Genomic DNA, 288,358 nt, shown 5'->3' with positions numbered 1-288,358 from the left:
TAAATCCACTTTTGGAAGATGCGCCCCCTTAGGTAAATAAAACATACCATCTTTTAAGATTAAACTAAATACGTTTTTTTTTTTTATGTAACACTTTATTTTTTGGATCCAAGTATATTACAAATGGTTCAGAAAGCTTTAATTTGCCACTTTATTGAGGAAAAAACCCACCAGGAAAGGGAGACCCAAAGATATGTGACTGCTGAAAACTTAATGCTTTAGTGATTTAACTTCGACACAGGCTACTACTCAAGAGTTGAGAGTCAGGTTCACTCTTTTCAGGTTATAATGTGAGTGGGCAATTAAAAGCCCCATGTTGCAGGCCTTTGTTGACAACAATTGGGTCACTCCCTGATACTACCAATCTGTGAAATAATTACTAAAGTTTTGCAACCAGAAATCAAAATGTAGGTTGTAATGGTGAGATATTGTGAGTTATCTCTCCTAATTTTTAAAACTCTTGCACTAAAAGCAAGCATAATTTTTCTTTGTTCAGCATTTAAAGGAAGAGTTTATTCAAATGAATGTATCAAAATATACATACTTAGTGATATTGCAGCTAAAGTGTTCTTTGTTGCCTTACAAACTAAAACACAGAGTAAATTGGACTGGAACATCAAAATCAAGTGATCAACAAAAACCACATTTAATAGAACTCAGGGATGGAAACACAGGAGAGAACACTGAGAACTCTCTGAAAGGGAAAAACAACGAGGAGTCCTTGTGGCACCGTAGAGACTAACAAATTTATTTGAACATAAGCTTTCGAGGGCTAGAATCCACTTCATCAGATGCATGAAGTGGAAAATACAGGAGCAGGTATAAATACATGAAAGGATGGGGGTTGCCTTACCAAGTCTGAGGTCAGTCTAATGAGATAAATCAATTAACAGCAGGATACCAAGAGAGGAAAAATAACTTTTCAAGTGGTAATGAGAGTGACCCGTTACAGACGGTTGACAAGAAGGTGTGAGAAACAGTAGGGGGAAATTAGTATTGGGGAAATTAGGTTTAGGTTTTGTAATAACCCAACCACTCTCAGTTTTTATTCAGGCCCAATCTTGTCTCCAGTTTGCAAATTAATTCCAGTTCTGCAACTTCACATTGGAGTCTGTTTTTGAAGTTTTTTTGTTGAAGAATTGCCACTTTTAGGTCTGTTATTGAGTGACCAGAGAGATTGAAATGTTCTCCTACTGGTTTTTGAATGGTATGATTCCTGATGTCAGATTTGTGTGCATTTATTCTTTTGCATAGAGACCGTTTGGTTTGGCCAATGTACATGGCAGAGGGGCATTGCTGGCACATGATGGCTTATATCATATTGGCAGATGTGCAGGTGAACGAGGCCCTGATGGTGTGGCTAATGTGTTAGGTCCTATTATGGTGTCCCTTGAATACATATGTGGACAGAGTTGGCAGCGGAGTTTGTTGCAGGGTTTGATTCCTGAGTTGGTGGTTTTGTTGTGTGGTTGCTGGTGAGTATTTGCTTCAGGTTAGGGGGCTTCTATATGCGACCACTGGCCTGTCTCCCAAGGTCTGTGAGAGTGACGGATCATCCTGAAAGGGCATACTCAAATTCTATTTTGTTCCTCTTTCAAACATCTCACCTTCCACCTCTCTTTTGAAACTCAGGGCTTGTCTACATTACCCGCAGGATCAACGGGCAGCGATCGATTCAGCAGGGATTGATTTATCGTGTCTAGTCTAGACGCGCTAAATCTACTGCAGGGCACTCTCCTGTCAACATCGGTACTCCACTGGAGTGAGAGGTGCAGGTGGAGTCGACAGGAGAGTGTCAACTGTCGACTCACCGCAGTGAAGACACCATGGTGAGTAGATCTAAGTATGTCAACTTCAGCTACATTATTCATGTAGCTGGAGTTGTGTAACTTAGATTGATCCCCCCCAGTGTACACTAGGCCTCAATCTCTTGTTAGTTCACCCCAGCCCATTCTGTTAAAGGCTGATCTTACCTTCCTTTGTCAGTTTTCTGACTTCTTCTTGCATTCTCTGTTTTCATTCTCACTGCGGGTTTCAATGTGCCTGCTAATGAGCCTCATGACCATCTTTTTACTGACACTCTTAGTCTGTCATCCAGTTGGTCATCTCCCCAAAAAGCACTTGCATGATATCACTGGCAACACTTCATCTCTCCTCTCCTCTCCAGTTTCGGATCTTCTCTTCACTTCTTCTCTGTTATGTTTGAGCGCCCTCTCCACCCTCACACTGCTAACAATATGACCATCTTTTATCACTCTAAAGCACTTTGATCCCACTACACTTCAGCCTCTTTTGCTTATTCTTTCCTCTAAGGTCATAGAATCATAGAATCATCGAATATAAGGGTTGGAAGGGACCCCAGAAGGTCATCTAGTCCAACCCCCTGCTCGAAGCAGGACCAATTGTTGTTGGTCATGTTGTTGATGTTTACCTTCAGCTTCCCCTTGTCTGAACCTGAATTCTTTCCATATCTTAAATTTTCCTGGTATACTGACCCATTATAAATCATGAAACTTAGCATTTCAAAAAAACAGTGGCTTGTCTCCCAGATCCACTTACCTTCACCATGCACAACCATACCTCTGCTACCAAGATAGCCAAGTGCATGGACAAGAATGCTTCTGGATTTCTTATTGACACTAATCTCTCACATAGCAGAATCTGTGAGTAATGTTTTCTACTGTCTCCAGTTCGCTAGAAGACTACATTCTACCCTGGTGTACAGTGATCTAGACTCAGTTATATATACCTTCATCACTTCCTAATTGTACCAAAGCAATGTCTGGGGATGTAGCCATCTGGAAGCTGGCAACTCCATCAGCTCATAGGAAATTCCACCTAGCACAGTAGCAGTGCATCTACTCAGCAACATGGAATGCTCCAGGCACTTCAAACCTGTCCTCCATGCTCTGCACTGGTTTCCTAAAGAGTGTCTAATGAACTTCAAGGTCTTGGTCTTTATCTTCAAGGTTTTCTCATGGCCTATGCTCAGCATTTCTAAAATACTGCCTAAAGCTTTGGGATGAAGACTCTGGTGACAACTCCTGCCATCAGGCAAAATGGAACTTTCTGCGTTAAGGATAAATTCTGTCTGCACAGGAATCAGAGCTTTCTTGGGGACTGGTTTGAAACTGTGGATCAAACTCCCAAAGGAAGTAAAGACCATCGCAAATTATTCACATTCTGCTCCAGCAACAAGGTGCACTTCTGCAATATTCCCTTGTCTAACATAAATACAGAGCAGTTTGTCCATTACAACAAACAAACAAAATACCCAACCATTCCACTGGACACAATTCTCCCCCTAGGCAGAGGATGAGAGAGAATAAACCACTGAGACAGATGTTAGTCGTGTTGCATAATGCACAGCTGGAAGCAGCTTAGATATTTCTGTGCCAAAAGAGTATAAAACCCTATATAGAATAGAATAGCTTTGTGTCTGATACAAGAGCTGGAAATTTCATCTGATATGCTGTTGAAGTGCTCTCGCTGTAGCTTAAGAGTTTTAATTTTTACTCCACCCTCGTTACCCAAGATTACTTAGGCCTCATTCCCTGTATGTACCACTAATTCTTCATTCCCTGGGGTCTCATTCCCTTCCTTTAAACAAAAACTAGCTCCTCAATCAGCCTGACTGACTCAAAAACACACCCCAAATATTCTCAGTGCATTACAATTCTGAACAAGATTGTGACCCTATTTCACATAATCTAAGCAGTGAAGAAGTAAAATAGAAATGTAAGAATTTTGAAATGGGAAATTGACGGTTTGGTGACTTGTCAAAGCCCACACAAAATACATGTAATGTTTGATGAAGTACATTCTTTTTTATGTAAAGGTGGAAAAATTAAGGGTTATAGATTTAAAAGCCTCCTGGGAAAGACTTGATCTTGTACTTCATGAGTTCACTCCTCTCAGAGGAGATTCTGACAGATGTTTCAGATGGAAATTGTAAGGTTGTTTGTAGTTATTCCCTAAGGCCTTGTTTAATCTTTACGAATGTTAGGTAAAGAATTAAAAATCATTCAACTGTTGCTGGCTATAATCTCAGTGTAGTTAAATCAGTGTGCTAAGTGGAGTCAAAACCTTCTTTAATCAATAGCTTAGGGCACTCCAAGGTCCTTGTTCTTTCAAGTATCACTTAGATGCTATCATTTAATTGATCCTAGAACACCTATCCTTTTGTGCATTACTCTATCATCTCTAATAATAGACATTTTTGAACAAGATGCCATTGAACAAATCTGAATGTTTTAGATGTCATAACTTTCTGTAGCTAAAAGAAATCTTATGCACTGATACTGCAGCTGTACTTTGTTGCAATATGGGATTAGTGTTTTACTGAAAAAAAATAGATTTTTTAATCTGTAACTAAATTAGCATATTTTTCATTTACAGTAAAAATTCAATGAACTTTTTATTGCTGGTTTAATAGCATAATGGCTTTGAAGATGAAATAAGGAGCATTCTTTTGTCCATGCTGCATTCATTTCCAGATGTATAGGTATACAAAACTGTAAAAATTATAAAAATATTAAAGAAAATGGTGGGTGGTGATAGTATATGTGAGAATGTTACATAAATCTTGCAAAGTGGCTAATTCTGTTTTATGAAGCACCTAACAACTGTAATCAACACATTTATGCATGAGGGAAAACCCTTAATGATTGATGTTCATTCAATATTTACAAATTTTTATACCTGGGGCATAGAGTAATTATCCAGCGGCTGATTTGAGGTTGGGAAAGAATTTGAATGTGGAATGAATGAGACAGCCTTGTTGGAAGCTTCTACATAAGATCATAGAAGTCAGAAATGGAAAGACCTGCTTGGTAGTCCGTTCCCCTGCAAATGCAGGATTGTTCTCATCAGTTCATTTATAGAGCTTTATCAGGTCTAGTTTTCAATGTCTCATGTAATGTGCTTCCACCACTATTCCACAATGAGGAAGTTTGTCCTATGTTTATCTAGGTATTTCCTTGAGCAACCCTCAATATTTCCTTCCCCCTCCCTGGAGTGTACACCCTCAAATACTTGTACACAGCAATAAATTGGTCATCATTTGTTCAAGTTACATGTGTTGAATGAAATTCTGATCTCCTTGAAGTCTCTGAAAAAATTCCCATTGGCTTCAGTGGGATCAAGGTTTATCCAATTTATAATATTTCTTCATATGTCCAGCCCAGTTTCTTCAACATTTTGGTGCTCTTCACAGACCTGCCTTCAATTTGTAGCTGGTCCACTTCATGGCAACTAAAAAATTGAGGGGAGAAGGTTTTGAGCAGTTAAGACATTAGACGCAGACTCAGGTGATCTGGGTTGAGTTCCGTGGTCTGCCACGAGCTTTCTATGTGTATTTGGGTAGGTAACTTAGGGTATAGTTACATTTGCAGATGTAGAGCACTTTGAGTTAAACCAGCCCTTGGAGACCGCAGCAGGGAAAGCGCTGCCCTGTGTACACACTGTCAGCTGCAAGCACAGTGGCATGGCCACATTTGCGGCACTTGAAGCGGCATTGGGAGTGGTGCATTATGGGCAGCTATCCCACAGAGCACCTCTTCCCATTCTGGCACTGTGGCTTCTGGGAAGGGGATGGGGGAGTGCAGGGGCATTCTGGGTCCTATCCCAATGCCCTCTGATGCATCGCTTTGCATCCCAGCAATCCCTATGCTTCCATCCACATTTGGCTCCATCTTTCAAAGTTTTTTGTACTGCGTGCTCTATCTTCCCTTTCTGTCTGCTGGAATGGATCCTGAACTTGTGAGGAATATGCTGATGGGTCTCCCCAGCACATCACGAATTGCAGTCGAGTTACTCCTTAAGCTGCAAACTGACAGTGAGGAGTCCGATGATGATGTTGACATGAGATTGCTTGTGGCATTCACGGACATGCTCACCATAGTGGAACTCTGCTTTTAGGCTCAGGAAACAAGCACTGAGTGGCGGGATCACATTGTCATGAAAGTCTGGGATGACGAGCAGCGGCTGCAGAACTTTCGGATGAGGAAAACCAGTTTCATGGGACTGTGTGCTGAGCTCACCCTCACCCTGCGGTGCAAGGACACAAGATTGAGAGCTGCCCTGCAGGTGGAGAAGTGGGTGGCTATTGCAATCTGGAAGCTGGCAACTCCAGACAGCTACTGATTGGTCGCTAACCAGTTTGGAGTGGGAAAGTCAACTGTTGGAATCGTGTTGATGCAAGTTTGCAAGACCATTAATCACATCCTGCTCAGAAGAACCATGACTCTGGGCAACATGCGTGACATTGTGGCTAGCTTTGCACAAATGGGTTTCCCTAACTGTGGAGGGGCGATAGATGGGATGCACATTCCAATTCTGGCGCCAGACCACCTAGCCTCTGAGTACATAAATCGGAAGGGGTATTTCTCTATGGTTGTTCAAGCGCTTGTGGATCACCGTGGACGTTTCATGGATATTAACGCAGGCTGGTCCAGAGAGGTACATGACGCATTCATCTTTCAGAACACAGGCCTGTTCAGGAAGCTGCAAGCCGGGACTTTCTTCCCAGACCAGAAGATCACCATAGGAGAAGTCAAAATGCCCATTGTGATCCTTCAGTTCCATGGCTCATGAAACCCTACACAGGGAGCCTTGACAGCAGTAAGGAGCGGTTCAACAACAGGCTGAGTCGGTGCAGAATGATTGTTGAGTGTGCTTTTGGCTGTTTAAAGGGCCGCTGGTGCTGTCTATATGGGAAGCTGGACCTGGCCGATGACAACATTCCCACAGTTATAGTCGCGTGCTATACCCTCCATAACATTTGTGAAGGGAAGGGTGAAAGCATCACTCAGGCATGGACCATGGAGGTTCAACACCTGGAGGCTGAATTTGAACAGCCAGAGACCAGGGCTATTAGAGGGGCCCAGCGCGGGGCTGTAAGGATTAGGGACGCCTTGAGGGAGCAATTCGATACTGAAAGCCACCTTAATGTTTGGTGTCCTGCACGGGAGTGAAGTGCAGTGACTCCAATGCTAGTAGGCATCTGTGTTTGCTATGTATGATGCACTGACTTGCAGTGCCTGTTGCTTTCCTGGGCTAAGGTATCTTTTACTTAATGTAATAAAGAATGTTTTCAATGCCAAAAAATTCATTTATTGAAAAGAAACACAACTGCTGGGGAAACAGAAAGGGTGTGACACATCTGTGCTGTGCTGTGTGGGAGGACGGAAAGGGGCAGGGTGTGGAGTGGGACAATCACAGATTTGCATATGTCCTGTTATCATATTCAGCGTTCCTGTCTGGAGTACCGCACAATGAGTGGTGCACTTCAGGCTGGCTAAAATGCATGGTGATGGGGCTTGAGTACAGTGGGTAAGGATTGTAGTTTGTAGGGCTGGGTGGTGAAGCTACAGGTGTTGGAGGCAGCTGGTGGCTTGGGGGAAGTGGGTGTTGGGGGAAGTGGGTTGGCGGTGACATGGGGGCACAAGGGAAAGAGTTTTGGGACAAGGGCTGCGGGGGGTGGGAGGGGAAGGCGGGCGCGGATCTGCTCTGTCTGCAATGCTATGAGTGCTTGTATCGAGTGCGCTTGGCGCTCCATAATGCATAATGCTTCTGAGCTGCTCCGTGCTTTTGTGCCGGCGATCTGCATTCTGCTGGCGGAGCCTCCCTTCAGTCTCCTGCCACTCCTGTACATTTTGATTTTCAGAAAGGGACTGCTGCATGACTTCATGCAGCATGTCCTCTTTGCTTTTTTGTGGAAGCTTCCTGATTCTTTGGAGTCTTTCGGCCATTGATAACAAGGATGGCTGGGATCTCAAGGTTGCATCTGTAAAACCAAACTGCAACACTTAACAGAGGAAGCATTGTTCACACTAGACAGAGCAATTATTCGGCCTTACTTAAAGGCAAGTACGGTGTACACAATAGCAGAAAGTGCCCGTCCCAAAACGAGTGCATATAACCCACAGGAGCCCCAAAATGGTGAGTAAGCACAGGGGCAAGGGGGACTGATTGTTTCATGGCCATAGTGTCCTCTGGGGTTGGTTCTGTGCTTTGGGGAGAGCCAACAGCTGCAGGGGGCCCCTATACTGAACACTGTGCCCACATTTACCACAGGATGAGTTAGTCCTGGAAGATATCTCGCTGCTGAGGGTGACTTGGGAAGCAAGGGAGGGTCTTCTACTACAATGCAGCTTCTGCCCTGGTCCTTATGTCGCTTGCCTGTGTGCAGCAATGGTCCCCCTGCCCCTCACGGCACAGTGGCGTGGACTTGTTAGCTTTACTGGGACAAGGAGCACAGTAGCTCTGCCAAGGAACCTGCACAAGCAGATTGTCCAGCTTCTGCATGAGACCTTTGAAGAGATCACTGAGGCCGATTACCGCGATGTGAGAGAACACATCAATACCCTATTCTGCATGTTGGCATGCTCGCAGCCCTAACTCTCCTCACCTCAAGAGCCCGCACCAAACAACTTCCTTCCCAGAATAAAAACCACTTACTGGGTACCTCTGCTGCTGTTTGTTCTTCCCCAAGCACCGTCCGCTGCGACTGACTGCCTTCCTCCTGGTTTGAAAACACCTCTTGGCTGCATGTATCTAGGGATGCTGGGTCGTCCTCTGGCTCTGGGCCCCCCTCCTTCTCAGCACCCTCGCTCCCACTTTCCTCCTCCTGCCTTGTTGAACTCTGTGCTACTACAGCCTGTGAAGTGTCCATGGTGGTCTTCGGAGTGGAGGTGGGGTCGCCCCCAAGTATTGCATCTGGCTCTTTGTAGAAATGGCAGGTCGTGGGGGCAGCACCTGAGCAGCTGTTTGCCTCCCGCACTTTGTAGTAGGCATTCCACAGCTCCATCACTTTAACCCTGCACTGCAGTGCATCCTGGTCATGGCCCCTTTCCATCATGGCCCTTGATATCTGCCCGTAGGTATTGTAATTCCTATGGCTGGAGCGCAGCTGGGACTGGAAAGCTTCCTCCCCGCAAGTGATGAGGTCCAGCACCTCACTATTGCTCCGTATTGGGGATCACCTGGCGCGTGGAGGCATGGTCACATGGAAAGATGTGCTGAGAGCACTCCATACCTGGCTGAGCAAACAGGAAGGGGAATTTCAAAATTCTCAGAGAATTTAAAGGGCGGTTCTGATGGTTGGTCACCTGAGGGGAGGGCAGTAGAGTTCAAAGTGATGACCAGAGTGGCTAGAACAGGCATTGTGGGACACTTCTGGAGGCCGATCAGAGCGCATTAATAGACCAGGGCGTCTGTAACGAGGCTGGTGCATTTGCATGTGCAACTTTTCATTCTAATTTGGAGCAGTTTTTGTGCTTCAGAAATTCAATGTTTTCCACAGGACAGAAATTCCAGTTCCCACACAGCTCAAGTAAAGAGCATAACCATGACTCCAAATGCTTAACAGGTCATTTATTATTTGTGAAATTACCCCCATCAAAAATGGTTAAGTCCAGATTGGATGGTCTCCTTTGTTTATTGGTGAAGCTCCAGAAAGTGGTGCTGAGTTACCCTCCCTCCATTTTCACTCATCACTTCAACCAAACCTAACTTATTTGAGATTTAAGAAAATTCTATTTCCCCTCCTCCATTTCCTTCTACAGGAAGTGGGAGGGGCAGTCCCAATTTTCATCACCCCTCACCACAAATGTGGTGGAGAATCTTCTCAGAAGAAAGAGAAATCTGATAGCCTCAACTATTGAAGATGAGGTGCTTGGACTATGTTATCTGACATTTCAGTGACAAATGGTCTCTGGAGAAAGCTTGGTGGCCCCCCTCCCCCAATTTATGACTCCTTCTCCTCCTCTCCAGATGTATACCAATGTAACTGAAACATGAATCTGGCTCGGAGTTCATAAGACACCAGCCTTAATATAATGCACACTAGACAGCATGCCCATCTCCTTTATTTTGAATGAGGTTGCTTTCCCATTCAATACTGACTGATTGTTTAGTGTTGATGAGATCACAGCTTGAGATGGGAGAGCTGCAGTTTTGGGAGAGCAAAGAAGACTACCTTCACAAGTGGTGGTATATGATCAGTTTCTGCTCTAACTCCATTGTCTTTAAAGGAATTATTCTAATGTAACTGAAACAGAAATTTGCTGCCAATTTATAAAACACTGGCCATAACATTGTATAGTTCAGCAGTTTAATTTGAACCAAATATGAAATGAAATGAAAATTACAAATTACTGTAGGCCAATTTTTGCTCTGAAGCCCATTCACGTGTAGATTTTTGGTCACTACAGATTAAATTCATCCATATTAGAGCCAGTGTAAGCCACATACCTCCTGGGTGTGGTGTTCTGTCCCATCTAGTGGCACCGAAACCACTTAGAGAGAGAGAGAGAGAGAGAGAGAGAGAGAGAGAGAGAGATTAATGAGTCTGTTCTACAGCCTTAGCTAAGAGCCATATGGCTTCTAGCTCATACAGTGGAGTCTCATGCATTTAGCTCCAGAGTTCCCAGGTATGATCCCACCCACCAACGACTGCAGTCTGTCAGTGTTACACCAGCACAAAGCCAGCTCAGCCCCATTTAAACCCTAAAAGAAGCTCATAAAACAGACTGAAGTGGAGCATTGGCTTTGCATGGCTGTGACCATTGCACAGGGGTAAATTCTCACTCTATGATTAGCTATTATACTACATTAGCTCATGTCCCTGACATTCATCAAATAGTTCTTTCACACTTTGCTACACTTCAATTGCTATCCAGTACCGCCACAGGTATAATATTTCAGTTTTAATAAGTTTGGACCCCATTTGCCCACCCAAGCTAAGGATATGCTAACTGAACAAGAATGTTTCCCTCAAATTTTTTGTTTATGAATTAGAATATAAAATTGCCATTAGTCTGTTTTATATGCGATTAAGTAACATATATAAAGATTTTATTTCCAGGGGAAGCTTGATTCAAAGTATGAACAACTGTTAATTCCCAGTTTACAAATCCAACAGTACAACCAGGGAATCACTGATATTGGTAAGAAGCAGACAATGCCTGATTATAGTGCTAGAGAGTTAGTTCTCATTTTGCTGAGTAGTCAGGTATGATTACTGACTTTTGAAAATGTTACTTTCAGGAGAGTACAAGGATAAATTAAGTGGGAAAATATTATACTCTTAATAGCCTGATGTTACATTCCTTCTGCACCCTAAACTCCTGTTTGAACAAAAAAACTGGATCAGGCACTGTGGTGATTTGAAATATTTCTGTACAATTTATGAATTTGGTGTGAGATTATGACCTCTACATGTCTGTGTCAGGCTGCAAACTCTTCACTATTGCCTCTTTGCTTCCATGTTGGTCTGAAGTCCCAACATGTAGAGATACAGAGCTGACAATAGAAGGTGGTTGACTGTAAGTACCTAGCCACTGGAAACCTATTCACTCTCGACAAAAGACTGGTCCCCTGCCCAGAAGAACTGGTTTAGAATGGGAGAGATTGCCTTGGCAATGAAGTCACCTATCAGAAAGTTGTGTTCATGTGGGGAGGTGGGCAAAGGTGCCACCTGGTAGAGGGGGCTAGAAAGTTTTTAAATGGCAGAACCTGTTCTGCTCTGAGGCCATTTTGTCTCTAACTCAACAGAAGAGAGCATGATCACACAAGCTGTGGAAAGAGCAAATGAATTGGAAAGAGCCCAGAGAAGAGCAATAAAAATGATAAAAGTTTTAGAGAACATTACCTATGAGGAAAGGTTAAAAAACTGGGCAAGTTTAGTCTTGAGAAAAGAAGACTGGGGGGGGGGATGGGGGTGGGGGTGGTGAGGACCTGATAAGTCTTCAAATAAGTTAAGGGCTGTTCTAAAGAAGATAGTGATCACTACTACTCCCAGAGCAGTTAGGCTGCTGGATAGCAGTCTTTTGGTCTCAGAAAGGGATGCCAGATGGAAGGTCTGTGCTCTGAGTGTGTGTCTAGGGACCCCCAAGAGTGAGGCAGTGGCACGATTCCATTCAAGATCTAAAACACCTGTGGTATGCAAGGTCCAGAGGTTTGGATTCCCCTGACAGAACTCCTGTGGGTGGCCGAAAGGGGCACCAAGCTGGATCTGTGATAGGCACTAAATGACCAAACTCAATACAAAAATATGTTGAAATTTAAATCTTTGAGACTGGATTCTCATTTATGCTATGGCCATTTTACATCTGTCTGGCAGTGTAAAGCGACCTTACAATGAGGGCAAATTGTATTTACAGGAGTGGTAGAAAGTGGCCTTAGTGTAAATGAGCATTAGGCCTTTGCTCTAAAATAGTATGACCCTATGAGTCGTGAATAGAAAATATGTCATTATTGCCTGTCAAGCCTTTCACTGTACTTTCCTTTAAAAGGAAAGTTGGCTATACTGATATATTTTTCCAATGAACACCAGAGTAAGAAGTTCAATTGTTGCATCTTTATCTTTATAATTACAGTTTTATGTATATTTTTAGATATTTATGAGATCTCTGTGTGATATATTGGGTCAAAATTAGCTTCCTTTTCTTTAATCTTTCTAAGAAATGTCATCTACGTTAGAATATTTTGCATGTAAAAGATTACGTTACTTTTGTCTGGTGTCTCCTGTGAAGCTCACCCTCATGAGCATTGCGCCCTCAAGAGACCATGGATATGCACCCCTGAGAAGAAAATAATTGACTCAGTTGGTTTTATGGCAGCCATGGCTGTGGCGGAAGAGACCCACTCGAAAGAGACAGTCTCTGCTGCATCTGTCGCATTTAAAGGTGGTGTTTCAAACTTCTGGGCTCTGTCTTTTGCGAGCTCTTTTCTCCTCTACTAAGCTGAACTACTTCCTTTCGTAACTCGGGAGACATTTGTTAAACTCTTGTTTCCAAAGGCTGTGGTCCTGAGTGTGATTTTCCCAGCTATCCACATCCATGTCCATTTCTTTGAGGTCTCGCTTGCAGCATCAATTTCTAAACAATTTAAATTTTAATTACAATATTAAGTTTCTAGCCCCAGGGAATGGTGAAGATAATCCTTCAAAGGTTAAAGTGAATGAAAACTGGGGCAATGTGGTTTTTCCTAACTCTGCGGATAGGCAGTGCCTCTGTTGCTGCTCAGAGTTGCCCCAAACATCAGAAAAATGAAATGAACAAGAAACAGGTCAGTTTCAATACAGCTATTCAGAGCTCTACTTAGGAAACTGAAAAATAGCAAAAGCAAGCACTGGAATTGTTTTCTGAGGGAGAAGAATAGGAGAGAATAGGCAAGAGTGCAGTAGAGAAAATTAATCTCCTTCCACTCCTCCTACCTGCAGGAAGACCTCCTCTGCTTGCTACTTCCAGGAACCTCTAGTAGAGCAATGGAGGACTCCCTGCTCCTGTAGCAGTCAGTAAGACAGAAAATTGCTTTTCCCTTCCAGCAGCTAGATGGGGTGGGTTTAAAATTTATCAGACTTCTATTAGCCAGAGGCTGAAATGAAAATGAGAGTCCCTCCAGCAGCAGGCAGGGAGAGCATTGTGGAAGAAATCCTTTCCCTTCCTCTCTCACTCACACCCACAAACTATTCACAGATGGGAAGAGGTTCCCAGGTGGTTGGGTTTCTGACCAAGGCCTGGTTTTTGGACTACACTAGTGGAGCCTCCCTACCCTTGTCTTTCATCTTTATCTCAAAAAAGTAGGTTTACTCATCTGGCCAGTAGGTTTTCCATAAAACTTTAAAAACCCTGACTCTGTACAACTGTGGTGCTATATACATACTAAATAATGTAAAATGGGGATTACAGGTGAGAAATGAGTAATAAACATGAGCTGAAAGTTTAAATTGCTAATTCAAAGCCCCAGATTGTGGATCCAGTTAATAATTTCCACGTGCACTCTGCTGAAAACAACCAGCTTGAGCCTGCATGGATGGATTCAGTAATTCTGCTGTCATAATTATAAAATAAACACAAGGGAGCAGATGAGAGAGTGAGAGAATGAAGTTGTCAGCTGGAAGGCTTAGAAGAATGATGTTCCATGACCTCAGGCACCATTCAGCACAATTGAACCTTGTCTATCCTTGGCAATATATTCACAATAAATATAATAGAATGTTTCTCTCTGAATTTTGAGACTATATAGAATTGATCTACTCCATGAAGATAAGACATTCATTACACTGTGGTTAGTGGTTAGGCTACAATGCAGTTTAAAAATAGTTATGTATTTTGCTTGATATCAAGATTTACTTTGAGACGGCCAGAGTGGAAACATATATCCTGTGTCTTCATTGTTCTCTGGAATAGAGACCCACCATTATTCTCCTTTCCATACAGTGTGTTTGAGCTTTATGTGCACACAACTATCAGTGCACTAGTTTCTGTGGTGCTTTCTATTACCCTCAGTCTTTTGCATTAGGCTATCTGACGTTAAATGTACATATTAGTTATTATTTTACCAGTAGCCATTACAAAGCACAGCACACTTCCCCAGAGAAAGTTTCCCTTTCAGAGACTTTAAGCCCAGAAGTGACCATCATGATCATCTAGTCTGACCTCCTGCATATCACAGGCCATAGAATCTCACCTACCCACTCCTGCAATAGCCCTCTGGCTGAGTTACTGAGGTCCTCAAATCACGATGTAAAGACTTCAGGATTCAGTATGACCCATTGTAGTCTCCTCTTTAATTAGTTGTTTACCCACCTTTGATTTACATATTAATCCCCATCTTCTCCAACGTAACTAATAATTTCCCATGTTGAACTGTATCAAATGCTTTACTGAAATTCAGGTAGATTTCCTCTGTCTGGAAAATTTGTTGTCTTCTCAAAAAAAGAGACCAGGTTGGTTTGGCACAATCTACTTTTTGTAAAACTAGGTTGTTTTTTATCCCAGTGACTGTTTACCTTTGTCTCTAATTACTCTCTCTTTCAAAATTTGTTCTAAGTCCTTGCACACAACTGAGGGCAACAAATGGGCCTGAAGTTTCCCAAATCACTTTTGTTTCCTCTCTTAAATATAAGTAGTATATTTGCAATTCTCCTGTCACAGGGTCTGACCCCTGAGTTTATAGATTCACTAACATTTGACTTGCAATTTCATGTGCCAGTTTCTTTAATATTCTTGGATGGAGATTATCTCACCCTGGTTTGGTCCCATTAAGCTTTCTGAGTTTGGCTTCCACCTCAAATATGGTAATTTCTGCTTCCATATCCTCATTCCCATTAGCCACCCTGCTGCTCCCTCCAAGCTCCTGATTACCCTTATTAAAAATTGAGACAAAAAGTATTTTCTTTAGGTGTTGGGACAGACCTAGATTAGTTTTAATCTCCATGCCATCTTCAGTGTTTACCTGTCCCACTTTCTCTTTCCTTGTTTTCTTTTCTTTTTATTTATATGTCTAAAGAACCTTTTAGTTGTTTTAATTTCCTTTGCAAAGTTCAACTCTGCCTAATTTTTGGCAGTTTTCACTTTTCCCATATGCTTTCTGACTTCCAAGAGGTAGTAGCTTTCCTTGCTGATCCATTCCTTCTTCCATTCCTTATAGACTTTCTGTTTTCTATTAATATCCTGTCTGAGATGCCGATTCATCCAGTTTAGTCTACAACCCTTCCCTATGAATTTTTCCTCTTGTTTGGGATGCAAGCTTCAGATAGTTTCTGCAACTTTGACTTAAAGTAATTCCAAGCCTCCTCCACAATCAAATCATTGAGTTCTTCAGGCAAGTCCACTTCTTGAACTAATTATCTTAAGTTTTAAAGTTTGCCCTTTTCAGATCAAGGACCCCAGTTGCAAACCTAATTTTTGTTTATTCTTCCATTTAGTTTAAACTGAATTAACTCATGATCACTTGAACTAAGATTGTCTTCTACAACCAGTTCTTCTATGAGGTCCTCACTACTTACCAGTACTAAATCTAAAACTACATCTTCTCTTGTTGGTTCAGTGACTATTTGGTGAAGAAATCTGTTAGCTATTGCATCCAGGATTGTCTGGGACCCACCATTATTAGTAGCACTTGTCCTCCAATTTACACAATGGGAAATTAAAGTCTCCCATAATCATACAATTCCCAGCAATATTTATTTCATTGTAAATATTAAAGAGGTCTTTATCCATGTCCTAATTGGATCCTGGCGGGTCTGCAGTAGATCCCAAGCACCATCCCAGTGGAGCCTTTGTTACTTTTCTTCCCCAAAGTGCTTTTGAACCACAGATTCTGCTTTATGCATTCCATCACTTCTAATTTCTTTACACTCTATCTCATTGTTAATATACAATGCTACTCCACCACCTTTACCTTTATTTCTGTGTTTCCTGAACAGCATGTAATACACTTCAATATCTGTATTTCAGTCATGGCTACTATTCCACCATGTTTCCATTACCCCATAATACCTGGTTTCACTTCCTATATCAATAGTTCTAGTTCCTCTCTTTTGTAACCCAGGCTTCTTGTGCGGGTGTATAGACATCTTAATTGTTTCTTGGCTTCACCCAGATTGCTTGCCTGATTAGGTACAGTTATTTTATTGCCAGTACCACCTACTTCACTGTTACTGTCAGTGTTCTTGGCACTATCTTTCCTCTTGTTGTCCAGTGTCCTACAGTCTGTTGTTCCTTTGTCCATCGCTATATCCTCTTTTACTTGATTTTCCTCCTGCTCTATGAGAGACGCAACATAGAGATTACACGAGCATCTCCCAACTTTTGCCCCTGAATTGCTAGTTAAAGGTCTTTTAATCAACTGTGCCAACCTCCATCCCAGAAGTTTATTTTCCTTCCTAGTCAGGTAGACCCCTGGTACTTTCATAGTGCCAAACAGGAGAAAGAAATTAGTAAGTAGAAAAAAAGGAGCTTTCAGCATTCAATCTTCTTTTAGCAATTGCAAAATACTGGAAATTTCACACCCAAAGCATAACTGATGAACAAGCCCAAAATGTGTCCATTTTACTTTGGGTGATAGAGTTTTCATGTACCTCTAATCATTGTTATTTGCTTGATCTAGGGTAAATGGAGTCACAGGCACTATGCTCCAACATGGAATACCTAATGCAACACTCTACTGAAAACCAAGGGGGTTGTTTTTTAGAACTGTGATCTCTTGTAAGGTGAAGAAGTACAGGAGGCTCAAAGAGTTGTCATAGCATGACAGTTGTAGAAACTGTTTTTTAAAATTTGATAGGCCCTTTAAAAATGTAGCATTAGATAGATGGGATCCCATATTAAAGGGGAAAAATACTGTTGCCTCTTTTCAGCCTGAGCAGCTAACCAAATTTTGGGGTCCTGTGGGTGTTCCAGTTGGAAGTAGAATTTGATGGAGACTGGTATTTTTTGTTGCAATTTTGTTTGTTTATAAGGAATGTACAAAGTCCTGCTTCTCTGAACATAGGCGGAACCAAGACCAAAAAGGTGTCCAGAGCAATGCATGAACCAGAAGAAAATGGGTATTCCACCATCTAAGTCACCTGTGGGGCCTGATCTGGTAAGCATGCTCAAAGCTCGCCTACTGGATCGGGTCACTATAGGCGAGATTATGCAAAACAACCAGGAGGGCAAGGAGAAGGAGTAGCAGGAGGATCTCCCTCATAAGTTTTAGTCCAGTGGTTAGGATACTCACCTGGGATGTGGAAGACCCCCAGTTTAAGTCCCTGCTCTGGCAGAGGATGAGAAGGGATTTGAACAAGGATCGGCCACCTATTTGCAGCATGCTCTAACCCTGGGGCTATGTCAAAGCTGTTCCACTGTATAAATAATAATAATAATTAATAAAAGACTCATTGGCACAGGGGATTGGATCCTGTGCCTCCCATGTGAGTGTTCTGACTACCAGGCTACAGAGTCATTCTCATGCTTGTGTGCTCTTTCTCTCTGGCCCAGTGACTGTTTTCTGTTAAATGTTACCTGCTATCTCACTCCTTAAAAAATGTCAGATGATAGATGTGCATTACCTCCAGTGATCTGTTTGTAACTATGAATACCACAGCTATTGAAACACTCCCTTGAGGCTTGAGAGAGATCCAGTGTTAGGAGTTACTGTAATTGTTGTTACATCCATTGGCAAAATTTTCAGTTTTAGGCAAGGAGACCACAAATTTATTTTTCCTTTTGGACCAGATCTTCATGTTGGGGCAGATCCTACACCCCAATGTCTAAATGTCTTTGAAATACCTTAGAGAAATATTCAGTATTAAATGGAATAAATTTATAACAAATGCCAAGATTCATCAGAGTTCGACAACTTCTAATCTCCAAAGTTGTCCAGAAAAAGAAGCTGGAAATATCTGGGACATGTGAAGAATGAAGCCTGAGTCTACCATGGCAGGTGTGCCACTGGGCAGCTGTAGGAACCTGCAAAAAGGGCAAACCAAAAGAATCCCTCCATGTAACAGTACTCAGAGGGAGAACATTTACGGGATGTAACAACATAGAGGAAAAGCAAAGAACAGCCTCAGATAGACAGTGATGGTGGAGCCCTTTCATGCCCTGAATATTGTCTGACAGTGTGTGTTCAGATCCTCACTGGTGTAAGTTGTTGTAGCTCCATGTGTGCGTTGATGTTGCTCTACTGAAGTCAATAGCACTTCACAGATTTAGGCTTGGTGTTGCATCAGTTTACACTAGATGAGGTTCTGAGCCACGGCTTGTAACTTTCAGGTTCTTTGATTTCTGAGATATGCTAAGTCCCTCCTTTGCTGGCATACATCTGATTTCTGGATGCCTTTTTTTAAGTTCAGATACTTTTCTGAATCATATCAAGAACTGCAAATTTGGGGTGGAAATCGTGTGAGATTTCAGTTACTGCTTGGATTGGAAAAACCATGACAGCTGTCTGTTTATTGTAATATTTTGTCATTTGTGCCTTCTGGCTCCAATGGAACCAGAAAATGGAGAGGCTGGCAAAAGTGAAACATAATAATTAAAAATTATATGTGAACTTTTTCAACCCTCACAAACTATTCTTGTTTCTCGTTGTGCTTGGTATGAGTTTTTGGTGAATGTATGAATTGGTTCTTTATCCAGTTTGTTCAAACCACTTTGTCCATCTGAATTTTAGTGTGCAAAAATTATTTGGCTCATCTACTGTAATTTTAACATCACAGCTCTACAGAAGAGGGTATTCTCAAGGCACTCCAACTCTCCTAGTTGATGTCAGCCAACAGCCATTTAGGCCAGCCAGAGAGCTGTTTAAAGATGTAAGCAAACAAAAAGGAACAAGGAAAACAAAACAAAACAATAAGAACATCAAGGGCCATGAGCCTTCCAGTGAAAAGGAGAAGATTCCCCAATGAGGAAAAAAAAATCTGAAGTTGTTTTTCAGCATAAAAATTATTATATTGTGATTGCTGAGCCCACTTTCACAGCCACCCACCCTGCCTGACTTAATGTGGCCTTGGGCTAAAATACCTCTTGCAACCAGAATACTGGTTGCTCAGCCAGTTCAAGCAAATATCCTGGTTCATTCAGTGGATTTGTGGTAAGAAAATAAGTTCATTTAAACCATTTCTCCTCTTCCTAGACTGCTCCACAACTGTGGCTTTAGCAATGAGAGAGATTAAGAGGGAAAAAAACCAAAAAGAGGCCACCTTGTGTACGTTGGCTGTCTTGGCAAATCAGCTGGGCAAGTGCAGAGTCAATTTTGATATTGCTTGTGTCCTTGCACTGTTTCCTACTAGTAGAAGTTAGGTAGTATTTATTGTTGAATAGGGCACTTGGAGATTATTCTTGAAAAGATCTATTTCTGCGACCAGTTTGTTGATTGAAAATCCTATATATCCAGCCTCGAAGAAGGGAGAGGTGAATACCCTCCTTCCCATTAAAAATTCAGTGGGGAGAAATAAAGGAAAATTTGAAATCCAGTCTATATTGACTCCTGGTTTCTCCTTCAACAATCTATGACAGTGTATGGCATACACATAGTCTGATTCTGGGGATTGCTAAGTGCCCTCTACTATTGTTGCCATCACTGCAGGAGTGGAAGTTGTTGAACATCTCAGAGGATTAGATCCGAAGAAGGGGAACAAAATTCTGTGTCATAAAAGGCTGCATTGGCAGCTTAACAGGAGTCTGTGTGTGGTACTTAATTGGCATGTACATTTACCTATAGTAAATCTTGCCCAAGGGCTCTATCCACTGTCCAATGAAGTCAGTAGTGAAGTCCTTTGATTTTTGGATCAGGCCATTAAAAAATAAAGGCAGCCCTTCCATTACGGTAATTTATACTTTAATTTTGTACTTAATTATTGACTTCTGACAATGTGCTCAGCACTTTATTAAGCAGAGAGGAAGAAACAGGCTTTATTCTAAGGTCCTGATTCACACAGTGGTCTAATTGACTTCACTGGGATGACTTGCATGAGTAAAATCGTCAAAACTTGGTCCTAAGTATCTGGCTGTCTAGATATAATAGAAAATGTTTGTTTGCGGGCCTGATTCTAGTACCTTTACTGATTGAAACAGTGGGACTACACAGAGAATAAGGTATTATTCAGTGTGAATATGGATAACAGAATCAGGCTTTTCTTGAGTCCATCTAGTTGGTCAACTTTGTCCTCACTCTGTAGCGACAAGGAAACTCAGGATAAGTTTAGATATACTTTTTTGTTTTCAAATTTTACCAGAAAAGAAAATACCTAGAGGGCTAGATCCTCAGCTGATGTATATTGGCCTACCTCATTAGCATAGCTCCAATTTACACCATCAGGGGATCTGGCGCATTGATCTTTAGTCTGATATTGCTTTTGTAAGCGAGGGAATAGTCCTGCTATTATGGGGAACTGGCTTCTGCACTACCCCGGTGAAGTGGGCTAGTGAAAGGTTCTGAGTCCTCGCTCCCACTTCCTTTACCCAGTGGCCTCCCTGCCCTTGAGGACTCCCCTTCCACTCACCTGTCTGGCAGAGTCCTCGTAACCCCAACAAGGCTGGGCCAGGATTCCTGGGGGGCTCGACCCCCAACCCTGCTGTGGTCATGTAGGACATGGGCTAGGGTGTCCCCACTCCGGGGTACACTCTCTCTGCACTGGGCACTTCTCTGACCCACTGACCATTATATACAAGTTAAAGCAAATGCAAGTTATTTAATCAACAATTAATTTTAAAAAGAATAAGGAAAAATGGGAAAGGTTAAAGGAAACACATCAACCTGCTCTGTGGCAGGGAACATCAGAAACAGTGTCTCTGGAATGTCAGGGCAGTTCACAGTCTGTTCCTTGTAAGTCCCAGGACTTCTTCTCAGGCCCTGGCTGTGCTGCAGGGATGCTGTGGGTTGGATACTTGCTCTGGTGGTGGCCACACGCTCTCAGGCTCTAAGTGGTAGGACCCTTCTTCCCAGTGTCGCCTCCTCCCTGTTGGGGTTACGATCCAAGTCTGGCCTGCCGAGCCTCTTGGCTGAGGCATCTCCCTGTGCTGGGCCCACTGCCCAGGGTCCCCCTCGCTCTCCCCAGCTGCTCACCGCACCCAGCTCCAGACTGCTCCAGCCGCAGCTCCACCACTGTGTCTCTGCTGCTCTGCCTCCAGCTCCCTGGGCTGCTTCTTTGGCTCCTCTGCCTCTGGTTGCTGCAGCTCTGCTCCCAGGACAGGTCTGCTCTGCAGGCTGCTTCTGTGACTCTGCTCCCAGCACTGACCTGCTTCAGTGGGTTGCTTTTCTGGCCCCTCTGGCTCTGGTTGCTGCAGCTTTCTTCCTAGGGCATGTCTGCTCTCTCTGGGCTGTGCTTCTGGCTTTGGGGCTGCAGTTCTGCTCCGAGGACATAGTCTGCTCTCTCTGGATCTGGCACAGCTCTGCTCCCCTTCTCAGCTCGGGCCCCTGCTTTCTCCTTAGCTCGGCCCCACTCTGTCTGACCCAGGCAATTCCAGCTCACACAAAGAACGGGACCTCCCTGGCCTCCTGACTCCCTGATTAGCCTGCCCGCCCTGTCATTCAGGCTGACCTGGAGCATTGGCCTCTCCCCATTGTTCCTGGGGGCTGTTAGTCTCAGGGTTCTGATTCCCCATTGACCCTTCCCCCTTTTTAGTACTGGGAGCTAGCCAACCAAAACACTCCCACTGAATGTTAATAAGGGGGCAATAGTCCCCTTACACTTTGACTAACAGTTAAAATGATGTGACTTCCCAGAGTTTGGAAAGTTCACTTGCTGAGTGCGGAGTAAAGAAGCTAATTAGTTACAGAAGAAAAGAACAGCCGTTTTGGGTCACACCAATGGTCCATCTAGCCCAGTATCCTGTCTCCTGACAGTGGCCAATACCAGGTGCTTTAGAGGAAATGAACAGAACAGGGCAATTATCGAGTGATTCATCCCGTCCTCCACTCCCAACTTCTGGAAATCAGAGGCTAGCGACACTCAGAGGATGCGGTTGCATTCCTGACCATCTTGGCTAATAGCCATTGATGGACCTATCATTAACTTATCTAGGTTTTTTTTTAACCCCATTGTAGTTTTGGCCTTAACAACATCCCCTGGTAATGGGTTCCACAGGTTGACTGTGCATTGTGTGAAGAAGTACTTCCTTTTGTTTGTTTGCTTATTAATTTAATTGGGTAACCTGTAAGTCCTGTGTTATGTCAAGGGGTAAATAACAACATTTCCTTCACATCAATTATGATTTTATAGCCCTCTATCATAGCCCATCTTAGTTGTCTCTTTTTCAAGCTGCAAAGTCTCAGTCTTTTAAATCTGTCCTCATACCTTTTCCAATTCTAACATATCTTTTTTGAGATGCGTGACCAGAACTGCACACAGTATTCTAGGTGTGGATGTATCATAGCTTTATTCAGTGGCATTATGATATTTTCTGTCTTATTATCTATCCCTTTCCTAATGGTTCCTAACATTCTGTTAGCTTTTTTTGACTGCCGCTGCACGTTGAGTGGATTTTTTCAGAGAACTATCCAAAGTCGATTTGTCTGATTGCTTCTAGCACCTTATTTTCTTTCACTCACTCACATGACTATTGCCATATATCTCCAGAGCATACTTTGCTTACAGTCCCCTAATCTGGATGCAAATGCAAGCAATATTGTCTTGGGTTTAAAGGTCTATTCAAGGGTGTTGCTTGAGTCTCACTGATTTTTTATTATGTTATGGCTGATAGTAATAAAGTTAGAGAGACAAGGTGGGGGAGATAACTTCTGTTGGTGAGAGAGCCAACCTTTTGAGTTTACACACTGCTCTTCTTCTGGTCCTATAAAAGATATTACCTCAGCCACCTTATCTCTCTGATATCATGGGACCAACATGGCAACAGCACTGCATACAGTAATAAAGTTACAATGCTATACAGTTCTGCAATTCTTGCTGATCTATTAACTTTCATTTTTAAAAAAATGCTGCAGGAAATAGTAACTTTATTATTTTGACCCAGATAAAGTTTGTCTGGAGACCTGGAAAACGTTAACATGCAGTTACCAAAATGATGTAGGACACACTGGATAATGAAAATGTCTCTCCATGAATGACAGGAAAGACATTTCAAGATAATGGAGGCAAAACATAAAGTTCATAGTTTGTCATTTAGCTAAAGATCTTTCAGCTGCTCTATTTGTAAAGAACTATAATGAAAACACATTGCAAAAATTGTGAAAAACAGACATAAACAATACCTAGGTAGGTGACAAATTCAGTAAAATTGATGCAAGGAGGTATGAATGATCTCTCTCTCTCTTTCAATTTCTCTACTAACTTTGAACTCCTGGCACTTCAGGAGGAGTTTATTTTTTGGGTCGATGGTTGGTAGTGAGGTTGCTCTCCACGGTTCCCACCTGGGAGAGCTTGACCATGTGCTGGATTAGTTCTATAGCAGTTCTGCTGGTGGAACATGCTGAATCGACACAAATCCCCAGGTATTCTGACTAGTCCCATTTCCTGCCAGTGCCACCCATCCTTCCCATTGCAATAGTCCCTTGTGGCCCTGTTGGCATAAGCAGGTTGCTTTATGCCCTTAGAATCATAGAACTGGAAGGGACCTCCAGAGGTCATCTAGTCCAGTCCCCTTCACTCATGGCAGGACTAAGTATTATCTTCTATACCATTCCTGACAGGTGTTTCGCTAACCTCCACTTAAAAATCTCCAATGATGGAGATTACACAACCTCTCTAGGCAATTTATTCCAGTGCTTAACCACCCTGACATTTAGGAAGTTTTTCCCTAGTGTCCAGCATAAACTGTCCTTGCTGCAATGTAAGCCGATTGCTTCTTGTACTACCTCAGGGGTTAAGGAGAACAAATTTTCTCCCTCCTTCTTGTAACAACTGTATATATACTTGAAAACAGTTATCATATCCCCTTTCAGTTTTCTCTTCTCTAGGTCATGTTTTCTACACCTTTAATCATTTTTTGTTGCTCTTTTCTGGACTTTATCCAATTTGTCCACATCTTTCCTCAAATGTGGTGCCCAGAACTAGATACAATACTCCAGTTAAGGCCTAATCAGTGTGGAGTACAGTGGAAGAATTACTTCTTGTGTCTTGCTTACAACACTCCTGCTAATACATCACAGAATGATGTCTGCTTTTTGGCAACAATGTCGCACTGTTGACTCATATTTAGCTTGTGGTCCACTACGACCACCAGATCCCTTTCTGCAGTACTGCTTCCTAGGCAGTCATTTCCCATTTTGTATGTGTGCAACTGATCGTTCCTTCCTAAGTACTCCTAATACAAATGGAATACTTTGTATTTGTCCTTATTGAGTTTCATCCTATTTATTTCAGACAATTTCTCCAGTTCGTCCAGATCATTTTGAATCTTAATCCTATCCTCCAAAGCACTTGCAACCCCTCCCAGTTTAGTATTGTCTGCAAACTTTATAAGTATACTCTCTATGCCATTATCCTAATCACTGATGAAGATATTAAATAGAAATGGACCCAGAACTGATTCCTGCAGGACCTCACTTGATATGCCCTTCCAGCTTGACTGTGAACCATTGATAACTACTCTCTGGGAATGTTTTTCCAACCAATTATGCACCCACGTTATAGTAGATCCATCCAGGTTGTTTTTCCTTAATTTGTTTATGAGAAGGTCATACGAGACCATATCAAAAGCCTTACTAAAGTCAAAATATACCACTTCTAACACTTCTCTCTTCCCCCCCTTGCCCCATCCACAAGGCTTGTTGTCCTGTAGAAGAAAGCTATTAGGTTGTTTTGACATGATTTAGTCTTGACAAATCCATGCTGACTGTTACTTATCATCTTATTATCTTCTAGGTATTTGCAAGTTGATTGCTTATTTACTCCATTATCTTTCCAGGTACTGAAGTTAAGCCGACTGATCTATAATTCCCCAAGTTGTCCTTATTTCCCTTTTTATAGATTGGCACTATATTTTCTCTTTTCCAGTCCTCTGGAATCTATCCCGTCTTCCGTGACTTTTCGAAGATAATCACTAATGGCTCAGATACCTCCTCAGTCAGCTCCTTGAGTATTCTAGGATGTATTTCATCAGGCCATTGTGACTTGAAGACAACTAGCTTGTCTAAATAATTTTTAACTTTTTCATCCTTCTTTCTTCAGTGGTCTTTCTACTAGCAGGGGCTGCCAGTAGAGTTAAAACCACTAAATGGCTACAGTCCTATGTGTTTAGAATATAATATGAATTATATTCCTCTTGTGTCTAATGATGTCTAACTTATTTGCTTTACAGGTTGCCTTAAATAAAGCAGACCATTTGCTAAGTGTGCTCTATATATTTTAATATAAAACCCAAATATAATTCTTGTCCTACTCCTGCCTTACTTGGATGTACTGTATTATTGGTTATGTGGACTGTAGCTTGCTGTTTTGTTGTGAATAGTAGTGAAGTGAAAGAATCCCATTCCTTTGTCCATGTGTGTTCTGCATATCAATTGCTATAGTTTCTATACTAGCCTGAGGATACAGGCAGGTGAATGAGGTGCAGCTGCAATAATAACAATAACCAGCTGTGTCTATTAGTGTTTAACATAACTGTGAACATGATAACATAACAGATGCAAATAGGTGTGGTGAAAGGCTATTCTATAGCTATTTTAAATGGCCCTATATGGGCTGAACAACTTTCTCCCTGTTTCAGAGGAACAGCCGTGTTAGTCTGTATTCGCAAAAAGAAAAGGAGTACTTGTGGCACCTTAGAGACTAACCAATTTATTTGAGCATGAGCTTTCGTGAGCTACAGCAAGCTCACGAAAGCTCATGCTCAAATAAATTGGTTAGTCTCTAAGGTGCCACAAGTACTCCTTTTCTTTTTGCGAATACAGACTAACACGGCTGTTCCTCTGAAACCTGTCATTATGCAAGGCACTGCATTTAGCCGTATGGAGTGGTGAAACATCTGATGAAGTGAGCTGTAGCTCACGAAAGCTCATGCTCAAATAAATTGGTTAGTCTCTAAGGTGCCACAAGTACTCCTTAACTTTCTCCCTGTAATTACAATAGATCTCTGCTGATGAGATGAGGAAGTACAGGATAACACCCATGACTACCTTCATACTTCTGAGCACTGATCCTCTTGCGGATGTTTTCAGCAGTAATAGACACTCAGATAGGTGGCAGTATAAAATTCTAAAATAGACAGATAAGTCAAGAAGGGAGATCTTTTCCACTAGTGCCCAGTAGCTGAATTTAAAATTATATTTTTTCCAGTAAATGATCATATGTATTTTAATGTAATATCGCTCCTCTGTATCTTTTTCCCTTGAAAGGCTAATGCTGGTGGAACTACAAACTACAGCTTGCCTGTTGGATAAATATGACAGATTATTTAAAATGCCAGTTTCTACATATTTCACTATCAAGAATGAGAAATTGGTCTCCAGGGTAGCTGATGCATGGAGGTAACCAAGCCAAGTGCCATCTAAGTACCAGTTCTCTAGTGAGTTGAAGTTGCCAAATATGCCAACTTTTAATGAACTTTATAAGGCAATTGTGTAACGTGGACACTAAATCTGAAACTCCTCATTTCAGTTCTGGCCACAAAGTGACCTTTCAGTGGAGTGTATGATGTGAAAGGACAATGCTTTACTGAAAAAAACCTTCCACTCCTATTTGTAAGTAATGATATAGCAATCTGGACTTGTTCCTAGAGAAATTCATTTTTCAGCAATACATTATTGGGAAAAACTGTGCAATATCTTTAGACACAGTCTTAGTTTAGTGCCAAATTCTATCCTTAGATAAGAGTGGGATTGTATGATGGGGGTGCTTGTGATGGTAGGGTTGATAGCCCTTGGGTTCCATTCTGATTTATGCCTTAGGTTCCTAGAGCTCATGGTTCAGGGGGCATCAGCCAGTCAGCAGAAGGGGTCAGGAAGGGATTCCCCTCCCAAATGTAATCTGTGGTTGTGGGGGTTTTTTTGGTCTCCTTCCTCTGAAGCATCGGAGATGGCCATGGCTGGAGGTGGGACACTGGGCATCATGGCTCTGAGATGACACTGAGCATTCCCTTTTTCATGTGCTTAGCTGGCTGGTTTTTGTTCACATGCTCGGGGTCTGAGATATTGCCATATGTGGGCTTGTGAAAGTATTGTCCCCCAAGTCAGATTGGCAATGACTCCAGGGTTTTTTTTTTTTTGCTTTCCTCTGCAACATGGAGCATGGATCACTTGCCAGGATTATCTGGGTATATCTCACCTAATCAGTTCTCTGCTATTGTGGGGCCTTGGGAACTGGTGCATCTCAATTTCTCCTATATTCTGCGTGTGTTGTACCAATAAAATAAAAACCAGCAGGATCTTATTAAAGGGGAAAAGGCAAAATACCACATTTATTGTGAATACAGAAAGAATCATAGTAAGCAGTTAGTTATAGTTATAACATTTCATTCAATCTCATATTTATTCACACATTCATTCATACAAACACACACACACACAGAGGTTCTGCAACGTTGTTATCATAGTTACCAGCCTTAGAGTTGCTCATGCCAAGCCACTGGCCAGGTGGCCTGGACATGAGGCGGGAGCAGGGCCTTGTCAGATGCTCATCTGATGCTCCTGGAAGTTGGTTTGCAGAATCAGACCCCCAAAGTTCTCACTTTTTAGAGTCTGTTTTTATAGGAATTTCTTCCTATGCCAGTCTATGGGAATTGCTTCATCATGCTGTTGCTGAATCAATCAGCAGATAGCACATTCCTGACAGCTCCGTGCTGCTAGATGTTATCTTGTTCTTTGGTTCTCCCATTCTTGAGGCTGTTGGGTGGATTCCAGTCTGCCCTCTGTGGGTCCTCTGGTTATTTCCACTTGACGCCTTCTTCAGCAGATGGACACTGGATTCTTAGGCTGGCACCTCCCTGATCATTCAGTTATTATCCACACCAAGCATCCATCCACATACATCCTCTATCTCTATTGTAATCACAGTTGTTAATACAACAAAAGGGCGGGGAGTCGCTGGGTGCTGTTTCTGTTGTTAGAGTATTGCTTTGAGTCTCTCTGTGAATTCAGACTCTGTCTTAGAATGTACTAATGCAATTAGCAGCTTGCAAGTTTCACACAGAGGGAGAGAAACAGTACCAAAAACCAAGAGACTTCTTAATTAGTAATACCCTGGAATTTAAACTATGGGGAATCAAACTCATTTGTGATTTTAATACAGAACTTCTTTAATATGATCCAACACATGTGGCACATAATAGTCTAATCTCCTGTGGGCAGTAATACTTTGGTTTCATTTTGGTTTTTGAGTTTAGCATGAGGGTGCTGCGTGGAGCCGGTGGCCTGTGATATAGAGGAGGTCAGACTAGATGATCTGGTGGTCTCTTCTGTCCTTGAATTCTGACTGTTATTCAGTGGAATTACACAACACTAATATCGGGGGAAATGAAAGCAGACTTTGGCCCATTGATGTCAATCAGATTTGCATGTTGATTTCTGAAGGTAGAATATGGCCTAGAGTTTGCCCCATTGACTTCAGTGGGCTTTTGATCAGATCCTAAAAGACCTTTTGAGTGAAAAGTGTCACTATATATTCAGCCATGACTGTTTAAAGAAGAATGCCTTGGCCACTTTAAAGGGTTTGTTCAAAGTTTCAAAGTTATTAGCAAATAGTTCCACTGAATGTCTTAGCCAAACTCTGACCTCATTATGTAGTATAAATACAGGGTAACTTCACTTAAGTCAATGATGTTACTCTGGATTTACACCAATGTGAGAGCAGAATCCAACCTAATGGGACTAATCATTTGAGTAAAAAAGGAATCTCCTCTTTTAAAGAGATAATCTAGACAAAGGTTTGCTTTAAAGAACTCAAGAACTTTTTATAAGCATATGTTATAGAAGTGCATCTGAAACCATTTAAAACCCCCAAACTGTTAACATTAAAACATTAGGTACAGAAATATTTCTTTCTGCTTTAGGAGCTTAGGGTTTCAAATTCCAATTAACAGGATTTTTTAAATTTTGCACTTGTGACTAGGTATGCACAGACCTGCTTTTCAGTTAATGTGGGGTTGGAGGAACGTTTTCTTTGGTTTTGATCTGCATATGTTCCCCATATCCAGCAGTTCAGAACCTTTGAAAAATCAAACCAGGTATTTAGGTTCCCAAATATGGAATTAGGAGTCTGACTTTCAGTATCCACTCCTTAAAATCATGGCCCATAGGCACAACCTGACAACAGGAGGCAAAGCAGGAGGGAGAAGTTTTGTATTCAGCATAGGAAATGACATAGACTATTTGGCTAGCACAGTAGAGATATTTTGGATTAAAATGAAAGGTACAAAGTGTTAAAGAAAGATCACAGGAAAATATTACAGAGGAACTGGGTCTATGATAAGATAGATCCGGAAATCTGTATTTAGGTAAGGGATGCTTTTCAATAGGATGGAACTTCATCATTTTAATCCTCATTAGAAATGGATTTTTAAATCTATGCAACTGGTTTATATAACAAGTGTGAGATTCTTAAGGAACAGCAGGCATTCTGGAACGTACAAGTTGTGCAGATTTGATTTTACACATCATTCACCCAGTAAGGCTGCTGTCTTACTTTAATTCCAGAACTCTCCCACATCTTAAACAGAGATCCAGGTAGAAAAGTGAAACACCAATAGGTAAGCCCAGAAGGGACCACGTTGATCTTCTAGTCTGACCTCTGTATAACACAGGCCATAGGACTTACCTGAATTAATTGGTGCTAGAAATAGAACAATCTTTACATTATCTAATATGAGGAAGTACTGTTGTCAGTACAAATAGAGACTGTGCTGGATGAACATATGCCTCAAGAAATTGTGAGCAAGATCTTTAAAGGTATTTAGGTGTCTAAAGATGCAGATAGGCAACTAGTAGGATTTTTAAATGTGCCTAAGCACTTAACTCCCATTGGTAAGTTAGGAGCCAAGGCTTCTATAAAATCCCATGAAGCATTCACCTGCAACTTTAGGTACCTAAATACCTCTTAAGAATCAGGTCTTGTGTGCCCAAGTAACCCACTGGTCAGTGTGTGTTGGGTGTCTCCTTCTGTGCCCAATCTACAGAGGACGTAAGTGTGCCACAGCCCCCACTATGTCATCTGGCTCTTTCGCTCGAACTGTAGCAACTCATGCTTTTAACTCTGGAGGTCTCTGGTTCAGGCCCACATGGGTCAGCCAAGATGACAGCCGATACAGAAGTGGGGGTTAATCTGGGATTCAAATGGCTGTTGGCCTCAGACTTTCAAAGAACATTAGCTTCCTCTTTCCAAAGGATGTAGATAACTGTCAGTGTTCTCTGGTCTGATCCACAGAGAATGTGAGCCTGTTACAGCTCTCAGATGTGTATACAAACAAGGATGTGGACTGAGTCTCAGGCTGGCTTCTCGAGTGAGGGATATAACGGCTAAACAAAGAATGACTGCCAGGCCTGTATTTTAAGTATGGTCCCTTATTTGGTGTCTAATGGCCTGTGACCCATATCAGGTTAGGAGCCACAAGAAGCATTATGTCATATAAAAAGTGCTACCACAATAATTATGCAAGGAAAAAATCTGTCATCTATCAAGTACCACACAGCAAGATACAAATGTACAGTATGATTTTGTAAGAATGTGGAATTATGTCTATATGTAAGAGAGCTTTCATTTTTTCATACATTTGTACTTAATTTCCTTTCAATATAAGTGAATCACCCTAGTCAGGCTCCATAGATAGCCTCTGAGGCTGTGTGTGATCCTGGTTACAGAGCTTAAATTGTCCTCTTGACTGAGATTACAAATTAATGGTGTCTGGTAGTTTGATTTCCTATCCCTGCTGTGCTTAGGACCTCGGGGAATGAGGGAGAAATATTCTGAGCCTACTCTTCTGTACCAATGGGTTGGTGGGAACATGGCATGAGATTTGGGGATTTCTTGGTGCAGTAGTTTGCTAGAGGACTGAAGACCTGTTTTAATCTTAAAATAGGCTGTGCTTAGTTAGACTTTCAGTTTAGGCCTTGTATGATTAGAAATTAGCATCATATGGATATTAAAATGCGGAGGAGGCTAGTGACAAAATACAGGCTGCTGTCACCTGAGTCACTGCTAGGATGTACTCTCCTCACATATTATGTTGTTTAAAGTCACTTCAATAAATTACACATTCTTATTTTTGCTACTGTTTCTTCCCTGCCTCCTACCCCAGCCCACACGTTTGTCTAATTTACCTGTTATCTCTTGTTTTTTAGATTGTAAGTTGTTTGGGGCAGATAATGTCATTTCTATATATTTGTACAGTGCTTAGCATGATAGGACTGTGGTGTGGTTGGTCTGTAGGTGTTACTATAATATCAACATTAAATAATAATAATACATGTACGATCTTTTGACCATTCTATAAATAAGGATGATGAAAGTCTCAAATAATTTAGTGGCAAAAATATGTGAAAAGAATGCAGTTAATTACAACAATAAACTGGCCCTCAGTAGGGATAGCACTCAGGAAAAATGTATTGTGCACCAAACCAAAACTCATATCCTAATGTATATTATGTCACTTATAACTACAATAGTTATATGTTGAAGGAATGCACCTCTTGCCAGAATAGATTTTCTATAAAAGTCTGCATTTACCATGTTTGTACTGTCTAAAATAGGTACAGTGTCAGCATAGACTGGTTTCAGAGGGGTAGCCGTGTTAGTCTGTATCAGCAAAAACAACGAGGAGTCCTTGTGGTACCTTAGAAACTAACACATTTATTTGGGCATAAACTTTCATGGGCTAAAAGTAGGCAGGTGCATGTGCATATGCAGCACATGAAAAGATGGGAGTTGCCTTACCAACTGGGGAGTCAGTGCTAACTAAGCCAATTCAATTAGGGTAGATGTGGCCCAATATTTTTTGTCGTGATCCAGCCACTCCCAGTCTTTATTCAGGCCTAATCTGATCTAATCTGATCGTGTCAAGTTTGCAAATTAATTCCAATTCTGCAGTTTCTCACTGAAGTCTGTTTTTGAAGTTTTTTTGTTGAAGAATGGCAACTTTTAAGTCTGTTACTGAGTGTCCAGGGGGATTGAAGTGCTCTTCTCTGGTTTTGAATGTTACAGTTCTTGATGTCTGATTTGTGTCCATTTATTCTTTTGCACAGAGACTGTCTGGTTTGGCCAATGTACAATGCAGAGGTGCATTGCTGGCACATGATGGCATATATCACATTGGTAGATGTGCAGGTGAATGAGCCCCTGATGGTGTGGCTGATGTGATGGTGTCCCTAGAATAGATATGCGGACAGAGTTGGCAACGGGGTTTGTTGCAGGGATTGGTTCCTTGGTTCTTGTTTCTGTTGTGTGGTGTGTGTTTGATGGTGACTGTTTGCTTCAGGTTGGGGGCTGCCTAGTGAGCACTGGCCTGTCTCCCAAGGTCTGTGAGAGTGAGGGTTTCATCCTTCAGGATAGGTTGTAGATCCTTGATGATGCCCTGGAGAGGTTTTAGTTGGGGGCCGTAGGTGATGGCTAGTGGCGTTCTGTTACTTTCTTTGTTGGGCCTGTCCTGTAGTAGGTTACTTCTGGGTACCCTTCTGGCTCTGCCAGTCTGTGTCTTCACCTTCCCAGGTGGGTATTGTAGTTTTACGAATGCTTGATAGATCTTGTAGGTGTTTGTCTCTGTCTGGGGAATTGGAGCATATGCGGTTGTATCTTAGAGCTTGGCTGTAGACAATGGATCATGTGATGTGGTCTGGATGAAAGCTGGAGGCATGTAGGTAAGTATAGTGGTCAGTAGGTTCCCGGTGTAGGGTGGTGTTTATGTGACCATCACTTATTTGCACTGTAGTGTCCAGGACGTGGATCTCTTGTGTGGACTGGTCCAGGCTAAGGTTGATGGTGAGATGGAAATTGTTGAAAACCTGGTGGAATTTCTCAAGGGCCTCCTTCCAATGGGTCCAGATGATGAAGAAGGCAGATTATTATTTTGTATCTGCCATTCCAACTGCAAAAGGTGGGGGGACAAGCCAAGAGTGGAGATGATGTTTCTATGGGTATCAGACAAAAAATTAAAGACCGTGCTATCAACTTTGGCAATGATTATTAAAGAGTTAGGGGATGTTATAGTTGACAAGGCAACAAGCCAAACAATATACGTCCAAGACTGATAAAAGATGTTGGGTAGAAATTGGAGAAGCGTTAGCAATATTTTCACAAGTTTGTTTGGTTCAGACAAGATCCCCAAGGACTGGAACATGGTTAGCATAACCCCGTTATGAAAAAATGGCCATGGGACTGAAATTATACATCAATCCATTTAACCTAATTTGGGAGGAAAGTGTTGCAAGTATTTCAGGAGATCAAATGGAGATAAACTTGGAAAAGCCCACAGCTTGATTGAGACCAGCCACATGTTCTCAGGAAGTGAAGATCATGCTTTAGCTGGTTGGAATTCTTGGACGATATTATTACTGCAGAGGTGCAGAGTGGTTTGCAGGAGTGGCAGACAAAAAACATAAGGTTTGCCTGGTTGTTATTCAGCATACATATTCAGATCATATAAACACTCCTTAAACTGATATTGGTGAATGTGTAAAGTGTCAGCCTCTGCCTTAAAGCAGAGCTCATCTGGTGCGCAGAACTTTGTGCACCTCTGAAATTCTTTTGATTATGAGAGATTTCCAGGTTATTAGCTGCCTAATCTTGTCAGGCTTTGTGAGTCATAGACTTTGTTTGAGATTTGGATTCTCAACATCTTGCAGGATTGGGCCTACTGGCAGAGCTAAAGCACATGCCAACATGGCTGTTGCGGGAGAGGGGCGACTGTGGGGATGTTGCCCCGCCCCCCCAAACTGCACGCCTTGGGCAGGCGTAGAATTTTCCCCTCCCCCGCACAGACCCATTGGCCTGACTGGAACTTCCCCACATATAGAAATCAAACTATGCCTATGCATGCAAGTGCTCTCAACCCTCTCTCTTCACTCCTTTCTCCTCTCATCTGACTGCCATCAAAGTATCTTTATACCTTTCTGTCACCTCTCTTGTCAGAATGACTATCAGTTGATGGGGGAACCAGCCCGCTCTAGGAGATGTCAGAGAGGCACCAAGAAGGCTCTGCTCTTCCCTTGATATCTTTTCCCAAGGCTCCACTGCCCAAAATGGCAGTTGGGGAGCACCAAAATAGCACTGACCCAGAGAAGATGGAAGACAATGCATCTGCCTAAATTGGAATTTTCTTACTCAGGATATGGAGTAGCCTTTGTGAATGTGGAACCTGGATACACCTCATTGTCCATGCAGAATCCACAGCATTGAAACTAGGTGCCCAATCCTGGCCCTCCCAGTTTCTAAGTGGTATTTTGATAAGTTTTTGGATGAACTCCTGCACAGAGTAGAAAATGTGACTTCTAATGATTCTCATTTTTTGATTGATTTACTAAATTGTTCCCCAGATTTTTGATTTAGCACCAGACCCATTTTTGGCTTTGGGTGTACTAAAACAGTTAAGCTTATTAGATGTAGATATTAGTCCAAATGGAATTGAAACCAGATTTTTGAGGAAGGGAATCTAAAGTAACAAATTATTGACACATTTCATTACTTTCAGTGCAGACTAAAATACTGGACAAATAAGTAGAGTAAATTCACAGTTTAGATGGTTCTTGGAACAAGGGGAGGCCTTGAATTCCTGACAGTCAAACATTAGATCTAATCTCTCAGCTAACACGGTTTTGCTTAAAATTGCAGATGTAATTTTTGGATTAGATTTTAAATCAGGCCTTTTTGATGAGTGAAGTTTTGGATGATTTACTTTGTTATATGAATTAGCCTATGTTATGGTCGGGGGAGAGGGTGCAGAGTGGCTTTAGTTGGCTTTAGTTATTCAGCTTTAATGGTTTAATTGTTATTAGAACAGAAAATGGCACCGTGTATATATCAAGTCTTCTTCAGAACTGAAACTAATTCCTTGGATACCTGCAGGGATTCATATCTATATTGGATCATACCAGCTACAGTTCTTACAGAGGCCCTTTCTCCTCTTCTCCCCCAACACACCGGCCTCACTCCCTTAGGATAGATTGGCTTGGTATGCAGTCAGTTTACATGGCCCTCTGGGGCTTACACACACCATATTGCCTTATAAACACCTTCTGGATTGGGAGCCTATATTTACGCTCTATATGTAATAAGTTTAGTGAGGAATCTAGTGTGTGTTGTCTTGACAATACTAAACATTGAAACGTTGTTTATCAGATGAATCCTTTCGTTTCATGGCACAAAGGGGCATTGCTTCAGGAGGCCATAGCGAGATTGTACGCTCCCTGAACAAATCAAATTCCATGCATGTGAGCTTCCTGGCTGGCAGTGCATGGAGGTGGGTGTTTGAAAAGAGGACCAAGACAATAGCAAGAGGGAGGTATCACAAGAAAGTCTGACATTACTTAGCTTAGAGCTGGACAAAAAAAATTGAGGAATAATGTATTCACTGAAAAATGCCAGTTTGGTTGACCTGAAACTCTTCATGAATTTCACAAGAATAGTTTCTGCCATTCACAAAATGGCCAGTGGAAGAGGTGTTGAGGCCTTCATTTAGTCCAATGTTTAGGGCACTCAGCTGGGATGTATGGCCTACACCCACATTTGAATTCCTGATCTGAACAGGCTTAAAACAGACTCTTTCGATTCACTGAAAATTCAAGAGAATTCCAGATTTGGTTTGACTCAAACCAGTTTTTTTCCCATTGTCTGAACCTAAAAATCAGTCCTTTGTCCCACTCTAACATAGCCCCTCAGTCTTTCCTACTCCAGCCATTGGCTACAATAGATTTGAAGGATGATACCTCCCCATTTCTCATATATCTCCCAGTAACCTGTTATTACAAACCATAGACTGTTACTGAATGAATGTAGGGAAAATATTCATTCTCATAATCTTTTACTTTGTATGTAATAAAAACACACACAATGCAATATTACTGTAGATCTGATATGGACTAGTGATCACACCCCATAATTTTGCACCCCATATAACTGGATGCTTTTTTCCTTGTGATTTTCACAATGTCCTTGTTTTCTTCAGAAAACACTAGGAAAGCCTTGCTGTGCTTAATTCAACACTCCACGTTTACATAATGACAACCAAAATTATGCTGTTGGCCGTACCCGAATCTTGCAAAGACATTGAGTTCAGAATCCATCGGTTCAAATTCAAGCACTTACTCAACTTTAAGTATGTGAATAGGATTTAAGCGCTAAAGCTGGTTGGAAAAGTATTTTATATTTTACAAACATTTTGAAGGAAAAGAAAATATTTTGTTTGGATTGAAATTTTTGGTGGATTTTTTTTTTTTGGTGAGGTGAGGGTTTTTTTTTTTTAAAAAAGAGCAAAATCCCCAAAATAGAAAATGTGTCATAAACTGTGACATTTTGAATTTTGATTGTTGAAAACCGAAACATTTCCTTTTGGGGTTTCTGATTAAAACTCAAAATATTTCAAAATGGAAATTTCCTTGTGGAAAAATTCTGTTGAGTCAAAGACGCATTTTTTACTTAATTTTTTTTCGGTGAACATTTTTCAACCAGCTATAAGAAGTATTTTCCTGAATAGGGACCTTTATAAACAAAATAATGCTGTCTGATAAAAATTATTTTATGTAAAAGGCAAGCTAAAAAAACAAGAAGTTGAAACCATATAAGGTGTGATAGCATGGACTTGCCCCAAAACAGCATCTTTCTGGATAAAGCTAATCCAAAAAGATTAAAATTCAATGAAAACAAATAAAACTTGGGACAGCTAATTTTAGCTAATGCTGAAATAAAGGATGACCCCCGTCCCCTAAAATACTGGTTAGAATGTTATTTCTAGTTGGGAAATACCTTTGGGACATTGCAGTCATTTTTTATCACGCTTTACAGAGATTGGTTACCACAAATGTAGCATTTACTAGAATTGAGAAGTCACATATTTTCAAGATAAGCAAAAGTAATCATTGTCTATTTAGTCCCCCTCTTTGATTACTTTAGTTGTATATGACTATCCTTCAACCAATGAATGACTGAAATTCATGAGGCTGTGGTGTTGCTTTGTCATCTTAAAAATGAGCTGTCCTGCAGCTCTTTGGGAGAGTAAGAAAATGTAGTCATACATAACCCTTGCTGAGAGAAAATACCAGTGATATTGGCTTAGTCACCTCGGGGTTAGATAAAAGTAATTGTTCTAATGTTATTGTATTTAAAAGTAATAGGTATTTGAAGAATCAAAACAAAACTGTACTGTAGACAGTGGTTATTCATCTAAAAGGGTGAAGGAGTTAAACACAAGCTTCAGATAGAACTGATCTGTTCACCCTTTTCAGAGGTGCCATGTGTCTATTGTCACATATATTTTACACACCTAGAGACATATCTGGACAAGGAGACCATGAAAATATGTTTTGTATATAGGAGATCATGTCTCTAATATAGTATCATGATTGTAGGCCACCCACAATAATGGCATATTGAAGTAGCTTGTTGCCACCAGCAATGATTCAGTTAACCTTTGATTAAATGTTGGAATTTAAACTATGAAAAGGTCTGAAATCTGACACAGTCCTTTGACACCATACTGTCTGTCATTAAATATAATCCTGCACTAGGTACTGAATTCTGAAAATAGAATTAGACTACTTTGGTTTTCAACTGTAACCTTTCCATAATGTAAACTGACCCCTGCTGTGTTTGGAGATTTCCTGATTTACAGCTTCATCTTCTAACTGCGTGTGTGTGTGTGAGAGAGAGAGTGCTTCTGTGTGTGTGTGTGAGAGAGAGAGAGAGAGAGCACTTCCGGGGGTCTACTGAGTACAGACCAGACAACTCAACGACCAGCCCCGTTAGTATCAGTCACTGGGTCAGAGAGCTTGCCCACAAAGACCTCGTTGCTTGATCACCCTTAGGATTTTCTCCCTGCTCTAAAATGGTCAGGCCATCAGCCAAACAGTCTCACTGGGTTTTTTTTTTTTTTAAATCTTTTCTATTACAGCTTCAATGCTCTGAGGCTCGCCTCACTTTAACCTCCCCTTCACCCACCCTGATGAACCAGAACGCAGTCACCATCATGCTGCTGCATGGGACTTTTTTCACACCATCATTGGCAATCCTTACCAGTTAAATAAGTTGCTTATTAGCTGGTAGCTGCCAAATCCTGCCCCTTATTTTCCATCCCTTCTTATTGAAGGGAGAGTTAGTAAGAAACTCCACAAGGTGAATCTCATGGTCTTGCCTGACCCTTCCATGCCGTATCTCGGAGTTTTGCCCTGTTGATTATATTAGACGCTGCTCTGTTTGCAATGGGGAGTACTGAGTCACTGCGTCAGTTTGCCGTGTTCCACCTGGGCATATACAAGAAAATGAATTAATTTAAGGAGCACAAGTCAGCAGCAAGTTTCTTTTGGCAAAAAGATTGTGGCTTCCTTGGGAACCAAGATTAAATAATTTGGATCGTTTAATGGTTCAGTGAACTGTGAAATTGCACTGCTACATGATGAGTAGACAAATTGGAGGATTGGGCCAAAAGAAATCTGATGAGGTTCAATAAGGATAAGTGCAGGGTCCTGCACTTAGGACGGAAGAACCCAATGCACAGCTACAGACTAGGGACCGAATGGCTAGGCAGCAGTTCTGCGGAAAAGGACCTAGGGGTGACAGTGGACGAGAAGCTGGATATGAGTCAGCAGTGTGCCCTTGTTGCCAAGAAGGCCAATGGCATTTTGGGATGTATAAGTAGGGGCATAGCGAGCAGATCGAGGGATGTGATCGTTCCCCTCTATTCGACATTGGTGAGGCCTCATCTGGAGTACTGTGTCCAGTTTTGGGCCCCACACTTCAAGAAGGATGTGGATAAATTGGAGAGAGTCCAGCGAAGGGCAACAAAAATGATTAGGGGTCTGGAACACATGAGTTATGAGGAGAGGCTGAGGGAGCTGGGATTGTTTAGCCTGCAGAAGAGAAGAATGAGGGGGGATTTGATAGCTGCTTTCAACTACCTGAAAGGGGGTTCCAAAGAGGATGGCTCTAGACTGTTCTCAATGGTATCAGATGACAGAACGAGGAGTAATGGTCTCAAGCTGCAGTGGGGGAGGTTTAGATTGGATATTAGGAAAAACTTTTTCACTAAGAGGGTGGTGAAACACTGGAATGCGTTACCTAGGGAGGTGGTAGAATCTCCTTCCTTAGAGGTTTTTAAGGTCAGGCTTGACAAAGCCCTGGCTGGGATGATTTAACTGGGAATTGGTCCTGCTTCGAGCAGGGGGTTGGACTAGATGACCTTCTGGGGTCCCTTCCAACCCTTATATTCTATGATTCTATGATTCTATGATTCTATGAGTTGTTTGTCAATTTCAGTTTGGAGCCTCTGGTCCAACTGAACTGTGCAGGGCTCAGGATAAGAGGGGAAAGAGGGAGGGAAAGATAGTTTTATACAGTCTTTGTAGCTTCCTGATCTTGGGGCTGGTTGGCCCCTGCTGCAATAAGTTGCACCTACTCACCTTTAGCACCAAGGGCTGTAATGGAGCTGATAATGTTCTGACCCTCAACTTCTTAAAATTTAGGCAATGTTTACACTGCACTTTCATCAGTAAAACATTTGTCGGTCAAGGGTGTGAACCCCCCACCCCCCAGACCAACAAAAATTTTACCGACAAAAAGTGCTGCTGTGGACAGTGCTTTGTTGGTGGGAGACGCTCTCCCACCTACAAAGCTACCGCCCCTCATTGTGGGTGGGTTTATTTTGTCAGCAGGAGAACTCTCTTTCGGCAGGCTAACCGTCCATTTATTTTCCATGTGAAGGAATTTTCAGGTCCCATGTGAAGCTAAATTCAGACAGTCTGCAAAATTATTGGGTGAAATTTACCTTGCTATGGGGTTGTGCGTCGGATGCAATATTAATGGCTTTCAAAGGCGGGGGGTTGCTACTTTTAGGATCAGGCCCTAATAATTTAGTTAAACTGTCCCCGCGCCCAACCCAGCAAAGCTTGAATTTAGTGTAGACAACTATAAACAAGCAAAGACAGTGGTGTTCAAAATGATTCCCTCCAGGATATAGCCTTTTTTAAGGGAGGAGAGTGAAATGTTTAAGTCTTGTCATTGGGGTTCATTTCATAGTACTGTAAAGTGGATGCATTTTGGCAGATTGTTGTTTGAATGAGCATTAGCAACATCTGTTGCATAATCATTGTTTCTGATAACTTGCTGGAGATAAACACTTTGTAATAAATGGCATAACATAATATTTCCTGGTGGGATACTAAGTTTAACCCGTCTGTGACACTAATCTCATAATTCACTGGCTGAGTACTAAAGATCACTTTTACAAATTAGATTTATTTGATAATCCATTCAGTGTTTTGACATATTGGGTATGTTCCAGCTAATATTCCTTCCCATCTGATCTGACAATGCCCGCAAGGGAAGCAGAAGGCTGCAGTCATGAATTTTCTTTTTTTCTGTAGTCTGTGCATGATGAGGGAATCAACAGACTGTAAAATCGACTCTGTAATTAAAGGCGGGGCACGTCGGTGTGATAAATCGTTTTACTTTTACTTTCAGAGGCACTAAAAAGATGCCAAGAAATGAAGTTAACGCCTTCCCCAGGTTCAGGGTGTCCCTGTTCGAAACATGGAATTTGATGCTTTGGTTATTTATTATCAGCTTGTATTTTGGTAGTGCTTTTTGGCCCCAGCCAAGATCATTGTGCTAGGTACTGAACCAACACAGGAGGAGACACTCCATGCCCCAAAGAACTTTGTCCAAATAGACAGAGTATTGAAAGAATGGGAGGAAGTATGTATTATTATCCCTATTTTGACAGAGAACTGAGGCACGGAGCGCTTAGGTGACTGGTCACACAGGAAGTCTGGGATACAGCTGGGATTTGAATCCAAGCCTCCTGATCCCTGGCTCACTGCTTTAATAAGAAGACGACCCTTCCTCTAAAAGTACTGTCTGTTCTAAAAGCGACATTCTTGCTGGGATACATGGTACATGATTGTCATTTTCTTTACAAATGAGCAATTCAAAGTGGGATCTTAGCTGCAGTATACTATGGAGTACAAGGTGCTCACTACTATATAGATGAAATTGAATAAAGCTGGATGTGCAGCATAGATACCCCAGAGGCAGTGATGAGTAAATTGTGCCCATAGTGCTCACCTGCTGGGTTATAGGACATGAGAATGCGTGATGTGTTTCTGCTTTTGTCTTCATTGCTGTTCATTTTTACTTGTTCAGAGCTTCTAAGTTCATGGCTTTTAAAACTGAAAATGGAAAAAAAAATACTATGAATGACTTGATTTCTTCAGCTCTCTAAATATTGATTCACCACTAGTTCCTTTAAAAAAATAATTGTATGTAGAGTCCCAGTAGAGTCTAAAGGTTATCTATGGTCTTGTGGCCTCTGAATCCTAACCGCTATGCAACTGTGGTTGGTACAGTGGAAAGTGAGAGGTCAAAGAAACTAGATACCTTACGTATAGCAACAGGATTAGCAGCTTTGGCTGTTCTGCAGTTATTAATTTGAAGCAGGGCCTTATCTTATAACAAATGTTGCTCAGGTGCCACAAAGAGGAAAAAATGTGTTTTCATTTTGAAAGGAAATTGTATTTTTATATTTCTAATTGATTTATGAATGTCTTCCAGAGTAAATATAGATCTCGGAATAGACAGATCCTTTTTCACTTTGACAGATAGGGATGTATTCTTAGAGTGTTAAACGTTCTCCACAATTCAAAACTGGTATTTCAGTCTGACCTTTGGGCACTGAATGATTCAGGGACCCTTTGGAAGAAACAATTTGGGATTGTGTAATTAAAGACTGTGTCATAATGTATTATACATCAGAGAACTGGACTAAGGGGGAAAGGGCAAGCTGAATTCTTGCATTTTCTGAGTGCGTGACATTGTAACGTGAACATTCCTTTACTGTATTTATTTTTAAAATCTGATTTAATAGTTGTCAAGGTTCCTTCCCCACTCTGAACTCTGGTGTACAGATGTGGGAACCTGCATGAAAGAACCCCTAAGCTTATTCTTACCAGCTTAGGTTAAAACTTCCCCAAGGCACAGATTCCTTTCTTGCCTTGGGATCGCTGCCACCACCAAGTGATTTAACAAACAATCAGGGTCAGGGAAGGGACCACTTGGAGTCCTATTCCCCCAAAATATTACCCCAAGCCTACACCTCCTTTCCTGAGGAAGGCTTGAGCATATATCCTAACCAATTGGTTACAAAATGTTCAAAGACCCAAACCCCTGAGTCTTGGAACAATGGAAAAATCAGTCAGGCTCTCAAAAGAAGGATTTTATTTAAAGAAAAGGTAAAAGAATCACCTCTGTAAAATCAGGATGGTAGATACTTTACAGGGTACTCTGATTCAAAACACAGAGGATTCCCCTCTAGGCAAAACTTTAAGTTACAAAAAGACACAAAAACAGGAATACACATTCCCCCCAGCACAGCGAATTTACAAGCCAAAACAAAGAAAACCTAATGCATTTTCTAGCTAAATTACTTACTAACTTTGCAGGAGTTGGAGGGCTTGCATCCTTGATCTGTTCCTGGCAAAGGTATCACACAGTCAGACAAAAGCCTTTTCCCCCCCACTCCAGATTTGAAAGTATCTTGTCCCCTCATTGGTCATTTTGGGTCAGGTGCCAGCGAGGTTACCTTAGCTTCTTAACCCCTTACAGGTGAAAGGATTTTGCCTCTGGCCAGGAGGGATTTTATAGCACCCTTCCCTTTATATTTATGACAATAGTACCCACAAAATATAACATGCCTCTACCATCTTGCCTTTCTCCTTCTGCACCCTACTTAAGCCTCTTCATGTATGTGGCATTTGCTGACTCCAGGTCTGTTCAACGTTTAGTAGATACTACCTGACCTTTTAAAGGTGTTGACTTCCTGCTTTCATGCATACACATGACATTGCTTGTTTGTCTCAAACTCTGAAAGCACAAAATACAGAATAAGGAGATTGCCAGTATCTGCAAAATATTGATTTGTGTGCCTGTCTTTGGCCAGCACCTGTACTTTCTGGAATACACTATACATTTCACTGTCCTCTTCACATCTGTATTCCCCTTTGGGAAAGTCCATACTCTTACAATACCATTTTATTTGTAATACATTTGAAGTAAGATGAAGTCGGTGGGAGCTTAGTATATTTAAAACTGAAAGCACTTATTTAGGTACCTAACTATAGACAACTTTGGGCATTCATGTTTGAAAATCCTGGCCTTATCAGTCCCTTTAGGTTTTTTAGATCAGCATTCCTTCATTCCAGCTCAGCCTCTTTGGTGTTCATGTAAAACCTGAATATTGAACTACAGGTGGCAGAAAAATGTCAAAAACATCAAGGATAAAGAATGTAATTTATTTCAGAGTGGATTGTGGCTGCTGAATAACTTAAACTTCTTGTCAACTGAATGCATCCGATGACGTGAGCTGTAGCTCATGAAAGCTTATGCTCAAATAAATTTGGTTAGTCTCTAAGGTGCCACAAGTACTCCTTTTCTTTTTACAACTTCTTGCTTTATCATAAGATGAATTTTTATATATATATATATATATATATATATATATACACACACACACACACTTCCACCTCCACACCATTATTTAACATGGTTTATTCACTGTGTATTTCAGTTTATTTGAAATGGAAGAAATATCTGTTTCCAAGCATCTCAACTTGTAGAGTGATATGTTGTGGGCTGTTTGAGCTGAACAGTGGTGCAAGTACAACAGTGGTTTAAAATTCATCTTTGTGTTCTCTAGATCTTGGTACTGGCTTTGTGCAGGGTCTGGTCCTCTCTATACTGGGTTACATCAAATGGAAAGCTGGACGTGCACAAGTCCATGGGGCCGGACGAGTTGCATCTGAGAGTGCTGAAGGAATTGGCGGCTGTGATTGCAGAGCCATTGGCCATTATCTTTGAAAACTCGTGGCGAACTGGGGAAGTCCCGGATGACTGGAAAAAGGCTAATGTAGTGCCAATCTTTAAAAAAGGGAAGAAGGAGGATCCTGGGAACTACAGGCCAGTCAGCCTCACCTCAGTCCCTGGAAAAATCATGGAGCAGGTCCTCAAAGAATCAATCCTGAAGCACTTGCATGAGAGGAAAGTGATCAGGAACAGCCAGCATGGATTCACCAAGGGAAGGTCACACCTGACTAATCTAATCGCCTTTTATGATGAGATTACTGGTTCTGTGGATGAAGGGAAAGCAGTGGATGTATTGTTTCTTGACTTTAGCAAAGCTTTTGACACGGTCTCCCACAGTATTCTTGTCAGCAAGTTAAGGAAGTATGGGCTGGAAGAATGCACTATAAGGTGGGTAGAAAGCTGGCTAGATTGTTGGGCTCAACGGGTAGTGATCAATGGCTCCATGTCTAGTTGGCAGCCGGTATCAAGTGGAGTGCCCCAAGGGTCGGTCCTGGGGCCGGTTTTGTTCAATATCTTCATAAATGATCTGGAGGATGGTGTGGATTGCACTCTCAGCAAATTTGCGGATGATACGAAACTGGGAGGAGTGGTAGATACGCTGGAGGGGAGGGATAGGATACAGAAGGACCTAGACAAATTGGAGGATTGGGCCAAAAGAAATCTGATGAGGTTCAATAAGGATAAGTGCAGGGTCCTGCACTTAGGACGGAAGAACCCAATGCACAGCTACAGACTAGGGACCGAATGGCTAGGCAGCAGTTCTGCGGAAAAGGACCTAGGGGTGACAGTGGACGAGAAGCTGGATATGAGTCAGCAGTGTGCCCTTGTTGCCAAAAAGGCCAATGGCATTTTGGGATGTATAAGTAGGGGCATAGCGAGCAGATCGAGGGATGTGATCGTTCCCCTCTATTCGACATTGGTGAGGCCTCATCTGGAGTACTGTGTCCAGTTTTGGGCCCCACACTTCAAGAAGGATGTGGATAAATTGGAGAGAGTCCAGCGAAGGGCAACAAAAATGATTAGGGGTCTGGAACACATGAGTTATGAGGAGAGGCTGAGGGAGCTGGGATTGTTTAGCCTGCAGAAGAGAAGAATGAGGGGGGATTTGATAGCTGCATTCAACTACCTGAAAGGGGGTTCCAAAGAGGATGGCTCTAGACTGTTCTCAATGGTAGCAGATGACAGAACGAGGAGTAATGGTCTCAAGTTGCAGTGGGGGAGGTTTAGATTGGATATTAGGAAAAACTTTTTCACTAAGAGGGTGGTGAAACACTGGAATGCGTTACCTAGGGAGGTGGTAGAATCTCCTTCCTTAGAGGTTTTTAAGGTCAGGCTTGACAAAGCCCTGGCTGGGATGATTTAACTGGAATTGGTCCTGCTTCGAGCAGGGGGTTGGACTAGATGACCTTCTGGGGTCCCTTCCAACCCTGATATTCTATGATTCTATGATTCTATGAATCAGGTTCTGTGGTATGGGTCTCTGGGACAGCTCACAGGTAGCCTGTGATGAGACAGAGGTGTCAGGAGAGATGCCAGTGTAATCTGAGTTTGCCTGTTTCAAACAGTGGGGGAGTAATGGTGCCATACTTGCCTGCTACTTATTGATTCTCTTGTAATAAAACTGCAAACATCTGACACACAGAAGTACATTTCTGTCCCTTCATTGTGGCATGATACTTGGCAATACAATGTTCCTTGCTAGCAAACCAAGTTCAACATGATGTCAGGTAATTTTTTTACATATTGTAGGGAATTTGTTGTTTTCCCCAAAGCTCCAATGGCAAGAGATCACATTGCCAATTAATAGGCAGATTCTGCAAAAGGCTTGAGGCCAGATGCTCTGTAGGTGTAAATGGTCATGGCTTCCCCTTAGCGTTCAGGAAACTGGCAGTTGCCTTCTATTTTACATATGTATCTATATTTTGATAAAGCAGCAAACACAATCCTCCTGTATGGTGTTCTTCAGCTAACAGAGTTGTAACTATTGAACAATAAATAAAATACAGTTGTGCCACCTTAGATCACTGATTCCCAACCGACCTGAGACCTGGCAGACAAAGGGCCCGAGTCGAAGTACCATTAAGGCTGTTTTGAGCTGCTCCAAGGGCACAAAGCCCTAAAGCCAGCTTAGTTGGCAAGTGGACCATTTCCTCCTGTGCAGCAGAATCCGCTGCTGCAAAGGGCCACTCCAGGTGGCTTCTAAACCATATTATTCCCAGACCCTTGTGCCTGGAGCTTTCCCAGGAGCAAGGGGGCATAGCCAGGATGCATCTATGCTCCTATGGTCCCTAGCCGTTGTAATAGCTTCTGGGGAACACAGGCAGCTAGTACCAAGTAAGTAACCATGAAGCTGATTTGCTTTGGGTGGAGGGTAGCTGGGCCTCAGTTGACCCCAGGGCTGAGGAGCACAAAGATGACTTTAAAACCACATTGAGCTACTCACACCGGAGCTGCTCAAAGTGCAGCTTTGGTATAAAGCAGGTCCTGGAACCGTGTTTGTCTCAGGAGTGAATTTTTATGGCAGAATAACCCTCCAGAAGTCAAAATGAAGGGTACAGAAGGGACAGTAAGGAATGTGTGGTGGTTTGGTGCTTTCTCCCCCCCATGAGAGCTGCAGGCATGAAGGGAGAGCAGCATATTGGAGACAAGAACCACTATATGACTTTGGCTTTGTGTACGCTGGACTTTTGTCAGTAAAACTTTTGTCATTCAGGGGTGTGAAACCCCCCCCCCCCGAACAACAAAAGTTTTACTGTTAAAAAACACCCGTGTGACACTCTGTCGGTGGGACAGCTCTCAAAAAAGCCAACAAAGCTACTGCCTCTCATGGGCGGGATGGAATTTTTTTGTTGGCGGGAGAGCTCTCTCCTGCTGACAAAGAGCCGCTACACTGCGTGCTTTTTAGAGGCACGGCTGTAGCGGCACAGCTATGTTGCTAAATGGTGTGAAGTGCAGACATAGCCCTAGAGGGGAGAATTTTCCCAAAGACTTTACAGCACTAATTGTGTTGGGTGAGGCTCTCAGAAGAGGAATCAAATAATAATCATTGGTGGGTGGAAGGTGAACTCTAAAGTAGAAAATTGTAAATGAAAATAAAGTAAAGAATTTTGCTTCAAAAGCAAAATATTCGCCAGGGAGTTCTGCTCCATTACCCAAAAGAAAATAAACCTGCAGTTCAGTGATGCATCTGAATGGGAACAGATTTGAGATTTGTAGTTTCCTTGAGAGCAGATAGTGATTCTAAATATAAGCACGAGGGGGCTGTGAAGGCGGGGAGATCCTTGTCTTTAGTGGAAGAATAAATATTATCTGAAGCTGATTTATCTGACTGATGGATTCTTGTCTCACGTTAAGAGAACAGTCTGTTTCTTATAGACAATATCACCAGTGGTTCCACAAGGTATGGGCCACTTCTCTGGGCTTTGTTTTATGTTTTGCAAGATGTAAAACACTGTCGGCATCTACTTTGCACTAGAAGTATTAAATAAGAAGAATAAATTAAAAATGCTATTGTGTTGAATTCATACATTGGCTAACTACCCAATAATGATTACAGAAATAAAACAATTTCTAACCGTGCAAAAGGGAAATTATGCAGGCTAAATAGAGGCAGATCCACCAAAACTTCAGGCTCTCCAAACATGCTTATGGGTATGTGAATTTAATTTAATAATATTGGACCAGATCTGCAATCCATATGTAAGCAAGCTGCTTGCATGCCACTATGGGTTTTGGCCCATCATGTCTAACACTATGTTTATTGTATCTTATTGTAATGTTTTGGCACAACACTCTGTATAAAAATAACAATAATAAAATTGTCTCCCTTCTTTTTGTTCCTTGTTCCTTTTCCCTTCCTTTTCTCATTTTCATTGTCTTGAAATATCTTTTCATCCCTCTTCCTTTAATACTATTTTCTCCGTTTTGTCTAGTGTTAAATTTTCAGATTATTTTTTATCCACAACCATTTCATTTAATCTCTTCAAAGACATGCTGATTTTCATCTTCCTACAAATTATTTGCTTTGCTTCCTTCATCTCTCTCTTCATCTTCTTTCCCCTTCTTCTCTTTCTGTTCTTGTGCTCTCACCTCAGTCTTTCCTATACATTCTTTTTCAGTCTCACTGTCCTTTTCTTTCTTTGCCCATGCCCTCTGATTTTTCATCTCATCCTTCAATACCCCCAACTACAATATTCTGTCAACTTCTCCTTTTCTTTCTCCCCTCCCCGCCCTCTTCCTCTCCGCTCTCTGGAAGAGGTCCACAGGGAGGGGCTCAGTCTGCCTCCCACCTTTCCATCTAACTGAAAGATATCCTTGGAGAGCCTCATTTTTTTACCCATAGAGCATAGAGGGGTAGCTTCTCTCCAGCTCACTTGCCTGGGCAGCAGTGTGCTTTGGTAGCACTTTTATTGCTGTTGTGAGGCAGCCCAATGTCCTCAGGTCTTGTAAAAAGAAAAGGAGGACTTGTGGCACCTTAGAGACTAATAAATTTATTTGAGCATAAGCTTTCATGAGCTACAGCTCACTTCATCGGACCTTCAGGCCTTGTGGAGCTTGACTCCTGCTGAAAGCTGTGAGTAGCTTAGAAGTGAAACAGACCCACCCTTACTGCGATGGCACCCCCATGTCATGATGAATGGCACTGTCTGGGCTCCTGACAAGAGAGAGAACAGGAGCATATTTTTGTACATAAAGTTCCCCCTGCCTAAAAATAGAAGCTACGGTTGCCAACTTTCTAATCGCACAAAACCGAACCCCCTTGCCCCACTCTGTTCACTGCCCCTTCCCCTTTAGCCTGGGTCCAGCACTTCACCCAGTTCAGTCTTTGTTCCTCAGGTGTTTCCAGGAGTCTCTTTGGCTGGGAAGTCAGTGAAGAGCCATGATGGTGTCACTCCCCTGCCTTAAATAGCCTTTGCATATGGCGGGAATCCTTTGTTTCAAAGCTTGGTTCCCACGTCCCGTCAGTGGAAAAACACTGGTATCCCAAGATGGAGTCCAGCACCAAGTGACCTGGTCACATGTCCTTGTATTATCACAGCAACCATGTGTCGGAGGCTGTCTGCAGCATCCTCAGGAAGGCTCCCAGGTGGGAGATAAGCTTCTCCTAAAGCCTATTGTTGTCTCCTAATGGCTCATTAACATGAATGGGCCCTTCCCAGCCAGCCATCTAGACTGAGAGCCTTTTGCCAAGTGAGCATTCCCCAGGTGTAAGCACATTTGTAATACAAATATACAGTCAATATTCCTAATTTCAGATACAAAAATGATACATGCATACAAATAGGATAATCATATTCAGTAAATCATAATCTTTCCAATGACACCTCACATGTCTTATAATCGTAATGTATTTTATGCAAGATGTCATAATCATATCAGAACAATATCGCTGTGAAGAATATGGGGTGCAGTGTCACAAGTGCTATTTTCCACAAAACAGATGCACTGCAGTCAGTGAGAGGATGTTCTGTAGCATGCAAAACTGAAACTTTTAGTTACACATTTTGCATGAAGAATTTTGCTGTTTCCCAACTTCTGTAATTTCATGATAAATAGCATTTTTTATATCCAAACACCATGCATTTTCTCAAGTGGTTGATGTGAAGCCATCTTAGCTTGAAGATAGACAATTATTTGCTCAAAAAAAAAAAAAAAAAAAAAAGCAGTCCTTATTGAAATTGTCCATCAGGTTTTTGAGTTAAAAATGCAACTTCCTCCAAAAATAAAACAACTAAAACTGCCTCCCTGATAGTTGAATTGTTCTTCATTTGGTTTCTGAGCAGGATTTGTCATGTCTCCCTCCCAGTTTGCTGCAGTCTTGTCCTAGGAGGCACTCTGTCTGTGACTAATGGTTAGATCAGTCTCTAGTGAGCTGTAGCTCACAAAAGCTCATGCTCAAAAAAATTGGTTAGTCTCTAAGGTGCCACAAGTACTCCTTTTCTTTTTATGACCATTCAGTCCTATGATTTACCAAAAAAGAGCTGGATTAAAAGGGTGTGCTTTGTGACATTCTGTTAGAAACGAGATTGAAACTGCCAACTCATTTCATATAGGCTATTAATTAATACAGACTTGATCAATAGTCATCTGGGCTAGAATCATACTGGTGTCCTAATCGTAAAAGGCTCCATATCTCATTAACAATTTCCTGAACCAGCTACCTCCTCCCAGTATCTCCCCAATACCTCGATCTAGTATTTGCTTGTTTTTTAAGAAGTAGATGTTCTCCACTATCTGGCTTTTTATGTTGAATCTCTTTTTTAGGAAATGACTGATTTCTCCATATTTTCATCAATTTAAGATATATATTTCTGAATTCTTGAATGCTGGATAATATCAGAAGAAGAGTTGATGTAAGACAACAATCTGGTGATGTGTGAGACAGAATTAGAAATCATTTCAGATTCTACCTGTTGTGAAATACACCTCTCCTAATTTATCTGCTCTCTGTGTATTTGTCACAATAAAAAGGATGAAATCGAGACTAGAAGTGATGTTGCTATTATCACTGATAGGTTTTGAACAAGCAGTCTTCTTACTCATTTTCAAGGTAATTGCTCTTTTGATATAAATCAAAGCTAAATAAAAGCCTTTTCCATTCATTGTGCCTCTTCTGTTGCATACTGCAGCATTTTTAGTTTGAAGGGTAAAATATGGTCTTATGGATTTATTACACCCTGGGTTTTGTATTGATTTAGAAAGCTAGGTTGATCTGAATATGTACAATGAACAAGTCTAATTAAGCTGAAGTTCCTGGGAAAATGAGGATAAAATGGACTACAAAGAGAGGTTGAAACTGGTCCCTCAATTGTTGAGAGGCATACAAATGGAACAAGAGGCATTTCTAGGCTAAGAGAATAAAAATCAGTTGAGATTTACCACTGCCAGACATCATAAACCAAAGGGTGATTAAAGAGCAAACAGTCAGAAGGGCAAGAGAAACAACCAGTGCACTTTAATTTGTATTTTGGCCAGTGGAATGTGAGAGATTAAACAAAAATTGAAAGCAAGTTGTATTTGTCAGACTAAGAACGTGAAATATAACCTGATTATTTCAACCAAGAAAAGTGAGTAAAATAAAACCCAGATACATATATTAAAGGTAAGAAGATATTCATTTATGCACAAAAACTAGTGAGGGTCCCTGCATAAGAGCAGTCTGAACATTTGAACATTATTGAGAGGGAGAGATGTCATTATGTTAAACGACATAGCATTCTGCCACAAAAATGCATGTTCAAAACAAAGCAAAGGACAGAGTCAGCAAATATTTTTAAAATGTTTTATTATAAAGGATAGGAACCCATGTCCCCATTTTTTTTCAAACCCAGATAAATAAACAGTATATATCATGCTCTGGGGTTTTTTTTAATGTGTTTTGTCTTTTGCAACAGTATCTACAAAATGGCATTCCTAACTCAGAGACCTGGAAAAAAAAAATCACGTGAGAACACAGAGGAAGGCAGACGACAGTTTTTGCACCCAAATGATGACTACACACAATGCGAAGACTGCTGGAAACAGAGACAAAGCAGCGCTATGGAGAACTGCTGAGCAAAAAATAGTTGGGTAATTTAACCCACAGAACACAACAAATTAATCCCTTGGGCAGGATTATTTTAAAAAACCATACAGATGCATAAAAACAAAGTCCTTCCTACTTGGAAAACTTTGAGCTATCAAAATTACAAAAGAATCCTGTGGTGTTCCTTGTTCTTTCATGTTGCCTTAAAAAAATCTATAAAAAACAAAACTAAACCCCACAACCAATAGATTGTTGTTTTGCCTGATTTCAACAATAGCTTTTTTTAAAATAAAACAAAAACAAACAACCCCAGCCACATATGTTGAATGAGTCTGATCTTGTTCCCATTTCAATCAATGGACATTTTACATTTGAGTTCAATTGGAGTAGGATCAGCCTCTTTATTTTTCTCAAAGCAGGAATTGAATGCAGAGACTAATTTCCAAAATTGATTTCCCCATCAGATTATGTCAACACAGGTTTTTAAATAGAAAGTATAATAGCTTTAAGGTGGGATGCAACCCAACCTCTTTGTTACAAACTTTCTTTTTTCTTATAGGCACCTTAAATATTCCAATATTTGAAATGTGCAGCTCACCCTGCACCCATGCCACATGTTTAGTATAAAAGAAATTACTTGATATGACACATTGCTATGGGAAGTAACATGTGTAGCACCTTTCTAGAGTTAGTTTAATATTATATCCTGTTGTAGTTTTGCATTCATGTACATTTAATAGGGTCAACGCAGCATGTACAAATTAAATGGCCATTATTCTTACTGTAGAGATATACACATGCTATTTACAATTCATAATTATTCCTTTATTTTCTATAATGTTGTGATGAATACTTTTTATAGTAATAGCTGAAGCAGAGTGTAAAGCTGGCTTGCCTCAGTTATTCACAAAATAGGTGAAATAATATAGTGAAGAAATGAAGATCTAATAACAATTTAAAATAATTAACGCTAAAGTGTGCACATGCAAAGATATTTTAAAATGAATCCATCCAGGTAAACTACATGTTTATGCCATTTTTATACACCCTAACAGTCTGCTTTGCTGTGTACTTTGAAAGGAAATTGTATATGCAAAAGAACATATTTCTTCATGATATATTTCACGTTCTTTAAACTTTCCTCCAATTTTTCAGTGTGACATTCACACTGTTTTTAATGCAGGCAAAAGCTGAAGGGGAAAAAACATGGTTACTTTTGTTATCACACTAAAAATCCTGGCTCAAGGATTATGCCAATTATCTGGATTACCTACACTTACTTTGCCCTAACAGTGCTGAGCAATTGACGATTTTCTGCACATTATCCTTATCATTCTTCATGCACTGTGACTCAGTATGTTTATCAGGAACATGTTTTACATTTGAAAAGGGCTGAATGAAAAATAACTCTAGCGTACACTATTTGATTCTGGGTTTAAGAGAAATCCATCCATCTAACTTCAGTTCACTTAAGAAAGACAATGATTGAAGTGGTCATTTTGAATAGTTTAAGATGTGCATTAATAAAAGCTTATCTGTAATATTTTTGCATAGATGTGATGCCATTTCACTGCTGAAAGCTATTCTTCTCAATAGATTATGGTAGATTTGCTTCTGTTCTTCAGTATTATCCAGTATATTTTTGCATTTTTTACACAAAAGAAAAGGCATCTGCCAACAGACACTAGATTCAGTCACAGTAACAGGAACACAAAGTTCACTTGTTCTCCTCCACTGGAAAATCATTACAGCCGCTTTCTCATAGGCCAAGCCGTCCCAATGTCATCAGCATATGGGCTGACTTGTGTAGAGTTTCTGCAGGCTATGAAGTGATAGGGGAGCAACTTTGTGTAGCTCCTATTTGTTGCTTTCATGAAGCCCCCAGCCTTTCACATCTGAAGGTTACACAAGAAGTTCTTCAGATAAGAGTGATATTGTGTTTTGTTCTTGTGTCCGCTGCTGAGTGCATTTAAAAGTCCAAGGGCCGAATCATCATAGTTGTTGAATGTAAGGAATAGCTGGGGCCTTTGAAGTAGTGCCACTTTATCCCGTTTAGTTTTCCATGGTTTTGTCCAGCAGTATAGAACATTCCATTCAGATTGGAAGGGCCGCAGGCATCAAACCACCAGCCTGAAACAATTTAAAAAAAGGAATTAAACTGCCAGTTAACAAAGCATTTCCATTTTGTTTTACAGCTTTAACTGATTGGCAATTTGTGGCTCCTGTAAATGTTGTTAGTATGGCAAGGGTTTTGTTTTATGGCTGTGTTGGGTTATTTTGTGTTCAAGAGAATGCACATTGAGTTGTGCACTGAGTATGCATAGTATGGCACAGTATGGCTGATGTGATGGAACAAAATAACTATGGATAAAATAAACTGGATTACATGTTAATATAGTATTATAATTTCCACCTCCCACAACTGATGTAAGTACAGTAGTCAAATTAATACTTCATAATGTATAATTTCACCTCTTGTGATTTTTTTCTCAAATTTAATCATTTGAAATTATTCAGCAAAACCTTTCATTAATTTGTTAAATCTGTGGTATGCATTTCAAGCTGTGTTGCTTAGTTTTAATTGGTCAAATGAGTCATATGATTCGTTTCTGTTCTCTGATTGGAGAAGTGTAATTCTTTTCAGGTAGGTAGTATGAATGTTTGAATAAACAGAAAGTAAAATTTTACTTTCAAAATGTGGAATGGAAGATTTACAACTAAATGTTCAAAAGAAAGAGGAGCAAGGATTAGTGGATTTTTTTTTTCATTTAAATATCGCAAAAGTATAACTTCTTGTTCATCAGTTTGTCAAAACAAGCAGATTGCTGGGTCTGGAAAGACCCAATATAGTGTAATCAACTCAATTCAGGCAATATACTATTACCGTAAGAAATCAAATACTAGAGCCTGCATCATCCTATACAATTGGACTACGGTGTTATTATTTATTTATAGTGTGATAATACGCAGAAGCCCATTGTTCTGGGTGATGTAGAAGCACAGAGTAAGAGACAGTCTCTCTCCCAAAGAATTTACAGTCTAATTTAAAAGAAGATGCAACAGGTAGTGGTTACAAACAATTGAACGAACAAGCAAGGGATTAGAAGGCTAACACTAGTTGGAAATCCATGGTCACTCATACTAGTTTATATGCACAAGGAGATGGTTCTGAAGTTGTGTTTTTTGTGAATTACAGTATTGCCAGCCTGAGGTTGTTCAAAAATCATGTGTCAGACCCCTCAAAATAATGAGATTGGCTTAAAAATCATGAGAGTTTAAAAAATATAAATTTGGGGTACGTTTTATTTTTCTTCTGTTTTTTTAACCTTAAGGGTGTTCATGTTCCAGCTTTTCACCACAGCCATAGCATTAAAAACTTACTACAACTTTTTTTAAAAAAAAAATAAACTGATATTCTCATGAGTAGGGGGGCTAGGCCTTAAGAAAAACACCAAATATCACTAGAAATTGGCAACACTGAAATCCTGGCTCCACTGAAGACAGTGAAAGTTTTGGCATTGACTTAGCCAGGATCAGGATTTTGCTTACCAGCCATTTACCTAGGTATTATATAAAGATGCTCAGCTAAGACTGTGGGAGGCGAAGGAATGAATCCTCCCCTTCAGGCTGCAGAGTGCCGAGACCCCCCTCTCCATGGCTGTCAAAGCATAGGTGGCTGGATTCCCTGTTTGTGGAGTGGATGTTGCATACTTAGAACAAAGATCAGCAGCGTTCCTGGGGTGTGAATCCTCCATATAAGTGCACTGACTGCTGCCTTCAGTGCCTTTCATGCCCATGGGGAGTGAGGGTGGGGTGTGGGGGTGAGAGGCAGCATTTGTTCCAAGTCAAATTAGCTCATAATGTTCCACAGCTAGCCTGATAAAAATAAAACCTGGATCTTTTCCTTTTCAATTGGGTAATCACCTTGTCCCCTTTCTATTTAGACGTCATTGATTTTTCAGCTCCTCCACATACATAGAAACGTCTGTGAACCTGTTGCAAGCAGTACCAGCAGTATTCTACCAGGACTAGATAATGATCGAGCAGTGCACATATTTAGCTCAGTGATGTGAGGTTTCTTTGACTCCATGGAACAAGTCCATGTCTTGCAAACAAAGATGGAGCTTTTTAATGTTTAGTGTTCATTGTTCCCAGTCCAATGGGAGTCCCATTCTTGAGCTGGAATTCAAAAACCGAGATTTTTTTTGCAGTGCATACTTCCTAAATGTTTCCTCCAGTGTCAGCAGATTCTGCTGTTAGAGTTATGTCTGATTATAATAATCCATTGTTTGGGGGGTTTTAAACCACTGGATACAATAGTGACAATAGTTTACTTTGCCCTTTGCATTCAGACCTATGTTATTTATGTTTTTAGTCTTTTTAAATTAATTTCTTAGATTTTGGATACTAAGTGGGTTGTTTTTTTTTTTTCACAAGTAACACTTCATAATCAACTCTTGAGGGGAGGATTTATGCCAGATAAATTCTGGCAAACTTTTATTTTGATATATTTGACCTCTCTTTGATTACAAAGTTATACCTATGGGGCTAATAACCAAAGAAGGAGAAAGCTGTACAACTGATGTTTTACTGTAACTACAGCATAATCTTGTAGAAACTTAAGAGAAAGCCGAACAGAGAAAACCTAATGCTCATGTTTCAAAGTTGGAACACAGATGCAGCTGGATTCTGTTTACTGTCTCACAATATAGACATGGCAAGCTGCATTAGTTACCATTTCATTTTACAGGAACAAGAACAGCAGGAAGGTGGGACTTGATCTGGGGTTTTTGCATTCAGTGGTGTCCTACAAATGCTGCCCAAAGAAAATAAAATTCTGAAATGGTACTAATAGAAAAAGCACTCAGAGGCGTCATAGGGGGGAGTTGTGAAACATTCCATCAAAGTTTTCTTAGGACTAATTTCCCCCTTTAATATTTTTAGTACTACTCTTTATCATACCACATGCTTCCAAGTATGATTATATATATGGGCTTTTTTAGAGAGAGGTTTCTCATTAGTACAATAATGTGTTTTTATTTTCCCTCTTTTCGTTTTTTTAATTTCTTTCCCTCCCTGTTCACAGTTTTTGAGAAGCCTCTTCCCATATCCCTCTACAAGCCCCCACAAGTGTCCCAAAAGCCTCTAACATCAGAGTTCTCTACTTTGAATTCAGCAGAGGAGATGCTGGGACGCCAACTGGATTTTCAGCATGGTTGTGTGTTGGGGTAGAAGGTGGAATGGCGAGAGTGGCTTTTTTGAAGAGTTGTGAGGGAAGAAGGGAAGGAAGAGTGAAGTGCAGACTTCCCACATAGCTGCAAAAGAACATAGTAAGTTCCTGCTGGGTCAGACCAATAGTCCAGCTTATCTAATAGCCTGTCTACACCAATGCCAGACGTTTCAGAGGAAGAAACCCTGCAGGTATGGGATAGACTGACCCAGGTCAATTTTCCTCTTAATCCCCAATAGTTAGAGGTTGGTTTATGCCTGAAGCTTGAAAGATTTTGTTTATTTTTAATACACTACAACAACACTGGATATTCTTGTTATCCATTTAAATATTGAATCTCTCTTTGAATTCCAGGAAACATTTGGCCTCATGGATATCATGTGGCAATGAGTTTCACAGACTACTTGTGTAGGAATTTAATTTCCTTTTATCAATTTTAAATTGGCTACCTTTCAATTTCATTGACTGTTCCCTTGTTTTTGTGTTATGAGATGGGTGAACAATAGTGCTCGATCTACCTTCTTTATACTATTCGTTATTCATCTTAGTAATCTCCTCTCATAGGTCAACAGTCCCAATCATTTCTGTCTCTCGCCTTTGAAAGCTTTTCCATGCTCCCATGCATTTTCATCATCCATCTGTGAACTGTCCCTCTCCTCCTATATTCTTTTTGAGATAGGGGGATACATATTCCTGGTGAGGGCATAGTATTGGTTTATAATATGGCATTATGATATGTTCATGTTATTCAGTATCCCATGGATTCTAACATTGTGTTTGATTTTTTGTATGGCTACTGCACACTGAGCAGAGATTTTCATTGTACTGTCTACAGTGATATCTGGGTCCTTCAGGTCAGCCATTGGAGTGCGTTGTGAAGAGAAGTAGGCAAAAAGGTAGGAAAAGCAAGCCTCTTGTGCACTAGAAGGGAGGAGGCTCTGAGAAGGTTAAAAAAGGTTGTGTTCAAAATTATAGATAATTTGTACATGTTTCTGTAAGTATCAAGACTTCTAGTTGCTTATGTCAACTGAAAAGAGCTTCCTAATTTTTTGAGGTTAAACGATCTCTAATAATTACGTTTGTATGGAAATGTCAAGCAACCTTACATCATACAGTATACTGTCTAAACAAAAGATGATTTAGATACCATATCACTACATTGTTTTAAAACCATCTAAAGAAATAAACATTGATCCCCACTGTGGGCATTGATCCCCACTGTGGGCAGCTGCTCTTCTGCAATATGTTTTGTGGCCTGTGTTTTTTAAATGATGCTGTTACTTCTAGTGAAAAGCTGTGAAATTTGAAACCAACTAATTTTCATTAAAAGAAATTAAATCTATTTGAATACTTCAGACACATTTACCCTTGTATGGGAGATTTCTACCGTTCTACTGCCTTACCTGTGTTCTGAATGTCTGTGGGTGAGTGAAAGATCATCACTAAACATTCTTGTAAAAATATCCTAAAAATATAACAGCTGCCCGTGTGAACACTGGGATGACTGTCTTATTGGTCACATTTCTCTGAACTCACACTCACAAATTTTGTATGTGTAAAATGTGCAGCCGTGAAAGCAAACAAAACAAAACAAGAAAACCCCCCAAAGGGGTGATGGTGGCAGCATTTGCATGTAGTTGCTGGGGAAATGGCCTTCCTAATTATCTGTTTTGTATGCACAAATGCAGGCTTTCCATGCACATGTGCGTAAATGTATAGGAATGTTGAGGCCTGTTTGAAACTGTGGCCCAAACCTCTTGTCCATTCGCTACTGCCCCTCAATTCACCAGATATACTGTAATTCTGTAGTATATTGGGTGTTTATCATGGCTATTAATTTCTAGAATGGGGGCTTCTCTTGGCTGCTTTATTCTTCACAGACTCTGGGAATGGCTTTCTGGAGTGTGGGCACTTGGTGACCAGACAGTTTTTATCCCTCTTCTGCTTCCTGAATCCTCAGAATGCAAGCTCATGTCCATCAAACACAACATGCAGCATTCAAGTCTGATCTGACAGACTCAAATGTGGCTTATTTGAGGAGAGTATGTGGGTGGCCTTGTTGGATGAAAGGTTCCTTTGAAAATCCAGTGTCTCTTTCTGGTCCCTTGTATGTTGTGTTTGCGCCCATAGAATTTGTGCTCAGCAGCAGAGCACCTACAGGAGAGTGAAACCCTAACCCAAATTATTGAACCATATTTTACTTATCATTTGAAAGGCAGCCACTAAACTTACTCTTATACCAGATTTGGACCTTTCTGTTATATTGGACCTTAGAGGAGCAGGATGGTTTTTATAATTTCAGTAAAGCACAGTATCAGCAAGACTATAATGTAGGATATGGATAAAAGTGTATAAACTATGAACATCTCTGTGACTGTACAGAAGAAATTTGTTGGTAGGAAATGAAATCAAACAGCATGTGCTTCCCATGAGCTTTTCACATTATCTGGATTGCAGGGTCCTTTTGAATAATGTTAATAGGCCACAATGTGAAATTAACAAGGAGCATGTTCGGGGACAGTCATACTCTGACTTTTCTATTAAATGTATTAGAAGATTATTTAAGTCAGTCACCATTTTGTTGTTATTCAAATACTTTATGTGCTATTGTCCATCCTTCTATATATCATTGTTAAGCACTGTAACATACAACTGACTTTTGTTAATAATATTTTTCATATTCCCCCTTTTTAAAGAAAAATGTCATCATATGCCAATCATTTTGTATCTGAATGATAAATATATTGATAATCGCTATATTCAATACTTCATGAGTGTCCACTTCATATAGATCTATGTGAGAAAGAGAGATGAATTAAACAAATTCACCCAGAAATTTTAAACCTTTTAAACACAGGTATTTGGATACAAGGGTTCAAAGGGAGGGTTGCAAGGGCTTTATGGATCATTCTTCTCTAAACTGGTAGACATTGCCATTTTGAATGTTGTCATTCCAAACAAAGGGATAGAAAAGACCTGCAGCCTTATTTGACTACTTATGAAACATCAACCTACATACTATGGCAATAAGTGCTTTATAAATGTTTTAGAAACAAATAATATTGTTTTAGATATGTGTAACCTTCAATAAGTGTAAAACACTTGCATCTTTTATACCTTCCAAAAGACTCAGGGAGATTTTCAAAGGGACAAAGGGTAGTTAGGCATCCATGGGGTAGAACCACAAAGGGAACTTAGGCTGAGCATTGTGACGCCTGACTTTAGGTACCCTGCCACCTACTAGCATTGACAGCCTTGAGTTAGGTGCACAGGTTTTCTGTATAATGCACGGGAAGAGTGAGGTGCCTACGAATGGGATTCACAAAAGCCAGCATGCTTAGTGGAGAGCTGCCTAAGCTAGCCAGTAGGAAGTGCTGAGGAGACATGTGTGGCCTAAGCTTAGGTGCCTGTCTCCATTCACAGCCATGAACCCGCTACTGGAGTTAGGCGACAAAGCCAGGTCAGTCCTTTCTCACACATAAAAAAGACATTGAGAGCGCCATCCTCAGAATGCCACACAGCTCAGGGGCTAGGGCATTCACTTGGGAGGTGGGAGACCCTGGGTTCAAGTCCTTGCTCCAGGTAAAATGGGGATTTGAACTGAAGGCGCCCACATCCTGAGTGAGCGCTAACCACTGGGCTATAGAGCATAAGAGGGCAATAGTACCTCTTCCAGCTGTGTTGTGTGAGGGGACCTGACCCAGCATATGTGATCTAAGATAGCTTCTGAATATATGTACTTGTAGGCATGACAGGCAGAGGAGCACCTAGTTTGAGGATCCTGCCAAGGCTTAGGTACAAGCTAGACACTGGGCGCCAGGGCTTAGGTAGCTGTGTGCATGCACATGGCCAGACATTTAGGTGCCTAGGAGACTTTATCAGTGGAAAATTAGGAGCCTAAGGGCTTTAGGTGCCTACAAGGTTAGGGGGCATCTGAGTGAGGGTATGAGGATCTAAATTTTGGACTTAGGCTCTTAAATAAATCCTCTATGGAACTGGCCCCACTTGTCTATTTAAATTAATGGGAGTTGGGTACCTAACTCCAATTTGTGCCTCTGAACACTTCCCCCCAAGGTCAACCTGAAGTAGAGTCAATAAACATAACCCAGCCCCTAAGAGCATGTGACATCTAAATTAATTCTTCTGATGAGGCTGCTGCACAGTATTTCATCTTTTTTGGGATAACACTTGATGTGGACCAGATGGGAGGTGGCAGCTAATGAGATCATTGAGAGAGCCACATGGGCATTCTTTAAATCTTTATTTTCAGCCCTGACTATAACCATCTCATAAACTTTGTCTGCAGTTTATTTCAGTCTTTATTCCTGACGCAAATATATTGGGTTCATCTCACAGAGGTTACAGGATCTCCAAAGCTCTCAAGATAGTCAGAAACCTGATTGTAGATTTCATATAATGCATAATTAAAGTGCTGTCTGGGGGGCTGCCAAAAGCAACAGAGGGCTTGACAATATTTGGTATAGTTCAATACCCAGTTTTTGACAGAGGACTTTTTAACAAACTGTCATCACGGTCACTTTTCTTACTCTGCCCTCTTGTTGTGACATAAGATTGGAATCAATCTATTGAACGTTCCTGTTTTGAAAGATTTAATTGATATTCTCAGGGAGTGAGAAAATCAATGTCATTGGGAAAATGCAGTCGAATGTATGAGGAGAAATTTAACAGGGTGAAATGTTTAGAGATTAAGGGAAAAAACAATTAGCGATTTTGAGGTCTTGACTCTTTCATAAAACAAATTATTCAAACAATCTTACTTGTAAAACTGATTAAATTATCCATGAAGACTAATTGCATTTACTTGCTTTTTTCCTGTTTGAACTTTACGCTGAGTTTGGCAGTTCACCTCTTTCCCGCTCTCTCCTTTCATTTGCCTCTCCAGTATATTTAGCCCTGGTCTTCACAACAGAGGTAGATTGATGTAAGGCAGCATACATTGACCTAACTCTGTAAGTGTCCACACTAAAATGTAGCTCCAACCACTAGAATGACTACTGCTGCCTTTCAGAAGCCGTCCCACAATATGCCACACTGACAGTTAAGTCGCTCTTGGTGAGGACACACTGCTGACACAAGGAGCGTACGTGGATATTCAAAAGTATCTTTAATTTAAGTACTGCAGTGGCTGTATATTAGCATAACTTAGGTCAACTTAATTTTGTAGTATCCTTAGACGATAGAGAGATTTTTCTGTTAATTTACAGACCTGATGCAGCGGAAAATACCTGTGTCTTTCAGAGCTCTGTGGAATGATAGCTCTACAGCAGACTAAGGCTATGTCTACACACTGGACCTTACAGCGGCACAGCTATACCGCTGCAGCTGCCCTGCCGTAGGGCCTCCCGGCTAGCCGCTCTATGCCGAGGGGAGAGAGCTTTCTTGTCGGCATAATTAAACCACCCCCAACGAGCGGTGGCACCTATGTCAGTGGGAGAGCATCTCCCGCCAACATAGCACTGTCCATCCTGGCACTTTTGTCAGTGAAACGTATGATGGTCATGGGGTTTGTTTTTTCACATGCCTGAGCAACAAAAGGTTTACTGACAAAAGTGCCAGGGTGGACATAGCCTATGCTTAGCAGGGATGACTGACCTAGGTCCCCAGAGGCAGCTGCTTCAGAAAGGAGAGCATTCCTCCTGCATTGCCCCAAATTCTATATACCAGTATAAATATTCCTGTATGGGAAGGAGAATAAGCTATAGCAGTTTGTCACCTCTATACCACTATGATTGTGTCCCTACTAGGGGTTGTATCAGTATCACCATTTAAGTTAAAACATCACACCTCTAAAGTGAAACAGGTATACCCCTACAAACACTGGGGGTAAACCAGGCCTTTATAACTTGATAGGCTTTTCTTCCAGCATTTTCTTTTCTCCTGTTTCCCTCCATCCCCTCGCTTGCCTGAAGTGTTCTGCCTCTCATCTCTAAAAAGCCCTCTCTCCCTCCCATTTCTGATCTCTCTCCTTCCCCACACCCTTAACCTCTTCCTTCTGTTCTTCCTTCCACAAACTCTCACCTCACCTCCTTCACCCTCTGTCTCATTTTCCTTTCCCCTTTCCCCTCTGTTGTTTGCCACCACTTGTTGCAGCTTGTTTCAAATTAGATTGTAAACTTTTGGGGTGCCAGAGCTCTGTGTTTCTACAGCACCTGACAGGGACCTGGGGGCACAACCACAATGCCCATAATAACCTCACAAGGAGTTTCGCACAGCACTGCACGTCATCTTTCCCTCTCTCCAAAGTTGCTTCATCATGGTCAGTTTAGAAATACACAGCAGATTAAAATGTATAGAATGCCTTTGTGGGACTGTGCTTACCTCCTGTTAGCATGAGGGCACATTTGCACATGCAGTTGTCATTATCGGCATCTTTAGTACTGAAATCAGCGCCATGTAAGATCAGGCTACTCTGCTTTCCTGCTGTTCCTGTGTGTCCTTTTAGATATAGCCTGAAATAGTCAAAGGAAACAGTCATATCACCAAAGGTAATGGTAAAAGCTCCAGATCTTCATGCTGGGATTGGCTTCTGCTGTGATGTACACACGGAAGATTACAGAAACCTCATAAATGTCTTGGGTTTTGGCTCAATCCATTTGTTGTTTCAGAGGTAAGATGAAGAAATCCAGAGTGTTTCAACATATCTTCACTATGGTATAAGTTCTGTCGCTGACCAAAACTCATTACAAATGATCTAAACTGGAAAAAGGAGGAGAGTGGAGAGAAAGACAGAGAGGAGAGGGGGAAAGGGACAGAAAGATGAGTGAAGGGAGACAGCAAGGGAAAAAGAAGGTATGGATTCATATGGTGGCATTTTTCATACCGGGCCGAATTTTATCCCTTTCTCTTATTCATGCTGACTGGTACCTTAAGCTGCAAATTTTCCCAGTAATTTCAATAGGACTAATTGCAGAGTGAGGTACAATTCATTGTGACTCAGTGAACTGTAAGAATTGTGATTGTTTGCAGAATAAGGTACTACTCAGTATACCTAGAGTTGGGTGTATATTTTAGCATGACACAGGAATTTTGCTACACACTTAGCTTTATATTAATGTTAATGGATGTGGTGCTGCTAATCCCCAGGCACTGCACTGAACACTTTACCCCTTCATGGTTTGAAATAGTTCAAAATTTTTTAGAAGGGACAGATGATCGAATGGTTAACGAACTAGCCAGACACCTCGCTCTGCCACAGAAAAATGATAAAAGACAAAAACGCTGTATCATCCATCGGCAAACACTTTCACAAAGTGTTCTCACAAGATCTGATCTTTCAATACTTGTCCTAAGAAGAAACCTGCTAAATACCTTCAAAAGGTGAGCCTGGGAACTTAAATTCATTATTCTGTTAGACAGCAAAAACTATGGGCTTAACAGGGACTTTAGCTTTATGGCTCATTACAACAATTTGTAACACACCACACTGCCTGCTATCCTTAATTGCCAACATCAAGCATAACAATCTGACCCCCAATTGCCCACTTCATTTCAAGTGATCACCTCCAACAAGCATTACCCCTTTTGCTCAATAATTTGTCCCAACTTGTATTTAGCTCAGAATCTCTGCTTTCTTTCCCAGGCCTGAAGGAGAGCTCTGTATAGCTCAAAAGCTTGTATCTTCCATTAACTGAAGTTGGTCCAATAAAAGATATTACCTCACCTACCTTTTCTCTCTCATACCTTGGTACCAACATTGAAAAAAACTGAGGAAAGACTAAAACGTCATACAAAATTTAAAATATACCTAATGTCAGAGAAACAGAAATGTCAATGCCTTGTGCTGTTGTTCAATCACCATATCAGTTAGCTGATTTTCCTTTAGCATATTACTTCACCTAGGGATATCTGAGCTTTGGGGCAATTTAGTCTAAGTGCTGGCTTTGCTCACATTCATTTCTTTGTTTCATATCAACAATCAAAAGGCTGGAATTAGTGCTGTCTGCATTCACTAGGCTGGACGCTGATTAGTTGTGCTTAATTGTTTGCAGAACAAAATAAATTTCCCTGAGGTTGTGTTGATAGAAAAATTATTCCAGTGCATGATGTCTATGAGCTTACTTTCAACAGCCACCCACCATCAGTGCAGCAGCAGCACCGAGCTCACAGATGGGTTATGTCAGTTAAAAAAGACAGTGAATGCTGTTTTCCTCAATCAGTAGAGACAGTGCTGGCCAGATCATTTTATTAACAAACCACACCATAAAACCCACTTAGTCCCAATAAAATAATACATATACTACAAATCACTGAGCAACAGGAGCTATCTGTGGTTTGCTTTTCCTTGGAGAAGGAAGGTATTAGGGTTATTTACAAGCTTATGCTCCTATGCTGATATTTTATAAGCATCCTACTCAGCAAGATTTAGACCTCAGCATTGTGATCTGACTTTTCCATGGCTCCATTTGTTTAGTAGCAAGAGGAGGGTAAAGCTTAACTATAAAACTGAAGTGAGCAGATGTGATAGGCTGGGGTGTCATATTCAGTACTACAGATTCAGTAGATTCAGTACTACGTTCCATGGTTGTGCGACACCTCAACACCACTTGCCTTAGTGTAAGGAAGTCTTGTGCATGCTTGCTATGGATCAGCTCCCTGGCAACACAAGCTCTGCCTTCTAGGTCTTGGCAGACCTTGCTCTCTCGGTACAGGTTAGCGAAAGGCACACACCGACCCCCAAGTCCTCCGCATGTCCCTCTGGGGTGCTCAGACCTGTTCCATGGAACACTCTCAGACCTCTTAGATCCGCTATCCCCAAAGGAATAGTACACACAGCAGCTTGTAAGAGTCAGCTCAGGATCATCATTTTACTCAGCATACAGCACTTAGATGTAGTTATAGTGCAAACAAGAAAATGTTTATTATCAAAGAACAGAGATTCCAGTGAAAGAGAGTGAGACCATTGGAAACAAATGATTAAAACAAAATTATAACACGCTTTCTAGAGGCTAAACTTAATTAACAAGGGATTCCCCTATCTCCTATATGATAGCTAAGGCCCTACCAAATTCACAGCCATGAAAAATGTATCATGGACCATGAAATCTGGTCTCTCCCTGTGCAATCTGGTCTTTTTACCCAATACTATACAGATTTCACAGGGGAGACCAGCGTTTCTCAAATGGAGGGTCCTGACCCAAAAGGGAGTTGCAGGGGGGTCACAAGGTTATTTTAGGGGGGGGGTCTATATATTGCCACCCTTACTTCTGCACTGCCTTCAGAGCTGAGCGACCGGAAAGCAGCAGCTGTTGGCCAGGCGCCCAGCACTGAAGGCAGCGCCCCTCCAGCATCAGTGCAGAATTGAGGGTGGCAATACCATACCATGCCACCCCTATTTCTGCACTGATGTCTTCAGAGCTGGGTGACTGGAGAGTGGCGGCTGCTGACTGCGGGCCCAGCTCTGCAGGCAGCAGCACAGAAGTAAAGGTGGCAATACCATACCAGGCCATCCTGACTTCTGTGCTGCTGCTGGTGGCGGCTCTGCCTTGAGAGACGGGCTCCCAGCCAGCAGCCACCCTTCTCCAGCTGCCCAGCGAGCAGCAGCACAGAAGTAAGTGTAGCAGTACTGCAACCCCTCCCTACAATAACCTTGTGACTCCCCCCCCCCCCCAACTCCTTTTTTGGTCAGGTTCCCTACAATTGCAACACCGAGAAATTTCAGATTTACATAGCTGAAATAATGAAATTTACAATTTTAAAAATCCTACAACCATCAAGTTGACCAAAATGGACCGTGAATTTGGTAGGGCCCTAATGATACCCTACCCCCAAGTTGTTTCCCCAGTGTTTTCAGCCACTTTGGTTGTGATCCCTTCTCATAAGATCAAGCCTTCTGACAGCTTGTTCTCACAGACTGAAAGAGTAAATGGGGATTCATCTGCACCCCTTAGAAATAGTCCCCCCACCACTGTTTTAGTTTTAGTTGCAAACAGGATACCCATCCCACAACATATACAACCTCCATGCCTTGTTTTTTCCTGTGTGCTTTCATGTTGTTTTCACATCCCACTATTAGCATTTGACTCCATCATAAAGCTTACAATACTTAATTTGCACGTAGCCGGAGATATAAAGGTTGGTACTTTCTCACTGGTGGAACGATTCTAAGGCATGTCACTTTACATACATTAAGAACATAATTTTTGTACAGATACAGAACTCCTTAAATATCACCTGTACATCTATCTTACAATGATTAAGAGACCAATATGAAACAAGCTTTTGTTAGAGAGCTTACATGACATTCTTTGGTGAACGAAAATGCAAATACCAGACCCAAGGAATCTCTGCAGCACTTATGTCCTCTGCCAGATAGCACCAAGTGGTCCCTGGGTCACAACACAGGAGCCAAAGGAGTAAAATACTATTCAGTATGAACTGGGATATCAGAATCTTCCCCTAAATGGTTAGTTCTCCTATCTCTGGGTTACATTTGGAACCATTTTAAAGTTAGCATTAATTTCCAAAACCATAAAGACACTGATCAGCCAGCTCCATGAATAATACATTTCCTACAGATTACATTTAAAAAGATAGCTAGTTAAATACTAGGGGGGAATTAGCATTTCTTGACAGTACATAACTGAAGTAATACAATATCAAATAACACTGATAACATTACAAGATGGGATTTTCAAAAGCACCCAAGTGATTCAGGTGTATGAGTCCCATTGACTTCTGCTGAAAAATAACGGAGGTGCTTTGGAAAACCCCACCCAGGCTCTCTAGTTCTTATCACTTCTGCAACCATTTCCATCTGCTAAAGAACTGTAAACCTCACCAGTGAGACAGTGTGACTTTGGGACAAGACACCTAACCATGCCGTATTTCAATATCCCCAGCTGTAAAACAGGGATGATGAAATGTATACCCACCTTAATAAAGAGTTTCAAAGTCCTTGGACAAAACTGCTAGGAGCTAGATTGAATTTTTAAGCTCCATTCTAAATTAACAGGCATGACCTGACTGCTTTGCCTCAGGGCAGAATGAACTCAGTGTTAAAGTCCCTGCTCTCTTACTCTGGGGTACAGGGGAACAGGGGAGGAATTAAACGGGTGGATGGCAGACCCAGGACTACTCCTGCTCCCTGCCCATTTCCTCACATTAGGGGAGTTTCTAGAGAATAAAGGCTGCATACCACACTGGCGTCAGACCCAAGATGTGGGCAGGGTTAGAGTGGGTGAAGCCTTACGCCATGCTTAGCTAAAAGAAGAACACCTCTAGGCTAATGTGAGTGTGCAGTATGAAAATAACAACAAATATACTATTAGGGATGGCAATGAACCAGGAAGAGAAAACATGCTTGTGTAATATAATAAACCTCTAGGTTAACTGTTTCTGTGTGGCTTTCATATTAAATTCTAAGACCATCATGAAGAAGACAGCTGGCTACCAGCATTCACTTAGAGAATCCACTACAAGCATTTAATATCAGTCTTCATTCTCATATACAAAATTCTGCAACTGTTACCTTTTATCTGGAATTACTTAGAAATCGCAGCATTTTTTCCACATGATTTTGTGCATTGGCAGCTTTGGGTCTATATAAACAGACCCGATAGCAAGAAGCAATCTCCTAAGCATGTTTTGCTTTTCATCATTCCTACTGTGTGACACAACTTGATTATCTTCAAGTACTTAAAACCAAAACAAAGAATATTGTGTGGAAAGCACAGATCTGAAGAGTTACTCAAACATCTGCAGAGTAGTCTGAAAAGCCAGTTCAAATTTACACCACAAATGTTGCCTTTTGAAGTTATTAAATCACCTCAAATTCTTCTCCCAAACATACACAAGTTAGCTGCAGCCACAGTGTGTTTGATGAGTTTAACATGCCTCCACCACAGGAGAAAAGCATGGACCATGCTGTGGTGATTCTCTGTACTGGGCTGGCAGCGTCCTGTGGCTCTGAGCACCTTTTGCCTTGAGGTGGTGAGCACTGAAGTTGGCAGTCCTGTCCATAGACTGTAGTATTGGATGCACAGGTGACCCACCTTCATCCCCTTTCTGTGTTAGGAGGTGGACTCTGGCCACAAACTTGCCCAAATTGCTCTGGGCAAAACACTTCTGCTCAGGCTTTGCAAGGGATGCAGGGATTGTCCTAATGTAGGTAAACCTAAAACAAAACCCCACAATTTTTTTTCAAAACCAGATGTGGAAGCAGCAAGGGATTTACTGAGAAAGGGGCATTCATTCTGGAAGGGCAACTATGATAGCCATGCACATCACAGAAAGGAGAAAGACATGAGAGTGAAGCAGAAAAGAAACTGGAAGATCAGGTGAAAGTTGTCAAAAGCCATTTCTGATAACACTGCTCTCTCAAAATCTTGAGGCTTTCCTAATTTGTTTACCATCTTTGAATTATGAAAATATCTCAGTACCTCTCCTGCTGTTTTTGCTAGAGTCATTAAACTGAAGATGCCATCCAGCTGAAGGACAGAAGAGTGTCACTGTTGGTTGCCCGTTTGAGAAAACCAGTAATATTACTTAATAACATCAAGTGACACTGAATTCTGCCCATTTCCTATATTGCTCCAACCTCAAGCAACAGTTTTCATGGTAGTTCAGAAGAATGTTTATTTAACTTTATTTTATTCCTGTTGTACTCTAGACCTACAAACAGTAGGCAATCTTAGGTTTGTAAACATTAAAATATCTGAGCAATAACATCTTAGGTACTGACAGGTTGAACAGATTTTTATTTGGGCACTGAACGTTCTTGCTGCAGTATATGGAACTAGTTTTTCTTTCTCACAGTTATTTAAAGAAAATTCAAAATGACCACCATGCTTCTCTCTGCTGCTTGGTTCAGTTTGACATAATTCTTTGACATTAGTACAGCTCCATGCACATACCCTTGTGCATGTTAATACAAGCAAAATTTACCAGCATCAATAAATATATATCAATCTATAGCCTTTAATATACTGAGTCACAAAATGGATATGTCATCTGTAAAAGCAAAATGATAATATAATGCCTGCAGATGGAAGGCAATGCATGCCTGCAATGTGCAGCAGTGAAATTATATTAATGACTTGAGAAGGTATTTTTGTTTTGTTTTTTAGGGCATGTTGTATATTGGGCATCCAGGAAAAGGATTTGAATGGCCTGTTATGGATACAGAAGTAGCTATATTACCGCTTATACAAAAATGGTGTTTATTCTGGCCAGAGAAGAAGCAAGCACATACAGCTTCTACTAATTGTACTAAAGACTACAGTACAGATGTTCCAGAACTGTTCACTGCAATACACAACGTTGGTAGGTTCAGAGATGATCTCACTATCACAGGGCTAGAAGAGAAGCATTCTTCAGTGCTGATGTTCTAGGGTTAATTAGAACAGCCCCTATCTAAAGAACTGTAACAATCACATTTGTTTGGAGAACAGAACTATCTGCTCACAGTCTAGCCTCTCAGTCATCACAAAGGCTGGAAGACTTGAGCTAATGCACAGGACTGGACAAAAACAAAATTCTGGTGAAACTGTTTTTTGACAGCAAATTGGCTAACAAAATGGATCTACTTTTTTTGTGGAAAATTTCAATTTTTTGTTCAAAGCCCCAAAGGTTTTGGTTGAAAATCTGAAATTTTCCATGGAAAGAAAATCCTGTATTTTTCTGACCAGCTCTACTCATCAGTGCTGACCATAGCCAAGGACTTCCTGTTCTGCAGGAACTATAGCTTTTGCACTAATGCATTACTGTGTACTGTGGGCCGAACTAATTTCCAAAGTAAGGGATCTGTCCAAATTCCAGCCTTCAGGAAACTGTAGATGAGCAAAAAGAAAAGGAGTACTTGTGGCACCTTAGAGACTAACCAATTTATTTGAGCATGAGCTTTCGTGAGCTACAGCTCGCTTCATCGGATGCTCATGCTCAAATAAATTGGTTAGTCTCTAAGGTGCCACAAGTCCTCCTTTTCTTTTTGCGAATACAGACTAACACGGCTGTTACTCTGAAACCTGTAGATGAGCAGTAACCTAAGCAGAGACATAAACACAGACATAAACTAAGATGATGCCAATTGTTTTGATAGTACTAGAGATGGATGAACGAGTTAAAAAAAAACCTGACCTGAACATTTGCCCAGAACTCAAACAAAGCCAAGTTGAAGAAGTTTGGTTAATTTAATATAACAATATTTCCCCCCTGCCCCTCTACACTTCTTGGTTTTGGCTGGAGCCAGAAGGAGAAATGCCAAAATATGTTCTCATGGGATTTTCAACACAAAAACACAGGGAACCTCAAAAGAAAACCTACTCTTGAAAAGGTTCCAAGGTTTGGATAAGTAGCCAGACATTCTGATGCTTATCTTTACTGAACTGCTGAACTTTTTGAGGTTTGCTTATTATTCTTATTAATAGCTGAAGTCCACTCATTAAGGGTCCCATCCTACTTCCATTGGTTTCAATGGGCATGGGATTGGGCTCTTATTTTACTTGTATGTGGCCTAATCCTGCTTCATCTGACTTCAGTAAATCAGGATTAGGCTGAGACACAAACAACTGTTCGAAAAAGATTCACAAAGCTAGTTTGCTAACACTTATACAGATATATTGTAACTATGGTTGGGATAATGTGATGTCCACTCCAGTTATAGTTTTTCATACAGTAGCAGCCAATTGTCCCCTATTGTCAATGTTTGCCAAACATTATCACAGTCACCTACTTTAAGTACAGTGAAACTACTGGCAAGTTTAGATATCACCAGGTGGTAGATGTTAGTAAATGCTAACTTTTACAATGGTGACAAGTTCCCAGATACTTACCACAAAAGCCTGTTTATCAACTAGCTCTCTAGTTACCCTGCTGTAACAATATGCATGAAAAATAATGTCACTAGCTACAGGTTTCAGAGTAACAGCCGTGTTAGTCTGTATTCACAAAAAGAAAAGGAGTACTTCTGGCACCTTAGAGACTAACCAATTTATTTGAGCATAAGCTTTCGTGAGCTACAGCTCACTTCATTGGATGCATACTGTGGAAAATACAAAAGATGTTTTTATACACACAGACCATGAAAAAAATGGGTGTTTATCACTACAAAAGGTTTTCTCTCCCCCCACCTCACTCTCCTGCTGGTAATAGCTTATCTAAAGTGATCACTCTTCTTACAATGTGTATGATAATCAAGGTGAGCCATTTCCAGCACAAATCCAGGTTTTCTTCCCCCCACCCCCACCCCCCACCCCACTCTCCTGTTGGTAATAGCTTATCTAAAGTGATCACTCTCCTTACAATGTGTATGATAATCAAGGTGGGCCATTTCCAGCACAAATCCAGGTTTTCTTCCCCCCACCCCCACCCCGCACCCCACTCTCCTGTTGGTAATAGCTTATCTAAAGTGATCACTCTCCTTACAATGTGTATGATAATCAAGGTGGGCCATTTCCAGCACAAATCCAGGGTTTAACAAGAACGTCTGAGGAACAGTGTGTGTGTGTGGGGGAAGGAATAAACAAGGGGAAATAGGTTACTTTTTATAATGAATCAGCCATTCCCAGTCTCTATTCAAGCCTAAGTTAATTGTATCCAATTTGCAAATTAATTCCAATTCAGCAGTCTCACGTTGGAGTCTGTTTTCAAAGTTTTTTTGTTGAAGGATAGTCACTTTGAGATCAGAAATCGAGTGACCAGAGAGACTGAAGTGTTCTCCGACTGGTTTATGAATGTTATAATTCTTGACATCTGATTTGTGTCCATTTGTTCTTTTACGTAGAGACTGTCCAGTTTGCCCAATGTACATGGCAGAGGGGCATTGCTGGCACATGATGGCATATATCACATTGGTGGATGTGCAGGTGAATGAGCCTCTGATAGTGTGGCTGATGTTATTAGGCCCTGTGATGGTGTCCCCTGAATAGATATGTGGGCACAGTTGGCAACGGGCTTTGCTGCAAGGATAGGTTCCTGGGTTAGTGGTTCTGTTGTGTGGTATGTGGTTGCTGGTGAGTATTATAAGGAGAGTGATCACTTTAGATAAGCTATTACCAGCAGGTGAGTGGGGTGGGGGGAGAGAAAACCTTTTGTAGTGATAAACACCCATTTTTTTCATGGTCTGTGTGTATAAAAACATCTTCTGTATTTTCCACAGTATGCATCCAATGAAGTGAGCTGTAGCTAACGAAAGCTTATGCTCAAATAAATTGGTTAGTTTCTAAGGTGCCACAAGTACTGTAGCTACAGTTACAATAAAAGTACTTATCTCACTATCTCAGGCTTCTAATTTTATTGACATAATTGTGCCAATAATATGTGTTTCTTAATAGTTATCGTGTATTGGTATGTATTTAGTAATTAAATTACATCTTTTTTTCTGTGTATAATCAGTATATGTTATTTCACTGTAACGTGCTACATGAAATTTGCTGAAATGTTAGTGACTAGAAGGAAATTTGCTTACATCATCATATACAGTAGGACTTCAATCATTTACACTTTGGTATGTGTGAAAACTATGGCATGTGGGATAACAAAGTGGTGGACTCTCCACTTCTCAGAAAATATTTAATAGCAGAATCCTATAGTGATATATCATAATAATTATTACTTCTAACAAAACGTACTACAGAACATTTAGTTGTATTGTATAAAGCATTATCATAAATAATTTGACTTAAATTCATACATGCTGATCAGATAAATGAAATACAGTGCATTTTGGGATGTGTCATCTTCTATTTTTATTATATTTGTTAACTCGTGCATTTATGGCATTCAGTCATTCAATCATACATAGTGGAAAGTAGTGAGGTTCTCCCATGTATCAGTACATTACTACCCACGTACAAAGAGAGCTGCAAGAAAAAAAATATAGTTTAATATACAACATCTCAGTACATCCTATTTTATGTTGTCTATTAATACTGATTATAATTAATAAATCTCATACTGGAAAATAAACTCTTGAAGACTTAAGCCTTAGTTCACAGAGAAAAAAGTCACTACAGATACTTTCATCACCTACACATTCTGATTAACATTTACACACTGTTACTAAAGTACTGTGGTCACTATTAACAAACTAAGCAATTTACTCAGTGCCAATAATAAACATAGCTTTCCATATACTTAGAATAGGGCATGTCTGTGATAATACTATGGTGTCTGATGGGAAATATTGCCTTTTTAGTTGTGACCAGGGTACATGGTAAACCCTACAATTTAAATTTCTGTGGAAAAACTAGTATGTGGTCATGTAATTAAAGATGGTATCATAATGAATAAAACATAAGAAGAACAGTCATACTGAGTCGGGCCAATGGCTCATCTAGCCCAGCATCCTGTCTTCCAATTGTGGCCAGTGCCAAAAGCTTGAGAGGGAGTGAACAGAACAGGGCACTTTATGGAATGATGCATCCCCTCTGATCCAGTCATCACTTCCTCCAGTCAGATATTTAGGGACATGCAGAGCTTGGGGTTGAGTGCCTGACTATCTTGGCAAGTAGCCATTGATGGACCTATCCTCCATGACCTTATCTAATTTTTTTTAACACAGTTATACTTTTGGACTTCAGAACATCCCTTGACAATGAGTTCCACAGGTTGACACTGTTGTGTGAAGAGGCCTTTCCTTTTGTGTGTATTAAACCTGCTGCCCATTAACTTCATTGGGTGACTTCATGTGTGTGTTGTATTATGTGAAGGGGTAAATAACACCTTCCACACCATTTATGATTTTATACACCTCTGTCATACCCACACTCAGTCATCTCTTTTCTAAGATGAATAGTCCCAGTCATTTTAATCTCTCCTCATATGGAAGCTGTCCCATCCCCCTGATCATTTTTTGTTGACCTTCTCCTTACTTTTTCCAATTCTAGTATTTTAGAGGTGGGGCAACCAGAACTGCATGGTGTTCAAGGTGTGAGCATAAACTTAGATGATATGGTATTATCATGTTTTCTGTCTTCTCATCTATTGATTTCCCAGTGATTCCTAATATTCTGTTAGTGCTTTTGTCTGCTGCTACATGTTGAGTGGATGTTTTCAGAGAACTATCCACGATGACTCCAGATCTCTTTCTTGATTGGTAATAGCTAATTTAGATCCCATCACTTTGTAAGTACAGCTGGGATAATATTTCCAATGTGCATTACTTTGCACTTATCAACATTGAATTTCAGCTGCCATTTTGTTGCCCAGCACCCAGTTTAGTGAGAGCCCTTTGTAACTCTTTGAAGTCAGTTTGTGATTTTTGAATAATTTTGAATCGTCTGTAAATCTTGACAATTCACTATTCACCACCTTTTCCAGATCATTTATGAATGTGTTGAACAGCACAGGTTCCAGTACAGTTCCTGGGGGAACCCCGCTATTTACCACTTTCCATTGTGAAAACTGGCCATTTATTCCCATCCTTTGTTTCCTATCTTTTAATCAGTTAGTGATTCATCAGAGGCCCTTCCCTCTTAGCCCATGACTCCTTATTTTGCTTGAGAGCCTTTGGTGAGGGGCCTTGTCAAAGGCTTTCTGAATGTCCAAGTACACTATGTCAACTGGCTCACCCTATCAACATATTTATTGACAATGCGCCACCCCCACCCCAAGAATTCAAATATATTGGCGAGACATGATTTCCCTTTACAAAACCCCCCAACATATCATGTTCATCTATGGGTCTGATAGTTCTGTTCTTTACTAGGGTTTCAAACAGTTTACCTCGTATTGAAGTTAGACTTACTGGCCTGTACTTGCAAAAAGAAAAGGAGTACTTGTGGCACCTTAGATTGCCTCTGGAGCCTTTTAAAAAACTCAGCATTACATTAGCTATTTGCCATTTATGTGGTGGAGAGGCTAGTTAGTAGTTATTGAATTTCATATTTGAGTTCCTTCAGAACTCTTGGGTGAATACAGTCTGGTCCTGGTGACTTATTATTGCTCAATTTATCAATTTGTTCCAAAATCTCAAGGTTTTGGTACACACAATGGGGGCAAATTAATTTTGCAGAGGCAACCTTAATTCTGGCATTTCCTAACTTTGGAGTGCTTGACTTTGCAACCTTAATAATGTTCTTTTAATGCAGGTTTTTAGTGTATAATTTCTGAGGGTTTTAAAAAAGCAAACTAGGGGAAAAAAACCCACACCATTCAATCACATGGCATTATATACTGACACCCAGATGGTCATCCCTAGAGCTGGAACCTTTAGAACCACTGCACAGACTTCTACCACTTGAACTAATGGAGTAACTGATAGCAATAGCAGATTGTCATCCTCTATATGGACCAGCACTGGAAGTGACAGGACACACACACACTTTGTCAATGGATTTCATAGATATTTGCTGTGCTGTAGTGTGCACAGACTCTTTGGCCCTTCCCTCTGAGCTTGATGCTTTCTGCCCTGCTCCCTCCAACCTGTCTCTGTCCCAGTCCTGTCTCTTTCCCACACCTGGATCCTGGGCCAGTCCCATCTCCTTTCGTACCCAGTCCTAGTCTCCACTCCTCAGGCTTCTCTTTCCAGTCTTCTTGACCAGCCAGTTCTAGTTTCTCCCTTTAGAATCATTATTTGAGTCCCAGTTTTTCCCCTCCTAGTCTCTTCCTCACACTCAGCCGCAGTCTCCTTGCCTAACCAGTCCCAGTTTACCCTTCCCAGCTCCTTGTCTGATATTTCTTCCTTTCCTGCCATGGGCTCCTAGTTCTAGTTTCCCTCCCTTGGGTCTTGAACCAACCTGAGTTTCCCTCCCCACAATCTTCCCACATTCTTTCCCCAGACTCCCCCTCCCTGGCTCCTTGTTCCAGTCTTCTTGTCCATCCAGTCCCCCCACATTCCAGCTCCTTGTCAGGTCTGCTTCTCTTTTCACCCACCCCAGTCCTCTCAGTGGCATCTAGTCATGGTCTCCTTAGTCATCCAGTCCCACTCTCTTTCTCCCTCCAGCTCCTTATCCAATGTGCATGTTCCCCCCTAAAAGACTCCCAGTCATTCCCCCTCCCATTTCCCTTACTGGCTACTAGTTGCAGTCTCCCAGTCTCATCAGAGTCCTTGACCCAATCTACTTCTTTCCCTCCTCCTAGTGGGTTTAGCTTTTGTCCCCTCCGCATAAGATCAGAGTGCTCCTTGTCCTAGGTGCCAGCAGGGGGTCAGAGAGACAAAAGAGAGGCTTTCTGCTCTCAGTTCCAGTGTGTGGCCTGGAAGAGCTGAGAGCAGCCATTACAGGGAAAGTCCTTCTGAGCTTCTGTAGCCCTGGGCTGGAGATTGGTCAGTTGCTCTGTGGGGACGGCCTATGCACATTCTGGTCAGCACGAGGAGCTGTGATAGGCTCGAGCATGCTCAGCAGAGATGGAATCTTGGGAGATTTTTAGCTGCTAAAATCAAAGAAATCGGTACTGAAAATCTACAAAGGTTTATTATTTGGTCAAATTTGGGTGGATTTGCCCAGGGATGAAAAAAGGCACATCCCTGACACAAACGCTATCCCTCCCTCCCCTGGGCCAAATTTCAAATCCTTGCTGCAGGACATGGGGGAACTACAACTGTTAAAAAAAAGTTGTCTTGAGTTTTTGAATTTGGGCAAAACCTTTTTGGAAACAGCTAAATTATAATTTCCCCAAATAATTCAACCTGGGGCAGATGCCCAGCATGGAAAATTTTAGCCTGAATGACTAAAGTTTGGCAAAATTATAAGCAACTGAAAACAGGGTCTTAGAAAGAGAAGTGTCAGGCAACTTAATAATAGACAGTACTACAAGCCCCACCTCGAATACAGTTGGGTGCAAAAACAGGGAAAGTGTAAAATGAAAAATCACCCTACCTTTTTTTTGCTTAACTTTTTAAATTGAAAAGCACTAACCTGCTCTATATTTGGTTGCAAAATGCAGGGTGTGTGTGTGTGTGTGTGTGTGTGTGGCAAGAGACTTTTAGCTATTTCTTTTTTCTGTTTTTTTCCCTTTAATTTCAGTGGAAATTGAAAAATGAAAATGTTCATGAAAAGCTTGAAATTATTGAATTGAAAATTGAAAATTCAAAATTATTGAAAATTGAAAATGTTTACCTGCTTTAATTCTAAGCAATGTAACTACAGTAAAGTTAAGTCATGCACATTGCAACAATAATATAAATACAGTTTAATTCATGTATCGTGTTTTCAAGTAAGTATGTGTGTGCGCGTAAAAACCTAACTACATTACGAGTATTATGAAGCTTTTTGTGTTTGAATTAGAATCTGAATTGGAATCTAACACTGGATGCTGCACAATGGGCCTGATTCAAAGTTTATTAAAAGCAGTGGAAAGACTGCCATTGACTTAACAATGAGTGCCCAATGTGTGCAATAGTTGAACGGATTCAACAGCTAAAATCTCTTCTCTTAACTCAAGATAAAAATATTCTGTAGCTAGTGTCAGTGTTTTTTCTCACATGTTTAGTGGAACACTAAATCCTATTGCTTGAAAGATTCAATAAAACCTTGAATCAGCACAGCAGAAACCTGCACACTGGCTGCAAATAAATCATTATCCTTGGGCTTTTCCCTATCTTGTGGGGATTTTTACACTATGGAAACTGAAACGAAGTTTTAATTGATTCTGGCCCCCTTAATATTAGACCACTTCTGTGAAGTTACATGATCGTGATAGCATCTCAGCTCACAAATCAGACTGCAGGATGTCTAATCCTCAGACAAGCCTGCCTGCTGAAAATGGTGTTGAGGAGTATAGAGGGGTTCAGAGTTATTTTAGTTTATCATGAGAGCCAGTTGTGAGAAGCAGATGTGAGAGGCTGGACAGAGATACCAATGCAAAAGACCAGGTGGCAGCATGGAATAATACTGTAGATTATATTGCGTTTTAAGATTCCTAAGGCTCCGGATAAAACGTGGCAATCCCCAATCCTGCAAGATACTGATCATCTCCTGTAAGGTGTTGTGCAACCTCAATTCCATTGAGTTTGATTCTTCATTGGCTTTCATCTTGTGCAGTCATTTATACCTGTTCAACGTAGGTGTAAAGTGCTGTCTTTCTGATCGGGGAGAGATGTTCACCCATTTTACACAGGTGTAAATGACTATATGGGCTGCAAGGCAGTGAAGAATTAGGTCCATTGACTTCAGTGGGAGTTAAGGAGGCACACCAGATCACAGAATCAATCCTTAAATGTGGATTAAATGTTTTTTTCCTACATGTAGTGGTGAGTGTCATCTGTAGTCTTTGTTAGGAAATCGTTTCCCCAAATTTCCATTGACTCAAAAGCTAATTGAAGCTATGTCTAAGGCAGCTCTAAAACATTTGTGTTTCTTGCCTATAAAAAACATGAATGTAAAGAAATGAACTATTATCAAGCAACTTGAAAATGACCTAAAATTAAATTTTCATTAATCTCTTTTGGATTGTTTATACTTCAGAATTCTTCTGCTCTAATAATGTAATTTTGTTTTACAATTATGTTCCTTTGGGCATTTGCAGATTCTGTTTTTGAAATTTATCCAGTGTTAATGACCTAATGGCCTTTTCAAATCATACTACAGCATTGCTATAATGTGGCTGGATTGGAATGAGTTTGTGGCTGCCAACAGACTAAGATTTAAAGAAATAGCTTAATGAATAACACATTAAAATAAATATTTTGGGTTCTCCATGAGATTTTCAAGATTTATGGTGGGATCTGTGTCAGGAGATTTGTGCTTTCCACCGGGTACATCTCAAAGGAAAACACAGAGCCATTTTTTCAGACTATTGTTTCCAAAATTATATCTTCATTTGGGATTTTCTTTCAGAAACCAAATCTTAGTCTCACAATCTGGATGAGAAAGCCTCTTCAGAGTTTATGACTTTATAGTAGCTTGGCTAGTGGGCTAGTCTTTGATTACTGTATGCTCAGACTAATGACAAAAATAAGCTTTTAATAAAGGGATGTTAAAGAACCACTTCACCGAGCTGGTGGGAAATGACGAAGCTGCTGAAATGTAAGTGTTCAGATCAATATAACCGTGTCATAATCTCATTCTGGCCAGAGCTGCTGCTCTTGTTGTTATTATTTTGATGTGAAGTTAGCCTGGAGAGAGAGAGAGAGATTTAACCCCTCCCCCCCAATCTCTCATATGACAGACAAAAATGTCTAAGGCCCTGATTCAGCGAAGTATGTAAAGTACATGCTTAAAATTAAGTGGCTAAGTGTACTTGTTTTCAAGCATCAAATACTGATTATGTGTGTCTTACTTACATGAGTAGGCCTTACTCATATGAGCCATTCAGTTGGCATCAAAGTGACTATTTGTGTGACTAAGGCTACAGGATAAAGCCCTATGACACTGTGAGGGCAAGAAAGGATAGAGTGAAAAATCTTAATTAAACACCTTAGCATTTGCCCTCCCACCAATGAATCTGAGGGATTAAGAGGAAGAGCTGATGCTCAGCTGACTCTTAACTACAGGTTTGAATTCTCTGTGTGCTGAAAACATGTGCCCAAGAGAAAGTAGAAAGGGAAGAAGTGTGGTTTGAGCCCATAGACAGTCATTAGCGGCTCAATCCTGTGAGATGCTGAGTACCTCCACTGGCATCTCCTTTCTGTTGTTCTACAGAGGGCACGCTTTAATTCAAATGCCAGCTATCTAGAATAAGGTAACAATTATTGTAAAATTGACAGAAATATGCAGGGCATTTCTGTGACATGTTTACAGTCATTTGAAAAAATAAATACTGGCTTCAGTGTTTTCCTGGGTTTCTAAATGAAAAATTTAGTTTAAAAAAATGCCAAAATGAGTTATGTGACACTAAGACCTCGGTAGAAAAATACAGACAGACTGTTAAACATATTTCAACTCCCTCAGCGTCATTTGTGGCTGATAAACAGTCACATAGGAGTGAAAGGTTCACTGACTGTCACCCATTTATGGTCCAAGCTCTGCTGGTGCCACTCTGGCCAGGCCAGCAGGGTTCAGCTTGAGCTTTTCATGCTATTTTTTCCCAAAAAACTCAGGTCATGACCTTGTAAAAGCTGTGACTCAGAATTCTGACTTATTTCACCAGTTTAAATAGCATCGTGATAGGCACAAAGAGGTTTTATTTTAGTGCTACCACAATATCAATGTTAAATAATGATAACTAGTAAAGAAATTGTCTCATTTTGTACAAGCACGGGGATGCAGTATTGTGAACCTTGCCTGTGATGTAATCACAAGCACATCACCTTATGCTATCAGACTAAATAATTGTTTCTGCTAAAGGAGAATGGATGATTTATGGTACAAGACACGTATTCCTTTCATTTGTGGGTAGCCCTTACATATTCAATGCCTCTTTATTCCATGAGTAGTTCACTCATCAGGAACCCTAGTTCAGTTATTAGGATTATTTTACTCTAATTAAACAAATTAAAAGATGTTGCATCTTCCACATGCTGTTTCCCCAGTATATTATCTGTTTAGATTGTTTATGTTGATTTGGAGCTCCCTTAGGCAGGTTGTTTGCCTTCTCTTTGTATTGTAAATCATCAGCCACCCTGCTGCTGTGGAAGAAACAATGAATAATATTTGTATTATCGTTATGTCAGAGAGGAAACCACCAAACTCAGCTATGTTCCCCTTTGGTAGCCAACAGCTCATTTTCATGAGTTCTTTCCAAATCATTACAGTTCTAAACAGACCTGGGATAAATCTGTTCCCAAATACTGAACCTGCTAGCTTAGTGACCCACGAAAGAATTGAGCTCACAGAAAATGTCACATCGCAATGCAGGCTTGATCTGGAAAAATGTTGAATTGGCTTCAATGGGAGCTGCAGGTGCTCTCATAGTCAGGCCATATATGCAGAGGCCAATAGAGCTGATGATAGTATAAAGGAAATGGTTCATGGCTGGTTGGCTCAGGAGTTTGATGATGGAGCCTTTAACTACTGAAGTACTAGATTAAAGAGGGGAGAACCTGACATCACTCTAGCATGTGTCTTCTTTGCTGGAGGTGAGGCTGCTGCAAGATCAAAGTAAAGGAGGGAGGGTGGTTAGAAAAGGATGAAAAATGGAAGATATCAGAAAATCTGCCAAAAAGGGCTGAATTTTTACATGGAGGTTTCATCACTGATGTTTAATTAAACTCCCTATAGACTCCTCAGTGCTAAGTGGTTCAGTTTGTTTTCAGTGAAAATTTGCTCAACAAGGGAAAAAGCAAAGGATGTTGTTTTGCTGAGTAGAGACTGGAGCCAAGCCACAATCTTTGTATCTGAATTTCAACCTTCCCGCCTTCAAAATTTGAAGGTGTTGGTATTCTTGGTTTTGATTTAACTCATTATAGAACTGGGCCCGAGTTTGGTTTCCAGAAAGCATTACCCCTGCTTCCTTCCCCCCCTTCCATCCCCAATGTGCATGTGTGATCCTCTCAAGGGTTTTTCTTTGGTCCATTACATAGCTGTGAAATTTGCATCAAGGCAGCTCCCACCTATATTTGTCTCTTGGAGTGTGAGCTAGGTCCATTTCTAATTCTACATTTCAGTTTTGAATCAATCCCCCATAGTTAATGGAAGCCCCTTTGAGACCTATTCCTTTACCATGCTCACTATCTTGTCATGCTAAATGATCATTGATATTATGGGCAGTTATGTGATTGGTGATTAGAGAACTGGACTGGTAGTCTGGAACTCTGGGTTCTAATCTCATCTCTGCCACTGACTTGTAATGTATCCTGGGACAAATTACTTAACCTTTTTGACGCAATTTCCTTATATTACCTATAATACCTCACAGGAGTGTTGTGAGCATTATTAATGTTTGTAAAGAGTTTCCAGCATTTAAAGCATTATATGATTATTCCACAAAAGTTAAACTCATTATTTTATTCTCATACAAACTCTCTTTTTGGGACATAGTATTAAATTATTATAAACAAAATTATTTAATTTCTCAAATAGATAAATGAACATTATACTTAAAAGCAATGTGCATTATAAACCAAAGACTATTAAGTGCAATATCCCCAACATTGTATGTAGTTGCTGGAATTGTATGATTATACTTCTGAATGAACTATACAAATAAACCAAATCAATTTGCTTTTGCTAAACAAATGTTAAAAATTCTACAATGGGAATTCTCAACTGATGACTGAGAAGCCTTTTGGGACAGTTTAAAATGCACTATTTTGCTTTGTTTCTTTGTTGAATATACTTTAAATATCTAAGTAATTTGATTTGTGAACATGTGTTTAAAGTTACTGATTCCATGGAAATGTTAAAAGTCCAGTAAATTGATGAGTACCAGTTTTATTTCTTCCCTTTAGTGATTAGTAACTTGAAATACTAAATTTACTTTATTGTAGGTAATCCCTATGGACAAATGACTCAATTAGATTTTTACCCATAAATTTCCTTTTTCCGAACAAATAGAATCCAGGAGCTTGGAAGACGCATAGACTCATAGACTTTAAAGCCAGAAGGGACCATCATGATCATCTAGTCAGACCTCCTGTACATTGCAGACCACAAAACCTCACCCACCCACTCCTGTAATAGACCCCTAACTCATTGGTAAAGACATGCCACTGAGTCCCGTGGATAAAGCTCTGCTGGAAGATTTTGGAATGCAGGTTTCCATGCAGATTTGTGGATTAACTATCCAACAACCCCAAGGGGAAGTTTCCAAAAATTACAAAAAAAGAACAATACCAATCATAAATTGAACCTTGAATTATTCCAAGCTCTGTGCCAACTGCATACCAAAAGGTGAAGAGGCCCTAAGGCTAATTTATTCTGCAGTTACAGGAATGCAAATGTTTAGGTAAGAACAGAACCAGTTAATTCTAACACATAAGAATCCATCAGCCCAGAGGAGGAGTTAGTTGCTGAAAATTAGTCAGCAGCAGAAAAAAAGTGGGAAGGACAGAGAAATTAAGGGTCAAAGGCACCTTGAAGGACCTAATTACCAGAGGCAGATGTCTTTATATTCAGCTTATAGTGGTGTGCTGCTTGAAAAATCTTGTAATGAAATGCTCTGGGACCGTTCACTCCAGCCCAGTTGATTTGAACCATTCTGGTATTGCAAAGAAGCTGCACACCCAACTGTGTATGTTTTGCTTCTCCGGAGCAAAACAAAGCAGCCAAAGAGTACAATGGATTTGGTCCTGTCATAGATCTGGTAGAGTACCCTGATACCTGAAGAGCGGGCTCTGCCAGAGACATCTCTGATCATGACTCTGATGTACCTAGACATTGTCACTTTAGATACTATGTGGAATTGCTATGGCCTGGAGAATGGACAAAAAGAGAACTTATTTTTCAAAACAGGTTTTGTTTGACCTAATGTTGCGTTTTAGGGCCCATCTTACATCTAGGGAATGTAATTTGTACTTATTGGGGCATGCAGGTTTAGAACTTAAAGATGGAAGGGAGATGTGGAAAGCCAAGATACCCCTGCTACCCACTTTGGGGTGGAATTTCTGGGCTGTGTGGAGTGCTGCTTTATTGGACAGAAAATGGTTCCTTTACTGCCAGGGCATGAAGCCTAGTAGCAAAATTTAATTTTGATGGGAGAATTTAAGATTAACTAACTTTATTGAAGTAAACAATGCAAATGCTTGATACCACAAGAGGAAATTATTAATCTGCTATGGTCTAAAGTCTTTTTTCCAGAGTGTTAAATGAGTTCATGTAAACCAACAAATTCTTTGATATAATCCCAAACTACAATTTTGGAACTTCTTGTTTTTAAGGAAAATTTGGTTATAAGGCAGAAAAAGTGATCTTCTGTGTCTCTTTGTGGTATATCAGCTAATTGAACTAGTACAAAGGAGTTTATCTCAGACCACTTATGAGCCCATGTAGCATAACCTGTGTTGAAAGATCTGTTACTGTACTGCACACGTGCAGAAACAGGATTCTGTGGCACTGAATGCCCACATATTTCATGCCAGGATAAGGTCCATTTCTGCTGTGACAATAACAACTTTCCCTACTCAAACAAGGCAGATAATGAGTCTGTTATACTCGTTTTTACCGCACTGCCAATTATAATATCTCAGATTTCATATGCAGGATGACAGAGACAGGTATTTTACTCTGTAATGGGCCTCCTGGTGAGCCCATAGTGCTGAGATGCGCACATTCCCCTGGGTTCTGAGCTCACCTGCCTCTCAAAGAAAGCACAAGTGATCCACACCTTGTTGCCTGCAACATCTGTAAAGTGAGCAAGCACCAGGGAGAAGCAGCCCTCTCAATCTGAAACAACCTCCTCCCATTCCTTCTCCTCCTTCTGTCTTTCTGCCTTATCCTCTTTTGCTCGTCCCTTCTCTTCTGTTAGTCAGGCAGACCTTCATTGTTCCCAGTTAATAAATATTCATGTTCTATAATTTCTAGACCGAGAAAGCTATTGTCTAATCATGGGACATATTCCTACTGCCACAGTCATGGACATTATATGGTGAACTACACATAAGCTTTAGCAAGTAAGCGGTGGAAGAGAAATGTTTATTGAATCATCATGTCTAGTTGTTGACATATTGTGTAAATTGAGATTTGAGTGCATTAATTTAGGTTTGATTATTCATAAGCCATACAAGTATATTTGCATCAACTTTAAGTGAGTCAAACAAAATGTTATATTTCAAATTCTACTTACACTTGGAGATAGCTCATGCATTTCCAGTGAGGGCTAGTCGTTGAAATGATATTGTGTGTTGGCATGGTTCCCAAAAGACCTCTGGTTAACGGGCATCAGGTTGAATTACTACACTTTTAGCATTTAGATTTTATAGAATTTGATTTGACAGTCTTAAATGAATAAAGTTAAGCAAGCCAAACATATCTGCATTCTTTTAATAGAAGTTAAATATTTGTTTTATATTTGTTATATTTGTTTTATATTTGTTATAATATCTATCTTGTAACATTGGTCAAAATGTACTTCCACAGGATGAACTTTCAAAGCATGGAAATGGTGCAAATCATATTGTTGACAGGATTTTGCACTGATATTTCCTTAGAATGGATTGGAAAATGTACCTCATAAAGTAAAACCGCAAATTGAATTTCAAGCTTCCAAAGAAAAGTAAATTAGTGCAGAGGCACATTTTTTGCACAATATTGTGTTTTTCTTGGGTCACAATATAGGTCTCCCACTTGGCAGGAATCATGTTGTGGGTTGGGTACAGGACTGGGAGCCAGGAGATTTACGTTCAATTCCTGGCTCTGCCACAGACATCCTGTGTGCCCTTACTTAATCCCTCTGTGGCTCAGTTCCCCATCTGAAAATGAATAATAATAATACTTCCTTCCTTCCATGCTTTGTCTGTCTTGTTTGTTTTTCAGATTCTAAGCTTTTCATAGCAGGCACTGCCTCTTGTTACATGAATGTAAAGGACTCAGCAAAATAAGGCCCTGACTGTGGTTGGGACCATTAGGGGCTACTGTAATAAAAGCAGTAATAGTGGAAAGGCTGGATTGGAGACCCAGCAACACTGCCAAGTGGGTGTCACTCCCCTGTTACATCAAAACCATGGAGTGGCAAAAAAGCAACGACATTGACTGCAGCAAGCGTGTTACCTCCAAATCTCAATGATAGCAAAGTGACGTAACCACTCCTCAAAATACAGTTTCACAATGGTGATGAGTGCAGCAATACCCTTTTGTCCACTATTTCATGAGACCATGTGACAACAACAGTTTAAGGAAAATGTTTGTTAAATCATATACCTTTGAATAATAATAAGAGTACTTCCCACTTACTAATCAATAATACTTTCATCTGTAAAAGTCAAAGTCCTTTACAAAAGTAAGTATTATCTACATTTTGCAAGGAGGAAAATGGGATTTTTTGTAACAGAATAATTAAAAAATTAGTTAAAACAATATTAATTTAAAAATCAATAGATTTCACCCTAAAAATCAGAGTTAAACATTACACCAAACCTCCAGCCTATTTCTCTACCTTAGTGGCCTAAGAAAACAGATGGATTTTAAACTGTACCCTGAAGGTAAAGATACTCAATCTCTTTTGGCCCAAGCAGATTACAAAACTCAATTCACTGTACTGAGAATTCCCAGCTGCCAGCTCCTAGACAGTCCAAGGATTGTTAGCTCACACACAACTGTTGATCTGAACTGCCACTGTATAACATGGGGAGAGAGACAGTTGCTCAGGTAGTTAGGACTTGAATCACATAGATTTTTATAAACCAGAAGACCATGTGAATTCTCTCTTTGAATCATTGCAATGGCTCCCCTTCTCCATTACATCAAGTTTAAATTTCTTCTCCTTGCCTTTAAGGGTCTATATAACTCCATCCTTCCCTATTTATATGATGCAATAACTTATTAAATTGTCCCTGCCCATCTGCCAATGATGTCATCCTACATACCCCATTTGCCCATTTGGCCACAAAAGTCTCCATTCCCTTTTCTCATACCAGCCCCTATACAAGAAATGCCCACTCTACTCTGATCCACCAAACCATCACCGTCACCTTATATGCATTATTCATTCATTAAAACTCAGGATTCTACCTTCCAGCCCCAGTGCTAAGACACAGTCCTTGTCTAATGCCACTGACTTCAATGGAGGTAGGCACAAATTTGGTCCTGAATATCCACATTGTTTTACCACAAGAAACATCTCAGTATGAGTCATGAAGGACATTATTTTGAACGGCTATCTATGAGATCTAGTTTTGATGCTCTTACGCAAAGTAAGCTGCCACAGGATAAGAGGGAAGGTGCTCTTATGGATTGGTAACTAGTTAAAAGATAGGAAACAAAGGGTAGGTATAAATTGTCAGTTTTCAGAATGGAGAGAGGTAAATAGTGGTATCTGCCAGGGGTCTGTTCTGGGACCAGGACTATTCAACATATTCATAAATGATCTGGAAAAAGGGGTAAACAGTGAGGTGGCAAAATTTGCAGATGATACAAAATTACTAAAGATAGTTCAGACGCAGGCAGACTACGAAGAGCTACAAAAGGATCTCTCAAAACTCAGGACTCGGCAACAAAATGGCAGATGAAATTTAATGTTGATAAATGCAAAGTAATGCACATTGGAAAGCATAATCCCAACTGTACTTATAAAATGATGGGGTCTAAATTAGCTGTTACCACTCAAGAAAGAGATCTTGGAGTCATTGTGGATAGTTCTCTGAAAACATCCACTCAATGTGCAGTGGCAGTTAAAAAGCGAACAGAATGCTGGGAATAATTAAGAAAGGGATAGATAGTAGGACAGAAAATATCATATTGCCTCTATATAAATCCATGGTACGCCCACATCGTGAATACTGTGTGCAGATTTGGTCATCCTATCTCAAAAAAGATATTTTGGAATTGGAAAAGGTTCAGAAAAGAGCAACAAAAATCATTAGGGGTATGGAACAGCTTCCGTATGAGGAGAGATTGATAAGACCGGGACTTTTCAGATTTTAAAAAAGACGACTCGGAGCAGGGGGAATATGATAGAGGTCTATAAAATCATGACTGGTGTGGTGAAAGTAAATAAGGAAGTGTTGCCCCTTCTCATAACACAGGAACTAGGCGTCACCAAATAAAATTAATAGGTAGCTGGTTTAAAACAAACAAAAAGGACGTATTTTTTCACAGAATCATACAGTCATAGAATATCAGGGTTGGAAGGGACCTCAGGAGGTCATCTAGTCCAACCCCCTGCTCAAAGCAGGACCAATCCCCAATTTATGCCCCCAATCCCTAAATGGTCCCCTCAAGAATGCGCAGTCAACCTGTGGAACTCCTTGCCAGAGGATGTTGTGAAAGCCAAGACTATAGAAGGGTTCAAAAAAGAACTAGATAAAATCATGGAGAATAGGTCCATCAATGACTATTAGCTGAGGTGGGCAGGAAAGGTGTTCCTGGCCTCTGTTTGCCAGAAGCTGGGAATGAGCAACAGGAGATGGATCATTTGATGATTACTTGTTCTGTTCATTCCCTCTGAGGCACCTGGCCTCCGTTGGAAGACAGGATACTGGGCTAGAAGGACCTTTGGTCTGACCCAGTAGGGCCATTCTTATATTCTTATGTTCTCTTTAAGGGTAGCTCTGGTTTTAATAATTTTGTATTCAAAAAAATGTAAAGTAGTACCATAAGTACTGCAGATGAAGTGAATGATTCAATATGCAGGAAGAACCTAATAATTCAACATTGATTAGCATGTCTTTTTCATAGATTCATAGATATTTAGGTCAGAAGGGACCATTATGATCATCTAGTCTGACCTCCTGCACAATGTAGGCCACAGAATTTCACCCATCACTCCTGCGAAAAACCTCTCACCTATGTCTGAGCTTTTGAAGTCCTCAAATCGTGGTTTAAAGACTTCAAGGAGCAGAGAATCTTCCAGCAAGTGACCCGTGCCCCGTGCTACAGAGGAAGGCGAGAAACCTCCAGGGCCTCTTCCAATCTGCCCTGGAGGAAAATTCCTTCCCGACCCCAAATATGGCGATCAGCTAAACCCTGAGCATATGGGCAAGACTCACCAGCCAGATACTACAGAAAATTCTTTCCTGGGTAACTCAGATCCCACCCCATCTAATATCCCATCACAGGCCATTGGGCCTATTTACCATGAATATTTAATTACCAAAAACGTGTTATCCCATCATACCATCTCCTCCATAAACTTATCCAGTTTAATCTTAAAGCCAGATAGATCTTTTGCCCTCACTGCTTCCCTTGGAAGGCTATTCCAAAACTTCACTCCTCTGATGGTTAGGAACCTTCGTCTAATTTCAAGTCTAAACTTCCCAATGACCAATTTATATCCATTTGTTCTTGTGTCCACATTGGTACTGAGCTTAAATAATTCCTCTCCCTCTCTGATATTTATCCCTCTGATATATTTATAGAGAGCATCATATCTCCCCTCAACCTTCTTTTAGTTAGGCTAAACAAGCCAAGCTCCTTGAGTCTCCTTTCATAAGACAAGTTTTCCATTCCTCAGATCATCCTAGTAGCCCTTCTCTGTACCTGTTCCAGTTTGAATTCATCCTTCTTAAACACGGGAGACCAGAACTGCACACAATATTCCAGGTGAGGTCTCACCAGTGCCTTGTATAACGGTACTAAAACTTCCTTATCCCTACTGGAAATACCTCTCCTGATGCATCCCAAGACGGCATTAGCTTTTTTCATGGCCATATCACATTGGCGGCTCATAGTCATCCTATGATCAACCAGTATTCCAAGGTCCTTCTCCTCCTCCATTACTTCTAATTGATGCGTCCCCAGTTTATAACTAAAATTCTTGTTATTAATCCCTAAATGAATAACCTTACACTTCTCACTATTAAATTTCATCCTATTACTATTACTCCAGTTTACAAGGTCATCCAGATCCTCCTGTAGGATATCCCTGTTCTTCTCTAAATTGGCAATACCTCCCAGCTTTGTATCATCCGCAAACTTTATTAGCACACTCCCACTTTTTGTGCCAAGGTCAGTAATAAAAAGATTAAATAAGATTGGTCCCAAAACCGATCCTTGAGGAATTCCACTGGTAACCTCCCTCCAGCCTGACAGTTCACCTTTCAGTAGGACCCATTGTAGTCTCCCCTTTAACCAATTCCTTATCTACCTTTCAATTTTCATATTAATCCCCAATCAATTTAACTAATAATTCCCCATGTGGCACGGTATCAAACGCCTTACTGAAATCTAGGTAAATTAGATCCACTGTGTTTCCTTTGTCTAAAAAATCTGTTACTTTCTCAAAGAAGGAGATCAGGTTGGTTTGGCACGATCTACCTTTTGTAAAACCATCTTCTATTTTGTCCCATTTACCATTGACTTCAACTACCTTCTCCTTCAAAATTTTTTCCAAGACCTTGCATACTACAGATGTCAAACTAACAGGCCTATAGCTACCCGGATCACTTTTTTTCCCTTTCTTAAAAATAGGAACTATGTTAGCAATTCTCCAATCATACGGTACAACCCCTGAGTTTACAGATTCATTAAAAATTCTTGCTAATGGGCTTGCAATTTCATGTGCCAATTCCTTTAATATTCTTGGATGAAGATTATCTGGGCCCCCCGATTTAGTCGCATTAAGCTCTTTGAGTTTCGCTTCTACCTCAAATATGGTAATATCTACCTCCATATCCTCATTCCCATTTGTCATGCTACCATTATCCCTAAGATACTCTTTAGTCTTATTAAAGACTGAGGCAAAGTATTTATTTAGATATTGGGCCATGCCTAGATTATCCTTGACCTCCACTCCATCCTCAGTGTTTAGCAGTCCCACTTCTTCTTTCTTTGTTTTCTTCTTATTTATATGGCTATAGGCCCTTTTACTATTGGTTTTAATTCCCTTTGCAAGGTCCAACTCTACTTGACTTTTAGCCTGTCTCACTTTATCCCTACATGTTCTGACCTCAATAAGGTAGCTTTCCTTGCTGATCCCTCCCTTCTTCCACTCCCTGTTGCTTTCTGCTTTTTCTTAATCACCTCTCTGAGATGCTTGCTCATCCAGCTTGGTCTACAACTCCTGCCTATGAATTTTTCCCCTTTCTTGGGATGCAGGCGTCCTATAGCTTTTGCAGCTTTGATTTAAAATAATCCCAGGCCTCCTCTACCTTTAGATCCATAAATTCTTCAGTCCAATCCACTTCCCTAACTAATTTCCTTAATTTTTGAAAGTCAGCCCTTTTAAAATCAAAAACCCTAGCAGTAGATTTATTTTTGTTAATCCTTCTGTTCAGTTTGAACTGAATTAACTCATGATCACTTGAGTGAAGATTATCCTCTACAACCATTTCTTCTATGAGGTCCTCACTACTCACCAAAACCAAATCTAAAATGGCATCCCCTCTAGTCGGTTCAGCAACTACTTGATGAAGGAATCCATCAGCTATCGCATCTAGGAAAATCTGAGCCCTATTATTATTACTAGCACTCGTCCTCCAGTCTATATCTGGGAAGTTAAAGTCTCCCATGATCACACAGTTTCCATTAGTATTTACTTTATTAAAAACATTAAAAAGGGCTCTATCCATATCCAAATTAGATCCCGGCAGTCTATAGCACACCCCAAGCACTATCCCAAAGGAGGCTCTAATAGTTTTCTTCCCCAATGTAATTTTTGCCCAGACAGACTCTGTCTTATCCATTCCATCGCTTCTTATTTCTTTAGTCTACCTCATCATTGATATACAGTGCTACTCCACCACCTTTGCCTTTATTTCTGTCTTTCCTAAACAGCACATACCCTTCAATACCCGTACTCCAATCATGACTACTATTCCACCATGTTTCTGTTATTCCTGTAATATCTGGTTTCACTTCCTGCACCAGTAGCTCTAGTTCCTCCATTTTGTTACCTAGGCTCCTTGCATTGGTGTACAAACATCTTAATTTTTGCTGTTTGGCCTCACTCACATTCTGTACCCTATTAGGCACAGTCATTCTACAGCCAGTATAACCTATTAGACTGGTATCTACACTGCCCTTCCTCCTTATATACATTCTCCTACCCATGGCTGTATCCTTTCTTACTTCGTTTTATTCCCTCTCAATGCTAAAATCCAGGGTGGAGATTACCTGGACATCTCCCAACCGTCTCCCCCAAATTCCTAGTTTAAAGCTCTCTTAATCAGTTGGATTAATCCTCCTGTAGGATATCCCTGTTCTTCTCTAAATTGGCAATACCTTTTCCGTTGATCCTTTATGTGTCTTCCACCAGTCAACACCATATCTGTTTCATCTTTGATTAAACTCACTTCCTCTATATCAGGGGTGGGCAAACTTTTTGGCCTGAGGGCCACATCTGGGAATAGAAATTGTATGGTGGGCCATGAATGCTCACAAAATTGGGGTTGGGGTGTCGGAGGGGGTGAGGGCTCTGGCTGGGGGTGTGGGCTCTGGGGTGGGGCTGGGAATGAGGAGTTTGGGGTGTAGGAGGGTGCTCTGCGCTGGGACCAAGGGGTTCGGAGGGTGGGAGGGGGATCAGGGCTGGGGCAGGGGCACAGGAAGGGGTGCAGGTTCCAGCTGGGGATGCGGGCTCTGGGGTGGGGCTGGGGATGAGAGGTTTGGGGTGCAGGAGGGTGCTCCGGGCTGGGATTGAGGGGTTGGAGGGTGGCAGGGGGATCAGGACTGGGGCAGGAGGTTGGGGTGTGTGGAGAGGCTCAGGGGTGCAGGTTCCGAGCGGTGCTTACCTCAAGTGGCTCCTGGAAGCAGTGGCAGCCCAGCTGGATCACCGGAGCGGGGCCACGCCGCGGCTTCCAGGAGCTGCATGGTGCGGCCCCCAACCCTGCGCCCCAGCTGGATCACTGGAGCAGGGCCACGCCGTGGCTTCCAGGAGCTGCATGGGGCAGCCCCTGACCCTGCGCCCCAGCAGGAGTGCCGGAGTAGGGCCATACTGCATGGTGCTGCCTCCAACCCTGTGCACCAGCTGGAGCTCTGGAGCGGGGCAGAACCGCTTGGTGTGGCTCCTGACTCTGCACCCTGGCTGGAGTGCCAGAGTGGGGCCATGCGGCTACTTCCGGGAGCCGCATGGTGCGGCCCCCAACCCTGCACCCCATCTGAAGCGCCAGAGCAGAGCCCTGTCACAGCTTCCAGGAGCTGAGTGGGGTGGCTCCCAACTCTGTGCCCCGGCTGGAGTGCCGGAGTGGGACCAAGCCACGTGGTGCAGCCCTCAACCCCACGCCCTGGCCGGAGCGCCAGAGTGGGGCCATGCCGCATGGTGTGGCCCCTGACCCAGAGCCCTGGCTGGAGCACCAGAGCAGGGCAAGCTGCAGACCCCACTTTCCAGCAGGAGCTCGCGGGCTGGCTTAAAATGGCTCGCAGGCTGGATCCAGCCCATGGGCCGTAGTTTGCCCACCCCTGCTCTATATCTTTGGTACTTCTGTCCCATGATTTCGCCAGTCTATACACACTTCCCCACCCCTCCATTGTTCCAAGTCTTGTATAAAGTTCCTCAAAGACCTTTGCTTTTGTTTTTGCAACTATATTCCTGGCCAATTTCTTTATACTCATTGTATTCCTCCAGGTCTTGTTTGCTCCTTACTCCTTTGCCAGAGTTCAAGCTTTTTTCTCTTATCTTTTGTCACCTCTTGTACTTCGTTCTACCGCCAAGTTTCTTTTTGAATAATTGATTACCACATGTAAGTTATTATTTAACATAATATGTTTACAGCTAGATACCTATATTCTAATATTTTTCTTTTCTTCTTTATAGTCATCATCTGGGGTATTTACATATATTTTATTTTGCCTGCCCAGAAACTCTCTTGGAGTTGTATCATTTTGAAATGGAAACAAAGGGAAACAAATATATTTTTCACATACATATGCTGAGCATTATCCTTTTTTCAATCATATATTCTTTAGACTAATAAAAAGAAGTAGAAAGAATACAAATAGCTGAGAGAAAAAACAGAGCTCTTCTGAAAACACCAAATGGGAGCAATTCAGGCTGACTCAAACTTTGCCTAATGTTGAAGCTGGATTTTAGAAAAAACACATGAAAAATTATTTTCTGTATTTTCTTGGACACAATTCATCACTTCGTGGTATTTGTATTCTTACATAACTTACTACATTCAATTGCTGGACCTGGAACCTTATTATTTTTTGCCCTCCTCCTGCCTGTAAAAGGTATTACTGCAACATTAACAAAAGATGTTCCACCTCTTGAGTTTTTCCCATACTTTCATTATCCTTTTTCTATTTTAGGTTTCCTTGATCTAATGCCCAGACCAACTTGGAAGCTAATTTATTTCTGGTTATTATTTCAGACTGCATGGGTGTTATTTGAAAGTAAGCAAGTTAGAATGTAGCTGGCCTATGTTTGCTTACATTTACAGTGCTGAATAAGCAGAGAGAGTAACGTGGTCATCATCAGGAATTCCTAATGGCTCACAAACAAAACAGCTAATTTGCTTGGCAGAATGACTGCAGATTAATAGTTACTGAAGTTATGGAAAGGTAGACTGCTCCTTGTTTGATGTTTTGAGAGAAAACGTGACAAATGTCTAACAACTGTGAAGGAAAGGAATTGTGTGAGAGAGGCTGAGAACTGTGCTTTTCAACTTTATATAGGCATCATTTAACTCACTAAAGGCAGGTTTCTCAGATTAAGGGACAAAACCATTCTGCAATGGGTGGCCAGCTATTTAGGATTCAATAACGAAGCTTTCACTTGGCTTGGATTCGGGGCTGCTTTTATAACCATCAGAGACTGTGATGCTGGCAAAGAAAATAAGAGTGTTTCTATGTTTTTGGAAGCTTTGCAAGTTGAGTTCCTATAATAACCTCTCAAAGAGACCAACACATTGTTTTGTTTTATAAAATGGTTGTAGACATATATTTGTATGGAGTAGGCACTCAAGCAAATTTGTCAAATATGAATAGCCACTGAGATTTGCATATCACTGGCTTCATTTCAATCATTTCAATCGCTGTCAGCTTCCCACTAGTTGACTTTTGTTAAGTATTCAGATACATGCGAGGAAAAATGGATGAGCTGGTTTGAAACTTCATGAACCAATGTGGAAGGATATGGCCCTATTTCCTCTCCATGCTTTCTTTCCTCTTTTGGAGCGCTGCATGCTCCCTGAGAGTGGGGATAGAACTATCCCTGTGTTCCCCTGAGCATAGGGACTTCAATGTATTGGCTCTTAAACAGGCCACAAATAGGGACTAGTAGGACTTGTGCACCTTCCTGTCTCCTCATGCTTCTGCATGATGGCCATGCACAAACTACTCCTAAATTGGGATGTTGGGTAAACTAGGACGCAGTCCTGCAGCCCTTACTCAAGTCACTGATTTCAATGAGAGTTTAGCTTGAGTAAGAACTGCAGAATTCAGCCCTGGCTGCCTAGTTCTTTACCTTTTGAGTGAAAAGATGCAGCCCACACTCTATTTTTAATATCACTGCTGCACTTTTGAAACATGGCCCTTTTGTTTTTCATGTGCAGCAACAGGATTTTTCATGGATCAAATTTAACAATTGTTGTCATGTTGGTGTAACCCGGTTCAGGTTTCCAAAAGAGCTCCTTTTTTTTTTAAATGAAAGCAGGGGTACTTTCCTAAAATTTTCCATGTTACTTTAACCCTGGAGACCTAGAATCATTTTGGAAGGTTTTCCTATTCTACTCTGCAGTCCATCAACTGCATATCAAACTTCATATATTAAAAAAAATCTCCAATCTCTCTTTCTCTCCACATCTACAGAATGAGTGTATATATACACATACTCTGTGTGTGTGTGTGTGTGTGTGTGTGTGTGTGTGTATTTCCAGAGTCAAATTAAAAAGTTTGTTAAACCAGAGCTAAGGTTGAAAGCAGTTTGCAGGACTTAGGCAGTTTTGTGCATACCTACTGTCAGCAACTCAGGTGCCTAGGTGACTTTTCCTAGATGCCTGAATTTCTGCTGGTCATTTAGGCACCTCCAGGTTTAGGTGGCTGCTGAGTAGGGGTTTTCAGAATATCAGTGTCACCAAATGTTGTACTTAGGTGCCTAAAGTGGAAGTTAGATGCCTAAGTCCCTTTGTGGATCTAGCCTTTTATGCTGGTGGGCCGTTTCATCAGCTGGGAAGGGAAGCAAATGCCATGCCCACTCCTTTAAAGCCCCTTTCCTCAGGGCACACTTTACTGTTTGCAACAAAGGATTTAAACAATTCTAAATAAATAAAACAACTCAACTGAAATGTGCAGGTCCCAATCCCCAAAGGCTTTTTGCTGCCTCAGCCACCCAGGGGTAATGAGGACACACTTTCTCTGCCACATCCTGTACCTACCTTCCTCCTCTTTATATACCTCACTCAGCCATGTGATAGGCAGGGATCTTTCAACCCTTTCCAGGCTGCTGTTTTACCTTGTCACAGACAGAGTCTGGCTCTTTATAACATTCTCTGTGTGGTTCTGTCATCACACAAGATAAGTGAATACAGAGTTATCAAGAGCTGTTGGTCTGTCAGTAGCTCTCTGCAAAATCTCACCCAACACAGATGTAAATGAAATTTAAATGAACATTTGCAGTCTGCCTCTAAGCTCCCAGAAACACACATTGCACCCCTTCAGTTTATATAAAATGCAGCCACACAGCCATCTTTCTTGCCTGTTGATTTGATCATGTTACTCCTCCCTTCGAATCCCTCTGCTGGCTCCCCAGATGCCATCTCATCAAATCTACGCTTCTTGACAGTACTTTCAAAGCTCTATAGCCCAGATCCTCAAAGGTATTAGGCATTAGGCACCTGACTCGCTTTGCTTTCAAATTTCAAATCTTTGAGGATCTCAGCCTGTGTAACTCTGCCCTTTCCTGCTTATCCTCACCTGGCAAGGATTCATCCCCACCTTTTCCCCCATTTGTGAGCATGTCACATAATTCATAGAATCCAAGGCCAGAAGGGACCATTGTGATCATCTAGTCTGATCTCCTGTATAACACAGGCTATAGAACTAACCCACAATAATTCCTAGAGCAGATCTTTTAGAGAAATATCCAGTCAAGATTGAAAAATTATCAGTGATGGAGAATCCACCTTGGCCCTTGGTAAATTGTTCCAATGGTTTATTACTCCCCCTGTTAAATATGTATGCCTTCTTTCCAGTCTGAATTTGTCTAGCTTCAACTTCCAGCCATTGGATCATGTTATACCCTTCTCTGCTAGACTGAAGAGCCCATTTTTAAATATTTGCTCCCAGGTAGATACTTAACCTTCCCTTTGTTAAGCTAAATAGATTGAGCTCTTTGCCCAGCCCCTATATAAACCTCTCTTAAAGACTCACTTCTGCTATGCTCCCCTACAATGAATTCAGACAACTTGTACAAAAATTACCAATCCCTATTTATTGATCCTCTCTTTACTTGTCTGTCTACATCCTGACAGGAAGAGTTCCTCAGAGTGGGAGACTGCCTCTTCTCGAATGTCTGGGAAGTGCTTAGCACATCATGAGTGTTACCATAAACAATAAGAAAAGGAGTACTTGTGGCACCTTAGAGACTAACCAATTTATTTGAGCATGAGCTTTCGTGAGCTACAGCTCACTTCATCAGATGTATACCGTGGAAACTGCAGCAGACTTTATATACACACAGAGAATATGAAACAATACCTCCTCCCACCCCACTGTCCTGCTGGTAATAGCTTATCTAAAGTGATCAACAGGTGGGCCATTTCCAGCACAAATCCAGGTTTTGGAAATGGCCCACCTGTTGATCACTTTAGATAAGCTATTACCAGCAGGACAGTGGGGTGGGAGGAGGTATTGTTTCATATTCTCTGTGTGTATATAAAGTCTGCTGCAGTTTCCACGGTATACATCTGATGAAGTGAGCTGTAGCTCACGAAAGCTCATGCTCAAATAAATTGGTTAGTCTCTAAGGTGCCACAAGTACTCCTTTTCTTTTTGCGAATACAGACTAACACGGCTGTTCCTCTGAAACCATAAACAATAATAATTAAAGGAATGGGGGAGGGTGTTTCATTTCACAAGTGGCAGAATTCACTGAAAGGTGCAAAGTACTCGGAGCTGAATAGTACAGACATTTTCAGGATAAAAAGGAATGTCTGGGATGACCCTTCCTTTTGAGGCAATAGTTGTACCACAAGTACTTTCCCTTTTAATTACTTGTCCAACTCTTCTTAAAACTGTTTTTTATTGGTTGCTCCCATTGCTGCTCTTTTTAAATGTATTTGATCTGTTATCTCAATTAAAGAAATTTCACTTGAATTCTTTTGGTGCCCATCCCTCCTCCTAAATTCATACCTTCTAGTTCTTCTGTTTGACAGTAGTTCACCCAGTCTTGAAGCCTCTGTCATTCATATTCCATTAGACACTATACATTATTTTTATTTATTATACCTTAATGAGATCCACTAACCACTCTTTCTGATAAAATAATAGAGCAAATTATCTAGATCGTGAATAACAGTTTTATTTCCCTGTAGCTGTCCTTTGAGATTTCAGTAGCATCCTTTTCTCCACACAGGGACTAATTTTACATAGGAGAATTGTAAATGAAATGTCCGGTCCTTGATATAATATGTCAACTAACATATTCAAAGGGGCAGATAAGGCTTCATGTACCACTTAGATGCAGAATTCTATCAGGAGAAAGTGCAAAGTAGATGCAACTTCTCCATCACTGGAAGTTCAAAGAGAATTGTGGTGTCCCAGCACTTCTGAAGCTTAGGCTACTTTCATTTAGGCAACTGAATATGGATTGAGGAGTCTAACTTTAGGTACCCAAATGTGCACCCTTTGGACAACAATTTAAGAACATTATGCATCATTTCTCTCAGATCTTTCACTTGCTGGATGTTTTGCCTTTTATTATTCAGGATATATTTCAAACTCATTTCCCTTCTTCTTGGCTTTACTCTCTGCCCAAAGAAAGTAGTCTTTTTATTACTAAATTGTTTTAAACCACATAAGTCATATATGTTACTATTCTCTATAAGCGATTCTGAATTTTAGTGTGTTCTTTCTTTTTTACTGATCTCCCCTTCTCAGTGCTATTGGAAGTCCTGATAGAAAACTGGAGGAGTTGCAACTATGTATAATAAACTCATAGCTTTTTCAAGGTATAATAACTTGTAGTATTACTACATTAATATGTTCAATATTCTTATCAAGGCCTAGCCATTGGTTTATAGAACTATTATTTCATCTGCATTGAAATCCTTTGCAATATAATCTAGCTTCTGTCTACCCTCCTCACTTGCAGCTGCACCTTGGGTTGAAAGTTTGAGAGATTTTAGTAAAATATATAGTCTTCAATGTTATTTTCTGCGGTAGAACTTTATCAGTTCTTTGAAGGACCTGTATCCTTTTTTGCCTAATCAAGCAGTAAAATCCTCAAACTGTTAAGATAGACCGTGGTTCCTGGATGCATACAATTAAAAAAAATACATGTGAGGATAGTGTAAACTGTCTATGGCTCTGTCTATACTACCCTGCAGTTCAGACTACGGGGCATGACTAGCAGTGGACACCAAGTTTCAGAGTAACAGCCGTTCCATTTATTCTTTTACGTAGAGACTGTCCAGTTTGACCAATGTAAATGGCAGAGGGGCATTGCTGGCACATGATGGCATATATCACATTGGTGGATGTGCAGGTGAACGAGCCTCTGATAGTGTGGCTGATGTTATTAGGCCCTGTGATGGTGTCCCCTGAATAGATATGTGGGCACAGTTGGCAACGGGCTTTGTTGCAAGGATAAGTTCCTGGGTTAGTGGTTCTGTTGTGTGGTATGTGGTTGTTGGTGAGTATTTGCTTCAGGTTGGGGGGCTGTCTGTAGGCAAGGACTGGCCTGTCTCCCAAGATTTGTGAGAGTGTTGGGTCATCCTTTAGGATAGGTTGTAGATCCTTAATAATGCGTTGGAGGGGTTTTAGTTGGGGACTGAAGGTGACGGCTAGTGGCGTTCTGTTATTTTCTTTGTTAGGCCTGTCCTGTAGTAGGTAACTTCTTAGTTGGGGGCACACCAAAGCACTGCTCTGTAACTCCCTCATGTGGGCACTGTGGGAACAAATTAAAAGGTTCCTAGTTTGCATTAATGGAGTTGAGTGTGAAGAGGACTTTGTTAAAGCAAACTAGGAACCTTTCATTTTGTGTGCACATGGGGGACAGCAGACCACATTGGCGTGCACTGATATTCACATGCCCATAGTCCGAACTTTGGGGCAGTGTAGCCAACCCATATGGAGACCATGGTAGGAATGGGGTTCTTCAAATACCAGGATTTAGGAGAGGAGCTTATATTACAGAGGAAGGAAACTGTGTGACAGAGCATGACAAATCACCTGTTGCTGAGCACAGGAACTCCTAAGGTGCCCAGTATCTCATTGAATTTGCTAAGAAACAGTATACTAACTCTTCCATTGGTTGCTGAGGGTTAAGATACCATAACACTTAAGTACCAACATTCCCAGAGAAATAAAGATCTTGGCTTGGTCTGCAGACATTTTAGGCTTAGAAAAGATGTGAGGGATGGATATGAAATCATTGGGACCAGCACAGTCTAGATTAAGTTGTGCAGGCACAGCTGATTTTGGATATGCTAAAAAATGTGGTAAGTTTTAAATGGGTCTGTTGGATGGTGAAATCAGGATCTCATCTCAGTTTGGTTTCTCCCTTTCAGGAATACTGAAGCAAAATTGAAGCTTGAAGTCTTAGAAATAAATTACAAGAATGGACAGGGTCCTGGGAGCTATAGTCCTGCTTAGACAGACGGTGGAAAAGTCCACACTGTTAATACGAGTTGGAGAATGAGCCTTACAGACTAAGGGCCACACAAACTGGAACCTGAAAGGTCTGTTCACAGTGTGGGCAATGAATGGTTGCCAATTTATTTAGAAGTTCAAGTAACAAAACCTCAATGCCTTCCCCTCCCAGGAACCTCCAGAGTCCAGAAACCCCTAACTTTATCTTTGCAGACTCCTGGGGTAGAGGCAAGGGCCTAACACCTACCAACAGTAGACCCTCTCCCCAGAGTCCTCAAGGGGTGCTGGCTGGTTGTTCTCCTTAGCAAGATTTTCAGGATGGGGTAGTAGGCTACCAGATAAGGGCCATTGCTCACCAAATGCTAACAAATTTCAGAGTGTCCTGACCCTTGTGCCATACAGTTTGTTGTCACACGTAATACTTTCTCTCTCAACTTCTATCTCTGGAAAATTGCATTTTTGGTTTATATTTGTACTCTTAATTTAAAAGTTGGATGCAACTTAATACTACATTATTATCCTTTCACTTATTTCACTTGCAAACAGTGAACAAGATCTAATACCCAATGGCAACAGAACATCAATACGTGCTTACCTGTAATTCTGCTTTTCATTTCCTATATGAAATCTGTCATATTGTGAATATGCCCGATTTCCTTCCCAGTCCATTAACTCAATTCTTAGAGAATACTGCCGCTGACTGGTTATTGCAAAGATAAACTCATTTCCCAGCCAATGTTCACCAGATGGGCTACCAAAACCCTAGAAAAAAGTTGGTAAAATAACTGAATTTAATTATTTTTCTTAATGTTGGTGTAATATTTGTACTGTTATAAAATTATCATTACATTTTTCTTATATACTCTAAGGGCAAGTTAATTAACCTTCCTATGCCTCAGTTTGCCCATCTGTATAATGGATCTATTAATACATACCTTGCAAGGACATTATGTGGTTTAAAATTAGTTGATGTTTTCAGGTGCAAAATCACTTTGAAGGACAAAGTAGTATGTTATTTCCTTTGTCTACTACTGAAATATTAGACAACTATTATATGCTCTGCATCGGCCTCCACCTTGGGATCATTCAGACACTGAAGACGGCAGATATTTTGCAGCCCATTAAGTGGTGCCGTGGGACTACATGCACCTAAATTTGGCACTGGCTACCAATTAACTTGAGGTTGGAATTCATGCAGTTGCTTTGAATCTAAAAGCCTTCAATGGTTTGAGATCTAGATTGTCTCTTTTGCCATAACATATTGCTTCAACTAAGAACAACAGAGGAGCTCGAGCTGGAGCCTTCCCATATAAATGAAGGACAGGTGCTGGGCAGGATGTTCTCTGAGCTGGTCCTTGGTTTTGGTACTCACCCATATCACCCTTGGCCTACCAGAGTCCAGATTTGTTAACTTCTGAACCTAAATCACAGGCCATCTTTTCTCATACTACTGAGGTGGGGTTAAGATGTGGGTTCAGGTGACTATATTCCTCAACAGTCCTTTTGTATTACTTTGTGTTTCAACCTAAAGGTCGATGCTCAGACCACAACATGTGGGGCTATAAATTTATTTTATAAATATGAAGAAATGACTAATAAATAAGAGGTGGTTGTGTGTGCTATTCACCTTCCATATATTCAGATTATCTTATTTCTTTCTAACTAAACTGAATAACTGTACAAAATATAGTAAAAGGGAGAATAAAATGAAGAGTATAGCTAATTTCCCCCAATGAATTGTGGTTTAAGTATTATGTGTAGTATTTCTGTGCCACATGTTACTCTGTTCTTTGATATTTGACACCATCCCATAAATAAAAAATAAAAATAGAAAAAGAAAAAGAAAAAGAAATCTATCTGAATAGTTCAGCAGCTATTGGGGGGAGGGATTGCTCAGTCATTTGAGCATTGGCCTGCTAAACCCAGGGTTGTGAGTTCAGTCCTTGAGGGAGCCATTGAGAGATCTGGGGCAAAAAAAACTGGGGATTGATCCCGCTTTGAGCAGGGGGTTGGACTAGATGATCTCCTGAGGTCCCTTCCAACCCTGATATACTGTGATTCTAAGCTTAAAAGGATTGAGATGGGGTCTAAAAGATATGTCAATGTTCTGGGAGTGCAGGGAGGGATTTCCGATTATTCCCAAACTGGATCACCTATCAATAATTACAGCATGTTATAAAACACTTTCAGCAACACTCACTTTCTTTTAAAATCTACCAGTACCCACTTGCTATTTGAGCAGAAGACTGAGCCAACTGGTATTATAGGCTAATTGAGACTGGCTCAGGAGTATCAGGAAGAAATTTGCTCAGGTTGAACCTTGGGATTCTGAACTCTTGCCTCAGTGGAGATCAAGTGAATCATGGGGATGAAGTGCTTAATCTTTAAGAAACAAAGTCAAGTAGTCTACAGTCAGTCTTACAGATGGAATAAGTGGAATGACATGGTGATCTTAAAGGAGACCATTCTCTCTCTCTCTCTCTCCTCTACCACCCCATATATATCATCTCTCAGAAAGTCCTCCCCTTTAATAATTCCAAAATCTGTCTCTTTCCCACATTCCTCATTGCTTGCCTTGATTACTGTAATCTTCTACTTACTACTGCCCAACCTTCTGGCCTCTCTCCTCCCAATAATCAAGCCTGTCCTTAGTGCCTGTCCTTAACTACTGCTTCAACCACACTATTGGCACGTATATTTTACCAAATAAAATACAAGCTTCTTCCCCTTATTTGCATAATTGCATCCCCACCTATCTCTGTCATGTTCTCCTTTATGTTGCTCTTAATCCTCTCTCCTTATTTCTCTTTCCTACCCTCCTTCTCACAGTCTTGGCTTTTTCCTTTCTAGCTCCTACACCTGGGACAATATCCCAGATCTAGGAACTCAGGAGTTGCCATACAGAATCAGACTAGTGGTTCTTCTTCTTAGTGTCTTGTCTCAACAGTGGCCAGCACCACCTGCTTCAGAGGGAAGTGCAGTAAACTCTGCAGGGCACAGTTATGGAGCAGCCTTCCCACAATCAATGTTTCTTTCTAACCCCACTAGTTAGTGATTGATTTATGCCTTGCAACATTAGGGTTTATCCAAAACATTTGTATTTTTGTTTCTTTGTTATCCTTGCTATTGTTCACTGAGCACACATTTTATCCTCCTTCTGAGCTCTCTTTGGAACAGACCTCTTCAGGAAATCCCTTCTCCCTTTTGCTCATAATTAATAACCATAAGGCATGATCTGTTCTGAACAGTTGCTCTATTTTGTAACTTATGTTTGTGTATCTTGTCTTATCTTATTTAGGTTGTAGCCTTTTCAGGACATGGAACATATCCCTTTTTTATATTCTGGATCTGTGTAAACTCAAGGCACCATAAAGTTGTTTCTTAATAATAATACAGTAGAACCTCAGAGTTATGAACACCAGAGTTACGAACTGACCGGTCAACCATACACCTCATTTGGAACTGGAAGTACTCAATCTTGCAGCAGCGGAGACACACACACACACACACACAAATATAGTACAGTACTGTGTAAAACCTAAACTACTAAAAGAATAAAGGGGAAGTTTAAAAAAAGGTTTGACAAGCTAAGGAAACTGTTTCTATGTTTGTCTCATTTAAATTAAGATGGTTAAATGAAGCATTTTCCTTCTGTTCTGTGTAGTAAAGCTTCAAAGCTGTATTAAGTCAATGTACTTTTGAAAGAACAGCCATAACATTTTGTTCAGAGTTACGAACATTTCAGAGTTAAGAACAACCTCCATTCCCAAGGTGTTCGAACGCTGAGGTTCTACTGTAATTCTTCACATTCACAGTAGGAAAGGATTTACACGTCCTTCTCTCCTCTCACGTTAGACATCAGATTGGAATGAAAATCTATTGCTCAGTGGTTTGCTCTCCTGACTGGAGGAAATTAAGTTGCAATAGAAGCTAATGGAAGGGCAAAAGAAGAAAAAAGAGAAGAAAGAGGTGGTCGTATTAGTTTTCAGAAGCTGAATCCTATTAGAAAGACATATAGTAACGTATTACCGAAAGTTAGATTAGAAATCTCAGGATCATTTAAATGATCAGTTGTGTTACTGAGCCTGACCTGCCTAATATTTTTGATCTATTAGAGAAGGTCTTCTTGAAGCCATGCTGAATAGGATATGTTCACTTCATACAAGACATTTCTCTCAGTAATTTAAATAATCCATAAATCCTAACTAATTAAACCATCATAATAAATACTGGGTGTGATGGATGGGGTTTTCTTGGGAATTAAACTGTCTGCTGTTTTGCATTTCTTTTGTACAGCAAAGCATTACACAGCTAGGGACACAAATAGAAGTCAAAGATTCCCTTCGGAAGCATGACATGCATATGGCTAAAGATGTAGGTTTAGAAATCTTGCATGGCGCATTTGAAAACCTAGAGCTTTGGTGCGTGGAGCAAAAATGTGGTATTGCCAAGTCCAAGCATTTAAAAACCACAAGTCAGGCCCCCAAAACCGTGGGATTGGCCTAAAAATCACAAGACTTTAACTAAATAGTAAATGTCAGATTCTTTTTATTTGCCTACTAAGTTCTGAGTTTTCAGAGTGCACTCAGGTCACATTTTCTAGTTATTCTCTGCAATCATGAGAAATTATTACTTATTTTTTTAGATGAAAACTGAGACTCACCTAATAAAATAACTCCAGGGAATGTGGAAACACACCAAAAATCATGTGAGTTGGCAACACTGCAAGTTGCTGTGAAATATAGAGTAACAATAGTACTTGAATTGCTCTTTACCATTTTAAGTGCCGATGAGCCATCTAATTGATTGAAGTATAAACATTACTTATCCATATAAATTAACATAGAGATCTTTAAGTCACAGATATAGGTTAGAAATTTGGCAGTGCCCACCTGTCCCACACCGTTGTTTGTTATTTCAGCATCAGTGAATCTGTATTTCTGGTGCTGAAATGTCACGTATGGAAGCTTTACATGTGAGAAAAGATTGTATTTTAGGAAAAGTTACTCCCAGTTCAGTGAAAGAAAAGGGCTCATGAGTAAGTGCCAGTGAGTTTATGTTTGTCTCTATAGCATAGAAATGACATGATGTAATACTCCCTGTAATTATTTGCACACCATTGTATACATTTGATTAAAAAAATGTTTGTGACTACTGTCCTATATCAAAGCAAATACTATAGATTCTGATATACTGCACAACTGCTTTGTAAAAAGCAATAATAGTAATAATCATAATAATAATCATAATAATTCACTGCAGCATTGATCCATAAAGCAATTTTACTAGGAATCAGAGGCGATATTATAATATTTTATAATATTTACACCAGTTAACAAATACCACCCAAGGTCTGCCTTGCTTCACCTCTGAGTGCACTGTGATTACCAGAGTCAAAATAACAAAAGCAGTCAGGAGTACAAAGAAACTGAATTCAAGACAACTTTTAAAAGTGACCTTCAGAATTCACAAAGTTGACGTTTATTCAAAAATAATAAGTATGGTGCAAAAGAGTTTTATTAGCTTTGGCAAAATCTGTAGGCGTATTCTACTTGAATCATGTTACTCCAAGTTCATTAAACAATTATCTCTCTTACTTTATTTATTTTGTCTGATAATGCTCATAGGAAGCTTTGACTTTTTATAGACAAAACAAAAATTGAAACCAGACACAGTCAGTATATCCTGTGGGTTCATCTCCTGTCAGACAACTCACTGAAGAAAACATCTAATAATTCAGTGTTTTACAGCGGGGATGTCTTCCCAGAAGCCATAAAGAATAATCAGCTCCGGTGCCTTAGCTGAGAATACAGAATGGACTTTGAATGTTTGTGAAAATTATTTTAGGATAAGGTCAGTAGACTTCTCCATTTCCAACACATTGGGTTATGCACAACGTTCTTCTGATTGAAAATTAAGTTCTGGTCTGTAGTTGTATCTTTAATGTCCTTCACAGCACCAAAGATAAGATATTTTGATAAAACAGTTTGTTAAAGTAATACTGTGATATATTTTTTTGGGTGTTCAGAGTTAAACATTGTAATTTACCTTCTAGAATGACTAAAATGAGACTGGAAAGTCAGTTTCATCTCGCAAAAAGAAAAGGAGAACTTGTGGCACCTTAGAGACTAACCAATTTATTTGAGCATAAGCTTTCGTGAGCTACAGCTCACTTCATCGGATGCATACTGTGGAAAGTTTCATCTCGCAGTGCAGAACTGAATACCACGAGTTAAGCCCGGGGGTTTGAACCCTGGGGGCCCACACTCTTGGTCACGTGTGCAGCATTTGCTAGGTAGCAACAACTTTTTATTTTAAGTGGATTAATCAAAACTTAAAGTCCCCACTTCCCATACAAAGCCTGGGAAAACAGAATTTATGCAGGGGTCATAAGGACAGAAATCCAGATTTGAAGTACAGATCTTCAACAACTGCTACTTTTGCCTAGTTGGAATATTAGCCGCTGACCCTCCAAGATCCCTATGTGACATCTACTGACACTTCCCCAGGCCTGCATTAAATGCTACCTTCCATACTGCTTAACTGGAATAGACACAGAGCTCACTTCCTACAGAAGACTACTCTGTTCATACCCTTTCCCAGATACTACTGGATTTCTGTAGAAGGGAGAGCTCTGTATGGGCTCTCTGTCAGTGTGCGTGGAGTGTGAAAAAAAGGCAAACTGGGCTTGTTACTTTGTTGTCAGAAAATAGTTTAGTTGTAAAATAACATTATGATCTGTTGTTTAACTTTTTTTTTAAACCAACCAAAAAGTAATCCAATCAATATCTGCAGTGCTCCAGTGAAGAGCGGGAGCTACAGTAAGGTGAGGTATGAATCATTATGTCATTAAACAAAATGTATTAGATGCATAACATGTAAGGAATACATAATAGTTTGCTTTATTCAACAGCTAACCGTTTTTTTGTATAAATGAACTTTTCCTGTTCTTTCTGATTTGAAAAGACCACCACATGGGTGTTGTTAACATACATTAATAGTGTCATATTGAAATATTGTAGGCAAAGTAGACACATGAATATATAGCCACATATCAACACAATTCCTGAAACAGATGTTATCCAGTAAAATTTGTGCAGGGAGGACAGTGCTAGATAGGATTTTAAAGCATAATTAAAGCATGACTGAATTCAAACAAAAGAATATATTTAACTTTCCATTCAGTAGCAAAAATATACTATAAATTAAGGAAACAAATGTATTTTGCTTCCAGTGTGGCAGAAATCTCCCTTGGTACTTGATTCAAAAGATATGAATCTGTGATATCTGCCAGCTAGGGGGCTTTGGGCCTGATCCAAAGCCTAGTGAAGTCAAATAGGCTTTGAATCTGTCCTTTAGCTCAAGCTATAAAAAGTTATACTTTAATTCCAGCGGTCCCAGGTTCAAATTCTGGTGATAACTAAGTTAACAATCACCATACAAAGCATCATATTAATACATATCCACCATAACTCTCATCCATTTACTTTCATACCATACCTACTATCACTGGGCACTACAAATCCTACTAGATTCTCTCCTGAGGATGAGAAATGAGAACACGCGAACATGCTTTCTCTTTCTATAACACCCACTGAATGCGACAAGTATCTGAGTAATCATTTCAGTTAAAAAGACAAATGTTTATTTAGTAAAGTGGTATGTCACACAATTCTTTATCAAGGAGGGGTTGATTTCCATAAAAGGCTATGCTCAGAGAATATCTGATCCACATTCCAGGAACTAAAACTCATATCCTAAAACCCAAGTTTTTTAGTAAATACTTGAAAGAAGTGGATCACTTCTACGTCTTATACCCCACTTGCTGAACATAAATAAATTTTCCAACACAAAAGCGATTTATAATGCCTCCAGCATGAGAAATTTGAGCACACATATTAATATACTACTTATAAAGTTGCAGCATACTGTTTTCCCCTCATTTATCCTTAGCTCACTACCATCATCTTATTGATTTTAACATAGTTTGCAAAAACCCTGCCTCATTTGCTTCAAGTACAGAACCAAGACTGTTCTGCCCCCACATCCCAGTCTCATCTCTGCAAGAACCTCCCCTTCCCTCAGACTCCAATCTCACCCTCAAACCCCTTACTTTGCAGGCAGGATGCAGGCTAAATCACTCAAGTGCTGCTAGCCTTTCAATGCCCTTCCCACAAATCCTCCACAAAGGACAGACAAGTTCTCCCATAATTTATTAGGAAAACAGTTCCAGCCGTCTCAGCACATAGACCAATGGGCTAAGCCTCCAGACATATGCAGATGAGAGCAGAAACGGTGAGGACACAGCAAAGTGGGTATGGCTTTGCCGTGGGAATGCTCGCCCCTGGCTTGGCTAATCTGGGTGCTGAGACCTGGATGCCAGGTTAACTGTGCAATGTAGATTTAGCTTCAGTGTCTCCTCAAGTGGCACTTCCCCAGTCACTTCCCCCTTCTCCAAATCCTTCCATCTTCTTTCCCCTCTTCTCAAATTCCCTTCACAGTGGCCTCCCTGTGCCTGGTGGTTCCCACGTGTCCTGGACAAGCCCCTACTGCTCTGCAGACTTTCAGAGCCTATAGGGCTGGGGTTCAGTCTGGGAAGGACCCAAGCCAGATGTAGGTAGGAGCCACAGCTATATCAGACTGGGCCCCTGCTGGTAGGAAGTGTCAATTGCAACTTTTCTTTGTTAGCTAAATAGAATTGGCAATGGCAGCCTCAGACTGTCCTTCCTGCTGGACCATCACAGCCAGCCAAAATTCGGCAGGAGGATGGCTGTGTTGTCCTATCCCAGGCTGCAAGTTGTCCCTCTCAGCTATAATAATGCCAATGCTGGCCATATTATAGGAGAAGTGCAATATCACAATTGTAAAATGCAGAGTTTTTGAGTATTGCTTGAGAATACTGCAGTGTATCTTTATAAGGGACACAAGAGCAGGGAGGGCTGTTGTGCAGGGCAGATGTACCCTCCTTGTGACTGTGGCACCAGTCGATATACCCAGATCTGGGGATTATATTTGGGCACACATGCATAAAATTTTGTCAACAATTTGCATCTTTTGGATGTACATGCTACTTCCTCTAGCTCATTTTTTGGGGAAAGAGAGAAAATATAGTAACTCAAACCAAATCAAATGGAAAAATCTCTGATTTTCATAAAATGGTAAGGTTAACGGATGGCTGTAAAGTTCATTCTCCAGCTGTCCTGTAGGTGTGTGTGTGTCTGTGTCCCATACACAAAGTATATTAGGCTCTCTAACTTCAGACTCCTATCAGAATTAAGGGTCTGATCCTGCAAAGTGCTGAGTGCAACTCCCATTGACATCAACAGCATCAGCCTGTGACTCCATAATAACAGTTACTCCTGGTGTAGACAAAGCTTCCTGGACTTCCGTATAGCCTAAGACATCAGTGCTCCAAGATCTACACTGGCTGTCCACTGGTTTCCAGATGGAATTTAAGGTGTTGGCTATGACTAGCCTCTGACTAGCCTACCTGAGGGGCTGCCTCTCTCCTGGCCAAACTGGCACATTTGTAGTCAATACTGGCATCAAGCTAGATCATCCTCATTATAAAAAAGAGGGGGCTGCTGGGGTGTCTTCTCCATGAGGGCTCAAGAACTCTGGAAATTGCTCTGCCCCCCGGGTATGAAATAGGCAGAAATGAGTGACTTTCCAGGCATGCTACAAAACACATTTGTTTGACAGGGCTTTGGGAGAAGGCTGAGGATGTGATCTTTGAACCTGGAAGGAGGTGGAAAGAAGCTTTTTGTAGATGGCAGGCCAGCAAATTCCTATTAAAACAGCCATACTGGGTCAGACCAATGGTCCATCTAGCCCAGCTTCTGACAGTGGCCAATTCCAGATGCTTCAGAAGGAATGAACACAACCGGGCAATTTTGAACAGTCCATCCCCTGTTGTCCAGTATCAACTACTAGTAATTGAAGGTTTTGGGGCACCCAGGGCATGGGGTTGTGTCCCTGACCATTGTGGCTAATAGCCATTGATAGACCTGTCCTCCGTGAACTTATCTAAGTCTTTTTTTAACCCAATTTTTTGGCCTTCACAACATCCCATGACAACAAGTTCCACAGGTTGACAGTGCATTGTGTGAAGAAGTACTTCCTTTTGTTTGTTTTAAACCTGCAACCTATTAATTTCATTCTTAGTTCTTATGTTATGTGAAGGGGTAAACAACACTTCCCTATTCAGTTTTTCCACACCATTTGTAATGTTATGACCTCTATCATATTCCCCCTCAGTTGTCTCTTTTCTAAGCTGAACAGTTCTAGTCTTTTAAATCTCTCCTCATATGGAAGCCGTTTCATACCCCTAATTATTTTTCTTGCCCTTTTCTGAACCTTTTCCAATTCCAATATATCTTTTTTGAGATGGGCTGACTAGAACAGCATGCTCGTGTGAGCCTCCTCCAAGCACTTAGGGCAGTGGCAATGAGAGTCACAATCAGGCATTGCCTTACAACAGAAGTAGCAGAATTTGAAACCCAGAGAGCGTGGCATATCTCCAGTACCGGTACCCTGACTGGGTGCCAGACCCACACGAAAAACAACAGTACACATTTTTACCTCTCTGCATTGTGAAAACTGAACATAAGAACAGCCATACTGGGTCAGATCAAAGGTCCGTCTAGCTCAGTATCCTGTCTTCTGACAGTGGCCAGTGCCAGGTGTCTCAGAGGGAATAAACAGAACAAGTAATCACCAAGTGATCCATCCTCTTTCACCCGTTCCCCACTTCTGGCAAACAACTGATGAATTATCCATACTGTTTGTATCCTATCTTTTAGCTAGTTACTGATCCATGAAAGGACCTTCCCTCTTATTCCACAGCTGCTTACTTTTCTTATGAGCTTTTGGTGGGGACATTCTCAAAGGCTTTCTCCAAGTCCAATACACTATACTGACTAGGACACCCTTGTCCATATGCTTGTGGACGCCCTCAAAGAATTCTAATATATTGGTGAGGCATGATTTTCCTTTACAAAAGCTGTGTTGACTCTTCCCCAACAAATTGTGTTCATCTATGTGTCTGATAATTCTGTTCTTTATTACAGTTTCACCCAATTTGTTGTTACTAAAGTTAGGTTTACCAAAGTGTAATTGCCAGGATTGCCTCTGGAGCCTTTCTCAAAAATTGGCATTACATTGGCTATCCTCCAGTCATCTGGTACAGAGGCTGATTTAAGCAATAGGTTACATACCACAGTTAGAGCGGAAAAGAATCCTGTGGCACCTTATAGACTAACAGACGTATTGAAGCATAAGCTTTCATGGGTGAATACCCTCTTCGTTGAATGCATGTCCGAAGTGGGTCTTCACCCACAAAAGCTTACGCTCCAATACGTCTGTTAGTCTATATGGTGCCACAGGACTCTTTGCCGCTTTTACAGATCCAGACTAACATGGCTACCCCTCTGATACTTGATACCACAGTTAGTAGTTCTGCAGTTTCATACATGAGTTCCTTCAGAACTCTTGTGTGAATACCATCTGGTCCTACTGTCATATTACTGCTTAATTTATCAATTTGTTCCAAAACCTCCTGTATTGACACCTCAATATGGGACAGATCCTTCAATTTGTCACCTAAAAAGAATGGCTTGGGTTTGGCGATCTCCCCTGCATTCTTAGCAGTGAAGACTAATGCAAAGAATGCATTTAGATTCTTCACAAGGTCCCTCATCAAAGACTCTTAAGCAAAGTAAGCTGTCATGGGATAAGAGGGAAGGTCCTCTAATGGACTGGTTAAAAGATAGGAAACAAATGGTAGGAATAAATGGGCAGTTTTCAGAATGGAGAGAGGTAAATAGTGGTGTCCCACTGGGGTCTGTACTGGGACCAGTTCTATTCAACGTATTCATAAAAGATCTGGGAAAAGGGGTAAACAAAAAGGTGGCAAAATTTGCAGATGATACAAAACTACTCAAGATAGTTAAGTCCCAAGCAGACTGCAAAGAGCTACAAAAGAATCTCACAAAACCGGATGCCTAGGCAACAAAATGGCAGATGAAATTCAATGTTGATAAATGCAAAGTAATGCACACTGGAAAACATAATCCCAACTATACATATAAAATGATGGAGTCTAAATTAGTTGTTACCACTCAAGAAAGAGATCTTGGAGTCATCGTGGCTACTTCTCTGAAAACATCCACTCAATGTGCAGCAGCAGTCAAAAAAGGTAATAAAATATTAGGAATAATTAAGAAAGGGATAGATAATGAGACAGAGAATATCATATTGCCTCTATATAAATCCCTGGTATGCCCACATCTTGAATATTGTGTGCAGATGTGGTCATCCCATCTCAAAAAAGATATATTGGAATTGGAAAAGATTCAGAAAAGGGCAACAAAAATGATTAGGGGTATGGAACAGCTGCCATATGAGGAGAGATTAATGAGACCGGGACTTTTCAGATTGGAAAAAAGATGACTCAGGGGGCAGGGGGAATATGATTGTGGTCTATAAAATCATGACTGGTGTGGTGAAAGTAAATAAGGAAGTGTTATTTGCTCCTTCTCATAACACAAAATTAGGGGTCACCAAATTAAATTAATAGGTAGCCGGTTTAAAAAAAAACAAAAAGGAAGTATTTTTTTCACAGAATGCACAGTCAACCTGTGGAACTCCTTGCCAGAGGATGTTGTGAAGGCCAAGACTATAACAGGGTTCAAAAAAGAGCTAAATAACTTCATGGAGGATAGATCTATCAATGGCTATTAGCCAGGATGGTGTCTCTAGGCTCTGTTTGCGAGAAGCTGGAAATGGGTGACGGGATGGATCGGTTGATACCTATCTGTGCTGTTCTTTTCCTCTGGGGCTCCTGGGATTGGCCACTGTCAAAAGACAGAATACTGGGCTAGATGGACCTTTGGTCTGACCCAGTATGGCTGTTCTTATGTTCACAATGGTCTTGTTTCCCTTAAGTGCTCTGTCAATACTTTGATCATCCAGTGGCCCCACTTAATTTTTTGCTCTGAGTTTTTGTGTCTTGTGTTGCTCTTTTCTTTCTTGGCCTGCCTTCTTATACTTTTATACTTGGTTTGCTGGAGTTTATGCTCCTTTCTATTTTCTTCACTAGGATTTGACTTCCGATTTTTAAAGGGTGACTTTTTGCCTTTAACTGCCTCTTTTACTCTGCTGTTTAGCCATGGTAGCATTTTTTAATGATCCTCTTACTGTTTTGTTTTTTTTTTAATTTCGGGTAAACATTTAGTTTGAGCCTCTATTAAGGTGTTTCTAAATAGTCTCCATGCAGTTTTCAGGAATTTCAGCCTTGTGACTGTTCCTTTTAATGACCTTCCTCATTTTAGTATAGTTCCCCTTTTTGAAGTTAAAATACTACTTTGGTAGGTTTCTTTGTCATTTCCCTCTCTCACGGATGTTAAATTTAATTACAATGTGGTTGCTATTATCAGGCAGTTCAGCTCACCTCTTGGACCAGATCCTGTGCTCCACTTAGGACTAAATGAAGATTGCCTCTCCCCTTGAGGGTTCCAGGACAAGCTGCTCCAAGAAGAAGTCATTTAGTGTGTCTAGAAATTTTCTCTCTGTATCCTGTCCTGAGGTTACATTTACTGAGTCAATATACCTGATTACTTAATGCTGCCAGGGTTATACTGTAATTTTAATTGAGTGTTAGTGCACGGAGAGCTTAAAATCTAATGGTTCAAGGGATTACTTTTCTAACTTTACTGTAAATTCTTCACCCTTACCATTTTGTATTCTTTCCAGTTTTTTTGAAAATCCAGACTCCCATCTTCTCGGTGTTGTATAACTGTCCATCCTCCTCCTGTGATCTCCATATTACAAAAGACCTAGGTAATAATGAAAATAACGATACTAGTTTCAAAATTATGTCCACTCAGAAAAAGACAACTTTCCTTAATAGTCTTCCAACATTAGTACTTTTTCAGTTGATCAAGTATTACCTAGTGCTTGTAGCACAATGTTACACAGGATAGGAAGAAATTATCATAAATTCTTGCCGGAAAATGAGATACAGTGAAGCCAAAATGTAGAAAAGATTATACATTATTTATAGGGGCTTGTATTTCTTATTTAAATCCGGGTTGTACCCACAATATACCGGGCAGTATCCCAACACAGATAGTGACATAATCATTGCCCCAAAGAGTTTGCAATCTAAGAAGACAAGCAACATATAAAAGGTATAGATAAAGTGGAGAAATTATGGATGGGGCCATGTGGGACTATCCCTGGAGAGTGTATGACCAGTACTGAAATTGCAGACCAGCTCCTACCATGATTTCACAATAAAGCTCTCATTAAGTTCCGTATTTACATATAGATAGCAATGTGGTCCTTAAATATAACAAGACAATGCACATAATAATCACAACAGATATTTTATGTTTTATGTGTATACAGTAGTGCTTATAAATGACACAACTTTCACAAAGAATGCATCCTATTGTGCAGCCTATCATTTTTCTTGGGATACTGCAAGGAAAGGTTAAAACTGTCATTTATTATTATTTCTTCTTTTCTGTTCCATCATTTTAACACTATTACTTGAAGCAATTTCCTCATTATTTTCATTAGCAGATACATTTTCCCTATTGGCACTGTGATTGTTCCAGGCTTTCATTTCTGTGCTTTTTAATAAAGCTACATTTGACTTTGAAATAAGGTGTGCATTTATACCGAGAGTTGAAGAATTCTGATCAATCAGCCTAGTATTTTGTGATCACATCCATCATCATGGACAATGTTGGCTAGTAATTTAATGTTTTTCTTTGCTCTATCAATTGATGGTCATTATCCACTTCCTTTAAATAAAAATTCTTATACATCAGTCAACAAAAGAACAATAGTTCATCCTCAGACAAATCAGTTCCATGCTTTTCACTCTAAGATTTATTGTTCATGTTGATGCTCTGTGATTGCTTCATTGTTTGAATTGCTAGGTCCCCTTGCACATGTAGGAGGAAAGGAGAATGTTGACCACTGCAGACACGTAAACCAGATTCAGAATAACAATTAAAGAAACATGATTCGTTAGACAAACATTTTGGCTCTAGTCCTCCTTCAGCAAAGACACTGCAAGTCAAGCCATTTATCTACAGGATTTAGTTTTCTTAGTCTTAGTCTGATTTTCAGTGAACATTTCTAACTGATGGATGTACCTTATTTAAAATTCAAGTCTAGAACCCAGGAATCCAGTGTTCATTTTTCTAATGAATTAAGCCCTTCTCATGTCTTGAGTGTTAATATTTTAATATGGAAAAGGAACATAATATAAAATTTTCCTGTAATAAAAAGCCTTATAAAACAAGTTTTCATGTTCTTTGAGAGGTGTAGCAAATTACAGCACCTAATTATGCATTAGCCAGCATTGTGTGGTCTGGCACTTTCCATGGGGGTGGATGTGAACACCTGCCATACTAAAAGGAGTATCAAGTTGATTATCAATATTAGCTTCGCATAATTCTAGCCAAAAAAAGCTTTGAACTGGCTCCTGTCCCAGATAAGGTCAAGACATTCAGCCATTAAACACCTTTTAACATGTTTTGAGGTTTAATCCTGAACAAAAAAGAGGTGATAATTTTAATAACTATTTTTATGCATCTGTGGGTGCTGGACTTCTTATGATGAGTGGTGGGTGGTGGACTTTATTATTTTTCTGCGGATTCAGATGAAGAGGACTCCAAATGCACTAAGTATTTGCCTCTGCTTAGACGCATGGATGAAAAAACTACTAATTCATAACACACATCCGTTTAATTAGACTCATTTTAGATTTATGGATTAAACAAATTTTTAGCATTAAAACAGCCTTTTGGAGACAAACAGATTTTTTTAAAAAAAGATGATAATATACTCCTGTCCTTAAATGTGTTTATGAAGAATAAGAACATAAGAATGGCCATACTGGGTCAGACCAATGGTTCATCTAGCCCAGTGTCTTGTCTTCCGACAGTGGCCAGTGCCAGGTGTTTCAGAGGGAATGAACAGGACAGGTAATCATCAAGTGATCCATCCTCTGTCGTCCATTCCCAGCTTCTGGCAAACAGGCTAGGAGACCATCCCCGCTCATCTCATCTAATAGTCATTGATGGACCTATCCTCCATGATTTTATCTAGTTCTTTTTTTAACCCTGTTATAGTCCTGGCCTTCGCAACATTCTCTGGCAAAGAGTTCCACAGGTTGACTGTGTGTTGTGGGAAGAAGTACTTCCTTTTGTTTGTTTTCAACCCCTTGCCTATTAATTTCATTTGGTAACTCCTCGCTCTTGTGTTATGTTAAGGAGCAAATAACACTTCCTTATTTACTTTCTCCACACCAGTTGATTTTATGGATCTCTATAATATCCTTCCTTAGTCATCTCTTTCCAGGCTGAAAAATCCCAGTTTTATTAATCTTATTAATCTGTTCCATACCCTTAATCATTTCATTGCCCATTTCTGTACTTTTTTCAATTCCCATATATCTTTTTTGAGATGGGTGACCACAGCTGCACACAGTATTCAAGATGTGGGTGTACCATAGATTTATATTGAGGCAGTATGATATTTTCTGTCTTATTATCTATCCCTTTCTTAATGATTCCTAAAATTGTTAGCTTTTTTGGACTGCTGCTGCACACTGAGTGGATGTTTTCAGAGATGTTTTCCGCAATGACTCCAAGATCTTTTTCTTGAGTGATAACAGCTAATTTAGACCCCATCATTTTATATGTATAGTTGGGATTATGTTTTCTAGTGTGCACTACTTTGCATTTATCAACATTGAATTTCATCTGCCATTTTTGTAGCCCAGTCACCCAGTTTTGTAAGATCCTTTTGTAACTCTTTGCAGTCTGCTTGGGACTTAACTATCTTGAGTAGTTTTATATCATCTGCAATTTTTGCCACATTTTTGTTTATGCCTTTTCCCACATCATTTATGAATACGTTGAATAGGACTGGTCCTAGTACTGACCCCAGTGGGACACCACTATTTACCTCTCTCCATTCTGAAAACTTATAATTTATTTCTACCCTTTGTTTCCTATATATTAACCAGTTACTGGTCCATGAGATAGATGAGAACCATCTATCAACTAAAACACTTCACGGCTCCAATACAGTGCCCACTAAAATCAGTGACTTCAGTGGCCATCGGATCAGGAACTAAAATAGTATGGTATAAAGAATAACTAAGTAGCCTCAATAATTTAAAAGTAAGCAGTTTAAATGTATAATATTATGCACAACTCAGAATAAAGACTTAGAATACTGTTGCACTTCTAATTATTTCAACACCTTAAATATATCTACACATTTAAGAGGAAAAATTAAAATAAATAAATACAACTTGCAAAATGATGACTATCAAAAGGGTGGGAATGGGGGTTTGAGCAGGACTGATAATCATCTGTAAATATCTGAAGGTTGTAAAGGGCAAAGAGGAAGAGAAATTGACAGTAATGTTGGGATGAAACTAAGCAAAGAAAACGACTAGAAAATTATAAAATGTATTAGCCCACTTAGTGCCTGATCCCACGTCCCTTAAGACAATAGGAATTTCCCCACTGTCTTCAGTGGATATTGTATCAGGCCCTTGCTACCAGAGGTTGACAGACACAGGAGCCAGCAGAATATATATGTATATATATATATACATACTTTTCTTGCTGAAACAGAAAGAAAACTAAAATGCAGCCTCTCTGAAAAACCAAATGGAATAGTTTCTGGGCTGACTCTCCTGATTGCATTGGATAGCTCTTCCAATCAGGGATACCAGAGAAATAAAACATGACTTCCACAATGTGATTTTCCCTATTTTACCTATCCCAGTGCTAGTCTCAAACTAAACACACCAAGATCAGTAACCTAGTAAACCTTGTGGATATTCAGATACAATTTAAAAGTTTGTAACAAAGCTTCCATGGACAGCTTGTGAACTTGAACAAAACTAATGCAAGTGCAACTCATTGTCAATTTGCCAGTTATTTTCAAGTCCTTTACAATTCCAGTTTAACAGTTTCAACACCTCTGTTCAGGTCTCTCTAATCCTGCTTGATAACATCTAAGAAGATTTTCCATATTTCATTATAGACATCTCAATTATCTTCTGTATTCACTTTTCATATATCACTATATCAATATTTGCTTTAACAGTATTCTTCTAGTGTTGGTTTATCCTTTTCCCCATTTCTCATCCTGAACAATATTTCTGGAATGAAATGGGAACTATTTATCAGTGATTAATTACAAACAGATGATTGTTTTTTGACAGTGGATCATTAATTAATAAAATATGATCTCTTGGGTATCCCTGATTCTCTCCTTAATCTTCAGAGACATGTATTTCTCACAGAACTGCAGGCCAGGTGTCTGACTCAACTGTAGAGATCAGGCATTTGCTGAGGGGTAGAAGACAGATCATGTTTTGGGGGTGTATGCTCAGATTTAGGGAGGATCCTCAGTCAGTGGAGAAAAAGGATGGGTTGGGACTCACTCCAGGCAAGATACTCTATTTACTTCACCTTCCAGTATTTTTCTAAGGGTGAAGATGGACCAAGTGATTTATATTAATACAGCACTTTGCCAATGTAAAGATTCCATAACCATGCAGAATGCTCCCTCACGCCAAGAGCAACATCTACATCAACAAGCAAAAACAAACACAAATACATATATTTGTTACCTTTTTAGGCTCTGATACATTATTAATATAAATAGTGTAGACCCCGCTTTTGTTAAAGCCAGCTTGGTACACATCTGCACAGTCTCTGAATGGCTTGTCCTCCTCTCTTTTTGCATTCTTTAGTAAAACTGCAAAACAGAAAATACGATAATGCAGGTTACAATAGCAACCCTAGGAATTACTATACCAAAGCGGCTTTATTTCTTGTTAGCTTTTCCACATCATTCTAGGCACTTAAGTATTATGCCTGTTATACCTACATAACACCTCAGTATTAGACATAACACCTAAATATTAGTCCTTACATGTCCACCGCATTTTACAAACCGCAAATACTTAATAATTAACATGTCCCTTTGAGGAAGGTAACGAATTATTATTATCCCCATTTTAACGATAGGAGTACTGAGGTGAAGAGGCAAAGGCCCAAATCCTCAAATGTTTTTAGGCAGAACACCCATTGATTTAAATGGGAGTTAAGTGCGTAAATACCTTTTGGGATCTGAGGCAAAGAGACTTTCTCAAGGCCATGGAGCCAATCATCATTGGCAAAGCCAGGAATAGAACCTATGACCCCTTGATTCTCCAATCTCCTCCCTTTCCACAGACCATATTGCTTTTTAAATAGCATAAATCACTGCAAACAATAGTGTAAAAACCCAAAATTTTCCACCTACAAATTGTTATTAAAAGCAACTTGTAAAAAATGGATGCTACCTTAATATATAGTTTTAATGGTGGGTTTTAATTTCTGGGTTTATTTCACTTTGTGAAAATAAAGCAAAAGAATTAATATTCCAGCTACAGCATAGCACTTGATTCTGCACATCACAGGGTATGAAGTATTGTGCATGAGTGTGAGATTAAGAGATGAGGAGAACAGGGTGTGCTGGCAATCCCAATCCTGCAGTAATGAGCGCATTGCTAAATTGGCCATGAAGTAACTCCTCCCTAACAGAACGAGTAAGACCTAAGAGGGGAACCTGTAGCTCTCCAAACAACAAGGGCTTGATCCTGCACTATGGACCCAATCCAGGAACACATGCTTTAAGCACTTGAGTAGTCCCATTGAAATCTATGAGACTACTCATATGCTTAAAATTAAGCATGTGCTTATGTGCTTTGCAGGATCCAGGCCAGAGTTCTCAGCACCTTGCAGTATTAAGCTCCACAGTGATGAGGACTACATAAATACATATGCAAATTGAATTGAAGCTCTCTATAGACATGCCCATTGTCTGTCTGCAATCCACCTCTTTTTCACTTTGGGCACAGGAAAGTAAAGAGTGGGTGCAAAAGGGGATAGCGACTTACTCCCTCCCAATGAAGAAGATGGCACTGTGTACCTAGGGCACAGTGGTGTGCCTCCACTTCCACTAGAGAGTAGCAACCTTGCACGGCTGTTGCACACCACACAAGGACTTGTGGGTTCAAGGCTGTATGTTAAATATATGACACAAACACTTCACACCTCTATATGCCACCTTCCATTTGAGCATCTTCCTGAACCTTATGGGCAATAATTCTAGCATCACAAATTCCTGTGAAATAGGCTGTAGCTATGCCCATTTTGCAGATGAAGAAACAGAAGGCTAGAGTGGTTAAGTGATTTGCCCAACATCACACAGGAAGTCCTGGGGAGAGGCAGAAATAGAACCCAAGATTTCTAACGCCCAATCAGTTGCTTTAACCATAAGACCATCCTTCCTCCCCACATAGAGAATGTATATTGCAGTTCACAAAACTACTCTCATAGCACAGCATTTGCATTTTGTCTTGAATAAAACAGATGTAATTTGCTGTGTTTTTTTCTTTTAAAATTTGAATTTTACAACAAAAAGGTGGATTTATTTTTCTTTTGAGTGAATTTATGCGTCATCTCTTTTCTCTCTTCTTCCATAGCGTCCATAAAAGTAACTCCTGGCTCACATACATATGTGAACTCTAGTTGGAAAAGAAACTTCTTGGAGGCTTAGCCCTATTAGGAAAAGAAAAGTGGTGTTCGTGACTCAGTAGGTGACACACTTCCCTTTGAATCAGTGCTGAATTAGGCCCTCAGCATGGTATTAAGTAACAATGCACTCTTGCAGGTGCCATTTTTCAGATGAGACATAAAACTGGGCCCTGGCAATTTGTGTTCATTAAAGATTCAGTGGTATTTTTTGTAAGTAGAGGAGTATTAGCTTCAATGGCCAAATTCCAACTTGAGTAATTACTTGGGATCTGAGCCAAAGGCCACTGAAGTCAAAGGAGAGATTCCCATTGACCTCAGATCAGGTCCATCTTGCCTACCCTGAGTTTTTCAAATGAGAGAAGTTAGCTTTCCTTGCTGAGTGAGAATCACTACTGCTTCCATGCTAAACGTGACAATATTTCAACGTACATCTATGTAATACACACACGGAGATCAGCTTACCTGCCTCTCCTCCCACACACACAATCTGCAAAATATTTTGAAGCCACTGGAATTGCTGTAGATTTACACCAGTGTTACTGAGATCAGAAACTAGTTCCGTTATTTTTGAACTGAATGTTATGCAATTTTTTTCAGGAGGCAGCCCTGGCTCTTTAAGCTATTTTTAGCTGGACTGATACATAAATATCTTTTTTGAACAAGACAGCAGGAGATCATATATGGTTACATGGCCAACATGCTATCATATAAACCATCATATTATAACATAAGCAATCCTGATTTATTTATACACTGTATGTATCTACAGGGTTTGGGTTTAGAGTGAGCAGTAAAACTTAAACAGAAATAGCATTAATATCCTTGGATGTCATAACTAAGGGACATGAAATTTTTAAATAGGTATCTCAATAGCCAATAACAAAATAATTGTTTTTACAGCAAATGAAATAAAATCAGTCCATTCAGTAAAGCACTTAACATTTCAATCACCAAAGAACCTCACAGGAATATTCAGATTGTATATTTAGTAAAATGCACATATAGTTCGTCTGTCTGAGGTGGGTAAAAAACAAAGAAACAAAAGGCAATAGCTCTCCTTAGACAAGAACGCTCTAAATCTTTGTGATTCTTTAGGCTTTCTTTAGGGTTTTAATCTCCGATGGGAGCCACTCAGAGTTTCATCTCTGAAAAGAAATTGCTTGGTGCATGGGCATGCAGGCACAGTAGCTGGTTTTTGAGATGTAATCATAGAATCATAGAATCATAGAATATCAGGGTTGGAAGGGACCTCAGGAGGTCATCTAGTCCAACCCCCTGCTCAAAAGCAGGACCCATACCCAATTAAATCATCCCAGCCAGGGCTTTGTCAAGCCTGACCTTAAAAACTTGTAAGGAAGGAGATTCCACCACCTCCCTAGGCAACGCATTCCAGTGTTTCACCACCCTCCTAGTGAAAAAGTTTTTCCTAATATCCAACCTGAACCTCCCCCACTGCAACTTGAGACCATTACTCCTTGTCCTGTCCTCTTCCACCACTGAGAATAGTCTAGAACCATCCTCTTTGGAACCCCCTCTCAGGTAGTTGAAAGCAGCTATCAAATCCCCCCTCATTCTTCTCTTCTGCAGACTAAACAATCCCAGTTCCCTCAGCCTCTCCTCATAACTCATGTGTTCCAGACCCCTAATCGTTTTTGTTGCCCTTCGCTGGACTCTCCAATTTATCCACATCCTTCTTGTAGTGTGGGGCTGGGCACAACATTATTCCCTGTGTTCAGGGTGTGGAAGAGATTCAAAGGGCTGGTACCACTGTAGTGTTAGCCTCTGGAAGGCTACAGGAAAGTGGCAGTGCCTTGGCTATGCCCTCTACCTCCCCCCTGTCTTCACCAGTCAGCAGACCTACCCAAGCCCAGAGAGGAGCGGATGCTGCATAGCGGTTGCATTCCCTCTGGGAATCACAATAGCTCCTGGAGCTCCCAATCTGTCAATGAGACTCTACAGCATCCCTAGGCTAAGGTACTGCCTTGAAGGTATAAAGAATCCTCGTATTAATGCCTGATATAAATGTTTAGATTATAAAACTATGAATGCTGGAGAATTAATTATACATTCTGATGATAACCTTCCTTCACTGACAATAGACGATTCTCCCATTATATTCCAAGGAACTATAAAGAACAAGCCCTAAGTTATCAGAAAATTAATCCCTGTGAACTTTATTGCTGATGTTCTATTACAGTAAGGTAACAAGGAATTCTTCCCATTTTGTTCATATTTGAAACCCATGATGTTTCTAAACTTTTTCCACATTCCACAGTGCCTGACTGGGTATTTACTGCTGAACATTACACAAACCATGAACTCCTTATACATCAGTTGAAATTCCTGAATAAAACATTGACTGGCATACTGTCAGTGTGTAAATAATTTTTAAAAAAAACCCCAACCCTAAATAGAACCCAAAGGGAATGATTAGTTCTCATAGACTTATATCACAGGCTACAGAATCCCCCTGTCCACTTCTGTAATAGCTCATAATCTCTGGTTGAGTTACTGACATCCACAGATTTTGAGTTAAAGACTTCAAGTTACAAAAAGTCCACCATTTATTCTATTTCAAACCAGCAAGTGACCTGTGCCCCATGTTGCAGAGGAAGACAAAAGAACAACAACAACCCAGAATCTCAGCCAATCTGACTAGGGGGAAATTCCTTCCCCATCCCAAATATGGTGATCAGTTGGATCCTAAGCATGTGGGCAAGATCCACCAGCCAGACAGTTGGGAAATAATTCTCTATAGTAACTCAGAGCTCTCCCCATCTAGTGTCCCACCTCCGGCTGTTGGAGAAATTTGCTAATAACAGTCATGGATGGGCCACAGACATCATGTGTAACTATTACCCTTTCTTTGACTATCTAAATGCCTAAAGTTAGTTCAAATATTTTTAAATACATGATCATACCAATATATTATGTAGCTGAGGTTGCTGACAAAAGTCTGTGTCAAGCAAAATAAATTCATTTTGATATATTTGGTGCTATGAACAAAAATATATTAGACACATATTTGCCCTTTTCTAATTTGATCCAAATTAACTGATCTCAGCACTATGGAAAATATAATTATCTTAAAATTAATATATTTCAGTGTTTATTGTCATTTCTAATTAGGCTTTGAGAAAATGAAATATGTGTGCCTGTTACTCCAGCAACCTAAAATGGACATTCCTTAATTACACCCTGATGTTCAATAGTGCTTACAGGCAAAGACAATTGATTATGTTGCCTAAATTCATGGAGTCACATTCATACTTCCCGTAGTACCAAACATCTGGACTGATGCATTCATAAATTCCGCAAAGACTAAATGAGTTAATCCCACAGGTGCTAATTATGTCTTCATATGACAATGCCAATAAATGACAGATGAAAGGAAGCTGTATGTTTTTTGTACAATGGTGATATAAATGAACAGAAATGTAGAGATTTCCGCAATGAATCTTTATATTTTCATACTCTTAATAATATCCTACATGCTTTGTATTTAATCTACTTTTAATGTCCAACAATTAATCCATAGCAAAAGAAAATTCCTAAATGATCTTCATGAGAGTGGAAGTCCAAAAGGAGAAAACCTTATTCACTATATGTTCAGGAAATATTCATTGGCCAGCTTCTGGCTGCCATATGTACGCAGGTGCCCATAAAAAACAATGTGGGCAGAAGAAGTCTCAGGTTAGAAATCTCCCTACCTAGTTTGGGTGTTTCCAAGAATTTGAGGGGAGGGTTGTCTGTAGATCCACCGCTACCTGTAACAGAAGCCAGAGGGTCTAGAAGCAGGGTCAGGGTCTAGAGCAGAGGTTCTCAATTTATGGGCCGCACCTGCCTGGGAAGGCATGGGCATGTGCCAGTTGCCTGTCTTTTGGGCAGGCGTATAGTGCTGCCAGAGGATATCCAGAGCACTGCTTAGCCTGGAGGTGGGCAGAAGGAGCCGGGGGATGGATTGGATGGGGTCAGCCATGTGGGTTTACACACTAGGGGAATATAGGGAGCCTCCCCTGCTCCACCCCCCAGCTCTCCTCCCCAGCTCTGCCCTACCCACTGTAGCACAGGGGTTCTCCTACTTCATCTTTCCCCAGCATCACAGGGCCTCCTGGGCCAAAGAGGAGAGCACAGCAGGAAATGGAGTAGCCCTGGCTGAGCTGGAGAGCAGAACATAGCTCAGCCAGGGCTACTCCATTTCCTGCTGTGCTCTCCTCTTTGGCTGAAGCACCCCTTACAGTATCCCACAGGCTCCCCGCCATCCCCATACACCTCCACATTGCAACCCTGTCTGCAGTACCCTGGGGCTTCTCTCGGTTCCCATTCACCAATCCCAGCCCGGCACTGCAATATCCCAGAGACTCCCCTCCATTCTCTTCCCCTCGTCTCAGACCTGCCCTACAGAATTCCAATGACTCCCCTCCTTCCCCATTCCCCCAGCCCTGCCTTGCCCTCAGGGCTCCCATATAGCTCCATGCCCCCACCCTGAACCAGCCTGGCCCTGAGCCCAGGGTTCTCTCCATACCCCCATCCTGCCCCAGCCCTGACCTTGGGGCTCCCCTCCTTTCCCATCCCCACACCTTGACCCAGCCCTGCCCTGGTCCTGGGGCTCCACTCCATCCTCATTGCCCCACCCCACCCCAGCCGTGCTGCACCCCTGGGGCTCCCATATATCCCCATCCCCCCACCATGACCCACCCCTGGCCTGTTCCCAGGGCTCCCCTCTATCCCCATCACCCCATCCCAATTTAGCCCTGCCCTGTCCCTGGGGCTCCCTTCATACCCCCACCCTGACCCTGTCCAGGGATCCTCTCCATCTCCATCTCCCCACCTTATCCCTGCCCTGCTCTATCCCAGGGATTCCCCTCCACCCCATGCATCCTCAGATCTCAACCCTGCCTTGCAATGGTATTGGGGCTCTCCTTTATCTCCATGGCTCCAAGGTTGTGATCACTGATGAGCTTCTGAACCATAGACAGATGCAGTCTGTTATACCAATGGCCTACTCTTGTATATAGCAACCTTCATTTGGGACCCAGCATGGTGATGAAGAACTTAACCTCAGTGACCAGTAGCATGCCACCGAAACACACTCTATTGCTATCTGTTTTTGACAATATTTTTCTTACTGCAAGCAGCAAAATTGGAAAACTGAGCAGCAAAAGTGGAAAACCTGGAAAGTGTGTGGCAAAATGTATAGTACATTGAACTACAATACAAACCATGCTACAGATATCACACACTGAACACAAGCAGGGACACGAAACCGTGAGGTCATTCCAACTGAGCTGAACCCTCAAGATAAAAACATCTTTGGACTATGGAAACAGAGAAGAAAGCAACTCACATACAGCAAAATTATCAGTTAAAGCTCCATCTCTTCTCTCTTGTTTGACATTTATATTGCAAGCTCTTTTGAGCAGGGTCCTGCTTTTTGTTCTGTAATTCTGCAGGACCCTAGCAGAGTGGGAGCCTATCTCATGACTAGGGTTCCTAAGTGCTACACTAATTAATAAATAGTAAGAGTGAAAATAGCTAAACACAACAGAGGACATAGCCAGTGCTACCACTTTAAAGTTGTAAAACTATAAAATACTACTTTTAAGGGAGGAAATAGTTAATCAGTTGCCTACATACTAAAATGATGGGCACATTAGAAATGTGATAGTCACAGAAGTCACGGATTCTGTGACTTTCCGTGACTTCTGCAGGGGCCCATGTGGCTGGCCCAGGAGCCCCCTGAGCAACTTAGGCAGCCCCTGGGCAGTCACACCAGCTGCTGCTGGGGCAGTCTTGGGCTCCCCTACCCTCCCCCAGCAGCAGGAGTTTGGGGGGGCTCAGGTGTGGGGATTGGGGTGCGGGGTGGTGCTTACTGGGGGGACTCCCTAGAAGGGCATCAGGAACTCCCCTCCCTCAGCTCCTAGCTCTACTTGCTGCCTCCGCTCGCAGGCACTGCCCGCACTGTTCTCATTGGCCATGGTTCCCAGTCAATAGGAGCAGCAGAACCAAGGCTTGGGGCAGAGTGGAGGAAGCACATGATGCTAGGAGCTGGAGATCACCGCTTCCCAGGAGCCAGGTAGAGAATCTGGCCCAGCCCCGCCAACACCCCCTCCAGCACCCCTGGTGCCCCCTGGGCCATGCCCCCTCCCAGAGCAACTGTGGCAACCCCAAATTTTAGTCAGGGGTATATAGTAAAAGTCATGGACAGGTCACTGGCTGCGAATTTTTATTTACTGCCCATGACCTGTCCATGACTTTTACTAAAAATACCCGTGATTAAAATGTAGCCCTAATAATAGTGCACTAAGCACAGTGAAAATCAAAAGATAAGGTTAAAATCTAGAAAATATACCTGAAGGGTTTTGTATTTCTGAATGGGAACCTTTCAGATTTGCTCATAATTTCCATAGCTGACTTTGCTATGTTAAGACTATTAAATTTACTATTACAATGACATGTTGAGATTTCTCCTACTTACATAACCCACTTGTCAATGTGTCTTACAAGTCCTCCCCTGTGCTAATCCACAAAAGAGATGAGTTGTTACACCCCACAGCTACGGAACATTGGCTCTTTAGCTCTAACAGCTCCTGCTTTCAGCTCTGGAGGCTCCCCGTTCAATTCACTGTGTGCCAGCTAATATGGTAGCCATCACATAAGTCAGGGCTTGTCTGGGATTGATGGATTGCTGTCGGACAAGCTTTTTGTTAAGCAGCGGAATTATGTAACCCACTGGTGAGCATGCGTTACAAGGTCCCCCCTGTGCTAGTCCACAGAGTTTATGAGGTGATATATCTGGAACCAAAACTCTTTAGCTGGGGACTGAATTAACTCATGTCTTCTGTGGATCTGAACAAAGGAGGTCTTGTATTGCACACACACCACTAGTGGGTTACTCTTAATTTATACAATTTATACTGGGACTTAAATTTCTGTTCCGGGATGTCAAAGTTTAAAAAAATCATTATTTATGGTTTTGGTTTATTACTGATCAACGATTACTTAGCTTTTTGTAACATATCTATATATTTTAGGGATTTAAACTGCCACCCATCACCATAGTATCAGAGCATCTTCCACTTGTAATCAATAGCAATAGCAAAGACCCTAATAGGCTACATGGAGTCTTTTGTGTTTGTTTGTGATTCAGAAGTAGGAAGCGGTGTTGGTGTTGTGTCATTCTTACGGTGGAAAGGCTTCATGTGATAATGATTTTCCCTGTGTGGTATTCTACTGCCATATACCCACAAACAGATCTCCCATTAATATGATAGTAGAATACAATTCACGGTAATTAAATTAGGCTAGCAAAAGGTTAATATAAGAGGTATATCAGGAAATGATGATGAAATTAGACTATGCAATTATTTTCCAAAGGAAGCGGATGGGAGCCCCATCACATGAGGAGTTTAAAACTGGACTAGATAAAGTACTACAGCCCATGGCTCAAGCCCCGTGAATAGGTCTGTGATGCAGGACCAGAAAGGGTCACACAACTAGCAGGCTAATTGACCCAGATTCAACCTTTAGAGACACATTAGTAGATAATGATTGTGGGTTTACATATATATTGCTAGACGTTAGACAATGTAACCAAACAGTTCCGGTCTCTCCTCCTGCCGTTTAGGTTGGGTTAGCCCTAGAAGACATAGAGAGTTTGCACATTACAGCAGTTTCTACTACTTTTTGAAACCTAAAGCTCTCTCTCATTTGTGTGTATGTTTACCTGATTTCACCTGGTAAATAACACTCATTTCTTTTTCCTAGTTAATACACCTTTATTGTAGGATTGGTTACAAGCCCTGCCTTTGGTGAAAGACCTAGGATGCACTCGACCTGGGGGGAATGATTGTGACTGGGAGTAACCTGAATATTATTGTGATTTTTGGTACAAAGGCAAGATTGCCTAGGTGGCAAGGTAGATCAGGGCACTCAAGGGGGCTGTCTGTGACTCCATGTTAAGGCTTTTATAGTGCTTGAGGAGTTCACACTTGATACTTGGTTGGTCAAATCTAATTGTAGAACACACAACCAATTTGGGGTTTGTGCCATGTTTCTTAACAGTATGCCCTGAGATTGGAACTCCTGGGTCATGAGCCATTCCAGACAGCCTGACAAAGTCAATGGAAGTTTTGTCAGAGTGCATCTTGAGTTAAAACTGCAGGATTTGGCCTTGAAGTGAGACAGGTATTTAAAATTTGGGGGAAAGTAGAACACAGTGTGAATTTAGGGCCAAATTCTATAATACTTAGTCAGATACAAGCAGCTGCTGAATCAGTGAGAGCTTCGAAAGAATAGGACTGCAAGATTTGGCCCTAAATTTAATCATTCAGAGCACACGAGGAGTTAAGATATTATATGCTATAAAAAAAATCCATGGCCTGATTGTGATAGGTGCTGAACACATTGGCCTGATTCTCAGCTGGTGGAAATTGGCCTAGCGCCATGAAAGTCAAAGGAGCTATGCTGATCTCCTCCAGCTAAGTATTCAGTTCAATACTGGTTTCAGTAGGAGTTGAGCATGTTCCTCACATCTCAGAATTTAAGACCCATATTCATTTGAAAGAAAGAAAGAAAGAAAGAAAGAAAGAAAGAAAGAAAGAAAGAAAGAAAGAAAGGTTTCACCGACTACTTTCTTGAAATGAACATTTATAAAAGAGTTTTAGCAGCTGAAGAGAAAACCACATTCATTACCCCCCCCCACCACCACCACTACTGAAGTGAGAAAAACAAACAAGGCCATAAAAAGAACACTCAGCTGTCCAACCACCTATCAACTATACCATATATAACAATAAGAAAAGGAGTACTTGTGGCACCTTAGAGACTAACCAATTTATTTGAGCATGAGCTTTCGTGAGCTACAGCTCACGAAAGCTCATGCTCAAATAAATTGGTTAGTCTCTAAGGTGCCACAAGTACTCCTTTTCTTTTTGCGAATACAGACTAACACGGCTGTTACTCTGAAACATATATAACAATATGCCCCTTCTTTCTTCGCAGAAATTGACTTGGTCTTATAAAACTATTTTAACACACTCAGCTTTCACCCTCTTTGGACCATAATTATTTGCTACCTAATAAATTGTCAACAGTTATCAAGTTTGTTTTCCAATACATTTAGCCTTGATGACTGCTAAAAACAATAATACTTAAATTCACAGTGCATTTGAAAGAGATCACTTAGGAATATCCTGAAGTGGTCCTCATTAAAGACTTTAAATAGAATGCCTTATGGTCCAGTTACAAAGATATAAAGACACTTAATTATCCAGCTGCAATATAATTCTGTAAGTTTCTGCCTGAGACAGCAAATTTGTGAGTAATCAGTCATTCACCGAGAACTGAAAATGGAAGGATACTTTTACAAGCTGCTACAAGAGAGATAAAGGCACAGTCTTTGTTTAATATCTTGTGTCCCTATTTCTTTAATTCATTTAATTTTTTTCCACAGACACCCTCATGTTCATTTAATTTTTCTGACTGAACCATGATATTTACACAAAGTAATGTTTCATTAACAAGGCAATGAGTGACATTGTCAATGTTGTTAGTTGTTTCATGTATGTTAATATTCCATGTAATGTCTTCAGCATGAGTGAATAATACTGTTTTCACAAGACAGATCTGAGAGAGATTGGTTGTTATGTTCTCTGAGACTGGATGGGCAATTGATTTCAGAATGAGCAGTTAACTGAAATGAGGAAAAGATAAAACTATTAAGCCATTTCTGCTCCAACACTAATAGATATTGACCACTAGCTGTCACCATATGCAAGTTAGCACAGGTACAACAGCTGAATCCTGGCTTGTCAAGTGAGACGCTGACAGAAATACTAGATACTGTACATTTTAGCTGCTTTATTTAATTACTGTTCTTGACTAACCTGCAGTCTGAACAGATCGTGATACTTAACTACTCTGCTTTGTTATATTTGTTATATAGGTCATAATTTGGGAAGAAAATTTGCCTGTGCCTGAGAGGCTGTGAAGTTTTTATTTGTAGCTATTATTAATCATCATTTATATTGGTTTTTTTAACATACAAAACAAGAGGTACTTATCAGAGCCCTCTAGGCAGCTCTTACAAATACCAATACAATAAATCAAAAAAGAAACAGCAGTCCTCTGTCATCCGATACCAGATAACTAGGAAACACACACACAGAAGTGCTGATGGTGCCCATAGTGCTGTACATAGCTAAGTTGCACCTATGCAGTCCTGACCCAGACTGTGTGATCATGTAATACACTTCGTGTGGGCTGACCCCTACATCCCCATGGAACTCATCCAAGTCAGTGGGGCTGCACACAGGCAGAGGAGTCTACCTGAATATGAATGGCTCTCATTGTGATATCTAGGCCTACATTTTTGCACAGCTTTCAGACTCGGAATACTATAAGCTTTGGGAATTCTATGTGAAAAACTCATTAAAACTTATTCAGAAGGTGATATTTTTATTTCTCTTTTTTTAACCAAGGGCTACTTTTATTTTTTTATTTATTTATTTTATTTTTCATCTGATGAAGTGAGCTGTAGCTCACGAAAGCTCATGCTCAAATAAATTGGTTAGTCTCTAAGGTGCCACAAGTACTCCTTTTCTTTTTGCGAATACAGACTAACACGGCTGTTCCTCTGAAACCTTTTATTTTTGTAAGCATCAGATTCCAACACACACATTTTCTCTTTGGGAAATGTAGTTTTTAAAAATGTTAATGCTTCAGGTGTTGCTTCTTTGGCCCTTTTAACATCCATTGACTATTTTTTTTAACAGTATAACCAGTTATCTATAGATTACAAACCCCTAAAAGAGTGGACTCTCCGTCATTAGAGCTTTTTAAGAACGGGTTAGACAATGGCCTTTTGAGGTCCCTTCCTACGCTTTTATGACTCTATGAAAGTAGAGCAGAGGGCACCTTTTATGCTCCTTACACACACACACTCAGCATCCAAAAGTAATTTGCTTCTAACTGTGGGGAATCAATGTCAGGTTTAAAGATAAAAGAGCTAATGTGGCAGGCAGAATGGCTTGGACATAGGAAATGAAGTCAGAAGACATGGGTACTGTTCCTAGCTCTGGCACTGAGCCACTGTGTGACTTTGGCAAGTCACTTAATTTCTCTGTTCTTTCCCAATCTGTATACAAAAAAAGAATGAGATGGGGAAAAGTAATTAAACTTATCATTTTTATAAGGTGTTTTTATATTTATGGATGAAGAGTGCCAAGTTTTATTAATAATTGCAAAGTGTTATTTATTATTAGCAATAACATTTACGTCAATTTGTTTCCAGCACTGCTAATGTACCTCATAGCTGCAATCAAATATAATATAATCTTGTAGATGTCAGTGAAGCAGGAAAGAAATGTATCTGTTTCTTCCAAAAAAGAATGATGTCTCTGGATGCACGCTGTGCTACAGGTCCCTGTCTAGCTGGCAAAGCTCCAGCTGTGCCACAAAACAAAACGAAACAAACAAAAAACTTTTGGCTCAGTGGTATTAAGGGTGGGCTGGGCAGTGGAGTCAACAGCTTAATGAGAGGAAACAAATAACTAGGGAAATGGTGCGAGCCAGAGAAGAAAGTAATTAAATCTATCGTCATTTTAAAAAGGGGTTTCAGAAGAATACAAATGTTCCTGTCTATGTCATTCAATCTATTTCCTTTTCCATTCTGACCATATTAACCACAACAACTCTCAGTTAATTCTATTCCAGAGACACTGGCATCAATTTACTATACCAAATTTGCCTTTATAAACATAGCTTTGATACTAGGATTGAAAATAACCTCTTGGGTCACCTAAATCCAACTAACTCTTCTGATTGGGATCTTTCTATACCACTGGCTCATGTTATCTATGTTCTTTTTGAAGTCCCATAGAAAACTGGGCCAACATCTCTGTTGGTGTAACTCTACTGATGTCAGCGGAGTTATGCCAGCCAAAACTTTGGCCCTGTGTCTGTGGTAACCTTTAGGTCACTTCCTTGAAGTTTCAGTTCATTTCCCACAGTCTTAAGCTTACACTAAAGTTACATCACAGCTACTGAAGGCAGAGAAAAAAGAATAACTATTTACCGATTAGGGGTTTGAATACATAAATAATTTGTCTTTTTTAACATGTATCCTGTTAAAACAAAGATTTGCCCCTACTTCATTTTCTTGCATAATTTGGTAAGATATGAAAACTACTCATAACCCAGGAGACTTGTGATTTTCAGAAACCTAAATATCTCACCCACTCACTGAATGATTTAGTTTGTGAACTCAGTAGGTACTTCTAGGGAGGTAAATTCCTAGCATATGTGTGTATTGTTTTGAGACTTAAGCCAAACTTCTTGTCAGCATTCAAGAGGAAGCTAATGCCTCATTTCTCTCGTTAGGAGGCCACAAAACCAGACATCAGTGAACAAACTTTCTTTCCTATTGCATTAGTCCTCTGAAACACACAGCATTAGACCTAACATTTTAACAAGTATGTTATTATGTAGTCTGACACACAAAAGAAAAAAACAACAACAGGAAAAATGAATAACCACATTGATAAAGAACCCAAACAGTCCTTTGGGGTTTTTTAGACTCCCTTTTAAGTGGGGGAGGGGAAAAGGGTAGGCCACCTATCTTATTATTTAAATTTGTTTATAATATGCAAAGTAAATTTAATATTATAGGCACAATACAATAATAGGCTATTTTTTGCTAGGCAAGGATTTTCTATTGCTTTCTGTTGGGACAAATTCTACAATCTACTAGTCAGTCACTGGCTTCCCCTCTCCATATGGGCAATACCTCCGTTGAAGCTGATCTTGCTGGCATTAATTCATGTATGAATTTCATCAGAAATCCACCAGATCCTCAAACCATGTCATGTACAACCACTGCTCCAAATCCTCCCCATCTCTGCATGCGGAAGGGGCTTCTGCAGTCGTGGGGATGCATCTTTGTCACCAGTAGATTTGGGGGCCTTTGGCCCTACTTTCCTGTTCCTTTGCTCCTCTCTGCATTGTGGATGGGAGGGAAGCCTTTGGGCCTTATCTATGACTGGATTTGAAAATGATTTAATCCTAAACAAGTTCCCTTAAAATTCCATAATGCACACCAGTCTTTTAACAGGAAGGCTAGTTTTTGAAAGACCTGTTATTTTAGAAATGAGTTGGTGCCAAAATTCCCCACTGCCACATTAAAAAAAAAAAAAAAGTTTAAACAAACTATATGACAACTCTGTTAGCAATCAATATGGACAAACTCGAGATGTCTGGGGCCCTGTGATATCATGTATATTTGTCCTATTCATAGGTTTTCTGATCTAGTGGAGAATATATTTTTACAGATCAGCATAAACTAAAGCCATAGAATTGATCACACTGGCAACACTGAGTGGTTGGTTTTGGAATCCAGACTGAGAATTGGTTGGAAATTTTACAGGTGGCCCCTGTCTCAAATGTAGTCTGTACCAAACCCAGAGATGTAAACACCCCAGGTATTTGGGGAATTTGAAATTCAGATCTAGATCCAAATTTTGCAACTTAGGTTCACCTCTACTTTTTTAAGTGATTGGCTGTGTGACCTTTACTCCCATTCTCTCATTTGCCTTTATACACTGAGAACTTTCAGAAATTCCTTCCCTTGGCCTAGCAATAGTGAAAATACTGCTGTAGACCAACTGTAAGAATTGTTATCACCATGTCATCTAACCTGGCTCATGTCATCTGACCTTGACAAAAGCCAAACAGGCAGGCAGTATCAGAGCTTATTCTCTTAGGGCCGTATTTTCAAAGGTATTTTGGCATCTAGAGAAGCAGATAGGTACCTAGTGGGATTTTCAAAAGCAAAGAAGTTAGACACTTTTGAAAATCTCATTAGGCACCTATTGCATCTTTGGGCACCGATATGTGGGCACTTTGAAAATCTGGCCCTCGGTGCCTTGTTTAATCAAATAGGCATGCTGCCTCTGAAAATATTAAACTACTCCTGCCCCCCCGCCCCTCCCCCCCGGTGTGCAGAGTTTATGCTAGCTGCTCAGCAGAGTTGCTGACTCAGATGGCTGGGGTGAATTTGCAGTGGTCCTAGCACCATCAGCATCAGTATGGACAGCACTGGCCCTCCAGTGGGAATAGGTTCACATCAATTCACATTTACAATACTATTGTTATAAGGCAAAAGACTAGAAACTATTCTTTTTAAATGAAAGCTGAGATTGTCTTTTGCATTCTTAGGTCTGTCAAATTAAAGGGATTCTGTGACTGAAACTTTTTGGGACTACGAAGGCTGGCTCTGTTCAGAGGAAAGTGTGATCTGCCTATAATCGTTTATGGAATAACATGTCCATTGGGTAAATTTCAACCCAGTCCCAAGAATGGATAGTTAGTTAATTCTTGTCCTGAAGTTTGAAGATTTATATCCCTTGTCAATTCTCACCCTACCTAATTTGAGTGTAGATATTGTTGTTATTCACATAACTGTCTAATCATTTTAAAATCCGACTGAGCTCTTTGTTTCAATAATATCAAGTTGCAATGAGTTCCAGAGGTTAATTATTTTCTTTTATCAGTGAAAAAAACTGCCTTTTCATTTGATTAGATACTCTTGTGTTTGTGTTTTATAATAAGAGGTAAGAAGGGAGTGTCCAATTGCTCTTCTTTCTACCATTCATTATTTTATATACCTATATCATGTCAACGTATTCATCTCACTTTTGACAAAATAGTCTTATATTTATACTCTCTCCTCAAATAGAAGTCTTTCCATGTCTCTAATAATGTTCATTGCCCTATTCTGGAGCATTTCCATTTCTTCAATATCTTTTATGAGATCAGATAACCAGAACTGAGCACAGTATAAAAGATATGGGCATACCATTAATTTATAAATAATATTTTAATTGTTATTATCTATCACTCAAAAAATCTTACCCTAACTCTATGTTTTGAATGCTAGTACACAGATAGCAGATATTTGTGTTTAACTAACTAAAGGGTACTTTACATATTTTCCCTGAGTAGTTATGGCTAAATTACAGTAGTTCCAATTGTTTTTGTCAGCATGCATACCTTGTACTTGACACAGGCTTCAGTATGTATAATAATTATTTTCACAAATTGATGCTGGTAATAATTTTTTAAAAATCAGCGTATGTGTCCAAGACTTCTTTAAAATGGTCTGGTGTTCTATGTTAATGTTGTTATTTTAACAAAAGCTTTTCTGTGGCTTTTTTTAATTCTGAGAAACAATTTATTTCCTAAAACTTGTAAGTCATATAGATTTAAATATATAGCAAACAGGTATTTCTGTGAAAGTGCTCTATCTCTATGTAAACTGATCTAGGTATTTACAATATGCCAATCAACATAGTATCCAAGCATGAATCTGAGTCAGCTACTAAATACAAAGAGATATGGGGAATGAGATGGAGGTGTCTCAACTTAGGCTACCAAGTCTACATTTAGACATGTAAATAGCTTGAGTTTCAAAAGCACTGAGCACATAGTAGCTTTCATTGAATTCAATGGGAGTTGTTTGGTGCTGAGCACTTCTGAAAATTCACTTATCCAGGTACCTATATATGGACCCAGTAGCCTAAGTTCTGATTTTTTTGAAAATCCTGGTTCAAAGTCTTTATAAGAACCAATTGATGTCTGAAATCTCCATAATTAAGAGGAAAAATATTTTGTTTGAATCTAATTCAAGATGGCTAGAAAATCTGTTTTCAGTCTTTACAACAGCTTGCAGTTCATCTCTGTATGAAAATAATATCTCTCTCACATTGATATTAATTTCAAAATGCTCCTGAGCGCTGTTAAAACAGGCTGAGCAAAACTCTGCCAGATTTCCTTGCCAGAAGACCATAAAATACATTAGAGGATTTGAATTGCTTCACAATGCTGAACTATTGGTATGAGAGCATACTGTTTAAAAAAGATTTTATTTAATTTAAGGTGCTGAAGAACTGTTTAGCATGGAATAAGTCAAAGCAACAGAGAAAGGGAAGATTTAGAATGGACATGAGAAAAAAGCATGCCATCAATAAGATCGGAATGTGAAAAAAATCTTCCAAGGGAAGAAGATGGAATCCTAGTCACTGGAACTATTCAGATACAAGCATCACAAGGGGCATGGGAATGTTCTCAAGGGAACAAACTAGATTGGATCATCTCTTAGATCTTTTTGACTCTTAGTTCTATCAGACTACAATGATGCAGGTGCCAGTTTTTTTTTACCTGCACATCTCTATGCATTTACTTGCACTGGTACAGGAATCAGTTATATAATCACAAGTCACATATGCTCTGGACTTTCTCTCTAGAATGTCATCCCTCAGCCTCACTTGCCTGTTCAGCTATTGGCCCATCTTCTTTCTTCCCTTCATCTCTAAACTCTCTGAATGTGCCATTTGCTGCCTTTGCCTTGTGTGCCTCTCCTCCAACTTGCTCCTGGATTTTCTTGACAAGGTTTTTGATGACCTCTTCCTAGCCAAATCACATATCTTTAATTTCAACCTCCGCTTTGACCTCCCTGACATCCACAATATCTCCTCAACAGTCCATATAGAACACATCGACAAAGATCATCTCCCTTACTCATTGTTCTGATCATGTCATCTTCCCCTTGAATTCTCGCTGGAATTTCTCTTTGAATCCATCTCCTCCTCCTCAGCAACTCTTGTCCTTGTGCTGCAAGACTCTGCTTAGCCTATCTTCTTCTGAGCCCTTTTCACACTCTGCCGCCACCTCCTCACCTCATGATGCCACCCTTTGACAAACTGTTTGTCCTTTTCTCCTACAACAACTCTATGTTTTCTTCCATGCTACTTTTGATGCATGGAATGCCTCTCCTGAGTTGGTCTGCAGGGCCTGAGAATTAAAGGTCTGAGAATTAAAATCACTCTGGAAGAAGAATTTTTTCGTGATACTACAGGAATGTGTTGACTAATAATTGCAAGCATGGTAAGCAACTAGAGATTGCCCCTCAAGAGCTAGACATCTAATAATAATACATTTTAAAATGCTTTATTAAGATGTAACCAATGATAACCCTGATGACTTGCCATATAGTCTACCCATTGCCTATGCCATTTTTGTCTGCCTGGGTTTGGATTGTAATGTCTTCAAGGCAGCACCTATTCCATCTTCCATGTTTGTTCAGTACTTACCACACTATGGGTGCAACTGGAAACAAAGAAATAATTTAAAAAATAGAAAAATAAGGAGAAACGTAATATTCAGAAAATATCTGAAAAACAACAAGTCATAAGGAGTCAGATCCTCCGGGGCTATAATTTGGTATCACTCAGTGGAGCCAATTTACACCAACTGAAGATTTGGCACAAGAGCTTCAACCAAAAAGTCAAACATACTTGTTGGCATCAGGTTCACTCTCAGCAATATCTCAAGAACTATCCATGTTCAAATGTTCTCCTAAGCTACTTTGTCCTTGATTACCTCAGAATGTCAGAGACTCTTTTCTTTTTTGACCTATACAAGTAAATTTGACCCTCCCCTCACCAATGTGTCACTCTAGTGCCATGGTTCCCAAACTTATTCCGCCGCTTGTGCAGGGAAAGCCCCTGGCGGACCGGGCCAGTTTGTTTACCTGCCTGCGGGCCGAGGGACATACTGGCCGCTGCTTCCAGCAGCTCCCATTGGCCAGGAGCAGCAAACCGTGGCCACTGGGAGCCGTGATCAACCGAACCTGCGGACATGGCAAGTAAACAAACCGGCCCAGCCCGCCAAGGGCTTTCCCTGCACAGGTGGCGGAACAAGTTTGGGAACCACTGCTCTAGTAAGAAATTTCTAAGACTTTTAGAGATGTTACTCTCTTACCTCCTCCTTTGGAGCAAAGATTGACCAGACTGTGAACTGTGTCCATCAATTCCAGCTGTTGTTTCTGCAGGACACTGTTGTTGTTAGTTGCCTTGTTTAACTGCTTCTCTAGCTCCTGGATTATGTAACTTTGGCGTGAGACTAAGCCTTGAAGGTTCTCCTTTTCCTCCTTCAAAGTATCCAACTCTTCTTTATGCCTTTCTTCCATTTCTAATATTTTATGCTCAAGTAAACTTTAAAAAAAACAACAGACATTAATTAGTATTAATATACATTGGTACAGAAGCTGGTGCTGATTTTATCATTTGGTTGTATGCAGAGTTCAGCACATGAATTACTCATGTTTAAAAAAGGCAATAAACTCATGGCCATAACTTCACTTTAAAACGTTAGCCAAGGGGTTGGTATATTCCATCTAGCATCTAAACATGATTGACATCTAGGATCTCGCTTTCTAAACAGTGCAAAGCATGTTACAGGTGCAAAAGTACACGTGATTGCATTCCTAATTTGTACACCCACCTTAGGGAACTGCATGCACAAGAGGTCAGTTATGTACCTAGCTGGAAACTTGTACATGTAGTTATCCACTTTGGGCAGATAGTTAAGCATCCAAATAAGGCATGCAGTTCCAACTATATTTTTTGCATGTGCAAAAAAGTTGTAGAGTCAACTTTGGAGTTGGAGAGGGAGAAAAGATGAACAGGGCATGGAAGTTGTTGGTGGAGTTGTTGATGGGGCAATGTGATAAGAGATGGGCTCAGTGGGGTAGGCTGGAGCAGAATTGTGTAGAGCTGTGAGCACAAGAAGGTAAAAACTTGGGAACAATGGGGAACCAGCCAAGGGATATGGAGCCAATACTAAAAAAATCTAAACAATAGTCTAATGGATTCAAGAAAGCATCTTTGAAAGAATATAAGAGAAACACAGAACAATCCCCAGACTACTTGCATCTATTTTTATCATATGGTCTCATATGGAATCCTCCCATAAGCTTTGGCTTATTAGCAGTGCATTACATTTGCAGAGCAGGAGGCTCCTAAATTGCAATCTAAGGCCTTGATCCTACAAAGACTAATGCACACCTTGTTAGGACCAGTGCCTAAAACTGTAACTTTGTTCCCTTGTGCCATTGTCTTATGTTTTCCTCTCAAAGACTCCTGTGAACTCTTCTAATTGCTTCACATGAGACTTGATATGCTAAAATATTGAGAGAAACAAAGAAACATAGCCTGCAGTCTGTCTGATATGAAAGACACTGTCTCTTATAATAATTAAATGGAAAATTAGAGTTACAGCTGACAAATTTACACACCTTTGTAGTGAAGAAAATGATGCTGAAAATGTACTGAAAAAGAGATAGTTTAACTGGTTTGTGTCTAGGCATGCTAACAAGATATAGACATCTTATATAACCTTGGAATAATCAATCCAGTGCAAATAACTTCCAGATCATTAGAATGTAATGCATTATAGGACAACTTTAGTTAAAAATAACCCAATAATCAATTCAGTACTTTGTATAAACTTTTGTATAATTTTAATAAAATGTTGTCTCATGTCATAATCGTGATTCTCAACTTGTAGGGTCTTGGGAGATTTTAAGTGGCTTGTGAAGATGGGAAAGGAAAATTTGCACAGGTGAGCGGTACCCACTTCCATATCGCAAAGGAGTTTTTTTTCCCAAAAGGTAAATCAGGAAGTCGGATTCTTAATGTGGGATCCCTATTTTGTCAAAATCACTCATAAGGAACTTTTCTTGCACAACAAAAAAATGAAGATGATGACTCATACGGTAACTCAGAGGCCTTCTGAATTCTCATCGTTTATATCTCCTCAGCCAGGAAAATCTTGAGTACAACTGTAGAAAAATAACTGATTTGCTTTCATCAAATGTTATGGCTAATTTTAGAATAAATGTATGCAAACACTTTCCCCCTCCTTGTACTCCTTCCTCTTCCCCCCGCCCCATGTTCATTTTATAAAGATCAAAAGGAGTTGTGGATGCAACAGGAAGCTAGGATATATGTAACTACCATCCTATAATCTTGTCAGTGCCGATACTTCGGCATTATTGTAGGAGTTCAGCAAATCAAGGTTTTTATTAATATTAGATAAAGAAATGAAAACCTCCCAACTGCTGAACTTCTGATCAGTGATTCTACTGTATATGCCAAAGGAGGTGTTTCTCATATCATGAACCCAACCATTGATCTCAAACTTACCAATAGGCCACTTCTTATCCAAGTTAATCCTAGATTTTATTTATTTTCTCTTTCTCCGCACCTTGGTTTTTACTGCTGGGTAATAGATGAGTGGCAAAATGCCTATTTTATTTCAGGTCATTTAAGCTAACGGAGAAATGTAATAAAATCCTTATGGAGTTGTTTCTATTAAATATCATGGGGTCTTAATGTGAGTTGTCACAAATGATAACAGTGTAAAGATTAAACTCAGACCCTGGATTTGCTGTACACACTAGAGTAATATAAAGCTTAAAGCTAAAACAAAACAAATCCCTAAGTAAATCCAATAGCAAATCTCTTTTCCCCAGACATTATGAATTTTGCACTTAACAGGACACTCAAGGAAATATATTGTGCAAGCTTGTCCCATCCTTTTCTCTGAAAGCCAGGCAGAGCTACATAAGCAGAGTACCACTTTCTTGGCATCATCCTTGCCCCCAGCTGGAAGGGAGAAGTTGACTGATACTCAAGGCTCTTTAATCTCATTGATAAATATATAAAAAGATACAGTATATTGGAAGTTGAAGCTAGAAATATTCAAAATGAAAACAATGTGCACATTTTTAACTGTGAAGGTAGTAAACTATTTTAATACATTGCCAAAGGATGTGGTTAATTCTCCATCACTACAAGTTAAACAACACTGAATGTAGGTCTAAAAGATGGGTGCTCTAGCTCAGCTACAACTTATTCAGGAATCACTTGGTGATATTCTATGCCTCATGTTATGTACTGACTAGATGATTTTAAAGGTCTCTTCTAGCCAGGGCTCATCAAAAATTTTAAGACTGAACAGTTTTCTGTCAGAAAATGATGATGCAACAAAACTTAACATTTGGCAGGAACTTGTAAATTCCATCAAAATCTTCATGGGAAATTATCAAAATGGTTCATTGCAATATGGCCGAAATGTTTCATTTTGACTTTCTCATTTCAACTTTTATGGTATATTATGTTATAATTTGTAATAATGTAACTAGTTTGAAAACGAGAATCATGCACCCTGTCTGGAACACATGTCTGTTAGGGCCATGCTGTGCGGGACAGGGGAGTAGCTGGTAGCATTCTCAAGGTTGCTAGGTTGGAATTTTTCTGGGCGGCTGAAGGGTAAGGGAAGACTAGATGCTCTCTAAATTCCCATCAGGCCACCCAGGCAGTATAGGACAGAATTTAGTTCTAACCATACAACATTTTACATCTGTGTCTATGTCTTAATGTTTTCACAGAAAAGAAGGGTTGACTGCCACAACATGGATTGCTGCATTGTTTGTTTTACATCATACGTTTCTTAACATAACAGTAAATGAATCCATGGCGATGACAGTTCACTGTGTCTTATTTATAGTAACATTGCCCATGTCAGGCAAGGAAGAATAAGATGACAATGCATAGAGCTTCCCTGTTTGGAGTCTATGCAGAGAGGCAGCCTGCAGATGTTTTATTGCTTTAGCAATAACACATCTTTATATTTATGAGGATAGTGTCAACAACATGTGGTGCAAAGATGGGGTGACATAGTGCCTGGTTACTTTATGCTTTGCTATGTAGATGAAAATAGTATTATATACTGCAAAACTAGTAAATTGTTAAGGAATGTGTATGTAGTGACCTGTATCTCTACAATGTTTTTTTCCCTAGATATAAAGGCCTCAAAGATATGAAGGACAAGAATATGCTCTGAGGACAGGTGAACTCCCTGTGACACATTCACCAATGATATAAGCCCACAGAATTTGGTTCAGTTTTGTTAAGAACCAGGGAGAACCATCTCTCAAAACTGAGCAAAACTCAAAACTTTATTTAGACTGGAGGCTTCTGCACTGACTGGTCTGAAAGGACAGAATTACCTAAATAGCATGAGAAAGGTTGCTGTCATGACCTTTCACTCCAGTGGGGCCAGAGTTTCACCCATGATTTTACAGCAAGGAAGTTCTAGAAATTGCTCACAAAAATCCTGTTTGGGGTTTTTTTAGCCTGGTGTTGAGACCAAACAATTTCAAAGAAATTCAGATAAGTTTGAAGGTTTATCAGATCCAGCCTAACTCCACAAACCTTCAAAAGTTCATTCACCATTAACAGGTTACCCTCATGGAAGGTCTGTGAACAAAGAGTTTACCAAGTTTTCAATCATCGCTGTATTTTAAAGGGGCACTAACAAAAATATTGTGGTTAAAATGAAACCAATATCAATGATTTATTATTGGTTAAGTAAAGGCCTTGTGCTCTGCAAGACAAAAAGGGGATATATAGTCTTTGTTCTAATGGACTTTACCATCCAAATGATCTATAATTGTCTACTGCAGTAATTATGCGGTACTATTCCTTGATAATGCTTTCAATCAAAATGCCATAGCTGTGACTTGAATGACTCTCTGCTCCTTTTTTTGTGTGTGAGTAGACAGAGAATATGACTTCCCTGTACACTTTTAAACCCTGTCTACTCATTAGAATGGAATAGTCGGGAAGTACAGCTAGGGCACAACACTGATAAAAATAAACCACTGCTCACTGTAAGGTTACCCTGTGAGCAAGCTGATTTTTTTACATGTTGCAGCCTTCAGCTAGGAGCTCAAATAGGCTTTCTGGTATCAGAATAATAGTATAAAGAAAAGGATATTATTGTTATTGTAGGTTACATATTGGGCCTGACCATGTTGACAGGGACTCTTTAGAGTTGTTAGGTACAATGCAGAAAAAAGCCAACTTCAATTTGCCTTACATTTTAAGCATACTTCTGTATATTGTTTATTCTGTTGGTATTAGTGTAGCCAGTAATCTATTTTCTACCATACAAATGATGTGTTACATTTATCAGGATGTAAGCCAGCAGGATAGCTCAGCATGACTGCATCATGTATAACATTATTCATAAACCTTCCTGATAATTCTAGAGAGGTTAGCAGGCCAGTACCGAAGCCAACACACAGACTTCCAGTGAGGGCCAATGTCATTTTGAAAGGTGATGAAGTAGAACATGGAGACAGCACTCTTGAAACCCTCCTGGGAAGATGGAAAGCTTTATTTAAGCAAACTGCATTGCAAGGTACACAGTGTTTTTACTAATCCAATCCAGACCATAGTATCTTAAAGGGGATTTTTACTTATATTTTGAGATGCCTCAGTTTAGATGTGCTTGGGAAGAGGGTATGAATTAGGTCAGGGAGAGGGGAATCTCTTGCATCAAAAGTTATCTTAACCGCTTGCATTAAAAGTAATCTTTAAAAAGTCTGGACATTTTAACCATAGACAGTGTGATTTACTTTGCCTTTGATCTATTCAACAGGTAAAGACAAGTATTATCATTGTACTAAGAAAAGTCTGGCCAAATATATAATCACATCCATATACAGAGGAGAGAGAGAGAGAGAGAGAAATGGGATTTAAATCCTTATTCTCTGGCTGTATTCTTCTAGCTGTGAGAGGTTAGAGAGAAATTTCCCCTGTGGGACAGGTTATTCTATAGTTGTCCACTACAAGTTTTCTTGAAACTTCCTGTCTAGTATCAAGCACTGGACATTGCCAGTGAAGTAGATGGAGCACTGATCTGGTGTGGTATTACCTATATTCCCATATTTCTTTAAATCCAGTAAAATGCTGGGGCCTCATTCTCTACTTCATTTCATCTGTTGAAGTCAATGGAATTACAGTAAGGAATAGGAAATAAAGCTCGTATAATGGAGTAGAAAAATCAAGCTCTTCACTGAAACCAAAATGTGTGTCTAAAACTCCACCCAGTGGCACTGTGTTTCTCATTACTTCTGGCACACAAGAGTGGAGGTAGTGTCCAATAAAAGTATTCCTGGAGAAATTATCATAATCTTCCTTGTATATGGTCTGACTGTTCTTGTGCTGAATCTGCTAACACTTGTCTGCTTAAACATTTGTCTGCTTAAACAAACTTCACTTGGTTTACCTATTCCTGTGTAATGCCTAGATTGGCAAGTCTGCTATGTCTATACTCATTTCTCTGATTCTCCTTTTTCCTCCAGCAGTTGCATACTAAATGAGATAGCAATCAATTATGGGCATCGGTAACCCTGCATCCCCCTCAAAAAAGGTTTAAAGTGAAAGCACTGAAAGCAAGGAACGTTCTCAAAATGTAACACATTATTTTAAAATGTCTTGTGGAAGAATAAGTTGCACTGACGTAAACAATCATTTATATTTACAGTTATTGGGAAACCACAATATTAAGGACTTGTCTATACAATGAGTTAGTGCGTGGACACTGCTTTGCTATAGGTTCACACCCTAGCTTGCTGTGTACTAACTCACCATGTAGATGAGCCTTCAGTTATTACATTTCACAAGATCATCCAATATGTACTATAAGATTGTGGGACAAATTGCAGTGGGTGCTGTATATGTACATAGTAAGAGACTCTCCCTGTTCAAAAGAGCTTAGAATCTAAAAAGACAAGATAGATAAAGGAAGGAGAGGTTACTTTGTATAGTGACTGGAGTTCTTGGAGATATTTATCCCTATAGGTACTCCACTTCTATGGTTGCCAATTTTGGTTGGACGTATTTCTGGAGTTTTCATTACATGACATAATCTTTAATTGAACATTCATCTTTAATTCCTGGAGACTCCAGGGCAATCCTGGAAGGTTGGCAACCCTATCCACTTCAGACACGCATTCACTCTATGCACCTTTGATCAGAGATTTTTTGTTTCCGTGCCCATTTGGTTTGCTAATGTGCTATTATGGTATATGTGTATACCCAGGGTATACAGAGCAGCATGGATGAACTTTCCTCATTTCCTTATCTACTGCAGAGTCCCATGACCCACGACTCCGAGGCAGAGGGGAAGGAGGGCTAGCAGTGGAGCACACATAGGGACAAACATCTTGAAAAAATTCCAGTTACTGTACAGGGTAAGTAAACTCTTTGTAGCATTACCCAGGGTATAATCTGGACTGCTGAACAGCTGTTTCCCCTCAGTTCTCCAGCCTTTTACACTGCTTTGCTGTGAGAGCAACCACTCCTGATCTGCTCCGCAAACAGCCTCTAGCATGTAAATTACTCCCAGCTGAATTATATGAATGCTCTAGTCAGACACTGCTGAATTATATTGCAGAGTGACAACAGAAAATTCCAAGTCACAGACTCGTCAGCAGAAATGTAAATCTTGCAGTACACAGCTCTTTTCTTTTGGATAATACAAGCTCACAGAAAGTCTGTCATTTCATTAATAAAAGAAGATATGCACAAACCCTGATATCTCAAATGGAGGTTCCCAGACATTTGAATTCAAACACACTGGTTTAGATAAAACAATTAAACAAGTTTATTAACTAAAGAAAGATAGATTTTAAGTGATTACAGGTAATGAGGCATAAAAGTCCGAATTGGTGACAAAGAAAATAAAAGGTAAAACACAACTAACATGTAATTTAACAAGCTAAGTGAATTCAAAGTGAAATGTCTCTCTCACCACATGCTTTTGCAGTCTCGCTGGTTGGAATCCTTTCAACCAAGACTGTCTCTTTGCCTTTCATGTATTGTGGCTGTTGTGAGCAGAGAGAAAGGTAGGAGTATTTTGGGGCCTCTCTTCCCATTTCTCATAGTTCTCTTTTCCCTTTGAAGATCATCTTCAGCTGGGGTTCAGGAGACAGGTTGTCTGAGAGATGGGAAACTGCAGCTGTTTTCTTTGCCAATATGTAAATTTCTTGCTCACATCCTTCTTCCTGCCAAAGAATGGCCACTTAACCAAGGGATAGTCCATTTGATTTTGTTGACATCTGGCTGAGGTGTTGGCTAGCTTTTTGTCTCTAGGGAACTGGTCTGAAGCTGTTCTCCAGACTTGGAACATATCTTATACAGCAGAATTTTACAACTTTCTATACAATGTTACCACACATATTTTACCAGGACAATAATGTTCAGCAGATTCTGAGTTTTCAAATGCTACCTCACAAGGCATACTTTATACAAAAAGTATCATAGGCTTGTAAAAAGGGTGAACATAGGAGTAAAGACTGTCACACTCTCCTTTTTTATGCCCTTTTTTTATGCAAGGCCCCTATAGGTGCTCCACTTCAAGTGATTCATGAGCAGTACTCTCTGAAAGAGATGGGAGCTTTGAAGCCAGACCTAAGAGTGACAACAGAACTGCAGTATCGAAAGCAGCATCTGCCTTAGAAGCGTGCACTAAAACATAGTGTTTGGGAAGATGTGAACGGAAGCCCAAGTGGCACCTCTGCAAATGTCTGCAATTGGTATGTCTTTTAACAGTGCCATGAATGTAGACTGACATCTGGTAGAATAGGCTATTATTGTAGGAGGGTGCTGAACTTTAACAGTCTCATAGCAAGAGAAGATGCATCCCAAATCCCACTTTGATAGTCTTTGGATGAAAATTGTGGATCCTTTAGTTCTGTCCACAAAAGCAACAGTCTGAGAGACTTTCTAATTGGTTTGGTTCTGTCCAAATAGAAGGCTAATGCTCTTCTAACATCTCAGTTGTGGAGGTGGCTTCCTCCTTGTTTTGATGTGGGTTAGGGAAGAAAGATGACCTGACTGATATGGAATTCTGAGGATATTTTAGGTTAAAACTTGGGATGTGGCTAAAGGAAATCTTTCCACTTGTAGAAACCTGTAAAGGGGGGAATGTGCCACTAATGGCCCTGGTTCTTCAATTCATTGGGCAGAGGTTACAGGCACTAAAAAGGCCATCTTCATAAGCAAGTGTAGATAGGAGCACTTTTCTAGTGGCTCAAAGTTTGGTTTCATGAAACAATTGTGGACCAAATTTAAATCCCACATTGTGGTGGGCTTTCTGTTTTGTGGGAAAAGGTTAATCAACCCTTTAATGAACCTGGAAGTCTTGGAGTGGGCAAATGCTGAAAACTCCTCCACGGAGAATGGAAGACTATGATAACCACTAAATGAACCTTAATGGAATTTAGAGGAAATCTAGGCTTCTTCAAATTCAACAGGTAATCTACATTAGCTCAGAGGGAAGAACAGACAGGAAAGACTTGTTGTTGTTGTATACATCAATGCCAAAATCTCTTCCATTTTTGCAGATAAGTCTTCATGGTGGAGTCCTTTCTGCTGTTTAACAAAACCTGTGGCACTTCTGTGGAACAGAAAACTTCTGTCCCAGAGGACCATTAGGAAAAAAACCTCTGAGCTGCAGAATGTTCACATCAGGGTAGAGAACCCTACCTGAGTCCTGATTTAACAAGTAGGGAATAATTGGAAGTTGTAATGCTAGGTAAGAAGTGAGATGAATCAAGCCAAGGGTTGATTCAGAGCTGTTTGACAATACTGAGCCTGGGATCCCATGACAGCAATCTTGAACTCATGGCGTGAGTAGTGTTTACAACCAAAGAGATCTAGACATTTCATCTTTACCATGATGTTGCTTTAGAATGATGTTGCCTGCCACACTTGTTGATGGCATCAGCAACCAAAAAGTTTGAATTTTTATTTACACACCCTCCACCAGAGTAGTTAGCTGGAACATAAGAGCTTTTGGTTGTCTCTTTTACATGCTGGGAGTATGGTGGCTGGGGTTTGCCAGATAGCTTTGGCAGGTTCAAGCACGGCTTTGTTCATATATATGGCCACTCTTCTTGAACCTTCTCTAAAAGGATCTGAAGCGATTTGGTGATCCTTTTCATAAGCTCCTGAAATTGTATAAAAATCATCTGCACAACAACTGAGGGAAGGGGGCATCACAGTCTCATCTGGTAAGTATAAGGAGATATGAGTTTGTGGTGTTACTTCTTTATCAGCTCTCACCTCTTGTCCCTTGAAAGACTCATCTTGGTTTGAGATTGTTGATGAATAGGTCTAGCAGGAGACTGTTTCCTGTGGTGATCCCCATATGTAGTTGGGAGCTCTACAAAACTGTTGACAATAAGCACCCTATGGGCCCCAGTATGGCCACTGAGGGGTCCATAAGGAACGGGAGGGGCAACCAGTGTTGCTCATACCAGGACAGATAATCAAGATCATGAGTCTGTCTGGGTCTAGAAGTCTCTCAGAAAAAATGTCTGAAGAGATGGCTGTAGGCTGATAACAAGGTGATCCCTGTACTGAAATATGAGAGTCAAAGAGATGTCCTCAGCCTAGTCCCAGGGGGAAGCAGACAGTGGTGGCATTGATTGTCTGTCCCTTTTTGACAATACTGGTGAGAAAGAAAGTACCAGAGAATGGAATGGTTTAATGGCCTAGAACTTTCCGGTACCAATAGACTTTTTCTGGATCTACTCTTGAACGCTGAACAGATTTTGCACTTAGATGGGATGTGCATATCTCCCAAACAATGGATGCGACAAGAATAGGTTATCACAGACCAGGATAGGTTCCTGAGAAGGGAAGCAGCAGTTGAATCCAAAGGTCCCAGGCATATTCTGGGGAAACAACTCCTGAGAGGAGGACCTGTCACACAAATGGTAAGATGGGGATGGGAGGAGTAACAGGGTTGTCTAACTAAATAAAAACCCCTTGAAAAAATAAAATGAAGAATATTAAAAATAAAACTAGAACTATAGTAGACTAAAACCAAAACAAACAGTAGAAGTAAGCTATGCATGGAGAAATCTAGAAATGGGCACCATAATATACTCTGTTTCAGGCCAAGGTGGTCAAGAAAGAACTGAAGGAGGTTTGTTTGTGCTGATCTATGTTCCATTGCTAAGGGGAATGAGGGTACCAAGGGTATATGTGCAGAGCAAATGGGCACGGCCACTGAAAATTCCTGATCAAAGGTGTACGGGCCATATACGCACCTGAAATGGAGCACCCACTGGGACATTATTCGAAAAAGTAGTATTATACCCATTTTATTGATGGGGAATGGAGGCACAGAAAAATTAAGTGGGACTAGTCATGTACTGAAATAGAAACTTGTGCATAAGTGATTGCAGGATCGGGACCTAAATGACTTGTCCAGTGTCACACAAGTGACAGAACTAGAAATTAAACCCAGATCTCCTGAGTCCCAATCCAGGGCCTTAACTACATAGAGCCATGAGAATGATTAGAGGACTGGAAAACATGCTTTATAGTGATAGACTCAAGGAACTCAATCTGTTTAGGATAACAAAGAGAAGGTTAAAAGGTGACTTGATCAGAGTCTGTAAGTACCTACGTAAGGAACAGAAATTTAATAATGGACTCCTCACTCTAGCAGACTGGAAGTTGAAGCTAGACACATTCAGACTGGAAATAGGGTGCACATTTTTAACAGTGAAAGTAATTAACTATTGGAACAATTTAGTCAGTGTCACGGTGGACTCTCTGTCCCTGGCAATTTTTAAATCAAGATTGGATGTTTTTCTAAAAGATCTGCCATAGTTCAAACAGGAATTAATTCAGGGCAGTTCTATGGCTTCTGTTATACAGAAGGCCGGACTGAATGAGCACAGTGGCCCTTCTGGCTTTAGAATCTATGAACCACAACACCATCCTTCCTTTCAGCTACTAAAAGAGTCGGTGACAGAACCCAGAAGTCCTCACTCCAGGTCCCCGCTTTAATCACTAGACCACATTCCTTCCTATTTTTCTGTTTGCCCCATACAGCAATGTTTCTAAAGGGAGACAATACAATTTAAATGTTGCTTTTCAACACATTCTTTATTTCCATATACAAACTCAGACTATTTCATCATGTCACAGACCATTTCATCATGAATGTCAGTGTAGCCACCCAAAGGTCAAGTCAAGTCAAGTTTATTTACTGCCACACATGCCTTGCACCCTGACACATTGTTAAGATACATAAATAAAGAAAGAACATTAAATACACAAGACATCACATAAATGACTCTATCCCTTGCACATTCTAAATAAATACTTGCAGCTAAGCAGATAATGGCAATACAATTATTTGTTCAGTCAATTAAAAGTGAAATTAAAACATACATATTTCTAATTTTATAAATCTATGAAACTCATTTAGTCAATGCTCAATTCAATTCAACTTCTTCTCAATCAAAAATGTATGCACAAATAATTATTAGATTTGATAAATTGCCAACATTCACAACAAATACTATTGACAATGAATTATTTGACCATTTCTGCAAAGGCATCAAAATTAGCAATCATTTCTTTATAATAATGCACTCTCAGGGGCATCTTTTCCTTTCTCCACCATCATCAGTTTCCTCTCCTTCTATGTTCCAATAGTTTGTTGCCATTGCTCATTATGTGATCCATCTAATTTTGTAGATTCATAGATTTTAAGGCTGGAAGGGACCATTGTGATAATCTAATCTGAACTCATGTATAACACAGATCATAGGACTTCCCTGAATTAAGCCTGCTTCAAGTCCAATCATTGTGGTTGAACTTCAGCATATCTACTAGAAAAACATCCAATCTTGATTTAAGGATTTTCAGTAACACAGAATCCACCACAACCCTTGGTAAATTGTCCCAATGGTTAATACTCCTCACTGTTAAAAATGTGCACCGTATTTCTAATCTGAATTTGTCTAGCTTCAGCTTTCAGCCATTGGATCTTATTATACCTTTGCCTGTTAGATTAAAGAGCCCTCATTTCTGTTCCCCTTGTAGGTACTTGCAGACTGTGATCAAGTCACCCCTTAAGATAAACTAAAGAAATTGAGCTACTGGAGTGTCTCAGTATAAGGAATTTTTCCAATCCTTTAATCATCCTTGTAGCTCTACTCCAGTTTTCAGCATCCTTCTTGAATTGTGGACACCAAAAACGGACACAGTATTTCAACAGTGATTGCACCAGTGTCAAATACAGAGATATAAGAACCTCCACACTGCTAGTGAATATTCCTCTGTTTATTTATACAAGGATTGCTCAGCTCTTTTGACCACAGCATCTCACTGGGCGCTCATATTCAGCTGATTATATCTGAGGACAGCCAAGTCCTTTTCAGAATCACTTTTTCCCAGAGAGAGAATCCCATCCAGTAAGTATGCCTGCATTCTTTGCTCCTAAATGTACACCCTGACATTTGGCAGCATCAAAACACATATTGTTTGATTATGCCCAACTTACCTATCATACCAGATCAGTCTGTTTCAGTGACCTTTCCTCCTCATTATTTACCGCTTCCCCCAATCCTTGTGTCATCCACAACTGATATCAGTAACAAATTTATGTTTTCTGCCCAGTCATCGATAAAAATGTTAAACAGTGTTGTGCCAAGAACTGATCGATGCGTGACCCAACTAGAAACATCCATTCAATGATTATTCCCTATATACAGTTACATTTTGAGATCTATCAGTTAGCCAATTTTTAATTTATTTAATGTGTGACATATTTATTTTGCATTGTTCTTGTTTTATAATTAAAATATAATGCAATACCAAGAAAAATGCCTTACAGGAGTCTAAGTATACTACATCAGTGCTTTCAATCAATCTTGTAATCTTATCCAAAAATGATATCAAATTAGTTTGATAAAATCTAATTCCCATAAACCCATATTGATTGACATTAATTATATGACCTCTTTTAATACTTTATTAATTGAGTCCCATATCAGCTGTTCCATTATTTTGTCCAAGGTTGATGTCAGGCTGATGGGCCTATAAGTTACCCTGGTCATCCGACTTACCCTTTTAAAATATTGGCATAACATTAGATTTCTTCCAGTCGTCTGGAACTTCTCTGGTGTTCAAGACTTATCGAAAATCAACATTAATAGTCCAGAGAGCTCCTCAACCAACTTTTTAAAAACTCTTGGGTGCAAGTTATCTGCTGATTTAAAATTTTCTAAGTTTAATAGCTATTATTTAAAACCATCCTTAGCTACTATTGAAATGGTAAGTATTTAATCATCACCATCATCATCATCTCTTTTTCCCAAAAATAGATAATAGAACTATTTATTGAACACGTCTACTTTTTTCTGCATTATTATGGACAATTCTACCATTTCCATCTAGTAATGGACCAGTACCATTGTTAAGATTCCTTTTGTTCCTGACATACTTTAAAAACTCCTTCTTGTTGTCAATTTAGATTTTAGGCTCTTCAGGGCAGGAACCTTTTATTTTATTTTTCTGTGAAATGTCACTCATGCCTCTGGTGCCAGACACATAATAAACTATAACCCTACTGTGCATCCCTGCACAAACCTTAGTTCATTTTTGACTCCATGAACCCAGATGGCTGCTATGACGTGGAGTGCTTCTTGCATGTAACCCCAAAGTTATATTATTTCTTTCACACCCAAATTTAGAGGACTAGCTACTATCTCCTTATTGCTCTATAGTGTTAAAGAGGGGGCAAAATTCTCCTCAGCTTCTGGACTACAGTCAGATCTCCAATGTACATCCTTCAGTCATTACATATGTAGTGTCCCATTGCTATAAGTAGGAGTTCTGCATACAGAACAGGTACTAACTAAATTGGAGTGCAACACTAAGGATTGAAGAGAAAAATTTAGCCCATAACATGGTGGTTCTTCCACTTCAATATTATAAATGTACTTCGGAAGACTTCTCTTTTCCTTATGCCTTTTCACCCAGTTATGTATATTTAATTGTCTGAAAACTTAAGGGACTACCACACCTTAGTACCATATAGAATTGGATTTGCTGATATTTCCTTATGCTTCCCAGTATCTGTCAATCTAGATTTTACTTAGACTTTCCATCTACATGTTTTTGTTTATTCAAGGCTCAGAACAACCATTTGCCCCAGCGGTTTAAAGGAGTAGAATTGGAAAGTATTTGTGGTAAACACAGAAAGCATTTAAGGGGTTAATAATTTTCTCTCACCTGTTTTTCTCATGAATTTTCAGTATTTCATGTGTCTGCTGCAGAAGTTGTTTTTCCAGCTTGTAAGTAGATAATGAATTTTCCAGCAGCTGAATTTCAAGACGGGATGTTTGATTTAGTACCTTAAGGATAAATAAAAGCGTTAAAACTTGCAATGTTCTAGTATTACCATTCTGAAGACTTGAACAATGAGTTACATGTTTATTCTACTTTATGTCAGCTTGCATGATGTCTAATTGAAATGGTCAGTTCATGTTTTAAAATATGTTTTAAACATGGGGCCAGATCCTGACCTGGTGTAAATTGAAGTCAGTGGAGCTGTGCTGGTAAACACAGGCTGAAGTGCCGGCCCCATATTTGTTGCAGAATAATAATATGCCATTAAAAGGAGGGAAACTGTATACAAAACCTCAGATTAAAGATATACAACACATAAATAGATCATAAGAGTACTTGGACAGCATTTGAACACATGCCAAACTGTTGCATATGATGTTTTGTAACTAGAGCTTCTATGACAGAATTCCCTCAAGATTTCTCTTTTTGCAATGTTGGCATGCACTCAGTATCTGCATACGTCAGGGTGAACAAACTACGACCCGCGGGCCACTTCCGTACCATGAGATGTTTTAATTTGGCTCTTGAGCTCCCGCCGGGAAGTGGGATCTGGGGTTTGCCCCGCTCCGCACAGCTCCCAGAAGCAGCAGCATGTCCCCTCTCCGACTCCTATGCATAGGGGCAGCCAGGGGGCTCCACACGCTGCCCCCGCTTCAAGTGCCACCCCCGCAGGTCCCATTGGCTGGGAATCGCAGCCAATGGGAGCTGTAGGGGCGGCTCCTGCAGATGGGGCACGTGCAGAGCTGCATGACCGCGCCTCCATGAAGGAGCCAGAGGGGAACATGCTGCTGCTTCTGGGAGCTGCTTGAGGTAAGCACCACCCAGAGCCTGCACCCCTGACCCCCTCTCACACTCCAACCCCCTCCCCCAGTCCTGATCCCCCTCCCAGCCTCCGAATCCCTTGGTCCCAGCCTGGAGCACCCTCCTATACCCCAAACCCCTCATCCCTGGCCCCACCCCCTCAGAGCCCATACCCCCAGCCAGAGCCCTCATCCCACCACCCCGCATCCCAATCCCTTGCCCCAGCCCTGATCCCTCTCCTGCACCCCAAACCTCTCATCCACAGCCCCACCCCAGAGCCCTCACCCCCAGCTGGAGACCTCACTCCCTCCCACACCCCAACCCCAATTTTGTGAGCATTCATGGCCCACCATACAATTTCCATGTCTAGATGTGGCCCTTGGGCCAAAAAGTCAATTTGGCTGACGTCAATTCCACTGCATCGTTACACAGATTGTGTAACTAATAGAGGCCCTGATCCTGCAAGTTGTTCCATGCAGTTGTCTTTGATTTCACTGGGGCTCTGTGCAGGGTCAAGGATCTGCCCTCATGGAACAATTTACAGATTCAGGCCCTAATGGGTATAATTGAAATGGCAATGACATTTTTAAATGGAAAGTAACAGATTCTAGCAACTCAAGTATATTTTTGCAGCTCAGAAATTAAATGAAAAAGGAAATATTCAGTCAGAATGACAGTAATAATTTCTTACATTGATGTGGCAACTTCCATCCCACCAGGTTCTAAAGCATGTTATCTACAAGAATACATATAAGAGAGGGAAGACCACTGCTGAAATGCAAGCACTGAAATGAATGCAGTGTCAATTTAAAAGTGCACAATAACACTATAAAAAAGATTTTTAGATGGGTAATTGTCAATATCATCATGTGATTCTATGGCAATGCTTCCCCATAGAATCTACCTTACGTGAGAAAGCACAAAGCAGAAGACTCAGTCTAATAATGTCTCCATTTATTTGAAAATTGTAAGACCCATTCTGAGATGCCTTTTCTGCCTTAGTTGGGAGGTATGCCATGGAGAAGTGAAGGTAGGACAAGAAGTCATGGGCTTAATCAACAGCAAGGGAGAGTTAGGTTAGATATTATGAAAAAAATCTAACTATAAGGGTAGCTAAACTGTGGAACAGCTTCCAAGGGAGGTTGTGGAATCCCTCCTCATTGGAGGTTTTTAAGAACAGGTTGGACAAACACCAGTCAAGGATGGGATATGTTTACTTGGTCCTGCCTCTGAGCAGGGGGCTGGACTTATTGCCCTCACAAGGTGTCTTCCAGCCCTATATTTCTAAGATTCTATTATTCTAAGTGGGGCAGAGCCAAGGCTCCACTACTCCCTGCCCTTTCCCACCCATCTGCGTCAGGAGGGAGTAAATGGGCACATAGCACCCACTGCACCCTGAGCAGACCCAAAGTCTAGGTAGCGCATGCAGAGGCATAAGGAAGCATTTCTACACCCCATTGTTCCCCTGCAGAGCATGTAGTCCAAAGTCAAAATCTAGACTTGTATTGTTGCAGTTCGATACTAGACTGCTATGTGTAACGCTATGTGCAACAGAACAGATTTGCTCCAACATTTTCATGAATCTATACTCCGTTACATAAAAGCTAAGGTCATTTGAGAAGGTGACTTTTATTAACCAATGTATGAAAAAAGCAGCTGAGTAAGACTGTTTTGTCATCACCATGTGCATATCATCTCTAGCTAGAGTAAATTAAGTGTCCTCCCTTTGGTAATTACTATTGTTCTTCTTTATATTGTAATGTGATTATGTAATAATTTGGGAATGATATTGTAAACTTGGGTCAGGACTTGAGTGCAAACAGTATGATCTATCTCAAACAGTTTGCTACAACAAACCAAATAAATACAACACATGAATACATTTGTTATAAATAAACAGTTTGAATGCATTGCAACTGTCAAAGATACCACAGACTACAAATTGCAAGGGGAAGTCCTTGGAGAAAGAAAAAATAATGTAATGTGAACTGTAAACTGATAGAAAAGTCAAAAGAAAAGAATTAGTATATACTGCCCTATGATAAGCATTAGACCTCAGCTGATACGGTATTCTGGATAAATTGCTGGTTATAAGAACAGCACATTTGTCCACTAGTTTGCATTGAAGTTATTAATACTCAATACCATGGGGGGATGGGGGGAGCCCTCTGTAAACTATGTTCTTTGAAATGGTCTTATATTCATGCCACATTGTAAAACTTTGTAGAATAACAAATTGTACAACTACATAGCACTTGACAAATGCATGAATGTTTGTCCCTCTCTCTTGGACCTGTAAAAAACTCCACATGTACAATACTTTTCAAATGTCTGGAAACATGTCAGAGAAAATAAATAACATTTCTCAAAATAAAGTGGCAAGTAATAACGTAGATCAAAGGAGGTATTTTAACCTAAAATTATTTATTTAGCTTGACACTTGTATCATTCACTGTTGGTAGCTGGGCTGTTTATTTGAAAGCAAATGCTTGTTAGTTTTTTGGTCAATCCAGCCTGACAAACACATAAAAAAGCTAAATATACCAACCAATCCTCATTAAGTATAAAGAAAAATACATAACGAGAATCAATCATCATTGCTGTTGCTACCAATAAACAGAAAGTGTTGAAATCTACTTTGTGATGATGTGGTAAAAGGAGGTGGTGGGGAAGGTTCTCCACCGTAAATTCTTAGAATATGGCCCTCGGGACTGACCTGGGTTTCAACATCTGTGAGTTTTCTCGTCTGCTCTGCCGTCTGACTTAGGAGACTGGTTCCTATCTCAAGCATGGTGGCTGTGTGGTTCTGAACTGCACTCTGCTGTATCTGGGCCATCTCCAACTTCATATTTTCCACAATGTAGTTCTCGAGCTGTGAAAGAGAAAAGGTAACAACAAGGGCATTTTAAGGAAAAGGTATCAGTTGTGCACACTTGTAATGATTAGCTAGAAATCCTATTGTAAGAAGAAGTTTCAGATCTCTCACCGAGGCCATCCCTTCCCATCATTCTGTGCATGGCACTTCTTCTGAAGTCAATGGGAGATAAAATCTGTAACATAATAGGGCCAGTTGTCATTGTGTTCATGGCCTGAAAGGACAACTAGATCATCTAGTCTGGCCTCCTCCATACCACAGACTCTAAACCACACCCGGTTACCCCTGTGTTGAGCCCATCTATCACCTCACTAGAGTGGTTCTTTAGGGTTCAATCCTTCCTTTACAGAAACAGGAGTTTGTTGCAATTTGCCTTGCAAACAATCACACACAACTTGCAAAGTGACAAAGAACATGTCAATTCATATGCAAAAATCAGATGGTGTGAATAAGCTCCTATCTTTTTCTAATCTTTTTTTAAATAGCCTACATATTGCCTCAATGACTACCAATGCTACCACATGTTCTTCTTGCAATATAACACGTAACAATATTATTATCATTTACATAGTGCCAAAAGTATGTGAAACTCTAGACAACATGGTTCCTGTCCTGAAAAGCTCACTGTCTAAATAGATAATGACTGGAAACAGGATCGGGAGAGTAGGGCACTATGAAAAGTAATTAAGCAGTGACATTCAGCATGCGTTTGGTTAGCTCCAGGATTTTTAAAATGTGCATGTGTATCTGTTTTGTTAACACATCTTTGACAGAAAGACTAGGGTTTAGAGGGCTCAGGGCAGGAGAGTGTTTTAAGGGGGAACTTCAAAGAGCAGAGGATGGCGATAGGAGACACTGGAGTCAAGGAGTGATCAGAGAAGCAGGGGGCCTTGTGGATTACTTCAATACACTTTCACTGTCGCTCAAGGCCTCCCAAATAAAAATGAATTTATTTTAGAGTTGTCCGCATGTTAAATGAAGACATGCTGATAATTAACACCACATTTGATTGAAGACTGACAATTGCTGAAGTTAATAAGAGATTAATATTAGTGATTCATGAAGTACATGTGAATGCTACATTTATAGGTGACTAGTCTAATGATTTTATGAGCTGTTGCAAAACAATTGTTTGTTACAAACAATAGCCACAGAGTATTAACAGCTATTGCGGATGTGCATCTCTTGTGCAACCTTTAATAGATTAATTTATTTTTTAGAATCTATTGTAATTGTATAGATATGCAACAACACCTAACCGGATCTAAATGACAGTACATCAGGGCTTTAAAGCACTGCAAGTTTCTTACGTATGCATGGGAGAAGGGACTTGGTTGTTGTCCCCTCTTTGAGCCACTTTATGTCTCGCAAGAAGTATAAAAGCACTGAAGTCTGGTCCAGTGCCTAGATGAGAATTTCCCTATCATGAGGGAGCTCTCAGTTCTTAGCTCTCAGTTCTTCCCCTTGATCCCAGCAGAGGGGGCATATTATAGGGGGAAAGAGGCATGTGGAGTATGCAGTTCTAGTCTCCCAATTCTCAGCTGGCCTACCATCCCTTAGGTGCTATAATTAACTGGAATAAGAGAAAGCAGCCCCTAAATTGCTCTAAGTTATGCTGATGCTGGAGCAGCTGTGGTGGAGAGGCAGGGGCTGTAAATGGCTCCAAAATGGCCCCTGAACAGAGCTCACTACAGGGGAGAAATCAAGCCCTGTACATGTATAGAAGTGCATATGTTGCTCAAAATCTCCTGGAAGGGATGCTGCTTGGTCCCAGGCCCCAAGCCAGTCAGCAATGTGGTTTCACTGGGTTAAATCCCAGCTGAGGATCTCAAAGTGTCAGTGGGGAAAGCAGCTGACTCTAGCCAGGCTCATAAGCTTAAAAAAGGAGCTGGGCCATGTTAATGAGAGAGAAAGGTGGGTATTGTGGACCAGAACCCAGAACAGGGATTTTTGAAGACATGGGCCACTTCATTGTTATTGTCTGTTGTTGTTGCTTTGATATTGTTTGTGTACAGTTTACAGCCTGGTGAACTGAATGAAGGGGACGTGGCCAGAGTTGTTGTTGGCTGTGTAATCTGTTTGAACAAGGACCGTCTAAATAAACTGGAAACCCCAAAGACTGGTTGGTTTGGTTTTGTTTGTTATTTTTAGTTGGGCCTGGATTGTTCTTTCTAGCTGCTTAGACCCGGGCCCTGCCATAACACACAACAAAGACAGTGCCACACTAGAAAATGCTGACTTTATTTCTGACGTATATAGGCATTCTACTAACATCTTGTTTAATGTCTTCTATAGAGTATTAACATGAAAATGCACTGGCCTGGATCCAGCTGGTATAGATAGATGCATCTCCATTGAAGTCAATGGAACCATGACAATTGAACCCGTTGGGATTTCTTTTACACCCATCAGTGATTTTTTCTATAACTGATCATATTTATGGTTAGCTGATGCCCAGATCTTAGTCACGACTATTTGACTCAGTAATTCATTTTTAATCAAATTGGACCTGCTTCCGTAGCAGTGAGCATGTTTCATTGTGAAAGGTAAGCTGCACAGCTAAGCTGTAAGAACCAGATGTAGTTGATTTAGAGACTGAGGAAGGGAGCAGGAGTCAAACATACAATGTGTGATTAATAAGCAGGGCTGCTTTCATCTTATCTATAAACATTCCTGTGGAGATGGATAACTGTTAAACACATTCTGATGAGCTACATCAGCTGAGCTCAGAAAAGATTTGCAACAAATTTGATTGTCCACATACATCTCCTACTGATCTTAACATGTTTACAGAAAAAGATTGCTACCTCAAGGTTAAATATTTTATGAGTAAGAATGATTAAGATCTGATTTTTCAGCCTGGAAAAGTGCTGAGCACTCAGCCTGACAGAGTTGTAAAGTAGATGTCTCAGAATCCCAGCCCACAAAAATGTTTCCCTGAGCTGCCAAGTTGCCCCTTTGATTTGGGTATTAATAGAGCGTTTGAGTGTAATGGTCAAAATATTTATAGTTTTACCACTGAATAATCTGATAAGTGATTAATAACAGAGGCACAATTCGTGTGTGTGTGTTTGCAATGGAAGGTTCCAGGTATCCATTACCAGAATGAGTTTGTTCTCGTCACAACTAGGACACTGTAGAGGCTAAAGATTTTGAGCTAGTCCAAAGATGGTTTTAGTGGGCCATGATGATTTTACACAGAGCTTTATGTTCAGAAATATTTTGAAGGTACATCTTATGCAGCACATGAGCCAGGGCCATTGTGTTTTTAGCCAGGCTCTTGCTCCTGTTTGGCTTTCTTTAACCAGTACATTTACTTCTCTCCAACCTGTCCCCTGACAGAATGGTTGTAAATATTCCACATGAAAATGCCACTGGAATGAGACGCATCTGAAACATTGGGCCCCTAAATAGGGTGTCCAACTTCCTTCCTTTCCTCCACTTCCTGACTGAAAGGGAGGATTCTCAGGTGATGAGTTCTAACACAGGGAAGTTACAGTACAAGTTATAATGGGATGCTACCACAATAGAAATTTCCTTCTGTGTTGACCTCCTCCAAGAGACAAGTTGGGAGACCAGGTTTCTACAGCTGCTGGGAGAGCAGAGCTGGAACTAGGCATCTAAAATTGTTGTGAGGGTCACAGTCCAATGAATAGAGAAGATGGAAAAGCTGTTGTGAGGAAAAAAATCTTCGAAACCCTGTGAAGGGGGTGGGGAAAGGGTTGTTTAAATGAAGAATTCTTCAGTACATCACAGAATCTTTATTTGACAGTCACTATAAACAAGAACAGGCTGAACAGGGTGTTCATTGGTTGCTCCCTGCATTCATTAAACTGTGTATAGTTTATACACTATTGCTCACCCTATGTATTCAAAAAATCCAGAGTCAGGCCACACAAACACACACAAATCAGAAGTCTGGCTTAAAATCAGGGTTAAAAAAATAAATAAATGCAGTATTCTTTTTAATCTGTCTTCTGGTTTCTGAATTTTTATGGCTTTTTAGGGTCATGTTTTCAAGCTCTTCTCCACATTCTGATGGTGAAAAATTTTTTTAAAGGGAAGCAGAGAGTATCATATATTCATCTGACTCCAGGAGACAGGACTTTGAGAAAAACATCAACTGTGGCAATACAAGGCAAAATCATGAGAGTTGGCAGCACTGTTTATATTGCTGAATAAATAAACTGTTTGCACAAACTATATGAAGAGCTAAACTTGAAATGGGGAACTTGGCCCTTATGGGAGTGAAAATTGACTACAGCCAGGTAAATTATTGCAGCAACGACATATTGAATGTATACAGCTGTTTTTCCTGTTCAGGAATTAGCCACAAAAAGACTTCATCTTTTAAAAAATGTTGTTATTCAAGACAACTCAACAGTAGTTTTGTGAACATATCTCAGCCCTTGGATTGTTAGGAACTGTTTGCTGAGATTAGGAAAGGAGGAATCTAGCATTACAGTAATTTGGTCATAAAAAGAATCAGCCTGCCCTGAAGGTTAATTCCCATCCCACTTTCTCCCATTTCTTTTAGCTTGCTGATTAACTACAATCCTGGTCCCACTGAAATCACTGGCAGAACTCCCATTGACTTCAAAAGGGCCAGGATTTCACCCATTATTTTTATTACTGAAAACCAGAATTAATTAGATTTATTCACGTCAAACACTATGGGCCTGATCCAATGCCCATTGAAGTTGTTTTGCTGTCTCTGGGAATTTTGGATCGGACCATGTATCTATTATTGACTAAGAGGAATAGCAGCTCTTAGTTAGCAGCTGATTAAAGGGATACTTACACGAAACACCATCTGAATGGATTTATAGCAAGCGACACACAAAATCACATTCAGAAAAGCAAACAAACTTCAACCATTTGGGGTTTAATACTCTTCAAGAACTACTTAATCACACATTTAACTTAACAGCATTCTCCATAAAGATTCTCCATTAAGCTTCAAATACATAAATAACACATGCATGAAAGAATCATTTTAGCAGGTCAAGATACTCTATGCGCTCTTTATTTCTCTAATATTTCCTTGTTTGCACACTGCCGCTTTACACTTTTTATTTAAGTTGCCCTGTGTCTTAAAAAATAAATGCAGCTTTTTTTCTTTTTTTGCTATATCCTTCTTTCCTGGAATATCTCTTTATTACCAGAATGGTTACTCTTTCTATTAATTCATCTGCATCTGCTTTCAGTACTACTCACTAAATTGTTATAGGAATTTTCAGCAATGTGGGATTACTCACTTGGATGCATAATAAGGTTGTAACTTTCTCAGAAATAAAACTGTCAGGAAGTTCAGCATAATTGTTTAATAAAAATTCCAGAGGATTTTGCATTAGGACTATCTAACTTTTACTGTATAATGTTTATTGAATAGTCTTCATAGAAACCATCCAAATACTAATAGGAATATTAAAATGGAAACAGTAACTTCGGACATAAGTAAACGATCATAACTTCTGGCAGATGACATAAATAAAAAGAGAGATTTTTCTCTTGCTTTGATCATGGGACTATTTATTGTAGTTTACTCATACTAATTATATTGTAAGGACTGCAGTGGTATCCCAATGATGTTATATTCACACAGTGCCTGTGTATGAGAATGCAGGTTAATGTAACAAATTACTGCCACTAACCAGGCACTACATAGAATTTCAGAGAGTATAATGAAGAACATGCATTAATGATAAGCTTACAATCACTACCCTGCTTATCTGGGTCACCTCAAAAGTGAGATGGGAGAACATGAAAGGTAAAATTTAGAGACCTGTAGAATTTAATGGGCTGAAGTATTCAAAGCTTTTTTAGAACTGTACGGGTTGGGGAAGGAATTTAAAACTGAGAACCTTGGTCATATGTATATCAGAAAGGCAGGGATGGCAGTTACCATGTGCCAAAGACAGGAAAGTGTCCTGAGGTTTCCAATGCATTTCTTTGCAAAGTATCCCCTCAAGAGTAAGAGGTTTGGAGTTCACTGGCGATGAGACTATTCAGTGTGGCAGATCCACATGGAAGAGACCAGCTTGATGCATAGAGCAGAACGCATCCTGCTATTCATTCCATCCCACTGCAGGTTCTCCATGGAGGGCATATAAAGACAGTTAATGATCCTTCATGCACCACTGACTTCTTCTGAGGTATCCGCTGTGGGGTCAGCAAGTGATGGGAAATCTGTGGCGTCAGCAAGTGATGATCACAGAGAACAATTAGTTCTCATTCCTTTCCTATGCACCCCCTCCTGGACTCATTGGGGTGTCCATTGAGGGGATGGAGATGAAGCAGGGAAAGTTCCATATGAGGAAGAAAGCATTTGACGATCAGGCCCTAGTTTAAAGTGCAAGAAGGAGATGCACACTAACTATACTCCAATGTATTTATTGCTGTTGGGACTAAATTATGAATGGGCTAATATGCACATTAGACTCTAAGAAAGGACGACTGGGATATATAGTGTGCATAGTACTAGAAAGGAATGGTTGATTATGAAACATTACCTAAGTGTTTGTGGTTTTGAGTTCCAGGATTTCAGAAAAAGAACTACTCCAATCAATCAGTAACTCTAACTATAGCCAAACTCCTGCTTTGGGAGAGGTTTGGCTATAGAAACTCTATTTACTTTTGACTTCTATTGACTGTAATATACCCAGAGTTCAAAGTCTTTATTAAGGTAATAATAAAAGTAAGCCTTGTTGGATTGTGTGAGTTATTCTTTCATGATATTAGATTATTCTTAAGGTACTCAAGCTATGTATTATTTTGCATTGCTATTCGCTCTAATACCTTAATAAATATGTGTAATACTGTTGAGAGAACCATCACTTCAAATTACCTCACTTTTGTGCATTTAAAAACGTAACCCTAGTCTACAATAATGTAGTTTTCCAAATGATATTCTATGAGAAAAAAATGAACAACTGACATTTACCTATTCAAATAAATGGACTCGCTACTTCAGCCAATGTAAATTATGTCACTACCTTGCCTTTAGTGGAGCATGGTATACACCAGCTGAGCATCTGGCCCAGTGTGGCTACATCTTTATGTTAAGATTTAAATAAATGCATGAAGTGTGCTTGAATATCCATGCCACTGCAAATTTAAATCAATACACTTCGGAATGGAACCATTCATAACTTTGTTATTTCTAAGCCTAGTGTCTTCAGATGTATCAATGGCACTTGCTCCTAGGAAGGACTAAGTCCTTGGCATTATGTATGTTTAAAATCACCCTCATACTATTGCATTAATGTAGAATTACAATTAGTTTACCAAAAAAAGAGTGGTGCTTCATCACACGTTTGATTTGTATCTCTAATGTGAGATTTAAATAAACCCACTGAGTGCATTTGTCTGAATATTTTCATATGTATATGGGTTCACATGTACAAATAATCACTTTGTGTTTATTTTAATAAGTAATCACTGCAATAAACACAGCTGCATTTGCAATATGTGATTTTCAAACACATATTGCTTTGTTATTTCTGAGCCAGATGACTTCCAATATATTAAAGGCACTTGTCCTCATGGAGAATTAACTTAAATCCATAGTAAGTTTGAACTAAGTAAAACTTTTATTATGAAAGAAAAAAATCATGCAAAACAATCCATTTTTTTAAGGCCCAGATAAATTGCTCTGTTTGGTCATTTTTTATTTATTTCAGTCCAAAGTTCAGAGTTTCAAAGTTCAAAACCAAAATTTCCACAGTAAAACCACAATAAAACCATCTTTAAACTAAGAACAAATCTGGTAAATTTGACACCAAAAGTATTTTGCCCCCAAAAATTGCCATGGAGAAGACAATAAGGAGCCTTTATTTACTCTCTTGTATGTAATACAAGAAGAGAACTCTCAATGCACTGAAAACACAACAAATATTAAGTGGATAAAAGGATACTGTTTTATACAATACACAAGACTAATGGGTAAAACTTTCTGCTGCAGAATGTTATTGATCCAATGCATTGGGGTCAGATCATGATAACTTTACTCACACCGAAGAGTACCCCACTGAAGTCAGTATTCATGGGTAAAAGTACTACTCAAAGCGAGTAAAGGTATTATAATATGACCCTTTGTGCTTTTTATTCAAGCATTAGACTTCAGTGTCTTAACAGCATCTCTAGTAACGCTAGCCAGGATAAAGTTATGAGGGAATATCAATCCTCTTGTTTCAGGATATGAGCAGATCCCCAGCTTGGTTCACCCTATGGTATAATAATTGGATACTTTATGGGTTTGGGTAGGTTGAGTTTCACTTCCTCTCAAAGCATCTGGCACGTCCAAGGACAGGCCATTGAACTAGATAGAGTATTGGTCTGTACCAGTTTGATGATTCAATCTTATCTTTTCTGTGTAAGTCTCGAAGGAATTTGGACATCTTTGGTAGGTACCCAATTATTTAGGCCCTGTATTGGAGAAGGGAAATACACCCAGAAAGCCTCCTTGCTTTTGGGCTAATACCTAGAAAACTGGGAGACTACTTGCTATTTCTAAATTATGATTAACTGCGGTTATTACAAGCAGCATATGAAACGTTAAAAGGGCTAGTTTCAATTACCTTTATTAGAATATTGCATCTCTTATTTATTTATCATTAAAGTGTAATAAAATCAATGAGCAGCATAATTGAGAATCATGTCAGACATGATAAAATGGTCTCGTATGGGAGCCATTTATTAAAAAAAGAAACCAGAACAACATGTTCATATTTATCCTGCCATTAGTGAATTTATGGTTTAAAGAAATTTCCAGTTTAATATTAACCTTTACAAATTCTGCTAGAGGGCCAACTGTATTTTTCTTCATCTGACGTTCCAAACCACTTAATTATATAAACACAGCTCATCTCTGATTATACAGTTGGCTGCAAGTATGACCCATCACTAGTGTACGATGAAGTGGGAGGCATTAAGTGTAGATGAGGCAACATGCCTAACATCTCACCCTGAATAAATAAGAAGAACAGTTGTTTTATTTCACACAGTATTTATCCACTACAACAAAGAACCAGTTCCCTTTGGCAAAGATATTCAAAATATATGGCAAGAATAGTTTTTTGAAAGTGACTTATTCTGGAATGAATTCCACATAAATGAATATTGAATACCTTAGGTCCTGATCCTGCAAATGCTTGCTGCTGAATGTAGTGCTTACTACCAGGTTAGTCCAGATGAAATCGCCTCCTTGCTTCACTATGTCAGGCCTGTGAAATATGCAGTCCCAAGGTGCGTATGTTGTTTTGGCTGCCATACAACATTATTAACTTATATCTAAACTTCAATTGAACCAGGGAGAATTTTAGCATTGATTGGACTACCATATGTAACTTTTGGTTGATGGTAGTTTATGTTGTACTTGCTAACATAGCATCACCAGTTTTTGCTGCTGCTGTTTTTATTCTGTTCCGGTTCTTATGCCAGGCCGATTACCATGGCATCTAAGTGCCTTGTTGACATCCAAAGGGATGTTTGCAAACACTTTCAGAGGCTATGCTTACACTCTGAGCTAGGGGTTTGATTTCCCTGCTCGTGTACACACACGCATGCTAGCTGTCGTCAAGCTCGCATGAGTGTACATAGTAGGCACGGTAGCAGAGGTCGTGAGAGCAAGGTTCGGCTGAGCTATGCCGAGTACATACTCCTCACGTGGTTTCAGGTAAGTTTGTGCTCAGCACAGATCAGCCGTGCCTCCACGGCCACTACCTGTGCTACTGTGGCTACTTATACTTGTGCTAGCTCAATGAGAGCAAACATGACTTTGTGTACACGAGCAGGGGATTCACATGCCTAGCTCATAGCTTAGACATAGCCAAAGGAGGCTAGCCTGTAAGTAAGGCACTGTACTAAGATTCAGATTTGGGTTCAATTCCTGGCTCTGCCACAGTCTTCCTATATGATGGGCAAGTCACTTTGGGCCTGATCCAAACTCTACTGAAGCCAATGGGAGTTTTTCCATTGTCTTTAATGGACTTTGGATCAGGCTCTGAAATAATCTGTGCTTGAGATCCCCGTCTATAGAATGGAGAGAATAATGCTCCCTTTCTGCTACCCTTTTGCCTGTTTTGACTATTTAGACTGCAACCTCCTTCGGACAAAGATTTGTCTTCCTGTGCATTTGTACAGTGCCTTGCTCAACAGGACCCCAAACTCAGCTGGAGCCCCTAGACATTACCACAATACCAATAATAAGTGGTGATGATCACCAGCAGACTACAGCCTCAGTTTTGAGTACTTGCTGAAGTATAAATATGAAAGAAGCTTAATTGCACAAGTCCCATCGTACAAATACTGGAACGCTAGTGTAATGTAGGAATGTGTCAACAGAATGCACCCCAACCAGACACAGCCCCATCTCCATGCCATAGTTACAGCCTATAGTTCACTCTTGAATGTGTTTCTATGATTAATCATTTGTAATTTTCAAAGCAAAAGTAATGTTGGTTCATACCATTCACCACAGTACACGAACAAATTCAGTTCACTAATGCCACTGGGTTGCCAGAGATGGAGTTCTTATCCTTACTATGGAGCCATGCAGGTGTGTGACATCCCCACTGGTCCACAATGATCTGAAAAGCGTCGAAACATTTTGGGGTTGTGTCCCCTGCCAACCCAAATGTGTCAGGCAGGACAGCAGAGCTGGCATATCAGGGGAAGTTATCTTTGCCAGGCATAGTGTTGGTACAGATAGCTTTTTTTTCACATAGGAAATGGGGGAACAGAGTGTGATTCAGAGTCACAATGTGATTCATAGTCTGCTCCTGGGACAGCACACCATGTTTCCGCTTCCCTGTGGCAAAGTCCTAAACAAGCTAGGAAATATCACAGCAGCCAAAGTATTTGTAGGCAACTGAGCTCTCCTCTGCTCAGTAAGTGTGGGTTGGTTGGTAGGCTCCAGAATCTAATGCCCAGGAAAAAACTTTCTATTTACAGTACATGAGAGAAAGAGGCCTTTAATAAAGAGCCCTGCTCACTCATGCTCCTTGTCCTTGCATAATGCTCACCAGTTTAATTTTATGGTAAGCAAGTCTCTTTCTCACTCAACACTTGCTTGAATTTCACTTAGCATTGAAGACTGATCTTCTTGTCTGTTAGCACCTAATATGGCAATGGGTAGAGGCTGCATAGATTGTAAAATTCTTGCCTCTGTTCAATCCCTGGAGGTACATAGGTAGTTTGCTGAACTACTTCAGATTATCAGCAATGAACATTTAGGCAAAGGATTATTTATTCTCACATACAGTATTTATGTGCACACATAATTTCATGAATTTATACATAACACACCTTAATTATAGTTTCTTAAAATTGGTGGATAGTAATATTTGTTGGTGTCCTGTAAAGCCTGCACATATTAATGGTTCTCAATTTTTGATACAACAATTTGAAGCACAAATCGTTTAATGTCGAACATCCTAGATACATGTTAATGTTTACATCAGTTCTATGAGAAATATTTGAAAATGGTATCAAATTCAATACACCTCTGCTGGAATCACTTTATAAATTTAAGGCACAAATAAACTAAACACTTCCAGAAATGACTATGGCAGTAAACTAGTAATTTCAGCTTTCCACAGAACGATAAAACAAGTTAAATACTAGTGGCAATCACAGTACTTTTTCTTCTCATTCTCAAAAATTCTACATTTTTATATTAGCCTCTAAGTGCCAGACCTGGCTTCATTTACTTTTAATGAAAACTGTGTGTGTAAATCTTTGCCCAGTGTTATAACACACAGTACCATAGAAACAACGTGTTTTTTTTTTGTGGAGTCTATTTCCTAAGTCTGTGACAATTGATGAGTTAAGAGAATTTCATTGTAATTATACAGCCAAATATAATTTATAACTATTAGAATGAGAAACATGCATATAAATCTCAAAGTGCTGAAATCAATATAGTGAATTCAGCTTATTTTACCTGCTGGACTTGCTGGGTCAGATTTGCAGATTTGTATAAAATAAGCAAGCGCACACTTACATCAACGGGTATTGGCTGATGGATTGGAAAATCCCTGTGCAATCAGGAGGTATAGACCTGACGTTTGCTGAGCTACACAATCAGAATATCAAGCACCCAATTCTTGTAGGGAAAAGGCTACAGAATTTAATAAGGATGAAACCAGTAGGATTCCATAGAACTGGTAGAGTTTAATAGAAAATGACAACCCTCCAATAGGTTTAAAAAGCTCTCATCTCAATTAAATTCTATATGATGGTTCAAAAAGGCACAGAAATTTGTATTATGCTGAAAGGTGCTAATGGCCCTGTGTCTGGGCTCTGTGGGCTCTCCATTAAGCTTGTGAGAGAGCAGACGTTTTCATCTATGCCCAACTCTTAGCACAGACTTTCTTTTAACTAGGAGAAATCTGGTTTGGCAGTTTTCATTCCTTCCTGCCTTCCTTCTTGCCTTTTAGTAAGGTCTATGAATTCATGTAAGTTCTGCAAACTCAAAATATAATTGGAGAGGCACACAAACCTCTTATGTACCTCAGGACTGTACCAGGGGAATCCTGTGAGCAGTGGCTGAAGTGCAGGAGAAGGAAGGAGAGGTCACCTCCTCCTCTCCCTGGCTCAGGAGAACAGCACTCTCTCAACATCTTCCCCTTTCCCATGACTGTTGGGGATGAGAACTTCCCCCCAAATTTCAACCCACTTTAACACTTGGTCCAGAAGCCTTAAAATTTTACCTGGAACTCCTGTTATTCTGTGGAATTCACCTTGCATCACATGGAATCCCATGCTAGAGAGCCGGAGCTTTTAGGCTTCAATACCATATCTGGTCTCCCACTGCTAATGGTCTTTTCCTCCCCTCATTGATACCAATGTGTGGTTCCTGTTACTATTGTGAACATCAATACAGAGTTTCAAAAAGATATAGATTCTCTCTCTCTCTCTCTCACTCACACACACACACACACTTGTGGCATGTAACCGTTGGAAAACATCTGGTTTTATCAGGAAAAATAAAAAGATTGATTCCAGTCTCTCATTTACCAGATCTGTGCACAGCAAGAAAAGGTGGAAGATAATCATCCGTAAATAAACTTAAATTGAGACATGACTCCATAAAACATCAATATATTCTAATTAAATGTACAGCAGATTGGCTTCTAAAATAGCAATCAGACCATTACTCACCATAAGAAATAAGGAGATTTGTTGGGTAACAGCTGTATAAACCTACTTGAGATCTATGATAGTCACTGGCTATGTGTTGCTGCAGAAAGAGGAGACTATGGGCATCCAGCTGTCAGCTCTTTAGTGAAATCTATTCCAAATATCATTCTAAATGTGAGCATCTTCACACTGAACAAAGAAATAGGTTCACAGCTTTGCTGTCATCAACCATCTTCCTACTGTTCCTAGGTAAGCAAGAAGGCGAATCATCAAAACTCACTCAACCAATTATTTAGATGCTACATGTTTGTTTTTTGAATCTTCACAACATTTCTAATGATCTCTCAGTGATAATGAGGGTGCCTTTATTATTTGTATTCCAGTAAGTTCAGGGTCCCATTGTGCCACACAGTTTACAAATATAGAAAAAAAGAGTCCCTGTGACATTATTAATGTGACAACATCTTGACAGAGCTAAAAGTTAAAGATGATACAGGTCACTAATATTTCAATTCAGTCCTTCACTTGGATCTTTGTATAAACATCTAGCTTTTATAATTGGCTTCACTTTCCTGGACCCTTCTCCTACAGTCTGTTTCAATTTTACTATACACCAAAACTAGATAGTGTGTAATAATAAAACTATTTTATACTGCCAAGTAAAACCTCATCCAGACAATCCATTTTGTAATCACTCAGAACCATTTACAATGTAATCGGAAATACATAAAACACTGTTTCAAGATAATAGGACTGTTACATAAAAAGAAAACATTCAAAGCCCTTGGAGCTCACTGTTACACTTCAGAATCATAGATGCCCTGAGTAGCAAAGTTCAGAATCACATCCAGATATTCTTACAGTTCTAGGTATTTGGATGTAGGACTGTGGCTCTGCCTCATTTCTATAACAATAGCCAGGTTGCACTGAGCTTCTTTATGAGTAACAGCTGCTAGTTTTGATTTCATTGAATCTGTGAATGCAGTACATAAATGTAAATGTCATGGTCATCAGCTAAACCACACACATTCAACACCAGGGCTAGAAATTAGGACCAAAATTCTTATGGCTACAGCCATGTCAGCTAAACAAGAATCTCTATTTCTACTGCTCACTAGTATTGGGTTTAAAACCATTTGTGTCTTCTTTCTTGGCTAAACAAAAAACAAACAAACAAACAAAAAGAGAGAGAATGTGATCATGAATCCTAATGAAAGCAGTAGTTTGCATACTCACTAATATTTATGCATACTGCCCATTAGGTGGCAGTAATATGCATGCCCATTAGTTAGAACTTTAAGGCGTGCTAACCCCTTCACTGCTGATACATGAAATCTCTTGAAGGAATATTGTCTCAATACTTTCTGTCCCCTCTGAGGTACCCCAGGCAAGCTGTATATTAGTTTTTCTTTTGTTTTTGCAAACCACGTATTGTTGATGACCCTAAGCAGCAAAGTGTTTCAGAAAAGGCCCATAAACTGGAAAAGGAAACCATGTCTCCTTCATCACGTTCCCTCTTGCTTCCAGACTCAGTGGAAGACCCTGAGTATGAGATCCACAGGGTTCTGAGAGACTAAAGGTGGTATTCCAGGGACAGGGATTAGCTGCTGGACACAGCATGCTCCACTCTACAGAGAATACTTTTTCCAGAAAAAATCTACATTGGTGTCATTGCTGATGGAACTAGCATTAACTCGCCTTTACGCCTGCAGCACCTCTTGGAGGAGAACATGGAGTGCATGTACCAGAGCCAAGGGAGCCATGCTGTTGGAGGAGAGAACTGGAGAGCATGGCCCTAAATGGACATAGGCCAGGGACATATGGTTCTGTGGTTCCTTTTCTGTGCTGGCTCAAAGTCCTCTGCATTAAGGGGAAGGTGTGATTTCAGCTCTGTGTGTTCTAAATTTGGGGAGCCTGCTTACATTAGTTATGAATGTATCTGTTGAAAGAAAACCAGTGGCCCCTGTATCAGAGCAAGACATGAAAGATAGACAAGGAGTGAAATCTTAGCCCCATGGAAGTCACTAGGAATTTTGCCACTGACTTCAGTAAGGTCAGGACTTCATTCTTCATGCTTTTACACTATTTGCATTTTAGTTTTCTGTTCTAAACCTGGCCCAAATAATTTCTCAAAGCTTATCAGAATGCCATTGTTTTAATATACAGTGAACCCTCTGCAATTCCCATCTTCCCCGTTACAGTATAATGTATTTGGTAATGAGTTTTCTCATCCTACTGTAAATCTATTACCGTGTTATCCAGGATTATTTTCTCCTACACTGGATGCTGTTAACATTAGTGCAAATGTTTGCAGAGGGATTTTTAACCATTATTACATTTGGAATAAACATGAAAAGGAAGCTAGACAGTAAGTGCTTCTGTTCCAGCTGAAGTAAGACCTTCCATGAATTCCCAGCTGTGAGGAGAGGGGAAAGGCAAATTTCTGCATGCCGTGCAAAATGGTTCATGACTTTCACCATCATGAAGACGAAGGTGGCAGGAATATTTATGGAATGTTACCCTGATCCAAATCTGCGGCAAATCATGCTACCAAGCAGGATTCTTTAATTTATTCACAGATTGGAGGGTCCGCCATTCAGGGGGTTTCTTTAAAAGGGAAGACTATAGAGACGATTATATAGAGATGAGCCGGAGCTGTAAAGTTCCAGACTGTATCTGAACTTCCCCCAAAGTTCAGTGGTGTTTGGATCCTGGGTCAGGGTTAAGGCCGGTCTCTAGACACTCTGCAGCTCTCTTGGCAGCCCTTTAACACAGCTGGCAGCAGGAATTACCTGGCTTTTTTTTCTCTCAGCCAAAACAGGGTCCATTCCAACAGCAGCCACCACATCTACCGAGCAGCAGGGCAAGAAATTGACATTTTTTTTTTCTTTCTAACCATTATGCTGATAACATACTGTTAGCTGAAGAAGCAGTTCAGCAAGAAGAAAACGTAAGATCAGCCAATCAGATCCTCATTTCTAGGGAGGACTCTATCGCGTGGCCACAGACAGACAGATAACAAACCTCAAGATGTAACAAAAATATGTTCCCAAACTTGAAGCTCCTTATCTAGGCCTACAGCCCTGGGATCAGAGGACGTGGCGTTTCTTTCTTTCTGTTCTGCTGCTGTTATGAGCACTTGTGTGAGCCTGCATGACCAGGAACAGGACAGGGCCTCCTCCCCATGTCACACAGACATTTTTGAGGAACCACTCAGCCGGCATTTGTGAAAGCTGAAATTCAAGAGCTGTAGAAGGAAAAGTCCTCACAGATCCTGTCCAGATTCCCTCCAGATTTCAATTGGCCCTCTTTGAGAGAGGAGAGTGAGAAGCATCCAGCTACTCTTCCTCTAGCCCTTATAGGATTCCTGACACCTATTCCAGAGACCTGTTAATGAGTATTCAAGTTAGCAGCTTACCAAATTAAATACAATTAATTCATAATCATAGTGGTCTTTTTGCAAGACTGTAGTGCATTGTTGGGGTTCAGGATTTCTGGGTTCTATTCCTGGCTGTGGGAGGGGAGTGTAGTTTGGTGGTTAGAGCTGTGCTTACACATGAGCTAACCAAGCACATAGATTTGGCACGTTCCATGTGAATGGCAATATGACTGGGTGGAAGAGACTTGATTCTGTTATTTAGACAGTTCGACTTCTATTTCCAGCCCTGCCAGAAATGAGTTTGTGCAATAGCTCTGTCTCTGTATTTATAAAATGGAGCGGGGAAGCTCATACTGATACCTGGCCACCTCCTAAATTGGGCCTTGCGTACTAAGAAGGGCTGTGAAGTGCACGGAAATATAAGCAGCACTTTGAAGAATAGGTGAGATTTGAACCCTTGGCTCCTAGCCCTGTCACTGTGAATTTTTCTCGTGCCTAAAAGTTAGCTTGATGAAGAGTCTGGCTCTGTTTCTCTTGTGGAACAGGAACCTGGAACATCCCACAGATTGTAGTACACCTGAGAGCTCGGATTTCCTTTTTCAAATATAGGGTAAAAGCCGACTTCCTAATGATTAACACTGTGTGGAATGACACATACACAAACAATCACACAACCTGAGTAACATGCCACATAAGTGGTGACAGGAGACTAGATATTTGTTATTTAGCCATATATTGTTTTGGCATGGTTTGCAAATAATCTCAAACATGAATTTAATGTCTCAGTACTTTGTTTTTGGTTCAGATATAAAACCGGCCCCTTTAAATATTATTTCCCATCTTAATAACAATGAAGCCACCTGTGGCAAATGTGAAGTATGGCTAAATTCTAGAATACATTTGATTTATGCTTTTAACAAAGCCAGAGACTTGGCTCAAATCATACGGTAGATCAGCCGAACCAGCACAAAGAAGAATGTTCAAATCCTTTATTGCAAAGGCTCTTGCTAATCTCCATCTTTTAACACATGCTTTGGAGAGCAAGAGTAGTAAAAAAGGATTTTTAATATAAACTGTCTCTGAAATGTTAATAAGTTTGGCATTTCATGTTATTTCCCTTTTATTTAAAGTCTATTGAATTCTTGCATATGCTGTACAGCTTTTATTGGGAAAGGAGCAAGATGAATGTTAGAAAATAAATGTACAGTATATAATTGGCTCCAGTGGAGTTGGCAATTTGGGAATATACTAAAGGGACTAATCCTGCATTGGCAGGGGATGAACTAATGACCTAACAGGTCTAGTCCATGTCTAATTTCTAGGATACTATGAATAGTTGCTTTTTAGTACATCAACAAAAGGAATACTTAAAAAGCTTGATTTAAGGAAGTACTGTCAATTGAAAAAGAATAAAAAAAAATTAGTTTTATATAAAATGTGACAAAAGAATGACACAAATTTTACCTTCTCTTGCTTGGACACCTTAGTTAATTTTAAATAATTACAAAGTTATTTTAAGAAAAAACATGGAAAAGAAAATGAGTCCTAAATTTTATATTATAAATTACAATAACTTTCTAATGATTCTAGAACTGGATAGAAAATCATATGTAAATATGTAAAATGCAAAGGGGAGGTCATTTTTTCTAATAGAAACAAGATATTTCTATTTTTAAAATACTATCACAGAAGACTACAGTTGCTGCTGAAGACTTGCCTGCCACTCTACTTCAATATGCCCAAACCGGGATCAAATAAACTATGAAAATTGGTACCTTAAAATTTGTTTAAAATCGCATTTGTTCCCACAAGTTCAATAAAAACATCAAGATCCTACTGTAACTAAGGGAAATGAAATCTGTTCATGAAAATAACTTAAAGATTAAATGTGTACAGTTTATCCAACATAAATAAATAACCCAATATTTTCATTCAGAAAATATGATCACCAATGAACAGAACTGAACATTTTGTAGGAATTTAAGTCCATATTTTGCCATCACCTTAGAAATCATAGTTTTGTTTGGAAATTTTTTTTAAACTTACTGTCCTTAGTAGGTTAAAACACCAAAGACTGGATATATGTGAAAGAGAAGAGGGGAAAATTGCAGCATTTTCATTTTGTTTACTTTATATGAGTGGGCATTATGTATCTACTCCATGTCAGTGTGCCTCAGATATGCCACACTTAATCCTAAATTGGCAGCATCAGACTCTATGCCCTTTCTGTACTTAATATTTCTATTCATACTGCCAACAAGGGTAAAAATTACTGTCATGTATGATGGTTATTTTCCCCTATGGGCCCAATCTGCAATGAACTCCATGTATGTGTGTGAATGCACATGCACATATGCAGGGCCCACCCCTGCATATCTCATCACAGGACTGTGCTCTGTGAACTGAAGTTAGACCACCAATTCATTGCATTACAGCCATCAGATAACTACTAGATGGAAAAAGAAAAGGAGTACTTGTGGCACCTTAGAGACTCACCAATTTATTTGTAGTTCACGAAAGCTCATGCTCAAATAAATTGGTTAGTCTCTAAGGTGCCACAAGTACTCCTTTTCTTTTTGCGAATACAGACTAACACGGCTGTTACTCTGAAACCTACTAGATGGAAAAGACTTTTGACCACTATTGACCTGGCTTGGATTTTAACTGGAGAGCTAGATTGTGAAAGGATCTCTAGCCCATTAATAATCTCCTTGAGTCATGAAGTTATGCATTGCTTTCTTTTTTCTTATTTCTCTGCATAAAAGGTCTAATCCTGGTCCCACTGAAGACAATGGCAAAATCCCACAAATCTAAACAGAGCAAGTGATTTGTTCTTTACTAGTCATCTTCATTTTTTACAAGGCAGTTTTATACAACTTTTCTGACTCTAGATAGCCATAGAAAAAGAGTTATTAAAAAAGACCAAGTAGAACTTCACTAATTTATATTTATTGGGAAAAAACAGCATCTGCTAGTCATGCTTGATAAGAGGTGGGGAGAGACAGCTTCTTACTTGTGTGTCAATTGATGGTGGAGGCTGTTGCATTATTAAGTATGAATAAGCTAAGAACCTCTAAATCTATAAAGATGTAATCTAATATTCAGACAGAAACATTTGCAATAAGCTTTGGGGGGGGGAGGAGAATATTATGTTTCTCTCAAATTAGGAAAGAGCAAAAAGTAATTCATAACGATGGGTATATTTAGTTTACTGTTTTCAATGCTAGCAACTGGAAAATTATAAATTATTAAGCCAAATTCTAATGTAGACTAAGACTGCTTTACACCTTTCTAGCAGTGTAAAGCATCCATGAAGTGACTGTAAATGTTGTTTTATCCACTTTAAGGCTACTTTATACTCCAGAATGGTGTAAAATGGCATTAGTATAAATGGGAATCAGGCCAACTAAGATTTTAATCACAGTTGTGTGAACAGTCCTACCTACTCCAGCTAGGTTGCATGAACTATTATTCAAACTGCAAGTAGAGGCAAGTAGAGGCCTTGGCCAGCCAGGACCCATGGAGGGAAGGGCATTGAGTACGAGGAATCCAGGGTGGCAGAAGGGAGGGAATTGCACATTGTTCTCTCTCTGGCCCATGAAAATATTAATACAATTCAAAATTTTCTCATCTACCTACCTTGGAAACCTGGGAAGCTAGTTAGTGAATCCCTCATAGTATGGTTCCATTGGCGTCATGGAGCCGTGGGGTTTGGAGGAGCCACCATATTTTGGTGTGGCTTCTCTTTGTGTTTCAGGGGGTGGACTTCATTTACTAATTAAAAAGTCCCCTCCGATGGTAAAATCCATGAGATAATCTGGACTCAGGTCTTGGACCTGTTTCTGATCTCACTCTCACCACTATAATTCCAGAGTAACTCCATTAAGTGGAGTTACACCAGGATTTTGTGGATTTAAATGAGAGCAGAATTAGGTATCTAGATATGATCCTGCTAGGTGCTGAACATTCTGGTCCTGATCTAGGAAAGCACGTAAGCACATGCTTAACTTTAAGCATATGAGTAGTCCCATTGAAATCAATGGGACTATTTATGTACTTAAAGGTGAGCATGGGATTAAGTGATTTGCTGGATCAGGGCCAGAGCATTCAGCACCTTTGCAGGATTGAGCCCTATCTCCTTATCCTATACAATCCCTTAACTTCATACTTGCACCTGATATATTTGATATTCAGTGGCTCTTTCCTCCATTTATCTTCAGTCTGAATAATTTTTCCACAGTTTCACTATTAATGTGGAAAGCTCAAAGTTTAGAGCTTTGCTTTGATGTAAGATGTCAGAACATAAACAACAGATGCAAATACTTCTTTGGTGACCACAAATCTGTCTGCTTCTTTTGAATCACAGCTAAAAATAATTAAATGTTGTGTTATTTGGCATAATACATCTTTTCTATCTTACATCCTGGAAACCCACTGAAAATGATCGGTAACTTTCAGCATCTGTCATGATTTCAAAATGTGTCAGAACTAGTTTAATCATCATGTAATTAATGCTAAAGTACACTTGGGACCAAACTCTACTCTGTTCTGCTGATGCTATGCAAGAGGGCAACAGAGGGTAGAGTTTTGCCCATGCTGTTTGCTTTTCTAAACAGAGAAATGATGTGAGTCATTATGATAAATCTGGTCATAATCATTTCTCTTAATTCACCTCCTTTGCAAAGATATTCATTTAAATTACTGTTTTTTAATGTTTAATTAATTTGTTCAACTATTTCCTTCCCCCTCTTTTTATTGGACCTACTCAGTAGTAGTATGATCCTCACACTGGTACACACTGATGGGCACAGACAGTAGTAACAATGATTGGATTACTTGCTTCAGAGACAATTGTTGAAATCCTGTAGTGATACAGTTGGTGGGCTAAAGCTGGAAAACTATTGTTGGATAGTGAGTTATGTTGTAAAAATAAGTTTCCAGATACAGACATATATTATAGCAGCAAGCTAAATTGCATTGATTATAGAATACATGACCTTTTTGCCAATGAACAGGCTTCTATTGCTTAACTTAAAGGAAAGTCTCCATTATCTGTCATTAGAATGAATGAAATATTCCACTTTCGCACAAAAGATATTCTAATCAGTACATCTTATCACAAACAAGAAGCAACTTGCTACAAAAATGGTCACATCTTTTACATAGAATGCAAAAGGATAATTAGCAAGAAAAAGGATAATCTTTTAGGTGCAGGTTTCCAAAAGAGCTAAATTCCTCATGAGACACCAGAAGAAGTGGATAGATTATAAGAAGAGGACCCCAAACATGCATTTTTGCTGATCAATTTAGCAAAATGCAAACTTCAGCTTGCAATTTTGTGATCTCAAGTTCTCACATTCAACATATGCATTCCAGTCATCTTTGACAATACCGTCTCATGGAGATATCCAGAATGAATAGGGCAACAAACAAACAGTCACAAACATATTTATTATTGTGGCTGGAATTTTCAAAGGAGCCTAAGGAAGTTAGCCAGAGAGATTCAAATGGAGTTGGGCACACAACTCCTACTGGTTCCTTTGAAATATCAGCCTATCTATACTCCCACCCATATTCAGACCAGGAGAACCAGCATCAGAAATGTCCACCTTCCAAGATATACAGCATTCTGTACTGAGTCACGCACGTATCAGTTGAAGAGATCCAGCATCTATTTTTACTAAAAAATAGTTTCTCTGCACAAAAGGGGCATTGAAAGGGTAGGCTAGATATGGTAGTACAAACAGATTTCAGATGAACTGCCCTTTATCAGTTAACATTTTATGAAAAAGAGCTGCAGACTTTCTTTTTTCCAAATAGTGTAATTCCTGGTGTGGGATCTTTTATAAAGTTATGTTATCAACATAAGACTATTCTGTGGAAACCAAACTGACATCAGTGTCTAGATTTCATATGTAAAAGATTTCACTATGATTCAAAATATCCATGTAATTTTTTTAAGACATTCAGTAGTCAACGTGTAGGGGGGCTTTTGTTTCCTGTGATTCAGATACTGAATGTGGAGGAAAATAACTCTGAGCAGACTACCAGACTGTAGCTAAATCATTCAACTTCAGCATCATGGCAGAATTACTGCTGAACAAGTTATCAAAGGGCTGGTTTGTGAAATTATTGATAGAGCCAGATCCTCCGCTTGTGTAAATCTTTGTAGTGCCATTGAATTCTGTGGATCTAAGCCAATTTACACTAGTGTAGGATGTGGCTCAGATGGGAGATGTGATCTTCTCTACATACAGAACAATCCATAAACTCATTATACACCTCTACTACCCATTAGCAAATACTGTACATGGAAATGCGGATTTTCTCCAGAGCTGGAAGTAACTTTAAAAGTTTGCCCACTGTACCAAATAAAGGGGCCAAAGTGCATCAAGGATACATCAGCTCAGCATTTGCCCATAATATGGATTAGAAATTTACCAGTTGGAATGAAAACTATCAAAACCTTTTTCCTGGCACAATAATAATTTATTTGACCTGAAAAAAAGAAAGTGTCTAATTCGAAACCATCTCTAATAATACTGTAAAATGTTTCAGGCTGTATCAGTAATACATTTTGCAGCTTGTTGATGGCAGAAAGCCTAAAGCCCATAGGAATTTCCCATTGGAGCACAAAACACAGACATTTTCAACAACTGTCTTTCTAACAGCTTTTCTGGATAATACACAGTTTTTCTTCTGCTTATTTTTTTTCTTGTATTTCTGTATAATTCATATATATCAGATGATCATCTGTCATTAAAGCAAATGTGGAACATGCATTTTCCTCAACATTCCTTTACCCTGCACTAAATGTAAAACAGGCCTGAACTTTTCTTTCCATCCCCTTTCCTTCCAAATAAAAATACTCTCAGGACCACTAGTAATTAATGGCTTCTTTCAGCTATCAAAGCAGTACTGTAAAAATATTGACTGTTCTTTCCTAGCAAAAAGGCAATTTTTAAGAAACACTGCACAATAGTTGGTAGCTTATGAAAAAGGTGACACGCTGCTGAAAGTTAATTATGGCATAAGTTTAAATCCCCAAATTGGATTACAAAATGTAGGTCAAAATCTTTAGTGGATTGCAGCACTGTAATCCGCAGATCAGGACATCGTAGGTTACTCTGTCATTCAACATCAATGTCTTTGACATAAGATTCCTATGCACTGGACCTTGATCTGTTGTCCATCATGCGGCTTGATGCTATAGTCCCTTATTATATTAAATATATTTTCATTACAAAAAGGAGATTCCAGATATGTTGGATTTCTGCATGGTGCTCCCACCCCCAAAGGTGTAAAGTTTCTACATGGTTTCAAAGGTACAAGAAGAAATACAGCATAGGCACTTAGGCTCCAAAGTGTTTTGGGAGATTTTGAAAAATTTATCCTAAGACCCTAGCAGCCATGAGCAGATGTCCTCCATGGAGACAGAGTTATTGGGTCGTTGCTGATTCTTCAGACCTCACAGAATTGCAGGTAAAACCCGTTCCTAAGAATTAGATAGCATCACACCTCCAGTGCCAAAAAGAAGATGAATTCACATGGAGACCTGAGTTCTCATGACTCGTTCAGTGATTTCCATGGGCTGCAGGCCTTGAGTAGGCATTGGACAAGCTGGAGGACTTGATTAGGCCTTGGGATGATGTGTACACGGTTTGGGTTTGAGCAGGCTATTTGAACCTAGGAGGTTTTAGTTTGAATTTTGAAAGAAGGCTGTGCCAAACTGGGTGGGCATGTGTGCTGTTTTCCCCTGTTCTTGGCTGCCAGGACAGTTGCATTTAGAAGATATACTGATTGAATTTAGAGCATGAATTTACTGGCATTTGACTCAAGAGATCATTGGTCCCCTGGTATTTATAATGTCTCTGATGAAATTAACAATTATTGTTTTAGATTCCTTTCTTTAAGACAAGCGTCTCTCTCTAGTTTCCCCCTTACATTCTGTCCTTGGTTATCTCTCCAGTTATCTATCTATATAAATTTGTGTGTTTAAACTGTTTCCCACTATCTTCCAACACATCATTATCTCACTTTATGTAGGGATCTCATTGTCACTTCTTAGTGAAAGCACAATTTGTTATCTTGAAAATTAATTTATTGTAATGGTGTGAGAACAAGACAGAAATTGTATTTAATGGAAAAATGTACTGAGAATGAAAAGCTTTTGTTTAAGTGCATAATCATGAAATATGTTGCCTTTACTGTATCTTTGAATACCAAATACTTTATTCACTCTTGTCAATTTCTTATCCTGCCTCCTAGGGGACATTTGGATTCGGGTTATTTAATGCTATTTGAATTAAATATCCAAACAAAAGAATCTACTCTCCAATCATGGCATGGGGATTTACAGAGCAAATCCCATTAATGCCAATAAGTTACATAGTTAGCATCCTGCTACCACATGCAGAATTCCCACTGATGTCAACGGGAGCACCCTCCTTGTATGGATGGAGGCCAACCTATGGCCCTTCAATTCTAAAAAAACAGAGCCCAAAGATTCTATTACAAGAACAAAGGGAGACTAAAGGCCTAATTCTGCTCCCATTAAAATCAATGGGAGTTTGACAATTAAGTTACTATAATGGTGCAAGAACAAGAGAGAGATTGTATTTAATGGTAGAAGAAGTGGGGCCTAAGAAGTTAGCCCTTGGTGGCGAAGAAACTTAACAAATAGTGTGTAGTGTAGACATACACAAGGTTACCTAAATCCAGGCTCTGGCTCAGGTTTGAGCCAAAGACCCCCTTCCATCTACACACATCTCAGCTTGACTCAGGTGAGCAAGCACTCAGGATCCAGATCCTGAGTGGCTCAGGACACTGCTGGGGATGAAGAGGTCAAAGCCTGACTCCCGCTGAGACTGGCTTCCAAGCATTGTCATTTTGCAGCACTGATACAGGTCAAGCCACAGATTCAAGTCAGAAGATCTGCACAGTGCAGTCTCGATATGTTGGCACCTCTGAGAGACCCAGAGCCAACAATTGTAAACCCAGGTTTACAATGCACTGTGGACACTCAGGCAAGAGCTTGGAAACACCGAGTCCATAAACCAGGGTCCCACAGACCTGGGCTTAGTGTGCAGCGTAGACATACCCTTAGGTGCTCACCCTGAAATTCTCCAACTGGTGTTTTCATGCTAATAATTTTACTCTTTAATTTTGTAATCTATTGTACATTTTTGTAAAATTTAAAAATATTTGTAACATTTACTCACCCAAGTATTCTCCCACCGTTGAAAGTTATGGAGTGCCATGAAAAAACTGGAAACTATTTGATGATTAAAATGTTAGTGGTATAAATCTGCATAGCTCAGCTGAAGTCAATGGAGCTATGTTGATTTACAGAAGCTAAGGATCTACCCCTTGAATTACAGCCAGTAGCAGCCTTTTGACTTAAACATGTGATTTCATTATTTTCACTGAGTAGAGGGTGGGCAATGTACAGAGACCTTAGACAAACTTCCATGTTATGGGCAAATTTAATGTTTAATAATATAACAAAATATTTGATTCCTTTAAACGCAGAAGCATTTCTTCTGACTAAACTGTTGCCTCAGAATAGAAACGTGTTTACTGCTGATGACAGCACTTTTTCAGCAAGATGGCTGCTGCCACCACTCAGACTCAAAAGTGACAGCCTGGGAAGCTGGGAAGCTTTAAAAAACAGACAGACATTTAGTAAGATTCTCTATTACATCATTGCTTTGGGGAAAAGCCAGTAGGGCAAAGGAGAACCTAAAGAAAAACACTCACCGTGGAAGTTTAGCATTGGCAACAACACAAATATTTTCTTAAGAAATAAAGGAATAAATAAATAAAAACACAAATATAATAATAAGTAATAAAAAGCTAGAACAGAAGATTTCAGGCCTGATCTTAAAAATATCTGCTTGCAGCCTAATAGGTTGGAGGAATTTTATTCTAGAAGAGTTTATGCTCATGAAATGCTGTCAAGATCAACGCAATTGCAATTGTGTTGCGTCTGCAATGGCCAGATTGTGACTCCTAACTCTCATGAGTACAGCCACTGGCTTCATTTGAAAAAGAAATCAGATGGATAACTGCTCACCAATGTGATTAAGGGACTCACAGCCTGGCACTATGTAAACAGCTGCAAAAAATTACAGCTGTCTGGGGTGAAACATTCTAAAAAGCCTTTGCAAATAGGGTGACGAGATAGCAAGGGTGAAAAATTGGGACAGGGATGAAGGGCAATAGACGCCTATATAAGACGAAGCTCCCAATATTGGGACATCTGGTCACCCTATTTGCAAACGTTATGCAATTTGCTTTTGTAAGATTTCTGATGCCTCCCTATGAACTGCTCAGGTCCAATAATTTATTCAGGTATTACACGCAAGCATGGTCCCAGGGTTACTTTACTGCTGTTGCTTCTAGCACTTCAACTGAAACTGTCTTCTGCTCAGAATAAATTCCAATCCACAAATATCCGTAAAATAGAACCAGACAACTGCACTGGGCAGCACAGCATGGGGAGGAGGTGACCAGCCTTCTGTGGAGAAAGAAGTGGTTCACGACTATTTAGAAAAGCTGGACGAGCACAAGTCCATAGGGCCAGATGCACTGCATCCGAGCGTGCTAAAGGAGTTGGTGGATGTGATTGCAGAGCCATTGGCCATTAGCTTTGAAAACTCATGGCAATTGGGGGAGGTCCTAGGTGACTGGAAAAAGGCGAATGTAGTGCCCATCTTTAAAAAAGGGAAGGAGGAGGATCCAGGGAACTACAGGCCAGTCAGCCTCACCTCAATCCCTGGAAAAATCATGGAGCGGGTCCTCAAGGAATCAGTTCTGAAGCACTTAGAGGAGAGGAAAGAGATCAGGAACAGACAACATGGATTCACCAAGTCATGCCTGACTAATCTAATTGCCTTCTATGGTGAGATAATTGGCTCTGTGGATGAGGGGAAAGCAGTGGATGGGTTATTCCTTGACTTTAGCAAAGCTTTTGATACCGTCTCCCAAAGTATTCTTGCCAGCAAGTTAAAGAAGTATGGGCTGGATGCATGGACTATAAGGTGGATAGAAAGCTGGCTAGATCATTGGGCTCAACGGGTAGTGACCAATGGCTCCATGTCTAGTTGGCAGCCGGTATCAACTGGAGTGCCCCAAGAGTCGGTCCTGGGACTCGTTTTGTTCAATATCTTCATTAATGATCTGGAGGATGGCATGGATTGCACCCTCAGCAAGTTTGCAGTGACACTAAACTGGGAGGAGTGTAGATACGCTAGAGGGTAGGGATAGGATACAGAGGGACCTAGACAAATTAGAGGGTTGGACCAAAAGAAATCTGATGAGGTTCAACAAGGACAAGTACAGAGTCCTGCACTTAGGACAGAAGAATCCCATGCACCGCTACAGACTAGGGACCGAGTGGCTAGGTAGCAGCTCTGCAGAAAAGAATGTAGAGGTTACAGTGGATGAGAAGCTGGATATGAGTCAGCAGTGTGCCCTTGTTGCCAAGAAGGCTAATGGCATTTTGGGTTATATAAGTAGGAGCATTGCCAGCAGATCGAGGGATGTGATCGTTCCCCTTTATTCGGCATTGGTGAGGCCTCATCTGGAGTACTGTGTCCAGTTTTGGGCCCCACACTACAAGAAGGATGTGGAAAAATTGGAAAGTGTCCAGCAGAGGGCAACAAAAATGATTAGAGGACTGGAACACATGATTTATGAAGAGAGGCTGAGGGAACTGGGATTATTTAGTCTGCAGAAGAGAAGAATGAGGGGGGATTTGATAGCTTCTTTCAACTACTTTGAATGGGGGTTCCAAAGAGGATGGATCTAGACTGTTCTCAGTAGTAGCAGATGACAGAACAAGGAGTAATGGTCTCAAGTTGCAGTGGGGGAGGTTTAGGTTGGATATTAGGAAAAACTTTTTCACTAGGAGGGTGGTGAAGCACTGGAATGTGTTATCTAGGGAGGCGGTGGAATCTCCTTCCTTAGAGGTTTTTAAGGTCAGGCTTAACAAAGCCCTGGCTGGGATGATTTAGTTCGGGATTGGTCCTGCTCTGAGCAGGGGGTTGGACTAGATGACCTCCTGAGGTCCCTTCCAACCCTGATATTCTATGATTCTCTGATATATAATATCACCACTATATGCAGTTACAGATTTGACTATTTTTGCTACAGTGTATGAGGTTGTTCTCTTGTTACTGTTCAAATACATTAGGTCATTCATAAATTAAAACTTCTTGACGTCCCCAGAGGGGGGCAGGAATGAGTTAGAAATCCCTATGTCCCCTCCCTACCCTGCCCTGAGGACAGGCATTGCTATTGTGGGAGGCGCTTGCAATGCTGCTTAAAGGGGGTGCTGATCTTGATCACGACTTTGTAACCATGCAAAGGTCACTCCAAATCTGGCCCAGAGGGTTTAGCTGACAATGTTCAATAAGGAGAGGAGGTCTACACAGCTGTAATGTGTCTTGGAGCCTTGTCAGCATTCTCTCTTCGTTTTTGGACATCTGTAGCTCATAACAAGTGCCAGATGTACATCCAGCGCAATCAGAAATTCAAGTGGCTAAATATATCCTGATATCATGGCAATTCGATGGGATAGTCCCAGTGTAAACTTTTCTCTATTGAAATACACAAACAGGCAACATAGACCTTAACGGCAGATCAGAAGAGAGCCTCCAGTGCAGTAAGTAGCATGTTTTCCCACACTACTGTCTGTCCTTTTTGAAGTAGTCACATAATGAACCAAAAAAATCCATGTGTTTTAGTACAATAAATATACATGTGAGACTTTGATTTTACTTAATTTCCACTCACAAATGTGTGACTTGGTAAGTGGACAGCAGTAGCGTAACACTCACAAGGATTGCTTGTAAAGCAGTACTTCTCTTTAAGCCATTCTTCTCTGTGTTTCTTCTAGTGAGCATGGGAGAAATCACAAAGATGCTAGATTGTAAATGGAACATGGACAATGGAGGCTGGCATCCTGGGCTGAACAGATGTGGGAACTGACCTTTTGATAATAGATGTGAGATGACAGGTGGGATGGGAATAGATTGAGAAGGGCCTTGAAAGTGAAGACAGGTAACATATGTTTCAGGTGATAGAGATGAGGGAGCCAGCGGAGGGATGCAAAGAGAGAGTTGTCATGAGGTTAAAGCAACAGGCTAGGAAAATGATCTTTATGATATGGATATGGGCAGAGCAAGACTGCATTTCTCAAGGCCAGAGAGAAGGATGTTGCAGTAATCAGAACTCAAGATAATGAGAGCCTGGAGGAGAGCTTTCTCTAGGTGGATGGACAGCAAAGACTCTATCTTCATTATGTAACGTGGAAAGATTCCAAATCGAAGACTCCCATGATTGGAGGGGATGCAAAACTGACATCTGATTACTTGCCTTCATTAAAGATCTGATGGCACTTTTCACAAGTGTATGAATGTGTTAACTCTGCTGTCCTTGTAAATTTCATCTGGGTAATTACATTCTGCTTTCCTAAATCCCTCTATGTTTACACACAGATATGCTGTTAGTCATCTCCTGTGTTAACGTGTTGTGTAATGTTATCATGTGTTATTAATTGTTGCTGCGTGTGTCACCAGAGATATCTGCCTGGATGGAGGAAGAGGGGGAGTAGGAATCCTTGCGTATAGTTTGTTAAAATTGTGACTTTTTTGAGATGGAAAGGCATTATAGAAATGCAAATTATATCTTTACCTAGCGGGGAGCAGCAGTATGGTCTAGTGGTTGCAGCACAGGTCAGAATCTCCTGAGTTCTAAACCAGACTTTGCTACTGTCTCCCTATGTGGTCTTAAGCTACTCACTTAGCTTTATTATGCCTCCATTTCCCATCTGAAACAATAAAGTTTAACTGGTTAACATTTGGATCAGCCATCTGAAAATGTAAGACTGAGGGCGAGTGCAAAGCACAATTAAAAAGCTCTTATTAAATCTTGTTATTCAGAACTGGGCATTTCTCTGATGTAGCTAGTGGCAATGAAATGACTACCAAGTTTAGCAACCTTTTAAAAATTAATTTGATCCTGAATAAGAACTTGGGGGACCAAAGCTCCCAAAACAAACCAGATCCGTTTAAAAAAAAAACAACTTTAAAATGTTTTAATTGGCCCTTGCAAATAGCTTTAAGTGCCAACATCAATGTACAGTAGAGTTTCAGACACTGAAGATTTCCTCCTAAAGTATATCAAAAGGTATGTTTAGACTTAAAACACTTGAGCTTTTAAAGACACTTAGGATACGTCTAAACAGCCAGCAGCAGCCCGTGGCAGCAGGTCAGAGGGTATGTCTACGTTGCAATTAAAAACCCACAGCTGGCCCATGCCAGCTGACTGGGGCTCATGGGGCTCAGAGTAAGAGGCTGTTTAACTGCCGCATAGACATTCAGGCTTGGGCTGGAACCTAGGCCCTAGGATCTTGCAAGGTGGGAAGGTCCCAGATCTCAGACTGCTCCTGTCATAAATATAAAGGGAAGGGTAAACCCCTTTGAAATCCCTCCTGGCCAGGGGAAAGCTCCTCTCACCTGTAAAGGGTTAAGAAGCTAAAGGTAACCTCGCTGGCACCTGACCAAAATGACCAATGAGGAGACAAGATACTTTCAAAAGCTGGGAGGAGGGAGAGAAACAAAGGGTCTGTGTCTGTCTGTATGCTGGGTCTTTGCCGGGGATAGACCAGGAATGGAGTCTTAGAACTTTTAGTAAGTAATCTAGCTAGGTATGTGTTAGATTATGATTTCTTTAAATGGCTGAGAAAAGAATTGTGCTGAATAGAATAACTATTTCTGTCTGTATATCTTTTTTGTAACTTAAGGTTTTGCCTAGAGGGGTTCTCTATGTTTTTGAATCTAATTACTCTGTAAGATATCTACCATCCTGATTTTACAGGGGGGATTTCTTCATTTCTATTTACTTCTATTTTTTATTAAAAGTCTTCTTGTAAAAAACGGAATGCTTTTTCATTGTTCTCAGATCCAAGGGTTTGGGTCTGTGGTCACCTATGCAAATTGGTGAGGCTTTTTATCCAACATTTCCCAGGAAAGGGGGGGTGCAAGTGTTGGGAGGATTGTTCATTGTTCTTAAGATCCAAGGGTCTGGGTCTGTAGTCACCTAGGCAAATTGGTGAGGCTTTTTACCAAACCTTGTCCAGGAAGTGGGGTGCAAGGTTTTGAGAAGTATTTTGGGGGGAAAGACGCGTCCAAACAGCTCTTTCCCAGTAACCAGTATTAGTTTGGTGGTGGTAGCGGCCAATCCAAGGACAACGGGTGTAATATTTTGTACCTTGGGGAAGTTTTGACCTAAGCTGGTAAAGATAAGTTTAGGAGGTTTTTCATGCAGGTCCCCACATCTGTACCCTAGAGTTCAGAGTGGGGGAGGAACCTTGACAGCTCCCCAAGTCCAAACCTCTACACCTCAATTAAATAGTCCCTTAGCCCAAGCCCCATGAGCCCGAGTCAGCTGGCATGGGCCAGACGTGGGTGATTAATTGCACTGTAGACATACCCACTGTAGACACAACCAGGGAGACGGGGTCAAAGGTTTGCAGGGCTCGTGGTTTGGTGCTGAAAGCCCACTTCTGTCCATGGGCTTTCGAGCTCGAGCTCCAGTGCAAGCCACAATGTCTAGAGAACCCTGAGAGCTTGCGTCTGTCCAGCTGGGCTCTGAGACTCATTCTGCGAGCTGTATAGGCATTTCCTGATAGCCCTGGAGAACCAGTAACAACTCTAAAGCATTTTCTTTTTTAACCCCTGCATATTAATTTTCTCTACGCTGTCTGGATCATTTAGTCTGCATAGAAAATAAGAATTAGTGATTGACATAATCCCATTTATTTCCAAACTCTAGTGAGCACTCTATTCCCCACTTAGGGCACTCACCTGGGATGTGGGAGACCCACAGGTGAATTCTCATTCTGAAGCAGGGATTTACACCTACCTCTCTCCCTGTCAGGTTAGCATCCTAACCATCAGTCGATAGGGTATTCTGGGGTGAGTGTTTCTCAATCTCTCCTGTTCCACTTTGTATAAAATACTTGAGTCATTGGGCCAGAGAAAGAGAGCAAGAATGACTCTAAAGTCTTGTAGTTAGGGCACACACCTTGTAGAAGGGACACCAAGATGCCTAAGAGGGCTCCTACATCCTATGGCCTAATCACTGGGCTATTCAGCGTAAGAGTAGTGGCAACATCACCACCTCCTCTGGTTTTCATAATGATGCCTAAATCCTCTTGTGAATCTAGCTGAAAAATAAAAATATTATGTTTTGATAATTGTCAAAAAAAAATCCAAAATTTCCAAAACTTTTTCTTTTTCTTTTTTTTTTGTTTCAGCTGAAACGAATTGTCAAAACTGACCCAGATTCATTAAATGTTTCAATCAACCCACATCTGCATTTTTTGGTGAAAAGAAGTTTTGCCCCAAAACTTTCAACATTTGCCAAATCATTCAGACTATTGTAGAGTCTTGTAAAGCATCCATTGCCATACTATCTAAATACATGAAGTATATGTAATTTATACTTTTTGAAGTATATGTAATTTATTATTAATATTACTACAGAACACTTCATATCAAAATTGGAATAAGGTAAATAATTTTTCAGTACTTCTTTTGGTCAAGAATACTATATTTCACAAAGGACACATAAAACTTGCAAAAGTGGCTGCATCTTTGCCACTTTTATTGCACTATAAATAAATGTGCAGCTTCACTGTACTCTCCAAATATCACAAGAGTAGGGAATAGGTTTTATATTTTCTAGATGAGAGTAGTATTTCATGGAATGACATCTTAGCCTAATTAAATATTGCACTAAACATCAGAATATATCTTTAATCTTTTAGTGACCATACTCCAATTTTCCCTAATAGAGATTTGTATGTTGCATGATGAATGAGTTCAAAAACTTTTTGAAACCCTCCTTAAAAATACTTGGCTTTATCCATTAAAAATCCACTTACAATGCAGATCAGGGGTTCCTTTTCTAAATCTCAAAAAGAAAAGGAGTACTTGTGGCACCTTAGAGACTAACCAATTTATTTGAGCATGAGCTTTCCTGAGCTACAGCTACAGTGCATCCGATGAAGTGAGCTGTAGCTCACGAAAGCTCATGCTCAGATAAATTGGTTAGTCTCTAAGGTGCCACAAGTCCTCCTTTTCTTTTTGCGAATACAGACTAACACGGCTGTTACTCTGAAACTTGTCTAAATCTGTAGCTGAAGTCTGATAATAACCACACTCTGCTTCACTTTTTGGTAATAATGTCACAACTGTTGTTCACTTCACATTGTGTTCCATTTGTCATGGCATGTCATCATTTGGTGGGAAGCAATTTAACAAATATGCAATACAATGAAACCCAAAGGCACATAAAGTGAACCATCAAAAAAACAGTTCCACATTTCACAACTGCATCAGTTTCCATGACTAGCCTGTCATTTAACTATTTGTTTTATGAGCTGGGACTCAAGAGACTTGGGATTAGTTCCCAGCTCAGACATCTTTCTGTGTAACCTTGGGCAACTAACCTTACCCTGTATTTCCATCCCCCAGCTTTCAAACTGGGATAGTACTTCCCTACCTCAGAGGGATGAGCGAGGATAAAAATCCATGAGCGATTACGAGGTCCTCAGATGCTATGATGACAAGGGCCATGCAAGTACGCAGATAGGATAACTCTGCACTTTTCATATCAGAAAATGAAAGGAAGTCAAAGAATGAATATCTGGAGACGAGGAATTTTAGATCCAAAGTGTGGCTCTGCATACATACAGACCAATCCTGCAACCCCCAACGTCCCTCAGACATAGCAAACTCCACGTTTCTACTGCGAAGGAGGAAGAATGGACTGTGCAATAGAAAACGCTATTGCATGGAGCACAGCAGGGGGCATATTGGCAGTCTGTTAAAGTCATGCCCAGTACATGCAACCAGACCTATATCAGTGCATGCTGTGAGCTGTGCCTGCTTCTTCACTCCATTCCCTATGTAAGCAGGGGAATGGTCCTGCTACTTTGGGGAACTTTCCTGGCTTCTGCACTAGCCCGGTGAGGTGGGCTAGCGAAAGCATCTGAGTCCTCGCTCCCACTTCCTTTACCCAGAGGCCTCCCTGCCCTTGAGGACTCCCCTTCCACTCTTCTGTCTGGCAGAGTCCTCGTAACCCCAACAAGGATTCCTGGGATGCTCGACCCCCAACCCTGCTGTGGTCACCAAGGACAGGGGCTAGGGTGTCCCCACTCCAGGGTACTCTCTCTGCACTGGGCACCTCTCTGACCCACTGACCATTACATACAATTTAAAGCAAATGCAAGTTATTTAATCAACAATTTAATTAAAAAATAATAAGGAAAAAATGGGAAAGGTTAAAGGAAAACATATCACCCCTATGGCAGGGAACGTTACAAACAGTGTCTCTGGAACGTCAGGGCAGTTCACAGTCCGTTCCTTGTAGGACCCAGGCCTCCTTCTCAGGCCCTGGCTGTGCTGCAGGGATGCTGCGGGTTGGACACTTGCTCTGGTGGTGGCCACACACCTCCGGACTTTGGGTGGTGGGACCCTTCTTCCGAGCGTCAGCCTCCCATCAGGTTAAGATTCCCCTCCCCGTCAGGCCGGCAAGGACCCTTGGCTGGGGGTGTCTTTCTGCGCTGGGCCCTTTACCCAGGGTCCCACCTTGGCTGGCCCCAGTTGCTCACCACACCAGGCTCCAGCTCCAGCCCCAGCTCCACTCTGCCGCAGCACTGATGCTGCTGCTCTGCCACCAGCCCCCTGGGCTGTTTCTCTGGCCCCCTGGCTCTGTGCTGCACCGGATCTGCTCTCTCTGGGCTGCTTTTCTGGCCCCACTGGCTGGCACAGCTCTGTTCCTTAGCTTGGGCCCCTGCTCTCTCCTTAGCTCTGCCCCACTCTGTCTGACCAAGGCAATTCCCGCTCACAGGGAGGATGGGACCCGCTCCTGGCCTCCTGACTCCCTGATTAGCCTGCCTGCCCTCTCATTCAGTCTGACCTGGAGCACTGGCCTCTCCCTATTGTTTCTGAGGACTGTCGGTCTCAAGGTCCTGATTTCCCATCGACCCTTCCCCTTTCAGAACTGTGAGCTAGCCAACCAAAACACCCCCATTGAATGTTAGTAAGGGGGCAACAGTCCCCTTACATCTGCAAAAGCAACTGGCCTTCTGCATGATTCCAATGCCCCCTACTTCAGGCTTGTTACAGGCACCAGCTTAAACAATCCCACAGTAATATTACAATATCTCATTAAGATATGCTCCTACACTATCAGCTAGATACTTACCTATCTTAGGTGTGTATGTGGCACCCATTACTGTAGGATCTGAGCACCTCACATTCTTTAATGTATTTATCTTCACAACATTTTTTAATATACTTATCTTCATGAGGTAGCGATGTGCTACTATCCCCATTTTACGGAAGGGTAACTGCGGGTACGTCTACACTGTGTTTAAAATCCCATGGCACTGAGTCTCAGAGCCCAGGTCAGCTGACTCAGGCTCATGGGGCTACAAAAATTGCAGTGTAACTATTCGAGCTGGACCTCACCCTTGTGGGGTCTCAGAACCCAGGCCCCAGCATCTCCACTGCAATTTCATAGCTCCAAAGCCCAAGCCAGCTGCCATGGGCCAACCACAGGCCTATTATTGCAGCATAGACATGCCTGACATCACCAAGGCATACAGGAAGTCTATGGCAAAGGAGGAACTTGAACCTAGATCTCCCAAATCCTTGGCTATTGCCCTCACCGCTGGATCATCCTTCAACTTACCCATACTGCCGAAACGGGACATAAGAATTGGCTAGCAGCTGTATTCTGATACAGGTGAGATGTTACATCTTCCTAAGTTTGTCAGACAGAACATGATTACTACATGGAAAACAGGCAAGGGACACAGAATAGTTAACAGAAATCTCAACTGATTCAATAACTTTAGCTATGGATGGTTTCAGAGTAGCAGCCGTGTTAGTCTGTATTCTCAAAAATAAAAGGAGTACTTGTGGCACCTTAGAGACTAATCAATTTATTTGAGCATAAGCTTTCGTGAGCTACAGCTCACTTCATCGGATGTGAGACATATTCCTCCCCTAAGAACAGGGGATCGACTCTGTAGTAAATAACATCAATGTGATTGCAGCTATATATATTTTCACGGAATTTGGATCCACTGTATTGTTCTGTAAATATAATTAGCAAGGGACCAAACATTTGGAATCCAAATCCCAGAATGGAGCAGATTTACTAGCATTTTGCAATAACATTCAAACTATTCTGACGGTTAAAACTATATGTTGTCAAAATCAAACTGGCATGGCACTAAAATGTAGGCAATTCCACACACAACATCCAAAAAAACTGAAAGTTAGGGAGGCTTCGATTTATAGGTATGCTCTACATCTCAGCAAAACACATTTATAACTTGCAGCCAGAGATACAAACTAAGTTAACTGAGTCAGACATAACGTATAGCAAGCCATTTCTAACACTGACATGAGTGCATTATGCTTGGATGAGTTTCATTTCTTCTCCACACCAGTATATTTGAACTGCTGGAGTGCTGAAACACCATGAAGTAATCACCCAAGTGGGTTCTTAAACTGAACGTAAAAGTCTGTGGAACAAGCTTGAACGGCAATTCAAAATGAACACTGATCATGAAAAATCTTTCACTTTAATTGTGTCAATTTCTCAACAATCTGCCAATAGTAATTAGCACATATTTAAAGTGACAAACTATAGAAATTAGTTTGGAGACAAATATTTCTCTTGTCTCATTGTTAAACCAACCTAAAAGGAATAGTGCCCAATAAGCTCCATAGGTAAGATTTGTAATTTGGGCATTTTTTAATAGTTGTACAATACAAACTTTAGAACAGCAGAGTCTGAATGAGCTCTCCCCTGACACCTAGTGAGGACCTTGGGGAAAAGACTTCAGGAACACACTGTTTCCATACATGCGCCTACCCTGCCGAGGTGTGCAGCAGATGGAGCTGCTTTGCCAAAATGATCCATTTTGGCTGGTTTGGGGTTACAGATCACGCTAGTATTTGAATGCAGGGGTAATGAAATGGTTTGATCCTTGCTGTAGGAGTAAAAGGCAGCAGAAGTGTGCTTAGCATGCCTGATGGAGGGGGTAAGCGGGGAGTAGGGATATCAGACCCTCAGTGAAGAGAAGAGAGGGTGGGAACAGATGTTCTCAACTGGTGGCAGGACTCTCCTAAAGAGACACTATTTGACCTCTTCCTCGCCAGTGTTTAATGGCAGAGGAAGAGTAGACTCAATTAAGGATCCCTCTTTTCAGTAGGTTTCAGAGGAGCAGCCGTGTTAGTCTGTATTCGCAAAAAGAAAAGGAGGACTTGTGGCACCTTAGAGACTAACCAATTTATTTGAGCATGAGCTTTCGTGAGCTTCATCGGATGAAGTGAGCTGTGGCTCACGAAAGCTCATGCTCAGATAAATTGGTTAGTCTCTGAGGTGCCACAAGTCCTCCTGTTCTCTTTTCAGTAGGTGATTCCTACAGCTGTTGTCACTGCTGAGCAAGTCCTGGGGCTCAGCCTTAGACCTTGTGTGGGAACAGTGAAAGGCAAGACACAAACTGCACTGGCAGTGAGGTTCCCCACTACCTGCTGGAATCGCTGAGAGCTATGGGTGGTGGAACCTCAGAGTGTGATGTCACACAGCAGCAGAGCCATCGCTCAGTTCCCCCCTCTAGGGGTGAGGCACGAACCCTGTGAATGCACCTCTGACCTCAGAGTGTTTGCTAACCACGGCCAGCCAACTGTGAGCGGGCTGCAGTGGCGGGAGAGGGGAGTGATGCGTTAGAGGGACAGTTGTTTGTCAGGCTCTCCCATTGCAGGTGGGAAACTGAGGCAAGGGACACTGCCTAATGTGTTGTGAGGTCAGCTTTGCTTATGGTCATATGATTTTGAAGGTGGCTGTGGTGTTCTCCCAAATAAATGCTTGGCTCCTTTTCCCTTTTCATAAAAGTTCTTGATTGTTATACACAGACTCTGAGCTTGTGAGATGGGATGTTTTGCCTCTGAGAGGAGCACCGGGGTCGTGGTAAGTTGTCCCCAAGTACTGGCTGGGGGTTCAAGCTGGTTCTGTTTTGTATTGTTAAGAGGAACCCTGGCCCTTGCTGCTGCTGCGTCTACCTGGCAGAAGGGCTCTATAGAAACGATGATAAGCTGCGACTGTTTAAAACTGCATTTTCCTTTTCTTTTTTAAAGTGTAACGGAGTTTCTTTTTGTTAAATAATAAAAGTTCTTCTGAATTGTAATAAATGCAAAAACAAACCACCCAAGACACACATTAGTACAATGTACTGGAATATCTGAACCTACACCAGCCTCATTTCCTTTCCCGGTTCCATATGGGTGCGAAGAGGGCGGAACACCCACGATTTACCCAAACGCTGGCACGGTGCCAGCAAATAGCTTGAGCGCCAGGATATAAACGCTGTGGGCCCAGCCTGCCACATCCTGCTCGGGCAAATTTCCCTGACCCTGCCAATTAGCAGTTTTGTCTGAATAAGAACTGGCAACGCGAGCAGTGTCTCAATAATGGGACACCTTCTCAGCCGTAAAAATAATTTCGATAAAATCTAAACCTGGCTCTGAAAAGCCCTGCCGCAGGACTGCATGGTCCCTGTGAAGCACCTGCATTGTGTGGGGCAGACTCAGCAAGAGATGAGTCTGCCCTACACAATGCAGGTGCTTCACAGGGACCATGCAGTCCTGCGGCAGGGCTTTTCAGAGCCAGGTTTAGATTTTAAACTGTACCTTTGGGAGCTCCCGAGCACGCAAGAGCAGTGCACACACTGCTACGCATTGTAGGAGCCATGCAGCACATGCTTCTGTGCCTGGGTAACTGCCCCAGGAACGAAAAATGGGGTGGAGCCAAGAGTCCTGACTACTCTACTTCCATTGCAGGGTAAGCAGTGTGCATGGGGACTCAGGGAGCGTAAGGACTGCAGCTGTGCTCTTGTGCAGGGGAAGGAGAAACTCACAGAACACAAGAATCATCCAATGAAATTAACAGGCAGCCGGTTTAAAACAAACAAAAGGAAGGACTTCTTCACACAACGCACAGGCACCCTGTGGAACTTGTTGCCAGGGGATGATGTGAAGGCCAAAAGTATAACTGGGTTAAAAAAAGAACTAGATAAGTTCATGGAGGATAGATCCATCAATGGCTACTAGCCAGGATGGGCAGGGATGCAAAACCATGCTCTGAAATGTCCCTAGGTTCTCTTTGCCAGAAGCTGATAATGAGCAACATGGGATGGATCACCTCTTCTGTTCATTCCCTCTGGGGCACCTGGCATTGGCCACTGTTGGAAGACAGGATACTGGGCTTGATGGACCATAGGTCTGATCCAGTACAGCCATTCTTCATGTCCTTACTGTTGCTCACATGTATAGAAACTGCCACAGCCTAGCCCCTAAGAATACAATTCTCCCACAGGAATGTAAAGAAGAGATCATAAATTCATCTGAATGATTTTTTTATTTACATGTATACCTGTCCTATCTACTCTCCCAAAATAAAGTGTCTGATCCTCCACTGCTTTACTTAGGGCAAAATTCCCATTGTTTTCAATGGTGATGGATGAAACTAGTCCCTACATAGTCACACTAAGGAGCAAATCCAGCTTCTCCAGTGGCACATGGCCCCTTGTAGCTGAAGTGATGCAGTTCCATTGGGCAAGAGGAAAAGGTCTGGGTGGGGATATGGAATGCACAAGGGTGCACAGCCCCTACAGGGTTAGGAACTCTGTTCCATGTAAAATCCCTAAGCAGAGGCATGCATGGAAGTGGAAGGGAATGAGTCTGGAAGTGGGGATCTACTATTGTGCAAATCCTGTTTCCCCATCCTTTCCTCCATGTGCAGGAATGTATTAGCCTTAATCTAGCAGCTGTAATGCTGCTCTTTGGCCTAGGAGCTGAGATTCCCCACCTGCATTTATCTGTCCAGTGTCCAAACCAGTTACTAGGGTTGGGCACTGAGTAGATGATCAGTCAGCATATGTCCTGGAACTAGGAGTGCTGCTGCACCCTGTGGCTTGAACTGGACTTCATTATACACAGGATTTACAGCACCTGCACTGTACAAATTGTTCCAGCACCTGTCAGTCAGAATGCCCCATTGATTTCAGTGGGAGTTTTGCCTAGGTAAAGATTACATGGCTAGGCCATAAAAAGGCAAATCAAATGGGAAAAGCAGTATGGACACTTTGGCATTCATTTTAACACATTCATTTGAGATAACGACCTGCCCTGGGGTTTGCCTAGGTGATCATTTTGATTGTAAATGCTAAATTCTGTCCACTCGGATTTGATATTTCCCAGTCTCCATAGCAGCGTGCCACAGAATAAAAGGTGGAATGGCTGGTATGAATATGTTAATTATTTACTTTTTCAGTCCATTGATGCCATTTTGCATATTCTTCCATTCAACCCATTAAAAATGTCCTGTTGTTGCTATGCAATCCCTGGACTGTGTGGAAAGGTAAACACTGAAGTCTTTATTCTTCTGGTAGCTGACAGCTTCTCTCATTTGGGAATGAAAATGATTGTCTCCCCCCCCCCCCCCCGTCTTTTCTCCTTGTCAAACAACAACGGAGGCTGCATTAGTCACAGGAGGCATGGCACTCTGCCAGGAAAGAAAAGCAATGCTTCTGTAGAAAACCTAATAAAAATGTCCGCTAGGCTTTGAAACTGACCCTTACCACCAGCCAAACCAGAATGAAACTGGCAAAATGGGAAAAGAAGCAGTCTCACTTTGCTTCACAACTTTCAAAGAGCCTACAAACTGTGTTAAAATGTAGCAGCCGTGGCAAATCCAGAGTCTTTGCCAAAACCCTCCAGCAACATACTCCAAAAAGTCTGACCGAGAACAGTCTCGCATTGAAACAGCCTCGCCGGTACGGTTAACTTCTGTCAATATCTCCCTTAGTACAAACAGAAAAATTATCTTTGACTTGTTTTCTTACTGAGATATCTTGTTGGATTTATTTCATCTGCAGTCCATAGTATCAGATCTTGCGATCTTTTAATCAGACGAAATCCAGATGAAATCAATGGGGGTTTTGCTTGAGTGAGGAAAACAGGAATGGGACTTCCAGGACCCTGTTGTGTATTAGTTGTCACAAAAATGTTTTACTTATACCAACTATTATTCTGCTTATAATTTATTATAATATAATTAAGGGACAAATTCTATCCTCAGTTAAACCCAAGCAAAATCACTGAGGCTGATTCTTCACTGCCTTGCATCTTGTATAGTTATTTGTGCCTGTACAAAGTAAGTGCAAAATGTCACCATTATGATTTATGCCAATGCATGGATCTAATCCTTCTCCCAATGAAGCCAATGTCAAGAGATGTGGATTCTCCATCACATGAAGTGTTTAAATCAGGATGAGGAGTCAGATGGTGGCTACTCTGAAGTCAAGGGGAGTCCGGATGTCTTTCTAGGAATATGTTCTAGCTCACTCATAAGATATGGGCTTGATGCAGGAATTCCTGGCCTGCATTGGGCAAATGGTCAGAATGATGATCACAATGCTCTCTTTGTGCCTTAAAAAAAACCTATGACTCTATGAGAAACTCAGTGTTGCAGGATCAGGACTTAAGTGATCAAAAAAAAAATCTGCTCCTGCTTCTTTACAGAGCAACAGAAAATAATGCTAACTTGCAAAATTATGCTCAAACTGGAACAATTCTTTTTTATGGCTGATTGAGAAAAAAACATTTTTTTTAATTATCTTTCATGGTGACAGAGTAGCAAATAGATTTTGCTTGGGCTGGCAAATCTTCATGATAATATTGCAAGCCTGACAGTTATTTTTCGTAGGCAAATACTGGGGCTCTGCCATGTGATTGAAGCCAATGGAATACTTAGAGGGTATGGTCTCTAGAATTGGGGCCCTCATTTTGTAACAGAGATATCTTATTTTCCCCTGAATCTTTTTATTTGTGCTGGCCCTTATTCATCATTTGTCCTGCTCTCTTTGTGGACCATGACTGCAGAATTTTAATGAGCTCCATGCAGAGCTCCTTTCTGAAGTTGTTTTTCAAAGAGACTTGTCACACAGAGAAATTCCTTGTGTGCCACTGCTTTATTGTTTTTACGCAAGTTTAAGTCAGTCTTGATTTCACTCCATAAATTTGATCCTACTGTACAGATTCACCGTCCACACCAACCACTAAAAAAGCTCAGCGTGCTATTTATTCATGCTCACCTGCCTCTCTATCTCCTTGGGGCTCCATCATGCAGTGCTTAGTCAGGCAAAACTCCCATTGAAGCCAATGGAAACTTTTGCCTGAGTAAAGACTTCAGAACTGAGCTGCTATTGTGTCAGTCTATGGAACACTTAGCAATTCCCAGACATTGATGGGCAACTCAGGGTAGTTGAAGAGTTTTTTCTCTGTTTATGAGTCCATAATAGTTGGCTAAATACATGGCAGATCATGAGTGGCTTTTGTGTGGGTGTTTAAAAGTAGGGAAGGGTGCAAGGAGTTTTCTCTGCCCCTGTGCCCCACACAATAGCTGCTTATCTCTGCAATCTCTATCACTGTTGTGGATACACATTGCCGGTTCAGCTGGGGCTCAGCAGGAGGTTGGCATGACCTGAGCACCTGATCTCGCACAGCAGGGAATTTGGAGAAGGATCATGTCTCCTGGAGGTGCTACGTATTAAGATCTCCCTCCTGGTTTAAATTACAATGAACTGTAAAATTAAACTGAAAAATGGCAATCATATGATGATGAGGTCAGTCAAAATGATATCGTTGTCAGTGATCCCTTGAGGTTGAAGATGATCTCTTTCACAGGTTTTATTTTTCATGGGTCCTTTGGTGACTGAGGAGTCTGATCCTTGAGCCACAAGCTCATTGGCAGACATTGCAGGTGGTATTGAAGGTGGGCCGCGATTGCTGCATGACAGTTGTCTTTCCTTTCTTTTCTGGTGTTTTTCTGTGACCAAGGCAAGGCGATTTTCCTCAAAAGTGGATGTTCCCTCTCTGACAAGTCTTCGCTAGTTATCCCTATCCTGGGCTGCTGTCTCCCAGTGTGTGGTGTTGCTGCCACATCTCTTGATGTTTATGTTGATGGTGTCTTTAAAGCGTTTATTTTGGCCTCATCGTTTCCTTTCTTCTTTGGTGAGTTGGGCATACAGCAGTTGTTTTGGTAAGCATACATAAGGCATGTCCACACAGTGCCCGCTCCACCTCAGCTGGTGCTGGATAATCAGGGTCTCAACACTGAAGATGTTGGTCTCTGTGAGGACACTGACATTAGTGCGACGATCCTCTCACTTTATGTTGAGGATCTTCCGAAGAAAGTGCTGGGGCTGGTGTTCCAGGTTTTTCAGGTGTTTTCTATAGGTCACCCAAAGTCTCTCAGCCATAGAGGAGAGTTGGGATTACCACCGCTTTATGAATCTAGTATGTGTTCTGATGTTGTGATTGTTGAACACCCAGCGAGAAAGTCTGCCAAAGGCAAGACTGGCATAGTGAATTCTGTGCTGAATCTTGACGTCTATGTCTGCCCTCTGTGAGAGATGGCTGCCAAGATAGGCAAAGTATTCTACACTTTCCTGTTCTTCTCTGTCGATGCAGATCTTCCTTGCTGGGTCTGATGTTTGACTGGGGACTGGCTGGTGGAGAACTTTTGTTTTGCCCATGTTCAGAGTTAGCCCTAGGCTTTTGTAAGCTTCAGAGAAACAATTAAGGGCTGTTTACAGATCTTCCTTTGAGTGTGCAACTGCAGCACAATCATCTGCGTACTGGAATTCGGTTATTGTTGCCAATATTTCTTTAGTTCTGGCACGGAGACGAGAAAGGTTGAAGAGGTTGCCGTCAATCCGACATTGGAGGTCAATGCCCAGTGGTAGATGGTCTTGGGTTAGTGTTTTCATAGCTACTAAGAAAATGGAGAAAAGGGTGGGTGCCAGTACACAGGCTTGTTTTACACCAGTTTGGATGACAAAGGGCTCAGAGACAGAGCCACTGCACAGGATAGAGGCAGTCATCTGGTCATGGAAGCGTCTTACAGTGATGATAAATTTGCTTTGGCAGCCAAATTTTGACATTATTTTCCACAGAGTCTCAAGGCTGACAGAGTCTAAGGCTTTGGTCAGATCGATAAAAGCCATATACAGCTCCTGGTGTATATGATATACAGAGAGTATAAAAGTACAGGAGATCAGGAATAGTAAGATTCTCTTACTAAAAGGAACCGTAGGGATGTCCAAATCGTGAGGACAACATCCATAGATGAGCAAATCACTTTTCATCAAAGAAATAAATGACCTGAACCTTCACCCCCAATTCAAGCCAACCCATTTTGGAGATTTGTGCAAGCATTCCTGCTATTATTTGTATTTTCTTGTTCCCCTCCATTCCTGCTGGGCTCTGAGATGGAACTGCCAGATATCTTCCCTGTTCTCATGAGATTTCCAATATTTAAGAACAGTGCAGCCACTTTCTCAAACTTGCTGAAGTTTGGCCAATAAATAATTGGCCTGATTTTCAGAAACACAACAACACTATTTGAAGTCAGTGGGAGCCCCTTTGAAAATCAGAATGTGAATAAGGACTAAAAACTGCCCTTGATCAGTGGAAGTTCTGCAAGCAGATGATATTGTTATTGTTCCCCCAATTCTGTATTTTCATTGGGCCATTTTAGTTTGGTCACGTACCTGCCTATAACCACAACAAATACTGCCATCCTCCACTTCCCTCTTCTGGCCACTGACTCCTTCATGGGACTCAACAAGTCTACTCTGCTTTGGCTGGAGTCATACAGAGCAGTGGTTCTCAAAGCCGGTCCACCGCTTGTTCAGGGAAAGCCCCTGGTGGGCCGGACCGGTTTGTTTACCTGCCGTTTCCGCAGGTTCGGCCAATCGCAGCTCCCACTGGCTGCGGTTCACCGCTCCAGGCCCATGGGGGCTGCGGGAAGGGCAGCCAGCATGTCCCTTGGCCCACGCCACTTCCCGCAGCCCCCATGGGCCTGGAGCAGCAAACCGCGGCCAGTGGGAGCTGCGATCGGCCAAACCTGCAGACGCGGCAGGTAAACAAACTTGTCCGGCCCGCCAGGGACTTTCCCTGAACAATCGGCGGACCAGCTTTGAGAACCACTGATATAGAGTATTTATTCAAATGACAAAGGTTAAAATTTGCAGGGTTTAGGTGAGAATTGCACAACTCATTGCAGAGAATTCCCAAACCAGGGCAGATTTGAATAAAGCAACTTGCCAAACACAACAGAAAGAGCAGAGAACATTCAGAGATTCTAACTTCAGAAGGACCATTCTGATCATCTAGTCTGACCTCCAGTACCACACAGGGTATACAATTTCCCAAAAATAATTCCTAGAGCAGATCTTTTAGAAAAATATCCATTCTTGATTTTAAAGTTGTCCATGATGGACAATCCCCCATGACTCTCGGAAAATTGTTCCAATGGCTAATTACCCTCATTGTTAAAAATGTATGCCTCATTTCCAGTTTGACTTTGTCTATTTCAACTTCCAGTCATTAGATCATGTTATATCTTACTTTGCTAGATTGAAAAGTCCATTATTAACTATTTGTTCCCCATGCAGATACTTATAAATTAATCAATTTACCCCAAAAGCTAGACCATGTGAACTATTACAGGTAACAGAGGAACAGCCGTGTTAGTCTGTATTCGCAAAAAGAATTCGCAAAAAGAATCTTATTACAGGTAAAGAGCACATTTCAATCTATATAGAGAAATTAGAAGTTGGGATGCCTGTTCAGGATTTGAAAGAGGTATTTCCTAAATAAAGAGTTGGGGATTGTCTTAATGTAAAGGAAATACTTGATACTCAGAATTGCTTGTTTTGTCCTTGGTACACTTCTTCAAACTCTGATCACTAGATGTGACTAAGGGGTCAGAACATCAGTTGAGATACAATATTATACAGTATATAAAAATGTTTTAGTTTTGCTTGTTTTACTCTTTTCCAAATTTCAGCTATATTGAATACATCTATAGCGTCATGTCTTTAATGCATACACTAAGACAAGTTATATAGCTAGATGACCAAAAGAAAAAAATAGCAATTCAAAAATGCTTAGATAAATCTGAAGTCGCTCAGCTCAGCTAAGCTAATTACAGTTATTTATTAAGTACACAGCCGAGTTATTCTTTAGTTCAGATATTCAGGAACCAGATGGCTCCTATCAACAGAGTTAAAAATAAACGAAGACCTTCTTCTGAAGCATCTGGTACTGGCAACTGTCAGAAACAGTGCCAAGCTACAACATTCAAATCCAGATCTGAATTTTGAGTGCTTCTGTCCCAAAACTTTTGGCTTAGAAAGTACCTTTTACTTTACCTTAGAATTTGGATTTTGGACTTGGGTTCAGATTCCAAACCCTAAGAAGTGCGTCGGTGTTGAGATCTAGAACTTTGGTTTGGGTCCCTTACCACTGAAGATTTTTTAAATTCCAAAGGGAAGCTAAAAAAAATCAATTAAGTTAGACTTCAATTTGTTATTTGAATTAATTAGATTTTGGATTTTATACAGTATCTCTGTATTGACAGCTCTCCATTAAAGATATAAAACGCATGTTTGACGATTTTATGAACCTGACGTTATTAGTCCCTGCTGTCCTCTCTCTCCTCTTAGTTAGTACCTGGTGCAGCTCTTGATATGAAATGGATAGACTCCCATTCATGTCACTGGGATTTGAATTAGTCTCTGGTTCTTTTCATTGAGAAAATATCCTTCGAAGTGTTATTTTCAGTGTTTTGATGCACAGCGTTAAGCTTCTATTTTGACTCTCAATGAGGCACTCAAGTTGGCTTGACACTTTAGCATTCAGAATATCATCAAGATTTAATACACTCCAATTAATTAGACAATCTCCAATTGGATGAGTAGCTGAGCTTTTTTAAAAAAAAGGACTACTGGTCATCAACGAGCGGTATGGGGAAACGGTGGACTCCATTGATGGTAAAACTCAGTTTATAGAATGAAAGTCTGGAATTATTTCAGTGTACTACATTAAACTGTAATGTTTGTTCTCATATTGAGCCACCACTTAAGAGAGACAAGTTCTGGCAGGTGCAGAACATAAGGTAACCTGTGCACTGATGAGGAATTATAGAGAAGATACCACCTTTCTCATCACGATTCTTCCAAAGTCTACGGAGAGATCACTTTGCAGGCCTTTGCACTAGCAGCAGCCAAGAGAGAGAATTCTGGGGCAGCTGTGAGGGATCAGGTATGATCTGTATTTGCCTATTCTCTGAACAGAATATCCATGCTTCTGGCAGGAGTTATATGCACAGAATTTTGGAACAATATAAAGATGTGCCTACAATGTACACAGTGGTTGCCATTAAAAGTTAATGTTTAGCAAAATTTACTACATGATAGTGCCTGAAATACCAAAACATTTCCCCATACTCAGAATAAGAAAATACTATGGTATCTGAGATATACTGTGCAGGAAATACAGAATTTTAATGGTACCCTCTGCAGCATTCCTCACCACAATGGTTCAGAAATTGAGAGTCTATTCTCCAAAAATCATGAGATAAAAACTGAAAATTGATTGTTATTTTTCAATTTGCCCTTCTGTATTTTAGGGTTTAGGGTACCCAGAGGTCACTTTTCCATGCTTTTCTCCGCAATATGAGGGTCAGAGAACTTACTTTTAAATTTGTAGATGAAAGAACCAGCTTTCATTGTCATAGGACACTAGGAGTGGAGGCTTTGAGAAAAATCATCAAAACCTGGGAGGCTTGCAATAAAATCATGAGAGTTGGGAACACTGCTTCTGTATGTGTTCGACTTCACTTTTTGACCATGAGTTTGTTCCATATGTCGTGAGGTTGTACTGTGGATACAATGATTTGCCAATTAATTAGTTTTAGAAAGTTCAGGGATGTGATGGAGAGAGAATGTACTGACTCTCAGTGTCATCTCAAATCTCCTGGGCACTGCAGACAAGGATTAATCATTTTAGTACTTTGCTGCAGTTCTTAAGAAAAACAAAAAACAAAACAAAAACTAATCAGCACTTTCTGCTGTATTAAACCACTGCAGCCAACCAAGAACTAATTAGCTGCCGTAGTATTATAAAAATACAACATTACATTTCACAGATTATAAATCAGAACAAAAATTCAATAGCTGGTCAGCAAAGGGGGTTCAAGTTGTACTAACCTTGTCCCAGAAAAAGAAACTGGAGAAACTGCTATCGTGTCTCATTTGTTCTCTGTTAATTTAGTTTATCTGGACAGGCTGTATCTTCTTGTCTCCTACTATCCAGAACTAAATAATTAATCAAAATAACTAGTAAATTAAAACATCTTAAACTTCTATCTAATTATGGCTACAGGGTCTGAGCTGAATTTGAAACCAGAAGTTCTCCAGGCAGTTTTGGATTCAGGTGTTTTATAAGTAATAAATATTTGATTGTTCACAGTGAGCCTAAACAGAGCATATTGTGTATCTTCTGTGTCACTCAACTCCACATTGCATGCCAGATGGTGAATCTCAAAAAGGTTCGGCTTCCATCAGGGCTGCAAGACTTCCAGGGCTTGCTTCTCTGCTTCTTTTCCCAGTGTACTCAGATACACTTGAGCAAAGTAGATGTAGAATGCTACCATTCTGATTGATTCTGGGTCCAATAGGATTTTTGTTAATCACCACAGTCGGTCAGAAAATGATCTGATATTTCATCTGAAAGCAGGCACATTCTGCAGCAGAGTCCATGAAAACCATGCTATGACCTTGTTCATATGCTGTCTCATGAGAAAGAGTGACATCTGTTGAATCCCTGACACCATTTTCTGTAGAGCCCTTGTTTTTTTCCTTTAAGTTTCCTATCCAAGCGTCCCACTGAACCCTGCTTGGGAATAAACTGTGTACGGAAATTGGAAACCCTGCAAGTTTCAGCTCTTGGGGTTGGCTTTGAATTCTTTCAGTCAGGAAGGTCTGATCAAGGCTGACGCTTGGTGGTCTTGTGGTTAAAAGCACTGAACTGAGAGTCAGGAGATTTAGATTCCATCTCCTGCTTTATCATTGACTTCCTGTGTGACCTTGGGCAAGGAACTTAATCTCTCAGTGCCTTGGTTTCCCCATAGAAAAAATAACATTGCCGCACCTCACTGGGGTGACATAAGGACAATGTCACTTCTATTTATGAGGAACTCAGATACTATAGGGCAGTGGGCCATGTAAGTAGGTAGAAAAGTGGGATTTTGTTGAACTCAGAAAAATGACACACAGAACACACAGACTTCACCTAGTGCTCAAAGCCATCTGAAAAAGAATTTTCATAACCTGTACATCTGCTAGTCCATCAACCCCAAAGTCATCCAGTCCCCCAATCCCCACATTCACTCTGCTTCTACATTTGTTCAGCCCCCCAGCCTCCTGTCAAATCTTCCCCCTTCAATTCTGCTCCGACATCAGTCCTGCAGCTGCCCCCCACAGCCTCACTTCTGATCCTCCTGCAGCTCCTAGGGTTCCCCACCCCATCTCCAAGGCCTGGAGGTGGGGCTGCAGTGGGGTCCACTTCTCATCCTTTCCAGGCTGGGTGTTGCAGGGAAGGAAAGGGGAGTATCAAAGGAGCTGTCCCACTGCTTGCAAGATGGGAGGAGCAAGCAAAGCTGCTGGGTTTTTTCTGCTCCTTTCTCTCCAGGGCCCCTCCTGTGTGAATGGTGTCATCTCCTGAGGGCAGCAGAGAGTGCTGTCTGCTTCCTGCAGCAGCCCTCTTTGGCTGCTTTTCCCCAGAAGCTGGGCAAGCAGGGAAAGAAGGCAGTCAGAAAGGTTTCCTCCAGACAGTAAGAAAAACGTGCAACCCTCAGTGACCTGACTTGCTACTTAGAAATTGTATTTCCTGAGTCTGCGACCTGTTGTGACCCTGCACGCTTAAAAGCACTGTCTGTACCATGTTAGCACATTCTCATCGTAACTCAAAGTAGGCCTTTCCTGTTAAGCAGAATGAGAAGATAGGGAGCAGCACTGTGACCATTCATAAAGGAAGTGGCTTGATTACAGTATTTGTATTAAGCAAGAAGTGGGCATTTTGGATTAATCTTATTGGCTCTACGCTGTTGTATACTACATTGCCCAGCTAAACACATGCTGCTTATATTTATAATAAACACAAGCCACTTATTACTGAGGCACTTGTACAATAAAATTAAAATACATGAAAATTGTATTTGTGGCTGTCTGTTGATAGTTAAAATAATAGTGACATTTATTGAATAACTTTCACCCAAGGAACTCAAGTATTTTAAACACTATCGGGGGGAGGGAGGAGAGAGCAGATCTTTAGGGCAATTTTGCATCTTTCTACCTCAAAGAAGGTTGCTCTAACTTGCACTTGAGAACCAGTCTGGCCCAGAGTCAGACTGCTGCTGCTTGGCTGGACACTGTGACAAGTTCTGTCCTGAGGTCTGCTTCAACCTGCATTCCTTGAATGCCCAAAATTCCCACTGAAATGTAACAATTTGACTTCAAAGGGAAATTTGGGCCCAGTCAAAGTCTCTCCATCCTTGGTTTCAAGTTAGGGCTTCTGGCCTAACACAAAGAATTCAGGGTTGAGTCCCAGACTTTGTTCCATCGGGGACTGCTGTAGTTTCAGATTTAGGGCTGAGTCCTGAAACCATCTGTATACTTTTCTCATTAACAATACAACTGAATTCCATGGGAATATTTACATGGGACAAAATTAATCATGTGTTTGTAGGCTCAGGCCCTTAGTATCTAGTTGCTTGTTACAGTTGATTACATATAAGTATGAATCACACACAGATTTCCACTTTTAGTCACTTCTTTTAAAATTCTAATTTGTACTTTAGGCAGATAACACTATGCTTCATATGTTTGCATGCAAGGTAGGAAACAGCAAATAAAATATGTAAATCACAATCTGTAAACACTGTAACAAAGCCTTGCTCAATTCAGGTAATTGGTATTGCCTTGTGCCTCTGTCAAGGTTCCTTCCCCACTCTGAACTCTAGGGTACAGATGTGGGGACCTGATGAAAACCCCCTAAACTTATTTTTATCAGCTTAGGTTAAAACTTCCCCAAGTTACAAACTATTTTCCTTTTTCCCTTGGACTTTATTGCTGCCACCACCAAGCGTCTAACAGCTATATAACCGGGAAAGAGCCCGCTTGGAAACGTCTTTCCCCCCCAAAATCCTCCCCAAACCCTACACCCCCTTTCCTGGGGAAGGCTTGATAAAAATCCTCACCAATTTGCATAGGTGAACACAGACCCAAACCCTTGGATCTTAAGAACAATGAAAAAGCAATCAGGTTCTTAAAAGAAGAATTTTAATAGAAGAAAAAGTAAAAGAATCACCTCTGTAAAATCACGATGGTAAATACCTTACAGGGTAATTAGATTCAAAACATAGAGAATCCCTCTAGGCAAAACCTTAAGTTACAAAAAGACACAAAAACAGGAATATCCATTCCATTCAGCACAGCTAATTTATCAGCCATTTAAACAAAACAGAATCTAACGCATATCTAGCTAGATTACTTACTAAGTTCTAAGACTCCATTCCTGTTCTGTTCCCGGCAAAAGCATCACACAGACAGAGAGAACCTTTGTTTCTCCCCCACCCCCTCCAGCTTTGAAAGTATCTTGTCTCCTCATTGGTCATTTTAGTCAGGTGCCAGGGAGGTTATCCTAGCTTCTTAACCCTTTACAGGTGAAAGGGTTTTTCCTCTGGCCAGGAGGGATTTTAAACGTGTTTACCCTTCCCTTTATATTTATGACAGCCTCACACTGTTTTTTGCCAGCTATTTAGTGGCATCATTCATGATAGCAGATAGAAGACTCCATTCCCTATGAGTTTGTGTCCAAGCAATTGCCTCACTTATCTCTCCCTCCTTTGAGTTCAAAGATAAATATTTTTTCTCCAATGTTCCCCAAGAACTATTATCCCCAGCATGACAATTGTGTTTATTTCCATGTCCAATTCCGGTGCTCTTAGCTAAAAGCATATTTGAGTGTGACTTCCAGTAAGTTTGTAGGTGCCCATTTATTTCCAAACAGATGTAGACTTACACGCATGTGCACACACATTCCCCGTTTGTGCACACACTTGGCTGGATAAATATCTATCTAACCCTGACTTCACCAAATCAATGATTTACATGTGCACATCTGGTAGTGCTTATGCAACGCAGGAGTGCATCTGCATGAATACAAAGGCAACTACTGCAAATACAGACTACTGTAAGAATTCCCACTGACCATGTCTAAAGCATGTTTGGGGAAGTCATTGCTCATTGTATGCTGGGCCTGCATTCCAAATAATAGGACAGTTATATTAGTCAGAGATAATATAGGACACTAGCCATGGGACTGGTTTAAATATACAATAACTTCTGGCAAATACAAAAACAAAGTGTCAGGGAAAAAAGCCTTCTATTTCATGTGCTTTTACCCATTTGCTTAATTGTAGTACAAATACCTCTATCCTATTGTTACCATTATATTTTGTTAGCAGAAGGAAGCATTGTGTTAGTTAAGGACAACTGAAAGCATTGCAATTGATTCTTTTAATTAAAAAGCACGTACATGTTGTATCTTGCAATTTCACAGCTCTGCAATGAAACAATGCATCTGCTTTTTCAAAAAAAAGCACAAAGAAGAAAGAGTATGAGACTAGTAGTCACAGAGTGAAAGAAATTCGTGAAGTGCAGTAAATGGAGGCTTTGGCAATCACAGTTGCATTGCTTAACAGGTCAGTTAACAAATTTTTACAAAAAGCAACTGAAGACTGCCTCTCTAATTATCCTGTTCCATGCAGCTTAAAGTTTCAAGGACCTTTATCAAGAGAATGAGTGTCACTAATCAATGAGGACAGTGAGTGAGAAGCTCCTAAAGAAGGTTTTTCTGTATATGTAACATAGGCACAGCAGGAAGGGGCTGTAGTGAAATGCTTTTTAATACACAGTTAATTATTTCTCTTCTATTTGTACTTATCTTTTGGAAAGGAATTGGGACCCTGAGCAAAGTAAGATGGTCTACCCCGGAATCTGGAAACCTGCTCCCTGTGCTGGATCCCTAATCAGCGTGTCAGGTTTCAGAGTAACAGCCGTGTTAGTCTGTATTCGCAAAAAGAAAAGGAGTACTTGTGGCACCTTAGAGACTAACCTATTTATTTGAGCATAAGCTTTCGTGAGCTACACGAAATCAGTGTGGGATTTCCTTTGTCTTTATGAATGCTAAGTCATGGAGTTGTCATTGCTTTTAAACCCCACAGCACCTGCTTGTAGGTCAATATTATTTTCATTGAGTGGATTTTTGCAAATATTTGGAAATGTAGAGTATTCTAACACTACACTGATTCACTGGGTTAAATTCAGAGGTAATGATAAATGGTGGTGTAAGGTACATATCAGTAATTCAGTGTAATCTGAACATGAGGGACTAACAAGAGGGTGCAGCAGCAGCAGCAACTACCAGGAGGACATTTAAAGGTGTGTGATATACTCTCTTGCTGTAAGACAAAGTCAAGACAATCCCACACTGGATTTTTTGCTTAGTTTCTTCTGGGTTTTGTGTGTGGTGATGAGTTTCAGGTCTTGCTGGTGGTAGGACTGTTTAAGTTAGTGTAATTTACAAGCCAAGGTGGGGGTGGAGGGGAAGGAGGGTAGAAGAGGAGCTGGTAAAGCAGGAGAAGGCAGCTAACAGCAGGTTGAAAGAAGGTGAAAGATAGAATGAGTCAACTTTATATCCTCTTCCTTTATCTTAGGCTGTCTTAAATTAACTTGTCAATGGCTTTTGCTGCAAAACAGCTCTCCCCACCTCTACTGCCTTGGACTGCAAATTACACAAGGTGTAACAGAGTTAAATTCATGAGTAAGAAACTGGACACTGAAAACAAAACCAGAAACAAAAACATAGAGTTGGTCAACAGCAGTCAATTTCACATTTACATTTTTGTTTGTACAGACTTCTAGGACAAGAGTTGATGTATTATTTAGTGAACCTGGGCCTAGATTCTTGGCTTAGATGGTTAATGGGCCAGCTGGGGATTTCCCCAGCCTAAGGAATCCATAGACACTAACTTCTCCTCCCTAATCCCCCATCATGGGAAAGGCATGACTGGAGAGAAGGTAGAGTGCTCTGGCAAAATGGCCCCACGAAGGCTGTTACCAAGCAGACCACGTTAGAGCAGTCCTGAGGCATCACTGCTTCTTAACATGGATTCTGTGAAAGAAGAAAGTGTATAACTTGGTCACTTTAGCTAATGTCCTCCTGGTTTTTAATAATTCTCTCCATTCCACTCCATACACTCTCTCTCTTATGTCTCCATCTAAAACTGCACACAAGTAGCCATTTGCAGTGCACAACAAATAGTTTTACTGATTCGACAAACCCCAGAAACTAGACTACCTGTGCTTGAATGCCATCCACTGGCACCTGATCTATTAACTAACTACTTATGTATATGCAGACATGTTTAATTTGCAGAGCATTCTTGTAGCACACTCTAGATATGTATATTGTGCCCATTTCTATATTTATGTTCTGCCCATTTATATTGGCTCTCTGTTTCCCTGTATACTCTCTACTTGTATCTCAACATTTTGTGGACTAGAGAGATTACAACTCTGGATAATGGATAACTTAGCAGTGACAAAGAATGGGAAGAGTGGGACAGTTTTGGGAGGGGAAGATGAGAAATTCAGTCTCACATGATAGTAGAATACTGAGTCATCCATACGGATATGCCAGAGAGGCATTTAGCTACAACTGCTAAATTTAGAAAAGGTCTAAGTCTGCAGGCAAATTTCTACAAAATGTGGTGGGTGCTCAACCCTGGAGTTTTGATTTGGGTCCATCTTTCCTGGATACATAGGCCTCCATAGATGGGATGAAGTTGGTCCACAGATCCTCAGTGTCAGAGATTCTACCACTGTTCCAGAGACTAATTCAGAGTCTCACTAGACAGAGTAACATGATTTTAATGTGGCCCATAGGCAAACTTTACAAAATTAGCGCTATGTATTACACTTCTTCCACAGCAGATTCCCCAATGATAAAAATAGGAGGTCTGTACAAAGTTAAAAGGTAGGAAATGGTCCTTATAAATTACCTGACATTAAGGGCCAGAGTGAAGTGGAGCATGCTTTTCAGAAAGTGCTCAGCACCTACCTTTCAGAAATCAGGTCTCTAACATGTCTGCAGTTGGTCATTCCAAAAATCAAGGCATAAAATCATTAGTCACTTTTGAAAATCTTGGCCAAAAGTCTCTGTTACAGTCTTCGAGACACCACTGACTTCCTGAGGAAACTACAATCCATCGGTGATCTTCCTGAAAACAACATCCTAGCCACTATGGATGTAGAAGCCCTCTACGCCAGCATTCCACACAAAGATGGACTACAAGCCGTCAGGAACAGTATCCCCGATAATGTCACAGCAAACCTGGTGGCTGAACTTTGTGACTTTGTCCTCACCCATAACAATTTCACATTTGGGACCAATGTATACCTTCAAGTCAGCGGCACTCCTACGGGTACCTGCATGGCCCCACAGTATACCAACATTTTTATAGCTGACTTAGAACAACGCTTCCTCAGCTCTCATCCCCTAATGCCCCTACTCTCCTTGTGCTACATTGAGGACATCTTCATCATCTGGACCCATAGAAAAGAAGCTCTTGAGGAATTCCACCATGATTTCAACAATTTCCATCCCACCATCAACCTCAGCCTGGACCAGTCCACACAAGAGATCCACTTCCTGGACACTACTGTGCTAATAAGCGATGGTCACATAAAAAACACCCTATACTGGAAAACTACTGACCGCTATACTTACCTACATGCCTCCAGCTTTCATCCAGACCACACCACACGATCCATTGTCTACAGCCAAGCTCTACGATACAACCGCATTTGCTCCAACCCCTCAGACAGAGACAAACACCTGTAAGATCTCTATCAAGCGTTCTTACAAATACAATACCCACCTGCTGAAGTGAAGAAACAGTTTGACAGAGCCAGAAGAGTACCCAGAAGTTATCCACTACAGGACAGGCCCAACAAAGAAAATAACAGAATGCCACTAGCCATCACCTTCAGCCCCCAACCAAAACCTCTCCAGTGCATCATCAAGGATCTACAACCTATCCTGAAGGACGACTCCTCACCCTAACAGATCTTGGGAGACAAGCCAATCCTTGCTTACAGACAACCCCCAACCTGAAGCAAATACTCACTCTCCAGCAACCACACACCACACAACAAAAACACTAACCCAGGAACCTATCCTTGCAACAAAGCCCGTTGCCAACTGTGTCCACATATCTATTCAGGGGACACCATCATAGGGCCTAATCACATCAGCCACACTATCGGAGGCTCGTTCACCTGCACATCTACCAATGTGATATATGCCATCATGTGCCAGCAATGCCCCTCTGCCATGTACATTGGCCAAATCGGACAGTCTCTATGCAAAAGAATAAATGGACACAAATCAGACGTCAAGAATTATAACATTCAAAAAACAGTCGGAGAACACTTCAGTCTCTCTGGTCACTCAATTGTAGACCTAAAAGTGGCAATTCTTCAACAAAAAAACTTCAAAAACAGACTCCAGTGAGAGACTGCTGAATTGGAATTAATTTGCAAACTGGACACCATTAAATTAGGCTTGAATAAAGACTGGAAGTGGATGGATAATTACACAAAGTAAAGCTATTTCCCCATGTTTATGGGCCCCCCCCCCACACTGTTCCTCACACGTTCTCATATTCTTGTAAACTGCTGGTAACGGCCCACCTTGATTATCACTACAAAAGTTTTCCCCCTGTCCCCCGTCTCTCCTTCTGGTAATATGTCACCTTACCTGATAACTCTCATAATAGTGTGTATGGTAACACCCATTGTTTCATGTTCTCTGTGTATATAAAATCTCCCCACTGTATTTTCCACTGAATGCATCCGATGAAGTGAGCTGTAGCTCACGAAAGCTTATGCTCAAATAAATTTGTTAGTCTCTAAGGTGCCACAAGTACTCCTTTTCTTTTATTGTAAAAAGTGGCTCCTTGGTTTACGTGCTATATATACACAACAATGCATCTATAGCTTAATATATCATTCTCTTTTGGGTGTCATATTATTACTTTGCAAGCTCATTTCTACTTTGTTTTTTTCATATCACATTTAGTGCTTTCTTGGCATTTCTGATTTTCAAGTATCTCCTTCTATACTTTCCACAGTATGCATCCGATGAAGTGAGCTGTAGCTCACGAAAGCTTATGCTCAAATAAATTGGTTAGTCCCTAAGGTGCAACAAGTACTCCTTTTCTTTTTCCTTCTCACTGTATTTCAGTGCTTCCAGCTATGCTCCTCCCTGCCCAATTTATGATCTTACATTGTTCCAGGTTTAATCTCATTTACTGCATTATGCCAGTGTCTCTAATTAACTAAGGCGTCTCTTTTCATTTTTTTTTTTGTTTACAGCTCCTTCTACTTGAGCATCTGCAAAGTTAATTGAAATGTTTTTTACAGTTCATTGATGCATTTACAAAACAAATAGGACCCAGCATTGTATCTTGTGGACATATACTGTTTAGCACAAATACCCATAGTTACCATCATAATTAATGACGAAAAAATTTTGGAAGGAATTTTAAACCTCATGCTTTAGGGCTTCAGCCAGTCAAACTATTAAGGATCAGGATGAGATCCAATATCCAGGGCAGATTATCCCACATCTGCCAGCTGCGAGGTTCTTATACCTTCCTCTGAAGCATCTGGTACTGGCTAGGCTCAGGGACAGGAGACTGGACTAAATGAACCTTGGGGCTGATCCAATATGTCGGTACCTAAGTACCATATGTAAGCCATGCCTAGGTCCCAGGTTCAATCCCTGCTGCTGCTGACCCACTCAGGGGTGTTGGTGTTACAAGTGGTGGCCTGTAGGAGGAGTTGAACTGGGATGCCTCTGAAGCTTGGGATGTGCATCCCTAGCCAGGTGATGTATGTAAGTCACGCCTGGTACTGTGGCACTCTGTTTCCTTCTAGTGCTGGCTAGGGAAGTAGAGACTGAAGAGCCTGCTACAGGCATGGCTAACAAAGCTGGGTGTTTTAGCTCAGGTCGTAGAAGCTCCTGAATTAAGAACAAGAAATCCCGGGTTCAGTTCCTGCTGTCAACAACCCACCCAGGAGGCTGGCATTACACATAATATACATTAGCTAAACTAAACTACCATTCATAATTATTGTTGCCTTAAGGTCCATCAGTGTGTTTTCAATCTATTTAACAGTGTCCTCGTCCAAAGCCATCTGATCTATTTTTTCAAGTGAAAGTTTGTGTGACACAGTATCAAATGCTTTACACTAACATCTAAATATATCAAAGTATTACCCACAACTACTAGGTCTGTTAAATTCCCAACCAGTTCACATACTAATTACAGACCTTTTTATTAAAGGGTCTGAACAACAACTTTTTCTTTAATCTGTCAGATTTAAAACTTCATTTAAGATGCTAATAATTACCACCACCACCCCGCAAGTGACTGAATTCTAGAATTGTTTCTTAATTACTATTAAAGTCCCAGTAGGTCAGATGATTAGATTCACACACACACACACACACACACACACACACACACACACACACACCAAGACTCCTCTGCATTGCCAGGATGCTGTAATGCAAATGAGAATTAGGCTAATATTTAGCTATATTACTTCAAGGGCATGAAATATTCTGCATAAGCAGCTTTCTACTTTGTGTATCCTCATATATCAAAGAAAATTAACCATGAAACTTCTCAATGAGATATTTTTAAATATGATGACCCAATTGTCAATATCGCTGTGGGCTGTCTGACTCCTAACAGGTGGAAAGCCTCCAGAAAGGGACAATCTTGAAAGAGACCAATAGGAAAAATTATGCCTTGACTTCTTGGTGCTATATTTTTAACTGAGCCCTGTAGCCCTAAGAGTGATAGATACGTGTGATTATTTCACATTCTTACCTTGGAAATATATTTTCTGGGCTAACAAAAATTAATCTCACAGCACTCTGGTATTGTATCACCAATCATCCCAAGAGATACTCTTTGAAACAAATTCTGGGTATTATATAAACTAGAAGAACAAATATTCCAAAAATGTAAACATTCTACAGTATTTGAGACTGACTATGATTTCAAGACAGTTACAGTGAGTACACAAATCTGGTTTTGATGCTTCAGACATGCTTAGGACATGGTAAAGTGCTAAATGTGCAAGTAATTATGAACTTGGCACAGTAGCAGTATTTATTTTAAGCTCTACTTTTGCTGCTTTCGTGGAGGATGTTTATTTAACCAGACTCTATTAAACATGCTGAAGAGTATCACTGAAGACTTTGTACTCAAAAACATTTTTAAATTGATGAAACACAGAAGCAATCAATCATCACAAATGGTAAAGAAAGGCAGATAGGCACTGGCAGACACAGAAGAAGACCTGTAGGTGTCTTTACATATTTTTTTCCTTTAAAAGATAAAAAAAAACCACACAACCCTATTTGTGCTGCTGAATTAAGCGTTTGTGAAAAGAGAAGGCTTGATAGTAGTGGAGACTGAAATCTTCTACTAATTTAGAAGTGGGGCACAGTGGTGGGAACTCCTGCATGGTCTCTTGCCTTTCCGATCCAACCTCTGACCTAACAGACCTGATGTGCTTATCCTCTCTTGTAACAGGAAAAATCCATGCTGCGCATACAACCTATGGGTCTCACTTAACTAAATAATGATGAATAACGATGCTCTTCATGCACCATTTGTACACATATGAAAACCATTGCTCTGGCTTGCATTCCTGCTTTGGGAAGCAAATTCAATATCTCCTCCAGCACCAATCAGATAATGGAAAGAACAGACATAGATGTTTCTTCAACCACCTTACTCTCAAATTGCCATTGTCCAAAGTTTCCAGATGTTCATTTCTAAATGATTTAGTCATAAATGTGTTTTTTTACTTATAATTTTATAAACCAATAAATGGATATGTTAAAATATTGGATTATTTACAGGACACAGACCTTCTGCTTTGAAAATTAGACTCCAGGAATTTTTGCATGTCTGCTTGACAGCATGCTTGATCCTGAAACCCTTGGTTAGGCAAAAGTCCTGCTGATTTCAGTAGGAGTTTTGCCTGAGTGAGACTTGCAGTATTGTGTCCAAAAACTAATAATGGTATGAAATTCTTAACTAGCTGAGTCACATTACTGGCTGCAGTTGCCAAGGTTGTGTATGTGTTGTTGTGGGTTTTTTTAAACACTACTGTCATCTGTACTTTTTATAAGGAGTGAATTTGAAATGGCATCTATGTATTGCTTTAGAGACGAACCAATTTATTTGAGCATAAGCTTTCGTGAGCTACAGCTCACTTCATCGGATGCATTCAGTGGAAAATACAGTGAGGAGATTTATATACACACAGAACATGAAAAAATGGGTGTTATCATACACATTGTAAGGAGAGTGATCACTTAAGATGAGCTATTACCAGCAGGAGAGCCGGGGGGGGGGGGGCGGAAGAGAAAACTTTTTGTAGTGATAATCAAGGTGGGCCATTTCCAGCAGTTAACAGGAACGTCTGAGGAACAGTGGGGGGTCATCTTCAGCCCCCAACTAAAACCTCTCCAACACACCATCAAGGATCTACAACCTATCCTGAAGGACGACCCATCACTCTCACAAATCTTGGGAGACAGGCCAGTCCTTGCCTACAGACAGCCCCCCAACATGAAGCAAATACTCACCAGCAACCACACACCAGAACCACTAACCCAGGAACCTATCCTTGCAACAAAGCCCGTTGCCAACTGTGTCCACATATCTATTCAGGGGACACCATCATAGGGCCTAATCACATCAGCCACACTATCAGAGGCTCGTTCACCTGCACATCTACCAATGTGATATATGCCATCATGTGCCAGCAATGCTCCTCTGCCATGTACATTGGTCAAACTGGACAGTCTCTACGTAAAAGAATAAATGGACACAAATCAGACATCAAGAATTATAACATTCATAAACCAGTCGGAGAACACTTCAATCTCTCTGGTTTCAGAGTAACAGACGTGTTAGTCTGTATTCGCAAAAAGAAAAGGAGTACTTGTGGCACCTTAGAGACTAACCAATTTATTTGAGCATGAGCTTTCGGAAAGCTCATGCTCAAATAAATTGGTTAGTCTCTAAGGTGCCACAAGTACTCCTTTTCAATCTCTCTGGTCACTCGATTACAGACCTGAAGGTCGCAATATTACAACAAAAAGACTTCAAAAACAGACTCCAACGAGAGATTGCTGAATTGGTATTAATTTGCAAACTGGATACAATTAATTTAGGCTTGAATAGAGACTGGGAGTGTATGGATAATTACACAAAGTAAAACTATTTCCCCATGTTTATTCCCCCCCACACACCCCGTTCCTCAGATGTTCATGTTAACTGCTGGAAATGGCCCACCTTGATTATCACTACAAAAAGTTTTCTCTCCCTCTCCCTCCCCCACCCCCGCTCTCCTGCTGGTAATAGCTCATTTAACTGATTTAACTGGGAATTGGTCCTGCTTCGAGCAGGGGGTTGGACTAGATGACCTTCTGGGGTCCCTTCCAACCCTGATATTCTATGATTCATTTTAAGTGATCACTCTCCCTTACAGTGTGTATGATAACACCCATTTTTTCATGTTCTGTGTGTATATAAATCTCCTCACTGTATTTTCCACTGAATGCATCTGATGAAGTGAGCTGTAGCTCATGAAAGCTTATGCTCAAATAAATTGGTTAGTCTCTAAGGTGCCACAAGTACTCCTTTTCTTTTTGCGAATACAGACTAACACCGCTGCTACTCTGAAACCTATGTATTGCTTTGACTCTAATAAGTGTTTGGAACTTTTGTATGTGTGTGGTTTTGTATAAACCTATTCACTGTAACTAAATGGGCAAAAAGCCTTTTTTGGACAGAATATATAGATGCTTGTAGCCAAAAAGTAGTAAATATTAGTATTTTTCCTACTCAGCATTTTTTATTTTAAACACAACATACAGTAAATTAAGTCTGTTTTTTTCAAATGTGCGTGGATCTTGTCAGTATTTCTATTATTTATACAGCATGATACATGTACTGATATTGGTTTTTGTTCATTTGCTGTAGCTTTCACATATGCTTTTTTATTAATATTTCTTTGCAATTAAGATATGCTTTTATTGCATTCATAGAAAAACATGGTGCCCTCTGCTGTTTAACAAGTCTAAATTTGCAGTAAATTCACTAATTGCTGCATAGCCTTAGTGAATCAAAATCCTGTCAGGACTATATTTTTAATCAAAATCCCTTATTGCGGGGGTTGGTGGTGGAGGTAAGTGGAGTGGGGTGGGGGAGATGTTGTTCCCATGTGATATTGGATGATTTAAAACTCATTATTTGGGTCTCAATCCTGTATCTGTGAATATATATATATATATACACACACACACATGTATGCATAGTACTAATATACTACTAATATATGTGAAATCCTGTATATGTGCATAGTACTAATTTTTGCGTCCTTTTCTGTTTGTACAATGTCTAAGAACAGATTTGAATTCTCATATATAACCATTATTTAAAAACATTCAATAATTTTTTTTCAGGAAATTAGTTTACACGATGGAAATTCGTTTACACTGTGGGTTGCTGTTTTAAAATTATAATCTGAGAGGCATTGCTTATTTGTGATTTGGCTAATAAGTCACATGATATTATTTCTGTTTCCTGATTGGATGAGAACAGTTCACATAATCAGGTTTATAGGATGAATGTTCATGGAAACTCAGTTTAAAAACTTTCCTTTTCAGGAGTATTCAAACATATTCATATTTCATGAGCATTCATGACAGAAAATCCCCATTGCATAAATGATCACATAAAGTAAATTAAAATGATCACAAAGTAAATTAAATTTCAACCAAAGCTAATTAATTGAAGTGTGAATGAATATTGGCAGTATGTTTTAAAAATTATTTTCCTACCCCTAATAGCATGAAGTCTTGTTGAAATCAATGGGACTATTCACAGGAACCTGGGCTGCAGGATTATCTTCAGCAACAAAAGAAACTGATGAAAATAGTTTAACCCTTTTCTAAGGCAGTAAACATAGTAAACTAAGTCTGAATCTAATAAAATTGCCCACCTACTTACAGACGGACAGATTCTGATACTTTTGTGCATGTTGAGCAGCACCTTACTCCATGAGTGGTCTCACTGATTTGTTAGTTTCTAAGGTGCCACAAGTACTCCTTTTCTTTTTGCGAATACAGACTAACACGGCTGCTACTCTGAAAACTGATTTCAGTGGATCTACTTAGCAAGTAAGATACCCTTAGTTATACGGAATAGTATCAGATTGATTCAGAAATTGTAATCTAATGTGCTTGAACTATATAACTCCAAGACAAAATATTTCACCTCTTTACAAATTAAATCCTTTATGTACATATAACATATCTACATTTCATTACAATCACAGGTCCATAAAGATGTACTTAAAGAACATTCGGTAGCTCTGAAAGTTAATTAACTTCATTTTTGGCATTGTTAATAAGTTGCTTTCAGTTTTATGAGGCTACTGTGCAGTATGTGGGTGTTCTCTGGAGGTGAATTTATGTGAAAACTTGTGGCTTCCCTTAACTGAAGAATGTAAGTAGCCCAGTGGATACTGTAGTTGACTATGTTAGAGAAGCTTGTGAGTTGAGCATATAAGCTCTTGGGGACAAGTTCTTTTTAACAGACCTAATTTATGCAGGTTTCAGAGTAACAGCCGTGTTAGTCTGTATTCGCAAAAAGAAAAGGAGTACTTGTGGCACCTTAGAGACTAACCAATTTATTTGAGCATGAGCTTTCGTGAGCTACAGCTCACTTCATCGGATGCATACTGTGGAAAGTTTAGAAGATCTTATTATATACACACAAAGCATGAAAAAATACCTCCTCCCACCCCACTCTCCGGCTGGTAATAGCTTATCTAAAGTGATCACTCTCCTTACAATGTGTATGATAATCAAGTTGGGCCATTTCCAGCACAAATCCAGGTTTTCTCACCCCCCACCCCCCACACAGACACACAAACTCACTCTCCTGCTGGTAATAGCGTATCTAAAGTGACCACTCTCCCTACAATGTGTATGATAATCAAGGTGGGCCATTTTCAGCACAAATCCAGGGTTTAACAAGAACGTCGGGGGGGGGGGGGGGGTAGGAGAAAACAAGGGGAAATAGGCTACCTTGCATAATGACTAAGCCACTCCCAGTCTCTATTCAAGCCTAAGTTAATTGTATCCAATTTGCAAATGAATTCCAATTCAGCAGTTTCTTGCTGGAGTCTGGATTTGAAGATTTTTTGTTGTAAAATAGTGACTTTCATGTCTGTAATCGCGTGACCAGAGAGATTGAAGTGTTCTCCGACTGGTTTATGAATGTTATAATTCTTGATGTCTGATTTGTGTCCATTTATTCTTTTACGTAGAGACTGTCCAGTTTGACCAATGTACATGGCAGAGCGGCATTGCTGGCACATGATGGCATATATCACATTGGTGGATGTGCAGGTGAACAAGCCTCTGATAGTGTGGCTGATGTTATTAGGCCCTGTGATGGTGTCCCCTGAATAGATATGTGGGCACAGTTGGCAACGGGCTTTGTTGCAAGGATAGGTTCCTGGGTTAGTGGTTCTGTTGTGTGGTATGTGGTTGCTGGTGAGTATTTGCTTCAGGTTGGGGGGCTGTCTGTAGGCAAGGATTGGCCTGTCTCCCAAGATTTGTGAGAGTGTTGGGTCATCCTTCAGGATAGGTTGTAGATCCTTAATAATGCGTTGGAGGGGTTTCAGTTGGGGGCTGAAGGTGACGGCTAGTGGCGTTGTGTTATTTTCTTTGTTAGGCCTGTCCTGTAGTAGGTGACTTCTGGGAACATTTCTGGCTCTATCAATCTGTTTCTTCACTTCCGTAGGTGGGTATTGTAGTTGTAAGAATGCTTGATAGAGATCTTGTAGGTGTCTGTCTCTGTCTGAGGGGTTGGAGCAAATGCGGTTGTATTGCAGAGCTTGGCTGTAGATGATGGATCATGTGGTGTGGTCAGGGTGAAAGCTGGAGGCATGTAGGTAGGAATAGCGGTCAGTAGATTTCCGGTATAGGGTGGTGTTTATGTGACCATCGTTTATTAGCACTGTATTGTCCAGGAAGTGGATCTCTTGTGTGGACTGGACCAGGCTGAGGTTGATGGTGGGATGGAAATTGTTGAAATCATGGTGGAATTCCTCAAGGGCTTCTTTTCCATGGGTCCAGATGATGAAGATGTCATCAATATAGCGCAAGTAGAGTAGGGGCGTTAGGGGACGAGAGCTGAGGAAGCGTTGTTCTAAATCAGCCATAAAAATGTTGGCTTACTGTGGGGCCATGCAGGTACCCATAGCAGTGCCACTGATCTGAAGGTATACATTGTCCCCAAATGTAAAATAGTTATGGGTAAGGACAAAGTCACAAAGTTCAGCCACCAGGTTAGCCGTGACATTATCGGGGATAGTGTTCTTGACGGCTTGTAGTCTATCTTTGTGTGGAATGTTGGTGTAGAGGGCTTCTACATCCATAGTGGCCAGGGTGGTGTTATCAGGAAGATCACCGATGGATTGTAGTTTCCTCAGGAAGTCAGTGGTGTCTCGAAGGTAGCTGGGAGTGCTGGGAGTGTAGGGCCTGAGGAGGGAGTCTACATAGCCAGCAAACCTGCTGTCAGGGTGCCAATGCCTGAGATGATGGGGCGCCCAGGATTTCCAGCTTTATGGATCTTGGGTAGTAGATAGAATATCCCAGGTCGGGGTTCCAAGGGTGTGTCTGTGTGGATTTGATCTTGTGCTTTTTCAGGGAGTTTCTTGAGCAAATGCTGTAGTTGCTTTTGGTCACTCTCAGTGGGATCAGAGGGTAATGGCTTGTAAAAAGTGGTGTTGGAGAGCTGCCGATCAGCCTCTTGTTCATATTCCGACCTATTCATGATGACAACAGCACCTCCTTTGTCAGCCTTTTTGATTATGATGTCAGAGTTGTTTCTGAGGCTGTGGATGGCATTGTGTTCCGCACAATGAGGTTGAGGTTATGGGGCAAGTGATGCTGCTTTTCCACAATTTCAGCCCATGCACGTCAGCGGAAGCACTCTATGTAGAAGTCCAGTCTGCTGTTTCGACCTTCAGGAGGAGTCCACCTAGAATCCTTCTTTTTGTAGTGTTGGTAGGGAGGTCTCTGTGGATTAGTATGTTGTTCAGAGGTAATTTATGCATTTTACTTTGTCTAACACAATGACTATGCTCTCATCAAGAAGTGGGATCTGACCTAACATACTCAATACTCATGAATACAACCATGTGAAGAAAAAGAATACTTTGCATTTCTTTGGCACCTTCATTGGCTAAGGTCTCTGAGCACTTGATAGGGATCAATTAATTTAGTATCACAATAACCTCTCTAAGGGAGTAGGAGTCTACTGCAGATCCAGGCAAAGATCCAAGGCATCTTGACCCTTAGTCCCATAGCCTAGTCACAAGAACATCCGGCGTTTTTCCAGATAGTGCCAGGGGCCGGGATGTGGGAGGCCACTCCTAGTGGTTGGAGCACCAGTTGATAGATAGGAATAGAAGCCCATGGTCAGAGTCAGAGCTGAAGTCAGACAGCAGAGCCAAGTGTCAGAGCCAGAGGTCAGGAATCAGAGCCAAGTGTCAGAGCCAGGTCACCTGGAGTGAGGCAAGGCTGAGTCCCAGGCAAAAGCAGGGCTGAAACAGGACTGGAGCAATGCTGGGAACAAGCAGGCTCAGGAGCAATCACAGCCATGGGCAAATGTTTTGAGCAGCCACCAAACAACTGCTGCTGCTGTACTTTATTGCTGGTCTGCTGACTCTTCCCACCAATCAAGTGCTGCAGCCAATCAGGCAGCCTTCTACAGGCCAGCTGCACTCATTAGGTTGCCTGGAGACTGGCTTTGCTGCAGGCCCTGCTTCCTGACAGATAGAAGCAGAACAAATGGATCCAAAAATAACTCTCCTAAATCTTTCAACATATTGGACTGTTATCAGACACACCAAGAAATACTTTTTTTTTCTTATGTCTTAGAGTAGCCAGTCACTTGCAGTACATTTGTGATCACCTTTTATATTCCACACCCACAACTGTGTTAAGGTTGCACATCTTGACTCAAACATGAGAGTAAGCACCCCAAAATCAGGAAGGTCAATACTACAATTACACATGCCTCCGTGTGAATATACACTGTGGTTATATGATCACATATAAAATCACATATCCATTACTGATCACTATTTCATCTAAAATAATAAAATATAACGTCTTTTTTTCTAAAATGGACATGCATAAGTATCATGTATCCCTGCATAATACTCTGTGTAGGCCAGACAGTGAAGAGCAATTCAAAGCAAATGGTTGTAATGGAAAATATTATGAATCTTAAACTGTAGCAGGTCAAGATTAGTAGCCCTTTATAATTAGTTTGAACTTGGAAGTTAAGTCAAAATATTATACTCTCCCATTATATCATTTAAAATGTGTTTCCTACATTCAAATCCTGCAAGACCAATAAAAAGTTAAAAAAAGAAAAAGTTTGCTATTTAAAGATATGCTAATTATTGTATGAATAGCCAAATAAGAGAAGGATTGACTTTCTAAATGGCTATGTCAAGAAAGATTCAGCTAGAACTAACCTGTTCCCCTCCTTTAGTGGTTTCATAGCCACAGATGGAAAGTATGGAAGCATGTTAACGCTGTGTCTTATTTAAAGTGGACATTTATTATTGTTACTTAAGTGGCATCCCAAATACAGCTTCCTCAATTTTTTCTAGTAATCATATCTCTTCATGGCTAGTGATTTCCTAGTGACTCGGCTGTTTATGTGCCATACACATTAAATGATTTCAGTCCCAGTCAATGAGAGCATGGCATCTAAACCAAAGCATTTGTTCAATCCACTTTTTTTAAAAAAAATACAACATAGACAATATCGAACTTAATTGACCTAATATTAGTGTACAAAGATTTTGGTGATAGTCTAGAAACTTTTAAAGGAATTGCCATTAATTAACATTCTCACAATACTGAAAATGAACTGGAGGGAGGATGTTTTCCTGCTGTTTATTTGAACTGACAGAAACCAGAGTGCAAATATTGTAAATAATGCAAGGAATTCTTAAGGTCCTCCTAAACAGTAATCTTTTTTCTAAAACCCAAAATAATAGCAATCAAACAAAAAATGACATATCCATTAATGTAGGCATCCAGCACAAAGCACACTTCAAAGAATATTTGGGGGATTGCTACTTTGTTTGTATAATGTTTGGTCAATTATGTACTTGGCAACAGTATGTTAAACAGAAGGAAATGCTACACAAAAGAAATAGTCTGAGACATTCTGACAAGGTGCAACAAACCAAAAGAGGTTTTTGCACAGACTTCTAAATATTCGAAAAGCCATCATTGTCCCAATGCTAGGTCACTCCTACGTCTTTGTCACTGCTCTTTTCTATTTTTTTATAATCCAGTCTGTAATTCCTAGACACTTTTCTAACTCCATGCTCACCTGTGTGGATAAGAAGGTACGCTGCTAATTTAGGCCCTGATCCTAAAAAGATCTCCACATAGATAAATCCCTTCATCTGCACTAAACCCCATTGACTTCAGGGCTGTTTTAATGCTACTAGTACCCCACAATTTCTATTTTTTTAACTACTCAAAGAGCACTGCCTTAGAGTTCACCATCTTGCTCCACTCATCAAGATCTGGAAATGTGCTCTTTGGGGATAGAGCCTCCTGCCAGAGTAATCTGTAGGGGTTAGAAAAACACTGCAGCATTTGGTCTGAAACCAATTCAGAGGAATCTAATCCTTTAAATATAAACAATTTCCCTTGAGTGTTTAGAAAATATCACGGTATTATTTCCAGCAATGCTGGGGAATGGCTGCAGATTGCTTTAATACAGTGAAGTGATGTGGGGGCAGACTCTCTCCTCCCAAACCAGCTCCAGAAGCTGGAATCTGGTCATAGTTGGCCATCAGAATGCATCCAGAAGGGGAGTCCCAGCAGGCTTACTTGGCCCCATAGTGTAGGCCTTGTGTTCAGAAACAGGAGAAGGCATGTTGGGAGGTGGGGATGGAGCACACCCAAGCTCCACTATTTCTCATCTGGTGGCTGATCCCTCAGGATCCATATCCCAGCTGGTTCTAGGCTGTTCTCATACAGAGGTTGGAGCCAATGAGCCCACAAAGAGAGCCTTTACTAGCTTTCTTAACATCCTGTATCTTGGTTCTTGGCACAGGAAAGAATCTAGCCCTTTGTGTCTAAATCAGCCTTGAAATATCCCTTGATGTTTAAGGGCCTGATTCTTCACTACTGCTTAACACCAGTTTTTAACCACAGGAGGAGTTATATCAGCAAAAAAACCAAACAAACAAAAACAAAACAAAACAAAACAAAAAAACCCCTGGAGTAATGTAGTGATGGATCAAGACCTAAGAGTCTAACACACCATTGTGATCTTTTGTCTTTATACACACACATCTAAGAGTTTTGTGCTCATTTTCTGCTTGTGTATTCTACCTGCTATTTTGCCATTGTGTGGTTTAAAGGGCATAGATGTGTGCTAAGTATTTGGAATGCTATATACTGCCTTTTCAGACTTGTTTCTCAATAGATAGATTTCTACATTTTTCCATGATGCAGCCGCAGGTCTTTCAGAATGTCCATCTGCATACTGGACAATATTACCACTGACATCCTTGCTTATGCAGGTTGAGCTCAATGCTAAAGTAGTGCCATATGGATCTGCATGGAGAGGAAAATTATGTCCTAAGTGCCTAAGGCACTGTCACTGGTTCTATGCTTTTATAGGTAGTATCATAACAGTAATTAATCAAATGTTACAGTCCTTTCTCAAGTAAATCTCTTTTAAGCCAATGAGAGATTTGATAAGTAATCAGTGTAGAAAATTAAGAAGCGCATGTGCTGGCTCATTAATACAAATAATGGTAGTAATATCTGGTGTCCTGCATCATTCTTCCAGGTTTTTGTTTGTTTGTTTTTGGTCTTAAAAAACCCATCCCCCAGACCACAGTATTTTTGATGATTTGCATGGAGTAAACTGGAAGAGATTACAATGGATTCCAAATTTAATTTTGCATTGAATTATTTTCATCCTTAATTAGAAGCATACAGTGCTCCATTAAAGTCAGGACAATGGGAATTTGTTTAACAGGAAGAGGATATATTCTTAGGTTTTTATACCGATACCAGGATGAAATCTTGGCTCCACTGAAGTCAATCGGAGCTTTACCACTGACTTCAATGATTTCACCCCACATATCAATCTGTATTTAAATCAGAACCTACAACTACTGTGGCAATTCTAAAGTTTACAACCGATATTCATTTGAACCCCAGTTCATCAAATCCCTCAAGCACATGACATTGACTTGAACGGGACTTAAGCACATGCTAAATGTTCCACTTGTACTTAAAGACTTTACTGACCTGGGGCCTTAGAAACAAAGATGAAATGGTGCAATTGACACTGGACTTGTGGCTTATCCAAGACACTTTGTTTAGTTAATTCCATTTTCCTTGCTTTTGCACAAAATGTACATTCCCTGCACTTTGTTTTAATATCCATCTTAGTAATCACATTCTGCCGCAGGTAATTCTGGGGGCCTCTTCTAAGCTACAATTATCCCTCTGTTCGTCAGGGTTCCATATATGGGCTTACATTGCTTGCTTGGACATGCTTGGACAGCCTGAACATTTGCTCTAGGTACTCATGCTACATCACACTCCTCCCCCCCGCCCCCCCCCCCCCAAAAAAAAAAAAGTCCAATGAGGTCTCTGAACAGGTTTTCAGTGCCTCCCAAGGACTTTAGCTGGTTCCCCAGTTGCTGATTTTTAATCAAATGTCCAAGAAAACCTTTTTATTTGTATTAAAACTGCTTATAAAGATTGTTTGCCTGTGAACAGTCAGATCCCAAGTAGTACTATTTTAATTGATGGTGATCTGTTTGCTAAATACAATTCTTAACTGACCTTGATTGAAATGCCTGCGTTTGAGAGCACAAGTGGCATTTGGTCACAAGAAGATGTTCCTGGAGGGGACACTACTCACACAGATCTATCCTTGACTAACTCTTGCTGCTGTAGACTGGATGCACGGAGAGAGGTGGAGCAGGCGAGCACACGTTGTCTCTGCCTGGGAATACACGGGTAGTATTAACTTTCCTGTGAAGACCCCCTCCAGCCTGAAGGGAACTCCTGGAAGCTGGAGATAGCTGTAGGATGCCAGAGGCATGGTCTTGGAGCACAAGGCCCTGCGCTGGCAGATACCACTATTCTGTTGACCCCCCTCAAAGAATTCCCAGATCAGAAAGGCACAAATTATCTTTACTGAAGCTGGGTTTGTTTGCCCCAATCAGATCATATTCCCTGGTTTCTGGCAAGGACTGGTAAGAGCGCTGAAATACAGCAAGGAAGTCTGCTCTCATGAGGGTTTCTGGCTGCTGGGAAAAGGCTTTTCTCATGAGAGTCACAGCCCAGTTTTCACAGACTCAAGAGGTTTAGATAGCTCAGATACAGTATGAATCCAAATGTTTGGATATTCATCCAAACTGAAGTTGAACTCTGATCCTATCCCGAAGAGTGACTGGCCCATGTGTAATTATAGCAATTCAATTTCATGAAAAGAAAACATTCTCTCCCTTCCCTATTTAAAAAAATAGTACGTATTCAAGTGATTGGTACATTAACAACCCCACCACTTCCATTTTCAAGCTCTGTGTCCTATTTTATTTATATCTGTACATTTATACAAAGCAGACTCCATATTTAAACAGCAGCAAAACCATACAATCACGATGAAAAGAAGTGCTTGTCACTTCAAAATAATGGTCTGTTCATTTCTGAATTAAAGTCCAACCCTGTTACAATTGAAATCCATTGGTAAATTACTGTTGACTTCAGTGGGAGCAGGATTGGCACTTTTATGTGGAATCCTTACATAAATACTTATTACACACAAATAGACTATGTTAAAAAAACATTATTAAGGTTGCAAAATCAAGCACTCAAATGTTAGGATATGCCAGAATTAAGGTTGCCTGTACAACCTTAATTCAGCCCCTTGTGTGTGAGCATTCTCATACAATTAGTGCCCGTTGGAATTTCTTCAGCGGAACAATTTTCCACCAGAGAATGCTGATTCATTCAAACTGAAATGTTTCCTGGAGATGGTTCCATTTTGGCAAAGTTGTGATGGTACTCAGGCCGGGTTCTGAGAGAACATCCTTGGTTTCCTGCCATGCTAGGCAGGCTGCTGTGGAGCTGGGAGCCTGAATGTTCTGGGGGCAGTGGCTCCCACACTCATGCAACTCAGCAGCATGGATTCCCAGGGTATGTCTACACTGCAGCTGTGAGGGAGCTTCCCAGCCCAGGTAGACAGACTCGCACTACCTGGGCTCAAGGTGCATGCTGAAAATAGCAAGGTGACTGTTGTGATTCAGGCTGCAGCTCACGTTCTTAAGCCCACCAGGCCCTCGGCTGCTGTGAAAAGGCTTTTTTCATGATATTTACAGCCCAAGTTTCACAGACTCAAGAGATTTAGATCGCTCAGATACAGTACGCTAGCATGCTAGGTTGAGCCCAGTTAGTACGAGTTTGTCGACCTGGGCTGGGAGGCTCATTCCCAGCTGAAGCGTAGACATCTCTCCAGGATCTATGGCTCCAGGGCAACCCACCAGACGGACCACTTCTGAACCTGAGATCCTAGGGGTTACTGGATCTGTGGCTGTGTTCCTGTTCATGGAGAATTTTGAAATTTTTTGTTTTCATTCCAAATCGGAACAAAGCCCAATTTCAAAATCCTCCATAACATGGAATGACCTTTCTCTGCACAGCTCTTGATATGGTCTTTAATTACATGATCACACACTATTTTTTCCACAGGACCCCAGCCTCATTCAGTCCTCAGAATGGACAGTGCTCAATTAATGAGCAGCTACTCTGTATTTTGTTTTATGTTCATTGTTCAATGTGTAGCCTTAGACTTTACTTACTGTAGACTATTCCAACCTTTTTCTGGTTTCAGAGGAACAGCCGTGTTAGTCTGTATTCGCAAAAAGAAAAGGAGTACTTGTGGCACCTTAGAGACTAACCAATTTATTTGAGCATGAGCTTTCGTGAGCTACAGCTCACTTCATCAGATGCATACCGTGGAAACTGCAGCAGACTTTATATACACACAGAGAATATGAAACAATACCTCCTCCCACCCCACTGTCCTGCTGGTAATAGCTTATCTAAAGTGATCAACAGGTGGGCCATTTCCAGCACAAATCCAGGTATTCTCACCCTCCACCCCCCCACACAAATTCACTCTCCTACTGGTGCTAGCCCATCCAAAGTGATGGCTAGCACCAGCAGGAGAGTGAATTTGTGTGGGGCGGTGGAGGGTGAGAAAACCTGGATTTGTGCTGGAAATGGCCCACCTGTTGATCACTTTAGATAAGCTATTACCAGCAGGACAGTGGGGTGGGAGGAGGTATTGTTTCATATTCTCTGTGTGTATATAAAGTCTGCTGCAGTTTCCACGGTATGCATCTGATGAAGTGAGCTGTAGCTCACGAAAGCTCATGCTCAAATAAATTGGTTAGTCTCTAAGGTGCCACAAGTACTCCTTTTCTTTTTGCAACCTTTTTCTGAATACCAAATTATTAATTTCCTCATGGACTTTTCTGTGGCACTCATCACTGTAGTACCTGAGTGCTTCACAAACATTAATTAATTTATCTCCACCTCACCCCTGTGAGGTAAGGGGGTGGTATTATCCCTATTTTAAAAAATAGAGAGTCACAGAGAGATTGGGGTCAAAAGCATCCACTAATTTTGGGTGACCAATTTGAGACACCTCAGACCTCATTTTTTCAAAATACTTAGCACTTTGTAGCCCCTCATATGTTCAAAGCCCCACTGCATTTGACTTCAGATGAAGCTGTGAATGCCCAGCTTCCATGTAAATCTGACCCCAAAGTCTCTGGGGTCTCATCCCTGATCAGGTCCATTTTATGCAGTGAATAAGAGAGGGGTCCCATGGAAAAAATGTTGAAATACTATGGAATCATTTAATTAACAACTGCATCATAACTCGTACACACAAGGGGATGGAATTGTGATTGCCCAGGCAATTCTGGAATTTCCTAACATCCGAGTGCTTGATTTTGCAACCTTAAAAATATTCTTTGAACATACTATTTTCATATGTAATTTCCTAAGGTTTTCCTAAAAAGGTAACTGAAAAAACAGTATTACAGCTCTCAATTTTAAGTGTAACAACTAAAACAAATTATTCACTTCTAATAAACTAGTCAGAAAGCAGAGATTTGCATATACTTTCTGATTAATTTAGAGTTAAATACCAGTATTCATTGAAATCAGCTGTAATTAAGAGATACACCTTCACCTCTGTGACATGATTGGTTAACATTACTCCAAGCATCAATATTGATGAACTCTCTGGTGGTAAAAACTAGACATGCTCAGACTCAAACCTGACATTTTTCATGCAGTCATGACCCAGGTTTTCTTCTTGTAGGTAAATGCACATGTTAATAGTTACATATTGAAAATTTGTCCTTAATCTAGAATTCTAGATATTTATCTTCAGTCTGAATAGTCTCCTTACAGCATGTGCATACATTCCCAGGTTTGGTATATAATTTCTTGCCCATGACCCCATAGAAAGCATGCACATCTAACATACTATAATTTGGATATTTCTGATGCACTGGTCCAAAATGAAAAGTGTTCCCTACATTTAAAATATCTCCTTAAAACTGGGAGCTCCTTGGGTATACCAGAGCTCTGCTTAGCACATCTTGGTAGGATGGGGATTGAAAAGTGATGTTATACCATATTTACACGGACACACATGCCCTGGTCCTGTGGGCAGCTGGGAATCAGTTTAGCCCCAGAGAAAGTTAGAGCAGCCCCCAAGCTGCTTTAATGTAGGCTAGTTTGTAATAGCGCTCTAGGGGCTGTTATACTAGTGAGGATTGCCAAATCAAACATGCCTGGATATAAAGCTGGCTAGTTTATTGGGCTCAACAGGTAGTGATCAACATCTTGATGTCTAGTTGGCAGCTGGTATCAAGCAGAGTGCCCCAGTGGTTGGTCCTGGGGCTGGTTTTGTTCAACATCTTTATTAATGATCTGGATGATGGGATGAATTGCACCCTCAGCAAATTCACAGATGACAGTAAGCTGGGGGAAGAGGTAGATATGCTGGAGGGCAGGGATAGGGTCCAGATTGACCTAGACAAATTGGAGGATTGGGCCTAAAGAAATCTGATGAGGTTCAACAAGGACAAGTGCAGAGTCCAGCACTTAGGAGGGAAGAATCCCATGCACTGCTACAGGCTGGGGACTAACTGGCTAAGCAGCAGTTCTGCAGAAAAGGACCTGGAGATTACAGTGGACGAGAAGCTGGATACGAGTCAGTAGTGTGCCCTTGTTGCCAAGAAGGTCAACGGCAAATTGGGCTATATTAGTAGGAGCATTGCCAGCAGATTGAGTGAAGTGATTATTCCCCTCTATTCGGCACTGCTGAGGCCACACCTGGAGTACTGCATCCAGTTTTGGTCCTCCCACTACAGAAAGGATGTGGACAAATTGGAGAGAGTCCAGCGGAGGGCAACAAAAATGATTAGGGGCTGGGGGCACATGACTTATGAGGAGAGGCTGAGGGAACTGGGGTTCTTTAGTCTGCAGAAGAGAAGAGTGAGGGGGGGGATTTGATAGCAGCCTTCAACTACCTGAAGGGGGGTTCCAAAGAGGATGAAGCTAGGCTGTTCTCAGTGGTGGCAGATGACAGAACAAGAAGCAATGGTCTCAAGTTGCAGTGGGGGAGGTCTAGGTTGGATATTCGGAAACAGTATTTCACTAGGAGGGTGGTGAAGTACTGGAATGTGTTACCTAGGGACGTGGCGGAATCTCCTTCCTTTGAGGTTTTTAAGGTCCGGCTTGACAAAGCCCTGGCTGGGATGATTTAGTTGGGGTTGGTCCTGCTTTGAGCAGTGGGTTGGACTAGATGACCTCCTGGGGTCCTTTCCAACCCTGATATTCTATGATCTCTCCATCACCCTCAGTATTCTCTCCTATGATAGAAGAACCGTGCTGTTTCTACATCAGCTGGGGGTGCCTCTATTCAATGGAATTCACCAGATGCCCCTTTATGGTCATTTTCAGTCCCCTGGGTGCTGCTGAATGCAGGCATAGGTATAAGTATTTGCTAGGTAGGATGTAGGCAGGGGTGAAAGTAAAGCGGTACAGGCCGGTAGCGCATACCAATAAAGAGTGGCCGCCAGTACCAGCCTGTACCCAGCTGACTTTAAAGCAATGCCACGGCAGCGCTTTAACATCGCTGCCCCTTTTGCACCCTCCTGTTGGCGGCCCTGCCCCTTTTGCACCCTCCTGTTGGCAGGGCCGCCGACAGGGGTGGGGGCAAAAGGAGCAGATGCCCCAGGGCCAGCGACTTAAAAGGGCCTGGGGCTCTGGCCACTGCTGCCGCTGGAGCCCAGGGCGGCGCGGGCCAGGCAGCGTGGAAGGGCTGGCTGGGCGAAGCTGACCCCCAGCCCCGCCCCTTTCACCTGAGGCGCCATCCTCTTCTGGGGGCTGGCTCCGGCCCCCGTACCGGTAAGTCTTCGGCTTTACTTTCACCCCTGGGTGCAGGTGTGAGTTAAGACAGTCAGACAAAAAGCCTACAGGTCTTAAAGCTTGTAGGACAATAAGTTAACCAAACTAATTGAAGCATAAGGCCTAAAAGGAGCATAAGCAACTAACCAAGAGTGGCCCACATCACAAGATGTTACAAGACAGAATGTTGTAACAAACAAGTATGGTTAAACTGCTGATAGGTAACCCCAAAATATCAGTTGATGCTAGTTTTGTATCTTTTAAGATAAGAACATCAGTAGATGTTCAACTGAAAAAATGCTATTGTAACCAATTGACACATATGCTAATAAGCTTCAGGTAAATGACATAATAAAGTATGACAGGAGAACATCCCAGTATTGTTAGGGTGAGGAAGCTTAGACATGGATAGTGGGGCAGCCATATAAGCCTATAAAACGGCTAGCCATGGCCTAACCCAAAGGGATTTTCCTGGCATGCCAAAGATAGGACAAATCGATCACCTGTCTCACCAGTTTTAGGTCCACCCAAAGGAGGGTGGGGGACATTTGCATTATATCAGTCTACTTTGCTGGTTTGTAATGTTTGTGATATTGCTAACTGTGCTAATAAAACCAATACAAAATCAGGTGGTCTTTCCTAAGTGTGAGCGACTTTCCTGGGTGCAGTGGAATCCTCATCCCAGTAATATCTCTGGGCCTGATCTCAAGGCATGAGAATCCTGCCAAATCACAGAATGTTAAATTGGACACACTGATTCATGGGTAACATGGAGCAGAGTCATTGCAAATAGTAAATTGTGGAAAAAAAACAAAACAAAACACTGATTTTAGTGACAATTTAAACCAATACAAAGCATACTTCTGCTCTTACTGGCAAATTATTCACAATGACACTGGGGTTAGCATCGCATTGAGCAGGCAAAATGAACATGGATATTGAATAATAGGGACAGATTCAGGACTCTCTCTACAGAAAACCTTGAGACATGGAAGAAAAAGACTAAAATTTGTACTGATGGCTGAAAAGTTTTTAATGTTTCTTTGGACTGAGAAAAACATAGATAAACAAGTTCCAAATAGCATTCTCTTTGTTAGGATCAGTTTGACATGTTTTCTACACATCAGTTGGGCCATGTCTTTTCCAAGGGTCTGCTGAAGCTCAGTACAGTTTTAGCACCGTGTTCTGGAGTTGAGGTAATTTGCTTTTACACAGTTCATTTGCTTTCATGGCATGTGACAATGTGTTGGCCTAGTGAAGTAAACTTCTTTTTCCCCCCAAACCAGAAATCACTGTGAAAATATTGTAAATTGAGCTGTAGTTCGTTAGAGACATTGTCTTCATTAAAACACTTATGTACTTGCTATAATAGAATACATATGGACACATTTGAAGTATGTGCTGAAACTGAGCATGATATAATAAACTTGTTTAATTTAGAAAGATGTACACAGTAACTGTACAGAAATACATAGTTTCCCCTTAACTGTCTAAAAACTCACTTAATATGATGCATTTAATGGGGACCTTGGAGGAATTTCTGCCCTCCTCAGATACCCTTACAAATGAAACAAAGTTAGATTAAATTTCCACACTATAATAGTTTTTCTTTTCCTTCCCTGAAACAAAATTAATTTTTGTTTTTATTAATCAGGCAATAGTGTTTAAATAGAATAATGTTGAGGAATTTGGGCCAGAGCGTGCCTGGAGTTAAGTCCCATAAAAGATTTTTGTCTCTTTAAAACATTATGTACCAGATTAATCCCTGGTGTAACTGAGGACTTCATAAGAATTGCACCAGGATGCATTTGGTCCTAATAATCCATTTTGGTTATGTTTTATTTTTTGTGGAAAATCCCCATGAGTTCACCTCTCTTCTTCAGCTCATGGGTTGAGAAGAGCAGAAGTAGGAGTAACTGAGGCAGAGAGCATGTAATGGAGGGCAGCTTCTCTGCAGCATGCTCCCTCCTTGACCCTGAGTCCACAGAGGTCTCTCCTTTTCAGGACTACAGGTTAAGATGGGGTATGCAGGGGTATGGCCAGGGAAGCAGCTACTCTCCAAGGCAGCTCTCCTGGGGACCAGGTAAATAGCAGATCATATATTCATGGGGAGTTACTGTAGCTTCAAGCCATAGTAATGGTCTCTGCGTGCCTGTACCTTTCAGGGTGGGAACCTTTGGGCAAGGATGATCAGGGACGGTAATGGCAAAATGGTTCCCATGCCGTAGGAAGAGAATCACAGAAGTGCAGGACTGGAAGGAACCTCAATAGGTCCTGTAGTCCAGTCCCCTGCACTCAAGGCAGGACTAAGTAATAGCTAGACCATTCCTGACAGGTGTTTGTACAACTTATTCTTAAAAACTTCCTGTAATGGAGATTCCACACCCTCCCTAGGCAATTTGTTCCAGGACTTAACCACCCACAGTTAGGAATTTTTTCCTAATGTCCCACCTCAACTTTCCTTGCTGCAATTTAAGCCCATTGTTTCTTGTCCTATCCTCAGAGGGTAAGGAGAAAAAAATTTCACCCTCCTTCTGGTAACAATATTTTATGTACTTAAAAACTGTCCCCTCTCAGTCTTCTCTTCTCCCGACTACATAAAACCCAGGTTTTTTCACTCTTTCCTCCTAGGTTATGTTTTCTAGACCCTTATTTATTTTTGTTGCTTTTTTCTGGACTTTCTCCAATTTGAGAAGTGGAGGACCAGGGAGTATCTCCTAATGCTGGACTCTATGACCAGAGAGATTTGTCTGGAGATCCACAGACTGTGCAAAGTTTACAGTCCCTGCCCAGTGCTTGCTTCAATCCCCCTACCATAGATGGGAAGCCAGCAAAAGACAATGTGTGAATTCAGTCTTCTGGAGGCTTTGGGGTAGTCACCATTGTGCTCTATGAAAACTTCCTGGCCCAGTCTCCACAATTAGGCTGTTTGCTGCCCCACTCTGCCCTGTGCAGTAGAGGGAGTATAGATCTTGACAATTATGTCCAGCATTAATTTTTAAAACAGCTTTTCATACACATGTATACATTTTTTAAAAATTGAGAACCAAGCAATAAAACTAACAGGTATAAGTAAACCCACCCAGTTGCAAGATTTGCATGATGGTCTAAGGTTTCAAAAGGGAATTGTGATTTTGAGTGCCTTTGCTTTTGGGTACCCAACCTGAGAGTTCTTCAAGGGCCTTATTTTCAGAAACTGCTCACACCTACCTTCTGATGGTCAGCCTCCTTTAAACCATTTAAGGTAGGACATGCATAAATCACTAGTAATATTTGAAAATTGAAGCCTATGTTCCTTGATTTTCAGAAGTGCAGAACACCCAACAAATTTCAGTTGAAGTCACAGAAACTTCTCTGAAAATCATGCTCTATATTGTTTTTTACCTCACAGATTTCATGCTTTTTGACCTGACGGGATCTTCTTTAAATAGTCCCAAACCGAAACCAGTACAAATTAAAAAGAAAAAATTAAAAGTTGCTTTAAAAATGCAGCTGAACTGTGTAATTTTCCTAGAGTTGATTAAATAGAGCTACACTATACATATTTTAGGTTACATTACAGTGAGTCTCTTAATTTTATGAATCATTTTGAGAAGTTTTGTGATTTGTGTGAGGCTGCAAATACTCTATATTTTATCTGTCACCACATTTAACCACTGTTGAGAATAATTTCATTGCTTATAATAAATTATACAGCATATTGTAAAGTATTGTCAACAAGTTCCAGGTTTTGCCTTTCATTTTAAAAGCTTAAGGATTAATCCTGATGGAGGTGATTCTGAATGTAATACACAGTGATACTAAGCAATGAGTTGTTATACAATACAATATTTTCAGCGTAGGCCAAGAGTTTAAATGCTAAAAGTGACAGAAAATGCACTTTACAGTTAAGGTCCCAAAAGTGGACTCCAATGATCTAAATTTTATTCCTGGCTGCACCATGGCTTGTGTGTATGACTTGGACAAGTCAGCTAACCTCTCTATGCCACTGTTTTTCTGGCTGGAAAATGGGGAGTAATAAAATACTTACTTGACAGGGGGAATGTGAAACTTAATTCATTCATGTTTGTAGTGTGTGGAGATCCTCAATGGCAAAATGCTCTATATAAGTGTAAAATATTGTGGCTATTATAAAAATCAAACTGAATATAGGACAATAAGGATAAAATTTCAATGTGAGTTCAGAACTTCCATTAAAACTAACAAGAATTGCATAATGCACATGCACTGAGAGTGGGGCATAAGCATTACTTCTTTTTAAAAGCCTGGAATTAAATTGGCAAACCCTAAGATGAAATCCTGACCTCACTGAAGTCATTGGGAGTTTTGCCTTTGATTTCTTTGGGAGGAACATTTCACCTCTTGTATTTTAATAAATTAGAAAATATGAGTAAATTGTTTTTTTAATCTGAGACACAATCAATCTAACCTTTTTCCTATCATATTTAACTTCAAAATGTGGCTATTTAACTATACTTTGTACTAGGATAAAATACTTAAAATTGTTACTGCGATTTCAAATCACCAGGATTAGCAGGAGAGGTGTTCATGCCTCCCACATGTTGTATTTAAGGTACATTATTTAATTGTTCTGAATTGTCATGTGTAAAAGGTAATTCTGACCTTGCATGGTGTCAAAATCAAGTAAATAGGAAAACAGTTACTTGCTTCAAGGGACCAGATTATTTTAAGGAGTTATTATCTCAACTGGGCAAACATTTTACTAAAGGAAGGTATTAATGGATAGGCTTTGTTTGGCAGATGCCGCTTTTGCCAAGCAGTCATTTTGCAAAAAGCCATTACGTCCATTAGAGAATCTCAGAAGCTATTGGAAAGTGTCTGCATTCCCTTTTCTGTGAGCAAGGATACACAAGATGAAAAACAAGAATAATAATCTGAGTGCTAAAAGGGATAGTTAGTTGGGAGAAAGAAAAGGAGTACTTGTGGCACCTTAGAGACTAACCAATTTATTTGAGCATGAGCTTTCGTGAGCTACAGCTCACTTCATCAGATGCATACCATGGAAACTGTAGCAGACTTTATATATACACAGAGAATATGAAACAATACCTCCTCCCACCCCACTGTCCTGCTGGTAATAGCTTATCTAAAGTGATCATCAGAATCATTCTGCACAAGTGATTCTTTTCATCTTTATGATTGTATCTGGCTTGAAAGCCTCCCCCACATTAGGTTCTTTTGTCAACATTTTTGCAGTGGGGAAACAGAGAGGCAAAACATGCATGGCTTTGTGATTGGAATGAAGCATTAAAAGGGACATGTTCATAAGAAGAAGATGCCAGACAGATGATATTCATTGCTTCTTGTCCTGGAGTTTCCACACTGCATCTGTTCCAATCTGAATTATACTGGTGTAAACACAGAGGATCTCTACTCAAATTAATGAGTTTTCCAGATTTATACGATGCAATTTTGTTCAGAATATGGCCCTTCATTTTCAGATTTTCTCCAACAAGTCCAAGTATGCATTTTCAGAACAGCACTGAACAGAGCTGCGACATATTACTGCACACTCATCATTCATCTACTTGTTTATTTCTCCACACAGTTAGGGGAGGCTTTTCTTAGGCAGTCTGGTGCATTTCTCCCTTTAACATGAGCTAAATAAGCTAAAGAATATTTTTCTTAATTAAAACAAGAACCAGGGCAGTGGATGAAAAGTTACAAATAGTTCTCTCTGAACTGGATGCCTTTAGTTCAATAGGGATAGTTTGCATAATCTTTTCTATATCAACAACATTCCATATGCATATTTCTCTCTAAAAAGAGCTACACAGAGGCAAACACTCCCAGCTAAAAGGCAGGAAAGTGAGGCCAAGTATAGAGCAGTGCAGTGCATCCCTCTTTAAAATCTCAGTTATTGGCCTAGTACTATAGAGTCTAGAGAGTCATAGCTCACTGAAGTCCAAGTCTGTTATTGTCCTTTCACCCACGTGGGCATGAAATAGGGCTGGTCAAAAATTTTCTCTTGAAACATTTTTTTGTTAGGGAAAATTGGGTTTTCAACAAAATGAAAATTCCCATGAAAGGTGTCTGCTTTTGACTCTTTCTCAAAAAAAAAAAACCCAAAACCTGACAACTGCAAAGTTTTAGTTGAAAACCCTAAAATTTTGAGAATGTTGTCCTGGTGCCTCATGGGAACTGCAATTTGAATGCCTCGTGTCTCCATTCTCTACGTGTCAGGCTTCCTGGCAAGACTACTTCTCTCATGCTGCTGAAAATATTCAGTCAGCATTTACTGGGAAAAATTTCAATGATAACAAATGTTTTAGAATATTCTAGAAGGAAAAAAACAAACATTTTTCCGACCAGCTTTAGCATGAGAGGCCAGACAAGCCCAGGTACAATCAGAACCAACATAAATATTCTCTAAAATCTCAAAGAAAATGGTATCCAAAAGGTTTTTCACGTTGAAAAGATTCTGGTTTATTTTGTTTATGTGCATATGTGAAGATTTGGGGGATCTGTCTGTATCAATTATTAATTCTGAATGAGATTATGAACTCCCTGTATGTACCTTTGTCAAGCTACAGACACCATTTTGACCATGCCGCCCTTTTGCCTTCTCTATTGGCTGAGCTCCATTCAGGTTCCAGATATCTGAAGCGTTTGGGGATCCATCAGAAAGGGAGCCTTCACTGCAATCTAGTGGACGGCCAGCGGTATGGGTCACATCCGGAACAGGATTATAATATGCTCCTCAGATCCGCCTGGGTTTTCTGGGTTAGGAAACAGAAATACTGAAAAAGATCACAAGCAAAGTTGCTTTTATGGTATTTCTGATGTGACTAAAATGAGGAAATACTCAAAATATCTAAAGAAAGATTGTTTTCATAAGAAAATGCAGCCCATTTTCAAGACCAACGAGGGTTAGGAGAAGCATGGACTTTTTGGATGGTTATCTGAATTAAACCTCAAAATGGTCTGATGTTCACAGAACACACAAGCTATCACTGTATGCACAAGCCTTTGTTTCCTAAGTCGAGAAAAAGCTGCATTATTATCTGTGTACTTTTGCATTTAACAGATAGGGCTTGATTCTCCTTTCAGCTTCACCAGTTCGACACTGCGGTCACTCCACTGAAGTCAGTGAAGTTACTTCTAATTTACTGTGGTGTAAGTGTCAGAAACAATCTAGTTTTCAGTAGACAGGTGTCCATGTTATAAAACTGCCACTGCAACTGTCATTAACTGGAAACCTTGTGGGCATTTTTGGAAGAGAACTGAACAGGGATGGAGACTGAACTATCCTCTCTCCCTCTGCGATGGCCTCAATAGAGTATTATTAAAACACACCGGTGCAGCTGTAGAGAAGACTGTGGGAACACATACACTGGTGGTGTCCAGGTAGTACTGTTCTGTGGATGGACTTCAGAATCCAGAACTGTCGGCTAGCAGCCTGCCATATTCAGTCTTGGCCCTTTAAAATTCCTCCTTACTACCAGGGGATTTCCTGTCCTATCGATTAATTTGAACGGCACTGAGTTCCAATACCAAGACATTCCTTTACTGTAGGACACAGGGATATTAAAGGGTCTGGGTTTAAAGGGATAGCACTTGAAAAAAAGTAGGATTGGAACTACTTGCCATCCCATGATACACTCCAGAAAGCAGTACAGGTGGGATCATCTTCATTAAAGGTCCGCAATTTTGGAATGCTTCCTTCTCTGTGGTCCAGACCCAGCTGAAGCCAACAGGAGTTTTGCCGCAGATTCATTGTGAGCAGGATCAGGTCTTAAATACACCAGGGTTTGCCAGTGTCATCCTTCTTGGTGAGACTTACGACATTTTTATTTCCTTTTCAGTTTGAGAGTTTGTCAGGGGGTTATTTAAGGATGACGAGTTAATGATTTTTAGACTGGCTCTAAGATTTGGTTTGGGCCATATTGCTAAAGGAAATTCTTTTTTTTCCCCCCTAGTTGTACTTTTTTATTAAGGTTCTCAGAAGCTTTCCTAGTAGGAACACCTTATAAAGTACCAACTCTATTAAAAGTTTTAGAAAAAATCCAAAAGCAGCTACCTTTCTGATATGAATGCATAAAAATCATTCTGATTTATGGTGGAAAGTGGTCTGTAAAATAGAAAGCTTGTACTGCAATGCATATAATATTCTAAAAATAGTCTCACTGCAACTTTCTTGTACCCTTTCAGAATTACTTTATAGTGGGAGTGAAAACATGACAACATTCAAAACCACACTGCCATATCTAAGACTGAGGAAATCCAGTTTGGAGCTTAGCAAGAATTTAAAATAGGATATTTGTTCTAAAACATATTTCTAATTTCTCAGCATGTTAACTTACTGGTCAGAGATAAAGAACAAAGAAAACTTTAGTGACTCAGGACAAGAGATTTTTGTTCATAAATTTCATATCTTCAGCATGATTTTTGGCAACAATATAGTGAATGACCATGGTAAAGTGCCCTTTGAAATCTACAAAAAAATGTACCATACTTCACATAATTTCTAAAACATGCATGTCATGTTGTTATATTTGTACCACAGTGACAAAGACATTTTCAGTCTTTCTCAATTCTGTTTTTGTGAAATACCCCAGAGGGTCAGAGGGCTAAGTTACTAAATGTTTCCAAGATGCGTGGGAGTGCAAAGTGTTTATTTGCAATACTGAATCTAGCAACATGCTTTCTCATTCTAGAGATCACAATACAGTTTTTTTTTTTAATTTGGGGGAGGGAGGGTTGCAGTGAAAGGGCAAAAACGCTTAAAGTCTCCAAAAAGTTTATAAAGGTAAGAGCTGCTGCTTTTTTGGGGTGTCTGGTTAATACTAAAATTAATGCAATAAAGCTAGCTGTAAAGGTTTGGATTTCACAGCAATTCCTCCATTTCTCTCTGTGTTAAATTTTACAGCTCTTTTTTTCTTGGCACATGTGGATGTGTTTTAAAAAGTATCCACTGGATGTGTAGAAAACAAACCGCCTTTAAAACTGTTCTTAGAGGCAAAGCGGTAAGAACAGTATGTACCAACATGGTTGGAACGCATTAGGAGTATAGATATTTGGGTCAAGTTATCTCCAATGTGAATTATGTAAGAAACTGAAATTCCATGGATTTTGACTCATTGAAATACTTTGGCTTTATTCTGCTGGGAGTATGTCACCATGTCCTGCTACAGAAGTTGGGTTGGGTACAACCCGCTAAGCACATTAATGTCACGGGATCTAAACACCAGATACTTGTGGAACCCTCCATTTCCTCTCAGTTCAACCCTAATAAAAACTCAGCAATACTGAAATGTCTCTCATAGCTGATGATACTGAACAATTTGCAGTCTTGTTATAGTGAGGCACAGTTGTTATCACATACAAGTACTGTGAGCAATCTGTTATATATAGACCAAGCCTGCTGTGAAGTGCTACGCATCCTCCACTCAACAGGAGGCACCTGGCGCTCTTGAACATTGAACCCCTATATATTGGTGAAAACAAACAAACTGAAGGAGCCCTATTCAGCCCAAATGCACCTCCTACAGCTGCTGGACTTCTTAGTCTCCACAAACTCTGGAAGGTCATTGCTAAATTATCTGCTTGTAAATTATGTGCTTTTTAGGAATTATCTGCTTGTAAAAAAACCAGAATTGAATTTTGACTCTTCTAGATTCCATTAGTTTAACCGGAAGTGGACAGGGAAGCAATATCACATGGGGCAGTGACATGCTTGGTTAGCAGAAATAAACATATTAACAGTCCACGAACTATGTGCTATCACAAATGGTGTTCTTTATCCTGACAAGGGGAACACTAGAGTTGTACAAAAGCAGTGAGCTTTTTTCAAGTTATTAAATGTGAATTTCATTTCATCTGAGGGATTTTGTTCCTCTGAATTTCTGGCTTTTCCAGAAATTTGGAAAAATGGCCACTGTTCTCATTGTAAACATACAAATACATATCTGTGTATATTTTCGCTGCAAAGATTACTTTGCCCCCAAATATTTTCACCTGGAAACACTCTTTCTGCTGAAAAACTGGTCTATTTTTATTCAAAATGGTTCTATGTTTGAGAAAAAAATTCCCCAAAGTTCCTAATTTTCTTTTTAAATAGACTGTAGTCCTGCTCAGATTTGGAGCTACTAGAGCATTTGTAAAATGACTCAGCCCATAAATGGGCTCTATCTATATTTCTGCAAGAACAGAGTGAGACAGGCACTGGGATTGTTCTGTTACACACCTGAATATTTTGCTCCGACTCTTCTGTCACTGCACTCGGGGTTCTTTTACCACACCTCAGATCTACTCTGTGCCTAATTTATTTCCTTATACCTTAAACAGGGTATTTAGTAGGGCAGAAAACAAATTTAGGAAATAAATCACAACAACTTTCACCAGTTCTAAATCCTTCCATTAGCTCCCCCTCTTCCACCATCAACTTCAAGCTCCTTGTCCTTACTTTGAAGCCCTCCATAGGTTAGTCCCTTCCTATCAATCCAACCTATTATCTTATCACAAGGTCATCTCCTGCTTTCTCTCTGCCACTGATTCCAGCCTAGGTTACCTGATTCTCCAAATCTCTGACAAACATTTGCGCAATTTCTTCCATGCTGCCCTTTACGAGTGGGAAAAGCTCCCTGTCAAAATCACCACTTTATTCTCATTCAAGTCATTTTTCAAACTCACCTGTGCCATGATACATATAGTAATGTACATTCTGATAAAGGCTAGGCAGGTGGGGAGCTACCTCTGACTAGCTCAGAATTCCGTACATCCTATTATATCTACTTGTTGTCCACTGGAACAACTTACCAATGGTCATTTTGGCGTCTCCATCACTGTCAATTTTTAAATCAAGACTGGATGTTTTTCTAAAAGACATGTAGCTCTAGGAATTATTTTTGGGGAAGTTCTATGGTCTGTGTTATAGAGGGTCAGACTAGATGAGTCCCTTCTGGCCTTGGCATCTCTGAATCTCCACAAACCAGCTCCGGCCACTCTGTGTTCTTCATCTGCTTCTTACATCTTGTCCTTAAGACTGTAAACTCTTTGGGGCAGAGACTATGATTTATTATATGTTTGTACAGTGTCTAGCACACTGGGACAATAGTTGGTTGAGGTCTTTAGGTGCTACCTCAGTATGTTAAAAAATAATAATACCTTGAAGGATCCTAAAAAAAACAGGTTATTCATCATGTGCTCCAGTGGTATGGATGGTTAGATATTGCTTGTCCTTGTGTTCCAGGCAAACACAAGATCATCTGAGAAAGTGGTGTTGATGTCAAGTACATACTTCATTGTGTCTCAGTTTTGTAATATATTATCTTTCATAGCTGGTGGAATTAGGAAATACCAAATTGGGAAGGCCGACTCTTTTGATTATTTTCCCAGAGAGCATGGCATGAATATCTCTAGCTGGAAACTTGAGCCACACTTAATTGAATATTGTTATGTCACCTGCGTCTAACCTTTGTTATTGTCTGCAAGACCGGACAGATTGGTACAAGTTACAAATTAGACAAATTACAGGCTAATTTTTGCATTTGTAATGAAATGCAAGAAAATCCTCAAGCCATGAAAATGTATCTAGTGACACTGTGAACATTTCACACATCTCTCTGGGTAATTAGTAGCAGCCATGTGATGCTTGAAATGGTGTTACACCGTCCCTTATTACTGTCCTCTACTGGCATCATTGGAATGACATCAGGGAACTTATTACATATGTTCAGCAAGTCTGCCAAAATTCCCAGTATGGGAAATGCCACCTCCTCCCCTCGCCCGGCAGGCTGTCTGTATGTGTCATTCAGAGAATAAATGTGAAGGGCTACAGCCTGAATTAAGATCTCCCTGGCTGATAGTTGTAGAGCTGACAGCCAGACTGATGAAGAAGATTGGCCACTGGGAAGCCTCTTTAGCAGATCATTGATGGAGGAAACACCTTTTCTATTAGCAGCAGACCAGTGATGTGGGAATGTCTCTTTCCGATTCCCCTCCACACTGGTAAGCCACACAGAGAATGATGATCCAAGGGCTGCAGAAAATCCTGTGGGATTTACAGTTCTTGCACAAGGAACATAGAGGAATGGCTTTAAAATAGAGAGGATGAGGTCATTTCTTTGAGCTTTCTTCCCTTCCAAGTAGCTCCTCAACTTCCTGCTGGAGGTATTGTGTGCAGGGGTTTGCCCTTTAATGGGCTGGCCAGTTGAGGCTTGTGTGGCCCAGGAATTTCCTGTTGAATTGGCACAGTAACGTGCAGTATTTGACTATCCCCCTCATAAATGGACTCAGCACTTAACAGATAACAGTAGAAAAATTCTTTACAAAAAGCCAACATTTTCAAACCTGTCTAAATCCACTCATAGGAATCAACACAAAGGTAAAAGTAGCTTGATTTTTTTCAAAGGCAACTCCAGCTCCCATGGCCTTTGATAGCTGCCTAACTCTTATGAAAATAAGGCCACTTTTATTTAGGTGTTGAAATAAAGCCATGATTTTTAACAGCCATTAGTGATTTTGCATGCTTAAACTGAGACACCGTAGAGGGCCTCATTTTCAAAAAGAATAGCACCCGCCCTCTCAAAAATCAGACCCCTTTAAAATGTCCCAAATTGGGCACTCGGAAATTGACACACTCAGAACCACTATTCACTTTTGAAATTCTTACTTATGAAGAGCCTAAGTCTGGGCTGCTAGGTTTAAAACTTTTGGCCAAAAGCAAATGATACATTGCTGGAAAACTTTGGCTTGGTATATCTATTAATTTAACTCATCTCCTTTCACTGTTCATAGAATCATAGAATATCAGGGTTGGAAGGGACCTCAGGAGGTCATCTAGTCCAACCCCCTGCTCAAAGCAGGACCAATCCCCAATTAAATCATCCCAGCCAGGGCTTTGTCAAGCCTGACCTTAAAAACTTCTAAGGAAGGAGATTCTACCACCTCTCTAGGTAACGCATTCCAGTGTTTCACCACCCTCCTAGTGAAAAAGTTTTTCCTAATATCCAACCTAAACCTCCCCCACTGCAACTTGAGACCATTACTCCTTGTCCTGGCCTCTTCTACCACTGAGAATAGTCTAGAACCATCCTCTCTGGAACCACCTGTCAGGTAGTTGAAAGCAGCTATCAAATCCCCCCTCATTCTTCTCTTCTGCAGACTAAACAATCCCAGTTCCCTCAGCCTCTCCTCATAAGTCATGTGTTGCAGACCCCTAATCATTTTTGTTGCCCTTCTCTGGACTCTCTCCAATTTATCCACATCCTTCTTGTAGTGTGGGGCCCAAAACTGGACACAGTACTCCAGATGAGGCCTCACCAATGTCGAATAGAGGGGGACGATCACGTCCCTCGATCTGCTGGCAATGCCCCTACTTATATATCCCAAAATGCCATTGGCCTTCTTGGCAACAAGGGCACGCTGTTGACTCATATCCAGCTTCTCGTCCACTGTCACCCCTCGGTCCTTTTCCGCAGAACTGCTGCCTAGCCATTCGGTCCCTAGTCTGTAGCTGTGCATTGGGTTCTTCCGTCCAAAGTGCAGGACCCTGCACTTATCCTTATTGAACTTCATCAGATTTCTTTTGGCCCAATCCTCCAATTTGTCTAGGTCCCTCTGTATCCTATCCCTGCCCTCCAGCGTATCTACCACTCCTCCCAGTTTAGTATCATCCGCAAATTTGCTGAGAGTGCAATCCACACCATCCTCCAGATCATTTATGAAGATATTGAACAAAACCGGTCCCAGGACCGACCCCTGGGGCACTCCACTTGACACCGGCTGCCAACTAGACATGGAGCCATTGATCACTACCCGTTGAGCCCGACAATCTAGCCAACTTTCTACCTACCTTATAGTGCATTCATCCAGCCCATACTTCTTTAACTTGCTGACAAGAATACTGTGGGAGACCGTGTCAAAAGCTTTGCTAAAGTCAAGAAACAATACATCCACTGCTTTCTCTTCATCCACAGAACCAGTAATCTCATCATAGAAGGCGATTAGATTAGTCAGGCATGACCTTCCCTTGGTGAATCCATGCTGACTGTTCCTGATCACTTTCCTCTCATGTAAGTGCTTCAGGATTGATTCTTTGAGGACCTGCTCCATGATTTTTCCGGGGACTGAGGTGAGGCTGACTGGCCTGTAGTTACCAGGATCCTCCTTGTCATAAATATAAAGGGAAGGGTAAACCCCTTTGAAATCCCTCCTGGCCAGGGGAAAGCTCCTCTCACCTGTAAAGGGTTAAGAAGCTAAAGGTAACCTCGCTGGCACCTGACCAAAATGACCAATGAGGAGACAAGATACTTTCAAAAGCTGGGAGGAGGGAGAGAAACAAAGGGTCTGCGTGTCTGTCTATATGCTGTTTTTCCTGCCGGGGATAGACCAGGAATGGAGTCTTAGAACTTTTAGTAAGTAATCTAGCTAGGCATGTGTTAGATTATGATTTCTTTAAATGGCTGAGAAAAGAATTGTGCTGAATAGAATAACTAATTCTGTCTGTGTATCTTTTTTGTAACTTAAGGTTTTGTCTAGAGGGGTTCTCTATGTTTTTGAATCTAATTACCCTGTAAGATATCTACCATCCTGATTTTACAGGGGGGATTTCTTTATTTCTATTTACTTCTATTTTTATTAAAAGTCTTCTTGTAAGAAACTGAATGCTTTTTCATTGTTCTCAGATCCAAGGGTTTGGGTCTGTGGTCACCTATGCAAATTGGTGAGGCTTTTTATCCAACATTTCCCAGGAAAGGGGGGGTGCAAGTGTTGGGAGGATTGTTCATTGTTCTTAAGATCCAAGGGTCTGGGTCTGTAGTCGCCTAGGCAAATTGGTGAGGCTTTTTACCAAACCTTGTCCAGGAAGTGGGGTGCAAGGTTTTGGGAAGTATTTTGGGGGGAAAGACACGTCCAAACAGCTCTTCCCCAGTAACCAGTATTAGTTTGGTGGTGGTAGCGGCCAATCCAAGGACGACGGGTGGAATATTTTGTACCTTGGGGAAGTTTTGACCTAAGCTGGTAAAGATAAGCTTAGGAGGTTTTTCATGCAGGTCCCCACATCTGTACCCTAGAGTTCAGAGTGGGGGAGGAACCTTGACATGGTGGCATAGTGGTGGGATTAACCTGAAATCATTTTGAGATCCAGTTGAGATTTTTTGAACTAGAAATACAGATTTTAAAAAGGAAATTTTTTTTTCCTTTGGAAAGGAAGTCCAGAAAGCAGCTGAAACTGAAAGCAGCTTGTTTTTTTTCTGCTTTGTGGCCAAGCAGAGACAAAAGGGGATTATCTTTGTTAATTGCAGGTTTTCTTTGCCTGGAGGCAGGGTACTTAACTCCTGCAGGGAAATTCACAGTCTTCCAACCCAGAGTTTTTTTTTTCTTTTCTTCCTAAAAGTAAATAGGGGGTGTGTGTTCTACCCATTTGCTTTTTCTTTGGGCTGGGTAAGCAGGTTTCCAAGTAGTTGGAGGTTTTTTGCTTTAATTAGGGCCCAGAGCAGAGACAAGGGAATTGTCTTTTTCTGTAGGCTGACAATCACTATCAGAGAATAGGTATTCTATTCCAACACAGCAAAATTTTACAGCCAAGTTTTGTTTGTTTATTTCTAAACCTCGGGTGTAAAGTTAGTTAAAAACAGAGAGGTTAGAATGACAAAATCCGTGGCTTGACTACAGCTGGAATTAGCCAAATTTCAGCCTGAGGAAAAACAAAGGGAACATGAAAGACAGATAGAACTCATGCGGCTGGAGAAGGAGGTACAGGAGGCTGCCCACAAGAGGGAAATGGAGGCAAGGAAGCATGTGGAGGAGGAGAAGGAAAAAGAGAGGAAGCATGTGGAGGAGGAGAAGGAAAAAGAGAGGAAGCATGTGGAGGAGGGTGGAGAGGATAAAGGCCCAGCAGAATATACCAACAAACCCTAGCAATCCTTCTCCAGGTACCACTTCCCATCCCAGAAAGTTCCCCACCTACAAGGCAGGTGATGATACTGAGGCCTTCTTAGAAAACTTTGAAAGGGCCTGCCTTGGGTACAACATCTCTACTGACCAATACATGGTAGAGCTGAGGCCGCAGCTCAGTGGACCCTTAGCTGAGGTGGAGGCTGAAATGCCTAAAGAACACATGAACAAGTATGAACTGTTTAAATCCAAGGTGAGAGTCAGAATGGGGATAACACCCGAGCAGTCTCATCGGAGGTTCAGAGCCCTAAGGTGGAAACCAGACATGTCATTTACCCGACATGCCTACCACATTGTGAAACATTGGGATGCCTGGATATCAGGAGCAAGTGTTGACTCTCCAGTAAATTTGCCCTTCCTAATGCAAATGGAACAATTCTTAGAGGGTGTTCCTGAGGAAATAGAAAGATACATCCTAGATGGGAAACCCAAAACTGTAATCGAGGCAGGAGAGATTGGAGCCAGATGGGTGGAGGTGGCAGAGAAGAAGAAAACTGGTCGCAGTTGGAGCGGAGACCAGAAGGGACAACCCCAGACCCCACCCTATTACCGGGGGCCGCCCAAGGCCCCACCTACCTCCCAAAGAACCCTCCAGACCCCTTATCGTCCCACCACCCCGTTCTCCAGCAACCCACCTCGCCCCAGTGACCCGTCAGCTGGACGATGTTTTAAATGTAACGAGCTGGGGCATGTAAAGGCCAACTGCCCCAAGAACCCCAACAGATTACAGTTCATTGCACCGGAATCACACCAGAGGTCCACAGGCCCAGATACCTCCCAGATACCCTTGGAGCGGAGGGAAACTGTGAGTGTGGGCGGGAAGAAGGTCACCGCGTGGAGGGACACCGGAGCACAAGTGTCAGCTATCCATGCTTCCTTAGTGGACCCCAACTTAATCAACCCAGAGATCCAAGTGACAATTCAACCCTTCAAGTCCAACTCTTTCAATTTGCCTACAGCCAAGTTGCCTGTCCAGTACAAGGGCTGGTCAGGAATGTGGACTTTTGCAGTCTATGATGATTATCCCATCCCCATGCTGTTGGGGGAAGACTTGGCCAATCATGTGAAGCAGGCCAAGAGGGTGGGAACGGTCACCCGCAGCCAGGCTAAACAAGCCATGAGGCCTAGCTCTGTTCCGGAAACTTCTATCAGGACCCGGTCAGAGGTGATGGACCCGGACCCCAGGCCAATGTCTGCAACAGCAGTAGTGGATCCAGTCCCAGAGACCCAGATGGAACCAGTCCCAGAACTGGAACCAGCCGAACAACCAACACCAGACCCCGTGTCAGCACTGAATCCAGTACTTGCAACCTCAACACCAGAGGGCCCCACCGACCCTGAACTGGCAGCAGCTGATAACGCGACACAAGAGGCTCAGCCGGAGCCTGAATCCCAACATAGTGCACCAGCGGAGAGCGGTTCACAGTCAACAGAAACAGCTCCATCCCCTATATCGCTTCCAGAGGGACCAAGCCTAGGTCCACAATCCAATGAGGGACTGATGTCTCCAGCATCAAGGGAACAGTTTCAGACCAAACAGGAAGCAGATGAAAGCCTCCAGAGAGCTTGGACAGCGGCACGGAGCAACCCACCGCCTCTCAGCTCTTCTAATCGATCCAGGTTTGTTGTAGAAAGAGGACTTTTATACAAGGAAACTCTTTCTGGTGGACACCAGGAAGACTGGCATCCTCAGAGACAGTTGGTAGTTCCAACTAAATACCGGGCCAAGCTCTTGAGCTTAGTCCACGATCACCCTAGTGGCCATGCTGGGGTGAACAGGACCAAAGACTGTTTGGGGGGGTCATTCCACTGGGAGGGAATGGGCAAGGATGTTTCTACCTATGTCCAGTCTTGTGAGGTGTGCCAAAGAGTGGGAAAACCCCAAGACCAGGTCAAAGCCCCTCTCCAGACACTCCCCATCATTGAAGTTCCATTTCAGCGAGTAGCTGTGGATATTCTGGGTCCTTTTCCGAAAAAGACAGCCAGAGGAAAGCAGTACATACTGACTTTCATGGATTTTGCCACCCGATGGCCGGAAGCAGTAGCTCTAAGCAACACCAGGGCTAAAAGTGTGTGCCAGGCACTAGCAGACATTTTTGCCAGGGTAGGTTGGCCCTCCGACATCCTCACAGATGCAGGGACTAATTTCCTGGCAGGAACTATGAAAAACCTTTGGGAAGCTCATGGGGTAAATCACTTGGTTGCCACTCCTTACCACCATCAAACCAATGGCATGGTGGAGAAGTTTAATGGAACTTTGGGGGCCATGATACGTAAATTTGTAAATGAGCACTCCAATGATTGGGACCTAGTGTTGCAGCAGTTGCTCTTTGCCTACAGAGCTGTACCACATCCCAGTTTAGGGTTTTCCCCATTTGAACTTGTATATGGCCGTGAGGTTAAGGGGCCATTGCAGTTGGTGAAGCAGCAATGGGAGGGATTTACACCTTCTCCAGGAACTAACATTCTGGACTTTGTAACCAACCTACAAAACACCCTCCGAACCTCTTTAGCCCTTGCTAGAGAAAACTTACAGGATGCTCAAAAAGAGCAAAAAGCCTGGTATGATAAACATGCCAGAGAGCGTTCCTTCAAAGTAGGAGACCAGGTCATGGTCTTAAAGGCGCTCCAGGCCCATAAAATGGAAGCATCGTGGGAAGGGCCATTCACGGTCCAGGAGCGCCTGGGAGCTGTTAATTATCTCATAGCATTCCCCACCTCCAACCGAAAGCCTAAGGTGTACCATATTAATTCTCTAAAGCCCTTTTATTCCAGAGAATTAAAGGTTTGTCAGTTTACAGCCCACAGAGGAGACGACGCTGAGTGGCCCGAAGGTGTCTACTACGAAGGGAAATGTGGTGGTGGTGTGGAAGAGGTGAACCTCTCCATGACCCTTGGGCGTATGCAGCGACAGCAGATCCAGGAGCTGTGCACTAGCTACGCGCCAACATTCTCAGCCACCCCAGGACTGACTGAACGGGCATACCACTCCATTGACACAGGTAATGCTCACCCAATTAGGGTCCAACCTTACCGGGTGTCTCCTCAAGCTAAAACTGCTATAGAACGGGAGATCCAGGATATGTTACAGATGGGTGTAATCCGCCCGTCTGAAAGTGCATGGGCATCTCCAGTGGTTCTAGTTCCCAAACCAGATGGGGAAATACGTTTTTGCGTGGACTACCGTAAGCTAAATGCTGTAACTCGCCCAGACAACTATCCAATGCCACGCACAGATGAACTATTAGAGAAACTGGGATGGGCCCAGTTCATCTCTACCTTGGACTTAACCAAGGGGTACTGGCAGGTACCGCTAGATGAATCTGCCAAGGAAAGGTCAGCCTTCACCACACATCTCGGGCTGTATGAATTTAATGTACTCCCTTTCGGGCTGCGAAATGCACCCGCCACTTTCCAAAGACTTGTAGATGGTCTCCTAGCGGGATTAGGAGAATATGCAGTCGCCTACCTTGATGACGTGGCCATATTTTCGGATTCCTGGGCAGACCACCTGGAACATCTACACAAAGTCCTTGAGCGCATAAGGGAGGCAGGACTCACTGTTAAGGCTAAGAAGTGTCAAATAGGCCTAAACAGAGTGACTTACCTTGGACACCAGGTGGGTCAAGGAACTATCAGCCCCCTACAGGCCAAAGTGGATGCTATCCAAAAGTGGCCTGTCCCAAAGTCAAAGAAACAGGTTCAATCCTTCTTAGGCTTGGCCGGTTATTACAGACGATTTGTACCGCACTACAGCCAAATCGCTGCCCCACTGACAGACCTAACCAAAAAGAAACAGCCAAATGCTGTTCAGTGGACCGGAAAGTGTCAGAAGGCCTTTAACAAGCTTAAAGCGACACTCATGTCTGACCCTGTACTAAGGGCCCCAGACTTTGACAAACCGTTCCTAGTAACCACAGATGCGTCCGAGCGTGGTGTGGGAGCAGTTTTAATGCAGAAAGGACCTGATCAAGAATTCCACCCTGTAGTGTTTCTCAGCAAAAAACTGTCTGAGAGGGAAAGCAACTGATCAGTCACTGAAAAAGAATGTTACGCCATTGTCTACGCTCTGGAAAAGCTACGCCCATATGTTTGGGGACGGCGTTTCCACCTGCAAACCGACCATGCTGCACTGAAGTGGCTTCACACCGTCAAAGAAACTAACAAAAAACTTCTTCGGTGGAGTTTAGCTCTCCAAGATTTTGATTTCGACATCCAACACATCTCAGGAGCTTCTAACAAAGTGGCTGATGCACTCTCCCGTGAAAGTTTCCCAGAATCAACTGGTTAAAATTGTCCTTGAGATGTGGAAAATATTGTTAGTCTTTATGTACTTGGTAGTATATTTAGAGATGCATGTGTCTTATTAACTCTGTTTTTCCTAGAGCTCCAGGAAGAAATCCCAGCCAGTGTTTCATCCTAGCTGAGATTTGGGGGCGTGTCATAAATATAAAGGGAAGGGTAAACCCCTTTGAAATCCCTCCTGGCCAGGGGAAAGCTCCTCTCACCTGTAAAGGGTTAAGAAGCTAAAGGTAACCTCGCTGGCACCTGACCAAAATGACCAATGAGGAGACAAGATACTTTCAAAAGCTGGGAGGAGGGAGAGAAACAAAGGGTCTGCGTGTCTGTCTATATGCTGTTTTTCCTGCCGGGGATAGACCAGGAATGGAGTCTTAGAACTTTTAGTAAGTAATCTAGCTAGGCATGTGTTAGATTATGATTTCTTTAAATGGCTGAGAAAAGAATTGTGCTGAATAGAATAACTAATTCTGTCTGTGTATCTTTTTTGTAACTTAAGGTTTTGTCTAGAGGGGTTCTCTATGTTTTTGAATCTAATTACCCTGTAAGATACCCTGTATCTACCATCCTGATTTTACAGGGGGGATTTCTTTATTTCTATTTACTTCTATTTTTATTAAAAGTCTTCTTGTAAGAAACTGAATGCTTTTTCATTGTTCTCAGATCCAAGGGTTTGGGTCTGTGGTCACCTATGCAAATTGGTGAGGCTTTTTATCCAACATTTCCCAGGAAAGGGGGGGTGCAAGTGTTGGGAGGATTGTTCATTGTTCTTAAGATCCAAGGGTCTGGGTCTGTAGTCGCCTAGGCAAATTGGTGAGGCTTTTTACCAAACCTTGTCCAGGAAGTGGGGTGCAAGGTTTTGGGAAGTATTTTGGGGGGAAAGACGCGTCCAAACAGCTCTTCCCCAGTAACCAGTATTAGTTTGGTGGTGGTAGCGGCCAATCCAAGGACGACGGGTGGAATATTTTGTACCTTGGGGAAGTTTTGACCTAAGCTGGTAAAGATAAGCTTAGGAGGTTTTTCATGCAGGTCCCCACATCTGTACCCTAGAGTTCAGATGTGAGCAGCAGGTCAAGAAAAGCTCCCCCCCCCTAGTTGGCTCCTCTAGCAGTTGCACCAGGAAATTGTCCCCTACGCTTTCCAAAAACTTCCTGGATTGTCTATGCACCGCTGTATTGCTCTCCCAGCAGATATCAGGAAAATGTTACCCAAGTACTGAGCTGGTGAGAGAATTTAAAACAACTAACTGATTTGTAAGGCAGCTTTTTTTTCCCTTTGCAAAAGTCCTTTGCATGAGAGTTATCTTATAAGAGAAAAGTTTGTTGCTATAGCTACCCAGAGCTATCCACATAGGAAACTAAAAATCAACATTTAAACAGAGGAGATAATTGATTTAACCTAAACTGAAGTTTCCTCCAATCGCAGGAAAACCCATTCAAAGATAGATACATTTTTTAATACTATAGAATCACAATTTAACAGCAATTACTTTGATTTTTCCCCACTTTATATCTCCACTTAGAAAAAGGATAGTCTCCTAGTAAATGAAAGCCTTTCACTATATTGGAATGTAATCAATGCCCTCGTTCAAGAGGCTCCATTTCTACATTGTGAAGAGTGAACTGATATCTACAGACAACTGCTCTCTACTACTACTTTGGGTAAGGCAGTATTTAATGATGACATGGTATTTCAGGAAAGAAGATAACTTTTCTACACGTTGGCTGACAATTTTAGAGCATTCATAAATAACATGAACCAAAGGGGAAACAGGTACCTCACCTCCCCTTGCTACCTACCCAAAGGGCAAATTAAAAAGCTGGTTTGGAGACTGCACAAAGTTATTCCTATGACATTTTAGGTTGTTAAAATGTGTTCCATGGATCTGGAATATCCTAAAGGTCAAGGCTTAAAGTACATCTCAAAATAATCAAATAAATTTACCCATTTAGGGCAAGCACCAGTTCCACTTTGAAGACCATGGGCCCTCAATCCAGCGCCATTTTGCAGGACCTGGGCCCTAAATCATGTAATTGGCCATTATGCCCCGAATGGGTGAATAGAGGCTTTGAAATGGCATCAGCACTGTCCTCCTGACGCTCATGGAAGTTCCCTCTGCAGGTTCAGAACTATGATGTGGGCAGAAGGAGGCTCTGTGAGAAGAATGGCCATCCTACAATGTTATCCCCCTCAGGCCCTGTGAAAATACATCTCCTACCATAATGCTGATAATATCTTACAAGAAAAAACCCTTTAACTTAGGAAACCCTTGATCAGGGCTTAATTTGTGCCAGGGCTTACCAGGGCTGATCCCCGGCACTTCTAGGCTTGGCAGTTCATAGCCCCAGCACTTCTGGGTTTGCTGCATCAGTTATGCCATAGCACCTAATTGCTTGAGCCCTGGCACCTCTTTCATTACAAATTAAACACTGGCCTTGTTGGAGGTTTGGCAGTGGGGTCCCATAACAACACACAGCACATAGAAGTGTTGTTGCTGGGACCAATTTTCCAAATTGTTTAGTACTCTGCTAAATTGGCTCCCATCTGGCTGCCAGTGTTGAAATCTTAAAGAAAATGTGCTATCAGGAAGGACCAAAATATCCTGCTCAGTTTTTCTCCCCATTTCACCTTCCACTGCACTTCCACAGTGCCATAGATTTGCTGTTACGACCTGGGGAGCACACAGTGGCAGATTTTTAAAGATATTTTGGCACCTGATTCCCAGTGATTTAGGCATCAATAACTTTACAGATCTGGCCCATAGTGCTTATCCTCATTCTGCAAGTCCTCCTGAGGCCATGTCCCCTCTTCAATCCACAGTAAGAAATTTTTAACCAAGACCTTTAGATGGAATGTCTGATCAGATGGCAATTCTGTGAGTTGAAACTCAAGAATTTTCATTCCCCTCCATGGGTTTGGCCTGCAGAAGGTATGCCTGGGTCATTATTTGTAAACAGTCAGACAATCTGACAAATGACAAAATCTGATTCCAACAACTAAAAAGCAAATACCGAAAAATATTTAAAAGTATTTTATGCCAAGTACCCTCAGGAAACACATACACATTTGCATTAACTTGAGCTCCATTCTGTAAAGAAGATGTGAATCACAAAAATTGTACACAACATCTAGTTCATTTGGGACATGACCACAGCTTTATATGCACAACTGCATACCAAGGAATGGAGAGCACAAGGTTTTAGTATTTTTTCCATAAAGAATTAGAGTATCTGCACCCATTTGTAATATGAAATGGGCTACATGAAAGGCATGCTTTTAATTTATAGGCAGTATAGAAAGAGAACTAGAACAGATAGGATTAATGCATATTCTAAATGCAAAGGTCTCATCTTACTAACAACTCTTCCATTACATTTTTGAGCCAAAGAACCAATGCCAAGATGACAAGTGATTAATAGCAGTCAAGCCTGCATAAAAAGTAGAACTGAAGCTAAGCCACAAAGTTTAGAAGCAGATTTTCGCCGCAAAGCTTAGGTGTGTGTGGGAAGGGTTGTGTTGAGGGGTATGTGAGGGGGAATGCTCTTCCAGAGTTTTGCTTTGGCCTGTTATTTAAACAGGGGTTAGTCGCAGAGTTTGGATCTACGTCAGAACTTCTTCCAAGTTCAAGTATGGTCAGATTTGGAAGTTTGGTTTATTTTTGGCCCCTAAAAGAAAGGGAGAGGGGTATGAAATTGTTATGAAGAGGTGAAATTGTTACAGGCCTTCAAAGTGACTCACCAAAACACTCATCTCCCACTTACACAAATCCACAGCGTTTTCTAACACTGCCCCCTTTTGTCCATGGAGTGTCTTGCATTTTGTACCCTTTCACCTTGTCACAAGCCCACAAGCAATGTGTTTCAATTACGTACCTCCAAAGCTTTGAATATTGGTACTCCTCGCTACTTTCATTTGCAGAGCAGGGTGAATAATGGATTTTTCTGTTTGGTGGAAATTTCACAAAGTTTGATATCAAGCATTTTAAAATGTTTTTTTTTAAAATGTTCAAAAATAAAATGAAAGGAAATTTGTAAACAAAAAGTCATTTTAAACCCCCCCAATTGTTTTTTTTTTAAATATAAAAAAAAATTAGCAAAATGTTTCAGTGTTGCTGAACCTGCATTTTTTGATGAACAAGGTTTCAATTAAAAAAATTTCTCTAGCTCTATTTGTAAAATTCTCATAGGCCAACAGTTTTCAGGAGCAAAATATATTTAAATAAATGTGCAATAATGCGGCTTGTGCATCTTTCCCCACTGACCCCAATCTTGGGTTTTGTGTGCACAAGAAAATTGCACCAGTTCAACCTAAATCAGTTGCTAAACTAGATTAGTTAAACCAGTGCATCCCCCTGGGTAGATACTCTCATTTCAATTTAGGAGTGGCTTATTTTGGTTTGACTTAAAGTGATTCCCAATTGACTTAAGATAAACCAGAAGAATGTCTGGTTTAAACCAGAATAAGTTTCTACACAGCTTTTTGTACCAGTTTAACTTTTGAAAATCAATTTAAAATCACACCTTTAGTTAAACCAGCACAACTTTCTCATATAGACGGCCCTCTGATTGGGGGTCTCTAGACAGTACTGTCATATAAACAATGAATACAAATAAAATGTTGACATGAGATTTGACACTGCAACACATGTTAAGAGCAATTTCTCATAAATACAGTTAAAATTAAATATCTACCCAGATTATTCAGGATATTGCTACCTTTAATGGACTGAAGTGTTCAGAAGAGACTTCGTTAATGGCACAATTATATATTTTACAATATATATTTTGTGTAGTAGCCCTCTTTGTTCCCTTTTTTAAAATATGAGTTGTTTTGAAAAGACTAACATTATCTTAGCAAAGTTTGATCCTTATGCAATAACAATAATGAAAAATGGTACAGCAGTGTAAATGTACATTTGTCTATGGCATTTTATTTCTAATGAATCTGTCACCCTTGTATAAAAGCCACCCTGATGTTTCATAATACTTCCTAAAATATGTACATCAGGTTACAGAAGAAAAACCTTGTTTTAAAATAACAAGATGTTTCATAAGAAAAACCTCCTAAGAAATGTGATACTATTTCAATTTCCTTTTCCTGATCAACTCTTAACCTCTTGAACAAGAGTGAAAACCTCATCCCACTGGGAAGGCTTTCAATCCAAAATGCCTATTTCAGATTAAGCTGTTGCTCCTGAGGATCAGGTTCATGACATTGCTAAAGACTGTGATGTTATTTTAAAAAGTTTCTATCAGTTTTTATTTACTAGCATCTTACTTTGGTTGATGATTTGCAAGCACAGAAAAATACATCGAACCATGCTGGATTGTAGATTTCGTGGCTAATAACAAGCTGATCTAAATGTGCTTCAGGATTTACCCTTTGATAAAGTATATAGGTGAATCCCAATTATCTGAAGATTTTAAAGTACATTCAAAACTTTCAGAGTAGCAGGTTGGAGAACTTGGAAGTTCCAGATCTGTGGAGCACCTAAACTTTGCAAGGTTAAACTATGTTTCTGTTCCCTTCCCACAACACATACATGCTGTACAGGAAGGAGCGGGCAACAGCTCTCCAGGGGTTAGGTCTCCAGAGGGCTGAAGATTACTCCTGCAGACATAGGTGCTGGAACTAGGGGTGCTGTGGGTACTGCCGCACCCCCTATCTTGAAGTGGTTTCCATCATAAACAGCGTTTACAGTTTGGATCATTGGCTCTTAGCACCCGCAATATACAAATTGTTTCAGCACCCCTGCCTGCAGAGACAGCAGGGATACATTAACCAGAGGCCATTTAATCAAGGTTTACCTGTAGAACATACTGATAATCTAATTTAGTGTTACAGAATCAGACACAGATTTTAATTCTTATTTGTTTGCAGTGAACATAATGTTAATTATTTTCCCCTCCAAAAAATTCCTAATCTCAAATGATCATTTTCAGTAAACACTAGACACATCTTTCTAATAAGCAATACTGCTAATAGTGCTATAATCTCAAAAGTCCTTACAAATATTCATGAATTAAGTCTCCTATCACCCTTAGAAAGTAGGGAAGTATCATTATATCCATTTTACAGGTGGGGAAACATGAAGAGGTTACAGACCTTGACTTGCCTAAGGTCACCAGGAATGGAAACTAAATCTGCTGACACCCAGTCCTATCCTTTTCTCACATGGACTAGTCCTTTTTCTGAGGCACACAAGCCTGTCAAAGGTTCAGCCCGCCTGCAGCAGGTATTAAAGTCAATGGCAACTGTGAATGCTCAGAGCATCTGAAATATCATGTGGCCTTATGTTATATCGCTATATGATTTTTAAAATATACCAAGCAGGCGAGATCTACCAAAGGGAAAGTTGGTGGGACATTTTTAAGGATGACCAATACTTTTAATGCTTTATTATTACCAAAGTTCCTAACTACGGCTGTTATTAATGAAAATACATACATTTAGGTTACATTGCACAGTGTGACACAGCTTTCTATCAAAGCTGGGGAACTATTTTAAAAAGTCATTTGCTAGAAAAATGTGGCAAAAAAGAGAGACTGGCTTGAACTTTACTATTCTGTTTGTTTGTTTTTTAATATTGCTAAATATATAACTCCACAATACTTAGCAGTTCTCAGACGTTTCCATGTTTGAGGTCCCATTTTCTTTCTTGTGGGTACCTCATAATACTTCCTAAAATATGTACATCAGGTTACAGAAGAAAAACCTTCTTGTCTAGGGGTTACAGGAATTTGAATGTATGAAGCTCTTAACAAAATGCAGGCATATGAATGCAAGAAAAATATATTTTTTTAAGTGTAAAAAGCCAGTTTTATTTTTGGACACAAATAGAACAGATTTGTTTCCAGATAGTTGTTGTTGCTCTTTAAGGGCCAGATTCCTAAAATTCCTACTTCCACTGCATAGAACCTTACTATGCAAGTAATCCTATTGATTTCAATGGAACTAAAGGTGAAATCCTGACTTCACTGAAGTCAATGGGAATTTTGCCATTGACTTCAGTTGGACCAGGACTTCACCCTATGGGCCTATTAACACAATACTAAGGGTGAGAGAATCTGTCCATAAAGCGCCTGCTCTGCTCCTGTGAAAATTAGTAGTTGAGTCACTTCACCAGGGATGATGCACATTCAGAACTGTTAAGGAATGATCCTATAAACATTTAGGCACATGAATAACTGAAGCAGAACCCACTACTCACATGAGTAAAATGTACATTTTTGCAGGATACAGCTTTACCTTTTGCACATAAACAGGTTACCATTTAAAAGTTCCACATTAAACAAACATCAGAAGAGTGCTGAAAAATCTCATAAGTAAATGTCTTCCCAAAACATAGAAATCTTGTTTAAGAGGAATACTTTTTATTGTATCAAATGCCTGAAGCATATGCAAGTACACTTTTATAGCATTTAAATTGCAAAATGAAAGAACCACATTGTTTACTTGCCCAAGACTTCAGCTAAGGCAAACCCCAGGGATCTCAGGAATCTTTGTGGATACCTGGGAAAATGGGATTCATAGGTAAGTCACAACAATAGCCATGACTCGCATTTCTGTCCTTATGCTTAAGATAGCCATTGCACGGTAGTACACATTTTCTCAGTCAATTCACCAGCTTTTAAGACATTGTGCTCCTACTGTTAGATGTTGATTGGCCCTTGAATGTCTGCACTGCAGGGTCAGTGTATAAGGAGCCTCCTCCACTTTTGAGTACCCCATAGGCGGGCCAAATGGAATTCCAGCTGGTGCATTCAGGGAAGTGCAGGGTTACTAACACATTACTGGCAGTGCACAATGCCCCAAAGAGAGCAGAGCGGGACAGAGAGCATATGGAGCCATAACTCCACCTTTCCATGATGGAAAGTGGATCTTGACGGCCACGGTGTATGGGCATGGGGACAGAGGAGAGCATGCTGCATTTATGGTTGCCACCTCTGAGGTACAAAAAAAACAGGACAGATTTCACAGGACAGCTACCACAAAAAAGTTACCTGGGAAAACAGGACAGGTGGCAACCTTAGCTGAGCCCTTTAAAGGTAATCTGGCTACATGTAAATTGCAAATAAGGCCACTTTCTCAAAAGTCAGCCTCCTCTACTTGTCCTATAAGGCCACACCTAAAAGCCAACCTCTTTTCACACTGTAGGAAAGGCACTTAAAATCTGAGCACATTGCTCAGAAGCTGTTGGAAAATGTTATGATGAACTGTGAGGATAGCAATTGCCTTGTACAAATAACTGGCCAGACATACAGTAAGGATAGTCTTTAAATAAACAGAGTAGATTTTAAATAAATACATACTAAGATAATATAGTTGCAGATTCTTTCTTCTGCTACTTACTTGCCAGGGCCCAAGTTCAGCATGCCTCCACTACAGCTGATGACAACACTAATAAATGAGAGAAATGAAAGAAGAAGTTCCCTGCATCTGCTTTAGGTGGGGTTAATCAACAGTTGTAAGAGAAAGACAAAATCATGAATTTGGGTCTTGGTAGGTTAGAAAGATTTTGATTGACCTTTAAATCCAAGGCTATAATTTGGCATTAGAATTTTATAATGTATAATGATCAAATATGCCGTTTCAACATACTATAAAATAGTTTAAGTGAGAGAACAAAGAAGATATATACACTGTTTATGGTGCCAAGCTTCACCCCCTCAAAGCTATTACCACTATTATGCACAGTGACTTCTAAATGGATTCCATACACGTAAATCTGCAGCCATTCTGAATGTATTCTTATCCCATCAATACCATAAATTCACACTAGTTGACTATGAAAAATATTTCCTGAGTAGATTACCAAGATAAAATTTCATGTGACTCCTTTGAGAATATTTAAATACCATCATTAAGTACTGAATAGTTCAATACCAAGTGTGCCAGCCAGTTACTGTCAGAAAAAAAAAATAACATGCACTGTCTGTTTTCAACTATTAAAATAAACATATCGCAGAAATGAAACCCAAGCTTACACAATGAGGAACGTTATCCAGTATTTAAATAAACAGTTCTAAGAAAACCTCTGAAAATGTTTACCAAGCTATCTTCTTGGTAATTTCTATGGAGAGCATTTTGCTGCATCCTTGGATTGCCAATGAATCACAGTAACGCTAACAATACATATGTAAATTCCATTGGACAATGCTGAAACTTAATTGCCTGTAGTTAGCTCTCCAGGCAAGGGCATTTTCAGCTAGATTTTGAACTGGCGGTTCATTGCAAGAAAGTTTTTCTAAGATTTATTTTGTTTTCAGAAATCTGCTAATTTTTAAAAAAAAGATAAAAATACATTTATTCTTGATTAGATAAACTAAAAGCACCCACTTACTAATTAAACAATGTATACTGAATTCTTTTTATATTAAACATTGCTAGCAATCTGTCTTCCAAAATGACCAAGTTAGTGTTTTGTATATATTCTATTACAAATACAGTGTTCTGGCAAACATTGCCTATACACAGTTTAATGAATGTTATATATTACTTTGTAGAGTAATGAACACATTTCTTTTACATAAGTCAAGATATAAATGCTCAGTTCTACATATATTTTCTAATTATTATAATTGCATGATTTGGGTCATAGCCATATAACTACTAATATTTCTCATTTACCATGTTCATGGCAGGTGCATTAGAAAACATTGGACAAATAATATATTAACTACATCTTACATTACAAATTCAGGGGAAAATCATAAGGGGAGATAGAACTGAGGTTTTTTTTATATGCTCCTTGTTTTGAAAGGGAGATGAGTTATTGCTGAAATGCCCTGCAATGGCAGCAGCAACAAAGCAAATTCAGTGTTCAGAGTTGTAATAATGTAGTCAGGTCAGATTCATTTGCCTTCACAATGAGAAACAGGCCCTTTCATTCTAGTGGAAAACTGACACATGCAGATAAGTGCTCACTGCTGCATGTATCGTGTAAACTGTGGCGAAGGTTTCACCTGCAGCCCAAGTTCTGATCATTGACAAAGTGCACAGACCTCAAATGTAACATTTACACTGACTATCTACCTGTTAATCCATCTCCCCCTAAAATGTGAATACTAGCTCTAATTCAGACTTTAAAACTCTAGAGACTCATTTTTCTTCTTGACAGGTTTCAGAATAGCAGCCGTGTTAGTCTGTATCTGCAAAAAGAACAGGAGGACTTGTGGCACCTTAGAGACTAACAAATTTATTAGAGCATAAGCTTTAGAGGGCGACAGCCCACTTCACCTATGCATCCGATGAAGTGGTCTGTAGCCCACGAAAGCTTATACTCTAATAGATTTTTCTTCTTGTTCAAGGCACAAGTGAAACAGTGATCTTAGTTCAGTCCCTAGTGGACAAATGCAGAATAAGTAACAATCTCATAAGCATGATTCAGCAGGCAGTTGCTCAAGTAAAATCATGCGTGCGGGAACACAGACGACATTTCTCCTTTCCATAGCGTTTGCTTTGAAAGGTAGAGTGATAACTGAATGAGAAATCTTACACTCTAGAAAGAGACAAGCCTCCAGTTCTAATCTTTCATCTTTCTAAAGAATTCCATGTACAGTTTAAAGAAAGAAAGACTGAAATAAAAAGTGAAAGATACATAACTGGGTTTATCTTATTATGTATATTTTCTTTTACACATCAGTTTACTGCACATAATCATCCTTATATCGTTAGCACCAAACACATAGTAACTACAGTTCAATCGATAAGAAAATAAGCACACTAACTACAGAACTGTAAACAAAAGGCATTAAATCTTTTCTGCAGTGGCTGACAGGGATTTGAATTGTAAATGATACAGCTGTCAACAATTACACTAATATGCATTTTTATTGCATATCCAGTATTTGTTCTAAATGTGAACTCTTATTACAACTGAAACATGTAACTCATGGAATACAAAAGATGTAGACAATTTTGTAAGTGCAGTCTTAGCTGATTAAACATTTCACCAATTGTTTAAGTGGCTTGCAGAGTCTTGGCAAAGTAACATTAAGCAGGTCTTAGGGACAGCAGTAATATCTGTGTGTCCACCAATACAGTGAAAAATATATGTTTTTGATAGAAATTATCAGCTGTGCAGGATTATAACTCACTGCCAATTCTCATTCCCAAGCTGTGGGCTTGATCCTGCAAAGATTTCCACAGGTAACTTTACTCCCATGAGTAGTTCTATTGAAGTCAATGGGATTACCCATATGAGTAAAGTTATTCACCTGCATCAGTCTTTGCAGGACCAAAGCCCCAAATTATATTTTAACTACAAAAAAGTTCATTTGAAAGTTTACACTTTTAGCACAAATTACTAAAAAGAATTTATTTTTGTATTACTCAGAAAAGCTCCTGATATTCCTTCAGTACTATTTTATATAGACTATTTTATGTCCAATGTAATCCATACATTTTAAAAAGTCATACTTGATTTTTTAAAAATATTATATTGTTGCTTTTTACTAATTAGCTGACTGTGGTAGTACAACTGAATATGTTTTGGGGAGAATAATAATATTCTTATTACATTGCCTTCAAATTATTAATCACATTCAGGCAGTCGTGTTAGTATTTCTTTAAAAGTGCACACATTTGCGGTGGGTACCAGGTATCCTTCATGACATCTGATCTGAAGCCCAGAACTATAAATAGAGGTTATGAGAATACTTAATGAAAAGTGTTCCATCATTAGAAGTCTCTGAAGGATAATTATACACTGTGGCTTTCAAAACATTCTCAGTCCCCTGGGATCACGCTTTAAAAAAGATGCATATCCCAGCAATGTGAAGAAAGTTTTGCTCCCAAAAGCAAGCCCAAAGAAGAAAGGGTGAGTTCTAGCTGCAACATTTCTCACCATGTATAACGTGGAAATAGACAAATCCACATTATCTCAGTTCTCAGAGAAAGACATGCAAACTGTGAACAACACAGGGAAGCACGATAAATAATCAGTTCAATGAGAATTTGAAAGGGAAACTCTTACTTTTTGCAGCCACTGTGTGTAATTTTCCATCACATGTTCCAGATGTTGCAGTTTCTGGGAAGAGAAATCCTGTTCCACGTGAGGAGCATCTCTCTGAAGAGCATTTGTGTTGTATTGGTCTGTCGTGCTTTCACGACAGTTCCCGTCTTGTTCTGGAAGAATGAAAGTATAGGTGCACTGCCCATGCTGAATCCGGTTGTATCTTCTACCAGTGGTTTCTGGACCCCGGCGCTGGTTACTGCATCCTATGTGAGCCAGAAGAGCAGCCAGGAAAGCAAAAGAAAGAAAAATTGTCATGTTATTACTACTTTCCTTTCCTGCTCTTATAGAAACTTTTACCTCCTCTGTCTTTTAATTTGCTCTTTATTTTATAGAAAAAAAAATCTTTGGAAAGAGAATTGGAGAAGAGTATTTAAATATCAGCTTTGGCTAAAATGGTTTTTATTTCACTATAATGATAGCTTCCTTAGTTAAAATTAGAAATATTTATTGCATAGTAGCTAAGATTTATTGTTTCCTCCCTGTTACAGTCCAGCATGTAGCCTTCCTTAGTTAGCTGCATATGCATGTCCCAGTCTCTTTCCCCTACACTATCTGCTGCAGAACTGCTATTTTCTCCCAGACCTCAGAGAGTTTTATTAAGGTTGCACATTCAAGCCAAGCTGGAAGCAGGCTGCCTTTCACAAGATGACTTGACAGGAATGTGTGTATGAGTGCGCCCCTATGCTAAGGACGGTTGATGGCTCAGTACAGAGGGATCATCTTACAAACTGACTAGATGCATGACTTCAATCACGTATCGCTGTCAGGTCCCTACTGCATATAACTGCTTTTGACGGATTCACATAAGTTTAATAAGTGGGGCAGTCCACCTTAATATACTTCCTATGTTCCCACTGACCTATTAAAATGTAGATAAAGTGTAGAAGTTTGTTGTAATCCCTCAGTAAATATACAGAGCAGTGAAAATAAAAAAAAATTCAGTACTAGATATTGGCTTGTTTCCGTTAGCGAGTGCTAAGGCAGAAGACTGACACTTCTGGAAAATATTAATATTTAACTGCCCCTCCCCAGGCTTGTTTTTTTACAATGATATTTCTGAGCAGAATTTACAGAGATTCTCTGTACAAGACAGAGCTTGAAATCAGAACTGCCAAACAGCATTCAGAACGTGCTCTGCAGAAGAGTGTCTACATGTTCCATGAATAGAATAATATGGATAATTAAAAAAATAATAGTTGGATGTGCGAGCCAGCATATATAAGGGTGTTATTTGGTACAGGGTGCGTTCAGTGGTCTTATGGAAAATATTTCTACCAGTCTGAAAGTTTGCATGGGTTATACTGGCATTCCTCATTATATGTTTTATTATTTTGTGTATGTTACATCATATGATATATTATTATGTAGTCCTTCCTTGACTGCACTAGCTGACCTGTTGAGGTCCCTTCCAGTCCTACACGTCTATAATTCTGTGATTCTAGGTAGCATTTCCTCATAGCACCTCCTTAGTAAAAACATTGTGATAACTATTTAGAATAATATACTAAGCATTTAATAATGCCTTTGGAGATGGTTCCAGGTCACAAAATTTGGAAACAATCTAAAAATTCCTAAACTTCAGGGGAGTTTGGATCCAGGTTCCGGTTACATCTCTAGTATATGGTGTAATTATATAAATCACAGTTAACTCCTTTGGAACCCACTGCTGCAAACTTTACTCATGGAAGTAGGTCTTACTAACATTAGTAATGTTATTGGTGATAACAAGACAGAATACATGAGGAAAAAGACTATTTGCATCAGTAAAGGCTGCAAGATTTCACCTTTGGGGCTTGTGTGGATGTCACAAGCATTTCTATAGGAATTCCACTTAGATCCAACAAAGCTTCAGGAGCTGTTCGCCAGAATTCTTTGCTGTTCCTGAAGAAGCTACTGCCACTCAGAGCCAAGGACTTAGTCTTTTTGCTCAGTTCAGCCTGACCTTTCATCATTAGCCTGAAAAGGAGCCAATGCATTTGAACTAGGAGGAAATTTAAATTTCTTCTGAGAGAGAACACAAGGGAACATTCAGAGCAAGATAACACCTTCCTGATCTGAGGGGGCGGGGGGAGGGGGAGAGAGAACCATGAAGCAGGACTATTCAGAATTTAGAAAAGAAAAAGGAAAGAGGAGCACTAAAACTACAATTCATTTTGGCAAAATAAGAACTTCCCTCTATTCCCAGAACTAGCCAGCCTTTACTTCACCTTTCTTTTTTCTGCTTATGTATCTATTTTAAAAATTCACTTTATAGGGCCCATGGCACTGGAAGCACTTTTCACACTGCTCCAACATCACCAGGTCTACTTCTACAGTAGTTATATAGAGTAACTAGGTCTCTGCTTCACATGGATAGTAAAGTCAGAGCATTGATCAGAAGAAATACTGCGGGAGCAGACACAGCAATGAGAGATCAGCATGAATAAGATCCACCCCATGAGGCTGAGAAGGAGAATATGCCAAAGCACAAGCATGATAACAATAAACAAATCTGAAAAGTATGTTTCACCTTTTATCTGAAGATCTCAACGCAGTTTTCAAAGGAGGGTAAGTACTGGAGGTGGGTGAACACTGCAGGAGGCTTTCCAGAAGCATCAGCTCAAATTTTAAAATGCTATAGCTATGCTCACACCATCTTTGCATTCACTTTCTGCAGATATTTCAGCCATCAAGTTTTACTCGCTTGAATGCTTGCAGGTAACAAGTGCAAAAGCTTGCAGGTTCACTCTGGAAGTGATACCTTTTAGATGGGAAAGGACTCTGCTTCACACAGCAAGGGGCCAATTCATCCTTGTTCTATGGCCCCTTTGCATTAGCTGGAAGGCATAGGGTCTTCCCCCCGGAGATAGTACTGACATGGGGCCTCTGTACTAAGTGCAAAGCTGGCTGTGCAAAGCTCTGCCCCACTTCTGCAAGAGTCCCGTAGCTCAGGGTCGTTGGCCAGAGCAGAGTTATTTCAGAGGAATGCAGAGTGTATGGGGTGGACCTGCACTCCGATAATGGTCCATTGGGACCACTGAAACAGAAACACAATTTAGAGTGGCTTTGGGAGCTGATCTGGCCTACACAGTCCCCTAGAGCCCCTGAATAGGGGAAACACAAGCAACCTCCCTTCTCTAACCTGCCTCAGTGCCTGGGATGAACTTGCCCCAGAGTTCCCCAATTCCCTTAGCAGAGACCTGGCACAGAGGAAATTGAACCAGCAAGTCCAGGATCTGCTCACAGCCCTTATGAACACAACTGTGGCCACGTATGCGCACATACAATACAGGTATAATCTTACTGTACATTTTTTCTAGGCATGATGCCTTGCATAAGGCCAGTGGGACCGGACAGGAAAAGCTTTAACATTTTCTAAAGTTCACTATTCCTACCTACAGTATCTGCTACCCCTCTCTATACTGCTACCCTTCTCTGAGAATTTCAAGGACCACTGAGATCTCCAGGTCCTCCTCCTGATTACAAGAGTACATTCATCCAATCAGCAAACAACAATACCTTGTGACTTATAACCATCTCCAATTAACCAACGCGGCTCAGATTTTGAATATAAAGGATTTAATACGGTCACCCAACACTTTGTGATTTCAGTCCAGAGAGGAAAAGAAAAAGCCCCCAAAATGTGTTGAGTAATTGTGACTAACGAATACATTTGAATGAACTCTCCATCTGCCGACTGACATTCCACAAGGAAAAAAAGGAACTAAATTGAGTAAAAAGAACAGGAGTACTTGTGGCACCTTAGAGATTAACAAATTTATTAGAGCATAAGCTTTTGTGGGCTACAGCCCACTTCATCGGATGCATAGAATGGAACATATAGTAAGAAGATTATATATATCTAATACACATACAGAGAAGATGGAAGTTGCCATACAAACTGTAAGAGACTAATTAATTAAGATGAGCTATTATCAGCAGGAGAAAAAAACTTTTGTAGTGATAATCAAGATGGCCCATTTAGACAGTTGAGTAAGTCATTTATCCACAATCACTTACTCAGCTCTCCTAAGTATAAATGATCCCTGTTTTACAGATTCAGAGACAGACAGAGACTAAGTGACTTGTTCAAGCTTACATAGGAAGTCAGTGGCAGAGCTAAGAACGGAACCCAGGTATGAATGTACTTTCAAAACTCTAATGCATTCCCAAGAACACTTCCTCAATGGCTGTCTTCTTCATTCCCCTTGCAATTTCCCTGTTACAAAATCCTGGAACGGGGTTGGGATGGCCCTAGAAGTTTCCCTCCCCAGCCCACTTTTTTATTTAGTTGTCACATGAAATTCAGCAGTTGACCAGGTAATCCATCCTAAAGACAAAAAACATGAGGATTTTTGTCCAGATCAAGGTTACACTCACACATTTATGGTGCTGAATACACATTTTAATAATTTGATGCCTTTTGTCATAGAACGATATTTATGCACAGAGTTTACATACACAATGAACAAAATCAATGTGATTTCTTTACATTTCTGTTGTAATGTGTGTTGTTGCTGCAATTAACTTAGACTAAGTTGCAGCATGTCATACAATGTAACTGGATTTGCTCCAGTCCAACTTCCTCTTCATCTTCACAACAGAAAACCTATAGAAACTAACTAGGTTCTGCCAGATACCAAGTGCAGGATTTACAGTGTGGTTACTGTTATGCTGTACAGGATCTTTTATAAGAGAGAAGGCAAATACGCCATATTTATTGAGAATACAACAGTTAGCATATGCTTTTCAGTCACGAACACATACACATCATGCACACAGTCCTGCCAGTTGATATTTTTATAGTTACCAGTCTGGAGCCTGGATCAATTTAGTGACTAGCCAGATTGGTCGCAGAGGGAACTTTGTCGGTCCGGGCTTTGTAGGTCGCGATCCGATGCTCCTGGAGTAGTGGCAAGACGAACCCAAAATCCCATGGCAAAGCACCCTGTTCTTATAGTTCTTTTTCTCTGTTGAAGTCTATGGATTTTGCTGTGTCAGTTTGTGACAAGTTACTCCTTAATTGGTGTATCTTTTGATGTAAACATTCCAATACACCTCCAAGAGGGTTATCCAGTCCTGGTCCGATTTAATCAATTGTCCTGTCTTTAGGGGTGCCAGCCTTCACCTCAGGGTTGTCAATTTGCCCTTCCTTCATTATGGATGTGCGCTGATGATTTTCTGGTGTCGTTAGGTCTCCTTACTCCTTTTTCTTTGACCATCTGGCTATAACAATGGCCTTCACACCTTATCTTTTCCTGATGCATACACTCCTCATTCACACAAAGTCTTTTTACACAGACCTTTGAGAATACAAACAGTGTCAGTTTATTTTGAATCTCCTTAACATAGACACAATACAAGATCCTGTCTTTCACTTACTAAACCTTAAAAACAATGAAATGTATATTTAACTAGAGTCCCTAATTTGTAATACATATAGGAAACCATAGTAGACATTATAACTTATCCTAAAACAAAAGGGTGACCATAATCAATCATAAGGATTGTTCTGCTCTGTCCCTGCCTTAACATCAGTACAGACACTGGCAGTCTGTCAGATGCATTCCTACCAATGTCCCAGAGGGTCATTCCTTTCTGCTACTCAAAAAAGGGTGGCTGGTAAAATGAAATCAAGACTTACATTAGTACCTCTATTCTTGTAGTACAATTATAAAATCCTGCTCCTACATAAGCTCCAGCTAAATCAATGGAATTTGGCACAGTCCCATTGACATCTTACTTGCCCAGCAGTGTACTTAATCTCAATCAAAATACATATCAGGAATTTCAAAATCAAGTGAATGAAATGAGGTATTGATTCTGATCTCACTTAAACCAGCTTTGTATGAGGGTTATTCCACGGACTTCAATAGAGTTGCTCCTGATTTACACCAGTGTTATGTGAGGTAGAGTTACAGAGATTCTTTTTTCCAATATGTGGTTGTCAAGAACACAAATTCTATTCAGTTAGCCAATGGGGAAGAGTTACTTACCATTTAAAAACACTTTCTCCTTCTACTTGAATGTTTTGATTTGTTAATCTCCTGAGGGCAGGTTGGTGGTGGTTTCAACTAAATTACTCTTCAGGAGTGAAATGTGTATATTTACATTTGTATATTCAAGCCATGGATCCTATGTAGCATAGCATAGTCATAGCATTCCGTCAAAGGAACACACTGAGGTACACTGAGTCATTCTACTTCCCGCCCCAGCTGTTCCAGCATCTGATCTCACACCTGGGAACAGCCAAACAGCGGGGAAGATTGACATACTGGCAAAAAAGCAGTAGCTCTTAAGAGAATGCAAGGGTCGGCCAAAGAAACTACTCAGCTACTGGTTACGCCAAGTGTCCCATTTGGATTCCATGTCTCACACAAAAATGGTGAGGCTGGTTGGGGCTGTCTTTGGCTTCATTACTTTATCTGACTGGTCCCAAATGAGTAGATGGTTAGGAACACTGCGCCCCTATTTCCTGAAAACTTAATTTCATGCTGTGGAATGCAAGAAAAAAGGAGTAAATCTTATATTCCTAAGAACTTGTCCAGTTTGCACATGGTCAGAAAAAGTCAATTAGACAAATCCAGTTCACTTGGTTCTCATTCATTACACAGGAAAAACCACCAAAGTAAACCCTTAACTGCCTTCTAACATAGGTTCTTTTTACCACCTTCCGTGCCTATTGGACTCACATTTCTTTCAATGCACAGGGCCATGCCTTACAGGCCCTTAATGCATGCAGCTGCCATTCCCATCCAGAGAAGCTGTGGGTGCTAATCCACATGAACTGTCTGCAAACGACCAGAATAGATTTCCTGATTCTTAATGGCCACTTAAAGGAAAAATAGTGGTGATCCTACACTTCTGCAACTCTTTTTGTGTGCCTATAACAAAAGCAACCTGATGTTGGTATTATTAACTGTCACTTGAAGGGATGGATGTTATATAGGGATACATTTACAGGGCTGAACTTCCTTTTTATGCCTGAATTTTGGTGCCCATAAAATGATTTGTGGGTACAAATCTAAGTGCCTGTGCTTCAAACAATCCAATTTGTGCTCACAGTCAGGAAGCTAGAGGTGCAAGTATTGATTTGCATCAATTTTGGATAGATAACAAGACAGAAATATCATATTGTCTCTATATAAATCTATGGTACACGCACCTCTTGAATACTGCGTGCAGTTGTGGGTGCCCCATCTCAAAAACTATATACTGGAATTCAGAAAAGGGCAAAAAAATGATTAGGGGCATGGAGCGTCTGCCGTATGAGGAGAGATTAATAAGACTGTGACATTTCAGCTTGGAAAAGAGACGACTACGGGGGGATATGATTGAGGTCTATAAAATCATGACTGGTGTGAAGAAAGTAAATAAGGTAGTGTTATTTACTCCTTCTCATAACACAAGAACTAGGGGTCACCAAATGAAATTAATAGGAAGCAGGTTTAAAACAAACAAAAGGAAGTTTTTCACACAATGCACACTCAACCTGTGGAACTCCTTGCCAAAGGATTTTGTGAAGGCCAAGACTATAACAGGGGTCAAAAAAGAACTAGATAAATTCATGGAGGATAGGTCCATCAATGGCTATTAGCCAGGATGGGCAGGGATGGTGTGCCTCACCTCTGTTTGCCAGAAGTTGGGAATGAGTGACAGGGAATGGATCACTTGATGATTACCTGTTCTGTTCATTCCCTCTGGGGCACCTGGCATTGACTGCTGTTGAAAGACATGATACTGGGTTAAATGGACCTTTGGTCTGACCCAGTATGGCTGTTCTTATGCATCTGAAACTGAACAGTGTGTGCAACACACAAACATAAATGTTGCTGGTTCAAATTGCAGCCTTTTGAAAATTTTGCCCACAATTGAGTATTGACCAACAGCACAGTACATCTGAAGATTTTATTTATTGCAGAAACTACTTCCAGGAATTATTCCCCACTGGGGAAAAGTAAATGTGAGAAAACAACATGCCATTACTTTGTGGGATTGAGTTTATGGTCTTTGTTCATATGGAAAGATTAGCATTTAAATTGTGACAAGTCCAGCTATTTTGAGTACAAAAGTGACTATGGTATATGATTTAAATATGGAATTACCATATTATGAATGTTCTATATATCCTAATATTCTTGATAGCTTTGTGGTTTTTAATTCCTATTTAAATAAAAATCAGAAACACAATTTTTTTTCCCAGCAAGTTACTTTGACAATCAGAGAGGCCACTGCATTCTGCTTTAGCTTCAGTTTCTCAATGAATTTAAGATGTAGTCCCAAGAGGACTGCACTGCATTAATCTATTCTTGAGGTCATGAAGGCATGAATCATGGCATTGAGATCTGCGTGGGAAAGAAAATGTTGCAAGCCCCTAGTCAGATGCAAATGTTAAAAGAGTCATCCTGGCTACTGCCAAAAGGTGGTCATCCAGCAATGACTGGGAATCTAACCTGACACCAAGTTAATACCAAGAGTAACATCTGGTGGACAAACATCCTGAATTAGAGGAGCAGATATACTCTTCACCAAATCTGCCATTTGTTTTCCTCAAGCAACCTCTTTTTTAGCTGGATTGAGCCTCACACAGGTCACTGTCATTCATGTCCCAGACTTTGTGAATCACTGGGAAGGTTCTCAGCTATATCCTTTGTCTCTTCCGGCTCAAATGAAAGGGCAAACACTCATCACGTGTAGGATCTTTGATGGGCTGCCTTTGCAGCAATGGAAAGAATGGGGAGGGGCAGACAATCAGGCAGGGATTTTTCCATAAAGTATGGGTTTTCCTTATAGACACATAGCAGGTTCTCAACATCTCTATTATATATGCTGGATACCCACAGAATTGATCTGAGAAAGTCGCATGCAGCCCCTTAAGAAAAGCTCCATCCATTCTGCCAGAAGTCTGCAGGCACATCAATGTTTTTATGCTTGCAGACCTCTGGGGATCAACATTTTTAAAGGCAGCTGATCAATAATATCAAGACGGATACCTAATATTTGTCCAACCCTAGAAAATGAACCAGCGTAATTAATACAGTCTTTCTCCCATATCCAGATTAGTAACCAGACTGACATAGGTCAAGGAAATTTGAGGCTCTGAGGTACTATCTCACCACCATACCCTTTTCACTAAGCTTAACCACAAAGGGAAGATTAGACACTGGACAATAGTTGGCCAGACTGTCACTGTGAAGTAATGGAATCTTGAGGGTAGCCTACCCCGATGCTTAAGAAAAGCTGGCAGCCCTCCTTGGACAGAGGTGCTGATAATCACTAACCCTGGCCACAGCCTCTTCTCCCTCGTGTTTCTCAGACACAAAGGCAGGGATCCATTGGACAGTTTATGGCACTAACATCCTTCAAGACCTCCAGTATCTGGCCAAATTTATGCAGAGATGAAGTTCTTGACCCTAGCCCTTGACTCTGTCCTGACTCATCAGATGCAGACACTTCCTCCAAATCTGGATTTTTTTCTCTGTAAAATAAAATTTCCTCATGCTGGGAGGAACTCCTATCAATCTCTGAATGGAGTCAGCTAAGATTGTACATCTGAAAACAAATCAGCTGATCAACATGATGGAGGCACAGAACCTCATCTTTGCCTCTTTCACTGCTATGTCATAAGACTCTTCCGCCACTTCGCCTTCCCTTCTTCTGCTATAACATGCACTGATGCAGCTGCACCACTGTAAAATCTCCCACGTAGCCAATGGAAGTGAGCTCTCCCATCAACAAAATTAAACTACCCCCAAAAAGTGGCAGTAACTATCTTGGTGGGAGAGCGTCTCCCACCGACACAGTGCTGTCCACACCAGCGCTCCTGTCTGTGTAATTTAGGTCGATCAGGGATGTGTTTTTTCACACCCCTGACTGACAAAAGTTTTATTGACAAAAATGCTAGTTTAGACATAGCCTTACAGGTTATGGGAAAAGGACGTTTAGGGATCATTTATCAATGGTGGTGAAAAAAAGGGTAGTTGTAAAAGTTAGAGAGAGTGGTGTATCTTACACAGGGTGCATAAAAATCAATTTAAAAAAAAATTAAAAAATCTGATTTTTTTTATTTAAATCAGATTTTTTTGATAAACTGATTTTTGAGGGAAAGACCTATCTAAAGATAGTTTTAATTAAGATTAGCTCAAAGATCTCTCATCACGGAATAGGGATTATACATTCTAATTCTATAGTATGAGACAATATTTTCATGTAATGTTTAAGAAAAGTTTTGTAAAGGAGTTCCAATAGTTCATGGATTAGGGACCCAATTTTATGGGGTTCCAGGGGCTTCTGTATGGATTATTTATGTTAATCTTTCTATCTACCCAATGGGACTCAGTGCTCAGTCTAGAAGATACCATCAGAGATGCTTAATTTTGCAGTTCTCAGACTGTGGATTTGTCTTCCCAGAGGTAACATGCTTGTTAACAGCAAAAATGTTTTTAAATATATAATATAATATAATATAATATAATATAATATAATATAATATAATATAGAGAGGTGAGAAATAACAGACCTCAACCCTATTGTCCCTCTGCAAATTTGTGTACACAGAGTCAATCCCTTACCTCTCTCTAAAAGTGCAAAGTTTCAAAAAGTTGAATGAATAGAAGATTGTTGGGGACGGAATAGATCTGGACAAGGAGAAGAAGTCCGGAGATAAATGTGAAAAGGGAGGGACAGGCAGTAGAAACAAAAGTGAAACAGTTTGAGCAGCATATTCCAGAAGAAGTCTTGAGGTCTTTCTGAGTGTAGCCTTCATTGATTTGAGATGTATCATACCATTCTCTCACTAGAAGGGAAAACCTATAATGGCAGCAGGCTGTAAAAGAGGCCCAGTTTGGGAATAAGAACCATTCAAGAAATATATGTTTGCTGATGATGTTTTAAAGAAAGTCACATCAGTGAACTGATGGAAGTCACTTAAACACTTGGATTCAGAGACTGTTGAAATGATAATCTCACTTTTAACAGCAGTAGCTTCTTCTGCCGGTGTAGAAAGAATATTTTCTTCCTTTGGACTAATTCATTCCAAATTGAGAAATCGTTTGGGACCTGAAAAGGCAGGAAAGCTTGTTTTTCTTTTCCAGATTATGAACAAACAGGAAAATGAAGGTGAAGACAACTGAGTTAGCTGCAGAAGCCAATATTTTAAGTTTCTCATGTTGACCTGGCTGACATAGTCGATTTAATTTTTGTTGTTTTTTTTTAATATTTCATTTAACTATTTTAGTTAAAAACAATTTTAACAAAAACAAATCTGATTTTAAAAAGCTTGAATGTTTAACTAAATTCAAACATTCATATGCTTATTTTGTTAAAATATTATGTTTGTTGTTGAAGAAAAAATCCAGAATACATAACGTTGTTTTAGTTAAATAAAACAATTTAAATGTCTGTCTGGTAATGTTCTCCTCCTAATACAGCATGGCAAGAAAATCCTCCAAATACTAATAATTAACCTGTTGAATTGGAGATATTTCACCTCTCAGTGACTTCATACATATCTGCTTCAATTACCTTTGGTAAATGAAATAACCAAACAATCATTCATTTTCTGATATAGCTGTAAAACTTATCTGAAACATTTTTAAAATAAAAATGAAACCTACATCTATCTCTGAGTTGTGAAGAATATGTATTAAGGTTATAACAACCAACAAGAAGCCACTTTTACATAGAAATCCATGATTAAATCAAAACTACCCTGATCTTACATCTTGATTACTCAGTTACTGCAGCATCCTTTTCTCTGGCCTTGACAAATTCAATCTGGCCCTGCTCATATCCATTCAGAATGCTGCTGCAAAGATCATTTTCCTAGCCCAGGGATTGGCAACCTTTGGCATACAGCCCATCAGGGAAATCCGCTGATGAGCTGGGACAGTTTGTTTACCTGCAGTGTCTGCAGGTTCAGCTGATTGCAGCTCCCACTGGCTGCGGTTCACCGTTCCAGGCCAATGGGGGCTGCAGGAAGTAACGGCCAGCACATACCTCGGCCCATGCCACTTCCCGCAGCCCCCATTGGCCTGGAATGGCAAACCGCAGCCAGTGGGAGCTGCGATTGGCCAAACATGCGGATGCTGCAGGTACACAAACCGTCCTGGCCCACCAGCGGATTTCCCTGACAGGCTGCATGCGAAAGGTTGCCGATCCCTGTCCGAGCCTGTCGCGTTGACTATGTCAACCCTCTCTCTTTGCATCTCTCCACAAACTCCCCTTTCCCTATTGAATCAAATATCAGCTGCTGGTCTTCCCTTTCAAGGCCCTACATCTCCTAATCCTTACCCTACCTATCCTCTCTCATTCATAGAATCATAGAATATCAGGGTTGGAAGGGACCTCAGAAGGTCATCTAGTACAACCCCCTGCTCAAAGCAGGACCAATCCCCAACTAAATCATCCCAGCCAGGGCTTTCTCAAGCCGGACCTTAAAAATATCTAAGGAAGGAGATTCCACCACCACCCTAGGTAACGTATTCCAGTGCTTCACCACACTCCTAGTGAAAAAGTTTTTCCTAATATCCAACCTAAACCTCCCCCACTGCAACTTGAGACCATTACTCCTTGTTCTGTCATCTGCTACCACTGAGAACAGTCTAGAGCCATCCTCTTTGGAACCCCCTTTCAGGTAGTTGAAAGCAGCTATCAAATCCCCCCTCATTCTTCTCTTCCGCAGACTAAACAATCCCAGTTCCCTCAGCCTCTCCTCATAACTCATGTGTTCCAATCCCCTAATCTTTTTTGTTGTCCTCTGCTGGATGCTTCCCAATTTTTCCACATCCTTCTTGTAGTGTGCGGCCCAAAACTGGACACAGTACTCCAGATGAGGCCTCACCAATGTCAAATAGAGGGGGACAATCACATCCCTCGATCTGCTGGCAATGCCCCTACTTATACAACCCAAAATGCCGTTAGCCTTCTTGGCAACAAGGGCACACTGTTGACTCATATCCAGCTTCTCGTTCACTGTAACCCCTACGTCCTTTTCTGCAGAACTTCTGCCTAGCCATTCGGTCCCTAGTCTGTAGCGGTGCATGGGATTCTTCTGTCCTAAGTGCAGGACTCTGCACTTGTCTTTGTTGAACCTCATCAGATTTCTTTTGGCCCAACTCTCTAATTTATCTAGGTCCCTCTGTATCCTATCCCTACCCTCCAGCATTTCTACCTCTCCTCCCAGTTTAGTGTCATCTGCAAACTTGTTGCGGGTGCAATCCACACCATCCTCCAGATTATTAATGAAGATATTGAACAAAACCGGCCCCAGGACCGACCCTTGGGGCACTCCACTTGATACCGGCTGCCAGCTAGACATGGAGTCATTGATCACTACCCGTTGAGCCTGACAATCTAGTCAACTTTCTATCCACCTTATAGTCCATTCATCCAGCCCATACTTCCTTAACTTGCTGGTAAGAATACTGTTGGATACCGTGTCAAAAGCTTTGCTAAAGTCAAGGAACAACACGCCCACTGCTTTCTCCTCATCCACAGAGTCAGTTATCTCGTCATAGAAGGCAATTAGATTAGTCAGGCATGACTTGCCCTTGGTGAATCCATGCTGACTGTTCCTGATCACTTTCCTCTTCTCTAAGTGCTTCAGAATGGATTCCTTGAGGACCTGCTCCATTCACTATCAAGATGTTGACCTTCATCTGTGGCTGGCCCATGGTGACAGCTTCCCCTGCTCCTGCCCCTGCCCCACTTGTTAAATTTTCAAACACCTTCATGCTTTCTTCCATGCTTCCGGTGAGGAATTCCTGGTGCACATCTGCAAAATTAACACATTATCCACCTTCAAAACCCTCCTTAAAATTCTCTTCTGATACGATGCCTACAAAAATCTTTACAATATTTAGGCCTCTGGTGCACTGATACCACTGCCTATCATGCTGAGCAATATTGTCTCACTGTTTTCTTTGACTGTAAGATCTTTGGAGCAGGGGCTTCGTTTTTTGTTTTGTGTTTGTACGGTGCCCAGCACAATGGGATCTGGGTTCTTGACCTGCGCTCCCAGGTGTTACAGTAATTCAAGTAATAAATGGTAATAACAATAAACGCTGCAGGAATAACCACCTTCGTCCCCCGAAGACCTTGTGAAAGTGGTTTGGTAACATATTTTCAGGACAAACAAGTCCTCAGTCCCAACAGGAAAGGCGAAGCCCAACCTCCAGCTGTAGGAGATAGTGGTCAGTCCATGACATTGGCAAACTATCTAGCTTCCCAACTTCCGGTCCTATGCCAAACACCAGATTAAGAGTATAGCCAACTGTTATGATGAGGGTGTGCCTTGGGGAGAGTGGGCATAAAATGATTTTTGAAAGAGAAATGCAAAGATAATAAAACAACCCTTTAAAATATATTTCTCTGTAAATGAGAGATGAACTAAAATCCTAGGTTTGAGCAACCCCAATTTTGGAGCTAACTCTAAACTGCTTAAATCTAAATCTGGCTTTATTTTAACAAATGGACACTCTTTCACAGTGACCACCAGCTATAGGATGTTTAAAACACACGTTGATCCGACTTTCTTTTTTATTCTCCACAGAACCTGGTCCTGGAACTACCCAGCCACCTTAGGTTACTAACAGGGCTGGGGCAACATTTTCACCAGAACAAACAAACAAGACAACAGATTATTCATTCAGAACTGGAGGGAAAAGCATTAAGTTTGTGTTTGGAGCCCATTCAGAGGAGACAAGCCTGCGATGGCCAGCTGAACCTGGATTTGGGCCTTACTCAGACTAGTTACTCATAGATTTTAAGGTCAGAAGGGACCATCAGGATCACCTAGTCTGACCTCCTGCACATTGCAGGACACAGAACCTCACTCACCCACTCCTGTATTAGGCCCCTAACCTCTGCCTGAGTTACTGAAGTCCTCAAATCATGATTTAAAGACTTCAAGTTACAGAGAATATGCCATTTACACTAGTTAAAATCAAGCTTCATCTTGGAAAAAATTCTTAGCCATCGGTGAAGGGCGTAGGCACATTACTTTTATGAGGGTAGCATTTTTTGAGAGACAAATTTGCTAAACACCGAAGTGGGTACGGTACCGCAGGGCCAATATTCCAACATTTTCATCTAACAGCCTGGCACTAAGAAATATGCTCAGAAATGAAGGAGAAAAAAATACTTGATTGACTGAGAATGAGTGGAAAAGCCCACCATGCTCAGCCTCAGAGAGGGCCTAAAATGCTACAGCCTCTGGGACTGTGGCACCTCCAGCCTATTTATTCATTCAGGCTCAGTTTCAACTACTAATTATTTTGGAATTGGGACCCAGCCACCTAGGATTACTGGAGGTAAGTAAACAGCCATCCACACACTGAGAGAAGGAGACAGAGACAGTCTGGATTCCAGAATTACAGCTATTTCTTATTTAAGAAAGGTGGCTTATAACTAAAATATCACTTTTATTATTATACTGTCCTTTTTCTCCCCCACATCTGTTTATTTTTGCAAGCTGCCTCTGGTTACACGTTCTATGTATGGTTCTGACACCGAGGCATGACTTGAAGCTCTGTAACCAACATGGGGTATGTTAAAAATACGTATGTGCTTGGTTAACTGGTCAAAAACTTGACAATTGATCCAAATTTTTTTTTTAAAGATTAGTCAAATCCTTTTACTTTGATGGGTTAACTATACAGTTCACCTTCTTTTGCTTAAGAAATAAAAATTTCAGACAATAAAAAAAGGACTTTGACTAGTTACGATGAAAAAGGCTAAGAGTGATTCATTAAGGGTGTCCACGTGACTCACTACTGTAAGGATACACTGTGCTACACTGCTGTCATAAATATAAAGGGAAGGGTAAACCCCTTTGAAATCCCTCCTGGCCAGGGGAAAGCTCCTCTCACCTGTAAAGGGTTAAGAAGCTAAAGGTAACCTCGCTGGCACCTGACCAAAATGACCAATGAGGAGACAAGATACTTTCAAAAGCTGGGAGGAGGGAGAGGAACAAAGGGTCTGTGTCTGTCTGTAGTCGTCTTGGCCAGGGACAGAACAGGAATGGAGGCTTTTAGAACTTTTAGTAAGTAATCTAGCTAGGTATGTGTTAAATTATGATTTCTTTAAATGGCTGAGAAAAGAATTGTGCTGAATAGAATAACTATTTCTGTCTGTATATCTTTTTTGTAACTTAAGGTTTTGCCTAGAGGGGTTCTCTATGTTTTTGAATCTAATTACCCTGTAAGATATCTACCATCCTGATTTTACAGGGGGGATTTCTTTATTTCTATTTACTGCTATTTTTTATTAAAAGTCTTCTTGTAAAACACTGAATGCTTTTTCATTGTTCTCAGATCCAAAGGTTTGGGTCTGTGGTCACCTATGCAAATTGGTGAGGCTTTTCATCCAACATTTCCCAGGAGAGGGGGGGGTGCAAGTGTTGGGAGGATTGTTCATTGTTCTTAAGATCCAAGGGTCTGGGTCTGTAGTCACCTAGGCAAATTGGTGAGGCTTTTTACCAAACCTTGTCCAGGAAGTGGGGTGCAAGGTTTTGGGAAGTATTTTGGGGGGAAAGACGCGTCCAAACAGCTCTTCCCCAGTAACCAGTATTAGTTTGGTGGTGGTAGCGGCCATTCCAAGGATAACGGGTGTAATATTTTGTACCTTGGGGAAGTTTTGACCTAAGCTGGTAAAGATAAGCTTAGGAGGTTTTTCATGCAGGTCCCCACATCTGTACCCTAGAGTTCAGAGTGGGGGAGGAACCTTGACAACTGCACAAATAACCTTCCTAGTTCCATGCAGTGCACTGCAAGCCTCTTGAGTTTCCTCAGGGTGGCCGCACTTTTGTTGTCTCCACCTGCCTCTCATCTCATACTGAGATTGTGAGCTCTTCAAAGAAGGGGCCCTCTTTCTGGTCTGTTTTTCTACTGCACCTAGCACAACCCTGATCCATGACTATGTCTCCTAGATAGTCTGCAATATAGATAAATAAGAATAGTAATACTTTCAGCAGTGTTTATGGGCTAGAAATGCAATTTTCAAAAATGCCTAAATCACTTAGGAATCTAAGTCCCATCCGTGTTCACTGGGACTTAAACGCCTAAGCACCTAAGTCACTTTTGAAAATGGCACTTGCGCTCCTAAGTGACTTAGAAACTTTTGAAAATTTTACCCCACGTCTTCAGCTGCTGTCAATTGGTGTAGTTAATGAAGTTAATGGAACGCTAGCAATTTATACCAGCTGAGGATGGGGCCTCAAATTCCTAAAATGCCAGTGCCCATTTAAACACTGTTTGCTGAATTTAAACAGTGTCTTTGCTGCCCATTTGCTGAATGTCACCAGCTTTTTTGCATATTCTTTTAAGCAAGTTCTTTGCTACTGTCATAACTGTGATGACAGAGGTCACATAATATGCTATAGAGGCACTTCTTAAATGAATAGTACTGCATCCTGTGACCCAAGCACTGAAATATGAGCACCAGTTCTTGGAATCTGTCCATTGGAGCATGTGTGTTTGTGCACTAGAGCACTAGTGGTCAGACAACTTCCTTTCCTCATATAACTAGAATAGGAAAGAGTACGTAAGGCACTATTTAATAATGTACAGTTTATTCTCTATGTATTCCAGTCACTATATTTTTCACTTACAGTAAGCTACAGCATTGAGTGACCTGTTGCCTCAGTTGTAATTCAAAGCAGAATTCTTAATTCTGCACTTGGATCACCGTAAACCCATCAGCGCCTTACTATGAATTTAACTACTGAATGCCAGTAAAAAAATTATTTACACTGTTAACTGCCAGTTTAAAGAGGCAATGAATCCCTGGATTATCACCTCCAAAATTATCACCTAGGAGCTTAGATAAATGTGATCCTTGGCTCTTTGAGAAATGATGGGGGAGGAGAAGAGGGATTAGGGGTTGGGAGGGACCATTATCTAGTAGCTAGAGCATGGTTTGAGGAGTTGGGAGTTCTGGGTTCTTTTTCATACTTTGCCACTGACTCTGTGTGTAATCCTTTTCAAGTCACTAAATGTCAAGTTTTCAAAGTGCCCTTTTATTATGCCTTCAATTTTTGAACACCAGTCTTGATTTTAAGGGTGTTCATCAGTACCCAATGATTCCAAATTGAGTTCTTAGTAGTCAGCACCTCTGAAACTACAATTTGCCACAATTCATGATAATTAGGCCACCCAATATCTGCAATTTCTTTTGAAACTGCAGAACAGAGACTCCCTGTGCCTCAGTGTTCTCATCTGTGAAATAGAGGGAAATTCTGCCAATCTTTAGTGAGAGTGCCTGTTCCATGCCTGAGATAAAAGAGGAGGGTTCTGCAGTTGGGTTTGCCCACCCACTCAGGTAGTCACTCACTGCAACAGAAACAGTCCAGTTAAACCAATACTTGTGATGCAGCTCAAAACCCAAGTATGACAGATCTCAGTGAAAGCCAAAAAGAAGCTGCTATCTTGAGACACTGAATCCTGACAACCAAATGTCTAACAAGAGTAGGCGTTCAGAATGTATGTACTTTGTATAGTACTGGAAAGATTTCACTGGTTATATGAGAATTTCAAATATACCCTCTGAACGTACTTGGTGTCAGATGAGATGAGATGGACAGGGAGTGGCCAGATGGTGTCCAATAGTGATATAACCTTATACTCAGGAGGAATGCATGAAAGAGCTGTAGAAATTATGTTGGATGACATCATTGAGAAGACCCTGCTGTCATGGGAACCGTGAATGCCAGAACAACAACAGCCAGGCTTTAAACCGGACAGGTCAAGTGTACAATAATCCAAGCATTCCATAGCAAACAACTGTGAAAAGAATACAATCTACAACCATAGGCAGTAAGTATTGGATGATGTCCCTAACCATGACATCAACTTGATAGATGACTTCAATGGACAAACTGGCAACAGCTCTACTGTCTGGGAAGAAGTCATGGGTACAGCAGCAGAAGACATCCAAAATGATATTGGTGAATGGCTGGGCATTCTTTGTGGCACAGACACCCTAAAGGTAGAAGGTAGTCTCTTCCAGAACAAAAGGATTTATAAGATCACACAGAGATCAACAGACAATGTAACTGTCAACCAGATAGACCATGTGTGTACATCTAAGAGATGGGCATCTTCTTTGAGGGATGTCAGAGTCAGCAGAGGAGCAGAAGTTGGCTAAAATCATTATTTTTTAGTGGCCATATTACAATTTTTACTAAAAAAGATCCTGAAGGTGGACAAAGAGTGTTATAGCAACAGAGAAGCTGAAGAGCAAAGAAACATAGATCAGATTCCAGATTGCATTTAGCAACTGATTCAATGTTTTACAGGACCAGGCTGATGACAGTCTAGAAGACAGATGGCCAAACTGGAAAAAGATGGTAGGCGAGATAGCAGAGGAAATAATGGGGCACCAGAGAGGGTGGAAGAAAGATGCATGGATTGTATCTGAAATGTGGGCCATGACTGATGAGCAAAAAGTCCTGAAAGCATGGGCAAAAAAGCAAAAAGGCATGGGCAGACCTCTTAGAGGCAGATGCATGATTCAGAGAAAATAACAAAGAAATAAGAGAGAGATGCAGGTGAGATAGAAATGCCTGGGTTCAGGAGAAAGCTACAGAAGCAGCAGCACAGAGGGGAGACTTCAAGCTGTATAGAATAGTGAAAGACTTCTCAGGCAGATCCAGACTGTTACAGATAATGGCCATCAGGGACTCTAATGAACAGATTGAAAAGGCATGAAGGATAAGTCAGACGATGGGAAGAGCATTTCCATTTCATATTAAACTGTGCAGAGCTGATGATCATGCATAGGTTGGAGAAAAATGCCAAGGCCAAATTAGGAATAGAAGAGGGACTAACAACATCCAATGAAAGCAAAGAAGCTATCAACATGGAAAAGCTCCCTGAGCAGAACTGAAACAGAGATACTAAAGGCAGGAAGCGAAATTCTGATTGAGCAGCTACTAAAATGCTAACAAAATGAACACATGCCACAAAACTGCGAAGACAGTGTCATCATGACATTGCCAAAAAAAGGTGATCTTCTCAGTGCATGAACTAAAGTAGTATTGTACTGCTATCAGTCCTGGGAAAAGTATTGGCTGCAGTTATGCTGAAAAAAATAAAGAAGGTAGTAGACAAAATATTACAAGAAGAACAGGCTGGATTCATGATTCAGGTAGATCATGTTGTGAACAGATATTCACTTTTTGACAGATCACTGAAAAGCTACTGCTTGGCAAAAACCCACCTTAATCAACTTTAAGAAAAAGTTTGATAGTGTGAGAGACCCAGTGAAATATTGCTAGAAGATCTAGCATACCAGATAAGCTGATCAACATAATAAGAAGTTTATCTTACGGGTGCAGTAAGATAGATACAGGCTGGGTGAGTGGTTCAATATTCTGACTGGAGTTAGAGAAGGGTGTGTGTTATCAATTATTTTTGCATTAGCAATAGACTGGCTGATGAAGTGGGCAAGAAAAGGCATCATGGTGTGTCAAGGTTCCTCCCCCACTCTGAACTCTAGGGTACAGATGTGGGGAC

At 40.7% G+C, this 288,358-nt stretch overlaps 1 protein-coding gene across 3 annotated transcripts; it reads right to left on the bottom strand.

The window, feature by feature from the left end:
* Positions 1-51,489: 51,489 nt before the first annotated feature.
* Positions 51,490-268,499, bottom strand: ANGPT1 (angiopoietin 1). 3 transcript variants are annotated; one of them, XM_048841485.2, is made up of 10 exons: positions 268,449-268,499; positions 267,825-268,069; positions 158,147-158,302; positions 154,513-154,634; positions 139,535-139,767; positions 119,764-119,891; positions 114,824-114,925; positions 101,686-101,852; positions 63,316-63,446; positions 51,490-53,876 (listed from the first exon to the last, which is right to left on the bottom strand). In XM_048841485.2, exons 2-10 carry the CDS (start codon positions 267,852-267,854, stop codon positions 53,716-53,718), a joined length of 1,230 nt encoding a protein of 409 aa, XP_048697442.1. In that variant the 5' UTR covers positions 267,855-268,069; positions 268,449-268,499; the 3' UTR covers positions 51,490-53,715. The 3 variants fall into 3 exon arrangements, with proteins under 3 accessions (XP_048697442.1, XP_048697439.1, XP_048697440.1); XM_048841482.2 differs by lacking the exon at positions 268,449-268,499 and having other exon boundaries at positions 267,825-268,441; XM_048841483.2 differs by lacking the exons at positions 51,490-53,876; positions 63,316-63,446; positions 268,449-268,499 and adding an exon at positions 73,655-73,793 and having other exon boundaries at positions 267,825-268,441.
* Between the last annotated feature and the right edge of the window lie 19,859 nt (positions 268,500-288,358).

This window comes from Caretta caretta, chromosome 2 (genome assembly GCF_965140235.1).
Source record: "Caretta caretta isolate rCarCar2 chromosome 2, rCarCar1.hap1, whole genome shotgun sequence".
NCBI classification, from domain to species: domain Eukaryota; kingdom Metazoa; phylum Chordata; order Testudines; family Cheloniidae; genus Caretta; species Caretta caretta.
Note: the sequence above shows the minus strand (reverse complement) of the source record. Positions and strands in the feature narration are given on the sequence as shown.

Coding starts and splice junctions, on each gene's coding strand:
- ANGPT1 (XM_048841482.2), bottom strand. CDS start 268,121: ATGACAATTTTTCTTTCTTTTGCTTTCCTGGCTGCTCTTCTGGCTCAC. Junction 119,892..139,534: donor TCTTTGCTCCAAAGGAGGAG/GTAAGAGAGTAA, acceptor TCTGTTTTGCAG/TTTTACTAAAGAATGCAAAA. Junction 101,853..114,823: donor ACTGGAAAGAATACAAAATG/GTAAGGGTGAAG, acceptor ACTTTTTTCTAG/GGTTTTGGTAGCCCATCTGG.